Consider the following 288,358-nt stretch of genomic DNA (forward strand, 5'->3'; position numbering starts at 1 on the left):
GTAGGCTTTGTAGTTCTTAAAATAGATAATTTATTAGATCTCTGCTTTTGGGCCTACAGTTAGCGCATAGCTACCCATTATGTGAAAAACACCATATCTACACAGGAGAATCAGCAGAAAGAAAGAGGCACTTAGTCCTTTGCCCACCAAAGGATTCACTTTAGGTTTGCCAACTCTATCTTGGAAAATTCCTTGAGATTTCTGGGTGATGCCTGGGGAATCATAGAATCATAGAGTTGGAAGGGACCACCAGAGACATCTAGTCCAACCCCCTGCACAATGCAGGAAATTCACAACTACCTCCCCCACACACCCCCAGTGACCCCTACTTCATGCCCAGAAGATGGCCAAGATGCCATCTGTCAGCATTGCTGACAGATGGCCATCTAGCCTCTGCTTAAAAACCTCCAGGGAAGGAGAGTCTACCACCTCCCGAAGAAGCCTGTTCCACTGAGGAACCCATCTGTTAGAAAATTCTTCCTGATGTCTCAAAGCAGGGTTGCCAACCTCCAGGCTGCACCTGGAGATCTCCCATTATTACAGTTGATCTCCATATGGCCAAGATCAATTTCCCTGAAGAAAATGGCTGCTTCGCAGGGTGGACTCTATGGCATTATAATGCTGAAGGTTATGGAGGTTATGGCTAGAGTTTTCGGAGGTTATGGTCAGAGCAGAAGTGACTATGTTGGGAGCACGCGTGTGAGAGGGGATCTATGAGTTTGAAATGGCTTCTGACAATATTGTGTGTGTGTGTGCAAAGTGCTTTCAAGTCACAGCCAACTTATGGCGACCCAGTAGGGTTTTCAAGGCAAGCGACTAACAGGTGGTTTGCCATTGCCTCCCTTTGCATAGCAACCCTGGTATTTCTTGGTGGTCTCCCATAGAAGTACTAATAAGGTTGCCAGGTCCCCCTCACCACCAGCGGAAGCTTCATTGTGGTGGGGCGGGGGGTGCGTGATTGGCGCAATAACATCACTTCCGGGGTAAACCCGGAAGCGATCTGGACACTCTAGCACATTCTCCCAAAAACTTTATGGTTTACGTACAGTTTTTGGAGGAATGTGCTAGAGTGCCCCGTCCCTTTCGGGTTTATTCTGGAAATGATGTTAATCATGCCCTCTTTAGCTGACTTGCTTCTGCCCGCTGGCCAGCTGAGGGGTTGCGGGCAGCCCTTTTAATTGGTGGGCAATTGCCCACCATTACTTGTTATCTGGCAACCCTAAGTACTAACCAGGGCTGACCCTGCTTAGCTTCTGAGATCTGATGAGATCAGGCTAGCCTAGGCCATCTAGGCCAGGGAAAATATATATTACATGTAATAAAAATTGATAATAATTAAACACAGCTTCCACAAGTTTAAGTGATAGAACAGCAACATGGTATCCCAGAATCTCTTCTACTTCTAAGGTTGCCAGCCTCCAGGTACTAGCTTGAGATCTCCTGCTATTAGGACTGATCTCCAGCCAATAGAGCTCAGTTCCCCTGGAGAAAAGGGCCGCTTTGGCAATTGGACTCTATGGCATTGAAGTCCCTCCCCTCCCCTCTCCGAACCCCACCCTCCTCAGGCTCCGCCCCCAAAATCTCCAGGTATTTCCCAACCCGGACCTGGCAACCCTATTACAGGGACCCCGCTGCAAGCACATATTAAGCCAGTGCTCTGTCATCTGCTGGAATATCGGATCAGATTTAAGGTGCTGGTTATGACCTTTAAAGTCTTACACCATCTGGGACCTTCATATCTATGAGACTGCCTCTCCTGGTATACTCCCCAGAGAATGTTAAGATCTTCAATTTACTGGTGGTCCCCAGCCGAAAGAGCATCCGGCTGTCCTGGACCAGGGTCAGGGCTTTTTCCACACTGGCCCCTGCCTGGTGGAATAGTCCAATGAGACCAGGGCCCTGCGGGACCTTATGGAGTTCTGCAGGCCTGCAAGACAGAACTATTCTGCCAGGCTTACGGTTGAGGCCAGCTACGGTTTCTTTGTTAATGCCAGCCTCCCTACCCCACTCCACCCTGCCTGGAAAGCTTCCACTCCATTTGTGGGCTCTGTGTTTTATTTGATCTACCTGGCGGCCCTACTGTGGCCTTGTATCACAAGCCAAGTGCCATTGGGAATATCTGATGTTCTCATTTTATTATCTTAGAGGGTCATTTTAACTAATTGGTTTTATATGCTACGATGTTTTATTGTATATTTACTATTCTGTGAGCTGCCCTGAGCCCGGCATTTGCTGGAGAGGGCGGGCTATAAGTCCAATAAATAAATAAATAAATAAATGTGGCTCTTTTGGTTGATGGTAATTGCGAGTGGAGGTGCAGTGAGTACAGCTCTCCATGAGGTGCAGTGAGTACAGCTAGGGTTGCCAACCTCCAGGCACTAGCTGGAGATCCCCTGCTATTACAACTGATCTCCAGACAATTTGGCAATTGGACTCTATGCCATTGAAGTCCCTCCCTTCCCCAAACCCCGCCCTCTTCAGGCTCCACCCCAAAAACCTCCCGCCGGAGGGGAAGATCGACCTGGCAGCCCTAAGTACAGCTGTTTTAAAGAAAGGAAGGGGACCAAATGATCTTAACTGTATGAGTGGGGACATTAAAGTTTGAAGGACCTATCTGCAGGGGGTGGTAGTAGCTGTCAAAATGACTCAACTGCTACAGTCACTCAGGGCACGTAAGCTTGTCAGCTCCGGGTTGAGACATTCCTGGAGATTTGGGGGGCAAAGTCTGGGGAGGGTGTGGTTTGGGGAGGGAAGAGACCTCAGCAGTGTATAAGGCCATAGTCACCTTCCAAAGCAGCCATTTTCTTGGGGAAAATTGATCTCTGTCACCTGGAGATCAGTTGAAATCCCACAAGACCACCTAAGGTTGCCAGGTCCCTCTTCGCCACTGGCGGGAGGTTTTTGGGGTGGAGCCTGAGGAGGGCAGGGTTTGGGGAGGGGAAGAACTTCAATGCCACAGAGTCCAATTGCCAAAGCAGCCATTTTCTCCAGATGAACTATCAGCTGGAGATCAGTTGTAATAGGAAGAGATCTCCAGCTAGTACCTGGAGGTTGGCAGCCCTACTTTGGGTAGGGTTGCCAGGTCTCTCTTCACCACCAGTGGGAGATTTTGGGGGCGGAGCCTGAGGAGGGTGGGGTTTGGGGAGGGAAGGGACTTCAATGCCATAGAGTTCAATTGCCACAGTGGCCATTTTTCTCCAGGTGAACTGATCTCTATCAGCTGGAAACCAGTTGAATTAGCAGGAGATCTCCTGCTACTACCTGGCAGTTGGCAACCCTAACTTAGGGGCTTCTCACTACTTGGGAGCCTTGCTCACAGGTTTATGTGTGAATCAGATTGCCAGTGTGATTTTGCTTTGGCGGGAATCTCTGTCTCTGTTCCACAATTGAGGGCAAACCATAATGCAGTAATGGACCGATAATGCACTTAACTCAGGTTTGTTTTAGACAATACAGTATTGATTTTACTGAAAATCTGTAGTCTGTGGATTTACTCTCTGGCAATGTAAGCTAATAAAAACAAAGAAAAATAAGCTGAGGATTTTAACCCTTGGAAAAAGAAAGAGAAATTGCAAATCTCTTTCGGCAGGTAAATTAGGAGAAGAAATCAGATTATGACAAAAGTCAAATAACAGCATCTCCATGAAAAAAAAAATTCCAACACGGCTCACTACATTTGAGCATGTATCCTGTTCCCTTGAATATTTGCCCTGTTGTCTTCCCCCCATCAGGTATGATTACTGAAAAACAATATGGTAAGGATAGGCAACTGGCAGTCATTGGGCCAAATCTGACCCCCAAAAGGGGTCTATGAACAGCAGGGGGAGAAGGAATGTCAGAAAACCTGGTGCTATAAAAAGACAAGAAGACGACCTTTGCCAGACATTGGAAACAAAAATCGATTCCAAAGATAGAGGAATGGCTGGTTAAAGTTAAATAAATATATGTTTTAATTAAGCTAACAGCATATAAGAAAAATAAAGATACAATAAGTTTAGATGAGTTACGGTCACAAACTATAAAATAAAATAGAAAATTTTATAAATAAGGCCGAGAAAGGGGAATGCACTGTGCTCAGTCAGGACGGGACAATGAATATGAAGGCAAAGAAATAAGCTGCAACATAGGAATCCTGTTGTTATCTTATTATGTATATAGATATATTGTATTTTAAATCATGAAGGTTGTCATTTTTTCCTACTTTTTAAGTTGCTGTTATTGTTTATTGTTTTTTGTTAATGTTGTTCTCTAATAAATTATTTATATATATATATATATATATATATATATATATATATATAAAAAGACAAGAAGGGTGTAGGCTATTAGCACTTCCGGTCCAGTCAAGACTACTCTTGACTGACAGCTACTCTCCAAGAGGAAAGGAATTTCAGTGCTGGGCAGCAACCCCCCCAGAAAGCTTCTCGTCCATCTTCATTATTATTTTTTAAGTTTATTTATTTATTATTGTATTAAGCTTATATCCCACCCCTCTCCCCAGCAAAGCCAGGCTCAGGGCGGCTCACACAAATATAGATTCTACAATAAAAAGCACAGTAAAAACATAGTAAAACAATGAATTAAAAAGTTGCCCTATAAAATCAATAAGTAGAAAACAACATGTGTCAGATGGCGCACTTTCTTGTGACATATAGGCCACGGTAGGGTAGGGTTGCCAGGTCCCTCTTCACCATCGGCGGGAGGTTTTTGGGGCAGAGCCTGAGGAGGGTGGGGTTTGGGGAGGGGAGGGACTTCAATGCCATGGAGTCCAATTGCCAAAGTGGCCGTTTTCTCCAGGGGAACTAATCTCTATTGACTGGAGATCAGTTGTAGAAGCAGGAGATGTCCAACTAGTACCTGGAGGTTGGCAACCCTACAGTAGGGCCTGCCATATTCCAGCCCCCATAAGAGACAAATTCAAGGGGGGGTAGGGCAGGGTAGGCCAGCATTAATGTAAAAAAGAAACTAGCTGGCTTCAGCCATAGGCCTAGTGGAATAGCTCTGTCTTACTAACGTAGAGGCTGTGTGCAGCTGAATACAGAAATTATATGAGGAGCTCCAGCCTCCAAGTTCTGCAAGCACATACAGTATAGGCTCTGTAGCAGAGAATGCTCTACTCGGTGGTAGAGGATCTGACTGGCATTGCTGAAGGTCCCAGGTCCAACCCCCAGCATCTCCAGTTAAAGGGATCGGGTAAGAGGTGAGGTGAAAGACCTCAGACTGAGACCCTGAAGAACCTCTGCCAGTCAGAGTAGACCATACAGATCTTGACAGACTAATGGTCTGAGTCAGTAGAAGGCAGCTTCATGTGTGAAGTATTTCTTCACACAATGCATAGTTAAATTGTAGAACTCCCTGCCCCAGGATGTGGTGATGGCTGCCAACTAGGAAGGCTTTAAGAGGGGAGTGGAGTGGACATGTTCATGGAGGAGAGGGCTATTCATGGCTACTAGTAAAAATGGATACTAGTCATGATGCATACCTATTCTCTCCAGGATCAGAGGAGCATGCCTATTATATTAGGTGCTGTGGAACAAAGGCAGGATGCTGCTGCACTCGTCTTGTTTGGGGGCTTCCTAGAGGCACCTGGTTGGCCACTGTGTGAACAGACTGCTGGACTTGATGTGCCTTGGTCTGATCCAGCATGGCCTTTCTTATGTTCTTATGTGCTCGATAGAGACCTGTAGGCTGCCAGTAACTGAGTTTTGGTATATATAACTGCATTTTTTTTTTTGCAGACAAGTTGCAGCTGACTTATGGTTACCCTATAGGGTTTTCAAGGCATGAGACATTCAGAGGTGGTCTGCCATTGCCTGCCTCGTGTAGCGACCCTAGTATTCCTTGGCCATGTCTCATCCAAATACTGACCAGGGTCAACCCTGCTTAGCTTCTCTGAGATCTGACAAGATCAGGCTAGCCTGGGCCATCCACGTCAGGGCATATAACTACATAGACTGACATAAATCTGTTGTTTTCCCTCCCTTCTGTGTAGTGACACCACCTAAGTTTTAAATTGGAAATTCCTTGGCAGCAGGAATTTCAATTGTTTCCTATGAAACTCTGTTCCAGTGGTTAAGAGTTTGAATGGGGAGACCCAGGTTCAAATCCCTGCTCTGACTTGTCATTTTCTCTTAGTCTACATTTCTTCACATCGTTGTTGTGAGGGTATGGGAGGGAACCATATGCTCTAGTGATCCCCAGTATAGTGCCTATGAGAACTGTGCTACCTGCCGCTGTGTTTCCTGGTGACCATTTTCTTCTATATATTGGGTATGAAAGCAGCCTGAATAGCCCAGAATGGTCAGAGCTTGGAAGCTAAGCAGGGCTGGCCCTGGTTAGTACTTGGATGGGAGACCACTGAGAAAGACCAGGGTTGATCTGCAGAGGCAGGAAATGGCAAACCACCTCTGTTCATCTCTTGCCTTGAAAACCCCATGAGGGATTGCCATAAATTAGCTGCCATTTGACGGCACTTAATTATTATATTCAGTAGCGGATCTACTATGAAACTAATGAAGCTTAAGCTTCAGGGCCCCTAGCCCCGGAGGGGCCCTGAAGCAACTTTTTTTCAATGAGTGAATTTTTTAACAAAATCTCTCACGGTATCTGCAGGTTCGGCATGACTGGGGGCCATTGATGTGTACTAATCTGAGCTCCTTGGAGAAAGAATGGGATAAAATAACATTTTTTTAAATGGCATTGTATGTTGGTGTTTTTGTTTTGTCAAGGGTTAAGCTTGAACAAATATCTAGGCTTTAAAAAGAACAGTCTTCTAACGTCCACCATTACCTCAGTATACTTATTGATATTCCGTTCATAATTACTGGACAGCATATTGGCTGCACAGTCAAATTTCCTAGCATCAGAATCCACCCGATTCTCTCCATGGTTGCAGCTTAGAGAATAACTTGCAATGGGCTGGAGCCTGTAGAAGACTGGAGCAATGTGAGACATAGAAAGAATACATAATTTGTGCCTAGTTAGTTCTGCTTCTTTTCATGATATTGATACAGGATTTTGGGGACTGTACCACTTCTGATTTCAAGTGCTAGGGTCAGATGATTGGGCTTCCTCGTGTCAAAAATTTTGCCTCTAGAAAGCTAGCTTGTTAGGGGGTAAGGGTTCCAGTTAAACTTGCCATTTGCCCACCTGTGGCAGACAAGCCCCACCCTCTGCCCCAATCCCCCATCCTCAAGAAATTGAGGAGTGGGGAAAGTGGCTGGAAAATGGCCTCCGTATGCTCTAGGAATTTCCTCATGTCTCTGGAGCATTTGTTTGTGCAAGAGCTCCTGAAGTGGCCAAAACTACCTGCAGCCTGACCCCACATGTGCTGAATCTCATTTTACATTTTGAGCCAGGGACAAATGGCTCTCAGCTGATAATATATCTAAACATTATGAGCTGGGCAAATTCTTATTCCAAGCCTGGTAAAATTAAGAACATTGACAACATCACTACAGATTAGTTTTTCAGGAACCTAGATAGAGCTGTTGTTCCCCACAAGTGCTTGCATTCATTCCTCTCCCCCCTCCCCATCTCAATACAATTTTCAGTCTAGTCTCTGCGCATTTTTGAAGCAACAACCTTGGGGAAGAGCCATAGCTCAGAGGCAGAGCACATGCTTTGCAAGCAGAATGTCCCAGATTCAATTCCTGGCATTTCCAGTTAACAGGATCTCAAACAGCCTGGCCGGGCTAAAAGAAATTTTGCCCAAGACTGCTGCTAATCAGCATACACAATACTTGGCTAGGCGGATCAATAGTATAGAGCAGATTTGCATGTTTAAAACCTGTCTGAGCAGAGGCTGCAAGGGGACAGAAACACTTGTGAGAAATACCACCACTACTAGGGGCATGCCCTTCAAAAATGTTCATGCTAATTTCAGATCTGGATTTCAGGGGGGGCTATTTTTTGTTATCTTGAATTTTCTGGACCCTTGTTACTGTTTCGAGATTCTCTCTCCCCCCCCCCCCCACATACACACACACACAGGTACTTTATTCAGGTCCTGAAAATTCAGGGCCATTTTTCCAATTCTTCCCCATTCTCCAGCAGAAGCAGAGAGGGGAGGAAGGGACAGAAATGACGGGTCTGGAGACCAAGTCCTATGAGGAAAGGTTGAAGGAGCTGGGTATGTTTAGCCTGGAGAGAAGAAGACTGAGAGGGGATATGATAACCATCTTCAAGTACTTGAGGGGCTGTCAGATGGAGGATGGTGCCAAGTAGTTTTCTGTTGCCCCAGAAGGTCAGACCAGTCAGAACCAACAGGTTGACATTAAATCAAAAGAGTTTCTGTCCAGACAGTAGGAAGAATTTTATAACAGAGCAGTTCCTCAGTGGAACAGACTTCCTCAAGAGGTGATAAGTGCTCCTTCCCTGGAGGTTTTTAAGCAGAGGCTAGATGGCCATCTGTCACCAATGCTGATTCTATGACCTTGGGCAGTTCATGGGAGAGAGGGTATCTTGGCCATCTTCTGGGCATGGAGTAGGGGTCACTGGGGATGTGTGGGGGAGGTAGTTGTGAGTTTCCTGCATTGTGCAGGGGGTTGGACTAGATGTCCCTGGTGGTCCCTTCCAACTCTATGATCCTATGATTCTAAATCAAGTTGACAGCTCCAAACAGTTGTTTGTGTTTCCCATCCCTTTAAATTTTAAAGGAACTAGAAGTTCCCCCAACAGTGGATGCCCACTGACAGATGTTAGTTGGTGGACAGAGGTCAGGTCTACTGGTTATTGGAAATCATGGGGCCATTCTTTTCTATGGGTTGTAGAGAGGCCCTGTCTACCAATAGGAAATTATGGCCTCATTATTTCCTATGGGTAGATCTGGCCTCTTCAGTACACATACAAAATAATGGCGACATTAGTTACAAATGGCCTCCCATCTACTATCAGCTTTTAATCGGTATCAGCTGTTAGGTAGGGCTTCTCACCCTTTTAAAAATTAAAGGGACAGAGACACCAATTAACTCTTGTACATACTCAAAAATCAAAACATTCTCAAAATTCTGGGACAGTTTTAAAATTTTGGGATCATTTTGGATCATTTTAGATATCCCCAAGCCAAGCTGAAACAGCTAATTTTAGGTTTAGATGTGACTCAGATATATCTAAATATACACCCTTTACCATCCTCCTTCTAGTATCTGAAATAGTTAGATGCACCCATCTTTACTGTGCTTACTGTGGGGAATCAAATGCGGCTGTGTGGTCCACCCTTCTCTTCTTTCTTTTCATTTCAAGGCAGATGTGTTGTATCCTCTGGGATTCATGGGATGGAACCTAGCATCTTTTTCTACTGCCAGGAGGGGCCTTTGTTGAGCAATGAAAAGGATATGCTATTGTGAGATTCACATGGACAAAAAACATGCAGGACAGAGACTGCAATGAAAAGGGGTATCAGGTGAGATTGAGAAGAAATGCTAAGTGCCAGTTTACATATGGTGGAAGCAGTGGCATGGACCAAAATCTCGCTCCAGAGTAGGGTTGCCAACTTTTTTTAGTGGCCCCAGCACCTATGTCTTGAACACCAACCTTACATGCAGATTTCAGCAGGTAATCATGCTCTGTAGTGAGAAAGCTTCACCTGCTGATTCCTGAAGATTAAGGTTTGATAAAGATATCTGGAAGGATCAGGCCTTTCTCCCACTTAGCTGGTATCCCTTTGCGTGTGCTGCATACATCTTTCAGACAGGGCCAATTTCTGATGTGGTTTTCCCAAAACTTCTAAGACTTAACAGTTATTAATATTAAGCTAACAATAACCTGCTTTCCTCTTCCTGAGAACTGGTCATCTGGTTGGCATGCCCTAATCCTGTGCCAGTCTTTGCCACAGTATGTACCACCTCAAAAGCTAGCAAGCTGAGCAATCTCTGCATAAGAGCAGCTGTCCTCCTTATATTTATTCTTCTAAAATGTTTGTACCCCACTTTCCAGCTTAAAAGTTTTCAAGGCGGTTTATATCAATTAAAATACACAAAAATACACATGTAACATTTATTTAGTTTTTTTATTTAGCACATTTTTATCCCACTCTTCCTCCAACGAGTTAGGGCAGCATACTCTGGTCCCTCCATTCATTTTATCCTCATCACAACCTTGTGAGGTAAGTCACACGGACAGACAGAGTTCAACGTCTTCACCACAACCTTGTGAGGTAAGTCACACAGACAGACAGAGTTCAACGTCTTTGTGTTTGTTGGTGGAGAAAACGAGGACTTTGGTCGTTTATGCATCGGTACTTTCATTCACGTTCACCCCCTGTCTTGTTTGTTCCTTGGAGTTATGCATGGGTTTTCCGTCCATTAGAGATGACCTTGCTACCAGCCCTTGCTATGTCCGATCTTCCCACTCCTCTGTTAACCCAAGTCTTCCCTCTCCCCTGAGCAAAGCCTGGTGAAATCCCCATGCATAAGGCAAAGTGTGGGGCACACAAGCTTGGTTTCACTCACAGCCAATTACAAAGCAGCATGTCCAGAGGCGGGGACTGAAATACCTCCTGCTTCCTGGGAGCTCTTTCTGAGCAGAAGAAAAACTTTTTAAAATCGAGGCTTGGATTTCTCTCCCCCCTTTCAGATTGCTCCAGTTTTTTTTGTTGTTGTTCTTAAAAAAAAATTATGTGACAATTAGGTTTGGGGGCAGGATTTTCTCTCACAGTAAACACTACAAGTAAGCCAATTACAAAGTAGCATTTAAAGGGATGGTACTTGATTTGAGCTTGAAGACTAGGTTTGCCAAGTGCCCGGTGGTGGAGGGTTAAATCCTGCCAATCCACCGGGCTGTCCGCCGACCACCTGAGGGCCGGTGGGCAACGTGTGCACGCACGCCTGCGCGATGCGCCCACATCACTTCCAGTTTTATCCGGAAGTGACACAGACATTCTAGCAACCTCCGCCAAAACTCTATGGAGACCATAGAGTTTCTGCAGAGATTGATAGAGCGTCCGCATCGCTTCAGCGCAGGAGCATTGCACGTTGAAGAAAAGCTCCCGCTGATGGAGCTGCGGGCCCTGGGAAGCCTATGGGAGACTGCTGGTGCATAGATTCCCAACAGGAAGGTGTGGGTCCAGCGAGCAACAAGCCTCAGGTAAAACTCCCATGCATAAATGACCTTTGTCTCAGATGTGTGGTTTTGTGGCTCCCGGATGCAGGCCTGGCCTTTTTCCTGCTCACAACTGTGGCATGCTAAGAGAAGCAGCTTCATCTTTTCCTCCACGGGCTATTTTTGATCTTCGAACTGCCTTAAGGATAGGGTTGCCAACTGCCAGGTACCAGCTGGAGATCTCCCGCTATTATAACTGATCTCCAGCCAATAGAGATCAGTTCACCTGGAGAAAATGGCCACTTTGGCAATTGGACACTGTGGCATTGAAGTCCCTCCCCAAACCCCGCCCTCCTCAGGCCCCACCCCAAAAATCTCCTGCCGGTGGCCAAGAAGGACCTAGCAACCCTACTTATGGAGGCTCTATTGGTACTGTGATAGAATTACATGTATCCATACAAGTAATGTGATTTTGGGAACTGAACCAATAGAGGCTGTACAGGCCAGTTTGAGGATGGAAAAATGGTACCAGGTGGGGAGAGGAAGGCTGGCGCTGATCCTCCTGGTGCACCGGGGTTACAAGCAGAAAATGACCAACATGCATCTCAGGGGACACCAAACTCCTGTCCCACATCTGATACAAAGTCCTTGTGTTGTCCACCAGCAAACACAAGAACTTTATAAAGCATAGCAAGGTTTCAGATCCTTGTCTGGCAGCGTTTAACTAACCGTACTTGGTGGAATGTCCTGCGTTTGGACAATTAACTATGGCTAATTTAATGAAAGCGTGGTTTTACACGGAGCCCATCTGTATAGGTGAATTTGCATTGCACAGGCAGAAAATGATTCACTTGACCAATGTCCTTTTCAGCCCCCTCTGTAGAGCTGTCAGCCGCAAAGGTCTTGGCAAGGGGAATGGTGGCTAGCCGGGGCTTGGAGACCGCTCATATAATTTTCAAGCACATTTTTATGACTACACGGTATTTTAAAGAGGAGGACACTTGGCTGAATATAATTTTTAACAAGAAGAGCCTTTTTTAACAACTGGCTTTTGTTTCTTTTACTAGTCAGGGAATCAAGGCACTTAAACAGTTCCTCAATTTAAAGGCCTCTGTGCCGGCGTGAACAAAAACTGCTGTGTGTTGCCTTTGAGGGCACATGAAGAGCAAAGGTTTATACCTTCCCATTATCATCATGAGTTTGGAAAACTAATTAATTATTACAAACCACTGTAAATTTATATAGAGCTCTTTAAAGACAGAGCTGTAACCAACGATGAGGGTAAGGAAGTTTTAATTTTATTTTTCTGTTTTTTAAAAAAGAATACTTTCGTACGATTCCTTCTTTCTGAAGGGACTAAGAAAGAAAGGCTGCAATTACAAAATGAAATGGCTTTTCAGAAGCAGAGACAGATTTAAGAAGCTTCTCACATTCCGCTTGGAACAGGATTTCTGCCCTTTTAATAAGAGCTATGAACATGAGGGGGTAGGGTTGCCAACCTCCAGGTGGTGGCTGGAGATCTCCCGCTATTACAAGGGATGCCCAGGTGACAGAAATCAGTTCCCCTGGAGAAAATGGCCGCTTTGGCAATTGGACTCTGTGGCATTGAAGTCCCTCCCCTCTCCAAACTCTGCCCTCCTCAGACTCCACCCCTAAAATCTCCAGTTATTTCCCAACCCGGAGCTGGCAACCCTATCTCCCACTATTACAAGTGATCTCCAGCCGACTGAGATCAGTTCACCTGGAGAAAATGGCCACTTTGGCCATTGGACTCTATGGAGTTGAAGTCCCTCCCCTCCCCAAACCCCGCCCTCCTCAAGCTCCGTCCCAAAGGTGGCGAAAAGGGACCTGGCAACCTTAAGCATTCATAATTCAGCCGGCCAAGAGACTTTAATAGAAAGAAGATAAAAAAGAGTGTGTGTTTAGCAAAGTAATAGTTTAAGAACTCCATCCTCTTGAGCCATGGAGGTCACTCCAGGTAGGGTTGCCAGGTCCTTCTACTCCTCCGGCGGGAGGCTTTTGTGTTTAAGTGTGTGTGTGCGTGCACACTCGCGCACTGATGCACACACAGCACTTTCGGTTTAGAACCGGAAGTGCCGCCTCGCAAAGGGCCTTTACCTCTTTGTTTGAGTGGTAAACCGACTCTATACCACTCAAACTAAGAGGTAAAGGCCCCTTGCACTTTTGCCCACTGACCCTCGGATGGTGGGCGGGCAGAGGGGGCAATTGCCGGGGGTTTGCCCGCCACCAGCGGGCACCTGGCAACCCTAGCGGGAGATCTCCAGCTAGTACCTGGAGGCTGGCAACTCTATGAATGCTTCTGTCATAGGCAAACTTGTGCTGGAAAATATATAAATGTCAAGTATTCCCCTTTACAAATAGTGGGGTTTTTTTTTGTTTTTTTTTGAAGGCTGCAACAAAATTCAGCACCCTTTTTATAAAAGGAATATGAGAAGAAACTCTCCTTGGACTGCTCTGAGGCACTGGTAATCAAAAGGACACTTCAGTGCTGTCTGCATGCGTGTGGAACAGCGGACCCCTCCTGTCCTACATGATTCCTGTTTTTCAAACTACCTCATGTATCCCTTCCTCCTCCTTCCTGCTGCGTTGGAGCCTTGACAACAGGCGTAACCTAGATGTAACCCATGAGAAGATTCAAGAATACAGGCCTCTTCTCTTAGCCAAGGAATGTCTGTCTTGTTTCTCGACTCCCTCACACTTTGAGCTTTAAGCTGAAGGAGAGAGAAGGGTCCCTTTGATGTGCTTTGCTGAAACTCCCGGCAAAGCACATAAAACCATTTCTGTAATTAAGAATTATGGATTCAAAGGCAAAGCTCTTTGCACCTCCAAGTGCAGCCAAAGCCTTTGAAAAGCCCTCTGCCCGAAATGTACTTTGGAAAAAAAGAAAATTATGTTATAAATTATCTTTATGGAATGTTCAGATGTTAAGTGAATATTTAGGTTGCAGCTCACAGAAACCTCCCTCCTCTGGAAAATAAATGTTTTCCTTTCCAGGATTTCTCTTTGTCAGCATTTCTAACCGTTGTTTTTTTTAAATGACAAACTTTTGTGGGTAAATGCCAGTGGAGACAGCTGTATTTTATTATTGAATACTTCTGGCGCTATGTTTGGCACCCTTCCTATTTATATTGCTAGCAAGATTTCATGTCAGCCTTGCGAGGCCCCATGTTTAAACTTACAATGGCTGGTGTGATGGATAATTGATTCCATCCCTCCCTTTTGAGGGCTGCCAGCTCCGATTTGGGGAAATTCCTGGAGATTTGGGGGTGGAGCATGAAAAGGGCAGGGTTTAGGCAAGGAAGGCACCTCAGTAGGGTATCATGCCATAGAGGCCGCTCTCCAAAGTAGCCATTTTCTCCAGGGGGAATTGATCGCTGCCTTATGCAGATCAGTCGTAATCCTGGGAGATCTCCAGCCCCACCTTGAGGTTGGCAACCCTAATTTTCCATGCACACAAATAAGAATTTACCCCTGTGAGAACAATCCAGACCTTCCACACTGCCGATTCAATACAAAGAATAACATAGCAAGATTTTAAAGCTCTTTAACAAATCTCACTCCCTCTCAATACTAACAGAATGTGTCTATTTTACAGTGTAATCCTATGCAGAGCTACTCCAGTCTACACCTGTTGACTTCAGTGGGTTTAGACTGGAGTAACTCTGCATAGGATTACACTGTCAGTGTTGTCAAAGTGTGCCTGGAAACCAGCGGGAACTTGAAGGACAGGGACATGGGGTCATTTTGTACCATGATGTTGCTTCTGAGAAAAAACTGGAAGCAATGTTATATCAGCGTGGTTTAGTGTAGTGGTTAAGAGCGGCAGACTCTAATCTGGAGAACCGGGTTTGATTCCCCACTCCTCCACATGAGCCGCGGACTCTAAAATGGTGAACCAGGTTGATTTCCCTACTCCTGCACATGAAGCCTGCTGGGTGACCTTGGGCTAGTCACAATTCTCTCAGTTCTCTCCGAACTCTCTCAGCCCCACCTGCCTCACAAGGTGTCTCTTGTGGGGAGAGGAAGGGAAGGCAGTTGTAAACCGGGTTGAGTTTCCTTAAAAGATAGAGAAAATAGTGGTATAAAAACAACTCTTCTTCTTCTGCTTCTACTTCTTCTGCTTCTTCCTCACTATAGGAATCACTGGAAACATATGGTAGAACCATAGAGTTTCTATTGATTACTAGAGCTACATGACATCACCAAGTTTTCCCTGGAAGAGGCTTTACAGTATGCAGGACACCAGTGGGTTTTTTTCCCCTTTCGCCACTGCGAAGCAGAAGAAGAAGAAGAAGAAGAAGAAGAAGAAGAAGAAGAAGAAGAAGAAGAAGAAGAAGAAGAAGAAGAAGAAGAAGAGTTGGTTTACAATCCCCTTCTATGGAGAGTGCAAAAATAGCTGAAACAAATAGAGACACCTAACTCTACCCCATATTATCCTGACTTCATTCACATGTTACAGTACAACTGGGGGATAGTATCTGGTTATATATGGGGTTTCAACCACATGTTCAGCTTTATATGTGTTGAATATAACATGAAAAATAACGCAGTGCATATATAAAGAAAAGTCAAGTGTACACTGTACAGTTTGTACATGTGTTCACTGTAACTTGTGAACCAGGGCTTCAATAAATCTCTGGACTCAATACATCTCTGAGGTCCTGTGCAGCAAAAGATGAATGTACATTTCTCAGTTATGCCCAGCATTGCTTTCCACTCGACAGATTTTCCAGTCCATGGTTTGGGGTGGTTTGGGGTGATGCAGGTTTCTTGGCTTTTAATACTAACCTCCTAAATAGCTATAAGACCGACCAAGTCAATTTTGGGAAAGTATTTTCATTCTGGAGAGACTGCTCCCTTAGTTAAATATGTATTAAACATGTATCCTGTGACCCCAGTATCTAATAGAGAAAAGACGACAGCACACCTCTCTCACTGAATTGTTCAGGATTGTCTGGTGTTAAGTCATACTCGTTTTTTTCCTGAGACATTATGCTGACTGAGTCCTAAGAGGGAACCACTTTCTTCTGGGTGGTCTTTCTAGGTCAGACATGGGAAGCCAAAGAAGGGCATCCATTGAGGTTGAGTCTGTCAGAAAACAAGTGTCAAAACTGGGAAAGAAAACCCCATGAATCAATGGAATGTTAAGTTTCCTACATACTGCGGTCATTGAATTTTGAAACACATATTAAGGCCTGGGAAGCATTCATGAAAGGAAGAAACTGACACTCCCCTCCCACCCCATGAGAATACTGTTAAAAATAAGCAGTCTTTATGAGAGTTGCCTGTAAGCACCTGCAAGATGGCTGGCCGACAGAGTCCGTCTATAGGACGATGCGGTTGGGTTGAAAAGAGGAAATTATCTTCCGGATTCAGACCCAACCAAGGCTTCACTGTTTATTTCTTTAAGGCACTTTTGTGCCACTCCTCCAGAAAGCAAACTTTGCTTGAAGCAGTTTACAGACTTTATAAATCACAAAATACAATAGCGCCTTAAGAAGTAAAGCAAACACGCACAATGTTAATGCATAATCACAGCAAGCCTGAAGTCCTGCTCAGTCATTACGATTCTGTCACTCCATTTCGGGAGTGTGCGCTATCCGGGATTCTCCTGCTTTGTACAGTTGCCATTTTGTGTGAATAGGGTAAAGTGTGCGTTTTCCACACATGAACACACATGAACCTGAGTTTTTGAGTGTGCATACCAAAGTTGGGGGGAAAGTGCATTGCTCTGTTCACACATAATGGTGACTGTGTGAATTGAAAGGTTTGTGTGTGCTTCAATCTCCCCTTATGTGCAATTGGATCACCAAAATTGTAGTGACTTAACGTGGCTTAAGAATCATCATGTGGAAGATCATGTTTGATAGGAAATTGGAGAGCTGGATTTCTCCCCCACCCCCCATCACAACCATTATCAGTTAAAGGTCATCAAGTATCTGCAGCAGTGGTTCAGATCCCAGTTGGGATCTGGAGACCACCTACAATTACAACTGATCTTAGGGTTGCCAGCTCTGGGTTGGGAAATAGCTGGAAATATTTGGGGCGGAGCCTGAGGAGGGCGGTGTCTGGGGAGGGAGGGACTTCAATGCCATAGAGTCCAGTTGCAAAAGTTGCCACTTTCTCCAGGTGAACTGATCTCTATCAGTTGTAATAGCGGTTGGAAATCAGTTGTAATAGCAGAAGATCTCCAGCTGGTACCTGGAGGTTGGCAACCCTAACTGATCTCCAGAATGCAGAGATCAGTTCTCTTTAGGGTTTCCAGGTCCCTCTTCGCCATCGGTGGGAGGTTTTTGGGGTGGAGCCTGAGGACGGCGGTGTTTGGGAAGGGGAGGGACTTCAATGCCATAGAGTCCAATTGCCAAAGCAGCCATTTTCTCCAGGTGAACTGATCTCTATCGGCTGGAGATCAGTTGTAATAGCACGAGATCTTCAGCTAGTACCTGGAGGTCGGCAACCCTAGTTCTCTTGTAGAAAATGGCAGCATTGGAGGGAGGACTCTATGGCATTATACCCCGCTGAGGTCTCTTCCAAACCCTGTCCTCCACTGGTCTTACTCCTGGATATGAGAATGCCCCTTATCAGGGCAATGATGCCTGCAAATCTCAGCAAAGGGATCGTTGACAAAATGATGAAGCTCCTAGTACAACTTTGGAAGAAGCACTGAGACATTAAATACTATGAAAACTGAAATAGTTTACAGAGAGGAATAAAGAGCACACTCAAGCAGTCACAGTGATATAAAGCATACAGTAAGAATACTTCATCTCTAGAATACCCACAGTGAGATACAAATATCCCAAACACCCACACACTACCCCTGTAAATGGGATATAGTGTGCGCATGCGCAATCTAAGTATATGGTGTCCACTTGACATCTGTTTGTACAGCCATTTTGCTCCCTTCAAAATCTACCAACTCATTCTGAGGCATGTGCAGGCCTGGCCTATACATCTGTGTATAGTTTGCTGTGGGTTGGCTCCTGTTGTGTGATTTTGCATCATTTATTGTGTCATGTTAACTCTTATGCTTTGCTTCAGTTCTGTTTTTTAGACTTCTGGTTGGATCAACAACCCTTTCCATTATTTATTGAGTGTACCATCTTGTTGATTGTATTGCCTCGCTTTGTGTAATCCACCTTCAGTCCCAGTGAGAAAGGCGGACTATAAATAACTTAAATACAATAAAAAATAAAATAATTGATGAATGAATCAACAAATTGGTTAGAAGGCAACACAGACAATGAGTGAAGAGGCATCCTTGATCAGTTGCCAGTCCAATTCCTAGTTATGCACTTATATTTGGGATGAAAATAGCGTGCATGAAGCTCCCAAGGTGGTAATGAAGAAGGTTGGAGCTGGTTGAGGAGACCTGCCATGCAATTCTGTGTAGAGCGACTCCACTCAAAGCCCCGTTATCTTAGTGGGCTCGGACTGGAGTCGCTCCGCTTTGGACTGCACAGTCGAAAAGCTGAAAAGTGCACTAGACATTTCCGACGGTTTGGCTTCAAAGCCGGGAGTTTAGCTAACACCTCCTGCCAAGAGCGAGGCACCAGCGTGGTCTCAGGCAAGATGCCGAATAAATTATTGCTCTGCCCCCTGGGCACCAAGCTGGGATTTCAATTCAAACCTCCCAGGTCCAAACATAATCCTCTGTCCACTTTGCAATATGTCTTTGAGACAGCCAATTTTCCTTTACCTCTGCTAATCCATTTAAAAATATGCAACTGTGAACGTTTAATTGTTCCAGTGTTTATACCCTACGTCCTCCCACCTCGGAGATGGCTGCCAACCAGCAGCAGTACACATACACACACAAACCCATTATTATAACAATGAAACTGCACAGTGAAAGCTCCACAACTATCAGACTATATCTTTCAAGCGAGACAGTCCTGGGGTTGCCAACCTCCAGGTGGTGGCAGAAGATCTCCTGCTATTACAACTGACCTCCAACTGATAGAGATCAGTTTGCCTGGAGAAAATGGCTGCTTTAGCAATAGGACTCTATGGCATTGAAGTTCCTCCTCTCTCAAACCCCGCCCTCCTTAGGCTCCTCCCCAAAAACCTCCTGCCAATGGTGAAGAGGGACCTGGCAACTAGGGTTGCCAACTGCCAGGTAGTAGCAGGAGATCTCCTACTAATTCAATTGATCTCCAGCCGATAGAGATCAGATAACCAGGAGAAAAATGGCTGCTTTGGCAATTGAACTCTATGGCATTGAAGTCCCTCCCCTTCCCAAACCCCGCCCTCTTCAGGCTCCACCCCCAAAATATCCCGCCGGTTGAGAAGAGGGACCTGGCAACTCTACTGGCAACCCTAGTTTAAATCTATCCAGAGGATTTATCACAATTTTGTAACAATAATTCTTCAGAACTTTCCATTAGACCAAGGATGGACTGATTTGCTTCCCTTAGCAGGTTCACCAGTGACTCCACCTTATTTTAGTCAAACTGCAGTTTTAAAAGGATACTATATATTTTATATATAATATATTTATACTATGACATAAATGTCACTTGGTCGGGCCGGGCCATGCACACATAAATAAATAAATAAGGGAGGGAGAGAGAGAAAGAGAAGGAAGGATGGATGGAAGGAAGGAAGGAAGGAAGGAAGGAAGGAAGGAAAGAAAGAAAGAAAGAAAGAAAGAAAGAAAGAAAGAAAGAAAGAAAGAAAGAAAGAAAGAAAGAAAGAAAGAAAGAAAAAGAAAGAAAGAAAGAAAGAAAGAAAAGGGGAGAGAGGGACAGAAAAAGAGGAAGAAAAGAGAAAAGCCTTCCCCCCACACATATGGACGCGCTAGTGGCCCAGCGCAACTGCGGGAAGTTCTCCGCCCCACCCCCCGGTTTGCCAGCGGCCCAGCGCAACCGCGGGAGGGCCTCCGCCCCACCCCCAGTCTTGTCAGTGGCCCCGCAGCCCAGCACGACCGCAGGAGGTCCTCCGCCCCACCCCCAGGCGCGCCAGCAGGTCCGCAGCCCAGCGCAACCACGGGAAGGCCTCCGCGTGACCAGGCAGAAGCCTTCCCCACTCCCTCCCTGGCCAGGTATGGGCCCCAGGAAGCCCAGAAAAGGCTGGGGGAGGGGGAAAAGGGGGACTAGGTTCCTCGGCTCCGCGGGCTGGATAAAAGCCCTCCAGGGGCCGGATCAGGCCTGCGGGCCGCACGTTTGACACCCCTGCCCTAAACTATAGCTTACCAAATTTACTCTTAAATCCAGCTTGGGGAGGGGCAGTTTGAACAGCAGCATGGGTGGGGAAGAATTATATGCTCTGCAGGCAGAAATCCTTCTACTCATGGAAATGCTTTGCTGGATTCAAGTCACAGACTGGTACAACAGTGAGGTGCAAGAAGACAGCTTTATGCAGAGTGGGCTTGTTTTGTAGAGAACGTGTTTAATATTGCAAGCAGAAGATGTCACAGTTAAGAGAAACCTTCACCTTCTCAGCAAAATTGTAGTATTTGATTGTAATATTCCAACACATTAAAAAGTTGGCATTGCCTACAATGATGGGCTTTACAAGTACAGAGAACATGCCATCAAATGGTATGAAGTCAGTGATTGAGGCTTTGGGGCCTTGAGGGAAAATGCATTTTATTTCCTGAAAACTCATGTGAAGAGTAGCATTCTCAACGCTGCCTCAGCAAACACTGGGGTATTTGGGGGACAGTGCCTGGTGAAAGCAGAGTTTGGGTAGACTGTGATTTCAGTTACGGGTGATGTTCTAGACTGACTTCCCTACTCTCTATAGATTTTACCATAAAGACTAACGGAAATTCCTAGAGTGTCACTGTATGGATGCCATTTTTTCTTCTGCTCCTCAGGTCCTCAAATGGCAAATGGGAGGCCTAGTACTTAGGGTTGCCAGCTCTGTGTTGGGAAATACCTGGATATTTTGAGGGTGGAGCCTGGGGGAGGGTGGGGTCAGGGAGGAGAGAGACCTCAGAGGGGGATAATGCCATACCGTCCACTTTCCAAGGCAGCCATTTTGTACAGGGGAACTGATCCTCTGTCGCCTGGATACTAGTCAAGATCTCCATCCACCATCTGGAGGCTGGCAACCCTAGTGGTACTTTACGTATTTGCCACTTTTTAACATTTCAAAAACCCACAGATTAAATGTGTATGAGATAAAAATGCAATAATATATATAAAATATATAGTATCCCTTTAAAACTTCAGTTTGACTAAAATATGGTGGAGTCACTGTAGATTCTGGTGAACCTGCTAGGGGAAGCAAATCTGTCCATCCTTGGTCTAATGCAAAGTTCTGAAGAATTATTGTTACAAAATTGTGATAAATCCTCTGGACAGATTTAAACTAGGGTTGCCAGTAGGACTGGCAGATCTGTCTTCTCTACAAGCGGGAGATTTTGGGGGCGGGGCCTGAGGAGGGCAGGGTTTGGGGAGGGGCAGGACCAATGCCATAGAGTCCAATTGCAAAAGCGGCCATTTTCTCCAGGTGAACTGATCTCTGTCAGCTGGAGATCAGTTGAAATAGCAGGATATCTCCTGCTACTACCTGGAGGTTGGCAACCCTAATTTAAACTAATCAGCCTCAATGCCAGTCTGGTCCTTTATTTTATTTCAGTGAAATCACAATGCAAATGTTTACAGACCAGGAGTTAAAATGTGCCCATTACTGACAGGATGTAAAACTAATTGCCACCTTTGTGACTTATGACTGACAGGGCCATTGTGTGGCGTGCAGAATTACATTATTGTATAATACAACGTATCACAGCAGACACAGATTGTGAATGCCAATAGTTTGCCTTGCTTTCATTAATACATTTGGCAAAAGTTTTGATTGATATGTATGGGATATTATGACTGATTACAGTATTGCAACATGTTGCAAAGCCGGCGTAACATAAACACGCTGCACAGTGAAAATGAACATAGGAACATAAGAAGAGCCCTGCAGGATCAGAGTGACGGTCCACATAGCCTGTTTCGCACAAGCCCTGTTCACAATTTACAGTGAATAAATACATCCTGCATGTACATGTATACAGAATACATCCTGCATGTACATGTGTACGCCTGTTAATAAGAAAGAGCCAACATGTGTTCACTTCACAAATGAAACCAGGGCCCTGTATCTGGATAAATGGGGGATTTCCATCACCCATTCATAGGAATGCCAACTCTGGGTTGGGAAATATCTGGAGATTTTGGGGGTGGAGCCTGAGGAGGGTGGGGTTTGGAGAGGGGAGGGACTTCAATGCCATAGAGTCCAATTGCCAAAGCAATAAGTCAGGTGACTTTTAGGGTTGCTAATATCTGACTACATACTCCTAGGCTCAAGCGCACTGGTTAGGGTTGCCAGCTAAATGCTGACAACTAGTCAGATATTAACAACTAGTAGGAGCTTGTGGTGGATGAGGAGAAACATTGCATGATGTTGTGATGCCACTTCCAGTTTGTACCCAGAACCGACATCATGATGCTCAAGGAAATCATTTATCTCTATGGTTTTTTATGTTGCGTGTCATCATGCAGTTTTATGGGGCTGTCATGTACCAGGTTACAGAGCGATCCTATTGCACCACACTGGTTATGTTTAACATCATACTGATAAAAATGTTTTTTCCCCTGACCATAAGTAAATTATCTTTTTGGAAGCTGAAGACTCACTAAGGTCTGAGTCTTTTAAGCTGCATAGTCAGTGTTCAGTAGGGTTGCCAGGTCCCATTTCGCCAATGGCAGGAGGTTTTTGGGGCGGAGCCTGAGGAGGGCGGGGTTTGGTGAGGGGAGGGCCTTCAATGCCATAGAGTCCAATGGCCAAAGCAGCCATTTTCTCCAGGCGAACTCATCTCTATCAGCTGGAGTTCAGTTGTAATAGCAGGAGATCTCCAGCTACTACCTGGAGGTTGGCAACCCTAGATGGGCTATAAACTCTTAAACAGGAATGTAAAAAGAAAACACTTTTCCATTGTACTTGGGAAATCCAACATGTCTATGATGGTGATATAAAACCATTGATTGATTGACAGACTGATTTACAAATGTGTCATTTGCTTTTCTATGTAAAAATCAACACAAAGTAATGCCCAACACTAAAATCGAATTTTATTGCCTAACCTATGCATAATTGTCTTGTACCTATGGTTTACTAACAGCATGGGGCTTATAACTATGTAAGAATTGTACTGTTTTATAGTCTTCAATGTCTCAACTAGGGTCATGCATTAAGCATGCTGTTCTGTGTTTATTTATTTATTTTAAATTTTATGTTCTCTTTGATTTTTCCTGAATAAGCATTTCCTTTGTTGAAGAATAAACTTGAGTATTTTGCCTTGAGGATTCAGATAGTTTGGTCAAGGCCCATATAAACCCACATTACCTCGTTCCAAATGCTATTTACCGTGTTCAAATGAACTGGTCAGATGTGAGCCAGGCAGTCTGTGATTGGCAGCAAATGACTCAAATGTTTGATGAAAACGGTTTGCATTTTATTTCCGAAATGGTGCATATGCAAGCCATTAATTGGCAACCATTAACTAAAGACTGCTTTGATGAACATTGAAGGGTCGGATTTTTTTAAACACAGCATTTAATTGTGATTGATTTAACCATCTATGGTTGCATCCACACCATTTCCCCAGTATTTTCTGCCTGCCATGGCCCCAGAATGCTCTGTTGCTGTGTGAGTTTTTTAATCAGTCACTGTTATTGTACCATTGCTATCTAATATTCTAAAGATGTATTCCCACCATTCCATGTACAGGCAGCATTCCAAATGGTGTTGAATGTGCTGCCTGCACCTTTTCCCTCATAACTCAGCAATGAAAAGGGCTAGAGACTTACTTTAAGAAATAAATGAAAGATAGGACTTAGGGAGCCCTGACCTAGATAGCCCAGGCTAGCCTGGTCTCAATAGATCTCAGAAGCAAAGCAGGGCTGAGCCTGATAAGCATTTGGATGGGAGATCTCCAAGGAATAACTTGTTGTCACGTGGAGGAATGACATGGGCAATGTCAAACCACTTCTGAAGGTCGCTTGCCTTGTAAACCCTTGAATGCAAAAAAAGGGGGGACTCAGGGCCAGTTCCAGATTTTGTGGGTCCTTACTCCTTGGACAGACATTGCCCAGGGGCCTCTGTCTGACCAACACCAAGCCTGCATACCTTCCTTTCCATCCATCCATCTGAATGCCCACACCTAACTGTGCATCCTTCTCTCACTTGCAGGCCCTCCCATTGCCCCTGCTCAGTTGCCTTCACCCGTATACCCTTTTATAGAATCATAAAGTTGGAAGGGACCTCCAGGATCATCAAGTCCATAGACAGGTGTGTGTCTGTGAATTGCCGTCAAATCACAACCAACATATGGTTACCCCAGCAAGGAGCTTACAAGGCAAGTGAGAAGCAGAGGCTGTTTGCCCTTACCTTCCTCTGCAGAGTCTTCCTTGGAGGCCTCCCTTCCAAATACAGACCCTGCTTAGCTTCTGAGATCTGACAAGATGGGGCTATACCATGCTACCTTCCCTCCCTGGGACAGACCTAAGACTATCAAATGTGCCACCAGCACACTTCCCAACTACTTAAAACAAGCAGCAAGATAAGATTAATTACTACGCAATATATTTCGGTGTGCAGAGTGCAAATCCAGTGGAAGGCTCATCAGCTCTCGAATTTATAAGGGCCCGTTGCTGCCTTTAAAAAAAAAGTATTCTCTCCATGATCATATAATATTTATAGTGCTCTCGCCAGTTTATAGAGGCTCCGCGCTCCTTCCAGGCAATGTAGTTTATACCAAGGAAATGAAAAAGCTCAGATCAAGGTAGGCTGGGGCTATATTTTCTGGATTTTAATATTCCTTTTTTATTATTATTCTTTACCTTTACCTTCTTCTCTTGCTCCTTTACCCCTTTGTGATTCTCAGCTAACTCTAGCTTTATTGTCATATTTCTGGGGATGACATCCACAGTTTCAGAAAAATATGGCATACCCATGAATTCCAAATGATATAGAACAGCTGGGACTCATGACATTTCAGTGGCAGGGTTTTTAAAAAAATTCACACACACATAGAACATTCCGGAGTATAGCTAAGTGAGTGTGTTGCGGCAAATACTAACTGGAGTCTTCTGTCACCTGAAACACTGCGACATTTTTGTTCTAGCATACATGCACACAGGGGAAGGAAGGCAGCATGGTATAGCCTAGGGTTGCCAACTGCCAGGTAGTAGCAGGAGATCTCCTGCTAATTCAACTGATCTCCAGCTGGTAGAGATCAGATCACCTGGAGAAAAATGGCCGCTTTGGCAATTGGACTCTATGGCATTGAAGTCCCTCCCCTCCCAAACCCTGCCCTCCTCAGGCTCCACCCCCAAAATTTCCCGTCGGTGGCAAAGAGGGACCTGGCAACCCTAGTATAGCCTGATCTCATCGGATTTCCAAAGCTAGGCATGGTCAGTACTTGGATGGAAGACCACCAAGGAAGGGTCTGCAGAGGAAGGCAATGGTAAACCACCCCTGTTTCTCTCTTACCTTGAAAGCCCCTAGCCGGGGTTGCCGTAGGTTGGTTGTGATTTGACAGCAATTATGAATGTATGTTCATGAACCTGAGGACTACAGTCCACTTTTTCAGATGCACGAGCTGGATCAGCAGACCTAGACATCCAGTGTAGGTCACCGCCAAGGTCAAAAGGACATGCAATACCAGTCCAGGTTGTGATATTATATTCTATAAAGAGGCTCAAAGCACTGTGAATGCGACGAGTGAAACAGCCATACATAAAATACCCCCCCTCTCTCTCTCAGCTAGTGATATAGCTAGGACCCTGTTTCTGTCTTTACTATCAAGTATGTTAGTTCCTGAATAAAGCTTTATCTGCACTTTAATCAGGCTTTTCAACTTTATTGTGTTAATTACTGTGTCAACACAACGAGAAGAAGAGTTGATTTTTATACCCTGATTTTCTCTACCTTTTTAAGGAGACTCAAAGATAGGATATTTTGGAGGACTTTGATTCATAGGGTTGCCATGAGTTGGAGGTGACATGACGGCACTCAACACACACAGAGACCGGCTTACAATTACCTTCCCTTCCTTTCCCCACAACAGACACCTTGTGAAGCAGATGGGGCTGAGAGTGTTCAGAGAGAACTGTGACTAGCACAAGGTCACCTTGCAGGCTTCATGTAGAGGAGTGGGGAAACAAACTCAGTTCTCCAGATTATCTGCCGCTCTTAACCACTACACCATGCTGGCTCCTGCAGCAAAGCACCTCCAGTAAAGGAAGATCAGCAGCAGTGTGCACGTCACCCTTATGGATCTCCTCAATGAAGAACTCAAATGAGCTTCGGAGGAACCCCTGACTTCCTGAAGTAAGTCTGAAAATCTCTCCCATCCTCTTTAAGAGTGATGTTGCAATATCTGGATGTTAATTACTTGTCAGCTAAATCCACACATCGTGCTAATGTTGTGCTACAACGTCCATTTACAACTGGATAGTCTGGTCTCCACAGGAAAATCCAGTTGTCAAAGAAGAAGAGTTGGTTTTTGTATGCTGACTTCCTCTACCACTTAAGGGAGACTCAAACCGGCTTACAATCACCTTCCCCTACCCCACAACAGACACCCTGTGAGGTAGGTGGGGCTGAGAGAGCTCTAAGAGAGCTGTGACTAGGCCAAGGTCACCCAGCTGGCTTCATGTGTAGGAGTGGGGAAACAAATTCAGTTCACCAGATTAGCCTCCACCGCTCATGTGGAGGAGTGGGGAATCAAACCCGGTTCTCCAGATCAGACTCCACCGCTCCAAACCACCACTCTTAACTACTACACCATGCTGGCTCTGGATGGCTATAGTGCAGCGTTAGTGCAATATCCACTTATATGTGATGAATCCGCCTTATACTAGCCCTCTTATGGCCCAGTGAACGCAAGTGCATACTGCATTAATAGGTTTGCCAGGTCCCTCTTCGCCACCAGCGGGAGGTTTTTGGGCGGAGCCTCAGGTGGGTGGGGTTTGGAGAGGGTAGGGACTCCAATGCCATAGAGTCCCATTGCCAAAGTGGCCATTTTCTCCAGGGGAACTGATCTCTGTCGGCTGGAGATCAGTTGTAATAGCAGGAGATCTCCAGCTAGTACCTGGAGGATGACAACCCTATGCATTAAGAAGGATTGGGGAGGGGGTGTGCATCATTGCTCGAACTTTTTTTTAAAAAATTACTCAACTCACATATTTTTAAAAAGTTAAGTGTATACTGTACACCATTTTTATGTGTGTTCACTGTAATTTGTTCTTGTAATTTCTTTCCTCTTTCAACATAAGATAATGTGGTTGGTTTTCTTTATTTATTACAGGTGATCTTTCTACAGGTATCTACTTTTTTAGTATCACTTTAAATTTTTCTCCTTACCTTCGAGAGAAAGCCCATTTCCCTTCCCAAACTAGCCGACTTTAATTTATAATCTTCACCTTCAGTTTTGAAATAAATGTCGGGATGATGGATAGTTGACTTTCTAGGCCAGAATTTGGGCCCAAGTTGGCGGCAGAAGGAGAAAGGTGTGCAGGAACTGAGAAGAAAACAGACCAGTTAATTAATTAAAATACTATTTAAACGAGTAAAATGTCTTAATCTTTTTGGCACAATCAACAGGCATCACTTTCATGCCTCACAAAGATAAAATAATTTAGCCTAATGCCTGAGAATTAGCAAATTGCTGAGGTAACTGGACCCTAATAATCCAGGCAATGGGTTATACTTTGGGGGGGGGGTATCTCCTCAGTTTGCCATAGCTTATTAGTGTTTTTTTGTAACTACAGGCTTATCTTCAAAGAACAGATGTATAAACTATCATTTTTGATTAAAGCTGTCCATTCTGAAATATAATAAAAATGCATTGGTTCGCCGCAGATAGAATAATCTATTCTAAATACATTTGCATATTCTTTTCACTATCCAAAACGTTTCCCCCACTCAGGGCTTTTTCAAAAAAATAATAATTTTTTTTGGATCTAAGCCATATTTACAGTTTGTGCTACCAACTCCAATCTGAAGAGAAAAGAGAGTTCCAGCAAGAAAGAGGTTCATGTTTGGGACAGTGTGAGGCTGAGTGGGTAGTACAAATTCTCCCCTCATGGGAAAAAAAATCCATTATTTTGTGTATTATTTTGGGACAGGAGAAGTTGAAGGGCTGTTGATTGCAGGCCAGTCTAGGCTTGTCAGCCTCCAGGTGGGGCCTGCATAGGATTGCCAACTCCGGGTTGGGAAATTCCTGGAGATTTGGGGGTGGAGTTTTAGGAGGTCGGGGTTTATGGAGGGGAGAAATCTCAACGGAGCATAATGTCGTACTGTCCACCCTCAAAAGCAGCCATTTTCTCCAGGGGAACAGATCTCTGTCATCTGAAAATCTGTTGTAATTCTAGGGATCTTCAGGCCCCACCTGGAGGCTGGCAAACCTAGGCCTAGAGATCTCCAGGAATTATAACTGATCTCTAGACCACATGGGAACTGATCTTGGTCATCTGGAGATCAATTGTAATAGCAGGAGATCAGGTGCCACCTGGATCTTGGCAACCCTAACGTAATAGCTGTTTTGTAAGAATTATCAGAGGAACAAAGCAGGAAAGGAAATGGGAAGAATCAGGAGAGAGATTTTGCTGCCCTTAAAGCCACTATACCTAACCAAATAATATCAAAGTGCAATTGAAATATGAAGTTAAAGAAATGTTCATTAACAAGTTTGATTTTCTCTTTCATAGTTTAAATAAGGGTTATAGGTGATAATTTAAAGAAATGTATTGTTACCCACTGTAGGTAAGACCAACTGAATATTTTATTCTTATACATTAAATGTTCCGAGCTGATCTCTATTTCTGTTATTATTAAACCTAAAGCACTGTAAACCTAAAGCAAGTCATGCAACACCATTTTTTGCTGAACCAGTGAATGACTTTTTCATTGTGCCTCAGTGTGGGAAGCGTTCCCTAAAGATGGAAAGTTTAAGAACACCAGATGAACCAGTTGTGGAAGAGGCACGAGAGAAAGAAAAATGTATAAAGGTGTTTTTTTTAATTGGGATTCCTATTTCCAATTGAGTTTAGCAGCCTTACAGTGCTTAAGCAGTTATCCTTTTCTATGTCATTGAAATCAAAGGGATTAGAAAGGTATACCGCTGCTTAGCTTTGCACTGTAGGTCCTAACTCTGGAAAGGCCTGAAAGCCAAAGTAGGCAGCTTTGCTAATTAAAACTCTTTCCTGGGAGTAAGCCCCAGTGAACTAACCAGAGTAGGGTTCTGAGTAAACCTGGTTGGAGTGGCTGCCAGTACAAATGGCAACTGCATGCTCTTCCTCCCCGCCCCCACCTTGAATCAGCAATTAAATTTCTATCACTTCCTCCCTCCAAGGTACTCAGGACACTCTTCTCTCCCTGGTTCATCCTCACAATAACCCTGCGAGAGAGTTTTGGCTGAAACGGAGAGTCACCCAAGGAGCACCACAGCAGAGTGGCGATTTGAACCCAGGTCTCACCAGTTTGACACTTAAGGCCTACACATCACACCAGCTCTCTTATGTATAGAAGAATTTACTGTGCATCATGAGCTCACAGAAGTCTGCATTTCCCTCCCACCATATCATTGGCTGCTGTGGGCTGTGTGTGTGTTAAGTGCAGTCAAGTCGGTTCCGACTCATGGCAACCCTATGAATCAATGTCCTCCAAAACATCCTAACTTTAACAGCCTTGCTCAGGTCTTGCAAATTGAGGGCTGTGGCTTCCTTTATTGAGTCAATCCATCTCTTGTTGGGTCTTCCTCTTTTCCGGCTGCCCTCAACTTTTCCTAGCATGACTGTCTTTTCCAGTGACTCTTGTCTTCTTATAATGTGACCCAAGTACAACATCCTCAGTTTAGTCATTTTAGTTTCTAGGGTCAGTTCAGGCTTGATTTGATCTATAACCCACTGATTTGTTGTTGTTGTTGTTTTGGCAGTCCACAGTATCCGTAACACACTCATCCAACACCACATTTCAAAGGAATCTGCTTTCTTCCTATCAGCTTTCTTCAATGTCCAGCTTTCACACCCATACATAGTAATAGGGAATATGATGGCATGAATTAACTTGATCTTGGTTGCGAGTGACACATCCTTACACTTAGCCATGGGCTAGGAGTGGGAAAATTGAATTGTTATGATGTCATGACTCAGGAATAGTCTACAACAACCAGCTTTTCCATTTGCTTGATGCCGCTACCATTGCATGTAAAAATTCATGCCACAATACATATAAGCTATCTTCAAATCCTGGGTAAAACTTTTGTGATCTGTTGAATTCCCCCCTTCCCAATATCCATCAAGAAATAGGTCACTCAATCGGAGGGGAGAGTGACTCAATTAAATACATTGGCACTGGATTCGTTACTGGCAAGAGGAAGTGCTTCTTTCCACAATGCATAATTAACTTATGGAATTTACCACCACAAGATGTGGTGAGAACCGCTAGCATAAATGGCTTTTTAAAAGGTTTTTAGTCACATTTGCAGAGGGTGTCTTGGAGTACCAGATGCTGTACCAAATGCTGGTACAAAGAGGATGTCCAGCACCTTTATGGTACGCTTGGAGGCATTTGACTCATGTTGAAAATGGAATGCTGACCTAGGTGGACCTTGATCTAAGTCAGCAAGACAGTTCTTCGCTTATTAGCACGCGCTGATGATTAACTGATGATTAACTTCAGCTGACTGGTAACTAGCTATGTTCATAATACATAGAATTCAGACTACAAATTATGGTTGCATGGTTCTCTCTCCTGGTGATCCTTTTTAAATTGTAAAGCAGCTTTAGAGGCTGCCATTGAAAGAAAGAAACTTAAGCTTTTCTACCATCCTATCTTGCTTACCAACCTTATAGGGGGAAATACAAGACAATTTATCCTTGGCCTTTTATGCTGGGGTTGTTTCCGCTCCGTCAAGCCTTGAGTACTTTGGGGCTTTGTTTTCATTATATAAGTTGCCTCACTCCCCCCTCGCATTTTCTCCATTTCTCCAATCGAAAGCTGGTCTTGTGCATCCTTGGCCGTGTCCGCACTTACCATTTGCGGCGCTGGCTTCCGCGGGCTTTCCTTGCATGTCCGCACTTACTCTGTTCGAAAAATCTCTGAAGCGTCATCAGAGCGCACTTTCTCCGCAGTAAGAGGATCCGCTTATTAGGCGAAGTAAAAAAATTAAGCGACTTCCTCACGGGGAGCCTTACAGTGGGATCATGCAATCAGTGCTGAATCCACTTCCTGCTGCCAGCCCACTTCCTGCTGCCAGCCAACCACCCCACTCCTCCCGCCTCCCTAAGGGAAGCTGGACCAATCGCCGTCCTCTTGCTTCCAGAGCCGACTGGGCATGTGTGGGAGCCCGTTGCTCCCAGCTTATCACATGCAGCGAAGAAAGGCAGAGCAGTGCGAGCAGAAATTTAAAAGCGAGTTGGATTCTTGTGTACTGGACACGTTGCAATTACGAAGTAAGTTGCTAGTGCGTAAACGGGCCTGGTCAATTCGAGGTTTTCTCTAGGGTTTTCAAGTCCCTCTTCACCACTGGTGGGAGGTTTTTGGGGCAGAGCCTGAGGAAGGCGGGGTTTGGGGAGAGGAGGGACTTCAGTGCCATAGGGTCCAATTGCCAAAGCAGCCATTTTCTCCAGGGGAACTGATCTCTCTCAGCTGCAGATCAGTTGTAATAGCAGGAGATCTCCAGCCACCACCTGGAGGTTGGCAACCCTAGTTTTCTCACTTCCTCCAACTGGTATTTCTTCCTCATCCAACCCCTCCTCTGGAAGCTGGAATATTATGAGGCTGCTTATTTGATCAGTTTCACAGCGAGTGTTGGTCAGTTTCAGACCCCTTTGCAGAGTGATTTGAGAATTCGACTGCAAATACTGTGCATAAAGAGAGCAACATAACCAACGGAAACAACCCATCCATAAAAGGCCTTTTTCAACAGGGCACTGAGTGTATAAAATGTTGGAAGGGAACGGTTTAAACAGCTCTTCTTTCCCCTCCCATGCATCCACTCCCCTCGCTACTTTTCTGACATCCTCCTAAGCTGTTTTGCATTAAACCAGAAAATCATAAGGGGGAAAGAACCGTGCAGCTCAGTATGACATACTGTTTGAGCCTCACTCATTTGTCAACCAAGGCAACAGAATGAAAAATTAAGACAGGGAATGGAAAAGGACAATCTGTAGGCATTTTGAGGATAAATTAGCTCCTATATGATTATCTGTCAATCACAGCACAATCCTAAACTGAGTTATGCCCTTCCAAACCCAACAAAGTCAATGGGTTTATACGGGTAAAACTCGGCTTAGGATGGTTCTATCAGATTCTCTCTCTCTCTCTCTCTCTCTCTCTCTCACACACACACACACACACACACACACACACAGAGAGAGAGAAAATGTGCCTCTGAAAGTTTGTTCAAAGTTGATACAGAAACCGGAGACAAAAAAAAGTCACCTTGTGATTCAAGGTCAGATTGATCAGAGCAACCATTTGTCTTTCCTTCAAAGCCTTGAGACTCTTGGCTGTCTCACATTTCCCTCCTCTTTTTGTCAGGTGGTTACTTCAACAATTATAACTTCAAGGATTATTGCATGTCCTACCTGAATAAGTAACCTTCACAGAAAGAACTGGAGTAATTTTAGGAGCTCAGTGAGACTAACATCAGGTGGCGGTTTTCCTAATTGTTTGGGAACAGCCAGCCAATTTTTTCTAGAGAAAAAGAATAATCAGTGAACAACCTTAGGGAGTGTTGGGGCATTTCCCTAATTTTCTGTGCAATAATGAAGACAATGATTTTCTTTATTTCCACTGTACCAGAGGAAGTGAGCAAATGTTGTTGGTCTTTAAGGTGCCACTGGACTTCTGTTTCATTCTGCTATAATAGACCAACATGGACACCCCTCTGGAACAGATGAACAGATCATTCACATTAATTCCCCATTGAACTGGTGAGCCAAATCAGCGGATGTTCAAACATCCATATTCACAACCAGAGACTCAAACTCTCGAAGGACCGCCTTCCCCAGCATATACTCAGATGCCAATTTAGGTCAGCCCACTGTTTGCTGTTAGATACACCCTCTTTTTATGAAGTAAATACAGCCTTTCTAAGAGCTATGACCATATTGGAAATGGCCCCTGTCCTCTTGAGTGGAGTAGATGGTGCTTTCCCTGTCTAGACTCAGAATGCTGTGCTGATGTGCTTACTTCCAGCATGCTTTGGGGATCTAATCTGTTGGCTATGGATTTAAATAGCACTGAATTCAAAGCTGTGACAGTGAATGGATAGTGTTTTGAGGGTTCACTGCACTGAACTGGGGACTGGACTGCACTGAATTTATTTTAGCACTTGTTTGGGGGGCTGTGTTGATTGGACATATTGTGGTATTTTATGAGCATTGTGCTTTGTTTATAATGATGTTATTTGAGTTATGTGCTATCTTCTTTTTTAAAAAAACTGTTTCGTGCACTGAAGAAGTGTAAAAGAAAACTTAAATAAATATATTTTAAAAGTCCAAACCATTCAAAGCTGTTTTGTTTCTTTACCTGGGTTTCTTTCACATTCTTTTCTCAGTACTTTGCTACTGCAGAGTCTCCGAAAATGTTGGTTGGTATTGGTTTCAGTCAGGGAGGAGGGAGTTTATAATGACAACTTTGCTCAGAGGGACCTTCCTCCACCCAAAAAAAGCCCTTCCTCTGACTTGGGACACTGCCTGTTGAGGAAGAGCCATGTAAGCTGGAGGAAGGATACTTAGGATGGAGGAAGGTTTCAAACTTTGCTCAGTGGAGTGGCTAGGATAAGGGTAGGATTCACCCCAATATCTATCAACATTATACCTTTTTCTTGGAATTCTAGATGACATCCTACCACTATGTTCAGCTAGCTGCATTGCCTACCTCTAGCCCAGTGCAAGAAGTCTTCCTCTGATCATATTCCAGACAAAACGAAGGAAGGAAGGAAGGATAGAAGAAGAGTTGGTTTTTATATGCCAACTTTCTCTACCACTTAAGGAAGAATCAAAGCAGCTTACAATCACCTTCCCTTCCCCTCCCTACAACAGACATCCTGTGAGGTAGGTAAGGCTGAGAGAGCTCTAAGAGAACTGTGACTAGCTCAAGGTCACCCAGCAGGCTTCATGTGGAAGAGTTTGGAATCAAACCCGGTTCTCCAGATTAGAGTCCACCGCTGTAAATCACCTCTTTTAACTATACCACGCTGGCTCTTGATAGATGGATGGATGGATGGATGGATGGATGGATGGATGGATGGATGGATGGATAGATAGATAGATAGATAGATAGATAGATAGATAGATAGATAGATAGATAGATAGATAGATAGATAGATAGATAGATAGATAATTTTGTATGTGATAAAAGACAGAAGCGGCCAAGTGCCCAAAGGCCTATGGCTCTCGTGTACTTAATCACAAGATATACAACTTTAGAGATTTCCTAGATGCTGAAACACAGTGTTTAAAAAAAAGTAACGAAGAAGAAGAAGAGTTGGTTTTTATACCATGCTTTTCTCTACCATAAGGAGTCTCAAAGCCGCTTACAGTTGCCTTCCCTTCCTCTCCCCACAACAGGCACTTTGTGAGGTAGGTGGGGCTGAGAGAGTTCTAAAGAGCTGTGACTAGCCCAAGGTCACCCAACTGGCTTCATGGGTAAGAGTGGGGAAACCAACCCGGTTCTCCAGATTAGAGTCCACCACTCATGTGGACGAGTGGGGAATCAAACCCATTTCTCCAGATTAGAGTCCACCGCTGTAAACCACTGCTTTTAACTATACCATGCTGGCAGATAGATAGATAGATAGATAGATAGATAGATAGATAGATAGATAGATAGATAGATAGATAGATAGATAGATAGATAGATAGATAGATAGATAGATAGACAGGCAGAGAGAGAGAGAGAGAGAGAGAGAGAGAGAGAGAGAGAGAGAGAGAGAGAGAGAGAGATTCATGGACAGACAGACAGACAGACAGATTCAGGGATGGATGGATGGATGGATGGATGGATGGATGGATGGATGGATGGATGGATGGTGTTTATGTAAGTTTTAAGAATCCTGGGTTCAAATCCCAACTCATTCATGAAGCTTGGAGGGCTAAGGTCTCTGCTGGGCCAGTGTGAAAAGCTGTCTCTTTAAGAGAATTTCCTCAGAATTCAGAATCGATATCAAGCAATTTGGCCAAGTATGTTGCTTTCCAACTTACAGGCCCAAGCCAGTGTTTCAAAGACTTGATAATCAACCATTTGCACATTCATCCCCCCCCCAGTCCTTTGTATAATATTGAGCACTACATGGCACAAGGAGTTCAGTACAAGTGAAGTGGAACAAGTAAAAGGCTCCACCAGAACAAAACCTCTCTGGAAACGTGGAATAAAACTGCAGAAGATTCAAATGGAATTTTTCTCTCTGTTTCTTGCAGTGGGCGCCAGATATAAAGAAGGCACACAAGAGGCAGCTTTATTTCTTACAAACTCTGGGCCCGAAGGTCTTGGTGTATTCAACAGCCTTCAATTACTGTAATAGATGAAGAGCAGGCTGATTTTAAATATGTTTGAAGGATACTGGAGCCCTTATAAAAACGAGGTATTTGAGAGGCACCTTTCAATCAAAGAGATGAAAAAGAGTGTGAAACCGTTGAAGAGTTTTGTGACTGATTTGAAGCTTTTGAGCTAGTCTTGCAACTTGGGGGTGTTAACGAGGTCTTCCATAAAAGCCAGGATTGTCATCAGCATTTGGGGTTGCCAGCTTACAGGTTGGAGTCCTCCTGGAATTACAACAGATCGGCAGACTACACAGATCCATCTGGAAGACATATCAGCTTTGGAGAGTGGGATGTACAGCATCACAACTCCATTAAGTTCCCTCTTCCCGTGTTGAACCATAGAATCATAGAGTTGGAAGGGATCACCAGGGTCATCTAGTCCAACCCCCTGCACAATGCAGGAAATTCACAACTACCTCCCCCCCCCACACACACACCCAGTGACCCCTACTCCATGCCCAGAAGATGGCCAAGATGCCCTCCCTCTCATGATCTGCCTAAGGTCATAGAATCAGCATTGCTGACAGATGGCCATCTAGCCTCACAGACTCAACAGGCTGCCGCCGCACCGCACCCTCACACTGCATGTGAGCCACCTGGCATGTGAGCCACCCTGCCGCATGTGACAGGGGAGGGAGGAAGCGCTCCCATTGGGCTGCTGGGCAGAGGGGCAGGTGATGTGAGAAATGCCCTCAGGCACGCATGGAGATGGGGAGGGGAACAGCCTGGCCCCGCGTCCCTCTGGCTTTCTAGTAACGAACTCAGGCGAACTCTGCGCTGGGGTGCCGGAGCACGTGTCACAGAGAGGGCTCTGAGTGCCCTCTCTGGCACGCGTGCCATAGGTTCGCCACCACTGTACTAGGAAGTCACAAAAGCAGCATCCATCCGAAGGACACACTAGGCCACATTAGGGATGCCTGCCTCCAGGTGGGACATGGGGATCCTGCAGAACTACATTTTATCTCCAGACTACAGAGATCAATTCCTCTTGAGAAAATGGATGCTTTGAAGGGTGGACTCTATGGCACTGTACCCCACTGAGGTCCCTGGCTTCCCCAGACTCCCTCCCCAAATCTCCAGGAGTTTCCCAACCTGGATCTGGCAACTCTACACACACCCATCCCTCGCTGGTGGCCGGGGCGACCTGGCAACCCTATCAGCCCGCAACGATGTCAGCTGAACAGTGACACCAACCATGTCTATTCTTTGGGGAAAGATGCAAAAACATCAGGGAAAAAGCAAACCACTTTGCCATTGTATGCAGACAGGGACAATCCGTGCCCATCATGAATAGGGAGAATGACTGCATTCTCTCAGAACAGTCTGAATCACACTGAATATTTCAGCTTACCCTTAGCCTAATGTAATTGACATGGTTGTTGTGAGAACATACTGGGGAAGAAGAGAATCATGCATGCTGCTGTAAACTCCTTGGAGAATACAGAGAATACTTCCCTTCTTCTTTTCCTGTAGGTAAGTCTTCGGTTTGGGAGGGTGGAATCCAGACATCACTCAGTCATTGCAGGATTTGGAGGAGGGTGTACTATATTGGAGACTGCAGTTCTCCCCTGTCCCACTTTCCACAGCTTCCCGGTGTTTCTACTGAATCAAACCATTGGTCTACCAAACGCAGCATTGTCTAGGTTGACTGACAGCAGCCCTCTAGGTAGGGCTGTTGATTCGGTTCGGCCCGAACTGAAAATCAGCCGAATTTCCCCTGATTCGGTGGTTTTTAGTTCTGGAGGAACCGAACTCAAAACTGGGGGGCAACCGGGGGGGCGAATTCAGCGAGTTCGGGAGTTCGCGAATAAATTAGGCAAATTCGGGGCCGTCAGTAAGCAGCATAACCGTCAGCAAGCAGCATTCTCCTCCCCCGGCCAATCGGTGGCCAAGCTGGGTCTTCTTCTGGCCAATCAGTCAGGATTGAGTACTGGAGGAATCAGCTGATGTGCGGCCCGGCCAGGGAGAGAGAGAGAGAGAGCGAAATCCTCGTGTGTGTGTGGGGGGTGCTTGTGCACATTCGCTCCTTTCTGTGGCTGCAGGGGGCGTATTTTTTGGGGTACAGACACAAAACTTTCACTGGAGCTTCAGATGAAGCTTCTTAAGATACCCCCCAAGTTTTGTAAACGTTGGGTCAGGGGGTCTCGAGATATGGGCTCTCCCCCTTTTCCCTCCCCCTTTTTCCATTTATGTGGCTGCAGGGGGCGCTTTTTGGGGATATAGCCCCCAAACTTTTAGCATAGCTTCAGACAATTATTCTTAAGATACTACCCAAGTTTTGTAAAGATGGGTTCAGTGGGGGCAGAAATATCGCCTCCCCCCTTTTTCTCTTTCCATGGCTGCAGGGGGCGCATTTTTGGGGGTGTAGATCCCAAACTTTGAGCGGAGTTTCAGACCAGTGTTCTTAAGATACCCCCCAAGTTTTGTGAACATTGTGTCAGGGGGTCCCGAGATATGGGCTTTCCCCTTTCCCCTTTTCCCTATTGGGATGAATGGATCAGCCGATCCTGTGCATCTTCTCCAGAGAAAACCTCCCGTGCCTAATTGGAATCATCTTGGATTACAAGTCCTCTTCAGCCCCTCTTGATGGAACAGAAGACAGCCACAGTAAGACTCCTTTGGGGGCTTTAATCTATAATTTTTCTCCTGTGTATGTGTGTGTGGGGGGGGGAAAGCAGAGTCTGTGTGTGTGTGGGGAGGGAGCAGTTTCTGTGGGTGGGGGGGAAGCCAAAGGGGGCTTTCGTCGGTTCTGCCTGGGGTGTGTGTTCCCCCTCGAGTCTCTCGCTCCCTGGTTTGAGGGGGGAGGTTTCAGTTGTGTGTCTTCTGGTTTTCCCTGTTGCAAAGGTGTTGTTTTACAAGGTTGTGTTGCTTTGCAAACTGTTGTCGGGGCTGGGAGCTTTGTGCGTGGGCGGCAAGCTCTGCTGAGAGATGCACATTAAGGGTGGGGGGGACCCCTTTCAGGGCCCATATCTCAGCCCCCCCTGACCCAATCTTTACAAAACTTGGGGAGTCTTTCAATAAACGTCCTTTGAAGCTCTGCCGAAAGTTTGGGACCTCTAACCCCCAAAATGCCCCCCCAGAGCCGCGGAAAGGCACGATTGTGTTTTTAATGGCTTTATTTGGCCGAATTTTTTTCCGAACTTTGAATTCCCGCCGAATTGAACGGATCCGAAGTGGGGGAGTTCGGACTTCGGCATATCCCGAATCTAAACGGGCTGAATTCGGCCGAATCCGAACTATACCGAAATTTTTTTAATTCAACAGCCCTACCTCTAGGGCCACAGGTCAAAATGTTTCACATCAACAAATATCTGATCATTTTAACTGGAGATGCTGGGGGATCAACCTGGGATGTTCTGCATGCAAAGCAGATGCTCTGCCACTGAGTCACAGAAGTGGGGTTTCCACTTACCCAGTAATGGCATGGGGCCTCCCAGTAATGCTTCCTGTCGTCCCCCCTCCCCCCGGATCAATGGAAGGTGATAAAGCCATCGATTTTTTGAAATTCCTAGAGTTCAGTGTCATGATGTCACTTTCTGTTTCACAACAGGAAGTTACTTTCTTCTCCCCCCCCCTCAATGCATCTGGAGTTTGTCAGCCATTGGCTGGTCTGGTATTCATACCCAGAAGACACTGCAGTCATGGCTCCATACATGCCCAAAATCATGGAGTGCTGTAGTGGTTAAGAGCAATGGGCTTTAATCTAACGAACCGGGTTTGATTCCCTGCTCCTCCACATGAGCGGTGGACTTTAATCTGGTGAACTGGGTTGGTTTCCCCACGCTTACACATGAAGCCAGCTGGGTGACATTGGGCTAGTTACAGCTCCTTAGAACTCTCTCAGCCCCACCTACCTCACAAGGTGCCTGTTGTGGGGAGAGGAAGGGAAGGCAATTGTAAGCTGCTTTGAGACTCCTTAAAGGTAGAGAAAAGCATGGTATAAAAACCAACTCTTCTTCTCTGTTACTTTTTTTTTTAACACTGTGTTTCAGCATCTAGGAAATCTCTAAAGTTGTATATCTTGTGATAAGTAGGCCTTTGGGCACTTGGGCACTTCTGTCTTCTATCACACACAAAATATCTTTCTCACATTCTCTGTAATAGGCCTTTTGTAATTCAGTTCACCTCTCTGCATACAAGTCCACCACCAAATCTGAAATAAGAATATGAAACTGCCTGCATGCTCAGTGGTTGGCCAATGAATAAACAGAAAGCAACAAGGCTTCTTACAATGCCAGATCTTTGATCACTGTTGAGAATACAAGAAGAAGAAAAGAAACAAAAAACTGAGAAACAACAAAGAGGGGAAAAAAGAAGGAACTCGCTTCCCCTTAGTTTGTTCTGAAAGCTAGTGTATGTGTTTTTCATTCACCTTTTGCCATTAATCAACAAGAAGGAATAGGGTTGCCAACTCCAGGCTGGGAAATTCCTGGAGATTTGGGAGTGGAGCCTGGAAAGGGCAGGGTTTGGGGAGTGGAGGAACCTCAGCGGGTTATAATGCCATAGAGTTCACCCTCCAAAGTTGTCATTAGTCATTTATGCTTGGGAACTTTCACTCACGTTCTCCCCCGGTGTGCCTCGGTTTTTCCTTGGAGTTATGCATGAGTTTTCTCTCCATTAGAGATGACCTCGTTGCCGGCCCTCACAAATTCCAGGATTTCCCGTTCCTCTATTAACCCGACTCTTCAATCTCTTCTGAGATCAGCCTGGGTTAAATCCCCATGCATAAGGCAAAGCATGGGACATGGAGTGACGTTTTTCTTACAGACAGAACTAAAGCCAATTACAAAACAGGGTGTCAAGGGGTTGTAGAAAACTTTGTTGAAGTTCTAAAGAGGAATAAGAGAAGAGTTGTTTTTTTATATGCCGACTTTCTCTACCACTTAAGGAAGAATCAAATCAGCTTACAATCACCTTTCCCTCCCCAAAACGGACACCCTGTGAGGTAGATGGAGCTGAGAGAGCTGTGATTAGCCCAAGGTCACCCAGCTGGCTTCATGTGTAGGAGTGGGGAAACTAATCCAATTCACCAGATTAGTGTCCGTTGCTCATGTGGAGGAGTGGGGAAGCATGCTGTGCAGTCAATCTAGTGTGTGTGTGTTTTTTGTGTGGGGAGTCTAAAACTAGAGAAAATATGAAGGAGGAAAGAATGCTATAAAACTGGTTTGAAGAGATACATTATATTGGAGCGACAGCTCATTTTCCTGAGGAAGTGCTGCTGGTTGAAGAGGAAAGTCTGAAGCGAACTGAGGAAGGAAGCGCTGAGGTGAACAATGAACCAAAATTGCTTTTTTCTTTGTTTATTTACCTTCGTTTCAAGAAAAGGGGAAAAGTCAAAGGCAGGACAAATATAAATTATGAATGATCCAGACATGGTGGTGAGTGAAGGTGAATGACAGAATGTCTTTGTGCCATCCTCTTCCTGTACAGACACCAGCTAAGGGACATAAATTTAAATGACAGGGATATTGAAAAGCCTGTATTTGGCCAGATGTGGGCTCACTGGGGGGAGTTAGGAAGTCAGTGTCTCCCAGGCTCAGCTGTCTATTATGCTGTGAAACTGAAGTAACATAAGAAGAAGAAGAAGAAGAAGAAGAAGAAGAAGAAGAAGAAGAAGAAGAGTTGGTTTGTATATGCCAACTTTCTCTACCACTGCTTTGGAAGGCATTATACCCCGCTGAAGACCCTCCCCTACCCAAACTCTGCCCTTCCCAGACTCCATCCCCCAAATCTCCCCAAATTTCCCAACCTGGAGCTGCAACCCTATTTAAGTGTCATAGATAGACCATATCCTAGTAGGGTTGCCAACCTCCAGGTACTAGCTGAAGATCTCCTGCTGTTACAACTGATCTCTAGCCGAAAGAGATCAGTTCACCTGGAGAAAATGGCTGCTTTGGCAGTTGGACTCAATGGCACTGAAGTCCCTCCCCTCCCCAAACCCCACCCTCCTCAGGCTCCACCCCCAAAATCACCCACCAGTGGCAAAGAGGGACCTGGCAACCCTATATCCTAGTAATAGGCTGGATCCTGAGCTCTGGAGAAGGGAATACCTGGGGAGGGCTGGCAGCAAAAGTAACTGGAAATGAACCACGGATACCAGCCCCATTCAAACAATATCTAAGCCCCAATCCACTATCTTTTGCATGCAAACCTTAAGATGCTATATGAAATAGGCTTGCCAGCCTCCAGGTGGGTCCTGGAGATCTCACAGTATTACAGCCGCACTCCAGGTTACAGAGATCAGTTCCCCATTGCTTAGTGGACTTTATGGGATGATACCCGGAGAGGTTCCTCCCCAAATCCCACCCTCCCCAGACTCCACCCCCCAATCACCAAGAGTTTCCCAACCAACCCTATTAAAGTGTTCAAGCCTGGTAGCTAGTGCCACCGTTCTTGTATCTGTGAGGGAAGGGCTGTGGCTCAGTGGTAGACCATCTGCTTGCTTTGCAGAAGGTCCCAGGTTCAATCCCTGGCATCTCCAGTTAAAGGAAGCAGGCAAGTAGGTGATGTGAAAGAAACATGAAAACATGAACCTGCCTTCGACTGAATCAGACCCTTGGTCCATCAAAGTCAGTATTGTCTGCTCAGACTGGCAGCGGCTCTCCAGGGTCTCAGGCAGAAGTCTTGCACATCACCTACTTGCCTGGTCCCTTTAACTGGAGGTGCTGGTGGGGGATTGAACCTGGGACCTCCTGCATGCCAAGCAGACGCTCTACCACTGAGCCACAGCCCCTCCCCTACCTCTACCTGAGACCCTGGAGAGCCGCTGCAGGTCTGAGTGGACAATACTGACTCTGATGGATCAAGGGACTGATTCAGTAGAAGGCAGCTTCGTGTTCATGTGAGGCTTACTGTGAAGGCAATAACAGTTGGTAAAAGAGATGCCAATTCCTCTTGCTACTTCTCCTAGCTCTTTTTCTTCTTGTTTGTTCTGGGATGCACAGACTGCACTCACACTACAAGCTGGTTTCTTAGAATTCAGGGTAAATTTATATTATTCTACAGATCAGATCTTGGGCTGGGCACACACTCTCAGCCTCAGCCCTGGCAAGTATTTGGACAAGAGGCCTCCAGGGAACACCAGGGCCTTGATGCGGAGGCAGGCCATAGCAAACCACCGCAAAACGTCTCTTGCCTTGAAAACCCCAAGGGGTCGTAGAATCATAGAGTTGGGAGGGACCACCCCCCTGCACAATACAGGAAATTCACAACTACCTCCCACCCACACACACACACCTGTGACCCCTACCCCATGCCCAGAAGATGGCCAAGGTGCCCTCCCTCTCATGAACTGCCTAAGGTCATAGAATCAGCATTGCTGACAGATGGCCATCTAACCTCTTCTTAAAAACCTCCAGGGAAGGAGAGCTTATCACCTCCTGAGGAAGTCTGTTCCACTGAGGAACGGCTCTAACTGTTAGAAAATTCTTCCTAATGTCTAGACGTAAACTCTTTCAATTTAATTTCAACCTGTTGGTTCTGGTCCGACCTTCTGAGGCAACAGAAAACAACTCAGCACCATCCTCCATATGACAGCCCTTCAAGTACTTGAAGATGGTTATCATATCCCCTCTCAGTCTTCTTCTCTCCAGGCTAAACATACCCAGCTCCTTCAACCTTTCCTCATAGGACTTGGTCTCCAGACCCCTCACCATCTCTGTGGCCCTCCTCTGGACACGTTCCAGCTTGTCTACATCCTTCTTAAATTGCGGTGCCCAAAACTGAACACAATACTCTAGGTGAGGTCTGACCAGAGCAGAGTAAAGCGGGACCATCACTTCGTGTGATCTGGACGCCATAAGTCAACTGTGACTTGATGGCACTTTACACACGTAGGGCACTTTCACACATGCTGAATAATGCACATCCAATCCACTTCCAATGCACTTTAATGATTGTTTGCAAGGTGATTTTGCTGTTTCACACAGTAAAATCCTGCTGCAAAGTGCATTGAATGTGGATTGAAAGTGCATTATTCGGCATGTGTGAAAGTGCCCACACAGTAAAGAAGGGTGCACCCTACTTCAGAATGAGGTTTTGGCTAGCTGGATCATTGTCCTATCTTGTGTTCATTTTGACTTTCTTTTAATTTCTTCTAAGTTATGTTTTTAATTTGGGTGGGGGAGGGGAACAGATTTCATGCAAGAAATCTCCCTACCACATTTACACCTGTCAAAGTAAGTGCAATGTGGGAGTAAGATCTGAGCAAAAATTTTAAAAAGAAGAAAACCCAACTTTATTTTCACAAGGGGAAAAGTGTTTTGAAGCAATGGAAGCTCAGAGGCACATTCCTGAGCCAAAAAAGGGGGAAGGGGGGAAGTTAACAAATCCTGAGCAGCAAAAACATGCCTTAATTAAAATGGTGAATAACATTGTGGCTGAAATGGCACTACCTGAAACAAAGAACTTGCTCAGGCTTACAGGCAACTGTAGTTCTGATCCGCTGTCCTGCTTGCTATATAAATGCTGTAAACGACAGCATTCAGGAATGCTTACCGACTACAGACTGAGGTCCTTCAGAGTCTAACACACACACACACACACATACACACAGCCTATTATATTTTGATTGCAAAAATAATAGGGGGGCTACGTGGCATTTCATATTCCACACCACCTTTATAGCTCTCTCCTGAAACGGAGGAGGGTCATAAAGGTTTCTCTAATTAAAGACATGAATATTCCAACGAAGCTGGAAGGCTTTTTTTATCTTCATAGGGGAACGCTGTGATTTGTTCTCAGCAGCGAACGGCCCCGGCCTCCCCATTTGGAAAACATTTTGTAGGAGGTTAAACACAATTACACTCTCATTACCGTGGGCATTAAGGTGAACTTCAATTGACTCCTTGCATGGAAACTTCAACTTGGCAGCGGGCGAGGCAAACAGGGCTAAGCCTTTTCACGCATATAGATGTCAGCAGAGGCAGTCTGGCTATTCTTCCAAGCTGTGCGGAGGTGGGCACCATTGTTTCGCAGCAGTGTGATTAACCACCCCTGGATATCACCAACGCTTCGCTGGCACTAGGGTTGCTTGAATACCCACCAGTTTGGCTCACGCCCCATTAGGGATGACAGCCTCCAGGTGGGGCCTGGGGATCCCCTGGAATTACAGCTCATCTCCTGAATACAGAGATCAGTTCTCCTGGAGTTGCTTTGGAGGGTGGACGCTATAGCATTATACCTGGCTCAGAAGTGGGGATCACATGCGTGTGCGGCTGCGCTGATGCGATCCTGTCACTTCCAGGTTACACCCGGAAGCACCACATCAGAATGGGACTTTTACCACCCCCAGAGCTCAGCAACGGGGGGTAAAACGCCCGTTGTGATGCACAACTCTGGGTGTAAACTGGAAGTGACTTGATCGTGTCAGCATGGCTGTGCGCATGCAATCCGTGCCTTAGTTTCTCCCAAAAAACCTCCCACTGGAGCCAAGGGGGGACCTGGCAGCCCTAATTATACCCCACTGAGGTCACTGTCCTCCCCAGGCTCCATCCTCAAATCTCCAGGAGTTTCTCAACCTGGATCTGGCAACCCTAACCCACATCCCCTGCCAGTGGCCAGAGGGAACCTGGCAACCTTACATCCTATTTGCTGATTGAGACCAGGGAGCCGGTTTTTCGATGATCAGTTCGACAGTTCGTTGATGCGTTCGTGGCTTTTCAGAAGGTTGCTTCGCTGCATTCCTTCCTAACCATGCAGTACGGTATAGTGCAACTGACTTTTTGCACATGCATATTCTTACACAGACTGATTGAGTTTTGTGTCGTCCCCCCCATCCTTGCTGCATGATTGCTCAGCTCAGCAGGCGATTGTTTAAATGCAAAATTAAATCAGTCACAAATCATATAAATCAATCATAAATAAATGCTGTGCTGTAATCTAATCCTACGCTTTGTTGTTTGCCTAAGTGGTCCCTAGTGATTCCATTGGCTGCCAATAAGTTTAGATCAGCAGCATTTTTGCTCATGTGCAGTTTTGCAAAAATCCAACGCAATCCTTCAGCAGTAGGGTTGCCAGCTCCAGCTTAGGAAATACCTGGAGATTTTGGGGGTGGAGTCTGAGGAAGGCGGGGTTTGGAGAGGGGAGGAACTTCAATGCCATAGAGTCCAATGGCCAAAGGGGCCATTTTCTCCAGGGGAACCGATTCCTATCGCCTGGAGATCAGTTGTAATAGCAGGAGATCTTCTCCAGCCACCACCTGGAGGTTGGCAACCCTATTCAGCAGGCATGTACAGCTGTTCAGCATGAACTGAAGAGACCAGCTCACATCTGATCAACAACTCTGAATGTGGTAAATTTGACTGTCAAACTTACTTGTGGATTTGCAGAATCTTGTGGTGATAATTGCAATTTACGGAACTGGCCTCACTTGGAGTATGACAACCCTACTTAGACCTCTACATTTTGCTTCAGAAGAGGAATCTACAATGACCTCAGCAAGGGGCTTTCAAGGCAAGTGAGGGAGAAGCAGAGGTGGTTGGACATTGCCTTTCTCTGCAGAGCCTTCCTTGGTGGTCTCCCATCCAGGTCTCCCTGCATAGCTTCTGAGAGCTGATGATGAGATCGAGCTATACCTTGCCACGTTCCCTCTCTCTAAATAAACCCTTGTCCAAAATATGAACCTAGTAGGCTACAGTTCAAGTTAATATTAGTTAGAACCCCAGAAAACTAGCATTTCAGACATTTAAATAGCATTTTCATAGCCAATATAGCACATCAACTTATTTGGGAGTAGAGTGTAAAATAATTTAGTCCCACACATTTCAGCTCACATGGGCTGTGCATTTAGATTGCAAATATATTTGCTGTGTGGAAAAATTCCCACTAAGAACATCCTGAGTTGTCGTCTTCTTTTTTTTTTACAATAAATTCTTCTTTACCTTTTAGAACACTAATAATACAATACCACTCACCTTCTGCAGATAGCTTCAGGGCCCTTTTTAATGGATAGGAACAGCCCAAGCAAAGCAACCAAACTAGGGCTACAAAGTTAACTTTTATCAGTGGCAAACATACCCCCAGAAAACATTCTAAATCAACATGGCTACCAACTGTATTCTAAACCAACACAGCAAAAGCATTTGAAGACAGAGTCCAACTCATAGAAGACCATTAATATCAACAATGTTTTCATGTTTGCAGAGGGTATTTCTTCACTGCTATTTTAAAAATGCACAGAGCATAACACCTCATGTTTCAGAAGATGGTAACATATCACATCCCTTCTGTTGCAATCTTCAACCGCATTTGTGTGTGTCTCTTTCTGAGGTTGTGTGGTTTGCCAGGTCATGGTAGATCAATGTAGAGCATCCCAAACCTATGATAACAGGTGAGGTTTTTTTCCAGAATTAATGGTGGAAACACATCATTCTTTAAGAAAGTCCAATGGGTAATTCACATACTACAAATTCATTATGTCCTCCACCCTGAGTCCCCACTGCCCTGGCCTGGATGGCCCAGGATAGGCTGATCTCATCAGACCTTGGAAGCTAAGCAGGGTTGGCCCTGGTTAGCATTTGGATGGAAGACCACCAAGGAATACCAGGGTTGCTATGCAGAGGTAGCCATTGGCAAACCATCTCTGTTAGCCTCTTGCCGTAAAAACTCTGCGGGGTTGCCATAGGTTGGCTGCAACTTGACGGCACTTTCCACCAAGATATCCCCAGGTCCTGTCAATCAAACATGCTTTGGATATACTGTGCTCAGAACTGTGCATGGGCTAAGATTGCCAACTCTATATTTGGAAATTTCTGGAGATTTGGAGGTGGAGTTGAGGAGGGAAAGATGCTCAAGCAGGGATGTGATGCCGTATTGTCCACCTTCCAAAGCTGCCATTTCCTCCAGGGGAACGGATCACCATCATCTGGAGTTTAGCTGTAATCGTGAGAGAACTCCAGAGCTCAGCAACCCTAACATAGGTCCAACTTGGATCAGGATCATTTTCTCCAGGGGAACTGGTCTCTGTCGCCTGGAGACCCTACATCTCACTGACAGAATCCATGGGAGACATAAGGGCTTTGTCACATGTGAAGTGGCCTTCAGAGGAAGACCCACCTATCCATGGAGAAACCCAGGGCTTGAGCCACAGTTCTGGGTGTGTCACCCCTTAAGACAGGTCATTCTTCTGGAAATGACCTCATCAAAGGAGGAGGAGGAGAGTTGGTTTTTATATGCTGGCTTTCTCTATCACTGAAGGAAGAATCAAACCGGCTTACAATCACCTTCCCTTCCCCTCCCCACAACAGACACCCTGTGAGCTAGGTGTGGCTGAGAGAGCTCTAAGAGAGCTGTGGCTAGCCCAAGGTCACCCAGCTGGCTTCATGTGGAGGAGTGGGGAAACCACTTCACATGGAGGAGTGGGGGATCGAACCTGGTTCTCCAGATCAGAGTCCACCGCTCCAAACCACCACTGTTAACTACTACACCATGCTGGTGCTCATACTTGATTCAGGGACATGGCAGACTTAACTGTCCCTTCCTGGGAAAGGCTAACTGGAAGAAGCCAGGGACACACCCAGTTCCATGCACAGATACAGCAAAGTCTTCTCTGTTGGCAAGTATTTTGAGATACCAGGAGACTGATTGTTGATGTATGTTTCATGACACAGCTCTCTCATGCCAAATTGGCGTGCCTGGGCATTGTTTGGGAATTACTGCTGTAAAGCGTAGGAAAGTATGCCGAGTTCCCAGCCAGTTTTTGGTTTTGGTTTTTTTTTTCCCACCATGCATTTTTCAGACCTCACAATATCAGCCCAACACCTGCTACCTGAGCGAATGCCAATTAGAATTGGTTGCATCACTTTCAACGCAAGAACAGACAACAGCGTGATTCGTGAGAAGCAACCAAAAGGCCTCATACGTAGGTGGGTATGGCTGAGCAGGCTCAAGAAGGCGCGAGAATTCAGAGCATCAAACAACTCTTGCGGCATCAGCGACTCCTTCCTTCCTGGCTCGATATTACAAATGCACTTCAATTCATTTTGATCACCGGGGGAGAATGACAGAGTACCGTCCCCCGTCCCCCCCCTCCCCGCCGCCCAAATCTGTCTAAGTTTCTCCCTCAGGATGGTACCTCTGTGCTTCAAACTTCTAAAGGAAAGCAGAACCTGGTTAAATGTTATGCTGCCACCTACAGGTACCTTTGGAAACCACTTTACAGAAAAAGGAGAGACAGACAGGGAACAGGGAACAAGGGATGGATAAGGTGAATCTTAAAGGTCAGGCAAACCAGGTTGATCTTAAAGGTCAGGCAAACCAGGATTAGGTTCGATTGTACTTTTGCCATGGGATCTTCCTTCTTCATGTGTATTTTTCTGTTGCAGAGCAATTTTTGGCATTCGAGGCGTGATGGCTGGCAAACAGAGGCAAACCCAGAAGGGACAGCAGAAGTACTTGGGTTCAGCCATAATAGAAGGGACATCCTGCAATGGGGCTCCCAAGTTTCACACACAGAGCCAGCTCTTAGAAGAAGAAGAGTTGGTTTTTATACCCCGCTTTTCTCTACCTTTAAGGAGTCTCAAAGCAGATTGCAATCGCCTTCCCTTCCTCTCCCACAACAGACACCTTGTGAGATAGGTGGGGCTGAGAGAGTTCGGAGAGAACTGTGACTAGCCCAAGGTCACCCAGCAGGCTTCATGTGGAGGAGTGGGGAAACCAACCCGGTTCACCAGATTAGAGTCTTCTACTCATGTGGAGAAGTGGGGAAACAAACCCAGTCCACCAGATTAGAATCCGCCGCTCATGTGGAGTGAGGTATCAAACCCGGTTCTCCAGATTAGAGATTAGAGAATTTAGGCCAAATGTCCCACTTGTCCAATGGTTGAGCAAGCTCCAGAGGGACGGGCTGTGGCTCAGTGGTAGAGCGTCTGCTTGGCATGCAGAAGGTTCTAGGTTCAATCCCCGGCATCTCTAGTTAAAAGGATCCTGTAGTAGGTGATGTGAAAGACCTCTACCTGTGATGCTGTACAGCAGCTTCTGGTCTGAGGAGACAATACTGACCTTGATGGACCAAGGGTTTGATTCACTATAAGGCAGCTTCATGTGTCCAAAAGCCCAAAGTAGGTGAGCCAGATCACGGCTCCTTTCAACAAGAAAGTGAGATGTGAACTAAGATATGAATGTGTTTGTTGAATTTTGCTTTTTTTAAAAAATACAGTAAGCAATTGGCCTTCTGGCACCATTTTCTAGCAATTGACTTGTCACCATCTCCAGATGAAAAGATCTAGGGAGGTGTGAAACTCTCCTGGAAGATAGGGTGTTGCACAGGCAGCCTGGGAAAGTGGAGTCCCTGGCTCCTTTCACAAGACTCTGTTTTCTAGGGCTACCAAAGGAGAGTGCTTACGTAACTCCAGTGGCAGGTCTGTTTCATGTCCAAATAGACCACACCTGGATGGATGAGATGGGTATGCCAATGGTGGATGATGCATCTTGGGTATTGCAAAACTACAATCATGCAGCTGTTGGTTCTGTAGGATTACAAAACCCAGCATGAACTGGATGTCTGGTGGAGATTCCATCCTTTCCTTCTTTCTTTCTTTCAAGCTCCCTTGACCCAAAGGTCTTGAGCAGTAAATGGGGGGCCTTTATTTCTTTAAGGAAAATATGGGGGAGAGATACTTGGCCACTGCCAATGTTTTTCTTGGATCTCTATCCACCAGCAAAGTGCTTTTGTTACGGTGGCAGGTAATTTGATTAAGATAGGAGTAATCCATTGATCGTGATAAGAATTGTATTGAGGGCATTCCAACATCATATGTGATAATAAATCCACTCTCTTCAGATCACATGGACAAAGCCTATCTGAATAAGGTAAATTGCCATATCTTCCATTTAACATGGATTCCATCCAGGATGTAGCTTGCTTGGATTTGGCTTATCATATATAGTCATAAATGCTTGGAGATGCCAGCTCAGGCTGATTACATCACAGGCCACACCAGCACCTGGGTATCTATGGAGGGGTTTGTGAACCCAAGGGAACTTCCAGCTTTGCAGAGAAAACTTTTCCCAGGGCTGTATCTGGGAGACCCAGGTTTGAATCCCCACTATGCCATGTAAGTTCACTTTGTGATCCTGGGTCCGTCACCCTCTTTCTCAGTTTAACCTACTTCACAGGGTTGTTATTGTGAGGACAAAATGGAGGAGGGAAGAATAACGTTGTAAGCTGCTATGCGCCCCCATTGAAGAGAAAAGCACAGTACAATGATATAAATTAATAAGCTTGAAATCCCTAGTTTTAGGGTAACCTCCCCAATTTGATAGGAACATCTGCACATATGCAATCCTGCTGGAGTTTGGGTGGCATTTTGTGTTGTCATAGCAACCCAGAACTGCAAATATGCAGAGGCTAGCGGAAGGTGATGGAGTCAAGGAAGGGGGAGCAAGAATAGGAGAATGAATGGGAGGAAATAAACCAGCAGTGGAGAAGCTGCAAGAGATGAGCTTGCGGTGAGGGGGGAAAGTAGGATTGCTAAACTGCAGATGGTGGCTGGAGATCTCCTGGGATTACAACCGATCTCAAGCCGATAGAGATGAGTTCACCTGGAAAAAATGGCCGCTTTGGAAGGTGGACTCTATGACACTGTACCCCATTGAAGTCCCCCCTTCCCCAAACCCCGCCCTCCTCAGACTCCACCCCCAAAATCTCCAGGTATTTCCCAGCTCAGAGCTGGCAACCCTAGTCACAAGTGAGGGAGAATATGGGCTTTCCCATCTTCCATGAATCTTTCCCCAGTTCCCACCCGTGCCTGAAGCAAAGCAGGTGTTCGAAACAGAACTTGTTTTCATTGTCATGCCCAGTGCTTCATAGGATTGGCCTACCCATTTCCTCACCTTTTAAAACAAGAAGAAGAGGAGGAGGAGGAGGAGGAGGCAAAACGGGCAAGGCGAAATAGAACAATAAGACATGCGGCTCCCCCCACCCAATCCCAACAGGATCCAAATACTTTTTAAAAAAATCATTACTCTTTCAGCGTACCACAAAGATGACTGATAGAGGAAAGCAATGCCAGAATGTGCATGGACAGAGCACATTTCTAGGGGGAAAGTGAACATTTTTTGAGAGTTTGAGGATGCTGCCCACAATTTGTGGATGAACAGCAAGTTGAACAGAGGAGTGATGGAACATTCCTGGCCTCGCATTTGCCAAGTTTAGGCCAGGGTCCAGGTTCAGGACATGAACCAGAAGCCTCATGATGTTCAAGGCAGTCTGAAAAATATCTGCTTCTATTTTTACCAGGCCAGATTAAGAAATGCTGAATCCCTCAATTATGCCAAGTTTAAGAGGTCCCGTCCCGTGGCATTACCAAAAATGTGTGCTATTTTTGTAATTGAAATTAAGTAATTTACAAGTGGGGGATTCGCAAGGATTTACAGAAAGCATCTCATGGTCAATGAGTCCTCCCTCAAAGGTCAAACATTCCTCCCCCTGACTTTGACAGAAACCAAGCCTTGAAAGCTGCCAGAACTGTTCTGGCTGCCTAGCAATGGCCATTCAGGGCATTTGTTTCTTAAAGCTACAGGTGCGACTTCTATTATTTTGGGGGTTGTAACCTCCTCTGTGTTTTTTTTTTTTTTTTTTAAGATTTCAGATTTTTCTGCAAACCTGGGGTTGTGCAGGTTTGTAAAATATCTGTCTTATCCGTTCATGGCTTCAGTCTCTGGATTTAAGTATCCACAGATTTGGCGGTGTTGCAAATTAGATATATTGATATAATACACAGGCATTCTTCATAATCTGAGGCCCAACCTGTAGGTTTCTTAGCATACACCTCTGGTCTCTGTACATTGAAATGGATGTAAATCAGACATGCCCCGCTAGGGGAGATAAAGGCAATAATGGGACTGGTCTTCAAGGTAATTTATTCTAGGATTACATGCAAAGCAACCTCAGGGATAAGGTTCCCATGCAAAATGAACTGCTATTCTGCCAGCTCAGCCTGGAGATACTGAATGCTGAGTAGATGTGTAGAGTTGGAGGTGTTGCAAAGGCATCCGTAAGTGTTGAAATGGTTCCTTTTTTCTTTAGCCAGAGACATCGTGATGACATTGAATCACTTCTGCTTATAGAAACCAAAGGGCATGATGCAGTGTGAAATTCCATTTGGCAAGAGACTCAAGCAAGAGTGTTTTGATATACACAAAAGAAACGGAACTAATTGTGGATGTTGGCCTTTGGGAACCTAAGAGTCTGCTTTAGTGATGGGGATCCAGGGACACAACTGCACTGCACACCAAAAAAGGGGTGTGCATGCAAGATCTTTAATGGTTTTGTTGAAGGTAGCAGTTCAGTAACTGTGCCAGAGCATGAAGACAGGTGGCTGCCAGTACCTACCACCTGGAAGAATTATTATGTATAGAAGCCCTGCCCTATGCTGTCAAGCAGAACAGCAAAAGGCAAGAGAAAAACTACTTTCATGGTGGTGGAAAATGCTGTCAAGTTGCTGCTGACTTATGGCAACCCATAAGGACACAGCCTGACCTTGTCAGATCTCGGAAGCTAAGCAAGGCCAGCCCTGGTCACTGTTTGGATGAGAGACTTCCAAGGAAGTCCAGGGTAGCTACACAGTTGCAGGCAATGGCCAACCACCTCTATTCATTTCTTGTATGGAAAACTCTATGGGGTCTCCTTAGAGACCCCAACTTGATGGCATTTCCACCACTTTTGGCATGGCATGCTAAACAATGCAGAAATTGCATAGTAGGATAATACCTACAGAAACAGATAGTGCTGGGTTTGCTTAAAAGGAAGATGGCCCTGATTGTAAGATGACTCCCCCCCCCCTAAAAGGTTATACACCAAAACATTTTTATTGGACATAACTGTAAGATGACCCCCTTCTTTTTAAAAAAACACACACAACAACCCTAGTCTACCATTGGAGTAAATGTGTGTGTGTGTTAAGTGCTGTCAAGTCGCTTCCAACTCATGGTGACCCTATGAATGAAAGTCCTCCAAAATGTCCTATCCTTAACAGTTTTGCTCAGATCTTGCAAATTGAGGGCTGTGGTTTCCTTTATAGAGTCAATCCATCTCTTGTTGGGTCTTCCTCTTTTCCTGCTGCCCTCAACTTTTCCTAGCATGACTGTCTTTTCCAGTGACTCTTGTCTTCGCATAATGTGACCAAAGTACAATAGCCTCAGTTTAGTCATTTTAGCTTCAAGGGTCAGTTCAGACTTGATTTGATCTATACCCCACGGATTTGTTTTTTTGGCAGTTCACGGTATCCGTTACACTCTTCTCCAACGCCACATTTCAAAGGAATCTACTTTCTTCCTATCAGCTTTCTTCATTATCCAGCTTTCACACCCATACATAGTAATAGGGAGTACGATGGCATGAATTAACTTGATCTTGGTGGCCAGTGACACCTCCATACAATTTTTTCTAGCTCCTTCATGGCTGCCCTTCCCAGTCTCAATCTCCTTCTGATTTCTTGGCTGCAGTCTCCCTTTTGCTTGATGATGGAGCCAAGGAATAGATTAGAAAGTCTTGAACGATTTCAATTTCCTCATTGTCAGCCTTAAACTCGCAGCAAAAATGCTCAATAGTACAACATACCTTGTTCGACAGCTGGAGTCCCATGTAAGCCAAATGTCCAATCTGCCCATCTCTGTGTTGGCCACCTGAAACGGCTATCTGACACCTTTGCAGCTGTGCAGCAGCTGGAGTTTCATTTCCTTGCTGTGTGTGAAGGGGGGGTTACACCTCCCATTATTTTATGCAATAATTTACAGGCATAAAATAAATGTTGATAACACAGCATGGTGTAGTGGCTAAGAGCAGTGGTTTGGAGTGGTGGACTCTGATCTGGAGAACCGGGTTCGATTCCCCACTCCTCCACATGAGCGGTGGAGGCTAATCTGGTGAACTGGGTTTGTTTCCCCACCCCTACACATGAAGCCAGCTGGGTGACCTTGGCCAAGTCACAGCTCTCTCAGCCCCACCTACCTCACAGGGTGTCTGTTGTGGGGAGGGGAAGGGAAGGTGATTGTAAGCCGGTTTGAGTCTCCCTTAAGTGGTAGAGAAAGTCGGCATATAAAAGCCAACTCTTTTTCTTCTTCTTCTTCTTCTTCTTCTTCTTCTTCTTCTTCTTCTTCTTCTTCTTCTTCTTCTTCTTCTTCTTCTTCTTCTTCTCCTCATTTTTTAAAAACTCTACTTATAACTACTGGCTGACTGTTCTGTTGACTACTTATGCCACTGGTTTCTGAGTGGAGCGCAGCAACAACAGGTCTGTGAGGGATGGGGAGGGGAAAGTAGGATTGCCTTGGGGCTCTGTGAGAATGGGCATGTGTGAAACACTACAGATTGTGCTGTGCTCTACTGTTTGGACACTTGAAGAGCAACCTGATGCCCAGGCCCAAACTGCTCACGAACAGTGAACTGACTGACGTGCAATCAGTTCTGTATTCACAGCTGGTGAACAGATGGCGAGATGAACCAGTGGGTGTTCGAGCATCCCTACATTCCACCACAGTTTTAACAACCATCTGTGTAAGAAATGCAGTGAATGCATGCTGAATAATGACTTTTGCCATACTTTAGAACAGGGGTGTCAAACATAAGGCCTGCAGGCTGGATCTGGTCCCTTGAGAGCTCTTATCCAGCTGGTGATTTTTCTGGTGCATAGCATTTTTAGGATTCACAACAGAAAAGTGTGGGTCGAGCAAGCATCGCACCCCAGGTAAAACTCCCATGCATAAAAGACCATAGCCTTGCCCAACAAAAGTCCCACACAAACTGGTGCCACTCTTCTGCTCTCAACTCATTGCAGTTAGTATTCCCCCCCCCCCACTATGCCACTAGAGAGTTTTTTGAGGGGTTTAAATCAAGGGTGTCAAACATAATCCGCCCCCCAGACAGCCAAGGCAGCCACCCCCTCCTTTCTCAATCTGGGATGGGGATACATGGTCCATCCTGACCAAAAGACATTTATGTTATATCCGGCCATCGTAACAATTGAGTTCGATACCCTTGCTTTAAATCATTAACTGCTATAGTATTATAATGCTATCATGCTATAGCAATTCCCATTTTTAAGCCCCCCAAAAGCCCTCTAGTGGAACAGTGAGGGGGGAAATGCGGGGAAAGGGCAGCTGCAGGAGAAGACCCCTACGTGGAAGCTCGGTTGCTAAGGCACATGCCTCTCTGCATTCACAGGGGCAGTGAAAGCAAAACAGAGAATCTGGGTGGAAGCAGCCTCTGTGTCATGTGTCCCTCTCTTGACGTCGTCTCCAGCTAGTCATCCAATCAAATGAACCTTGGGGTGGCCAAGAACTTGACAGCTGCATGTCTATGACTGCTTACATGGGAGTAATTCCGCTGGTTTTACTTCACGGTAAGTGCATAGTTTTATTGCCAAGGCTTAGAAATAACGACGCTGATAATCATGATATATTGGGGTGTTTGTTTTTCATGTGCCTTCATATTGCTTGGGGACCGTATACGCTCCATGGTCTGTACACTGGCTGTCCCTGCAGAAGATACTGAACTTACAGGAAACATGTGCTTGGAATAGGAAATTATTTTCCTCCCTACCATAGACATTACAGCTGCTTGCTTGCAGATGATCCTTCCAAAAGACTGCTCATGGGGGATGCATAAACTGCTCCCGGATATAGGCAGGTAGAATTCGTAATAAGTCGGAGCAGACCTTCATGAATGACTTTTACAGGTTTTTACTACTCAGATGACACTTCTGTATTCAGAAGTTAGGTTATAATGGGCTCTGCAGATGCATGGAAGTTTCCCTTTCCTCCGGCTGATTGATTCAGAAGAAGAACAGACTTTCTGTCCTGAATGGCAAATGGCTGTTCAATCTAGGGAAAAGATATTGGAAATGGCAAATGTGATTTTTTTTTTGGCCTCCCTAAAACATGCTTACATTATTGTTTGCAAGAGAAGGTTTTGGTAATATTGATGCATATGGAAGGAAAGGTTTGCCTGACTCCCTGCAATTTGGTTCATTTTTCTTCTCTTGGATAGGGGTTTTGCTCGTTGCAAAAACAAAACAAAAAATACAAAAGTTATGCCAAACAGAACTGGATTTGTTTCCCCACTCCTACACATGAAGCCAGCTGGGTGACCTTGGGCAAGTCACAGCTCTGTTAGAGCTCTCTCAGCTCCACCTACTTCACAGGGTGTCTGTTGTGGAGAGGGGAAGGGAAGGTGATTGTAGGCCGGTTTGAGTCTCCCTTAAGTGGTAGAGAAAGTTGGCATATAAAAAACCAACTCTTCTTCTTCTTCAGAAGAGAACAGATGGAAATTTTGAGACTTTTTTAGGAAGAAGATTCTTATCAAGTTTTAAAAAATCACCTTGAATCTGATCTCTATGGCCTTGCTCCTACCTAGGAGGAGACTTCCAGAAGGATCAAATTTTGAGGAGCTCTGGTAATCCATAGAGTTGTAGAAATCATGTGGTTTTATATAATTTGGTGTTTGGGATGGTGTGGGTGGTATGCAGAAGGAAGCAGAGGAATCTTCATCTGTGGTTATGCATGATGGGGCATAGGGAATATTCCAGTTCCCACCACTGAGTGCTGGTGAAGGAAGCATGTTGTGCCCTTATCAGAGGGCACCAAGAAGCAGCAGTAGAAATTGCAGTAGAAATTGCCAGCTCCTCATCTGCAGCAACATGCAGGCATGCAGCTACCAAGTGGCTATCATGGGTCTGTGCCAGGTTCTACTTGCCACTCAGCGGATGCATGCCTGCATGGAGCTACACCCACAGTCTTGGCACCTCTGTTACCACCTCCTGGTAAAGGCACTTTTAATGGCACTTAGTGGGCAGGAGCTGTGATCTTCTCGGTGCTTCACCATGATAGCCATGCTGTTCTAGGAGCCTGTCGTGGCTCACAGTAGCCCCTTTCCGACCCCCTTTTTCTGCTCCAGGATGTGGTGATGGCTGCCAACTTGGAAGGCTTTAAGAGGGGAGTGGGCATGTTTATGGAGGATAGGGCTATCCTTGGCTACCAGTCAAAAGGAATACTAGTCATGATGCATACCTATTCTCTACAGAATCAGAAGAGCATGCCTATTATATTGGGTGCTTTGGGACACAGGCAGGATAATGCTGCTGCAGTCGTCTTGTTAGTGGCTTCCTAGAGGCACCTGGTTGGCTACTATGTGAACAGACTGCTGGACTTGATGGGCCTTGGTCTGATCCAGCATGGCTTTTCTTATGTTCTTATGTCCTTCTTCCTCTATCCAGCTCTTTACACATCCCGCTCTATCATTCATCAGCTGCCCCACAATTCCCTGTGCCCTTAATTGACCCAACCCATTTTTCTTCCAGCCCCACTATGTCCATATGGCCTAACACTCCTACATCTTTAATATCTCTCTCCAAAGGTCTTTGACTTAACCCCTCAGTTCTCATCCTTACCTATACAACTCCATTTGTTCACTCTCATCCTTTGTTACTCTTTTTTCTATTTTACCTATGTTGTCCCCCCACCGCGCACACACTGTCAAAATTGAGTATGTAAGCTCCTCAGGGCATGATCTTTTTGCTTACTTTCTGAAGTTCCTTGTGTCAATTGTGAGAGTTAAGAATTAGAACTATATTTCATTTGTACATCCATTTTCTCAATGTGGAGAACAAACCTAAAAACAAACCTGAACTTAATTTCTGTATTTCTCTCAGTACTATCTTAAGGAAGTCTATGCAGCATCCTACATGAGGCTAGTCAATGGGGCTTACTTCCAGGAAAGTGTTCTCAGGACTTCATAGCATGACTTGCAGTGCAATCCTAAACAGAGTTATGCCCTTTTAAGCCCATTGGCTTCAATGCATTTAGAAGGGTATAACTCTGCTTAGGAAGGAAGGAGGCATGGTATAGCCCACTCTCACCAGGTCTTGGGAGCTAAGCAGGGTCAGTACTTGGATGGGAGGCCATCAAGGAAATCTCTGCAGAGAAAGGTGATAGCATACCATCTCTGCTTCTCCCTTGCCTTGAGAACCTCTTGCTGTGGCTCAGTGGTACAGCATCTGCTTGGCAAGCAGAAGGTCCCAGGTTCAATCCCCAGCATCTCCAGTTAAAGGGGCTAGGCAAGTAGGTGATGTGAAAGACCTCTGCCCGAGACCCTGGAGAGCTGTTGCCAGTCTGAGTAGACAATACTGACTTGGATGGACTGAGGGTCTGATTCAGTATAAGGCAGCTTCATGTGTTCATGCATCACAATAAGTCGGTTGCAACTTGACGGCACATATGCATGTAATTCTGCATAGGACTGCAGTGTTCCATCAACGGTAGGGTTGCCAGGTCCCTCTTCGCCACCGGCGGGAGGTTTTTGGGGCGGAGCCTGTGGAGGGCGGGGTTTGTGGAGGGGAGGGACTTCAATGCCATAGTGTCCAATTGCCATTTTCTCCAGATGAACTGATCTCTATCAGCTGGAGATCAGTTGTAACAGAGGGGACTGAAAAAGTAGTTCTCGTCAATTGCTTTCAAAGAATAAATGCTTGCTCCTGAGAAACATCAAATCAAGATTTTGCTGGGAAACCAGGAGTTTGTGCAGGTAGACCCTACTAAGGTTGGACAGGCCAGTTCCTGAACTCCAATGCTCAGCGTAGCAAAAGAAGCTGTTGGAAAGCTATTTAAGGCACTAAGGACTACCAATGGAAGATTTACAAGCTGAAGAAATATTCATGAAACGTGTCTAAAAATCCGGAAAGCACTTCCTTGTGATCTTTTGTCCGGTTTAACAATCTCCAATTGTATTTGGGAGCTAGTCAACACCATCATCAGTGTTCATCACGTTTGTAAAGTATACTTTATTGGAACTTTTGGAATGATTTACAGTATGGACTTTTGATTTATACATACCTGCCTTTGCTGGTGGTTGTAATCTACGTGAAGTATACGGACCTTCGTATTTTTGTATTACAGTTGAATTGTGGGAACTGATTGCTAATATAGTATATATTTGGCTATAGTAATATTTGTGAGCTTTTGTGCTCTACCTGGAGGTTGGCAACACTAATCAAGTGCCTTCTTTAAAAACACGATCTGAGTTCTAGAAATGTGAAATTAACATTTTCCCCATGAAAATCTATGGTCCGGTTTCTTGGCCTTTCTTGCTTAAGTAAAATACAGCTACATCCCGGCATTTGGTGTGTTTCCAAAACTTCGCCGGGAGTAGAATGCAACTCACTGAGGACAACAACAAAATCCAAAGGTAACATTATTTATTTGCAAAGGCTGTTTGGCAGCAGAGACAGGCGCCTGCTGTGTCTGATTGGAGCAAGATACTTGCCTAATGGTTCCAAGTGGAAAGCCATGCGCACGCTCTGATCTCGGCCCTTCAGCAGAACGAAAATGAAAATGAAAAGAGCTATTCATAATAAGTCTGAAGGCAGGGAATTGCAAGAGACATTACACCTCAAATGGGTTTTGCTCGGCAATGCTGAAAGTGGACAGAAAGGTTACACAAGAAATTATATATAATCTGAAGCCGCCAGCTCGGAATATGGCAGCAGTAAATTCGTGAGACAGGCAAGAAAAGAAGCCAGGAATGGGAAAGAGACAGATGTACAAACAAAGGGTTTTATTGCCAAGGGGGAAACTTTGATCAGATCTCCTAAGGAACAGGAGATCGCAAGGAGGGGAGCTCCAGTGATAGGAACGTGTATTTTCTCTAAACTTATTAATATGGGTAATGCAAAACGCAATAAAAATCTGAAAGATATTTCTTAGAAAACTGGCTGCCAAGCAAGCTTTTTATGATCCTGGGATCAGACCTGATTTTTAAAGGTCTGCTCTGAAACGGTCATAGGCTGAACGCCGTTCTTTGCCATTCTTTGCACTCTACAAAATGGGGGAGATGTGTTGTCAATGACCATTCATGCAGGGCTTTTCCCCCATGGTCACCCCCGCTGACTGCTTCGGGGCTTCCTTTTGATTATGCATGCCTTGCCCGACCGTTGTAGGTCACCTCGCGCTCCCCGTGTGTTTCCGCGCATTTTGTCTGCATTTTCTGGATTCTGGCTAAAACAGCATCTGGAAAACAAGGGCAAAATGCACAGAAACACGTGGGGAGAGCGAGGCAGCCTCTAACTGTCGGGAAAGGCATGCATAATCAAAAGGAAGCCCCAAAGCAATCGGTGGGATTACCCGAAAGAAAAGCATTAGAAATATTCTACCGCTCAGTCCTACTGTGATGACTGATTGGCGGCCCTTAAACAGGGTTGCCAACCTCCAGGTGGTGGCTGGAGCTTTCCTGCTATTGCAACTGATCTCCAGTCAATAGAGATCAGTTCACCTGGAGAAAATGGCTGCTTTGACAATTGGACTCTATGGCATTCAGTTCAGTTCATCTTCATTACAGCCAAAGGCCAGCATAATAAATATATATATGGCATTGAAGTCGCTCCCCTCCCCAAACCCCGCCCTCCTCAGGCTCCGCTCCCAAAACCTCCCATTGATGGCGAAGAGGGACCTGGCAACCCTATTGCCTTGCATCTGAATGAACCACACATGGCCACAAGGATGCTGCCTCCTAAATTTTCTATGGACTCTTCTGCGATCATCACCCACTGTTCTTAATCCAGCTTCTCAATGAGTTGTCCATTCCATTTAATGAAATAAACCACATCCAATTTTTATTGTAGGTTGAGCATGGATTTATTTTCATCGGCGGAAGCCGCCAGCTGAACATCAGAGTATGTCCTGGCCTGTTAACCATTTTCAAATGCTACCTGTCGTGTTTTGAAGCAGAGAAGAATGCTGTCCCTGGGCTCTCCAGAGATTCGGTAATTACCCCACTGGTTGCTGAAGCAGGAGGGGGGGGAAAGAGTCATTTGGCAAAATGGCCTAGCTAGCTTTCCTTGGTTCTATATCATTTTTACGATTTTCCAAGGCCTGTTTGCTGAGCTTTCTAGACAAACACATTGTTTACTTTTTTGCCAGGGCAGATGTTTGTTTAACTGGGCACCTTCTGCTTCCTTCCCTCGGTTCAGGGAAGACAAGCTGTTTGCTGCACTTTCCTCTGGTGTTTACATTGCTCCGTTACCATGAGCAAAGGATGACAGATAGACGAGGGTGCTATTTAGTGAGGGATGGTGGTGGCAGCCCCCTCTTCCCTGTGTTTCACACCACAGGACCATCTCTGCTTCTGACCAGTTCTCTGGTTCTGCGCACCGAAGGAGGATTCTTATACACAATGAAATGGTGGACTACTAGGGTTGCCAACCTCCAGGTGGTGGCAGGAGATCTCCTGCTATTACAACTGATCTCCAGCCGATAGAGATCAGTTTTTAATAATAATAATAATATTTAATAATAATAATATTTAATAATAATAATATTTAATAATAATAATAATAATAATAATAATAATAATAATAATAATAATAATAATAATAATGTTTAATAATGCTTAGCCATAGTGGCTGCACTAACTTTGCAGTTCAAGAATCTATTTTTGTAACCTCTAAGTACTAGCTGGAGATCTCCCGCTATTACAACTGATCTCTACCAACTGGAAGAATGGGCATTAAAATGGCAAATGAAATTCAATGTGAGCAAGTGTAAAGTTATGCATATTGGGGCAAAAAATCCCAACTTCACATATACACTGATGGCATCTGTGCTGGCAGCGACAGACCAAGAAAGGGATCTCGGGGTGGTAGTGGGTAGCTCAATGAAGATGTCAACCCAGTGTGCAGCTGCTGTAAAAAAGGCAAATTCCATGCTGGCCATAATTAGACGAGGAATAAAGAATAAAACTGCTGATATCATACTGCCCTTGTACAAATCTATGGTGAGACCACACTTGGAATACTGTGTACGGTTCTGGTCACCACACCTAAAAAAGGATATTACAGAGCTTGAGAAGGTGCAGAAAAGAGCAACCAAAATGATTAGGGGACTAGAGCAATTGCCCTATGAGGAGCGGTTAAAACGCATAGGGCTGTTTAGCTTGGAAAGAAGGCGGCTGAGAGGAGACATGATAGAGGTCTATAAAAGTATGCATGGTATGGAGAGAGTGGACGGGGAGACGTTTTTCTCCCTCTCCCATAATACTAGAACACGGGGTCATCTGCTGAAGCTGGAGGGTGAGAGATTCAAAACAGATAAAAGGAAGTAATTTTTCACACAACGTATAGTTAAATTGTGGAACTCCCTGCCCCAAAATGTGGTGATGGCTGCCAACTTGGAAGGCTTTAAGAGGGGAGGGGACATGTTCATGGAGGAAAGGGGTATTTATGGCTACTAGTTAAAATGGATACCAGTCATGATGTATGCCTATTCTCTCCAGGATCAGAGGAGCATGCCTATTATCTTAGGTGCTGTGGAACACAGGCAGGATGGTGCTGCTGGAGTCGACTTGTTTGGGGGGGTCCTAGAGGCCCCTGGTTGGCCACTGTGTGAACAGACTGCTGGACTTGATGGGTCTTGGTCTGATCCAGCAGGGTTTTTCTTATGTTTTCTCATGTTCTTATGAGTGTCCTTAAGTGGTAGAGAAAGTCAGCATATAAAAACCAACTCTTCTTCTTCTTCTTCTTCTTCTTCTTCTTTCTTCTTCTTCTTCTTCTTCTTCTTCTGTTTCAAAACCAAATTAAACAAAATCAAACAGACCATCTGTTGCATATTCGATTGTCCCCCATGCACATTGTCATTTCATTAAAAATTTATCACATTGCCATTTCATTAAAATTTATCTACAAATGCTATCTGTTGCCAAAGCCAGTGCGCTAGTGTTTGTGCAAACAGAGCTGCACTAAGTATATTTGCATTTCCACTCCCACATCACTAGATCTAACCAATTGCTCCAAACCTGCAAAAACCAGTCTTTTCTGAGTCACAATGAAACCAATTAGTTATGAGTACTGTTAAGGCCTATGAAGCCGCTTTGTACTGAAACAGACCATTGGTCCATCAAGCAGATCTCCAAGGTTTTCCAACCCCTTTGGGAAGGGCCATGATTCAGTGGTAGAGCATCTGCTTGGCATGCAGAAGGTGCCAGGTTCAATCTCTAGTCAAAGGCATCTCCAGTCAAAAGGATTAGATGGTAAGTGATGTGAAAGACCTTTGCCCAAGACCCTGGAATGTTGTTGCCAGTCTGGGTGGACAATACTGACCTTGATGGACCAATGGTCTGATTTAGCATGAGGCTGGTTTATATGGTTCTTGTGTTCACCCCTGCTATCTAAAATCCTTTCATGGTGATACCAGGGACTGAACCTGGGATCTTCAGCTTAAAACACAGCATGACCACTCAACTGTGCGGCCCATTTCAAAAGCATCTGCAATAGTAGACTTAGTCACAACTAATGTTCAATGAACTGGGCTGCTGCATTTCCCCCCCTTTTTCCAGTTCAATTTTTCCCCCTTCTATTGAAATCTTTACCAGCTGCTCCCCTCTGAAGTCTGAAATGGAGCTTCTAAAGTCAGGAAAATCCAGTGACTGGCTTCTGATAATTATTTGTTCAGTAGGTAGAAAGTAACTTGGATGGCAGAAGTTTGTCATATTTGGGCCACTTTCCCCTTGAAATTTATAAACAGCACATAACAAAACCAGCATGAATCCTAACAACACTGAACAGACAGCATTCCAATTCACCGCGGTTTACATTCCAGGTCTAAAACTGGACAGACTGGAGGGTCCAAGGGATTTGGCGCAAAGGGTGAAGAGCCAAACTGATGTTTCTTACACTCTGTTGTATCATGGGATGGTATTTCGGTTTCTTTCTTCTTTCCAGGCCACTGGAATTTCTTCCCTTATTCTCACCACATGGGAAGTGGCATAAAAGGCTTCCAGACTAGAAGTTCAGTTGCTGTGTCCCCCTTTGTGGCTAGGGTTGCCAACCTCCAGGGGGTGGCTGGAGATCTCCTGCTATTACAACTGATCTCCAGGCGATAGAGATCCATTCCCCTGGAGAAAATGGCTGCTTTGGCAATTGGACTCTATGGCACTGAAGTCCCTCCCCTCTCCAAACCCTGCCCTCTTCAGGCTCCACCCCAAAAACCTCCCACTGGTGGCAAAGAGGGACCTGGCAACCCTATTTGCAGCCTAGCTATGTGCAGAGAGAAGAACTGGGTATACAGCCAGGCCATTTATGCGTGGCTGTTTCCTCACAGCCACACCGCCGACTACTTGGTTGCTTTGATTTGATTATAGTCTTTTATGCATGGCTGTTTCACTCGCCATTACCCCTCCGACAACTTTGTATTTTCAGAGATCTGTTTTATCTCAAATTTGAAAACGCAGCCAAAACGCAGCCAAAATGCAGGGAACCTCCAGGTACTAGCTGGAGATCTCCTGCTATTACAACTGATCTCTAGTTGATAGAGATCAGTTCACCTGGAGAAAATGGCCGCTTTGGCAATTGGACCCCTACCCAAACCCTGCCTTCCTCAGACTCCTCCCCAAAAACCTCCCACAGGTGGCAAAGAGGGAACTGGCAACCCTAGGTCCCATACTCCTGCCATTCTACAGACTATGCAAAACAGAATTGTTCAGGAGAGCTTTTCTATAAAAGTAATAGGGCTATACTTTAACAGAGTAGTTCAGGAAGGGATTTTATAAAAGGAAAGGGATGGTTGATTATACCACTGTGGATAGCTCGTATTGCCCCGATTGGGGTGGCCCAGGTTAGGCCAATCTTGTCAGATCTTGGAAGTGAAGGCCCTGGTTAGTGCTTGGATGGGAGACCACCAAGGAAGTCCAGGGTTGCTATGCAGAGACAGGCAATGGCACAACAACCTCTGTTCTTCTCTTGTGTTGAATACCCTATGGGGCTGCCACTAGTCAAGCTGTGCCTTGATGGCCCGTTCCACCATAAGGCATATTATCAGTGTGCTGCACATATTACCTTGTTGTCATTTCATTGTTTTCTACTGATGTGATATAATATTTCAGTACATCCACACTCAGTATCATGCCTAATATGCTATGCTCATTCAACATCTCCTATTAGGGTAGCCAACCACCAGGTACTAAATAAATTGCTACGTATGCTGAAAAAACACTAGTTAAAGAGAAATGCAGCACCAGCTCAAATTGTCTCTTAATATATCACTCTTAGTTTATAATCAAAACAAAATCAGTATTGGTGTACTCTCTACGAAAATGTGCCAAGTACATTTACAATTCTATGGTATATACACTAAACGTATCGAATTACAGGAAAACAAAATAAATTCCAAACTCTGGTTGCCCCACCAGTAAACATAAGAAAAGTCTCTTGAAATAAAAAACGAGGACCAATAGTCCAAGATAATGAGTTCCAAGTCCAAGCAGTAATCAAAGTCCAATGCCAAGTCTAAATTCGACTTTCAGCAGTTCAAAATTGATAAGTTCCAGGGCGATCACAAACCATAAGAAGTTTCCAAATTCAAATCCAAAAATCCAAAACGACACCTCCGGATTTGTGTACGTTTCGCCAAGAAACAGCTTCTTCAGTTGATTAATTCCGTTTATGGAAAATGACTTCAAGAGGGTACAACGACCTCTGTAACAAAATAAACATTTCCAACAGAACCCAAAAGGAACAACTTATAATAGTAATACATTCTGTAACCCATGATTCTATACATACCATTGACCAGCGGCCATCAGGCTCTTCCTAACTGTTAGGGCTGGTAACACTAATTCAGGAGACAAAACTGGTTATAGGAAAACCCAGCTGAAACTCATTACGGAGGTAAGCGAGAAATGTGTTAATTTGAAACCCGGGATTCTTGGGCAAAAAGGTAGATTTTGGGCGAAACTGATTGTAAGAAGCAGTGGGTCTCTCCTGTCCCTGAAAGAATTCTTTTAACTTAATGTTCGGGAATAATTAGCTGGAGATCTCCTGCTATTACAACTGATCTCCAGCCAATAGAGATTAGTTCACCAGGAGAAAATGGCCACTTTGGCAACTGGACTCTATGGCATTCAAGTCCCTCCCCTCCCCAAACCCCACCCTCCTCAGGCTCCCCCAAAAAAACCTCCCGCTGGTGGTGAAGAGGGACCTGGCAACCCTACCTCCTTGATTGTATTGGCCTACATTGTGCTTATTTGATGACTTTTCATAAGGATTGTTATTGATTTACAGTCTCAGTGAGAAAGACAAGCTATAAATACAGTAAATAAATTAATAAAAGCTTCAGCTGCCCATTTACACACAGTAAGCCTCTGTTAAAGAGCCAGCGTGGTGTAGTGGTTAAGAGCAGCAGACTCTAATCTGGAGAACCGGGTTTGATTCCCCGCTCCTCCATATGAGCAGCGGACTCTAATCTGGAGAAACCCGTTTGATTCCCCACTCCTCCACACAAAGCCTGCTGGCTGACCTTGGGCCAGTCACAATTCTCTCAGAACTCTGTCAGCCCCACCGACTTTACAAGGTGCCTGTTGTGGGGAGGGAAAGGGAAGATGGTTATAAGCTGTTCTGAGTCTCCTTAAAGGTCAAGAAAAAGCAGGGTATACAAACCAACTCTTCTTCTTCTTCTTCAAGGTGCCTGACTGTTTTTCTCCAGGTTGTTGGCAACACTACCATCTCCTTCTCCATTTGATCCTCACAACAACAGTCCTTTGAGGTAGGTTAGGCTGGGAGTGAGTGACTTACCCAAGATCCCTCAGCAGATACTTGTCTGACGCTGTAACCAATATGCTACAGCCTCAGAACAAAATACAAGATATATACCATTAAAACCCAGTCATGAGCTTCATTTCCACAAGCACCAAATTCTATTATAAACCTGTCAATGCTAAAATGCAGCTGATATTATACAAACATGCATCACAAAAACAAAATGCACAAATTAAAATAAAAAAACCACCTGACGTATTTCGACCAAATAATTCTCTTTAGCAGCTCCCTGACTGCATTTATCTGTAAAATTGCTTTATAACTGCAAAGCCCTTTGAAAGAAGACCAGGCTAATGGTATAATAGATTCCCTTCACATTGGCAATGGCTATGTAAAAAGACATATCTCTGTAAGAGTGACTTTAACAACCTCTAGTTAAACCTCATGAGAGGCAAGCTCTCAATATCTATTCTGGTATCATGTACAACTTTAGGCAAAATCCTTCTAGCCAGGTAACAAAGAATAATTTTACTCAGTGGACCCCCCCCCCCAAAAAAAAGTATACACTATGGCTGCTTCTACACAAAACCCTCCATTTATCAATGATTTTTCTACATCTTGTGCCAATACGAACTCAGCCGCCTTCGGTTCCATTCTACTTATTCTAGTTAATAATAGAACAGCGTGGCTATAACCGCAACCACCAATCCTGAGAGCATTTACTTACCCACTACAATGACAAATTCACTATATTAGAATATGTGCATCCCCGTGTTGGTTTGTGCAAGATTATACATCGCAATACAGGGGAAAGAGAACATATGGGAAGTAAATAGAACATGCGGAAAGCTGAGATCTCTGTTGATAACATTGTTTGATTGACATTACTGTCCAGGGGTGAGAATCTCCTCCACAGCTGGGTACACCATGGGGGATAAAGGAAAGTCACTGTGGGGATCTGCCTCTTAGGGTTGCCAACAGGCCGGGAGAAAATGCCCTGTCCCTTTAACAGAGGCTTAATGTGTGGAAATGAGCAGGTACTTAACATTATCTTATTGAGACTGTACTGGTTCTTTACCAGGAGACAGGATATTATTTTTCCAGGCAGTTGGCAACCCGACCCTTTAATGAGCAGCAGGCGCTGCACTGTCGAACTCATTTGTTATGAGGGCCGGATAGGACATAAATGTCACTCGGTTGGGCTGGGCCATACCTCACCAGCCCGGATCGAGGAGGGGGGGCTGCCTCGACTGGTGAGCCCACAGTGGGCTCTCCAGCCCAGATCGAGAGGGGTGGTGGTGGCTGCCTCAGTTGGCAACCCAGATCGGGACTGGGGGGGATGGCGGCCTCGCCTGGCCCGTGGACCATATGTTTAACACCCCTGCGCTACAATAGCTGATTGGCAGTGGCCCAGGGTGGTTTGGGGGGGGAGGGAGGTCTGGGCCTTGGCTGCACACTGGATAGCTCCTTGTCCGTCATGAGAAGAGGCACCCTCTCAGGAGAACGTGGCCTGCCAGAATGCCTTTCAACAATACCGGGAGGAGGCCAGGGAGGAAGAAAACTGGCTTTCTGGAGGCCCCTGTCCCCTCTTGATTCTGAGGAGAGTAACTGAAGTTGTTCAGAAGTGGAATGACAGAGGGACTGCTCCTTAATCCCACCCACAATTACATCAAACCTTCTCACTTTCACTAGGGTTGTTAATTCCAGGGTGGGAAATTCCTGGATATTTGGGGGTGGAGTCTGAGGAGAGCAGGGTTTTGGGAGGGGAGGGACCTTCGTGGGGTATAATGACGGAGTCCATACTTCAAAGCAGCCATTTTCTCCTGGGGAACTAGGGTTGCCAGGTGCCCCCGGCTACCTGCAGGGGATGAGGGGAGAGTTACCAGATCCAGGTTGGGAAGCTCCTGGAGATATGGGGATGGAGCTTGGGGAGGGCAGGGACCTCAGTGGGATACACTGCCATTGAGTCAACCCTCCAAAGCATCCATTTTCTCCAGGTGAACTGATTTCTGTAGTCTGGAGATGAGCTGTAATTCCGGGGGATCTCCAGGTCCCACATGGAGGCTTGCATCCCTGTGGGGATCTGGTCTCTGTAGTCTGGAGATCACTTGTAATTCTGAGCAATGTCCAGCATCCCCCTCCCCAGGTTGGCAACCCTATCCACTTGGGATCATTACATCCCATAGTAATCTTTTGTATAAAGGTATCTAATGAAACTTTCCATCCAAAGAGCTCTCCATTTTGTCAAGATTGCAACACAAGGAGTCGGTTGCCTTCATGAACATTAAAAAGAATCTCCTTTTCAATTTTCAAATGTTGACATTGGGGGCGGGGAAACAGTGTGTGTGAAAGAACTCTTCCCCTCCCCTCTTTCGTGCATTTTTGGTAGTTGTTCCCAACACAGTTTCACTGGTCTGCAGGGCCCCAGTACATATTCTGCTTTTTGGCAAGTTGGGTTGGGCTTCCTTGGACCCAGCTCGCTTCCCCAGTCACACAACAGCTGTGGGGAAAGGCATTTTTAAAGTCCCCAGAGCCTGATTCTGCCCAGAACTGCGGTGATGGGCTGGAGAGGATCTTGACTTCTCCAAGCCATTTTCCTGAGCCAACCCAGCCCCAGAGGAGAGTTATTTGCATAACTCTGGAACTGCACATGTTTGGCCCCAAGTCAGATGCGATGAGGAACACAAATCCCCACCATCCTGTTCAAGGTAAATGGTGCGTGTCTGCAGTCACAGTTTGAAGTGGGGCCATGTGGGAAGGGAAGAAGGGATTTAACCCTTCACACCACTTGGTTTTGCTAATCAAAGTCCAGCTTGCCATGTTATCAGAAGAAGAAGAAGAAGAAGAAGAAGAAGAAGAAGAAGAAGAAGTTTTCAATCTCTCACCCTCCAGCTTCAGCAGATGACCCCGTGTTCTAGTGTTATGAGAGAGGGAGAAAAGCTTCTCCCTGCCCTCTCTCTTCATACTATGTATCCCAAAAATCTTGTTGGTCTAGCTCAGGGGTCGGCAAACTCATTAGTCAAAAGAGCCAAATATCAACAGTACAACGATTGAGATTTCTTTTGAGAGCCAAATTTCTTAAACTTAAACTATATAGGTAGGTACACTGTTTATTAACTTAATAAACTTTAATTAAAGTTTTAAGTCTTAATTAAACTATAGGTACACTGAATAAAACTTGATATCATACTTAGTAGTGATCTTATTTATTGATAAAAATTAAATTGTAAGTCCCTGCCATTTCCCCCTCCCCGTCCATTCCTCGTCTGGAGGCCTGGTCTACCGCCATAAAAGCCTATTGGTAGACCTGGCCTCCGGCTGAGTCCCACTGGGAGGCCAGGTCTACCTATTGGCTTTCTTGGCAGTAGACCTGGCCTCTGGAAGCCCATAGAAGCCAATTGGTAGACCTGGCCTCTGAAGCGGACTTTTTCTTCTCCTCGGAGTCCAGGTCTACCAACAAGAAAGCAAGTGGGTAGACATGGCTCTGAGGAGGGAAAAAAGTAAGTAAGGTATCCATAAAATTAAATCATGACAATGACTGACAAACAATGTACATTTTCCCCATCTGCATTCTCAAAACTCTGCAGGGGGGCTTATTGTTGAGTTGTGCATCTGAGTGGCAAATCCAAGGCAAAACCTCCCATTCATAAATGGCCGATAACCCCCATGCAGAGTTTTGAGAATCTGGATGGGGAAAATGTGCATCTGAGTGGCAAATCCAAGGCAAAACCTCCCATTCACTGGCAGGGCGAAGGTCTTGCCTGTCCGCACCGACCCCCGAGCCATGGCCCCTCCCAAGAAGCTGGCTCCGTTATCTCCCCCCCCCCAAGGTCAGCCATACGTCCACCCACGCTTAGCCAGGGATGAGGATTTTGTCCCGAGTTGGCAGACTTACCGGCCGACGTGGGACAACAAACCGACAACTCTTCCACCCTCGCAGACAACGAGGGGAGCTGAGGGAGGGGACGGGCTCCCAGCGGAACAGCCGGCCGGGAAAGAGGCACAGGCAGCCGGGGAAGCAGGAGGTGGGGCAGAGAAACAGCCGCCTCTGATCCCTCCCCGCTGGGGGGGGAGAGAGAGAGAGAGAGAGAGAGAGAGAGAGGAGGGGAGCCCTGGGGAGGGGGGCGCCGCCTCTCGCTCGCCTGCTGGCTCCTCCAGCCTGGGGCGCGCTGGAGCCCGGCGGGAGCGTGGCACCTCTGCCTGGCTGGGCGCGGGGATGCGGAGGAGCCGCATCAGCACGGACGGGGGGTGGGGAGGCGGGGAGCCGCACTCAATGGGCCAAAGAGCCGCATGCGGCTCGGGCGCCACGGTTTGCCAACCACTGGTCTAGCTGTTCAGGGGGCAGGGTTGACTAGCTGCTTTAGTTTAGTATTGTGTCTAAAGTCTGTAGGCATGATCGCATGTACGAGTATTAATTTCAAATTTTTGTACTGTGCATATGTGTGTGTGTAAAGTATCTTATAAAAGGAAGTATTATAAAACTTATAAAAGGAAGTATTTCTTCACACAATGCACAGTTAAATTGTGGAACTCCCTGCCCCAGGATGTGGTGATGGCTGCCAACTTGGAAGGCTTTAAGAGGGGAGTGGACATGTTCACGGAGGAGAGGGGTGCTGTGGAACACAGGCAGAATCGTGCTGCTGCAGTTGTCTCGTTTGTGGGCTTCATAGAGGCACCTGGTTGGCCACTGTGTGAACAGACTTCAGGAACTGATGAGCCTTGGTCTGATCCAGCATGGCTTTTCTTACGTTCTTATGTTTTTAAGCTTTCGAGAATCAAAAGCTTATACTCCAAAAATCTTGTTGGTCTCTAAGGTTCTACTGGACTCAAATCTCACTGTTCTACTGCAGGCCACCATGGCTACCCTCAGAAACATGTCCCTGAAGTGAGGCATTCTTGGAAGGCAAATGCAGCTTGGTTTCAGACTCTCATATAAATATAGCAGGATCTTTGGTTTTCCCCCCTGACAATTCTCATGTGTTTCGTTGTCACTTATGTCTGCACCAAGTGCTAAGACAACCTCACCCACCAGTAATCTTGTTCATGTCCTTCCATAGTCAACAGGCTCATGTGTGTTTTGTGGAGATGAAGAAATTTGTTAACTGTCAAAATGTGCATAACTCTTTCCTCCAAATACTGCAGATGCTAATCAGTTCTGTAACCCTTGGCAGTAATTGACAATAATTCAACTAGCACTTCCTTTGACTTTAATGACTACAATAGCTTCTGTAATTATTTTGCTGTTATGCACCAGCGTGTAAAATTTATTGTATGCAGGGAGCTGTGTCTCTGTCTACTTGGGTGTTGTTTTGGAAAGGTTTTCCCTCCAGATGGGTGGGGAAATATCTTTTGTTGTAAATCACCTTGCTGCAATCGGACCAAGAGATAGCCCAGGACTTGTTGAGCATTCAGCCAAGAGATGGGAATTGGGTGTTGCCTAAGTTCATCTTGGAATTCCTTCATTTTGAATATTTATATACCACTTCTACAACGTTTAGGAGAGGGGTTGTGGCTCAGTGGGAGAATATGCTATGGACCCAGGATCAGTCCCTAGCTTCTCTAGTTAAAAGGATCAGGTAGTAGATGATGTGAAAGACCACTACCCAGGACCCTGGAGATCTGCTGCCAGTAGGCACTCCTGACCTTGATAGCTCCAGGGTCTAACTCAGGATAAGGCAGTTCCATGTGTCCACATGTCTTCAATGTGCACAAGGTGGTTCACAATGTGTGTGTGAAGTGCCGTCAAGTCACTTCCGACTCATGGCGACCCTATGAATCAGTGTCCTCCACAATGTCCATTCTTTGACAGCCTTGCTCAGATCTTGCAAATTGCGGGTTGTGGCTTCCTTTATTGAGTCAATCCATCTCTTGTTGGGTCTTCCTCTTTTCACAGTACAGTACAGCAATAAGACGAAAGAACCAACACTAATCAGCACAAACATAAAGTCAGCTTAAACAACTCAAAATGACAAAATAGCAGCAGCAATATACAGTGAACAAGACAGAGGAAATGAAGCCATCATGGGGTTGACCTGCCACCAAAAGATTCTCCGTGAATCTGCCCAGCATAGCAGGGCAGCCACTGAAAAGGCTCTGTCCTCATGATCTTAAGGCAGGGGGACATGTAGAAGGAGCCAAGATGTTGACTGCAGTGTCCAAACAGGACTATTTTTTATAACTCTCAGGCCATTTATTCAGGGCTGTTTCCCCGCGGTCACCCTGCTTCGGGGCTTTCTTTTGATTATGCATGCCTTTCCCAACTGTCAGAGGTTGCCTCATGCTCCCCATGCATTTCTGCGCTTTTTGCCCTCATTTTCCAGATTCTGGCTAAAACACCATTCAGCAAACATGGGCAAAACGCGCAGAAATGCACGAGGATAGCGAGGCAACCTCTGACAGTCGGGAAAGGCATTCATAATCAAAAGGAAGCCCCAAAGCAGTCGGCAGGGTGACCACGAGGGAAACAGCCCTGCATAAACGGCCTCCGTATTTGCACTGTGGCGCAGAGGGGTAAGTTGCAGTACTGCATTCAAAGCTCTGCTCACAAACTGAGTTCAATCCTGACGGAAGTTGGTTTCAGGCAGTTGGCACAAGGTTGACTCAGACTTCCATACTTCCAAGGGCGGTAAAATGAGTACCCAAGTTGCTGGGGGTAAAGTGTAGATGACTGGGGAAGGCAATGGCAAACCACCCCATAAACATAGTCTGCCCAGTAAACGCCGTGATGTCACCCCATGGATCAGTAATGGCCCCGTGCTTGCGCAGGGGACTACCTTTACCTTTACCCTCAGTGTTCACCAGCACTTTGCATATATTATCACAATAATTTTTACAAGAAGAAGAAGAAGAAGAAAAAGAAGAAGAAAAAGAGTTGGTTTTTATATGCCAACTTTTTCTACCACTTAAGGGAGGCTCAAACTGGCTTACCAGTCACCTTCCCTTCCCTTCCCTACAACAGACACCCTGTGTGGTAGGTGTGGCTGAGAGAGCTCTAACAGAGCTGTAACTTGCCCAAGGTCCCCCAGCTGGCTTCATGTGGAGGAGCAGGGAAACAAATCCAGTTCACCAGATTAGCCTCCACCACTCATGTGGAGGAGTGAGGAATCGTCCACCGCTCCAAACCACTGCTCTTAACCATTACACCACACTGGCTCTCTATTTGACAGCAGTCATATAGGGTAGTTCAGTATTATTATCAAGATGGGACAATGTGAATTCCTAATTTTAATATGCACATCCGTGTACCCCTTGTCCTTACCAGTTTTCCCATTAGTAGCACATAGTACATCCTCCCTTTGTGACATATTTATATCCTTCTACTAAGACTGCCATCTTCTCTGCTCATTGTCTGTCACAGCCTGAAACCCCAGACTTCTTGCAGAATATAATTACTACTATCTCTACGGCTTATGCAAGGATTCCCTCTTTTCCAAGAAGGCCTTTCAATTCACTCACATCAGCAGCATTGCTTTTTTTTATGTTGGTCCTTCCTCCTGAGAAGTGAGAATGTTTATGCATATTCCATAACACCACTGAAAATTTCCATCAGTGGTTGAGAGAAGTAACAGCTAGCAGGCAAACAACAGGTGGCAACTAATTTTTAGACTATGTATATATAAGATGACGTCTGGGCAAGCATGGGAACAAAGTGAGAATTTCATTTTGGCCTTGAAGTGGTGCTATTAAACTTGGGAATCTTGCAAAAAGACCCTTTGACAGAACATGACCAAATACCTGAACGTGTGGTGCAAAAAACATTTGCAAGGCTAAATGACATTTTGATGCAGAAAGTCAAATTTGCATACTAATTACATTTTTTCCCTTTAAAGCATCCAGATTTTTGGCCTTTTTTGCCAACCCAAAGTGATGATTAAAGGTTTTTTAAAAAAAACACTATTATGGTCAGTCAAATAAAGGACATTTTGGTACAGGAGTCTCTATTTTAAACACATTTTTTAAAAAGTCTCTTATTGAAAAGCAAAATACTGTTACACGTATAGGAAAACATTGAACAACTTGTGCTCCCACAGGGTTTTTGACCTCAAGAGAAATAAAATTTTGGAAAAGACAATTGAGCAGGCTGCTTATGGTCCCTCTCTTGATAAGCAAAATTTCAGTGTTAAGAGGCAATATGTGCTGGGCTGAACAACTGTCATAATCTCCTTTCTTTGAGCCTCCCAGAGGCCACTGCTTGTTGTCTTGTTTGTGGGCTTCCTAGAGAAGGCACCTGGTTGGCCGCTGTGTGAACAGACTGCTGGACTTGATGGGCCTTGGTCTGATCCAGCAGGGCTTTTCTTCTGTTCTTATGATCTGCTAGAAAGTGGATGAACCTTTGATCTGTTCCAACAAGGTTCCTCTTATGTTCTCTGTTGTTTACGAGACATTAGCAAACCACAGAAACTGAAATACTGCAATCTGTCTAGAGTTCCGTGATTCTCAGGCCATGAGAACTAAAAATAGGGTTGCCAACTCTGGCTTGGAACTTCCTGGAGATTTGTGGGGGGGTGCATGCAGCAGATGGAGTCAGGGGATGGGAGAGAGTTCGGTAGGCATGTATTATCTTTCTAGGACTTCTGTTTTCCCTAAACTCTATGCTAAATAGAGGAGCCCCATGGCGAAGAGTGGTAAGGTGCAATACTGCAGTCCAAGCTCTGCTCACGACCTGAGTTCGATGACAATGGAAGTTGGTTTCAGGTAGCCGGCTCAAGGTTGATTCAGCCTTCCATCCTTCCGAGGTCGGTAAAATGAGTTCCCAGCTTGCTGGGGGTAAAGGGGAGATGACTGGGGAAGGCACTGACAAACCACCTCATAAACAAAGTCTGCCTTGGAAACGTCAGGATGTGAAGTCACCCCATGGGTCAGGAATGACCCAGTGCTTGCACAGGGGACCTTTACCTTTACCTTACCTTATGCTAAATAGAGTCTGCCTTCCAAAGTGCCATTTACTCCAGGGGAACTGATCTCTGTAGTCTCAAGATCAGTTGTAATTCTGGGAGAACTCCAGCTGATAGGAAATGCTGGTTTGATTGATGAGATATTTCCCAACTTTCTTAATTGCATGAGTCAATTGTTTTCAAAGCATACTATCAGTTAAAGGTTTGGAAAGTGGGATAAGAGTGAGGGTCTACATCTACGGTCTTTCTGTTCCAAAAGCGTTATACACACTACTGCTTCTCTGTCCTCCCTGACTCCTTTGCTCCTCCATTAGATCTTGGGCCTTGGGACAAATATCCTAGTTTTTCAATGAATGGGCCAATGAAGAAGCAACTTTCCATAATAGGCAGAGGTTGTTGCTGGGGGGGAGGCATTCTTCTCCTTGGCTTCATCTCTGTCTTTTGTGAGCATGAATGTGCACTGATAGGGCCAAGAGTCATATATTGAGCACACAGTAATGAAGGGCAAAGCACTATTCATTTTTGCTTGTGTGGGGGGCTATCCCTTGAGAACTCTATCTTGAAGCATACTTTCCCTCTTATTGCTCTGATAGGCTTCCCAACTGCTAGGCCCAGAGGAGAATTTCTAGCCTCCAGCCCCTATCTCCCACCTTTGAGAAACTGAGGAGAGAAAGGGAAGAAATTGTGTCCAAAGCGACGCTCCAGGAATTTCCCCTAGTCTCTATGGTAAAGACTATTGAGACTAGGAGAAATTCCTAGAATGTCATTGGGAAGTGACATCACATGCTCCAGAAACTCCACATTTCTCAGCCGTACCCCCCAAGTCTCCCAGATTTGACCAGGCACTGTTAGGAGCCTTATTCTCTGATCACAAGTAGGGCTGTTGATTTGGTTCGGGCCAATCCGAAAAACAGCCGAATTTCTCCCGATTCGGCTGTTTTTCGGTTCGGACGAACCAAACTCAAAAAAGATGGGAAACGGGGGAGCCAAATTTGCCGAATTTGGGGGTTCGGTGAATAAATTCGGCAGATTCAGGGGCCCCGCGCCTTCACGGGGCTTCCATGAAGGTGCGGGGAGGGGGCCCTTTAAACAGGTCTGAGCCTCCCAGGTGGGAGGCGCAGATCTGTTTAAAGGGCCCCTTGCGCAGAGAGCGCACAGGGGCTTGACAACCTCCCACCAGCCCTGCCGGGACTCTCGGCAGGGCAGGGGGGGTCTGGAAACCCTCTGCGCTCTCTGCGCAGACAGCGCAGAGGGGCTTGTTTAAAGGGACCCCCGGGCGCCTTCAGGGGGCTTCCCTGAAGGTGCGCGGGGAGCCGAATTTTCCCCCAAACTCCGGATCCCTCCCGAATTTCGAGGATCCAAAGCAGGCGAGTTCGGACTTCGGCACGGCCCGAATAAAAACAGGCCGAATTTTGCCGAAGCCGAACTATACCGATTTTTTTTTTCAACAGCCCTAATCACAAGCAAGGGAGAAAATCTAGTGGTAATACCCACCAAGGTTGCTTTCGTTTTTGTTTCTTAAAGCACAGGTAGAGTCATTCGACAGACAGTATTTTTTCTGTACTTGAACTTTACTCACAGCAGCAATTTATCATGGAGTTTGTAGTAAGGATGTTGATATTTAAGTTTCATGTAACCTTATCTAAAAAACATACACTTGTAGACAGGAGTATTATGCATACCATCCGGAGCGCCTGGGAGGAAGTGTAAACTAAAACTGTGATGAGATCACCAAAAATATGAATGACTGTAAGAACAAAATAGGGAACATTTACTCATCCTCTGCCTATAGTCTTCCAGCCCCAGCCCTCTGCCTGTTAACTTGGAAGTTAAGTTTCCTTATATTCAGAGAGGTTTTTGTTCCCAAAGACTTGCAACCTCCATTCTGTATAACCCACCAAAGGTCATACACGTATGTGTACATCTCAGAAAACAATATTTTCAAAGCAGTTTAGTCTCTGATAACCCTCCTTACAATTTCAGGGCATTCTTCCCCCTTAACAAAACCCCCATATTTCATAATAGATTCCATTTTAAGTGGAATTTACAGCAACATAGTAGAAAATACTATTCTTTTATTTTTCCACTGCCATTTTCATCTCTTTTGGAGCGGTGGACACTAATCTGGAGATCCAGATTTGATTCCCCACTCCTCCACATGAGCAGCAGATTCTAACCTGGTGAACTGGGTTGGTTTCCCCACTCCTCCACATGAAACCAGCTGGGTGTCCTTGGGCTAGTCACAGCTCTCTTAGAGCTCTCTCAGCCTCACCTACCTCACAGGGTGTCTGTTGTGGGGAGGGGAAGGGAAGGAAATTGTAAGCCTGTTTGATTCTTCCTTAATGGTACAGAAAGTCGGCATATAAAAACCAACTCCAACTCCTCCTCCTCCTCCTCCTTCTTCACACCTGACAGCCTTAAACATTTTCATTTAACTATTTTCGGCACAGATCTCTTGGGGCCAGCCTTGTGTTGCAGGGAAAGTCAACAGCTCTATTTAAATACTGTATTTAAATACTGAGGGGGAAAATATATATAGTGATTTTTTTCTCACAGGTAGTATTGACACATACATGGCTGCTGAGTGACTCTGAGTGTCCCGAGCAACATAGCGGAGGGCTGTTTTTCCCTATTTTGAAACAAATAATGCTTTTTTGCTTTTCTAATGAAGAAGACAAAAAAATCCCAGTTGCCAATTCTTTTAACACATTGGCACATTGTTTCTACTTAGTGGGTACATTTGCTATCTCCTGAGGGGTCTCAAACATTAAGAACTTTGTGTCAAAGAATGTCAGCGGTGGCTAGATGTACCCAACCCTTGAGCCTCCAATCTTCATTACATCTGCAACTGTTTACAGCTTATAATTATTGATGTTAATTTACTGCGTGATGTTACACTTCCTGCCCAAAGTCATCCATTTAGCATATTAATCCATCGATGCCCAGACCAACGGTTTTGATTAGATGGGTTATAACATTAAAGGAGATTTTCCAGTTTCACTTCATTCCATCACTGTGTTGTACATGATTTTGAACAGCAGCTACAAAAATATGGTGTTCTTTGAATATTTATTCTAATATGATGAATACAACCTGAGTTATGCACAAGGCCTTAACACAGTTGGCAGAGAAAAATATTTACGCAGTGATGACAAAATGATGTTTGTCATCTAGTCTGCTGTGAGTAATGATACATGAATTATAGTGAACATATCTCTGTGTTCTACTTGCTATAGCGGGAGACCTCCCACCCTAGAGTTGCCAGGTCCCTATTTGCCACTGACAAGAGGTTTTTGGGGCAGAGCCTGAGGTGGATAGAGTTTGGGGAGGGGGAACTTCAATGCCATAGAGTCCAATTGCCAAAGTGGCCATTTTCTCCAGGTGAACTGATTTCTATAGGCTGGAGATCAGTTGTAATAGCAGGAGATCTCCAGCCACCATGTGGAGGCTGGCAACCCTATCCCACCCTGACCGGCCCCTCACTGCTGCCCAGTGCAGCAGCAGAAGAAAATAAGGTGAAAAGTACTGTCACGGCATCACCACAACATCACTTCCAGGCATGTAACCAGAAGTGATGCTGCAAATCTCCATGACACTCTAGCAATGCCCACAAACTCTATGATAAAAACACAGAGTTCGAAGGGATTGCTAATGCACTGTGCAATGTGCAACAACGCTTCCGGGTGCGCAACCAGAACTGGCTTCATGGCATAGTGAGGCCTGTCCCCATCCCCAAATGTTTCCAGGTGAATTAGACAAAGATTATGAAAGCCACCCCTGGTCTGTAATTTGTCCATAATTTTAGAAGCAAAAATGCATCCATGGGGTACCCCAAGTTTTGATCCTCCAGGGAGAATGCAAGCCAATACAAAATAGGCTTTGCCCCACCAAACCAGAGTTCTTTACTGTCATGATTGTTGACGAAGGCCAGAACTCTATCCACCGTACAAGACTGGCTCAAAATGTATATTCCCAAGATTCTCATGGTTTTTTAAAAAAAACAACTGAGATGAACACCTGAAGCTACCTTACAGTGACTCAGAATGCTGGTCCTTCTAAGCCACAGATGTCTTCTCTAATGGACAAAAAGCTCTGCAGTGTCTCAGGCACCAGCTTTACCTCCATCCCATGAGAAGCTTCAGCTGCCTATTTGCATACATTAGCCTATATTAAAGGGACAGGGTATTTTTTCTTCCAGGTGTGTTGGCAAACCAAGAAAATATACAACTAACGTTGTATATACAACAACTTATAGGTACTAGCTGGAGATCTCCTGCTATTACAACTGATCTCCAGCCGATAGAGATCAGTTCCCCTGGAGAAAATGGCCATGTTGGCAATTGGACCTTAAGGCACTGAAGTCCCTTCCCTCCCCAAACCCCGCCCTCTTCAGGCTCCACCCCAAAAACCTCCCGCAGGTGGAGAAAAGGGACCTGGCAACTCTAGGTTTGGGGAGGGGCAGGACCTCAGTGAAGTATAATGCCACAGAGTCCACCCTCCAAAGCAGCCTTTTTTTCCAGGAGAACTGATCTCTATAGTCTGGAGATCAGCTTTAAATGAAGGACTTCTCCAGGCCCCACCTTGAACTTGGCAACCCTACATAATATCTATGTACAGGAGCACCCTGCCCAATTCTTTCAGTGCAGTGACATAAATCTGTGGTTGGTTCACATTTTCATTACTGGCACCTGTTCACCTCTAACATTTCCCTTTCTGTGTAATGCATCTCTGAGGAGACCTTTGTCTGCCTTTCCCTTTGCATACTAAGTATTGTAGCATCCCACTATCTCTCCAATAGAGCTTAATTTAAAGAATTCAATTTCTTTTCAAAAGACCCATGTCTTGTTCTGCACGGTGTGACATTTAGATTTAGATCCATAGGTTGTCGACCACCTGTCTTAGCCTGTCCCGCCTCAGTAAATTGCAAGCTGGAGTAGGGTTGCCAATTAGCTGGAGATCTCCTGCTATTACAACTGATCTCCTGCCGATAGAGATCAGTTCACCTGGAGAAAATGGCTGCTTTACCAATTGGATTCTATGGCTTTGAAGTCCCTCCCCTCCCCAAACCCCGCCCTCCTCAGGCTCCACCCCAAAAAACTCCCACCGGTGGTGAAGAGGGACCTGGCAACCCTACGCTGGAGTGGTCTGCTCTAGGGCTGTTGAATTTAAAAAAATTCGGTATAGTTCGGATTCGGCTGAATTCAGCCCGTTTAGATTCGGGATATGCCGAAGTCCGAACTCCCGCACTTCGGGTCCGTGCAATTTGGCGGGAATTCAAAGTTCGGGGGGAAAAATTCGGCCGAATAAAGCCATTAAAAACACAACCGCGCCTTTCCGCGGCTCTGGGGGGAGCATTTTTTGGGGTAGAGGTCCCAAACTTTCAGCGGAGCTTCAAAGGACCCTTCTTGCCAGACCCCCTAAGTTTTGTAAAGATTGGGTCGGGGGGGCTGATATATGGGCCCCGAAAGGGGTTTTCCCACCCTTAATGTGCATCTCTGAGCAGAGCTTGCCGCCCATGCACAAAGCTCCCAGCCCCGACAAACAGCAGATGAGAGCAAGGGCGGGGCAGGTGCTAAGAAGTTTGCAAAGCAACACAACTGCAAAGCAACACCTTTGCAAACATGCAAAGGGCGGGGCAGGTGCTAAGAAGTTTGCAAAGCAACACAACTGCAAAGCAGCACAATTGCAAAGCAACAGTGCAAAGCATGGAAAGGGATAGAGGCAGCTAGCTATGCATAAGGAGCAGGAGGGGTGGAATTTCCCCTTTTGCATCGGACTGGGACCAGGCAAATGCATTATTTAAGTCACCATTTGAAAACCAGTTTTGAGAAAGTATCAAAATAGACCTAACCGATCTTATAAATGAGGGAAAACCTGAGGACACACTGAAGCCCCCCCTCAAACCAGGGAGAGAGAGACTCGAGGGGGCACACACCCCCAGGCAGAACGGGCGAAAGCCCCCTTTGGCTTCACCCCCCACCCACAGAAACTGCTCCCTCCCCCACACACACACAGACTCTGTTTTCCCCACACACACACACACAGGAGAAAAAGTATAGATTAAAGCCCCCAAAGGGGTCTTACTGTGGCTGTCTTCTGTTCCATGAGGAGGGGCTGGGAGGAGAACTGGGTAATCCAAGACGATTCCATTTAAGCACGGGACGTTTTGCTCTGGAGATGCATACAGGATCCCATTCATCCCAATAGGGAAAAGGGAAAAGGGGAAAGCCCATATCTCGGGGGGCCCTGACCCAATGTTTACAAAACTTGGGGGGTCTCTTAAGAAGGCTTGTCTGAAGCTCCGCTGAAGGTTTCGGGTCTGTACCCCCCAAAATGCGCCCCCTGCAGCCACGGAAAGAGAAAAGGGGGGAGCAGATATTTCTGCCCCCACTGAACCCATCTTTACAAAACTTGGGGGGTCTCTTAAGAAGGCTCATCTGAAGATATCCTAAAGGTTTGGGGGCTGCACCCCCAAAAAAGCACCCCCTGCAGCCATGGAAATGGAAAAGGGGGAGGGAAAAGGGGTGGAGCCCATATCTCAGGACCCCCTGACCCAAAGTCTACAAAACTTGGGGGGTCTCTTAAGAAGGCTTGTCTAAAGCTCTGCTGAAAGTTTGGGGTCTGTACCCCTAAAAATGCGCCCCCTGCAGCCACGGAAAGAGAAAAGGGGGGAGCCCATATCTCGGGACCCCCTGACCCAATGTTTACAAAACTTGGGGGGTCTCTTAAGAAGGCTTGTCTGAAGCTCCACTGAAAGTTTGGGGTCTGTACCCCCAAAAATGCGCCCCCTGCAGCCATGGAAAGGAGCGAATGTGCACAAGCACCCCCCCACACATACACGAGGATTTCTCTCACTCTCTCTCTCTCCCCGGCCCGGCTGCCCATCAGCTGATTCCTCCAGTACTCAGTCCTGACTGATTGGCCCGAAGGAGACCCAGCTTGGCCACCAATTGGCCGGGGGAGGAGAATGCTGCTTACTGAGGGCCCCGAATTGGCCGGATTTATTCGTGAACTCCCGAACTCGCTGAATTCGGCTCCCCGGTTTCCCGCCATTTTTGAGTTCGGTTCGTCCCGAACTAAAAACCACCGAATCAGGGGAAATTCAGCTGTTTTTCAGTTCGGGCCGAACCGAATCGACAGCCCTAGTCTGCTCAATAGGACTATGACAAAGAGAAAGTACAGGAGTGCAAGCTGGTCTGATTTTGGTGGCAATGTTAGCATACGGGCCACCTAACTCCCGGACTGGTCATGGCAACCCTGATATGCAGGCACACATCTACTGTTCCAGCCGCGCGTGTGCCCCACATGCTACAGGGACGGCCGCAGCGTGCCCCGTTGAAACTGACACAACCGCTCCTGTGTGTTCTGAGCAGCCTGCAGCCAAGATACAGAGGCCAGGGCAACCGCCAGTGAACCTGAGAGACTCCATGTTCCTGTCCAAACTCTGTTCCAGCCGCAGCCATTTCCTGAAAAGTGGACAGTCACGTAGTCAGTGCCAACACACACACCCTCCCATTGCAACATCAGCAGATTAATGGGCCATCAGCAGCAATCCTGATATCAGCGATGAGTCGTTCTTCCAGCTATGCAAAGCAGCACTCCTGGATGTTAGGAGAGACCATGTCCTTTGTTTAAGATCATTAAGCACATCAGTGAGATCCTCCCGGGTTGTACAAGCCACTGGAATTAGAATAGATTGCTAAATTCTCACTACCCCACCCCGGCAGCCGAATATTAAATCTTTTGTCACCTTTTGTCAACTGGGAACCTAGGAGGGGCAATCCAATCAACCCCACCCCCAGAAAAACAGTATATCTGGGGTACCCACAGCCCATAATGTTACCTTAGGTCTTTCCTGGCATACTCGCCATTACTCTGTTGGTTTGGTTTGCACAGCCTGACCACACTCCCTCCCGCCTCGCTGGCCGAGTCTACGGGAACCCCTTGCCCTCGCCTTTATTCTATTTTCTGCTATCTTAGCCTACTGGAATTTGGGACAACTCCTCTACAAGATCGGTAAAGTATTCCCCCACCAACGATACCTGCCACATTGGCATCTGTTGCTACTCTACTGCCTTTTATTTCTTAGATTCTCTGTGTATGTTTGTGTTGCACCACTGAATGCTTGAATACATAAACACTATTAATTTGGAATCCTTTTGCCTCTGTCTTGATTTCACAGATTATTGACTCTGGTATACATAGGTTGATCTCGCTATATAAATATTGCAGTTTCTGATTGCTCAAGCTAATTTCCCCATTTATTAGTGCAATTCAGGTAACAGCAATGCTGCTTCCCATTTGTAGGAAGCATTGCTGAGAATAGGACTGGCAACCTCCAAGTACTAGTTGGAGATCTCCTTCTATTACAACTGAGCTCTAGACGACAGAGATCAGTTCACCTGGAGAAAATGGCCGCTTTGCTAATTGGACTCTATGGCATTGAAGTCCCTCCCTTCCCCTAACCCCATCCTCCTCAGGCTCCGCCCCAAAAACCTCCTGCCGGTGGCAAAGAGGGATCTGGCAATTCTAGTTGAGAAGTTTACCCTCTTTGTGATTAAGGGCTCCAAGAGAGAAATGGGAGTCATTTTTACCTTCTTTCTAATTAAAATCTGGTAATGAGATATAATCTCGTCCAGGGCAACAAGTTCCCCCACCACCACCCTCCAGTCAATTAATACTCTGACGTTATTGTTAATTTGCTGTGTGTGGTTAAACTTAATTTCCCATTAAGCTGTCGCCCAGACTCTTTCTGGGATCTCATTTCCTGAGAAGGTGAAAGAAGAAAGCAGTGCAATAAAGTTTATAGAAGACAGACAAGCTTCACTTATAATTTACTTAATTATATTGTTTATATAAGCTCATTTAAAAGCTCATGGATGCAATTTTTAAAGGAAGTCAATATAGTGTAAAAATAGTATACAAAGCTTGCTAGAGTTGCCAACAGGCCTGGAGAAAAAATGCCCAACCCCCTTAATAGAAACTTAATGTGTGGAAATGGGAAAGTGACGTTTTTCATGGTCTGGCCTGGAGATAAATAATGCCTCCTGGTAAACACCATCCTCTTAAGCCTCTGTTAAAGGGATAGGACATTTCCCCCCACTCCAAGCACTTGGCAATGAGGATTCCCACACCCCGGTGGGGGTGGGGGATGCCCGCTTTGGGGTCCCTCCCCCCTGTTCTGCCCAGCCAACCAGTGTGTGTGTGGGGGTAGGGTTGCCAGGTCCCTCTTCACTACTGGTGGAAGGCTTTTGGGGCAGAGCCTGAGAAGGGTGAGGTTTGGGGAGGGGAAGGACTTCAATGCCATAGAGTCCAATTGCCCAAGAAGCCATTTTCTCCTGGTGAACTGATCTCTAATGGCTGGAGGTCAGTTGTAATAGCAGGAGATCTCCAGCTACTACCTGGCGGTTGGCAACCCTACTAGCAACCTTATTGGCATCCCTAGTTAACCCTTTGTAAACAACAAATGGAAGAACATTGGGATACAAATGTCATGAATACTCAAAAAAAAAAAAAACCCCTCCAATTCCCAGAAATTGCTAGCCTTATATCATTTCTTCAGTAGGGATGTACAAACTTGTCGTAGTCCTCTTTTTTCAAGGAATTCTTCCCCAGGTCTGCTGTTCTGCTGGGTTTTTTTAAGCATTTAGCACTTTTCCGGCATATTGTAATATTTCTTGTGTGTCAATTGTATCAACTCCCTCAAGTCTTAGGAGGCGGGGTGCGTTTATTTTACTTTACTTTCTTCATTTATGGTCCACCTTTCTCACTCAGACTCAAAGCAGATGACAACATTTTATGATATATACAGTATATAATGCAATAAAACTGGATTAAAAATTAGAAAAAAATTGGAATAAGACAGTATAATACCTGCCACAAATAATACAATAAAACCAAGTTACAAAAATTAGAAAACAATGTAAACAAAACAGGATCATACATACAATAACACAATATACTGCCTAATCTATTTTTCATAGACACTAAAACCACAACCAGTGTATCATAGAAATTAGAGTGTTGGACTAGGACAGGGGTCTCAAAACTGCGGCTCTAGAGCCGCATGCGGCTCTTTGGCCCATTGAGTGCGGCTCTCCGAACTTAGTTCAGAGCCCCTGCTCTTGCGCCTGCTCGCGCCAGCAGCCGGGCTGCGGAGCCAGCGACCCTGAGAGAGAGAGAGAGAGAGAGAGAGAGAGAGCGGGCTCGCTGTCTCCCCCCCCCCGCCATGGAGAATGGCCGGGTCCCCCTTTTCCTTGCCCTCAATGGTTGGGAGGCTAAAGCCTCCCCTCCCCTCTAGCAGTGCGATTGCTGGGTGGGCTGCTCGGCGGTTCCTGGGCCCCCCCCACTTATCAGCTGTGGGGCAGGGCGGGCTTCCTTTGGTAGACCTGGCCTCCGGCTGAGTCCCATTGGGAGGCCATGTCTACCCACTGGCTTTCTTGGCGGTAGACCTGGACTCCGAGGAGGGGGGAAAAGTCCCCCTTCAGAGGCCAGGTCTACCAATTGGCTTCTATGGGCCTCCGGAGACAAGGTCTACTGTCAAGAAAGCCAATGGGTAGACCTGGCCTCCCAATGGGACTCAGCCGGAGGCCGGGTCCACCAATAGGCTTTTATGGCGGTAGATCACGCCTCCAGACGAGGACTCCGGACGGGGAGGGGGAAATGGCAGGGACTTACAATTAATTTTTATCAATAAATAAGATCACTATTAAGTATGATGCCCTGACCTGGATGGCCCAGGCTAGCCTGATCTCGTCAGATCTCAGAAGCTAATCAGGGTCAGCCCTGGTTAGTATTTGGATGGGAGACCACCAAGGAATACCAGGGTTGCTGTGCAGAGGAAGGCACTGGCAAACCACCTCTGTTAGTCTGTGGCCATGAAAACCCCAAAAAGGGGTCGCCATAAGTCGGCTGCAACTTGACGGCACTTTACACACACACACACACACACACATTAAGTATGATATCAAGTTTTATTCAGTGTACCTATAGTTTAATTAAGACCTAAAACTTTAATTAAAGTTTATTAAGTTAATAAACAGTGTACCTACCTATATAGTTTAAGTAATTTGGCTCTCAAGAGAAATCTCAATCGTTGTACTGCTGATATTTGGCTCTTTTGACTAATGAGTTTGCCGACCCCTGGACTAGGACCTGGAAGACTCAGGTTTGAATCCGTAATCTGCCATTGAAACTTACCATGTGACCTTGGGTCAGTCACACACTCTCAGCCCAACCTACCTTACAAGGTTGTTGTGAGGATAAAATGAATGAAAAGAGAACATTTAAGCTGCTTGGGCTCCCCATTGTGGATATAGGTGAATGAATAAACGAAGTCAATAAATAAACCCTATTCACTTTATAAATATGGTTCCTGTTCAGTTTTGTATTACTATGAAAGCGCAGGGGGAGAGTGAGGCGACCTCTGCTGGTCAGAAACAGTATGCATAATAAAAAAAGACCCGAAGTCGGCGGAGGGGTGACCACAAAGGAAACACCATGCATAAAAGGCTTTTCTCATTAGAGGGAAGTAAATAGAAGGGTGAGCGGTATTTGTACAAGGAGCGATGCTAGTTAATTATTTTATTTTATTTTTTGTAAATAGCCTGGAGTGAGGTAAGGCAGCAATATTTATAGGCGGCAGCAAATTGTTTAACAGGAGAGAAAATCCCAGTCTTGATTGTGCAAATTGGAAATGTTAATAGCTTTAGAAATGCTCATGTTATTTTACAATTATTTGATCATTGCTCTGAAGTTGGTCTTTGAGATATGCCGATGATACTACATTACTTGCAGAAAATAGCGAAGACTTGAAATGACTACTGCTGACAGTTAAAAGAGAAAGTGCCAAAGCAGGACTACAGCTGAACATCAAGAAGACAAAAGTAATGACTACAGGAGAATTACTCAACTTTAAGGGTGACAATGAGGAAATTGAAACTGTTCAAGACTTTCTATTCCTTGGCTCTATCATCAACCAAAAGGGAGACTGCAGTCAAGAAAACAGAAGGAGATTGAAACTGGGAAAGGCAGCCATGAAGGAGCTAGAAAAGATTCTGAAGTGTAAGGATGTGTCACCGAGTTCGTGTTAATTCATGCCATATTATTCCCTATTTCTATGTATGGGTGTGAAAGTTGGGCAATGAAGAAAGCTGACATGAAGAAAGTAGATTCCTTTGAAATGTGGTGTTGGAGGAGAGTGTTATGGATACCGTGGACTGCCCCCAAAAAACACAAATCAGTGGGCTATAGATCAAATCAAGCCTGAACTGGCCCTAGAAGCTAAAATGACTAAACTGAGGCTATTGTACTTTGGTCACATTATGTGAAGACAAGCGTCACTGGAAAAGACAATCATGCCAGAAAAAGTTGAAGGCAGCAGGAAAAGAAGACCCAGCAAGAGATGGATTGACTCAATAATGAAGCCACGGCCCTCAGTTTGCAAGATCTGAGCAAGGCTGTTAAGAATAGGACATTTTGGAGGACATTGATTCATAGGGTCACCATGAGTCATAAGCAACTTGATGGCGCTTAACACAACACACACTGAAGTTGGTATAAAGCAGTATAGAAGTGTTTGTTGATGTAATAAGTAAACACAATCTGGGGCCTCACTTGTGGTTCTTAGTTAAGATCACTGCCATTCCTCCAGACACTTACACCGCATTCCTGACCTGCACTGGTGGCCACGCCCAAAGGCCTTTGGAGGCCGGCAACAGCCCACACCGGCGCAAGGGTCCACAACGCCAGTGTCTGGGAGGCACACACCAGTGTTTGTGGCCCCAGCCCTGGAGTGCAGGGCCAGACGCCGGTCTCCGGCCTCTGCTGGAGCCTGCCGCCGGCATCCAGATGTCGGCAAAGGCTGCAGCAGCGACCCAGGAGGCGTTCCTGGGGCGTTACAGTGCCAGCCAGGGGGCGGGGCCACCATTAGGCAGCCTCCTGAGCCGTTTCGGCTTGGGAACTCCCCCTTTTATTTTGGCCAAGATACGCCACCTTTGGCGTATCTCCTGTGCAACCCTCAGGGTTGCATGGATTTTTGGTGCCGGGTGGAGGTTTTGGACGGGCTGAAACCTCCTTAGGAGGCAGCACCGCTGCGTTGCCTCCTAAGCCTGGTGCAGGCATTCCCGTCAGGAATGTGCTGTGAGTATCTCATGTGTGGTTCACTTTGTCAATTTTCCTACAATAACAGCAGAAGTCTCTTCAGAAGTAAATCCTATTACTTCTTCCCAGCTCATAAAACTTGCACTCATAAGACAGTGGAAACAGTGGGTCCAGGATAATTCTGCTCTTTTTGCCTCTTTCCATTGAAAAAAGATGGTACTATTGCTTTGTATTAAGATTATATAATAAATATGCTATGAACAGATGCTGTTTGCTAGAATATGTAAACTTTGATTAGCACAGTATACTAGTATGTATGATGATCTAATTCTCTTGTTTGAACAGAGTATTTTATTTTATTAGTGATTTCCATTTGAGCTAACAGGCTATTAAGGAATCAATAAAATCTTGAGCCAAACAGAAAAACGTGGTTTTCAATATTCATAATCTTCACATATGTATGCTTGTGATTACTGAAGCCTTTATATGTTGTTTACAAGAATTACCCATATAGTAAGAACCAGTGTGATATAGCAGTTAAAGTATCAGATGAAAAGACCCAGGTTCTGATACCAAGGCTGGTAACCACTACACCATGCTAGTTCTCCTGTGGACTGCACATTAAAGAAAGAAAGAACATGCAAGTTTGAGAACTTCTGAGACATTATTTGGTCATTGAAATACAGCCCTTCGGCTTCTATTGATATTTAGAGAAAATAGTGAAGAATTCAGGTTCTCAGCAAAAACTCAGAGGCAGTTTTCTCTCCTGGTGGTTCCTTGAGTTCCAGTGGAGGAGAACTGGGAAAGCAAATGGCTTTCCCTCTCCTTATTCGGCATTCAAAGAAGAAAAATGTGTATATTTAGATTTGGTTGCAAACACTTGTGAGCTCCAGTAATACAAAGTTGACATTTTATCTAGGCTTTAAACACAAACTTCCATTCTCAGAACCCAACTGCTATATGTGGTATAGAGGCTGGGAATTTTTTTTTAAAGTCCTGCTTTCCCAGTTCAAGGTATCACTGAGGATGTGAGAGTTGGAAACATGCCTTCTGCTTCTTAAACATGGCACTTGCTGTATCTAGGCCTCTTATGCATGGGTTGTTTCCATCACAATCACACACACACCCCAAATCAGCTGCAACACACTGGACACAAACACCTTCCAACACACTACTGTGATTGGAGTGGATTGGCCATTTAATTTAGAGGGAATGTTACCAGTGGACTACTTCCCTGGAGGACGTCTGGTTCGCTCCTGGACCATGATATATTTAGTTAGTTAGTTATAATAGATTCAGATTCAGACACCTTTATTGGCATAGTAGTTGTAATATTTCTGTGCTGCCTTTCCATCCGAAAAGGTTCCTCGAGGTGGCGAACATCAAAACATTAAAACAACATTTAAACACAATAATTCAATGAAAGCATATAAGCACCCCAAACATATAAATACCAAAAACAGGGAGGAGGGTCAACTACACTTACGGAGGGTATGCCTAACAAAACAAAAAAGTCTTCACCTGCTGGTGCAAAACAACAATAGAAGGAGGCAGACAAATCTCCCTGGGGAGGGAGTTCTAAAGTTTTGGTGCCATGACCAAGAAGGCCCTTTCTTGGGTCACCACTTGTCTAGCCCTCAGCACCCGAAGCAGGGCCTCTGGAGAGGACCAGAGTGGACTAGTAGGTTCATATTGGAAAAGGCCAATTTATTATATGTAGACCTGACTTTTTTTCATACTGAATATCTACTGAGAATAAGGAATGACTCGCTATCAGAGATTTTTAATGACTCTGAACCTTTTCTGGATTCCGCCTTGTTGTTTTCCATTCATTTTATGGCCTGTTTCATATTTTTATTATTAGTCACTGGCACTGTCAAAGGATTCTTTTTGTTTTGCTCAAGACGACTCGCTCGCGTGGAGCCTCCCTCTATATATTTGATTATTATCTCCCCATGTGGCATCTAAGTGCTGACATTGAGTTAGATCATCCAGCCATTCCTTTGGCCTGAGGTTTCCAGAAGGACAGATATATAACAGCAGCGGTCGCCGCTTCTGACTTTCCAAATCTATCAATTCATTTCAAGAACTCTTCAAAGACGCTGTTCCTTCTCATCCCACAAACATGCATGGTGCTCTAGCCCATCAGACTGCAGCATAGTTTATATTTGTACTGATCATTTACATTTCAGCATTTTGAAGATTGTGCATGTGCACACACAGAGAGAGAGAGTAGGGTTGCCAGGTCCCTCTTCACCACTGGTGGGAGGTTTTTGGGGTACAGCCTGAGGAGGGCAGGGTTTGGGGAGGGGAGGGACTTCAATGCCATTGAGTTCAATTGCCAAAGTGGCCATTTTCTCCAGGTAAACTGATCTCTGTCGTCAGCCCGCTCCAATATTATTAGGGTTGCCAACCTCCAGGTACTAGCTGGAAGTGAAGAAATCTGGAAGTGTTCCCCTTTACTACTTATAGAAGGCATTAACAGCCTTGCTCTGGTCTTACAAACTTAGGGCCGGGGCTTCCTTTACAGAGTCAATGTATCTCATATTGGGTCTTCCTCTTTCCCTGCTGCCTTCAACTTTGCCTAGCATCGTCGTCTTTTCCAGTGACTTTAGTCTTCTCATAATGTGACCAAAGTACGATAACTTCAGTTTGGACATTTTCGCTTCTAGGGGGAGTTCAGGCTTGATTTGATATACCACCCACTGATTTGTCTTTTTAGCAGTCTATGGTGCCCTTAAAACTCTCCTCCAACACCACATTTCAAATGAATCAACTTTCTTCCTGACAGCTTTCTTCACTTCCATAAGCAGTATGGTTATCTTGATCTTGGTCGCCAGCAACACACCCTTACATTGAAGAACATTTTCTAGCTCCTTCAGAGCCAGCATGGTGTCGCGGTTAAGAAGCGGTGAACTCTAATCCGGAGAACCAGATTTGATTCCCCACTCCTCCATATGAGTGGCGGACTGTAATCTGGTGAACTGGGTTTGTTTCCACACTCCTACACAAGAAGCCTTCTGGGTGATCTTGGGCTACTCACAGTTCTCTCTGAGCCCCACCTATCTCACAAGGTGCCTGTTGTGGGAAGAGCAAGGGAAGGTGATTGTAAGCCGGTTTGAGACTCCTTAAAGATAGAGAAAATCAGGGTATAAAAACAAACTCGTCTTCTTTTTCATCTCCATCATCACCATCATCATCATCATCATCATCATCATGGCTGCCCTTCCCAGTCTCAATTTCCTCCTGATTTCCTGGTTGTAGTTTCTCTTTGGTTGATGATTGAGACAAAGAATACAAAATCTTTAACAGTTTCAGTTTCTTCGTTGTCAACCTTAATGTGTGAAGTTGTGTCTGTTAAAATCAGTAGTCATTATTTTTGTCTTCTCAATGTTCAGCTGTAATCCTGCTTTGGCACTTCTTTATCGGTAGTCATTTCAAGTCTTCACTATTTTCTGCCAGTAATGTGGTGTCACCTGCATATCTCAAATTGTCCACACCTGGAGTACTGTGTGCAGTTCTGGGGGCTTCACTTCAAAAAGGATGTGGACAGAATGGAGCGGGTACTGAGGAGAACTAAGAGGATAATCAGGGGCCTGGAGGCCAAGCCCTACGAGGAAAGGCTGAGGGACTTGGGAATGTTTAGTCTGGAGAAGAGGAGGTTGAGGGGGGACATGATTGTATTTGAAGGGCTGTCACTCAGAAGAGGGCAGGGAGCTGTTCCTGTTGGCAGCAGAGGACAGGACTTGCAATAATTGGTATTAAGTACAGACAGAAAGGTACCAGCTAGACATTAGAAAAACATTTTAAAGTAAGAGTAGTTCAGCAGTGGAATCGACTGCCTAGGGAGGTGTTCAGCTCCCCCTCACTGGCAGTCTTCAAGCAGCGGCTGGACAAACACTTGTCAGGGATGGTCTAGGCTGATTCTGCATTAAGCAGGGGTTTGGACTAGATGGCCTGTATGGCCCCTTCCAATTCTATGATTCTACGTGCCTTTTTGGAAACTATGAAGGAAAAAATCGGTTATTAAAGTGTTTGCTAGCAGAACTGTACAGATTCAACACACTTTCACAATTATTATCCTTCTGCATGTCTCTTGATTTTTTTAAAAAATATTGGATTTATGGTTTACAGTCATTGACTTTAAAGTATAGTTAAGTTCAGACTCAATTTTCTCCCCCAGGTTGACCCAACCACCCCCCTGTCCAATTAATTTGACAGACATGCTGGCTTACCCAAATTAAACTCCAAGTCAGTAGCCTAACTTCCCCTTTGCTGCTAGAAGGCCCCTTGTCTGCCTTTTTAATTTTTAGAGTGACACATGTGCTTTTGTTCTATTTCTCCCCTTTCCTTGAAAGCTCAGGCACAGTTTTTGAAAGGTTGAAAAACGTTAGCGGGGAGAGAGGTTCGTAATGGTACTGGTTCCAGCCAATCAGTGCTGTGCACAGCCAGTTTCTGCTGTAAACATGCAGAACTGGATTGCCCTGAGCTTGTTCAAAGGCTAAAAAAAAGGGGGGTCTGTCTACAGAAAACACAGAGAGTGCCTTTCCACAGTACACTCCTTTCTCCAATTATGTACAGAGCCCCCTAAAAGGTGGATCAGAGTGATTTTTCAGAGTACGTACCTTTGAAACACTGTATATTAAATCCATGTGCAAGGCTATAGAGTGTACACATAGGGCTTTAAATATATACCCAGTTAACTTGCCATATGGATGTGTTGTTTTGGAAAAAAATATTTATAAAATGGTTTTTCCAAATGTTTAATCTACAGCAGATGCGCCTTGCATTCATCTGTTTGGGTTGGCATTCACTGCAGGAGATTTGATTAATCATACAGACCTCCTGTAGCAGAGGAAACAAAGGCTATTATAGGATTCATCTGTTTATGACTAAACAGTAAAAAAAAATCCCAACTTCGTGAAATAAGCGGTCTCTCTCCGAATGCTCTGTGAAAATGGAGAAGCCACATGTCATATTTCATCTCCCGGTTCTGGATGCTTGCCTTTCATTCTTCTGTTGAAACCCAGGAGCAAACGGCTACATTTATCATGCAAAAAAACAAAAACAAAAATTAAAAAGTGATATTGCCCGCTTTTCAGTCTATCAAGTTTAATTGCATGGGTGACACATAACTGTTGTTCAGGGCTGGCTCTGTAATAAGGTGAGGTGGGATGGAGAGACAGTGTGGTGTAGTGGTTGGGGTATCACACTAAAATCTGGGAGACCCAGGTTTGAATCCCCATGCATTTGAAAAAGGAAACATACACCTTTGGACATCACCAACACATTCCTATCAACTAAAAATATACAAAAGTGATCAATATTGTGCTGAATTACTTGAAAAGCTGCCTTCTCAGGTATGAGCCTACCTTGATTCTGTGGTCGGGGTGATGCTTTAACACGTGAGTCGTTGCCTGCAGATAGCCACACTTGAAGGGCCTTTTCGGTAGTAGCACCAAGACGGAGGAGTGCCCTTCCTCATGAGGCACACCCAGTTTCTTCTAATGATTGGGAGGCTAGTAAAAACATGGGTTAATACATTAATAATGCATTAGTAAATCCAGAAACATTTTTTCCTCAAGTCAGTATCTAGTAACCTTTTTAGGAATTCTTAAACAATCTATTTCCACTGTTTATCAGATATTTCCACCTCCATATTCATTTCCCATGTAATGTTTATTTCAAACTTTAGCACTTAACAGTGCTAAAGGGAAGCTGATTTTTGCTACATAGAAGCAATCCTGCAGAAGTTGGCTAATGGAAAGTTCCTACCACTAAAGACTATAGGGATTTTTTTGCAAAGCTCCTGTGGGGGCATTTTTGGGGGTAGAGATTCCAAATTTTCAGGATAGCTTTCAGGGACTCTCCTTGCACGAACAAAATTTGGTGAAGATTAGGTCAGGGGGTCCGGTATTATGGGCTCTGGAGAGGTCGCCCCCTCCCTCCATCATAGACAAGCATTAGCCTATTAGCAAACAGAGAATCTCTTACCTTCCAATGCTTGTGTATGGAGGCGGAAGGGGGCAACCTCTTCCAAACCCCATACTTTGGACCCCTGACACAATCTTCACCAAACTTGGGGGTTCTTGCAAGGAGAGTTCCTGCAAGCTACCCTGCAAGTTTGAGGGTTCTACCTCAAAAATCCCCCACAGGAGCTTTGCAAAGCCTGGGGAGAACCTGAAAAAGCTGGATAATTACCTGTTGTTGTTGTTTTTTTCGGGAATGGCCAATTTGGCTTTGGCTTTCCCCCCAGGTTTTGGAATTCTGAAAACCCAAACCCAAAATTTGCCGAAATTGCTATTTTTCAGCTTATTTTTTGGTTTTGGTTTATCGATATGCAGCCCTATTCCACTGAGGCCAAACTGACTTAAAACATGCTTTTGAAATGCCAACCAGTGCCAACCAATTCATCTATGGGGGGAGAGGGCACACTGGAAAGTTCAGCCTCCTCTGAACAGCCCCTTTCATGCTAAAAAAATTAAAACGTTTGCAAATGTTTACAAATGAACTCTCTGTGCTTTCTTATCCAGAGATTTTTTGGGTTGCCAGAAAACACACTTCCAAAAATTGATCAGAGTATGAAAATACTGTGGAATTTGCTGCCCATGGATGTAGTGATGGTCATTAGCACAGGAGGCTCTGAAAGGAGATTTGTGGAGGAAAGGTACATAAGTGGCTTCTAGCTCTAGTGACTAAAGGGATCAGCCATATTCTGTTGCAGGAAAACTCTGAAAACTTATTTATTTCATTTGTACCCTACCTTTTCCCCCAACAAGTTCCCAAAGCTCCTCTCCTCCATTTTATTCTCATGACAACCCTGTGAGGTAGGTTAGGCAGAGAGTGTGTGACTGACCTATGATCATCCAGCAAGCTTAGATGGGAGAGTGGGGATTTGAAACCGTATCTCCCAGCTCCATCACTCTAACCACTATACCACACTGCCTCTCAATACCAATGCTAAGAGGCAGCATCAGGGAAAGGCCTTGGCCACTCTTCCCTGTTTGTTGACCCTCCAGGGCAACTCATTGGCTACTGTGTGAAATGGGATGCTGGACTAGATGGACCACTGGCCTGATCCAGCAGGGCACCTCTTAAATTCTTCTCAAATAAATCAAAAAGATGTTGGAAGTGAAGGACTTTATGCTGTCTCTTAACCTCAGACTCCAGAGGGGGACAAGACTAGTGAGTCAGAGAGATAGAGGGGACAAGACACTGGACCATCCTTTCTCTTCTGCTCTGAACTATCCCTTTGATGTGTAGATTGCTACTCTTAGGGAAACTTCCTTCCTTCCTGCTTCTTCCCCCCCTCCTCACACACACTGGCATTCCTCTCCATCTTGCCACCATGAGGGAAGGATGCATGTCCTGGATCTCCCTCCATCCTAGTTAGTTAGATTAGATAGGGAACTATATTAACTCTATCCTATCCAGAAATGGATTTCCTGCAATAAATACATTATATTAGTTGAATAGACAAAAGGCTCCGAGCGATTTTGTTCCTGGCACACACAGAGGTTTGGATGAGCTTCTCTGCGCACAATAGTCTTTGTGCACTCTGCTAATTTAACAAGGATTTGGGCATAACGAAGCCCTCATAATCCAACAAAAGAGTAGCCGCGTTCATCTATCATAGCAAAGTAAAGCAGAAATCAAGCAGCACCTTTAAGACTAACCAAGATTATTCCAGCATAACCTTTTGTGAGTCCTTCGGTCTATTCTTAGAGGTGCCACTTGATTTCTCTTTTATTTTGCCCTTAACTAAAGTTGCCCTCCTTGAATACAGAAGCTGGCCATTTCAACTCCATTTTATTAAGTCAAACAAACTGGAAAAAATAATAATATATTTGCAAGCTCGATTCAGACTAATGGAGGCTGCCTCTGAGGGCTTATCCCACCCTCTCCCGCTCCCGTAAAGGAGTCCTCCACAACTGTTAAGAAGAATTAGGATGTCAAACATGCTTGCCTGATGCTGGTAATTTGCTGTATATGGATATTGACAAGGAGATGTCAGTTGTGGTAATTCATGTGTTTCAAAGTACATATATCTCGGATTCATGTCAGAGCGAATCTTCTCCGTCAACCATGCATGAGAGCGGAACTTCTAATGAGGATCTCAGAAGAGGAATCAACTGACTGAAATTGCCATCAGCTGTCACTCCGTGTGAGGATGACCAATACCTCGGCTTAATCAATCCACAAAGCTGTCGAGACAGTCGATTTTTATCTGTGTGCTTCAAAAGTTTTTTCACGGCAAAGAACTACCCTGCTCATCTCTTTCCTGAAACACCCCTGTGGATTGGATTGCCATGAGTTGGTTGAGACGTGACGGCATGTTCGTCTTCTTCAAAAGCCTTGCCTCACTTTGGTCTGGCAAGAAACTTTTGGTAGTTCACTATCGCACCCATACTATGCATGAAATGAGGCTCAGAAAGAAAGGATAGCCACTTTAGAAAAAAATATGGATGCTTGTTTTATATATCATTTCAACAGCAAGAATATTATATGCACAAAAATGAAAAAATCCATTTATACCTACAATAGAAGAATGGCTTGTCAAGATGTTGTAATTAGTAGAGATGGCCAAATTGAATGCTGTGATTTGAGAAAATAACTTATCTAAGTTTGTAGAAAATTGGAAACCCTTTACTGGCTTTTTGCGTAATATGGAAAAAAATGAATTAATGATTTTTGGGTTTGAAGATTAGAAGAATAAGAAATTAGGCACGACAAAGAAAAGTTTGATTTTCAGTTGTAAGAATAATTTTTAAAAAATAATTCTACATTTGTAGCTAGAGAACAGGTAGCAACCCTTTAATTAGATTTATATTCGATACAAATGAAAATGGGAGTATCCCTTTGTTTGTCTGTTTGTAGTTTTATATTCTTTTTTTCCTCTTCCCTTTTTTATCTTGTTTATCGCTTTTCTGCAATTTAATGATAAATTTAATACAATTGTAAATATCAGAAAGAATGATTGGCTGCGGAGCTATTTCATAAGCATTACAACATTCAAAACGTGCTGACATTCTCACATTAATGTTGACAACCGCAGGTGATTTTTTTAAAAATATACACAATACATAATTAACATGTGGAATTCACCACTACAAGATGTAGTGGTGGTCACTAACTGGGTGGCGGAAAGTGCCGTCAAGCGTCAGCCAAATTATGGCTACCCTGTAGGGTTTTTAATGCAAGAGATGAGCAGAGTACCTGGAGGTTGGCAACCTTAGAGCCATAGCACTGAAAGCCAACAAACCTCTAAATGGGAGCGTCAACATTCATTTGCATTATGTCTAAAAAGTGGGGGGAATATTACCACATTTGCAATCCTGAATAGAGTAACACCCTTCTGAGACTGTTGAAGTCAATGGGCTTATAAGGGCGTATGTCTGCTTAGGATGGCTCCCTTAGGCCTTCGCAAAATTCCACCGGGATTGTCAGCATTCATACAGGATAATCAACATTTAATAAATGTTGGACGTGTGTGTGTGTGTTTATAGTGCTTTTAAACTGTGCAAAGCAGCCCATCATTTCTCAGCTCTGTTTTTCCTGGTGCAGACATGTCTGAAATATAATGAAGGCTGGGATTTGTCTGCCCTGATTTAATTACTACAGCACAGATAACTCTGTCAATCATTTTTTCCCCCTCCTTGTGACTCCTGACAGGGTGAAAAATGCTTTCATTACCAGGACGGACTGTTAGTAGATGTGAAGTTGGGAAGGAGATGATGAAGATGAGTTGTCGGCACGGGCAGAGAATTGACCTGTCAGTGTCATAGAAGTGAACTCCAGCCCACCCCATAATTCCCAGCGGGGTGCAAATCATTGGCTCGTTCTGCAGCGAAAGGCCCGGTTCTGTCTACAGGGCCCCGCTCTGAAATTTACACCCATGCAGTCAAGAGTAGCGTGATGGATAACTAAACAATTATACTCAAGGGCGCTGATTCATTTGGCATTTTCTCAAAAAAGAAGCAACTTTTGAGGTACCCTATTTGACTCTCCCTTTAGACGTGTGACAAGTTGAGTAGCGTCCCGTTTTTGTCTAGTGCCCTTTCTGACTCTGAATCAAAAGAGATGCTTTCAGCAGCTACCCACAACTCAACAAGCTTCGTTGGTAATGGGGCTAACGACCCTTCCTCATCATCCCCGAATGACAAAGGACAAATGTGAGTCATCCCGCATTAACTTTTGATTGTTTCTTTTAATCAGTTGTTGTTTCCCCTTACCATCCAGCCCAAGCAATAAAAGGGGGGGGGATGGATCTCGGTTTAAAGCTCTAAGCGGCTTAATGATGAATTTCTGTTATCGCGTCCATCAATTGGAGCAAGTTATGCCCTTAATTGCAAAAGGTAATTTTGTTGCAGTGACTAATTAATCTTTTTTTTGGGGGGGAGGAATAATATTAATAAACAAGCTTTATGTATCCGGAGAAAATCCACAAGAGCTACTTGCGCAGAGTGAACTGAGCTAAAGGAAGTACTTGTGTGTGTGTGTGTAAAGTGCCATCAAGTCGCAGCCGACTTATGGCGACCCCTTTTTTGGGGGGTTTTCATGGCAAGAGACTAACAGAGGTGGTTTGCCAGTGCCTTCCTCTGCACAGCAACCCTGGTATTCCTTGGTGGTCTCCCATCCAAATCCTAACCAGGGTTGACCCTGCTTAGCTTCTGAGATCTGACGAGATCAGGCTAGCCTGGGCCATCCAGGTCAGGGCAAAGGAAGTACTTAGGGGGTCTTTAAAAATTTGCATGGCCACAATACAGAAGAGTGTAATAGTTTGGTCCAAAGGTGCTAGAAGAAAAATATGACATTAAGTGTACGTGGTGATTGCAATACGGCAATAAACACAGCAAATGAAATTTTACTGGACGAGCCCTGACTCACAAAAGCAGAGTTATACCCTCCTGTGAACCCACTGAATTTAATGGACTTCAGAGTGTAACTCTGTTTAGGATTACACTGTTAGTCTCCATCTAGCCTACCTCGCTGGGCTGTTGAGAGCTAAAATATAGAAGAACAACAACAAGAAGAGGAGTAGGAGTAGTTGTTGATTTTTATACCCCTATTTTCTCTAAAGAGTCTCAAACCAGCTTACAATCTCCTTTGCTTCCTCTCCCTACAAAAGACACCCTGTGAGGTAGGTGGGGCAGAGAGAAAGAGAGCTCTAAGAGAACTGTGACTAGCTCAAGGTCACCCAGCTGGCTTCATGTGTAGGACTGGGGAAACCAACCTGGTTCTCCAGATTAGCGTCCGCCACTCATGTGGAGGAGTGGGGAATCAAACCCGGTTCTTCAGATTAGAGTCCACCACTTATAACTACCACTCTTAACCACTACACCACGCTGGCTCTCCAGGTACCCCCAAGATACCAAATCTAGCCCTCATGTTGCCACCTAATGGCTCATCCCCTGTTTAAGCTGGCCTTGCCTGACATCAAACAGAGACCCTGCTTTTTCCATTGTAGCTCTTACCCTATAGAATAAGTCCCTTGCACAAGGTGAGATGAGAGGGGCCTCATCTCTGGAAGTTCTGAGAAGGCACTGCAAGTAGGGCTGTTGATTCGGTTCGGCCCGAACTGAAAATCAGCCGAATTCGGTGGTTTTTAGTTCGGGAGGAACCGAACTCAAAACTGGCGGGCAACTGGAGGGGGGGTGAATTCAGCGAGTTCGGGAGTTCGCAAATAAATCCGGCAAATTCGGGGCCGTCAGTAAGCAGCATAACCGTCAGTAAGCAGCATTCTCCTCCCCCGGCCAATCGGTGGCCAAGCTGGGTCTTCTTCTCGCCAATCAGTCAGGATTGAGTACTGGAGGAATCAACTGATGTGTGGCCCGGCCAGGGAGAGAGAGAGAGAGAGAGCGAAATCCTTGTGTGTGGGGGGGGAGTGCTTGTGCACATTTGCTCCTTTCTGTGGCTGCAGGGGGCGTATTTTTTGGGGTACAGACACAAAACTTTCAGTGGAGCTTCAGATGAAGCTTCTTAAGATACCCCCCAAGTTTTGTAAACATTGGGTCAGGGGGTCCCGAGATATGGGCTCCCCCCTTTTTTCTTTCCATGGCTGCAGGGGGCGCATTTTTGGGGGTACAAACCCCAAACTTTCAGTGGAGCTTCAGATGAAGCTTCTTAAGATACCCCCAAGTTTTGTAAACATTGGGTCAGGGGGTCTCGAGATATGGGCTCTCCCCCTTTTCCCTCCCCCCTTTTTCCATTTATGTGGCTGCAGGGGGTGCTTTTTTGGGGATATAGCCCCCAAACTTTCAGCATAGCTTTAGACAATTATTCTTAAGATACCACCCAAGTTTTGTAAAGATGGGTTCAGTGGGGGCAGAAATATCGCCTCCCCCCTTTTCTCTTTCCGTGGCTGCAGGGGGCGCATTTTTGGGGGTGCAGATCCCAAACTTTGAGCGGAGTTTCAGACCAGTGTTCTTAAAAGACCACCCAAGTTTTGTGAACATTGGGTCAGGGGTCCCGAGATATGGGCTTTCCCCTTTCCCCTTTCCCCTTTTCCCTATTGGGATGAATGGATCAGCCGATCCTGTGTGCATCTTCTCCAGAGCAAAACGTCCCGTGCCTAATTGGAATCATCTTGGATTACAAGTCCTCCCCAGCCCCTCCTGATGAAACAGAAGACAGCCACAGTAAGACCCCTTTGGTGGCTTTAATCTATAATTTTTCTCCTGTGTATGTGTGTGTGTGTGTGGGGAAAGCAGAGTCTGTGTGTGTGGGGAGGGAGCAGTTTCTGTGGGTGGGGGGGAAGCCAAAGGGGGCTTTCGTCGGTTCTGCCTGGGGTGTGTGTTCCCCCTCGAGTCTCTCGCTCCCTGGTTTGAGGGGGGAGGTTTCAGTTGTGTGTCTTCTGGTTTTCCCTGTTGCAAAGGTGTTGGTTTACAAGGTTGTGTTGCTTTGCAGTTGTTTTGCAAACTGTTGTCGGGGCTGGGAGCTTTGTGCGTGGGCGGCAAGCTCTGCTGAGAGATGCACATTAAGGGTGGGGGGACCCCTTTCAGGGCCCATATCTCAGCCCCCCTGACCCAATCTTTACAAAACTTGGGGAGTCTTTCAATAAACGTCCTTTGAAGCTCTGCTGAAAGTTTGGGACCTCTAACCCCAAAAATGCCCCCCCCCAGAGCCGCGGAAAGGAGCGATTGTGTTTTTAATGGCTTTATTCGGCCGAATTTTTTTTCCGAACTTTGAATTCCCGCCGAATTGAACGGATCCGAAGTGGGGGAGTTCGGACTTCGGCATATCCCGAATCTAAACGGGCCGAATTCGGCCGAATCCGAACTATACCGAATTTTTTTAAATTCAACAGCCCTAACTGCAAGGCCATTTTATTAGCTAGGGTTTTAGTGGGGTGTAGGTGTGTACCCTGACCTGGATGGCCCAGTGTATCCTGATCTTATCATGAGAAAGGAAGATACCCTGGGTTCAGCGGTAGAGGATCTGCTTTCCCTGCGGAAAGTCCCAGGTTCAATGCCTGGCATTAAAGGAATCAAGTGGTAGATATGAAAGATTCCTACCTAAGACTCAGGAGACACGCTGCCAATCATAGCAGGCAATACTGACTTGGAAAGTCTATTGGCCTGACTCAAGATAAGGCAACTTCATATGTTCTACATCAGGCTCAGACTGCTGCATTTTCCTTTAAACTCTGACTGTTCCCATGCTTTCCCATGTGCTCAGGATTTGTAGTTATCTGCCTGCCTGCTGGTTCTCTGTGTAGTAGAGTTGCCAGCTCTGGATTGGGAAATTCCAGGAAATTTTGGAGGTGGAGTCTGGGGAGGGCAGAGTTTGGAGATGGAAGGATCATAATGCAATAGAGTTAGGCTTACCAACCTCCATGTGGTGGCTAGAGATCTCCTGCTATTACAACTGATCTCCAGCCAATAGAGATCAGTTCACCAGGAGAAAATGCCCCCTTTGGCAATTAGGCTCCATGGCACTGAAGTCCTTCCCCTCTCCAAACCCCATCTTCCTCAGGCTCCACCCCCAAAATCTCCAGGTATTTCCCAACCAGGAGCTGGCAACCCTGCATAGATTCCACCTTCCAAAGCGACCATTTTCTGCAGGGGAACAGATCTCTGTGGTATTCCCAGGAGATCTCCAGCCACCACCTGGAGGTTGGCAGCCCTACTGCCTAGTACATTGTTAACCTGCCCTTCATCCATGGCGCTCAGAATAACATACTTCATTCTCTCTACTCCTTCCTTTTATCCGGACAACAACCCTGCGAGGTAGATAGACTGGGAGAGAGAACAACTCGCCCAAGGTCACCCAGCAAATGTCACGGTAGAGTCATCATTTCAACTCGGATCTCCCAGCTCTTTGTCCCACCCTGTAACCACTACACCACACTGACAGAAAACTGAATGATTGCCATTTGGCAACCCTAAAATAATGTAAGGCTCAGTCCAACGCTTAGTGCCCCACATTTGGGCTGGTGCTTTACTAAATAATAGGGTTGCCAGCTCTGGGTGGGGAAATACCTGGAAATTTGAGGAATGGAGCCTGGGGAGGGCGAGGTTTGGGGAGGGGAGGGATCTCAACAGGTTATAATGCCATAGAGTCCACTCTCCAAAGCAACCATTTTCTCCAGGGGAACCAGGCTTGCCAACCTTCAGGTACTAGCTGGAGATCTCCTGCTATTACAACTGATCTCCAGCAGATAGAGATCAGTTCACTTGGGCCATTTATGCATGGGAGGTTTTGCCTTGGATTTGCCGCTCTCTAGATGCACATTTTTCCCATCCAAATTCTCAAAACTCAAAAATAAATCCCCCATGCAGAGTTCTGAGAATCTGGATGGGAAAAATGTGCATCTAGAGAGCAGCAAATCCAAAGCGAAACCTCCCATGCATAAATGGCCTTGGAGAAAATGGCTGCTTTGGCAATTGGACTCTATGGCATTGAAGTTCCTCCCCCCCACAAACCGCGCCCTCCTCAGGCTCTGCCCCAAAAACCTCCCGCCAGTGGCGAAGAGGGACCTGCCAACCCTAAGGGAAACTGTTGTCTAGAGATTACTTGTAACAGCAGGAGATCTCCAGGCCCCACCTGGAGGTTGGCAACCCTACTTATGCTATTTTGTTTGGCTGCAGATTTGTTTTACTTTTACAGCTACTGAGAGGAGAAGCTGTCGTTCGGATCCCGTGGGTGGCCGTGGCTGGGATGGGGCTGATTCATCGCTGCTGTGGAGTCGGCTGCGATGGATTGTTCGTTATGATTCATCCGAGCTGAGGATGCGGGCCCGTCGTCTCAGCGAGTCGGTGACATTGTTGAGTTTCGTGCTGCCGCTTACAAATCTCAGAAGCATTTTTTGGGTCCTGGATGACGTGTCTGTTTTTAACCTCAGAGAAAGCCACACAGGCCCTGATCATAGCACAGGCCTGCTACCTTGCTCAGTTGCCCTCTCAAAGAATTCAGCTACTAGCAGATATGTGTTTTCCTGAATAATGGGGGGGGGGGGAATTAAAAAAAAATTTTTTTTGCTTTGCATTACACAATGGAGAATAATGTCGGTCTTAGGTAGACATGACAGCCACCTATCTGTCAACTAGGTCTCCCAACAGTCAGGTAGGGCTAGGGTTGCCAACCTCCAGGTACTAAGAGGTCTCCTGCTATTACAACTGATCTCCAGCTAATTGAGATCAGTTCACTTGGAGAAAATGGCCGCTTAGGCAATTGGAGTCTAGGGCATTGAAGTCCCTCCCCTCTCCAAACCTCACCCTCTTCAGGTTCTGCCCCAAAAAATCTCCAGATATTTCCCAACCCAGAGCTGGCAACCCTAACCTTACCCCATTCTTCCTATGTCTGTCTGGTCCCCACCTAGGGTTGCCAACCTCCAGGTAATGGCTGGAGACCTCCCACTATTACAACTGATCTCCAGCCGATAGAGATCAGTTCACCTGGAGAAAATGGCCGCTTTGGCAATTGGACTCTATGGCATTGAAATCCCTCCCCTCCCCAAACCCCACCCTCCTCAGGCTCTGCTCCCAAAACCTCCCACTGATGGTGAAGAGGGACCTGGCAACCCTAGGTGGGGCCTGGTGATCTCCTGGTATTACAGTTGATCTCTAGAATACAGAGATTAGTTCCCCTGGAGAAAATGGATGTGGTGATGTGGTGATGGCTGCCAACTTGGAAGGCTTTCAGTGGGGAGTGGACATGTTCATGGAGGAGAGAGCTATCCATGGTTACTAGTCAAAATGGATAATAGTCATGATGCATACCTATTCTTTCCGAGATCAGAGGAGCATACCCATTATATTAGGTGCTGTGGAATACAGGCAGGACAATGCTGCTGCAGTTGTCTTGTTTGTGGGCTTCCTGGAGGAACCTGGTTGGCCACTGTGTGAACAGACTGCTGGACTTCATGGGTCTTGGTCTGATCCAGCATGGCTTTTCTTATGTTCTTATGTTCTTTTGGGTGGCTGAACAGTGAGATCCCAGACCTTGCAGTTGGGAACCGACAGGGAGACTCTTACACTTCAAAGGAATGGATGGATGGATGGATGGATGGATGGATGGATGGATGGGTGAAAATAAGAAATGTCTCATATGGTGAGGTCATAGGTCTTTAGCCCCACTAAAAGCTTATCACTAAGTTAGGATTCTTGACCCCTCTGCCCTTCTCTTCTTCCCAAGTGCAGAAGCATGACCAAACTCTAATTAGCATGCATTGCTTTACCTGCCAATTCAAGATCATTTAGTATGATCAAACTTGTACATGTCCAAATTTTGGGGGGGGGGGGAATAAACAAACGGCTTCAGTCTGATTGCTGAAGGGATTGGTTTAGAAAACTTGCAAATTGAATGGAGAGAATTACTCTGGCTAGACACACACATCATTAAGAATTATGGGCACAGGGGCTTCGGCAACATTGAATGCTCCAAGGAGAGATTTTTCAAGCTTAAAGGAGACAAATTGAAAAGCCTTCGAAAGCAACTCAATGGATTTGCCGTTGGCTTTATTTGGCAATCTTGTGTGCAAGGGAAGCTTAATATGGACACAATAAAAGGTATATAATTGAAACTGACTTTATAGAAGCATTTCGGTTTTGTGGCTTGGTCAGTTATCCGAGGAAACACTTTAATAATATCAAGAAATGCTTGCAGAGCACGCAACTGATATTTCATTTCAACCAAGCGCTCGCCTTCTTGGAGAGGGTGAACCGCAAAGGTGGCATATCGGTGACTGTCCTAATTTTTTCAGGGCAATCCAGAAAAATCACCACCGTGTTTTGAAAGGAGATCTGCACAAGCTGAATGGTGACCAATCAGGTGTCTCTTTTGCTAAAAGCAGGGACTAGCCACATACAGGAAAGTGTGAAATCAATGGAGTAATAAAAGAAGAACTTATAGAAGAATATAAATCACAACTGAATAAAAAATGAGTGTTTCTGTCTTTGCCTTTCCACACGGGCAGACTCTCTGTTCGATCGGCCTATCTAAGGATCTGCCTGGCAAATACTTGGATGGGAGACCTCCAAGGAATACCAGCATCATGACATGGAGGCAGGCAATGGCAAACCACCTCTGAATGTCTCCTGCCTTGAAAACCCTATGGGGTCGTTATAAGTCAGCTGTGACTTGACGGCAAAAAACGAAGAAAAAGCAGACATGAAAAAGTCATTAGAAGAATTTGCCCTCTGCTTTCAACTCAGTCCTCTATTCCTCCTTCCTGTCAAACATTTTCCATTGTCATCAGTCAAGAAACACGCCTGACAGCTTTACTAAACTCCTTTTAGGGATAAAATATACTCTGTCAAAAACGCTCAGGACAAAATGCCTTTTTTGTCAAACGCCGTGATCTGTTCAATACAGAATATTAATCCTTCCAAGTATCTTAAACTATTCTGCTGACAAAACCCTGTCTCATACACCATAAACCATTTGCGTTGCAGGGTTGGTGCTGAAAAATCGGATGTAGAATTAAATTATAGTTTAGGACGCTCAAACATCCATTTTTGAACACCTGCCTCACATTTTTGAACACTTCGGCTCACTTCCTGTTCACCCATCACAAGCGGAGAGCAAATAGTTTGATGGGCAGTTCAGATTTATTCATATTTATTTATTCATGTATTTGATTTATATCCCGCCCCACCCCAGCAATGCCGGGCTCGTGATTGCTTGTGAGCTGCTCCAACCAGTTCCCCAGATTGCTTCCTTTCCGCATCTGCACAGTCGTTTACGACCTGGATATCCCCAGGCTAGCCTGATTATGTCAGATCTCAGAAGCTCAGCAGGGTTGGACCTGGTTAGATTTTGGATGGGAGACCTCCAAGAACTACCAGAGTTATGACACGGAGGCAGGCAATGGCAAACCACCTCCGAACGTCTCTTTCCTTGAACACCTTACGGAGTTGCCATATGTCAGCTGAGACACACATGCACAGTCATTTTCAGCACACGTTAACCACCACCTCCACCGGCACCACCTCACCATGCTCTGGCACCAATTCCTGTACAAAAACAGAAGGAGCGAAAACAATCGTACAAACACAAATGCTGTGTAATTTTCCTTAAAACTCTTACTTTTAGGGTCAGGAGTGGACATGTTCATGGAGGAGAGGGATATTCATGGCTACTAGTAAAAATGGATACAAGTCATGATGCATACCCATGGTCTCCAGGATCAGAGGAGCATGCCTAATAGGTACTGTGGAACACAGGCAGGATAATGCTGCTGCAGTCGTCTTGCTTGTGGGCTTCCTAGAAGCACCTGGTTGGCCACTGTGTGAACAGACTGCTGAACTTGATGGACCTTGGTCTGATCCAGCATGGCCTTTCTTATGTTCTTACCATTTGGTGTTTGCATGTATCTGTCTGACCCATGTTTATAGCTGCCCATCAGTCTGGATCTGCAACAGCTCACACATATATGTCCTTTCCCAGCCCCACAGGAGTTCTAGCTTCCCACCCTCCCTGGCACCATTTAATTACCTGACCCAGGCATCCAGAACCTGGGAGGAGAGTTGATTTCACCTACTGCACAGGTACAAAAGCAGCTGTAAGACAGAAGGATAGCTACTGCAGATCCACAAGAGAGCCAGCGAGGTGTAGTGGTTAAGAGCGGTGGTTCAGAATGGTGAACTCTGATCTGGAGAACCGGGTTTGATTCCCCACTCCTCCACATGAGTTGCAGACTCTAATCTGGAGAGTCAGGTTTGATTCCCCACTTCTCCACATGAGCGGCGGAGGTTAATCTGGTGAACTGGATTTGTTTTCCCGCTCCTACACATAAAGCCAGCTGGGTGACCTTGGGCTAGTAACACTCTCTTGGCCCCACCTACCTCCCAGGGTGTCTGTTGTGGGGACCTAAATTTTTTTGCCAACCCCTTCCTGCATTTCATGCTTATGATGGTATTCATACAGACTAGAAAACTTGCTGGAAACTGATCTGTTGTTAGGATATTGTCTTTTGTGATCAATACCAAATGTTACCAATTTCCTGTGCTTGCACAGAATCCCCAAATACACATGAAGCTGCCTTATACTGAATCAGACCCTTGGTCCATCAAAGTCAGTATTGTGTGTGTGTATGTGTGGGGGGAGAGATTCTGTGTGTGTGTGAGTGTGTGTGTGTGTGAGGGGGGAAGCCAAAGGGGGGTGGGTTTACCTGTTCTGCTGGGAGGTGGGCTTGATTGCCTCTGTGGAGTGTGATTTTGGGGGGGTTACCTGTCCTGGAGGGGGCTTGAATTCTTTGCGAGTGTGATTGCTGCTGTGGAAGATTTGAATCCAGCAGCATTGAAATCTATCAATACTGAAATTACGCAATTGGTGCAGGTCGCGCTTATGCTAGTAGCCTTATGAGATGTACTTTGGCTGTGTTGTAATGAGAAGATATGTTACCCATGCTAGTTACGCTGTTTACTTATGCTTTGAGAGTTGTTGGATGCACTTTCGGTGTAGTTACATCGGATGGGGGGCATAAGTCAGGACCCCCTGACCCAATCTTCACAAATATTTGGGGTTCTTGCAAGGAGGGTATCCTCAAGCTACACTGAAAGTTTGGGACCTCTACCTCCAAAAATGCCCCCCGGAGCCGCGGAAAGCCGCGAATGAGTTTGTAATGGCTTTATTGCAATGGGCAGATTGGGGGGACCCCTTCCGGGCCCCATATCTCAGGGGGCCCTGACCCAATCTTTACAAAAATTGGGGGTTCTTTCAAGAAGGGTTCCCTCAAGCTACACTGAAATTTTGGGACCTCTACCTCCAAAAATGTTTCCCCCGTAGCCGCGGAAAGCCGCGAATGTGTTTGTAATGGCTTTATTGCAATGGGCAGATGTGGGGACCCCTTCCGGGCCCCATAACTCGGGGGGCCTGACCCAAACTTCAAAAAACTTGGGGGTTCTTGCAAGAAGGGCCCTTTAAAGCTACACTGAAATTTTGGGACCTCTACCTCCAAACATGCCCCCCCTGGAGCCGCAGAAAGGCGCGAATGTGTTTTTAATGGCTTTTAACGGCCGAATTTTTCCCCGAACTCCGAACTTAGTGTCGAATTCCACGGATCCGAATCAGGCGAGTTCGGACTTCGGCATTTCCCAAATAAAAACGGGCTGAATTTTGCCGAGTCCGAATTTTTTTTTCAACAGCCCTAATGCCGGGGATTGAACCTGGGACCCCTCTGCATGCCAAGCAGATGCTCTACCACTGAGCTATGGCCCTTCCCCATTCAGTCCTGTCTACAAACGTCTTAGAAAAAGGGCATACTTGAGACCTTTCCAGATGTTAGAGTAATATGTACTGAAGCATACCAACCATGTGTGACAAGAAGGTATGGTACCCACAATCCTCCTGTAATGTGTGGTCTCCATGTTGGGTGAACAGTGGCAATGCACATATTTCCAATGTACATACAATTTCATTATGTGCACACAGTCTGTAGGGATGTTTGAGAGTTCACAATCACGCATAGTGAGGCTTATATGCACAGAATATATATCCACATTGCCCCTATTCACACAATATGGTGGCTGTGTGTATTAGGAAGACCATAGGTAGAGCGCACACTTGATATGTGCAGTTGGTGGGATCCTGGTACACAGGACTGTAATGTCTGAAAGGCTCAATGGTTCATCATCGGGACAATGTCTGAATAGCCCTGACTAACCTGAGCTTGTCAGAGCTTGGAAACTAAGCAGAGTTGGACACTTGGATGGGAGACCAGGGTTGCTATGCAGAGGCAAGCAACAGCAGACCATCTCTGCTCATCTCTTTCCTGGAAAACCCTGTATGGCCATCCTAAGTCGGCTGCAACTTGACGGCAGACAATTACTATAAACCGTCCACCAAATAACCAACCAACAAGAATTTAGCCCACTTTGAATTTGTTCAGGCAAGACAACACGTTTCAGCAACATTTAAATGAACAAAGAAGATGGCAGCAACTGAGAACTCTCAGAGGTTATATTTCTGGTGCTCGACATTGTGTCTGTTTAACAATGCTCTTCCAAACCTAAACATCTGTAGCAAGGAATAAAAACAACCCTGTCATAGTAAAAATATTTTGCATGCTTAACGTGATTGCAAAGTGTGATCTCAAGACTTTCTTTTCCAGAGCATTTTTTATTAGTTCTTTCCCCGCCCCCCAATCCCAGCCAGCTGAAATAACAAGGCCAGGCCCTCCCCACTAGTCCTTTCCTGTTCCTCTCTCCTTACTAAAACAAACCAGGCAAGGTACAGCATGGAAAAGATGTGGCGGTGGTGATTCTAAGACACGATGGTATTAATTGCCTGCTGGCTAGCAATTGGCAATCCTCTCTGCTTTGCAGAACACGGATGGCTCGTCTTGGCTACAGTTCACCCAGTTTGTTCTGTGGACAGGCGAAACAGTGACCTGAAATATGGGGGAGGGAGAGAGAGAGATTTCTATAACCCATAGACAGATTCAAAATACCCTGGAATATCCAACAACAACAACAACAAAATTTCTATGCATATTCTATGTGTGTAAAGCAGAGCAGGATCGTGCCCATTGGCACTGCCCCTGGATGTTGACTGATGCAGCCAACCACCTCCAACAAACCCTATGTCCATAAAGTGTATATATGTGGGCTCTGCCTGCATCCACACATCATTGTATATTGGTCTATAGCAATCATCTGCAATGGGATTCTCTTATCCACACAAGAAAATCCATCTGTGAAGAGTGGCAATAGCACAATGATAATGCAATCCAAAAGTGTGCATGCACAGCTGCGTGTTTAAAGCCTATACACATGTGTACCTGTTTCCTGATTGCTCATGTGAAGTCTCTGTATGTGTATATGTGTGTGTGTGTGTGTGTGTGTTTGCAAGGTTCACTGCTAGGATTGCCAATCTCCAGGTACTAGCTGGAGATCTCCTGCTATTACAACTGATCTCCAGCCAATAGAGATCAGTTCCTCTGGAAAACATGGCCGCTTTGGCAATTGGACTCTATGGCATTGAAGTCCCTCCCTTCCCCAAATCCCACCCTCCTCAGGCTCCGCCCCAAAAACCTCCCACCAGTTGTGAAGAGGGCCCTGGCAACTCACTGCAGACATCTGGCTGTACACACAGAAGTCTGAGGGCAGGGCAAATGAATGAAACCTTGCCTCTCTGTATGTGCATAGACTGTACCTATCTTTGAATGCTTGAAAAAGGGGTGACAAAGAGACAGAAGAACAGATGGCAGAGGGAAGGATGGATAGTTACTTCAGGACCCCCTGTGGCAGGATTCACATATAATACCAAGTTGGCAACCCTATTATTGGTGTTACTTCTTACTTCTTGTTTGTCCGGTTAGGAAGACCATAGTCTGTTGCTGGGCAGACTAGACCCGTGAAGACTGAAAGGGGAAAAACAGAGTAAGAAGTAAAGGTGGAGGGGAAAGTGGAGCAGGGGCTGTAAGAAAGACTGAAGAATAAAACCTTGTGTTATGAATCCTGACTTGTCTTGTCTCCTTGCCTGCATAAAACTACAAACTCCAGAAAGTAATGTCAGCAACCTGTTCTGATGTCAGGTTCCACTAGCCATTCAGCAGCTGTATGCATGCTTTGGTCTACGACCATAGATGGCTCCTTCATTGCCTCCCATTTCCTCCCAGTAAGGCCATCACCTTCCTTTCCCTCCTCACCAGTGCACAGTTGTGGAGACTGGGATACTCCCTGGACCTAGGGTTGCCAGCCTCCAAGTGGTGGCTGGAGATCTCCTGCTATTCCAGGTGACAGAGATCAGTTCATGTGGAGAAAATGGCCACTTTGGAAGGTGGACTTGATGGCATTATATCTAGGGTTGCCAGGTCCCTCTTCGCTACCGGTGGGAGGTTTTTGGGGCGGAGCCTGAGGAGGGCAGGGTTTGGGGAGGGGAGGGATTTCAATACCATAGAGTCCAATTGCCAAAGCTGCCCTTTTCTCCAAGTGAACTGATCTCTATCGGCTGGGGATCAGTTGTAATAGCAGGAGCTCTCCAGCTAGTACCTGAAGGTTGGCAACCCTAATTATATCCCATTGAAGTCCCTCCCCTCACCAAACCCCACCCTCCTCAGGCTCCACCCTTAAAATCTTCAGGTATTTCCCAACCCAGAGCTGGCAACCCTACCTGGTTCCCACCCCACAAGACATCGCTGTATTTGGCTTTTTTTAAAGGAGATATCCTGCTTCCTATACATTATCAAAGAAATCTTACAGCCTCCCATTTTAATAAGACCTCTTCTGCTACTATATTTATCACATTGTGCACAGGGTCTTATTCCCACTGTCATTTTTTTCCTCAGTGAAAGCATACTCATGTTTAAAAGAAATTTTGATTTCCATTCGATTCTTAGATGTTTTCTGCAAACGTTGTCCCGTGAAAGGAGAGCAGGAACGTGTTCACCAGGCAATTGGAAAAAGAATTCTGAATGACCAGTTTAAACATGGGATCCTTCCTGCCTAGGGTTGCCAACTGCCAGGTAGTAGCAGGAGATCTCCTGCTAATTCAACTGATCTCCAGCCGATAGAGATCAGATCACCTGGAGAAAAATAGCCGCTTTGGCAATTGAACTCTATGGCACTGAAGCCCCTCCCCTCCCCAAACCCCGCCCCCCTCAGGCTCCACCCCAAAAATCTCCCGCCGGTGGCGAAGAGGGACCTGGCAACCCTATTCCTGCCATTCTTTTCACCAGTTCAGTTACACCAGTGCAAAATCCACCAGAGTAACAGCTACCTTAGGCAAGACTAAAGAAATGTCCCTCCTGCTACCTATTACATTATCTCATTTCTTAGGCAACAGAACACAAAGCACAAAGTACAAAACATTCCAATAGTCTGTGATGTCTTGCTAAGCAAACATTTAAATCATTATTATACAACTCGTTTAATGGCACATTGGAAATGGAACAAGTATTTCTGTCTCAGAGCTTAATTTTTTTTTTAATTAATAGAACCAGAAGAACAGCCCCTGTCAACAAATTGTGTGTATCAGGTGTTACAATATCATTTTGAAGCCAGACGTTGTAATGTTTTGGGCTTGGGTTGGTTCCTTCCTGAGGAAGGTTTGATGGTCCAGGGGGGCCTTCAAGTACCCGTGCCCCGAGCCATTTAGGCAGGGCTGGTTCCAGGTTTGAGTGGACCCTGGGCAAAAGAGCATCACTGGTCTAAAACGCATGGTCCCTTAGCCCGCTTTCTTCCCTGTTCCAGCCAGGATAAAATGAACCCGGGTTGGGAGGGGTACTGTACGCATTACCTTAAATGATCCGGGGCGAAGCTGTGTGCTGATCCGTCCATGAAAACAGAAAATGCAGGAGAAGCGTACTTCTCTGGCAAGTCAGCAACGCCCCCGCCCCTGGTGATTGGTCATTTAAAAAAAAAAAGCGGAGAGGTCGCGAGGGGAGGGGTTTGGAGTCAGGCGGGCCATTGTGACGCGGGAAGACTCAGCCCGTGTTTATCTGAAAGGAGCCAGGGATAACAGTTTGACTCATGAATTACAAAAACCGTGTTCATTTGGTGTCGAGACAGGGCTGAGCCAACAGCAAATAAGGTCCCGTCCGTTCGCAAAGATTTGATCCTGGGTGAAACAGGGAAGAAACAGGGAAGAAAGTGGGCTAAGGAACCATGCATTTTAGACCACTGAGTCCCCTTCCGCTTTGATACGGCCCCTTTCTCCTCTAATAAACCCCCCCCCATTTGGCTCTGCCTTTTCTTCAACCTCTCCCTTTTCCATTTCAATATGCTTACTCAGGTAAAGAGAAATACCAAATTGTGCTTTCTTACTTCCTTATATTACTTCATATAAAACCAGCGAGAAGAAAATATGCTTTCCATGATATTATTTGGTGTGCTATTCAATAAAATTGGCACCATTTGTGTCAAAGCAATATTGGTCTGGAGGAACCTGAGTTTCGAGGTCTGTGCAAAGGTTTCTCCAACTCTCATCACTGAAGGTGAGGAGGCCAATCCAACATCCATCCAAAATGCTTAAGCAACTGAACGATCCAAACCTACTGAAGATGTTCATTTGGAAACATCAGGTAAAAAGAAGAGAAGTGATTTTATCGCTTAACACTGGGTTAAAGGAGCTGTAACTTAGCTAATACAAGAAAATAAAACTTATTTTTAATACTGAGAAATGCATCACTCAGGTTTGCTTGTTTTTTAAACCAAGAGTTATATCTTTGACACAACTAAGTTAATCCTCCAACAAATATCCCAATCCAAATCTTTAATTTTTGGTTTCATGCATTTGTACTGTTTTCAAAATCGATTTGTCTTATCTTTTTTTTTAACTGTTCACTGCCTTGAGGGCTCTAAATGGGTACAAAGATGGCCAAGTATATCTTTTGCCTGTGTGATCAGTACCACGAGAAAGCACCCTCTAATGCATTGACTAGTTGCGACAACTGCAACAAAACTGATGTGACAGCATCTACTCCAACACATAGCACACCGAGATGTCTGAGACAAAGCTTTCAGGGTCAGTTTTGGCAAATGCTGTAAAGCCAGAGTCCCCAGCTTTTTATTGCTCCAGAAAAAAATGAATAAATGTGATGTAATATTACAAAAAAGTCCTTTGCCTGGCCAGAACTGTCAGCAGCATGCACCAACACAAGATTCCAGTTGTGCAGTAGAGAAAAGCAGAGGATAAAAACCAGCTCTTCTTCTTCTCTTCTTAAAGGTAAGTGTAATGTATGTGAGTATCTAGGATCGTAGCAAGGGAAAACCTAGGAGCTTAAGTCCCAAGCGAAGGCTCCTAAACCCTGCTTGCACTATTGGCCAAGCCAACGCATCCCATTGGCCCTAAGCCGGGTCATGCCATTGGTGATCCGGGGGTTGTTTTCCCTCTATCATGGATCAGGGGGGAGCGGCCACCAGGGGCCAGGGGAGCATTTAAGCAGGGCCTGGTTGTACAGTTCTCAGTTCTGTACTTCACTACAATAAAGCGTTGTTGTTGGAACTCTGTCTCGTCCTCGTGTGTCCTCCCCACGCGGACTTAACAGTAAGAACCAGCACTTTTGTCAGCATATTCGGCCATGAGTGGTTACAGGCCCAACACACTTGCTCTCCCTCCACCTCTACACACATTGCCCTGTGCACAGGTATTTCAAATACACAGGGCTACTCTAACCACTACATAGGGCTGCCAACCTCCAGGTAATAGCTGGAGATCTCCTGCTATTAGAACTGATCTCCAGACGATAGAGAACAGCTCACCTGGAGAAAATGGCCGCTTTGGCAATTGGACTCTATAGCATTGAAGTCCCTCCCCTCCTCACACCCCACCCTCCTTAGGCTCCACCCCAAAAACCTCCTGCCACTGGCAAAGAGGGACCTGGCAACCCTACCACTACATCACAACTTCTCTCCAAGCCTCTAGTTCAGTGGTTCCCAACCTGTGGGTGTTTTCTGGGGGGGTCGTCGCCACGTTATTTTTACTTGTAATTATTTTTATTTTTCCGGTGGAGGAGGGAGCGGCAGGCAGGCAGGCAGCAAAGAGGAGCGGCCAGGCGTGCCGGTCGGTCGGTGGATCGCAGGGCTGCCGGTCCCGCCGCGCGCCGGAGCCCTCGGGGTGCGCCCAGCCGACAGAGCGGACGCCACCCCACGCCCCCTTCTGCCGCCGGGGCAGCTTCCTCCCCCCGCCCAGGGCCACCTGCGCCCCCCGTCCCATCCCGCCCCGAGGATGCTCCCCTCGCCAGGCCTGGGCGGGCTGCTGCTGCAGCTGCTGGGGGTATCGGGAGAGGGTGGGGAGGGGGCGTCCTGCCCCTCGGGCCAGATAGAATTGTCAAGCATATAGAAGGGCAAGGTCTGCTGGGCAAAACCCAACATGGCTTCTGTAAGGCTAGGTCCTGTCTCATTAACCTATTAGAGTGTTTTGAAAGTGTCAATAAGCATGTGGACAGAAATGAGCCTGTGGATATTGTGTATTTGAATTTCCAAAAAGCTTTTGACAAAATCCCCCACCAAAGACTGCTAAGCAAACTTCATAGTCACGGGATAAGAGGACAAGTCCTCTTATGGATTGAGAGCTGGCTGAAAAATAGGAAGCAGAGAGTAGGAATCAATGGTCAGTTCTCACAATGGCGGGATGTGAGCAGTGGGGTGCCTCAGGAATCTGTGTTGGGACCGGTGCTTTTCAACCTGTTCATCAATGTCCTGGAGTTGGGGTTAAACAGTGAAGTAGCCAAGTTTGCAGATGACACCAAATTATTTAGGGTGGTTAAAACAAAATCGGACTGGGAAGAGCTCCAGAAGGATCTCTGCAAACTGGAAGAATGGGCATTAAATGGCAAATGAGATTCAATGTGAGTAAGTGTAAAGTGATGCATATTGGGACAAAAAATCCCAACACATATACACTGATGGGATCTGTGCTGGCAGTGACAGACAAGGAAGGGATCTTGGGGTGGTAGTGGATAGTTCAATGAAGATGTCAACCCAGTGTGCGGCTGCTGTAAAAAAGGCAAATTCCATGCTGGCCATAATTAGATGAGGAATAGAGAATAAAACTGCTGATATCATACTGCCCTTGTACAAATCTATGGTAAGACCACACTTGGAATACTGTGTATAGTTCTGGTCACCACACCTAAAAAGGGATATTACAGAGCTTGAGAAGGTGCAGAAAAGAGCAACCAAAATGATTAGGGGACTAGAGCAACTGTCCTATGGGGAGCGATTAAGACACTTAGGGCTGTTTAGCTTGGAAAAAGGTGGCTGAGGGGAGACATGATAGAGGTCTATAAAATTATGCATGGTTTGGAGAGAGTAGACAGGGAGAAGTTTTTCTCCCTCTCCCATAATACTAGAACACGGGGTCATCTGCTAAAGCTGGAGGGTGAGAGATTCAAAACAGATAAAAGGAAGTATTTTTTCACACAACGAATAGTTAAATTGTGGAACTCCCTGCCCCAGGATGTGGTGATGGCTGCCAGCTTGGAGGGCTTTAAGAGGGGAGTGTACATATTCATGGAGGAGAGGGGTATTCATGGCTGTTAGTTAGAATGGATATTAGTCATGCTGCATACCTATTCTCTCTAGTATCAGAGGAGCATGCCTATTATATTGGGTGCAGTGGAACACAGGCAGGATGGTGCTGCTGCGGTCATCTTGTTTGTGGCTTCCTAGAGGCACCTGGTTGGCCACTGTGTGAGCAGACTGCTGGACTTGATGGGCCTTGGTCTGATCCAGCAGGGCCTTTCTTATGTTCTTATATTCTTATGTTCAGCATCCTCCAACCTGTGACTACATAACTTTCCACGGGGATCTATGTACCTGTCTAGGACATCAACACCAGCTGCACTGAGGATCATGGGATTTTGGTATTTCAGTAAAGCAGCCATGGTAACTGTTTCTCTGGGTGATTGAAGGTACGCTTGCAAGTAACAAGCCTAGTTGACTAAATATTGCTGAAGGTTGCCCCATGATGTATTAGTTTACTTTCCAATAGCCAGCCCTCCACTGACATTTTTGTAAAATGACCAAAAGAATTTCCTTATTAAAAACTGAAGAATGTATAATCTCACAAGAGATTTGATTGGATTTATTATAGAAGAGCTCAGACTCAAGCACATTCAGGAATGTTTATTATCTGGAGAGGCGATTATGGAGAGGCTGAAAGGAAGGAAATCGAGGGCATGCATCTGCCTAGTAACAATGTGCACACAGTTTTCTTTCTTTCCTGTCTTTAAAGGGCAACCCCAACATATCCCCCAAAGAAAAGAAAAAGGTTAAAAAGAGGAACAGGTATTTATCAAGGACATCAACTGCCATAAAATAGAGATTGTCCTTGGTAAACAAAAGCAGCTGAAGTGCATAAGATGGAAGCGACCAGGGCGGGAGGTATCCAGCACAACTGACTGTGAACATTGGTGCCCAAATTCAAACCTCACAAATCTATTGTGAAAAAATCAGTGGCAAGAGGAGAAATAACAAGAAAGCATAAAGCTGTTCAGACAGAATCAGACCATTGGTCAATCAGGGTCAGTGCTGTCTACTCAGACTGGCAGCAGCCCTCCAGGAAATGGCTTCTTATTCCTTACTGTATAGGCAGAAACTTCCACAGTGTGCTTCAGGTGGGTAGCTATGTTGGTCTGCAGTTAGGGTTGCCAACCTCCAGGTACTAGCTGGAGAACTCCTGCTATTACAACTGAACTCCATCCGATAGAGATCAGATCACCTGGAGAAAATGGCCAATTTGGCAATTGGACTCTATGGCATTGAAGTCCCTCCCCTCCCCAAACCCCGCCCTCCTCAGGCTCCGCCCCATAACCTCCCGCCGGTGGTGGAGAGAGACCTGGCAACCCTATCTCCAGTAGAACAGCAAGACTCGAGGCAAGTAGCACCTTAAAGACCAACAAGATTTCCAAGTTTGAAGCTTCAAGAGTCAAAGCAACCTTGTATCTGATGAAGGGTGCTCTGACTCTTGAAAGATTACCCTGGAAATTTTGTTGGTCTTTAAGGTGCTACTAGACTCAAATCTTGCTCTTCTACCACAGTGTGTGTATCTCACACCCACACATGCATACAACTAGAACTCATAAAGGCCAGGAGCTGCCTCTGGTATACCCTGGTTTGGCATAAGATAGCATTGCCAATGTTCATGCACCATGGCTAGGATTGTCAACTCCAGGTTAGGACATTCCTAGAGATTTGGGGGGTGGAGACTGGGGAGGGGAGGGTTTGGAGAGGGAAGCAACCTCAGCATTGATGCCACCCTCCAAAGTAGCCATTTCCTCCAGGGGAACTAGGATCGCCAACTTCCAGGTGGGGGCAGGAGATCACCCAGAATTAATGCTGCTCTCCAGATGACAGAGATCAGTTTTCAGGGGGAAATGGCTGCTTTAGAGGGTGGACTCTATGGTGTTATACCCTGCTGAGGTCACTTCCTTCCCCAACCCTCACCCTCTCAAGGCTCCACCTCCAAATCTCCAGGAATTTCCCAACTTGGAGCTTGCAATCCTAACCATGGCACCAAGGTTTTATTTATTTATTTGCTTGTTTGTTTATTTATTTATTTATTTATATTATCAAATTTCTACCTCGCCCTCCATGGCAAAAGCTGGGCTCAGCTGCTACCCTCTAGATGATGAAGAGTTGGTTTTTATACCTTGCTTTTCTCAACCTTTTAAGGAGTATCAAAGTGGTTTATAATCACATTCCCTTCCCATCTCCACAACAGACACCTTGTAGGTAGGTGGAACTGAGAGAGTTCGTAGAGAATTGCGACTAGCCCAAGGTCACTCAGCTGGCTTCACGTGTAGGAGTGGGGAAACCAACCCAGTTCACTAGATTAGAGTCCGCAGCTCATGTGGAGGAGTGGGGAATCAAACCTGGTTGTCCAGATTACAGTCCGCCACTCCTAACCACCACGCCACGCTGGCTCTCTAGCATGCAGGGATCCTCTGCAAACTTCAGGACTCTATGTTTCTTTTAAGGCTGTGTCTCCAAATTGCAACAGTCACTACTGGGATCATGCATGATATTCTTTGGCAAGAAAAATGATTTCTCACAATGGGTCATGTCTTTCAATAAGAAGTATAATCCACGCATCAGGGCTGTAGCAGTAAACAAACACGCTTATTTGGGGCACGCTAATACTTGGGATTTAGCCTGTGTATACCAAGATCCAGATTCAGATCTACACTCAGAAAAAAGTCCCTTAAACAGAAGGGGGTTTTATTTTATAAACAGAAAAGCGATCAAATTAATCTATGCAATATGGTAGAGAAAAATGAAAGTTAAAGAATGGGAAAATGTAAAACAGTAGAAACAGTACATGCTCAAAAGCACCAATCTTTTGGTGAAGAGATTTCACTGTGAGGCGAAGAAGAAGAAGAAGAAGAAGAAGAAGAAGAAGAAGAAGAAGAAGAAGAAGAAGAAGAAGAGTTGGTTTTTATATGCCGACTTTCTCTACCACTTAAGGGAGACACAAACCGGCTTACAATCACCTTCCCTTCCCCTCCCCACAAAAGACACCCTGTGAGGTGGGTGGGGCTGAGAGAGCTGTGACTGGCCCAAGGCCACCCAGCAGGCTTAATGTGTAGGAGTGGGGAAACCAACCCATTTCTCCAGATTAGCCTCCGCCACTCATGTGGAGGAGTGGGGAATCAAACTCAGTTCTCCAGATCAGAGTCCACCGCTCCAAACCACCGCTCTTAACCACTACACCACGCTGGCTTTAGTGCTATGTCCACAAAAATATCTCTTTCTGCAGTGCCCTAACATTCCATAATACACGTTACTCCTTGGACTTCTGGATTTGTTTTCTTTTTTACTCCTGAGAATTTAACATTCACAATGTGTTTTTTCAACAATGTGAAACCAATATGGGAGGTGGCAGAGAAAACAGATAATCAACTTGAGCTAGATTTATTCAATACTCATTTTTTTAAAAAAAATATATCACGTGTTCATTTTTCATTATATATACCGGTATGTATGAAAAATAGGCTCTTTAAAATAAAGAAAGACGGTGGTATTGTGGCTGAAAGAGACATGGCTTTTCTTTGTCTCCAAAGTGCGCTGCAAATGTTTACAATAGCAGTTAAGCGACATGAATCACGAAGAATGAACTTACAGTAAATGAGCCATACTTAGTAACTGCAACAATAGTCTGAATCACAAACATTTAGCAAAATACCTCCAGCATTGTTTGTCACAACAGGTATCTTAACAATCAATTTCTAGATACAATTAGAAGCTGATGTGATCAGGTGCTCGGGATCAAGTGCTGTGGCAGTCTAATGCATGTTATCTGGTTACTCTGGTTCCCTCCTAGAGGGATTCATACTCAGATCCCTAGAGGAACAAGCCTTTTAGGTGAATAGGGTTGCCAGCCTCCAGGTACTAGCTGGAGATCGCCTGCTACTACAACTGAACTCCAGCCGATGGAAATCAGTTCACCTGGAGAAAATGGCTGCTTTGGCAATTGGATTCTATGGCATTGAAGTCCCTTCCCTCCCAAACCCCACCCTCCTCAGGCTACACCCCAAAAACCTCCCGCCAGTGTCGAACAGGGACCTGGCAACCCTACCTATGAATAAAGGTCTCATCTATGTAGAGTGACTGGAACTTACATAAAACATTCTGAAGACTCAGCATCCCACCATTTATAATTGTTAGACAATCAGGCAAATTCACTCATGAGCCTTCCTGTAGTCAGAAGGCTCCAGGCGACTGTAGTAGCTGCTGTTCTTCTCTGTTGCTGCCAATACAAACCAGTCACTGTCAGAAGGGCAAGGAATGGGTGGGCTAAGAAGGGATTGGAAAGGAACTCTCCAGCATGGTGCAGTGGTTAAGAGCAGTGGTTTGGCGCGGTGGACTCTGATCTGGAAAACCGGGTTTGATTCCCCACTCCTCCACATGAGTGGCGGAGGCTAATCTGGTGAACCGGGTTGGTTTCCCCACTACTACACATTAAGCCAGCTGGGTGACCTTGAGCTAGTCTCATAGGGTGTCTTGAGCTAGTCTCATAGCTAGTCCCACTTACCTCATAGGGTGTCTGTTGTGGGGAGGGAAAGGGAAGCCAGTTTGATTCTCCCTTAAGTGATAGAGAAAGTCAGCATATTAAAACCAACTCTTCTTCTTCTCCGCAGCTGGCTGTTGAAACTCTCAGTGGATAGAGTGAACAGTGAGAACTTTTTCTCCCTGTCCTGAGGTATGTAGGGTTGACAGCCCCCCACTGGTAGCGGTGGATCTCCCCACTTTAGCGACCTGCCCTAGCACCATTCGGCTAGCCAACAAAGGAACAGCCCTCCAGCGTCTGCAATGCAGTAATGTCATTTCTGGCATGCACCGGAGGTGACATCATTGTGTTGCCAACCACTGCAGGGAAACTCTGGTATTTTGGGGGAAGCTCTATGGTAACAATGGGTTCTGCCATAGGGCTTTGCCCAAATACCATTGTCGGTGACTCAATCACGTCACTTCCGGTGCACGCTGGAAATGATGTCACCACATCGCGCCTGCCAGAGGCCTCAGACTACGTTTACTGCCTGTAAGTTCCCCGTCACACCCGCCATCCTCACCAGTTTCCAGGAGATACCTGGCAACCCTAATCCAATGAAGTCAATGGGCGGTAGATTCAGGTCAGACAAAAGGAAATACTTCTTTATGCAACAAGTGATTAAAATGGAATTCACTGCCAGAGGATGTGGGGATGGCCACAGGCATAGACAGCTTTAAAAGGGGATTAGACAGATTCATAGAGGACTGGCCTACCAGTGGCTACTAGCCATAGTGACTAAAGGGAACCTCCACGTTCAGAGGTAGTCAACCTCTGAATCCTAGTGTCAGGAGACAACATCGAGAGAAGGTGTTGGCCCTGTTGATGGTCCTACAGAGTAACTGGTTGGCCATGGTGTGAGACAGGATGCTGGGCTAAATGAACTGATCTGATCTAACCGGGATCTTCTAACATTTTTATGTTCTTATAGACACTGTGTGGTTTCTATTGCATTTCTTAAAAACATCCAGGTGCCAGCATCTGGAAATTCATATTGAGTTAATGCTATATGCTTTTAGACTTTCTTTTCCTTTGCTAAAATGGTATCCTTAGTCATCCAAAAATTGTGGAGGCGTTTTTAAACCTGGCCTGTTTTCATACGCATATAATGAGATGCAAAAAAATGGCGAACGGAATGCATTTGCTAAAGCATCCTATCAAGAATATGCTTTTATGCAACACATTCCTCAATTTCTGACTTGACGGGAGTCTGTTAGTCATTACTCCCTGGACAGAGTACTTGAGCTGGTGTCTGAAGGGCTTTGCATCTGTATGTGCAAATAAGAAAAACATTTCAGAAAAAATCAAGTCCCCCAAAGGAAAGCTGACATAAATAACAGACTCAACATATTTTATCTATTAGAAACATCCTGTGCTTTAAAGACATGCCAAGAAGAAAAACCCAATTAAATCACTCATAGGAACAGATGATTTGAGAAAAGTTGTACTTCATAAGAACCCAGCGAAGGGCTTTCTTGGAATCCCTTAAGCTTCAGAACTTCTCAAAGCATCTGGAGCGTAATGGAGAGAAGATTGTTCAAGTAGGCCAAGGTTTGGCATTCACTGATCAGTTTGAAATTCAAGTACAGGAAAATGTTCCAATTATAAGAACAGAACTGTTTCAGGGCTGAAATCATTAGTCAATTAGGAAGTGAGATGTCATCAATCACAGATTTAAAATCAGATTTTTATCTACTCCCACTGAAAGAGTCCTTAATATTGCCAGAAGTTTTCACTGTAGTTTCAGATGGATGGGCCAGAGGTCTGTGATTTATGTATCTAACTCTGAACATTGCCCCTGGGTTTATAGGAAAATTCCAAAACAGTTTAAAAAAAATTGGGATATTTAAAATCTCCTTATAACAGAAAATACCAAACAAGATGTTTCTTGGGATGTTTCGAGAGCAAGGTGTGTGCTGTGGGGTTGCATAGCATGAATTGGATTATTGGTGCCCCAGCATGTTTTCTATCACATGCTGTGGGACCAGATAAAAACATGGCAACGTAGGGTTGCCAACCTCCAGGTGGTAGCTGAAGTTCTCCCACTATTACAACTGATCTCCAGGCGACAGATATCAGTTCACTTGGAGAAAATTGCCACTTTGGTAGGTGGAGTCTATGACATTATACCCTATTGAAGGCCCCCTCTTCCTCAAACCCCACCCTCCTCAGGCTCCACCCCCCAAAATTTCCAGGTTTTTCCTAACCTGGAGCTGGCATCCCTACACTGAGGGATGAGGGGCTTCAGCCTCCTCTCCTGCACAATTTTCCTGAGCCAAAATGAGCAGGAGGAAGCCTGTTTGTACCACTGTGGGGCTCCACATTCTGCAGTCAGTACTTGGGAAGCTCAACAATTGGGCAAACAGGGGCCCCAACACAGGCCATGCTGCTGTTTCAACTAGGGAAAATGTAGCGGGTGCAAGGTTGTCAGGTCTCCCACTATGGCAGGAGCCCTCCCAGCAAACCCAGTTGTTCTCTGCTGGTGTCTGAAATGTCAGCAGGAGGAAAGTGGGGGTGGTGGATTGGGGGCACATGCCGGTTCTGATATCATTGCCACTGAATGCCAGAAGTGACATCATGATGTCAAAGGGATGCTCTAGGATTTGCCTTTTCTCACTCCCCAAATGCTCCCAAGGGTTGCAGGCTATGGCCTGGCAACCCTACGTTTGAGGAGAAACTGAAGCCCCTCCCTGCACCACACTCGTGAGCCAAATTCAACCCTGCATAGGATTGTCAGGTCCCCCCTGGTCACTGGGGTGGGGAGTGGGGGGTAGGGTTGCCAGATCCAGATTGGGAAACTCCTAGAGATTTGGGGATAGAGCCTGGGGAGGACAAGAACCTCAGTGGGGTGCAATCGAGTCCACCCTCCAAAGCATCCATTTTCTCCAGGTGAACTGATCTCTGTTGTCTGGAGATGAGCTATAATTCCAGAGGACCCCAGGTCCCACCTGGAGGCTGGCATCCCTAGCCCTACAGCACTTAGGAACATTAGTTCCCTGATGTTAGATGTGACACAAGTCGGTTCAGGAACCCCTAAACTGACTCATGTTACGTCATGTTAGGGTTGCCAGGTCCCTCTTCGCCACCGGCGGGAGGTTTTTGAGGCGGAGCCTGAGGACAATGGGGTTTGGGGAGGGGAAGGACTTCAATGCATAGAGTCCAATTGCCAAAGCTGCCATTTTCTCCAGATGAACTGATCTCTATCAGCCAGAGATCAGTTGTGATAGCAGGAGATCTCTAGCTAGAACCTGGGGATTAGAAAAGTATAAGGCAGCATGAAGGCTCCACACTAAACAAAAATGTATTTTCCAGCACAAAACAGCATGTAAACAATACAAGTGACAGTGGAGTAAAGGTGAGAGAACAAACATACAAAACACCCTCTTATCCTATATATGCATAAATATCGAAATATCCAGGAAACAGCGTAAAAACACTAAGAGTCCTTGTGCAGTTCACAATAGATAGAATAGGCGAGTCCATCGTACATACCAGTATTTTATGTGTGTTGGTCTCTCACCTTTACTCCACTGTCACTTGTATCGTTTATATGCTGTTTTGTGCCGGTAAATACATTTTTGTTTAGTGTTGAGCCTTCGTGCTGCCTTATATTGTTCTAGCTTTGCTGTTGCAGCATAGATTTTTGTCATTGGTTAGAACCTGGAGGTTGGCATGTGTTATATCTAGTTGATCCCTGGATGGGGAGAAGAGAGTGAAAATAGTGAGAGAATGGGGCAGGGAGAAGGGATTGAAAGCAGCAAGCGTGGGGGAGAGGAAAAACAGTGCCGGGGGAAACCCAGGGGCCAGTTTGGGATAATGGGAATTTCCCCTGTTTGTACAGCTCCGTTGCTGAAGCTGAAAAGAACCAGTCTTCACAGGTCTTGGAGGTTGCCCAGAAGCCTTTTATAAACTGTTGTAAATATATCAGCATTGACTGGCAGCCTGTCATTTTACAACACGATGTTGACCTTCTTGTGGACTTCAAACCGACATAAACCTGCAATGGACTTCAGTTTGGCATGGGGGAGGGAGAGCAAACATAAAACAGCATCTCAAGATTTTAAAAATCCAGAAGGTAGGCATTTGAGTGCAAGATTGTCCCAGGCATACAGGCATTACACACTGAACGTGAGTTTTAAAACATAACCATGAGAAGTGCTACAGGATGGGCGCACAATTCAAGGGTAAGTTAAATGTGTCCTTAAGGTCATGTTGCTTAAAAAAACTAATTACTACTTCTAAATATGTACAGGGGGGTGCCCACTGGTATCAGACTTGCTGTGCCTGTCCCTCATTATGATCCTTATCTCAGTCAACAGGTTCTTGGTAATTAAGCGAGGTTGATATTGGTCCTTTAAGGTGCTGTTGCTGAATGTCACGTCTGAGTGAGGGAAGTCAACTCTCATTTAGGATCACATACAAAAGAATAAAAACGTCAACAGTTGGCTAAAATCCCATTGATATTAAAAGCAGAAATTCCAGATACAAAACTATAAGATTCATAAATACAAGTATAAAAAGTATAAAATACATAAAAGCCTAAGAGGGCGCTACTATGTACACAAGTTATAGGGGATGTTATCCCAGCAATTTGTGCTTAACCATTCAGGATCTGATCTTGAATGAAGGTGGAGACGCAGTGTGTACTGCCGAGACTTGGTTGTCCTCTGGGTTTCTCCCTGAAGCACCAGGATGGTTCGTTGGTCGCAGTGGTCTGTTGGATTATCATCATCCTCTTCCGTCTGTCTGTTAGAATTCCAGTTTTTAATGTATGTACCTGGAGTTGGGCACAGGTTTGGGGATTCTGTTGGTGTACGGCTACCCTGCTGCCTAACAATTGCCCCTCCTGAGCATTTAGACGTGGTCTCTGTGACATTCTCCTGAAGCAAATGCATTCTAAATAATAACTTCCCCTGCCACCACCCCAGGATTTATCTCTTTCCCATCTTCCCCATTGAACCAGGCATTCCAATGGAAATTAAGGTTCTGAAATCTGGATATAGTACCAACCTGGGCCAATAACTGAGGGGTGACCTAAACTATCAGAGTCGAGATGTTTTTTTTCTTTAGAAAAAGAGAGAAGAAGATTGACGTTTATTTACTATATCACAAATTGGGGTAAATATTAACTGTTAACATGGAGACGTGGAATTTCAGTGTTAAAATGATACATGCCGGGGTGGGGGTTGATTCCCCACTCCTCCACAGGAGCAGCGGAGGCAAATCTGGTGAACTGGATTTGTTTCCCCACTCCTACACATGAAGCCAGCTGGGCGACCTTGGGCTAGTCACACTCTCTCAGCCCCACATACCTCACAGGGTGTCTGTTGTGGGGAGGGGAAGAGAAGGTGATTGTAAGCCGGTTTGATTCCTCCTCAAGTGGTAGAGAAAGTCGGCATATAAAAACCAACTCTTCTTCTTCTGCTATTACAAGTGATCTCCAGGCAACAGAGATCAGTTCAGCTGGAGCAAATGGTCGCTTTGGAAGGTGGACTCTATGGCATTATACACCATCCCTCCCCTCCCCAAATCCCACCCTTCTCAGGTTCCACCCCCTGGGGAGGGGACTTTTCAGGCATTCATTACATCTACTGTGTTACACTCTTGATCAAATGATTATAAACATATACAGCACTTTGCAGTAACTCCATAACTCAGTTCCAGGACAGCATAAGGGGACCAAATAAATAATCTGATTCCTACACTACTCTTAACCCTCTCTCCTCTTATTCTAGCCTTTCACAAAACTTTCGTCTTCACATTCCAATGTCCAGTTTCCGATGTCCACCTTTCGTTTCAATGTAGCTTCCAACTTCAGTTTCGGGGACTGTGGTAATCATTCTGACTGGCAACCTTAATCAGGCAAGAGAGATCAAGAGAGCAACCCTGAAGATTCGTCTGGACCTCTCAGCAACTTTCAGTACCATTAATGATAGTATCCTGGAGACTGGTTCGCTGCAGATGGGGCCTGGAGATGTCCCAGAATTACAACTGGTCTCCAAACAATAGAAATAATTCCCTTGGAGGAAAAGACTTGCTGATTCTATGACTTTAAGCAGATCATGAGAGGGAGGGCATTTTGGCCATCTTCTGGACATGGAGTAGGGGTCACTGGGGGTGTGGGGGGGAGGTAGTTGTGCATTTCCAGCATTGTGCAGGGGGTTGGACTAGATGGCCCTGGTGGTCCCTTCCAACTCTATGATTCTATGATTCTATTCTGTGAAGGGTGACCTCTAGGGCATTACACCCTGCTGAGGGGCCTCCCCTCCCTAAGGCCTTGTCTGTTATGGCACCAAAATTCTGGAGCTCCCTCCTTGCTGAGGCTCACCTCGCACCAAGCGGACAGTCTTATAGATGCTAAGTCAAGACAGTTTTATTCTTCCAAGCCTTTGCTTAGTTTTCCATAAGATTTTTCTGGGTAATTCTGACTTTATTCCTTCCATGTTTCATGCCTGCTTTTTATTGAACTTTATTTTTGCTCCTTGAGTTTTTTAAAGTCCCGTTTTATCTTCACTATTGTTGATTTTATTGTGTTTTTAGGAGTCTTTTTGAAATGTTTTATGATTATTACTCCTTTATATAGGTTTTTGTGGTTCTGTTCTTTTTAAAAGAAACATACTGCTTTTTAGTTATGTTTTATGGGCATTGTTTTAAATTTTATATTGTAAGGCACCTCAGGCACTGTTTTGTGGAAGGAGTAGAATAGAAATGTTCTTAATGAATAAATGAATGAATAAAGTTGATTACTATGGACTGGCTCATAACAAACCAATCCAGCAAATATCTCCATGTGAATATCTATGTGGGTAGTTGTCAGATAGGCTCTCTGTCGACCCCGGATATGAAACAAGATGGTTCCCCCCACAGACAAAATGGAGTTTTTTGTGCACTCCGTTCCTCCCGTTTGCACCCGGTCTCCTGCCCTAAATCTGCACCTCAATGGAGACCCGCCCGTGTAATCGCTGATCTGATACCGGGTCCCGCAAAACAATGCCGGAAGCCCGGGAAGATCAGCCAGTTAATGCACACGTTTATTTCCTATATGTGTTGTCTTAAGTCTTTACCAGTAGTTAACTTCTGTATTGTTTCTTTGTTTTCGAAACCTAATCAACCCCATTGTATTTACCCTATATATGTATCGATGCTTCCCCATGCCTGTATTCTAGCCTTAAGTTTCTATGATCTGCTGAACTTGCTGACTTTCTGAAATAAAACTTTTAACTCGCTGCACCATCTGGAGAGAAGTCTTTATTACCAGGAACGCAACGTGTTGCTGAGACTTGACAGTAGTAATGCTGTCACACATATCCCAACTCTCTCAGCAAACAAAGCAACATATAAAAGCTATCTTCACTCTATTTGTGTGTGGGCAAGTTCCCATCAAGTCGTAGTCGACTCATGGCGACTCCAGCAAGAGGCTTTCAAGGCAAGTGAGAAGCAGAGGAGGTTTGCCATTGCCTTCCTCCACAGAGTCTTCCTTGGAGGTCTCCTTTCCAAGTACCGACCCTGCTTAGCTTCCGAGATCTGATGAGATCGAGCTATACCATGCCACCTTCCCTCCCTCTTCACTCTGTACTGGAGGAACATATATACAGGTAAGAGTACACAGGGAGGAGCAGTGTGGTGCAGCAGCAGCCTCATTTGGAATACTGTGTGCAGTTCTGGCAGTCATATATCAAAAGGGATATTGCAGAGCTAGAAAAACTACAGAAGAGGGCAACCGAGGGACTGGAGCATTTTTCCCATGAGAAAAGGCGAAGATTCCAAGACTCTTAAATTTAGCTAAAAGAGAAAGGGGGGATGATAGAGGTTCATTAAATTATGCATGGGGTGTTTCTTTGTCACCCAAAATACTAGAATTTGGGGGGCACCCAATGAAGTTGATTGGCAATAGATTTGGGATGCACAAAAGGAAATGCTTCCGCATCATCCTGTTTTTTCTCCCTGAGACTCAAGGTAGATTACAGAGTAAAGAAAGAGGAAAAAATGCTAACATACAGCATAAGACATGGAATGAACAATGCAACAGGACTAGGAATATAAGATTCAATGACATTGAGAATAGGGTTGTATATATCGAGTTTACCAAACTGAAAATAAACTCGAAAAAGGCTTTTCCGGCTTCTTTCAGGTTTAATTTCGGCCGAATATTAAAACTGGGAATCAAGCCTAAACCAGATAGCCAATCACCAAAAAAGCCCAAATAGGTATTGGTATTCAGCTTTTTTCGGCTTCTGCTTTCCCCAGGTTTTTCCCTATGGGAATTTTTTGAGGAGCTCTGAGAGGGGCATTTTTCGAGGAAGAGTTACCAAATTTCCAGGGTAGCTATAAGGGACTACCCTTGCATGAACAAGTTTGGTAAAGTTTGGGACGGGGGTCCAATTTTATGGGGCCCCAAAGAGGTCCCACCCTTTCTCCCTAGGAAAGCATAGTAAAATGTGCAATGCTTTTCTATGGAGGAGGGGGTGACCACTTTGGGGGCCCATAAAATGCCCCCTATTCCAAACTTTACAAAACTTCGGGATTCATGCAAGGAGAGGCTCTTGTAGCTACATTGTGAATTTGGTGACACACACCCCCCACCCAAGAATTTTCAAAATACTTAATTTCCATAGTCTGTAATGGCTGTCTTAGCTCCCAAGAATTGTGGGGGAAATCAGTTTACCATGAATGTTTGCAATGGGCCCACACAATGCTACTGAAGGCCAAATGCATGGAGGATAGGCTCATTCATGGTGTCTAGCCTTAGTGAGGAAAGGGGTCTTCCATATACAGATTCAGCAGACCTCTAAATACCAGGGTTGGCACCAACATCAGTAGAAGACCTTTGCTTCTAATCTTTGTATGTTGGCACTACAGGGCAACTGATGGCCAATGTGTTCAACAGGATGCTGGACTAGATGGACCACTGGTCTGACTCAGGAGGGCCCTTCTTAGGAAGAGGAGGTGCCAAGGTCTCTGAACCTGCTTGTGCTGAACAGGAATTCTTTCCACTACTGATGACCTCACCTGGCTGGTCTGCCACTCCTTTCACCCTGCATGCAAAGACAGACAGGTGATGCAGTACCCTTGCTCTCTATGCATACATGAACACTTGAAGCTGCCTTATACTGAATCAGACCCTTGGTCCATCAAAGTCAGTATTGTCCACTCAGACCGGCAGCAGCTCCCCAGGATCTCAGGCAGGGCGTTTTCACATCACCTACTTGCCTTGTCCCTTTAACTGGAGATGCTGGAGATTGAACTTGGCACCTTCTACATGCCAAGCAGAGGCTCTACCACTGAGCCACGGCCCCTCCCCTGGTACACTTTATTTCCTAGGACAGAGACAGAAGGCTGAGGTGGGCAGAGGGGGTAATCAGCAGTTGCAGTCATGTGCACCTCTACTGCTATGTGGCGGCAGTAGTTCCTTCTGAACAACTGCAAAAAAAAATGCAGTTCTATAAGGGTGTGTGAGCCACTGCAACCTACGGTACGTTCCCAACCCAGGGATTGAAGAGCAAAGGCTACTGCTGCAAAGCAGCCTGTACAAGTTTGAGAACGACACTGGTGATTACAACACAAGAATTTTGTAAGTCTATTCTGGCAGAACCATTCATGATAGGGTTGCCAGTTCTGGGTTGAAGAATACCTGGAGATTTGGGGGGCGGAACCTGGGGAGAGTGGGGTTTGGGGATGGAGGGTCCTCAGCAGGGTATAATGCCATGGTGTCCACCCTCCAAAGCAGCCATTTTCTCCAGGGGAAATGATTGACTGGAAATCAATTGTAATAGTGGGAGATCTCCAAGTACCACCTGGAGGCTGGCAACCCTAATTCATGAGCCAGAGCTGACTGCACCAAATTCACAAGGTGCAGTGGTTAAAGTGTCAGTCCTGGATCTGGCATAGACCCACGTTCTAATATCCGCTCTACCCAAGGTTGCCAACCTCCAGGTACTAGCTGGAGATCTCCTGCTATTACAACTGATCTCCAGCCGATAGAGATCAGTTCACCTGGAGAAAATGGCCACTTTGGCTATTGGACTCTATGGCATTGAAGTCCCTCCCTCCCTGTGCCCTGTCCTCCTCAGGCTCCACCCCAAAAATCTCCCGCTGGTGGCAAACAGGAACTTGGCAACCCTAGCTCTGCCAGGGAAGCTTGCTGGGTGACCTTGGGCCCGTCACACACCCTCACCCTAACCTACCTCACAGGATTGAAGCTGTATAGAATGACACAAGCCAATTTGGGTACCCGCTGTAGAGAAAGGCAAGGTATAAAATGGAGTAAATAACTAACAAAATAAATGATGGAAATAAATAATGGTAGAAGCCTTTGTGAACCGGAGCCCACTTTGTCAGATACATGAAGTGTTCCACTTCTTTGGCAGAGACATTTATATCCATGGCTACAAAGAGCCAGAGGGCAGGGAGGGAGCAAGACCAATTGTATCATTATCAATGATGATATTGATAAATGCTGACAATTTCATCTCCTGGCCTCCAAATAAAACTCTATAATGGACCTTAACAGAGTGTTCACCTGAGAACAACAGACTCAGGGATATTCTGGGACAAAAGGAACAGCCCCCAACGTCTTTCACAGATTGTCACAGTGGCTGAAAGCTTTTGATTCTACAAATAAGCCATCCCCAGGGCCCAAATCATTGTCTTATCTTACGTAAATGCTTCACGACATCCTCTCTGACCGCTAGAGAGTCATATTTAGTCCGGCATCTTTTCCAAGACTCTTTCTGTTTTCCCTTTCGACCTGCTTTTCATCACTATTGGCTTGGGGAATGATTGCACAGAAGACATCTGGCAGAAATAAAGGCCAAGTTTAGAAGTGCAAAAAAAAAAAAAACCTGCTCACGGCTGCTGTCCAGACATTATCACGACACGATCGGTCCACCATGTGCAGTTGTGAATTGGTAGTTTACATTCTACTAATTAATTAGACTCAGGGCATAATCAAAAGCCAAGTGACATCCGAACAAAAGGAGCGGACAGCTGCATTCCAGATTTCTGAGGCAAATTAGGGAGGCCCAAAGCTCACTGAGTTCTCCTCTTCCCCCATCACCGGATATTTTAAACCCCTGCCTCTTTCGGCAGTCAGCTGATGCTTCAAAAAGTAGAAGAAGAAGAAGAGGAAGAGTTGGTTTTCATACCCTGAATTTCTCTTCCTTTTAAGGAGTCTCAAAGTGACTTACAATTGCCTTCCCTCCCCCCCACCCAACAGGCACCTTGTGAGGTAGGTGGGGCTGAGAGAGTTCAGAGAGAACTGTGATGAGCCCAAGGTCACCCAGCTGGTTTCTTGTGGAGGAGTGGGGAAACAAACATCTCACAGAACTATGACTGATCGCCAGAGATCTGCTGGAGAAAATGGCATCTTTGGAGGGTGGACACTGAGGTCCCTCCTCTCCTCAAACCCAGCCCTCCCTAGGCTCCACACCCAAATCTCAAGGATTTATCATACCTAGAGTTGACAACCCTACTAAGGTTCTACTAAGCTACTCCCTCTGTGGTGACTGACAGCTCCTCTTCCACAAAGCTGTTCTTTACTTATTCTGGCTCATCATCCGTCATGCAAGGCCCTCCAATCAACTAAACAGGACCTCCACATTCAGAGGCAGAGGCTGGAGACAGCCAACAGGGTTGGATCCCATAATCGACAGGCCCAAGGACTGTGGGACCTTCCCCTCTTTCCCCTCTCACTCCTTCCCCTCAAATCTCTCCTCTCTGCCTCTTCTCAGAAAAGGGGCTGAGGCTCAGTGGAAGAACCTCTGCTTTGCATGCAGGTTTCAGGTTCAACCATCAGCATCTACAGTTGAAAGTACCAGATCGTAGGTGATTTAATGACCTCAGGCCTTGGAGAGCCACTGCCAGTCTGAGTAGACAATGCTGTCTTTGATGGACTGATAGTCTGATTCAGTATAAGGCAGCTTCATGTGTGTTCATGTGTGTGTGTGTGTTCTGTTAGTGTATCTCCATTTGCCCAAGAGGTAGAAATTGTATTCTCATTATCTCTCCCCCCACACGCACACATGCTGCAGCTGCCCAACCCACCTGGCTATTAGTCCACACAGGCCCCTTGACCCTGGGAATAAACTTTCCCAGCATTAGAAAGGGATTCTGGGAGAAGAAGAAGAAAGACAAGACATGAACACATGAAGCTGCATTATACTGAATCAGACCATCAGTCCACCAAGGTCAGTATTGTCTATTCAAACTGGCAGTGGCTCTCCAGGGTCTTGCATAGGGGTCTTTCACATCACCTCTTCCTTGATCCTTTTAACTGGAGATGCCAGGGATTGAACCTGGGACCTTCTGCATGCAAAGCAGAGGCTCTTTGACTGAGCAACCGCCCCTCCCCTTTGTCAGAGATATTTGATGGCTCTTGTTGGAAGCAATGGTTTGTCCGACACCTCAAATCAAACACAGGTGCTTTGGTCCAAAATGATTCTTGTTCTCCACATTTTCTGGTGCAATATCCATTATGCTAGCAAACTAGTAAAAGACTGTGAGTCAAATGATTCCAATGCCAGATGTTTTCATTCTCAAGCCATTATTTGTTTCCTCACAGCAATGTTTTTCCTCATAAAAAGTATGCATCTTTCAAAGTCACTTGTGGGATGATAGATCAGCGCTGTAGATACATTATACATGAAAAAAGAATGCACATCGTACACATAAAGACCTATGAATTGTGTATAAAAAACATACACATGTACAACATACACATGAATCGACAAACCTAGGAGGGAGAAGCAGGGACTCAAAACTGATGACAGGAATGTAATTGATTGTGAAAGAAAACAAAACAGAGAATGCTTACTCATCCCTCCACACTCATTTGTACTTACAGTTTCAATCCCCCCCCCTTAGTCTGCCAAATTGTGTAAATTCAGGACAGAACTCTCCACCTCCTTCATTCATAAAACCAGCATGTGAAGGAGAAGGGATCAAACTGAATGCTTGCTGACATGCTTGCTTTCTAGATGTGGTGACCTATTCTGTTATGTGATCTCCCACCAGTTATCTGAGGCAATGCTGTCCAGGAACTCCCTGCCCCAGGATGTGGTGATGGCTGCCAACTTGGGAGGCTTTAAGAGGGGAGTGGACATGTTCCTGGAAGAGAGGAGTAATAATCATGGCTACACGTAAAAATGGATACTAGTCATGATGCATACCTATTCTCTCCAGGATCAGAGGAGCATGCATATCATATTAGGTGCTTTGGAACGCAGGCAGGATGGTGCTGCTGCAGTCGTCTTGTTTGTGGGCTTCCTAGAGGCACCTGGCTGGCCACTGTGTGAACAGACTGCTGGACTTGATGGGCCTTGGCCTGATCCAGCATGGCTTTTCTTATGTTCTTATGTAAGGATAGCACGAATGAACTTTTTCCATCATGTCTCAATTGTCCTTTAATAATAGAAGGACCCCAAGGGTGTCTGTGTGTAAGATCCATAAATTGGGGCAATGTGAATCCACTTTTTAAAAATGCCTGCTTTTAATCACTGTGCCCAGACAATGACATGGACTTTACAGTATCAATTAACTTAACTTAACTGGCAGCGACTGGATCTCTCTATCTCAGTCTCTAAACATTGTGCCAAAGTTTCTTTTTAAACGGCCTTTAGGGTAAAAAATAATTAGATAGCTTAATGAGTCTTTGGGGCCCTTGATCTAATACAGTATTGTTTATTTAGTATTGAGTATCGTCTATGTGTGCGGTTAAAGAAAAGAAGAGTTGATTTTTATACCCAGAGTTTCTCTACCTTTGAGAAGTCTCAAAGCGGCTTACAATCGCCTTCCCTTCCCCTCCCCACAACAGGCACCTTGTGAGGTAGGTGGGGCTGAGAGAGTTCTGAGAGAACTGTGACTGGCCCAAGGTCACCCAGCAAGCTTCATGTGGAGGAGTGGGGAATCAAACCCGGTCCTCCAAATTAGAGTGCACCGCTCTTAACCACTACACCACGTTGGCTCTTTCTAAAGTTGCTTTAGAAAGATATTATTGAGAGGAGAGAGAGATTATTGTCTATAAGATTATTGTCTATGGGGTATGAGAGAGAGGAGAGAGAGATAGGTGGGGCTGAGAGAGCTCTATGTACAAAAATCTGTATCTCACCTTTCTGCCTTTACAAGGCAGAAAGTTAAGCCATCATTCACTGCAGACTCTGCATACGGTAGATCAGATCATGCTCAACATGGCCTCCCTACATGTAGAATTTATTTATTTGTTTAGATATTTATACACCATTTTGATCCCCAATGGAACCCTAAGCAGCTTACAACATTGTTCACCCTTCCCCATTTTATCCCCACAACAACACTGGAAGGTTAGTTAGTGACCGGCCCAAGGTCACCCAGTGAGCTTCCAAGGAAGCATAAACATTCACACCTGACTCTTCCAGAGCCAACGTGGTGTAGTGGTTAGGAGCAGTGAACTCTAATCTGGAGAACTGGGTTTGATTCTCTGCTCTTCCACATGAGCGGTGGACTCTAATCTGGAGAACCAGATTGGACTCCCCACTCCTCCTAGGGTTGCCAACCTCCAGGTACTAGCTGGAGATCTCTTGCTATTACAACTGATCTCCAGCTGATAGAGATCAGTTCACCTGGAGAAAATGGCCACTTTGGCAATTGGACTCTATGGCATTGAAGCCCCTCCCCAAATCCCACCCTCTTCAGGCTCCACCCCAAAAATCTCCAGGTATTTCCCAACCTGGATCTCACAACCCTAACTCCTCCACTTGCAGCCTGCTGGATGACCTTGGGCTAGTCACAGTTCTCTCAGAACTCTTTCAGCCTCACCTACCTACCTACCTTGTTGTGGGGGAGGTGATTGTAAGCTGCTTTGGGACTCCTTTTGATAGAGAAAAGTGGGGTATAAAACCAACTCTTCTACTTCAGCACTCTAACCACTACACCACACTGGCTCCTTCTCTCTATTTGGAGCACATATATGCAGGGCTGAAACCACCTCCCAATTCTATTGCATCTTCTCCATCCACCATTTCCGTTTCCCCCCAACAAAACCAAGGGCGTACTGCCAATTCATAGACCCTGGTGTCTTCCACCTGTACCTTCTACAGTCTTTCTGTGTTTCTAAATCACGAATCTGAGCTTAGAACCAATGACAGTGAAGATAAGCCTGGTTCCCATTAATATTTTCCATGTGTTCCTCCCTCTTCCTGTCCATCTTGTGCGACATCCCCTTTCATAGCTCTATTAGATTAGCCACATTGTGGGGCAATTTATGATTGTCATATGTTATGTATCAGCCTTAATTGTTCATCCTGCCTTTCATTGTGTCATCGTATTTCACAGCCCACGATTAACGATAATTCTTCAGAGGCACACAGCTTGCCTTCAGTTGATGCTTCGCCTCAAACACCCATATGTCTTGGCGTAGTTTTTAACGGTCTCTGTCATTTTTCTACTTGAGTTGATGCGACAGAACCCACAATTATGGTGAACAGGAAGGGTGTGTCCTCTCTAAATAGAGGCTTATGGGGGATTTTTGTATCAAAGAACAACATCAAAAGAATTTTTTTCACATTACAAACATCCATTATAAATTACAAAGGGCCCTTTCATACAGAAAATATTAGGTAAGAACATCAGAACTTAAATTCTGAATCAGACCAAGACCCAACAGGTCCAGCAGTCTGTGCACTCAGTGGCCAACCACAAGACGACTGAAGCAGCATTATCCTGCCTGTGTTCCACAGCACCTACTATAATAGGCACGCTCCTCTGATACTGGAGATAATAGGTATGCATCATGACTAGTATCCATTTTGACTAGTAACCATGGATAGCCCTCTCTTCCATGAACATGTCCATTTCCTTCTTAAAGCCTTCCAGGTTGTCAGCCATCACCACATCCTGGGGCAGGGAGTTCCACAATTTAACTATGTGTTGTGTGAAGAAATACTTCCTTTTGTCTGTTTTGAATCTTTCACCCTTCAGCTTCAGCAGATGACCCCGCGTTCTAGTATTATGAGAGAGGGAGAAAAGCTTCTCCCTGTCAACTCTCTCCACACCATGCATAATTTTATAGATCACGTCTCTCCTTAACCACCTTCTTTCCAAGCTAAACAGCCCTAAGTATTTTAACCGCTCCTTATAGGGAAGTTGTTCTAGCCCCCTGATCATTTTGGTTAGGTAATCTATATGTAGACAAGTATGTCTCTGTGTAAATTGCCATCAAGTCACAGCAGACTTATTGCAACCCTTGGTGGGGTTTTCAAGGAAACTGATTAAGCATAGGTTGTTTGCCTTTGCTTTTCTCTGCAGGCTCTTCCGTGGATGTTTCCCTTCCAAGTACTGACCCAACTTAGCTTCCGAGATCTGACAAGACTGCGCTATACTATACCATTCCACATCCCATGTAGACAATTACATATACCTAAACATTGTATGTAAGGAGCCCCGTGGCGCAGAGTGGTAAGCTGCAGTACTGCAGTCCAAGCTCTGCTCACTACCTGAGTTCAATCCCAACAGAAGTTGGTTTCAGGTAGCCAGCTCAAGGTTGACTCAGCCTTCCATCCTTCCGAGGTCAGTCAAATGAGTACCCAGCTTGCTGGGGGTAAAGGGAAGATGACTGGGGAAGGCACTGGCAAAGCACCCCGTAAACAAAGTCTGCCTAGGAAATGTCAGGATATGATGTCACCCCATGGGTCAGGAATGACCCGGTGCTTGCACAGGGGACCTTTACCTTTACCTTTTTAAACATTGTATGTGCATCTGGTGTACATCTGCTGAACAGCTGGAGGCAAGCAGGCTCCATATTTACATTGTGGTAACATAAAGATAAATGCACATAGAGCTGTGCCATGTACTGCTTGTCTGTCCCCAACATTCCTACTCAACCTGATCTACCATGGGTGCAGCATCATTTTTAAAGATCTCAGAAGAGGATTGATGGTTGCTATGTCCACACCTACCAAAGAGAACATGGAAATTGGGCACTAGTGGGACTGCTTGATTTGTAGGGATTTTCTGATACATGCCACAATTTGTGCATGCGTGAGCACAACCCACCCCCCCAATAAAACACCATCTTTCCTGTTTATGTGTTTTAATTTTTTATATACTTTGTTTAATTGTTGTTAACTGGATTTATAACATTATTTTTTAAAAGCTGTTTTAATGTTTCTGATTGTTTGCCACCTTGGAAACCGTAAATTGGGGTGGAAAGGTAGCATAAAAATATTCTAAAAAAGAAATGTTTTGTTTACATGATTTAGAACAGGGCACCCCCCCCACACACACACACACACACAAACACATTTTTATTAAATATGCAGTTTCTCTTAAGAACGTTTGCAAAGCATCTGCAATTGCTTCTTCTTTTCAGAAAACTTGTATAATATGCCTCAGAATGCCATACTTTCTGCCCTACACACATTAACCTGTGTGAACTGCTGTTCTAGAATTCGAGTGCATTAGTGGGCATCTAATGTTTAGTCATTTGAGGAGCTAGATTAACTGGTGTAAAAGTCAGTCACAATTAATTGGGCAGCAGCTTTTTGAAAAACTTGTACTCATTATTTTTAATCTGAGCATCTTCTAAATTTGGCAATAGCAAGTACCATCTGAAAGAAGAGATTTGCAGACTGAAGGTGCAATTAGTTTCATCTTTATTACCACAGGTTCAGATCTCTGTGGCATGTTGCACCTTTGGCCAATTTCAGTTGGTTTGCAACTGAAGCTCTTCCGTGAGAAAGGTGATTTGACCATAGGTATTCACAATGTAGGAACATACAAGCTAGTCTACTGCAATGCACTCCTTGTAGGGCTGTCTTTGAAGATAGTTCAGAAGGTTCAACTAATTTTAAATGCAGGAATAAGATTACCATCCATTATAAATTATACAGTACATATTTTACCCATGCTAAAAGATTTCTGTGTGCTACCAATCTTACTTCTGGGTTCAGTTCAAAGAGGTGGTCATGGTCTTTAAAATGTTGGGTCTAGAGTAGGGCTCTGCATATCAGTAAACCCGAACCAAAAATAAACCTGAAATTAGCCGTTTATTTTCAGCCTAATACCAAAACTTGAGAATTTGCCCAAAGCCAAATAGGTGATTCCTGAAAAGCCGAACAGATATTCGGCTTTTTCAAGTTTCGGCTCTTCGCTTTTGCTCAGATGCATGGCTATGTGCCTTCTTTTTTTTTTCTATCTGTGACTGGTTTTGTTAGGACCCTATAGTTGGGGCCCTATTGAGGTAGGGGTTGTGTAATCAGAGCCAACTTGGTCTGACCAACTTTCCGGGCACATCACCCAACGGAAGACTAATCTGCATAGCAGAAGAGTCATTTAAAAGACGGGGCTTACCCAGTCCTGTCTGGAAGGATATACCCTCCAACTAAAAACACCAGCTTTAACAGTTGTTGATCGGGCTTCTGAAGAAGACTCCCTTGCCAGTGCAGATGAGCCATCTCCTTCATAAGAGCCGCCTTCGTTGTGAGTTCGGCTGGCTCCAATGTCACCCTCCCTCATGAAAACCTGCTATCAAACTGAAGGTCACCCTGAGTAGTGGCTTCGTTTATGGGTAAACGACCATCTCCTGAGAGCAGATTTTTGATGAATATATTAAAGAACTGTTCACATGATGTCATTTGCCATCAAAAGAAATGTTTTCTGTGCCTTATTTTTCTTGCATTTAAGCCATTTCCCTCAGTTTGGAAACTAATTTGCATGGAGCCCCAAAACTCTGAGGCACCAGCCTGCCAATTGGCTCTTTCCGCTAGTCCTCGGCAACGCTCACCTTCTGAACCTGAAAACCGATTGACAGCTCAGCTCTCACAAATGTCTGGAGAATGGGGGTGACCACTTTGTGGGCCCATAAAATTGGACCCCCTATTCCAAACTTCACCAAACTTCTGTGTCCATCTAAGGAGAGGCCCTTGCAGCTATGCTGCAAATTTGGTGACTCGAAAAACGCCTCCCCCCCCAAGAGCTTTGAAAATAAATTCCATAGACTATAATAGACCTGAATTTTTTTGGGAAACATGGAAATAAAGCCAAAATACCCATTTACTGGTATGGGTATGCGGTTTATTTTGGTTTACCCCCCAAAAAGGCCAATTAACTTGAACCCAAGATTTACCATAAAAAAAAATTTTTGCACACCCCTGGTCCAGAGTATTTTGATTATCGATTACTCCCATATGACTGTGTCTGATTACTGCAGTTATCCTTCGTAGCCCTTCTTCACGTGACACCTTGTTTGAAATAAGGTGCATGAACATGAGAGGCAGGTCTTTTTCTGTGGTGGCCCCTCAACTATGGAACATTCTCGCTATAGATATTCCGCTGGTGCTGTGTGTGCTTAGTTTTTATTGCCAGCAAAATAGTTATTTCTGCAAGTTGTTGACATTTTTAATGGAAATTTAAATTAGGATTATTATTTATACTGTTTTTAATTATCTGTAATCTGCCTCTGGCACCTTTTGGGGACAGTGCAGGACAGAAGTTGTTAAAATAACAAATAGGCTAAGCAAACAAGGATTCTTCTTCCTGTCTTGCAGAACAGGGAATACCTCTACTAAGAGGGTTTCTAGCTCAGCACGTACACGCATGAAATAATGTTTCTCTTCAGAACTGTTACTTTACTCAAATGTATACAGATGCAATCCATTAATTAATCAATTAAAGCTCATGCAATTAATCAGCTGAGATTTCGTTAATCAGGTGACAGCTCTGCTTATTGGATTATCCACTTCACTTGGGAAGCACATGCTAAAAGAGGGAAGAACAATCCCCCCTTTCCAGCACCCTCACTGAACGGCTAAACCAGAAAAGATACAGGAAACCATGGATCCGATCTCTCAACTTTTCATTTGTGTGTTTTTATCTTCAAGCAGCCACAAAGGGAAGAGCAGGATAGCAGCTTTTGCTTAGGAAACCAGTGCTCAGGAGTGGCCTTTCTATACCGTGCTATTTTCCCAATCTAACAATGCAATCCTACACAGAGTTACTCCAGTCTAAACCCACTTAAATCAATTGATTCAAACTGGTTTAACTCTGCATAGAAGTGTTCTGTATGTCACCCGCACCCCTCTGCTATTAGATCTGTGTGTGTTTGTAAAATGCCATCATGTCGCGACAGACTTACGGTGACCCCTGGAGGGGTTTTCAAGGCAAGTGATTAAGCTGAAGTGGTTTGCCATTGCCTTCCTCTGTAGAGTCTTCCTTGGTGGTCTCCCTTCCAAGTACCAAGCCTACTTAGCTTCCCTTCCAAGTACCGAATCTGCTTGGGAGGGGCTGTGGCTCAGTGGTAGAGCATCTACTTGGCATGCAGAAGGTCCCAGGTTCAGTCCCCAGCCTCTCCAGTTAAAGGGACTAGGCAAGTAGGTTATGTGAAAGACCTGAGACCCTGGAGAGCCCCTGCTGGTCTGAGTAGACAATACTGACTTTGATGGACTAAGGGTCTGATTCAGTATAAGGCAGCTTCATATGTTCATATGTTTTTAGGAGGGGTTGTGGCTCAGTCTGTACAGCATCTGCTTGACATGCAGAAGGTTCCAGGTTCAACCACTGGCACCTCCAGTTAAAGGGACTTGGCAAGTAAGTGATATAAAAGACCTCTATCTGAGACCCTGGAGAGCTGCTGCTGGTCTGAGTAGACAATACTGACTTTGATGGATCAAGGGTCTGAGAGGCAGCTTTATGTGTTCATGTGAGATCTGATGTGATTGGGTCATACCATGCTGCCTTCCTTCCCGTTATTAGATCTACAATGGGGCAAAAATTCAGGCACAGTTCTCATACTTGTATTGGTTCCACTGGAGTACTGCAGATGGCAACTTTGGGGTGATTTTGATTTGGGGGGAAAGCGTGAAAGGAAAGGAGTGAACACTGAAGATTTGTACAGAAAACTGATTAGGTCATATTATTCAGATACCTTGTTCTTTAATATTTTCATTGGTATTTTTCATTAGGCTTATTACATCTGTTCTAAATCTTTATTCAGCTCCTTAAGCTTGATTCGTTTTCCAGTGGGAGACGCATTTCCACCTGTCGCTTTTGGCTTCCCTGCCCAATCAGGGTGAAATTTGGCAGGAAGTGTACTGCTCCTGTCTCCCGAAGTGTCTCTGCGGGTCTAGTCAAAATCGGAGCCCTTGACAGCTGCTTCAAAAGTGGAGGGAGAAGGAAGATCTGATCATAGGCTACTTGATCCTTAAATCATACAGACTGATTAGCAGATACAAAGGAGTCAATAATCTGAGTGCTGCAAGTTTGGCTGCGCCCTTAAAGATTAAGAAGTTGCATTAAAGGAAGGTCTTGTTTGACAGCTGGCTGAAGCAGACTTCTTAAAGCACCTTCTTCTTGGCAGCTAAGAATTTCAAGCCCAGAATTAGCATTTCCATTAGCATCGTCACATATATATGAATATGGAACATCATGCCACCAGCGTTTAAACCAAGCGTGCTTTTTAAGAGCCAAGGACTGCCCATGTTCTAAATGTATTCGTTGCTCCCCCGGGCATGGATCCCTGTGCTGTTGCATGTCCCGTTCCCCCCTTTTGAAAACAGGTTTTCTAAAATCTTTATGCAATATTCACCATTCTGTGTATACTCAGGTTCATGTCTTTGCTGGATCTAATACAACCCCCCATAATTTTCCCACTGGAGATAAAGATGGGAGAAAATACACGTGCCAGTCGAGTGGCCTACATTTCTACAGAAAGGGGAGAATAGTCAAAAGCGGGGGGAGTACCCTCCTTCCCAAAACCCTCCAGTTTAATGAGCAGACAATACTCAGTTCTGTGATGAAGCGGGGGGGGGGGCTCACAGGAAGGGGGCCCACGCGGAGACCTCGTATCCTCTCCTTGTCTAGACAGCCTCGTTGAATGTTTTCCAACAGACTGCTTCCCAACAGATGCAATTCGCTGTGTCTAGTCAAATGAAGAATTTGCTGCGGCCTCCTCAGCATTATCCCCCCCAGACATAGCCAGCGTACGAAGACAGACGTTCGTATCAGACAAGCCATGAGAAACGCGCCCGAGAAGCCTGTGCTTGGAGCTATTGCCGCTGCTTTCCTACATTAAAGTCAACAGCTGGGCCTAAAATAAAAAAAAAATGAGTTGGGAAACATAAGAGAGATGCTAAAGTCTAAAACAAAGTACTAGGCGGTTTTCCTTTTCTTTCTTTCTTTTGTGCCATTACCATTATGGCCTGCCACAGTTTATTACCCCTTAAGAGAGTCGGGAAATGTCAAATGTTTTTCATACGCTTGTCTGAAAGAGTCAAGCGCATCGCTTCCCCTCTGCCTAAGCAAAATAGACAGCCATATGACACACAGACACCTAACGCAGAGTGTCTCGGAAGGACAGGCCACCACTGAACACTGGGCTAAGGATGAGTTGTTCTGCTTCTTTCTAGGGCTGAGGGGCCGGGGCTCAGAAATAGTGCATTTGCTTTGCACGCGGAAGGTTCCCAGTTCAAACCCCGGTATCTCTGAGTAAAATGAGGAGGCAAGGAATGCAAAGAAATCTCTTCCTGAGACTCTGGAGGGCCGCTGGTGGTCAGGTTGCACAGTACCAACCTTAATAGACCCTTACTCTGACTTAGGGTTGCCAACCTCCAGGTAGTAGCTGGAGATCTCCTGCTACTGCAACTGATCTCCATCCGATCGAGATCAGTTCACCTGGAGAATATGGCCATCAGACTCTATGGCATTGAAGTCCCTCCCTTCCCCAAACCTGCCCTCCACAGGCTCCGCCCCTAAAAACCTCCCACCAGTGGTGAAGAGGGACCTGGCAACCCTATTAACCAGTGAGTTTCCATGGCAGAGCAGGGATCTGAATCTGGCTCTCCGAGAACCTAATCCAGCATTTTAATCACTACGCCACCCTTGCTCTGCTGTAGTTTGCTGTAGGTTGTGGCAAGAACCTCGGGCTGAGGGAGTGGAATTCAATTTTGTTAACTGGTGCTTGTTTACTCTACTTGCCGACTTCTTGTCCCTTAAATAAAATCACTTTCTTCGCCGAAAGGTCAGAAACACATTGCTGTCTAGAGTAATTCTTTCATATGTAGTTTGACCGGGGGGAGGGGGAGTGAGATTTAGAAAGGGAACAGGGAAACATATTAAAAAAGTATTATTGTCAGTATAAAAGGTGGCAAAGAGGAAGACCAACGACTGCCATGGAAATTCACTGGGTGATCTTGGGCCAGTCACACATAGGGTTGCCAGCCTCCAGGTGCTAGCTGGAGATCTCTTGCTATTACAACTGATCTCCAGCCGATAGAGATCAGTGCACCTGGTGAAAATGGCCACTTTGGCAATTGGACTCTATGGCACTGAAGTCCCTCTCCTCCCCTCCCCAAATCCCACCCTCCTCAGGCTCCACCCCAAAAACCTCCCGCTGGTGACAAAGAGGGACCTGGCAACCCTAGTCACACACCCTCAGACGAATTTACCTCACGGGGTTGTTGAGAAGATAAAATGTAGGAATGGAGAACAACGTCAGCCGCTTTGGGTCCCCACTGGGGATAAAGGCAGGGTATAAATGAAGTAAGTAAATAAATAAAATTATTAAGAAACAAGGGGTGCTATTTTTCTACCCCACTGGCCCCACCCCATTGGATGAGGAAAGGCTGCCTTTTCCTTTCAGTAGGAACTCCCCTCATTTGGCTTGATGTTGGAAGGTGATAATATACCTGTACACGCATGAATGGGGTTGTCAGGTCCCTCTTTACCATAAAGTCCAAATGCCAAAGCAGCCATTTTCTCCAGGTGAATTGATCTCTATCAGCTGGAGATCAGTGGTAATAGTAAGAGATCTCCAGGTAGTACCTGGAGGTTGGCAACCCTACGCATGAAGCTGCTGCTTACATAGTCAGACTAGGGTTGCCAGCCCCGGGTTGGGAAATACCTAGAGATTTTTGGGGTGGAGCCTGAGGAGGGTGGGTTTTGGGGAGGGGAGGGACTTCAATGCCTTAGAGCCCAATTGCCATCAGTTGTAATAGAAGGAGATCTCCAGCTAGTACCTGGAGGTTGGCAACCCTAACAGTAGAGCAAGGGTGGCGTTGTGATTAAAATGCTGGTTTAGGATCTGGGAGAGCCAGATTCAAATCCCTGCTCTGCCATGGAAACTCACTGGGTGAACTTGGGCCTGTCACACACTCTGCCAGCCTAACCTACCTCACAAGGCTTTTTATGTGAGGATAAAGTAAAGAAGAGGAGAAGGATGTTCTAAACCATTTTGGAATATCATTAGGAAGAAAATTGAGCTATAAATATCTGAACTAATACATGAAGTCCAAGTATGGTTGCCAGCCTCCAGGTGGTGACTGGAGAGCTCTCGGGTTTAAAACTGATCTCCATGTGACAGAGATCAGTTCACCTGGAGAAAATGGCCAATTTGGAAGGTAGACTGTATGGTATTAAATACCCCATTGAAGGTCCTCCCCAAACTCTGCCTTCCTCAGACTCCACCCTCAAAATCTCCAGGAATTTTCCAACCCAGACCTGGCAACCCTAAGTCCAAGTACACAGTATGTTAGAATCCCATCCAAGCCCATTTTAAAACAGCCCCACAAACCATATAAAAGCATACAAAGAAAGCAACTCTGTGTGTGTGTGTTAAGTGCTGTGAAGTCGCTTCTGACTCATGGCAACCCTATGAATCAATATCCTCCAAAATGTCCTATCTTTAACAGCCTTTCTCAGGTCTTCCAAATTGAGGGCCAACCCTTATTCAGTTCTGCAAGGCAAGAAGAAGAAGAAGAAGAGTTTGTTTTTATATGCCAACTTTCTCTACCACTTAAGGGAGACTCAAACTGGCTTACAATCTCTTTCCCTTCCCCTCTTCACAACAGACACTCTGTGAGGTAGGTGGGGCTGAGAGGATATGACTTGCCCAAGGTCACCCAGCTGTGGGGAAACAAATCCAGTTCACCAGATTAGCCTCTGTCGCTCAGGTGGAGGAGTGGGGAATCAAACCCGGTTCTTCAGATCAGACTTCACCGCTACAAAGCTTTCAGTAAAAACCTAAGCTTTGTCAATAGCTGCAATAATCCATCTGGAGATTTTCTTACTGTACGTGCTTTGCACAAAAGACTTGAGCAGTTTGCACCAAAAGTTCTATTTATGAAATTCATTTTTTTAGATATAGCCATTGATTCTTCTTATTCTCTGTTTTCTATGTTGTAACTTCAGCCCTTTCTGCCAGAGTGGTGTAGTGGTTTAGAGCAATGGACTCTGATCTGGAGAACCAGGTTTGATTCCCTACTCCTCCACATGAGTGACAGACTCTAATCTGGTGAATTGGTGATTGGTTTCCCCACTCCTACACATGAAGTCTACTGGTTGACCTTGGGCTAGTCACAGCTCTCTTTGAGCTCTCTCAGCCTCACCTATCTCACAAGGGGAGGGGAAGGGAAGGCGATTGTAAGCTGCTTTGAGACTCCTTAAAGGTTGAGAAAAAGAGGGGTATAAAAACCAACTCTTCTTCTTCTTTATGTTACACACCACAGGGTGGTACTCTAGCAGGTAGGTAGGAAGGTATGGGGACACACAGCAATACCTCTGAGCACCTGCAGAAAGAAATTCTGAAATTCTGCAGGATCTTCTTTCCTGCCCCTCTTCTCTTCAAACGTTTCTGTTCATCAAAATGGGATTGATTAGAAACAGACTCCAAATTCCTAAAAAGAGAAGACACAGACTATTGGATTTCAAGATCTTATTTTTAAAAATGCAATAATGTTGACGACCTTGTGATGACTTGTAATTTGTACTGAAACTTGGAGAAACATCCCAGAATGACTAGATATGATACTTTGACTACATTTTCTTCATTTTCATCTTATTATTAAAAAAAATAGTGATTCCATAGAAGTAAGTTAAAGCGATTGAAGGCCATTTTTAAAAGGGGGGAAAAGCTGTCTGAAAGTATTGATTTTACATGTAAGTACTGTAAAATAAAAAGTGGAAAAATGAGCTGGGGGAAAGATGTGGAATTTAAATGAACCCTATAAATAACAGTTATAGCACACACATCTGTACAGAGGTAGAGAAGGGAATAAAGACAAATCTATCATTTTAATTCATTCTGCTTATCATGAAGTTAGTTGCTATGGCCATCATTCACAGGAAATGTATAGTCTTGTATGACTCTATCTCCCTTTCCAATAGATCATATGTTTTTGAAACCATTACAAGGACATCGCCCTTCGGTTCAGGCAAATCTCTGAAAATATCAAAGCAGCCAGAAAGTAAAAGTTGACACATACAAAAACCCTGACCTGTCCACCATTGTATTCTTCACTATTCATTTTGAGAGATAATATTTAATGTGTTAGTCAATATATACAAAAAAATTCTCCATTATGGAGATTTGGAACTAGATGAGTTGGTCAGAACGAGGGATGTTACTAAATTTCGTGACACCTCTGCTTTAGTTTGAACATTCAAGTCTTTTGGGTGGTTTCTGCACACTGAGGGCAAAATTGCAGCCATCCTTTCCCCCCAACTGTATTATTGAGGCTTGATAGAAATATTGCTGCTGAAACTGATATAATGTATCATTTGTATAATTTGTATATTATTTGTATATTATACAAATTATAATTTGTATAATATAATTTGTATAATTTGTATAATATAATTTGTATTATAATTATAATTTGTATATTATTTGTATAATTTGTATAAATGTAAACATAAAAATACCATAAAAGAAATTAATGAAATGGGAAATTTGCAAACAAAATAAGTACTTATGTAATGGTCATCAAGTCACAGCTGACTTATGATGACCCCAGCAATGGGCTTTCAAGGCAAACCCTCTATTAGTCTCTTGTCTTGTTTGGACTATTTGATAGAGGCTGTGATTGAAAAGCAAGATGCCAGCATTACTTTTAGAAGCTGAAAAGTGAGCAAATGCTTTTTACATAAGTACTAGGGATGCTTGGCCTTGACCTTGATGGCCCAGGCTACCATGATCTCATCAGATTTCTGAAGCTAAGCAGGGTTGGCTCCGATTAGTACTTGGGTGGGAGACCACCAAGAAATACCAGGGTCGCTATGCAGAGGAAGGCAATGGCAAACCACTTCTGTTAGTCTCTTGCCTTGATGTACACCTGACTTCAAGTCCAATCGCGCACCCATGACATAAGAAAGGTCACGCTGGATCAGACCAAGGTCCATCAAGTCCAGCAGTCTATTCACACAGTGACCAACCCTGCATGTGTCAGTCATATAGTCTATTTTGGCCCTTAGATTACCTCATGCCCAGATCCAAAACCTTGGTTTGAAGTTGGTTTAATAACCACAGTTAATCTTCACCTTGCATGGGAATTTTACCTTGGGTTCAATGTTCCCTTGACCCACATTTTTCTGATCTGAATTCTCAAAATCCTATGCATGGTGGTTGTTTGCCCCAATGAAAGTCCTTTGAACCAAGTTGATCTCAGAGCAGACTTTAAATCCGTGACAAAACAGCATTCAAAAAACCCGAGAAAAGTGCGGGATGGGCGCAAGGTCAACTCTGAGGGTCAGAAAACTCATGCATAACTCTAAGGAACAACAGAGTCAGCCCAGGGGTGAACGTGAGTCAAAGTACCCATGCTTAAAGCACCCTTGATATCATGTGATGTACAAATATGCAGGCTTACTAGTTTAATCCTGGCTTGTTCCATGGTACCACAATGAAGGCCAAGATACTAGCCAGGCCTCTGTTGGAGGATGATGAAACCAGCCTCTGTCAGGGAAGGTGATTGTAAGCCGGTTTGAGTCTCCCTTAAGTGGTAGAGAAAGTCGGCATATAAAAACCAAGTCTCCTCCTCCTCCTCCTCTACTGTAGGCACCTGCCAGTTCACTATGGACAAACATTTTGTTCCACTCATCCAGAGTGGAGATTTTGGGGTATGCTGGATGCTTGTAAGGATAAATTGGGTCTTTGGTCCCACACTGGGTGCTGGGATGCCAAGGATAAAGATGGGTATATGAATGTTTTAAATAAATTAATTAATGTCAACTCATTCATCTTAATGTAATGTAACACCCCAAAAAAGCCTTGGGTTGTGTGCATTTGAGTTCTGGAATAAACACCCAGTCTTGGTGACTACTGTGATTCCTTGTTATATATGAGGTGTCCTCTCACATGTCCTCTAAGGCAGCAATTCTTCCAGATCCCCATATTTCCAGGAGGGAACTCATCCCAGATATGACAAAAAAACAGGCCATATCTGCTTCCATTATTATTGACAGAAAGGTTATACTTCATCAAGTCACAGGTTACCCATCACAGTCTGGCAAGAGATGAGAATTTTGTTCCAAACAGCATTTTCATTTTTCTCACCAATATATTTATAGGCTTCTCTCCAGCGTATAATTTAGCTGCTCCACTTTCAGCTGCAAATGATTCTCAGTAATAGCAACGTTTAAATCTCAGCCCTGGGTTTCAACAGACTCACCATCCCAATGAATTAAAGTAGACAGGGACACATGCAAGAAAATGACCACCACCACCCCACACACGCATGGAAGTCCCATATTTGCATGGGTTAAGCTACAAAAATGAATGGACTGACCGCTGCACAGGCAGATTCAGATGTGATTTGAAATTATAGGATGCTAAGGGCACTTTCACGCATGCTGAATAATTAGAGTTGCCAGGTCCCTCTTCGCCACCGGTGAGAGGTTTTTGGGGTGGAGCTTGAGGAGGGCAAAGTTTGGAGAGGGGAGGGACTTCAATGCCATACAGTCCAATTGACAAAGTGACCCTATGAATTAATATCCTCCCAAACGTCCTGTTGTTAACAGCCTCTCTCAGGTCTTGCAAATTGAGGGCCGTGGCTTCCTTGATTGAGTCAATCCATCTCACATTGGGTCTTCCTCTTCTCCTGCTGCCTTCAACCTTTCCTAGCATTATGGTCTTTTCCAGTGACTCTTGTCTTTTCTAGGATTGCCAGGTCCCTCTTCGCCACTGGCGGGAGGTTTTTGGGGCGGAGCCTGAGGAGGTTTGGGTTTGGGGAAGGGAGGGACTTCAATGCCATAGAGTCCAATTGCCAAAGTGGCCATTTTCTCCAGGGGAACTGATCTCTGTAGGCTGGATCTCCCTTTCCAATAGATCATATGTTTTTGAAACCATTACAAGGACATCGCCCTTCAGTTCAGGCAAATATCTGAAAATATCAAAGCAGCCAGAAAGTAAAAGTTGACGCATGCAAAAACAGCTTTGCATAAATGGCCACACTCTCAGCCTCGACCCTGGCAAGTATTTGGATGAGAGACCTCCAAGGAATACCAGGGTCATGATGCGGAGGCAGGCAATGGCAAACCACCTCTGACCATCTCTTGCCTTGAAAGCCCTCTGGGGTCGCCATAAGCCAGCTGTGACTTGACAGCACACAAAAAATGGTGGCTTGAACACCCATAGGTCCGGCTTACAGTCTGTTCACCAGTGACAAACACAGAGAAAATTTTTTGTTGATCAGTTTGGCTGTTTGTGAACAGTTCAAGCTTGCTTGTTGGGCTGCATTCAAACAGTGCAATACTGGGCAATCAGCAGGATTTAATGCATGCACCTAATCATATATCCCAATGGGAGACAAACACTCCCCGGACCGGTTGCCAATAGCAGTGAGCAAATGAGTTGGCCAATGATTATAAATACATTGTATCTTTTTTTCAATTAGTGTTAGCACTTGGTGCTCGTTTAAGTTTGCATTATGTTATTTCATGCTTGCACATTTTCACCCAGTCTTACAGGAGCAGTAGTTCTTCTGTCATGTCAAGGAGGAGGAGGAGGAGGAGGAGGAGGAGTTGGTTTTTAAATGCCGACTTTCTCTACCTTTTTAAGGAGAATCAAACTGGCTTACAATCTCCCTTCCTCTCCCCACAACAGACACCATGTGAGGTAGGTGGTGTTGAGAGAGCTCTCTGAGAATTGTGACTGGCCCGAGGTCATTCAACTGGCTTCATGCATAGGAGTGGGGAAACCAGCCCGGTTCACCAGATTAGAGTCTGCCGTTCATGTGGAGGAGTGGGGGATCAAACCCGGTTCTCCAGATTAGTGGGGAATCAAACCCGGTTCTCCATATTGGAGTCCATCACTGTTAACCATTACACCATACTGGACCCTGGGTTGAATCAAACACCTGCAAAAGCCCCCAGAAGGACATGAAACTCCACCCCCATGACAACTGTGCAGCTGCTGATGGGGGACTGTTCAGAAGATCAGATGTTAAGCTCATGGGTGATAGTGGATGCTGAATATACTATGTTCACCTACTGAATATGTTCACCCCAACATCCATGGCTTCCCTACGAAGGGCTTCTCCAACCATGATCTCCATCAAACAGGTTTCATCTTGTGTGTGATGCTTTCCTAACCTGAAATCATAGAATCATAGAGCTGGAAGGGACCACCAGGGCCATCAAGTCCAACCCCCTGCACGATGCAGGAAATTCATAACTACCTCCCCCCACTCCACACCCCTAGTGACCAGAAGATGGCCAAGATGCCCTCCCTCTCTTCATCTGCCTAAGGTCACAGAATCAGCATTGCTGACAGATGGCCATCTTTTTTAAAACCTCCAGGAAGATTACATCATGGATCAACGTGCCATTACCTGTCATTCTCAAATTGCAAAGCAGACTGCAGATTGTTCTTTTTTAATTGAGTTCTACTACAGATCAAAATGGTTTTTTTAAAGGCTGATATATTAATTAGTTCCCTGCACCGTTACTGTTTTCACATCTCCATTTATTACAGTGATCCATATTTCCATTAATTGTGTCTCTTTAAAAGGATGCATTTGATGCTGCCATTTGGGAAGGGTTGTTGTGCAAAACGCAGCTGCAAATCTCATACATCCCCCCTACCTTTACACATCAGTGAAGTCAGTGAATGTTCTTCCTTCTTTGAAGTCTGATTCCCCGCTCTGCAAGTTTGTTGCTGTGTCGCTGGAAGAGCGGCACGCTCATCCGAAAAGCAAATGCATATTGCATTAGGGTGGCTCGAGGCAATGTTTTGCTCGAAATCAAGCTTTACAAATCCTTCAACAATTTGCAGCTATAATAAGGCCCTTTGGAAGGGGGGCTCGTCGTCAATTTTTGCGAATCTCAGCTGTCACAAGTGACCCAGGAAAAGCCCAAAGCTCTCCTCTTGAACTCAAATGAACTCTTGTTACTTCATGCAGAAGCCATGGAGAAGGGAAATCTACGAGACAAATGGCTTCAGATTATCTGACCGTCCCGTTGCAGGTGGCCCAACATACCTTTTTGGGCAACCTTGTCTCTAAAATTGCTCCCAGTCTTATAAATAAATCAGTAAAATGCCCATCAAATGGCTTAAGTATGTATGAAAATGTGGATATGACGCCAGACTGTGGCAATGCCAGTCCCACAATTCTTTTTCTTGGTGCCCAATTCCTTCCTTTCTCCATTATTTAGGAAGTTCAGTTCCATTTGCTGCCTCCCCTTTCTCCCCATCTCAGGCTACTGCCTTCCTCCCCTCTTAGAATCATAGAATCAAAGAATCATAGAGTTGGAAGGGATCACCAGGGTCATCTAGTCCAACCCCCTGCACAATGCAGGAAATTCTCAACTATCTCCCCCCCCACACCCCCAGTGACCCCTACTCCATGCCCAGAAGATGGCCAAGATGCCCTCCCTCTCATCATCTGCCTGAGGTCACAGAATCAGCATTGCTGGCAGATGGCTCATTGCTGAAAAGTGCTCAAAACCTTCCTGTCATAACTGGAAAGCCCTTCGTGTTCTGGGACCCACACATCTCAAGGACTGCATCTCCTTGCATGAAGCTGCGCATCAACTGAAATACTCCCTCCAATGTATTTATTTTTCAAGTTATACCCCACCCTCCATCCCCAGCCAAGGCCAGACTCAGGGCGGCAATTGCCTTCCGAAATGTCTCTGCCCTGTTTGGTAATACAAACATCAGCATAAACAGCTTAATAAATACAAACACACAGGGAAACATTCAGGCAATGGCTACTAATAATAATGATTTTGCTAGAAACTCATAACAAATGCTCAGATATACATGAAAATACCTTGTGAAATAACAAATGCAGGTCAATGGGTATTCGAAGAAGAAGAAGAAGAAGAAGAAGAAGAAGAAGAAGAAGAAGAAGAAGAAGAAGAAGAAGAAGAAGAAGAAGAGTTGGTTTTATATGCCGTCTTTCTCTACCACTTAAGGAAGAATCAAACCAGCTTACAATCCTCTCCCTTCCCTTCCCCACAACAGACACCCTGTGAGGCAGGTGGGGCTGAGAGAGCTCTTAAGAGAACTGTAACTTGCCCAAGGTCACCCAGCTGGCTTCGTGTGTAGAAGTGGGGAATCAAACCCGGTTCACCAGATTAGCGTCCACCGCTCATGTGGAGGAGTGGGGAATCAAACCCGGTTCTCCAGATCAGACTCCACCGCTCCTAACCACCGCTCTTAACCACTACACCACACTGGCTAAGATATAATGGAAAAATATGTTTTATTTTAACTATGCTTAGTTTGTGAAACTAAGATTCAGTTTGTTAGATGATCATTCATATTCTGGGTTGCCTTGACAGGTAGGTAGGGCTGATAGAGAGTGACTTGCCCAAGATCACTCAGCTGGCTTCATGTGTAGGAGTGGGGAAACAAATCCAGTTCACCAGATTAGCTTCCGCCGCTCATGTGGAGGAATGGGGACTCAAACCCGGTTCTTCAGATCAGACTCCACTGCTCCAAACCACCGCTCTTAACCACTACACCACGCTGCACTAATATAATATGTTATACATCGTTAGATACATTCCAATGGCAATAAGAACTAGTAGAGCAATCAAACATTGGTAATGTAGAAGTCAGAGTCCATACAGTAGAGAAACAAGTTCAAAAGAAGACAGCAATGTCACTGAAGTCACATGAAGAGACAGGCGCAATTCCAGTGTTAATGTATGTCTGAGCATATGAGTTTCTAGCAAAATCATTATTAGTAGGCATTGCCTGGATGTTTTCTAGCAAAATCATTATTATTAGTAGCCATTGCCTGGATGTTTTCCAGTGTGTTTGTATTTATTTAGCCATTTATGCTGATGTTTGTATTACCTTGATTACATTCAGCATAGATCCTTCTTTTTGTTTGTCTACTCTGTTTGGGCCAGGGGCTTTATCAGGCATTCAGCCAACTTTGTGGAACAGTTTATCAAAGGAAGCCCAGAGATTATCAGCACTACCACTTTGGGGTAATGAAGGAGATTTCCACCAGGCCAGATTGGCCAGGGAAACTGGAAGTTTTTTGCCTTCCTCTGGGAATAGAGCTGGGGTCACTGGGAGAGCAGGGGGAAAGGTGTGAATTTACTTAATTTTGCAGGGAGTTGGAGAAGGAGGAGGAGGAGGAAGAGAAGAAGAATTGGTTTTCTCTACCTTTTAAGGAGAATCAAAACGCCTTACACTCTCCTTCCCTTCCTCTCCCCACAACAGACACCTTGTAAGGTAGGTGAGGCTGAGAGAGTTCTGAGAGAACTGTGACTAGCCCAAGGTCACCCAGCTGGCTTCATGTGTAGGAGTGGGGAATCAAACCTGGTTCTCCAGATTAGAGTCAGCCGCCCTTAACCATTACACAGCACTGGCTCCCTTGAGGTCCCTTCCAGCTCTGTGTTTCTATATTTCTTTATTTAGGGGGGCAGGTGAAGCCTTATTTCAGAGGGCCTTTAATTGACCATATCACTAGCTAGAGTATATGGGATTGGAGAGAAAATATCACATGGTTACTGCATAGTTGTGGACACGCTACATCTCTCGCTGCTGCCTGGGGAAATAAACCAACCTGCAAATTATAAAGTGTTATGAATTTGCTGTACTGCTGCCACCTGCTGGAGGAGCGGAGGATGTCAGGAGCTACCATCAATTACTGTGCTTAATCAATTGTGTGTGTGGTAAGCGCCATCAAGTTGCTTCTGACTCATGGCAACCCTATGAATCAATTTTCTCCCAAAAATCCTATCGTTAACAGCCTTGCTCAGGTCTTGCAAATGCAGGGTGGTGGCTTCATTGATTGAGTCACTCCATCTCATGTTGGGTCTTCCCCTTTTCCTGCTGCCTTCAAATTTTCCTAGCATTATTGTCTTTTCCAATGACTCTTTTGTCTTCTCATAATGGGAGGTGACTTTTTGCTGTCCTACCCGTCTAAAGCATGGGACTGAACATTAGATACTGGTAGAAGCTGGAGACCTCTAATGGATACTTCAGCGCACTTCATTATAATTTGATTCGTTGTGCATAGGTTTTGACACTCCTGTTGCTCTCTTTTCTTATCCTACCCCAACACAACTGTCTGGTTCTTCTCATCCAGTATGGCTCCCAGTACATTGGAGGAAAGGCCTTTTGAGGCATCCCACGGCATCCCGGCTCAAGCAGAGGGAGATGTTCAGGACAGAGTCTCTTCCACAGATTTTTTTTTTTAATGGAAGTTCATGAAGGATACCAGGAAGTTCATCCCTGATCTCATTAAGCTGAAATGTCCAGACTTTTTCAGCTCATGATTTAACTACATGTATGAAAAGGGTTGCCAACCTCCAGGTGGTGGCTGGAGATCTCCTGCTATTACTGATCTCCAGGTGACAGAGATCAGTTCCTCTGGAGAAAATGGCCACTTTGGCAATTGGACACTATGACATTGAAGTCCCTCCCCTATCCAAACCCACCCTCCTCTGGCTCCACCTCCCAAAATCTCCTATGTATGCAGAAAACATGATAAATCTGCACTTTCTTAAGTATATAACCTTCTGGAGAATTTACCCTTGATTTGTTTGGGGTTTGTTTGCTTGTTTTTTTCCACTCACTTGCTTTGGTCCTAGTCTGGAGGGCTGTATTATATTATATTGGTGCTATTTACACAGCTCAAATAATGCACTTTCAATCCACTTTCACTGCACCTTAACAATTGTTTGCAAGTGGATTTTGCCAGTTCACACAGTAAAATCCACCTTCAAAGTGCGTTGAAAGTGGATTGAAAGTGCATTATTTGGGCTGTGTAAATAGCAACATATTCTCCTTGTAATATGTCATGCCCGGACCATGGAGGCCTTTGAAATTTGTCATCTGCCAATACCAGGAGGAAGGTGGTCACATTTTTGTATCAGCTGTGGATTCTAAATGGTCTTCATAAGTATCTCCATCCATTCTCAATTCAGGCCTTGTGGCTACCAAATGAGTACCACAGCTGTTATATTCTTGTTCTCAAGAAAAGAAGCATAATTGATATAAGTGATAAAACACACTCCTGGCCTCCACTGTCGTGAGCTTTCAGGAGAACACCTGGATCCAAGGACATTCCCTGACTGGGAACTGGTTCTTCTAGGAAGAGAGTGTTCCATCTACCGCAGACACTGCCCTGGTGAACCCAGTCAATTAGAAAAGTTGGTTGTGTAATTAATATAAAAGCGAGAAAACGGTTGTATGAAAACAGGCACCAGAAATCAAGAATAGTCAATATTCCAGAGGTAGAGTTCCATGAAAAAATTCAGGATCCATCAGACTCCAATAGTTAGTCAAATTCCACTGTGCCAAGTATTCATTCTTCATCTCATGAACTTTGACACCTCCCGATTCGGGTTGCCACAGCTGCTTTAGCATTCAAACGTGATTGCCGCTCTGGACCAGCCAGGTGGATCGGCGGGCAATTGCCCACCGATACCACTCATCTGGCAATCCTACTCCCAATGAATTCTAGTAAATATTCTGATCTGGAGAAATCTCGAGCCTATTGTCAGGAACTCTAAAATAAATTTGGCAGGAACTCTACAATAAATGAAGTCCAGCAAAGATTCCCTGGGTCTCTTGGCATGGAAAGTGTTAAGAGTTCCCAGGGGCTGTTATTTTCCTCCAAGCAAGACTTTCATATGTAACTACAACTGGACGATCTGCACTAGTCTCACCAAGATGGAACAGAGGGGCTCACCTTGCCAACTATCCTGGGATGTGGCTGGCCTGTGTCCTTACTTAAATGAAGATGCTAAGGGGTTACAAAGGAACTATCTAACATTTGTTTCCCTGGAATTCTTCTTATGTAGGCCTTAAAGCTAGAAGGATATGCTCTGGTGTGACAAGGAACAGGGATTTGGTCTCTTGTCTGTGCTTAAATATCCACACTTTTCCAGCTCAAAGCCCAAACAGACACTGCTCCAGGGGCCAATTTAACTTCCCAGTCTCCCCTTAGCAATGCCTCATAATCTTCTTTTCTGCCAGTCCAGAAGTAAGACCTATAGACATATCAAGGACTCCAGTTGGAGGGGGGGGGGGTGAGACACTGCTGGCATTTTATTTCTCCAGGCTCTCAGCATGAGTCTCAGCAGAGCTTTATACCTAGAGAGGATCATGACATGATCTCCATTTCCCCTGCAAATCTACAGCACTACTTTAGTTTAATATCCCTGCATAAGGTACGATTCGACTGGCTCAGGAGGGAGGGGAGAGTAAAACTATGCAAATGAGGAAACTTCAAAAGGCGTTTATTGTAATTTATCAAAATGCTCGAGAAACTGTGCTAACAGCTTTATCCATGACAGTGAAGGAGGTTTGGCTGGGGGTTCTTCTTTTACATTTCAGGTTAACTTGGCCAACTTGACAAGTGCCATGCGATTCTCTTGCCTGATGTTTTGTCCGGTTTCAAACAAGCACAATAAAATTGGACACTAGGTGTCCCTAGCTTGAGGCCAGGTGATGGAGTAGGGATTCCAGCCTCTAGGTGGGACCTGGGGATTCCTCTGAATTACAGTTCATCACCAGACTACAGAGATCAGTTCCTCTGGAGAAAATGGATGCTTTGGAGGGTGGACTCTATGGCATTGTACCCCACTGAGGTCCCTGTCCTGCCCAGGCTCCATCTGCAAATTTCCAAGAGTTTCCCAATCTGGATCTGGCAACCCTACCCCCCCGCCAATCCCCTGCCAGTGGTCAGGGGGACCTGGCAACCCTACAATGGATAAGATTGCCAACTTCCAGGTACTCGCTGGATATCTCCTGCTATTACAACTGATCTCCAGCCGATAGAGATCAGTTCCCCTGGAGAAAATGGCCACGTTGGCAATTGGACTCTATGGCATTGAAGTCCCTCCCCTCCCCAAACCCCACCCTCCGCAGGCTCCACCCCAAAAACCTCCCGCCAATGGCGAAGAGGGACCTGAAAAATCTGGCCTATGAGGCTCAATCCACTGGCTAATTCTTTTTGCAAACCAACAGGAGTTGCATAAGAGTCCAGCCATATTTCCGCAAAGCTCCTGGGTGCTCTGAATTATCTGGTGGATTGGGCCCAATGCTATTAACAGGAAGGGAAGTGACTTACTAGTTTTCTACCTCAAGCTCCAAACCATTTTGTGCCATCCCAGCTGAAACCATGTAAAGTTTCTTGATTTTCATGCCTGAAAAAGTTTTATAAATTCTATGGAGAGTGGGGGAGTTGGCCCAGCTCCAAGTGGGAATCTGGGACCAGTTACAGATGATATTAGATTCCACTGCAAGAAAACCTTTGCTGAGATGTGGTTTGGCACGCAGCTCCGTGAGTGTTAGAATGTGGAATTTGGGGGTTGCTTCAACTTCAAGACAATCTCAAGATGAAAACATGAAAATCTTGGCGCACATTTGTGCGTGGAGGGGGGAGCGGTTCCAAGGGTTTGGTCCAAGCCCAAGACACAGTCAAATTTTTAAAAGCTCAATGAAAATGAAACCCAGCAGGAGGGAAGTTATGTGTGTATGTATGTGTTTATAAAAATTCTTGCCAAGTATAGTTGCTATATCATACACAATTCATCTGCTCTAGTACGTGGCTCAATAGGACACCTACAAGACTCCATTTTAATGGTCTATCTTGTTAAGAAAAATAGTAACTTGTTTAATTACTGGGTATTTCCATTCACTACAGATTTTGTTTTAAAATAGAATGATGGGGCTTGAAGTAAAGACTGATGACAGGGACATTAAGGATGAATAGGGTTGCCAATGGCAGGAGGTTTTTGGGGTGGAGCCTGAGGAAGGTGGGGTTTGGGGAGAGGAGGGACTTCAATGCCATAGAGTCCAATTGCCAAAGTGGCCATTTTCTCCAGGGGAACTGATCTCTATCAGCTGGAGATCAGTTGCAAAAGCAGGAACTCTCCAGCTCGTACCTGGAGGTTGGCAATCTTAAGGATTAAACTTTTATAGCCCAGGTTGCCCTGTAGGGCTGCCAGCTAAGCAAGTAGCAGGACATACTTGGCATCACACTGAAGCTGTTACCTCCCTTCCAGCACAAACCTGAACATGACATAATAATGTCAACATGACACTCTAGGATTTCACTAAAACTTTGTGGTTTTACCATTTTTTCCCCTTTATTTTCCTTCTTTCTCTCCCCTGCCAACACACTACCAAGTGGCAGGGTAGGGTTGGGGGCTACAAATTGGAGATGAGAAACCTGTCAGCTCTATTGCCCTGTCACAGTTTGCCACCCCAAAACAATGCAATAAACACCCTCGAGAGACATCACCCAGGATGTGATGATGGCTGCCAACTTGGAAGGCTTTAAGTGGGGAATGGACATGTTCATGGAGGAGAGGGCTATCCATCGCTACTAGTAAGAATGGCTACTAGTTATGATGCATACCTAATCTCTCCAGGATCAGAGGAGCATGCCTCTTATATTAGGTGCTGTGGAACACAGGCAGGACAATGCTGCTGCAGTTGTCTTGTTTGTGGGCTTCCTAGAGGCACCTGGTTGGCCACTGTGTGAACAGACTGCTGGACTTGTTGGGCCTTGATCTGATCCAGCATTGATTTTATTATGTTCTTATGACATCACACCAAGCAGAGCACTCATTCCTTCCACCATAGTTTGAAAAATCCTGGATTAAAAGGAAGAAAGGGAATTATAATCCCTCGCACACTATAGAAACAGCTCTCCGAGTTACTACTGCGGCAGATGGAATCTTGAAAATGGAAAAGAAAGTCAGGGAACTCATTCAGTTCAGGAAATTCCTATCCACACACATATTTTAAGAGCAATCTCCTGGAGTAAGAGAGTATTAAGCTTTATTGGGAATGCAATAAATTGTGGCTGATAAAATTAAATGTTCTTCCCCAAAAAACACTTCCTTACAATCCCCTCGTATTTCCAGTATGTCTGGTACATTTTTAGGACAACAGGGGGGCAGCGTAGTTGGTTCTTCATTATCTCCTTGCAATAACCCTGGGAGGTAGGCTAGTCCAAGAGAGAGTGATTTATGCCCTGGAAAATTTGTTGGCCTTTAAGGTGTTACTGGACTCTAACATCTGATAAGCATCCAGTGCAAGGGAGTTCCACAACTGTGGTGAGGCCATTATCAACAAGGACTTGGTGTCTAACTTGAGGCATGGATGGAAGAATCAAAGGGTAGATCTAAGATACATGTGAGAGATATAAAGGAGGAGGTCGTCAAGTATGGGTGGCATTGACAATTTGTATAAGTGAAGTTCTATGAATCTGGACTTTCAGCCAAGCTACACAATCAGAAGAACTATGAGATGGGATAGAATTTTAAGAAACTTCCCGCAGACAGATAACTAACACAACAGGCAGAAGGATTCTAGACCTGTATTCTTCATGACATCCTAGTTTTCCCCCTAATACAAGGGAAGGTAGCCCATATGGTACAGTGGCTAAGGTGTCAAACTACGATCTGGGAAACCCAGGTTCGACTCCCCACTCTGCCATGGAAACTTGCTGGGTGACCTTGGGCCAGTCATGCACTCTCAGCTTTGAAACACGGCAAGTATTTGGATGGGAGACCTCCAAGGAATACCAGGGGCATGATGCAGAGGCAGACAATAGCAAACTAACTCTGAATGGTCATTTATGCATGGGAGTTTTACCTGAGGTTTGTTGCTCACTGGACCCACACTTTCCTGTTGTGGATCTATGCACCAGCAGTCTCCATGCTCGAATCAAGAAGCATTTCAGTCCCCGTCCCTTGAAATGCTGCTTTGTAATTGGCTGTAGTGAGAGAAGAGTCCACACACACACACACACACACACACACACACACACACACACACACACACACACGGAAACTCAATTGCCACATAAAAAAGCATTTTAAGAACAAAAACGAAAAATGGAGCTATTTGAAAGGAATGGGGGGAAGGGGGACCAAAACCTCATTTTTAAAAGCCTTTCTTCTGCTCAGAAAGAACTCTGAGGAAGATGGAAGCATTTGAATCCCCACCCCTTGACATACTGCTTTGTAATTGGCTGTCTGCTTTCTGTGAGAGAAACCAAGCTTCCCCATTATGCATGGGGATTTCAAGTGGACTGAGCTTAGGGGAGAGGGAGGAATCGGGTTAATAGAGGGACGGGAAGCCCCGGGATTTGTGAGGGCTGGCTGCGAGGTCATCTCTAGTGGACAGAAAACTCATGCATAACTCCAAGGAACAACCGAGACAGACGCAGGGAATGTGAGCAAAAGTACCCATGCATAAACAACCAATGTCTCTTGCCTTGAAAACCCTATGTGGTCACCATAAGTTAGCTGTGACTTGACGGCAAAAACAAAAATACGAGGGAGCACACAAAAGGTGATCCGCTATCTGAAGTGGTACAATCATAGGAAAAACTGCAATATGTGTTCTGAAGGTACCTGTTGCTGGGCTCCTCTTGTCTCACTCTGCCTTTGTCGTTACATAATGGAGGAGTTTGTTGAGTCTAAAGCTCTGAGCAAGCATCGCGTGGAAGGTTCATGAAAGAAAAATTGCAATTAAAACCCACATGCAGAAGAACTGGAGCATAGTGTTCTTTCTTCGCTTCTTTTCCGTAATACTTCATCACAACCCTGAGGATATTATCTCACTCAGGGGCCTGAAGAGCAGGACAAAAGAACATCCACATCAGAAACTTCTTTCAAGTTCACATTTGGCAGGGAGCAATCGCCAACGTTAATTTGTACTCGGGGTGTGGGCTTTCAAAGATAAGCCAAGCTCGAAGCCAAAGCAAATGCTTTCGTGTTGCAAGAATTCAACCCTGCAAAAAAAAAGTAAAAAAAATAAATAAAGGACTTTACAGAGAAGCAGAGAGTTGGGAGTTGGGAACACTTTTCCCTAACACCCAGAGACAAGGCCTTGAATCTCTCTGCTTTATTTATAGCTGTTTGGAGGGGCTGTGGGGTTTTTGGCTGAGTAACGTAATGGCCATCTGTGAAATGCTTACTTTCCATACACCTGACAGAAGTCTAAACAATTATAGTTCTCAGATTTGTTTGTGAGAGCGAGAGAGGAAAAGGCTTCTTGGTTTCCGTGTGGTGATATTTGAAACGGCTCAGAATTATGCACAAACCTTTCCACTGGATATTTAGAAAGAAAACAGTAACTGAAGTTTCTGGCCTTACCAAAAAATAAAATAAAAAAACCCTCATTCCTGGGCCATGCCTGTAAAGACTGTGATGTTGCTGAAAGGAAATCTCCCAAAAGTGACAAACAGCTTTAGAATGTACATGCTTTTTTTTTTCTTCCAAAAAATTATTTTAAAAAGATTCATACTGGGAAAAAAGATTCATACCGTATGAAGTCATATGTTTGACAGGAGAACGTGACAGGAAATATTGGGCTTCAAATGTTACTACTTCAAAACAGGCAACTTTCCTAGAGACTATGATTTTGTAAAATTCTGATATTACTATTGATGGCCACAAGGGCAAACAGCCATTTCCCTTCTCAAAGTTGAATTTCGCCCTTGAAATAAAACTTCAGAGCCAGTCATGCTAGTGCTGCCCTTCCCTTCATGGTGTCCGGGTAGGGTTGCCAGGTGCCTCTTTGCCACCGGCGGGAGGTTTTCAGGGCGGAGCCTGAGGAGGGCAGGGTTTGGGAGGGAAGGGACGTCAGTGCCATAGAGTCCAATAGCCAAAGCGGCCATTTTCTCCAGCATAAACAGCCACACAAAATGCCCACATGCAGTTCTTATTGGGAAACTGAAATTTACAACAACAAAAAATACCCCACGAAAAAGGAATACAACACGCTAATAAACAACAATGTACACATACAAGGGAGAACAAAGCTCTACCGCAGTTGCACAAGATTACAGCGATACAAAAATCCACAGTTGCAAACGATGCATAGAAGTGCAATGAAGAAAGTCATGTGTTAGGTTTTCATGTGTTTCTGTTTTCTTCCCTTCTCACTTCCCTCTGTGGCCCCCTAGTCTCGTGCTGTGGCCCCCCATTTACACAGTTTTCACCTGTGGCCCCCTTGGAATATCCTGGGGGCCCCTGGGGGGCCATACGGCCCCAGGTTGAGAACCACTGCTGTAGAGTCCAACTGCCAAAGCGGCCATTTTCTCCAGGTGAACTGATCTCTGTTGGCTGGAGATCAGGTGTAATAGCAGCTGGTTACTGGTGGTTTTTTGTATTCTTGTTTTTGTATCTGTACATAGTTACTACTCTTGTTTCTATGTTTATGTTACATTATGCTTAAATATCGCAGAAATTAACATCAGTAAATTGATTTTTCATGAGCCCTCGTGCTGATCTTGTTAGATTCGCTATTGCCAGCACAGGTTATCTATACTATGGCTCAAAAATTAACTTTGTTTAGCTATACGAGCTTTGATAAGGACCGTATATTTAAAAGGCTTTAAAAAGCAAACAAATAGTAAAACTCAAAGTAAGGATTTGTCCAAAGTGTGGAACACACTTAAAAGGAGCATACGAGCGGAATCACATGCGGTCACACTGTCTGACTATATTAACAATTATATTATTCCAAGGGGTTTACGCATCCAAAAATCCCCCGCCTTATACAGGTCTGACAAAGAGTTCAACGACAAATGGATGTCCATTTTAAACAAATGCTCCGTTGATCTCGTGATGTTGGTAATAGAGCGTTCCCTTAAGGAATCTGAGACTTCTAAAGAAGAAGCGGAGAGTCTAAAATCTGATATTAAACCTACTCTTTCAGAAGAAATCTTTGAATCACAACTTAGCTAAGTATGCGGCTGATATTGAGGCTTATAAAAATCGGAAATTTTTAAGGGATCAAGAGGATTATGCCCTCTGCCCTGCCTGCGCAGAAAGATACTGCAGACTTGGCCAACCTGAGAAATCAGCAGTGGCTGAACATGGACTGACACAAACAGGACTCAGGGTCTTATTCCAAGACACTGAAAGACTGGACAATTCCACCAACTATTTTGTCAGATTGCACAGAGAAGCCATTGAAATTCATAAACATCAGCACAACTTTAACAGAAAAGGAGAGTTTAAGAATGAATAAGGCTTGGCTTCCTGTCCTGAAAACCTCCAGACTAACAAAGACTACAGTCCACAATAGCCATGCAGATTAGCTTTGGATTTCACACATTAACAGATCACTTCAGGATACAATGGTTCCATATTAACATACCACATCCTCATTAGCACATTATCTTGATACTTACAGGACAATGATTAGCACATTACCTTTGATACTTTTTGCAGGACAATGATTCAGCTCAAACCCAACCCCTTTCTGACTATATATTACTCTTCCTACACACTTGACACTGAGAGACACTGTCCTTCAGTGTTACTCCTCTGAAGATGCTTGCCACAGCTGCCACAGCTGCTGGCGAAACGTCAGGAAAGAAAATACCAAGACCACGGTCACACAGCCCGGACAACCTACAAGAACCAACGGTATTAAGTGTTGAACACATAATTGGTTGATCGAAAGAGAGATAGGGAGATGGTCACTGCCCATGTAATCGTAGACTTCCATATTACTGATTAGAGGTAAGAGATCTAATGAAACCAGAAAATAATCGATAACACTGACACCATTTTGGCTAAAAAAAGTAAAATCTCCATTAGGGTCGATCCGCGATCGCCCATTTACTATTATTAGGTTCCTCTGAATAGCGAATTGGGCCAGACTTAAGCCGGAACAATTAATTACTGAGTCCCTGGAAGTTCTAGTATACCATAGGGAACTTTGGAAAGATTCATCAATATTCCCTATAAGATTTTGGAAGACAGTATTATCACTTGGCCCTATTCGTGCGTTAAAATCACCAGCCATAAGAACTGGAGTAATTGGATGGTTGTTTTTGATGTCATCAAATAGTTCTCCCAGACGGGCCCAGTTTCGTGCAGTATTACTTGATCTAGCAGGAGGAACATAAACAGAAAATAAAATAAGTGAAGAAAAAGTCAGGTGTACTCTAACTGCTAGCACCAACTCTTCAGCCAAAAGAAGGTCAATTGAGCTTATGCTTAAAGAAGTGGAGATAAAGCATGCTAGTGTTTTTGTACATAGTTACTACACTTGTTTCTATGTTTATGTTACATTATGCTTAAATATCACAGAAATTAACATCAGTAAATTGATTTTTCATTGTGAGCCCTCATGCTGATATTGTTGTTAGGTATCTGGAGGTTGGCATCCCTACGGTTGCCCCTAAACTAGGTCCAAAGAAACAGCTCGGCATTAAGAGCGTGGCGCACTAACTTTGGCATCCCATAAGGCATTGACAACAGAGACAGCCTCTTCATATTCTATTATCCTGTGGATCTGAGACAGCCAGACAATCACAGAACAGACCCTTCTTTTGTAGCAAGTCTGGGTCAGACAGGAACGGCCCCGTTAGTCATATGTTGAGCTTTCCACTCAGCAGGCCTGTTTGCAGCAACCCACAAAGACTGAACCAAGCGAAGGCTGTTGAGAGGGGATTAAAAAAAAAAAATCCAGAGTGATAATGCATCATAGAACACTGTATAAAACAATGAACGGGAGTATGTGAGTGATTTAACAGGCACAGAACTATGCTTTGTGCTCCAAATCTGGGCAATTTTGTTTCCATCTTTTTACATTGTCTTCCATTGTATTCCGAAGCAAAAAAAAACCCACAACAACCCCAAACTAACCTTGAAGGTCTGTGCCCTTAACAGCTGAGTAGGGGGCAGAAATCAACAGGTGAAGCGCCCAGTGACCCAGCCCCTATACTGCCTGCCCACTCCTTTTCTGCTTTGGTCTTCTTAACAAAAGGGGACCTTCCTATTCTGTAAGGATGCTACTGAATTTCTCCTCCCTGCTGGTTCAATGTGGGGGGGAAGCCAGTTTGATTTTGCTTCTCCTTTGCACAGATCAGACCTCTCACTCTTTATTTATGGCAAGTTTTCCATTCTGTCACATCAGTTTTTCTCCACCGGAAAAACCACTAAGGTTCGCCATTTAGGTACTTATGCACCAGTATATTTTTATTTAAGAAATTGTTATATATAGTGGTTAAACATTAACATTATACAAATGATTTTAATGTATTTATTGAATTTAATGTGTTGATGTATTTAATTTGTTGTTTGCTGCTCTGAGCCCAGCTCTGTCGTGGAGTAGGGTTGCCAACCTCCAGGTAATGAAGGAGAAAACAGACACCTCTGTACATGTATCAAAAAGATGAGAAAATCAGTACAGGAAAAAAGCTGGTGACATTGCCAAATATATTGTAGCTATGCAATTCACAGTATGTGGTAAAAGAGCCACCAATCACTCTATATACTGCAAAGAAAAGATGTACAATTTTTAATAATCCTAACAGGTAAGTCTAATTACATCCCTCTAACAGGTAAGTGGTAGTTCAAAGTTCATAGTAAAAATTCATAGGGTGCAATTTCTCATTATATCTGCTGTAAGATGTTCAAGGAGAATACAATCGTTTCGGAGCATGAAGCCCGATCCTTCTTCAGTTCTTCCTATGCAACACAACAAACAAGACCTTTTCATGTTCTACAAACCCTTTTAAAATACATATTACTCAATAAATAATTTAAATAATTACCTCCAGGTAATAGCTGGAGATCTCCTGCTATTACAACTGATCTCCAGCTGATAGAGATCAGTTCCCTTGGAGAAAATGGCCGCTTTGCTAATTGGACTCTATGGTATTGAAGTCCCTCCCCTCCCCAAACCCCACCCTTTTCAGGCTCTGCCCCCAAAGCCTCCCACCAGTTGCGAAGAGGGACCTGGCAACCCTATTTATTGAGGGTACCCTATTGTTTTCCTTCCCTTATTCTTCCCTTTTGAATTGATTCCTGCTATTGTTATATTGTGATATGCTTTAAGGTAGGGTAGGGTTGCCAGCTCCAGGTTGGGAAATACCTGGAGATTTGGGGGGTGGAGCCTGGGGAGGGTGGGGTTTGGGGAGGGGAGGGACTTCAATGCCATAGAGTACAATTGCCAAAGCGGTCAATTTCTCCAGGGGAACTGCTCTCTGTCACCTGGAGATCAGTTGTAATAGCGGGAGATCTCCAGCCAACATGTGCAGGTTGGCACAACTCTCATTTAAGGGCACCCTTGGAAATTTTAAGAGATATGGTGGATTTTAAATTGTAAATTGATGTGATTTTAAATTGTGTTGGAATTGCTGTGAGCCGCCCTGAGCCTGACTTGGTTGGGAAAGGGCAGCATAGAAGTCGAATGAATAAATTAAAATAATAATAGGTGTGGAATTGGGCTGCCCTATTTCAAAAGACACTTCCCCAAGGGAGTGCGGTGAATAAGTTACCAAAGTGGCACAAAGCTCAGCTTGGACTGGCCGTCTCTTGCTGTTCTGCTTTCCTTAATCACTTTGGTCCTGCTGTGACATTCCCCAGGAAGGTTTGTGGTTTCATAAATAATGTCATGTGTGTTTGTGTCTTTAAAAAACAAACTCGAATAAATGCAGGTCAAAAAAATAATCTAAACCATAAAACCACAAGCAAGGAAGCCACTTGACGGCATTTAGCACACACACACACAAGGATTAAGCCTGCTTGCGATTAAATGCCATTTTCATAGAATCATGGAAGGGGTCATACAGGTCATCTAGACCAACCCCCTGCTCAAGGCAGATCAGCCTAGAGCAGGGGTCTGCAAACTGCGGCTCCCAAGCCACATGTGGCTCTTTGGCCCATTGAGTGCGGCTCTCCGAACTTGGTTCGGAGCCCCTGCTCTCGTGCCCGCTCGCTCCAGCAGCTGGGCTGTGGAGCCGGCACGCCTGAGAGAGAGAGAGAGAGAGAGAGAGAGAGAGAGAGAGCAGGCGAGCTCTCCCCCCCCCCCCGCCATGGAGAATGGCCAGGTCCCCCTTTCCCTTGCCCTCAATGGTTGGGAGGCTAAAGCCTCCCCTCCCCTCTAGCCGCGCCATTGCTGGGCGGGCGGCTCGGCGGTTCCTGCCCCTCCGCCCGCCTATCAGCTGTTGGGCGGGGGGGGCTTCCTTTGGTAGACCTGGCCTCCGGCTGAGTCCCATTGGGAGGCCATGTCTACCCATTGGCTTCCTTGGCGGTAGACCTGGACTCCGAGGAGGGGGAAGTCCCCCTTCAGAGGCCATGTCTACCCATTGGCTTCTATGGGCCTCCGGAGGCCAGGTCTACTGCCAAGAAAGCCAATGGGTAGACCTGGCCTCCCAGTGAGACTCAGCCGGAGGCCAGGTCTACCAATAGGCTTTTATGGCGGTAGACCAGGCCTCCAGATCAGACTGGGAGGGGGAAATGGCAGGGACTTACAATTTAATTTTTATCAATAAATAAGATCACTATTAAGTATGATATCAAGTTTTATTCAGTGTACTTATAGTTTAATTAAGACTTAAAACTTTAATTAAAGTTTATTAAGTTAATAAACAGTGTACCTACCTGTATAGTTTAAGTTTAAGAAATTTGGCTCTCAAAAGAAATCTCAATCGTTGTACTGTTGATATTTGGCTCTTTTGACTAATGAGTTTGCCAACCCCTGGCCTAGAGCATCCCTGACAAGTGTTTGTCCAGCTGCTGCATGAAGACTGCCAGAGAAGGGGACCTCACCACCACCCTAGAAAGCTGATTCCATGTTGAACTACTCTTACTGTAAAAAATTCCTACTGTAAAAAATTCTTCCTAATGTCCAGCTGGTACTTTTCCGTTCATAATATAAACCCATTATTGCAAATCCTATGTGGTGTTGGAGGAGAATGTAACAGATACCCTGGACTGCCAAAAAAAAAAAAAAAATCAGTGGGTTATAGATCAAATCAAGCCTGAACTGACCCTAGAAGCTAAAATGACTAAACTGAGGATGTCGTACTTTGGACACATTATGAGAAGACAAGAGTCACTGGAAAAGACAATCATGCTTGGAAAAGTTGAAGGCAGCAGGAAAAGAGGAAGACCTAACAAGAGATGGATGGGACTCTATTAAAAAAGCCACGGCCCTCAATTTGCAAGATCTGAGCAAGGCTGTTAAGGATAAGACTCTTTGGAGGACATCGATTCATAGGATCGCCATGAGCCGGAAGCGACTTGACGGCACTTAACACACATCCTCTGCTGCCAATAGGAACAGCTCCCTGCCCTCCTCTAAGTGACAGCCCTTCAATACTTAAAGAGAGCAATCATGTCCCCCCTCAATCTCCTGACTAAACATTCCCAAGTCCCTCAGCCTTTCCTCATAGGACTTGGTCTTGGAAGGGAGGTGATTTAGATGTTATACATTTTATATTTTCTTTTTAAGGTTCACAGCACATCTCACTCCCTAAATGCTAAAATATTCAAAATTCAACACCCAATGGCAAGGTTGTATGAGATATAATCCCCAAGTAACTATATGACAGGCAGCACTGTGCCAGCCAAAACAGGAAAAATTGGCAAGGGAATCCTATACATACCAGCCACCTGCTCACGTAATGGGGGAAATGGATACCGTTTTCTGCTAAATAGGTACATTCGGCGGCTATGTAAAAGCAGACACTGGAGCTCATCATATAACCGTCAGAGGGACTTGTTAGTGTCCTTGATTTGTTCTTTCAAAATTAAGTCATGCACAGATAAATGGGATAGATTCTCATGAGAGTTACTGTCCTTGCAGTATAACTAATGTGCAAATAGACAAAAATAATCCTAAACAAACAGTTGCCTTTTATACCTTTGGTAAGTGATGTGGGGGAGAATTGCCTGTAGAATCAGGACAGTATTCAAACAGCGCACTCAAGATAACATGTAAATATGTGTGTATACAAAGGAGTAGAAATTCTGGCAAACAGTCATTTTTCCCCCAAGAGCTGAATAACAACAAAATAACAAAGATCCTATTGAGTCCACCCACGTCTATGAAGTTAAGGATGCACTTGTGAGATAAAAGTTGACTCTCAGGCAGAGGAGACTGAACTTTTTTGGGGGAAATGAATTTAGGGGCTCTCAGCACAACCTCCTTCATAGGGTTGTTGTAAGGATGAACTGAGGAAAGGAGAACCTCCCGAGCTGCTCTGAGCTCCCTGCAGGAAAGGTAGGATGAACTTAGATTCGTGTATGACTCTTTCTGGAACGTGAATAAGTAGGTCACCATTTTAAAAAGAAAACAATAAAAGCAGCATAAAAAGCATAGAGTTAAAACTGAACTTAAACAAGCTGAAAACCAGCAGAGCAGAAGTTTTAACAATTTGAAGAAGCTGTGGAGCTAACTGCGAGAGATTGACTCACCCATAGCTAGGGTTGCCAGGTCCCTCTTCGCCACCGGCAGGAGATTTTGGGGCAGAGCCTGAGGAGGGTGGGATTTGGGAAGGGACTTCAATGCCATAGAGTTTAATCGTCAAAGCTGATAGCATACGGGCCGCCTAAAACTCCTGGACTGGACCTGGCAACCCGCTATGCAGGCACTCGACTACTGTTCTGGCCGCGCACCTGCCCCAAATGCTACGGTACGGTCGCTGCGCGCTCCGTTGTCATGGACTCGGCCGCTCCTGCGAGCGCCGTGCAACTAGCAGCTAGGAAGCAGATGCAGTGGAAGCCTCTGGTGAACCTGAGAGAAGCCATGTTCCTGTACAACCTATGTTCCAGCCGCAGCCATGTCACGGAAAGCAGACTGTCACGAAGTCAGTGCCAAACACCCCCCCTCTTGCAACATCCACAGCTTAATGGGCCTTCAACAGCGATCCTGATATCAAGATGAGTCGTTCCTCCAGCTCTGCAGCAGCGATCCCAGGATGTTTTGCACAGATCGCACCCATTGTTCCAGAATGTTAATCTTGTCAGCAGAGAGTATCCAGTTCCTCCTGGGTTGCAAAAGCCATCAGAATAGATTTCCAAATTCTCACTACCCCACCCCGGTAGCCACAGCTTAATCCTTTTGTCACCTGGGAACCTAGGAGGGGTGAAACCCCTCTCCCCAGAAAAACAGTATATCTGGGGTGCCCCCAGCCATTAAAAAAGAACCTTAGGTCTTTCCTGGCACCTTTGCCGTTACTCTGTCGGTTTGGGTTTTGTGCAGCCCGACCACGCTCCCGCCTTGCTGGTCAAGTCTACGGGAATCCCTGCCCCCATCTCGGTTTTAACTTTCAATCTGTCTTAGTCTACGTGAACTTGGACAACACCGCATCGGAAGGTAGATATTACCCCTCCTCAACAACTCCTACTTGTGCTTGAACTGCTCTCTTTGAACTTCCTAGAATTCTCTGTATGTGTGTTTGCATCATTGAATTGAATGAAAAAGACATAAACACTTCTGATTGGAAATCTATTGCTTCTGTCTTTATTTAAAGGTCACAGTCACGGGCTCTGGTAGACAAAGGTTGTGATACCGCTATAAAATAAATATTGTAATTTGCCATCTTGCCTGCTAATTCCCCAAGTTAAAGGGCAATTTGGCTAACAAAGCGGCCGTTTTCTCCTGGTGAACCGATCTGTATCGGCTGGAGATCAGGTGTAATAGCAGGAGGTCTCCAGCTAGTATCTGGAGGTTGGCAACCCTACCCGCAGCCACAATGAGCTTCACAGCTGAGTGGTAATTTCAAGTCTGATGCTGTGGCCACTATACAACATTAGTTCTCTCCTACCCTGTCACCCCTCATATAGGTTCCTGGATCCATACAAAGGTCCTTATTTTACTAAAGCTACCAAATGATATGGCTAAATAGACCTCCATCCCTCGGTAGAATCAAGATCAGATATGTTTAGGGTGGCCAACTCCAAGTTAGGAAATTCCTGGAGATGTAGGGGTGGAGCCTGGGTAGGGCAGGGTTTGGTTGAGGAGAGGGACCTCAGGTAGGGTTGCCAACCTCCAGGTACTAGCTGGAGATCTCCTGCTATTACAACTGATCTCCAGCCAATAGAGATCAATTCCCCTGGAGAAAATGGCCAATTTGGCAATTGGACTCTATGGCATTGAAGTCCCTCCCCTCCCCAAACCCCGCCCTTCTTAAGCTGTGCCCCAAAAACCTCCCCCGGTGGCGAGAAGAGACCTGGCAACCCTAACCTCAGGGGGTATAATGCCACAGAGTCCACCTTCCAGAGCAGCCATTTTTTCCCAGGGGATCTGACCTCTGTCACCTGGAAATCAGTTGTAATTCTGGGAGATAAGAACATAAGAAAAGCCAAGGCCAACCAGGTACCTCTAGGCTACTTCAGTCGTCTTGCCAGTATGGTGTAGTGGTTAAGAGTGGTGGTTTGGAGTGGTGGGGTCTGATCTGGAGAACCGGGTTTGATTCCCCACTCCTCCACATGAGCGGCGGAGGCTACTCTGGTGAACTGGATTTGTTTCCCGCTCCTACACATGAAGCCAGCTGGGTGACCTTGGGCTAGTCACACTCCCTCAGCCCCACCCACCTCACAGGGTGTCTGTTGTGGGGAGGAGAAGGGAAGGTGATTGTAAGCCGCTTTGAGTCTCCCTTAAGTGGTAAAGAAACTCTTCTTCTTCTTCCTCCTCCTCGTGGGCTTCCTAGAGGCACCTGTTGGCCACTGTGTGAACAGTCTGCTTTACTTGATGGGCCTTGGTTTTATCCAGCATGGCTTTTCTTATGTTTTATGAGATCTCCTGGCCCCACCTGGAGGTTGGCTACTCCATTGGGGCTGTGTGGAGTAGGAGGAGATCCTTTAACCCCTGCTTGCTCCTTTCTGCTGTTACTAGCACGTTAAAGGGAATATAACAGGTTTTTAAAAGGCACGCCCCCCCTTTAAAATGCTAATGGTGTGGGGGGTTGGTTTTGATTAGTGAAACCAAGCAACTGTTACGCCCCCTTCTTGATTTTCATGCAGCCCTGAATCCTGCCGTAGCACCCAATTTGCCTTTTGGGGTGATCCCCATCGCATCTCTTGGCACCCTAATATATCTGTCCTTGCTCATAAAGACAGTGGCACCACAGCCCACATTGTTCCAGGGTCCCCCTGTTCCTCATTCCCCCCCCAGGGCAAAGATGGATGGCTGTTTTTGAACTTTCCGCTAATGACAACAGGGTATAACTCAGCTATTTATTGCAGCTTTGCCATGAGGTAAGTGTGCCATTTCGAAACCAGCCTTCAATCCTAATCTTCAAAAAAAACCACATACATAATTGACAGTTTTGCACATAAGAGCAGCCCCACAGAGCTCAGCGGGGCTACTCGTATGTGTAAAGTTTAGAAGTACAGAAGTGTAGGAAGGGATCCTGAGTCGGAAACAATAGAAACAACTGGATATAACAAGCAGTCCTTTCTTCTAGGTCTGGAGTACCAGAGGCAATGATAGGCGGGAATATTAAACACTTTTCAATTGGGTTTCGAGATAATTAAGAGATTATGAAGTTAGAGCTGCTACTGAGCTTTCCTTAAAGCTGTTTTAGTTTAATCCCCTACCAAAAAAAATTGAATTGCAAACCCAGCTCAGCGTGAGATACAGACAGGGCCCGCAACCCACAGCGTTTGGTATTGATTTCAAAGTCAATTTATTCAAAACAACTTTTAAAAAGTTGAATGACGCCATTAGAGCATTTCCCCCCCTTTCAGATTCCCACTTCCCTCTCCTTAAACCAAAACCACAAACAGCTGCCATCCAAAGGTCTTCATACATAACCCTCTCCTCCAATCTCTTCCTGTAGCCAACCGCCAGCAGAGTAGAGAATGAAGAAAGATCCAGTAGCAGATGACACATGTGTGGAATCCACTGACTGGGTTTTGTTTCTTTGCATTTAAAATCTGAGGTAAACAGAAAAGACGACGTTCTCCCCAAAGGAAAAGAAACACTAGACCAAGGACTCAGCTACGCATTGGGGTTTCTCTCTTGTTTATTTCAAATAATTTTTATTTCTCTTGCAAAAGCAGGCTCCAGGGCTGCATTTTCGAGGAGGAGAAAGCTTGGGGGTGGGGGGAGAGAAGGACAAAAACTCAAACAAATTCCACACACCCCACTCGCCTGCTCCTTCGTTCCTTAGTTTGCATAGCCATTAGCAATGGTTGTTTGCATAGCTAAGCCGAGGCTGTGGTTTTTCATGGTTCCTCCAGTAAATGCTTTGATGTGGTGGGGGGAGCAAATACAAAAGGTTACTTTAAAGGGGCTCTTAAGAAATGCGAAGCAGGTATGCGCCAGCTTCGCAGTGATGGCTGGAATGACGGTTCAGCGTGAAGAAATAAAAAATATGCGGGGCACTTCAGCCTGGAACATGCTAATTACCAAGTATAAATGGCCTTTGATGAAATATCACATGCATCCTATCTATTTGAAGAGTAAAAATGAGATAAAATAAATGCTAAATCTCTAAAACTCTGGCAGGAGAAAATAACACGGCAGCGTGCTGGTCGCCATCTTTGGAGCCCCTCCCACTATAGCATGAAGCCTCTTGCTTGGGTGTTCTGCTGTCTGTGAGGAGGCATGGGTTTTGAACTAGAGATGCTAGGCTTCCCACCTCATTGCCTGCCAACAGGAGGATGTGGGGCAGGAAAGACAGGTACTAGCATTCTCCAAAAACTTGTGTAAATACTCACCACTTCCAAGAACTGAAGAATGATTGAGATGAATGTCTGAAGTAGCTGATGCCGCTGTTTCCAGGAGGTCGGCATGGCTCTTGGCTAGGGTTGTGCAATAATAATGATGATGATGATGATGATGATATAAATATTGGGTTTGGATTTATTGGGCCTGGTTTTTTTTGGTAAACCTGGAATAAGCCAAATACCCATACAGGTAAAGGGGTATTTCGGCTTTATTTCTGGGTTTACCAAAAAAAATCGGGTTCATTATAGTCTATGAGGATTTTTTTTGATGCTCCTATGGGGGCATTTTTGGAGATAGAGTTCCCAACATTTCAGGGTAGCTTCAAGGGACTCTCCTTGCATGAACCCCAAAGTTTGGTGAAGACTGGGTCAGGGGGTCCAATTCTATTTGGTCCTGAAGGGGTCACCCCCCTCCTCCATAGAAAAGCAAATGTCAATTCGGGGGAGGGGCTGATTCTGCGACCGGCTATCCAGCTTCAGGTTTATTCCCAGGTTTGGGTATTTGGTAAAACCAAAACCCAAATATTGCCGAAACAGCTAATTTCAGGTTTATTTTTGGTTCGGGTTTATCGATATGCACAACCCTACTCTCTGACCATTCCTCGCTCCACACCATTGCCAGAACCCTGACTTTATATATTTGACTTCTATCTTTGACCAAAATGTCAACCCCATAAATCCATTTTGGCCAGAAACCTTGCTTTAATTTTTTATATATATAATTTTGTGTCTGTCGATATTTAAAGTGCTCATGACTAACAGTTTGTTGTTCCCCCAGAAATTTCTGTTTATATCATTGATAAAAAGCATCCAGATGTCATCCGAAATATCAGCCTTGTTCTGCAGTCTGAACGGTACGTTTCTCTTTCATATGCAGCTAAGCCAGACATTGATTCAACCACTCGGCAACAGATGGCTCACATCAACCCTCTTCCATTTTAATGTGATTCCTCTCGCAGATAGCAGTGCCCGTCTTTCTCTGCATTTTATTCAAGCTGCAGGCACTTTTAATTCAAAAGTATCGTTTAAAATAAAAAGGATGGAGAGATCAGTGATCTGATCAGTTTAAAAGAGAGCTAGGTTTTCCATGAGGGTTGTTGTTGTTTTTTAACCCCTACCCATACATTTGGAAATATGGCACAGTTCCAGAAGGGATGGAATATTCTGTGAATGAAAAAAATAATAACCCTGAGAACAGAGCTTGTGTTAGTTCAGAACACCAAATGGTCTAAGGTTTTGCTAGTCAATACATTGACTCGCAAATGATTCTGAGTAGAGTCACCAGGTAAGTGACTCTCAACAGTGTGGATGAAACCCATCTCAGACTTGCCTGAAATGTGGCCATTCCTGTGCCATATTGTCATGTTTTTCATGCTGTTTGGTCACTGCCCAGCAAACAAGCTGAGCACATGAGCGCATGGAAGCATCAGTACTGTCTGGATACAGAATGGAAGTGTGTGGAATATTTGTGCATTTCCAAGTTCTGTTTGGGGAGGGAAGTTGGCATGGTATAGCCCAATCTCGCCAGATATCAGAAGCTAAGCAGGGTCAATAGTTGGATGGGAAACCACTAGGGTTGCCAGCTCTGGGTTGAGAAATATCTGGAGATTTTTGGGGGTGGAGTCCACTTTCTCTGTCCACTTTCTCCACCCCATTAGTGTTACCAACCTCAAAGTGGGGCCTGAAATTATCTGGGAATTACAGCTAATCCCCAGACTTCAAGGATCAGTTCCCCTGGAAGAAAAGGCAGCTTTGGAGGGTGGGGCTTTATGAGCCTCTCTTCCCCAAACTCCACCTTCTCCTGGCATTTAGAAGGGAACAACTCTCCTTAAGATTTAAGGTTGTCAGTTCCCCCCTCTCCATCAGCGGGAGGTTTTAGGGGGCGGGGCTGGGGCAATCACGTGTGCAGCTGCACACAATGTGATTACATAATTTCTGGGTTTACCCCCGGAAGTGCAACATCTTCGCAGCTGCTTTAGCACTCAATTAGTAATCGCTGCTCCAGAGCAGCTGGGTGGATTAGCGGGCAATTGCCCACCAAAACCACCCACCTGGCAACCCTATTAAGATTGCACTATTAATGTGCTCCATGCCTCTATACAAGGAACCTTTCTGCATTCTGCCATTATTATTGTTGTTGTTAGTCTGTAACTGAACAGCCTGATAATTTTCTACTGAAAGGGGCCTCCTGAACCTGGTTGATCAATCGCATTCTGCATTCTGATTCCCAGTTGGAATCGACTGCCAAAAACCTACTCTAAGTGGCCCTTTTTGTTCCAATTTGAAGGAAGAGACAAATCTGTTGCTGTTTTTTTTTTAATTGAAAACCAGCTCTTCATCCCACAGAATCTTCCTCATCCTGTTTGCACAGTTTAGCTTTTAATCAATTTGCTAATTAAAGAACATACCCAAATGTGTGAGCCACAGTCTGTGCGGTTATAGCTCGACGAGAGATGTAGCTTTGGAAGCGGCGCTAGGCCAACCAACCATTTGGAGTACGAATACAACCACGTATATGCCCCTGAATCAAGATCCGTCCTAATGAGGACCCCTTGAAATATCTTGAACAGAAGAGTGCTGATTGGCAATCAATAAGAGTGTGGTTTGTGTTGCCATTTTGCTCTACTGGCATAACTCCAAACACGAAGAAACCTTCAGCTTTAAAGGAAGGACCATGGTTCAGTGGTGGAGCATCTGCTTTGCATACAAAAGGTCCCAGGTTCTGTCTCCAGAATCTCCAGTGAAAATGGGGTTAAAGTAGTAGATGACAGCCTAAATAGCCCAGATGATCCTGATGTCATCAAAGCTCAGGAGTAGGGTTGGCCACAGTTAGTATTTGGATGGGAGACCACCAAGGAAGACTGGGATGGCTATGCAGGGGCAGGTAATGGCAAACCATCTCCATTCATCTCTTGCCTTAATAGGGGATAAGAAAGACTGCCCCGAGACCCTGGAGATAGGATTTCCAGGTCCCTCTTTGCCACCGGCAGGAGGGGGTGGAGCCTGGGGAGGACGGGTTTGGGGAGGGGAGGGACTTCAATGTCTTAGAGTTCAATTGCCAAAGCAGCCATTTTCTCCAGGTGCACTGAACTTTATCGGCTGGAGATAAGTTGTAATAGCAGGAGATCTCCAGCTAGTACCTGGAGGTTGGCAACCCTACTTGGAGACCTTCTGCTAGTCAGAAGAGACAATACCAGTCTTGTCAGACAAATGGTCTGACTCAGTAGAAGGCAGCTTCATGTGTCTGTGCAACATAACGAGGGCTATATTTATGCCAAAATTTCACAGGGGTATAGAAAAACCACACATCCTGGTACTGGGTGCAGAATTCAGCTTCTTAAGTATCAGTGCAATCCTAAACCCAGTTAAATCCTTCTATGTGGACTGAGTTTTTCTCCCCAAAAAGAAAAGCACACGTTTCTAGTCTGGCGAATGCTTAAAAGCATGTAGCTGATGCCTGCTAAAATCACGGAGCCAGAAAGCTGGCTGTCGCCTGCCTAGTTTTGCCACTCCCTGATATTGCCCAAACTGAATAAGTTATGCAAAATTGTAAATAATGGTAGAATAAATAATGCAAAATAAGATAAATAAACAAATTAAGGAAATGGCAAGTTACAGCTTTTCATGGGGAGAATTTCGGTTTCTCTTAGTGCAGAATTTCAGTCTTGAGCTCAGAAGGGCACACAAGAACCCAATTCAGGTTGTATGTCAAAATCTGCAAGTAGGTTAAGAACCCAAATCTAGAAGTATTTTTATGTGAAACATTCTGGATCAGGGTTCTTAACCTGCCTGTGAATTTTGTTATTTATTTACTTATTTATTCATTTGATTTCTATGCCACCTTTTCCCGAATACCAACCAAGTCGGGCTCAGGGCGGCTCACAACAATTCCAACACAGTTAAAATCACACCAATTCACAACTTAAAACCTACAATAACTCTTTAAAATTCCAAGGGTGTCCTTAGCCATATAACACTACAATAGTGGGAACCAATTCAGAGGGGAAGACTAAAGGAAAGAAAAACAATAGGGTACCCCCATTAAGTAGGGTTGCCAACCTCCAGCTGATGGCTGGAGACATCCCACTATTACAACTGATCTCCAGGCAGCAGAGATCAGCTACCCTGGAGAAAATGGCCACTTTGGCAATTGAGCTTTATGGCATTGAAGTCCCTCCCCTCTCCAAACACTGCCTTCCTCCACCCCAAAATCTCCAGGTATTTCCCAAACTGGAGCTGGCAACCCTATCAGTAAGGGAAGGGATGGGAATAAAATGGATAGAATGTAGGTAAATAATAAAGGGGAGCGGGGAGGAAGGGAGGCCAGCAAGATGGAACCTAAATTTCATTCATGCATGGAGCCTGGATCAAGTCCTTCCCCCTCCCTCATTTCCATGAGTACCCAAGAGCAGATTTTTAAAGGACAAAGGGCAATCTCCATTATGTGTCATTTTCATTGGGAGATAGATGGTTTCCCAGAGAGGCTTCAAACAGCGAACACTGACCATATAAAAATCAATGAAATATACGAATTAAAGAAATGAACAAGAAGGAAGAACATTCATGTTCAGGAGGGATATATATATCCCTTCTGTGTCCAGTAAAGGAGGAAGGGAGAAAAGTCAATCGGGTGAAACAGTGCAAAATTTCATCTCTATAGCAGTGAAAAACTCTTGGTGCCAAAAATGGAACCCTGGAGAGATATGAAACCTAGGACACAAGCCAAGCCTCTTATAAAAACTGCTTTGTGGCCTTACTTGCCAAGAACACATTTGCTAGACCGAGTCCAGTGTAAATAAAGGAAAGGACGGGAGGGAACTTCAACACATCAGATTAGCCTGGAAACTGTTAAACCCTCTCACCCACTAGGCTTGCTAACCTCCAGGTACTAGCTGGAGATGTCCTGCTATTACAACTGATCTCCAGCCAATAGAGAGCAGTTCACTTGGAGAAAACGGCTGCTTTGGCAATTGGACTCCATGGCATTGAAGTCTCTCCCCTCCCCAAACCCCGCCCTCCTCAGGCTCCGCCCCTTGGCAAGTGGCCAAGAGGGACCTGGCAACCCTCTCACCCACCCCAATTTTGCATGTCTTATCAAACATTCTTTTTGCATCCAAAGGTACTGCTTGAATTTCTTCTAAAGACAATGCCACCCCGTTTGGCTTGAACTTCATTTTGGGCATAAGTAGGATAAAAAGGGGATGTGGAATGGAATAGTATAGCTCGATCTTGGATCTTGCAAGCTAAGAAGGGTCGTTACTTGTAAGATCAGGCATGCAATATGATCAGCCCCAAGGAGTTCTTGTTCCCTCCCCCCACACCTTTTCAGTGTAGGCATTGACCCATGGCCGCTGTCATTTGTAGTTTGGCCCTGGGAAACAACCAGTTCTGCTGAACTATGGCTTCCCCACATATTAACAGCTCTCTTTGATGTGCTAACTGAACTCACAGAGAGCCATACAAGGTTTTTACTGGCCTATATACCTCTTTTAACTGCCATAATGATGACCTTCTAAGCAAATCCACTGCCATTAAAACCTCCCCACAGATACTCAGTAGGTTTAATTGTTATCTACATACAACAAGCACATCAAATTAACAACAATCTTCATAGCCTAAGACTTCAATCACGTTCAAAACTCAGAAGATGTGTTGCTGTTATAAGTTGGGTGACAGTGAGGTAGTCTTATTAGTGCGAAGAGCTGTGAAACCAAGGTTCCCAAATCAGATGGAAGTAAGAAACCAGGATCTGAAGGCAAGGATGTCCATATATCCACATCTCTGCTTTTGTGCAAAGTAGGGATGTATCCCCACAATTTATACTGTGTGCCGTTGCCTTCTTGAATTTCCACTGTGCTGCAGATGCAAGCCAGTCCTGGTGGTGGTAGAAAGTGCCATCAAGTCACAACTGACCTTTTGGCAACCCTGTAGGGTTTTCAAGGCAAGAAACGTTCAGAGATGGTTTGCCATTGCCTGCCTCCTCATGGGCTGAGAGAGTTCGGAGAGAACTGTGACTGGACCAAGGTCACCCAGAAGACTTCATGTGAAGGAGCGAGGAATCAAACCCTGTTCTCCAGATTAGTGTCTGCCGTTCTTAACCACTATACCACACTGGCTCCCTAAAACAGTCCTAAAACAGATTATATGAGCCAAGGGGGGAAATCCCTTTGTAAAAACAAACAAAAAATACTGAGAAGAAAGAATTGAATAACAGGGGGAATCCCTCATGGTCTCTCGAAAAAGTGTCTTCCTGGGATTTAAAGTCTTGTCTGGACTGTGTTGATGAAGTGTTGCTACAAACAAACCATCCTGCTAGTTTTTCTTGCATAGCTTCTGTGGCTCTCTCTTACAAGCCATTGCTCTCCATCCAGCTTCACACTGGCTATTCGTTTTATTGAGGTGATCAAGCCCTACGGGTAGAATACCATTCTCAATACTTCCCCCCAGTCTTGAGCAGTGAATTGCTATGGAAAACACACCATTTGCTGGAATCTCACCCATTCCCGTACACACTGCCATTCTTTTAAAGTGATCAGCTGCTCATTTCAAATGATGCTTCAGGGTCTCTTTGCGTATGAACACCGCACCTCACAGCTTCACTACTTCATGGGTACTGTTGTCTTAAGAATGCCTAAGTAGTAAATTACCCTTTCTTATGTTCCCTAGGATTCATCAGTATTGCAAGAGATGGTTTGTAGAAGTAGATTAAAAGATTGTGAGGACGAAACTGCTACAGGAACATAGAACATTCATTTTCATGGTACCAGTGAACACTAATATAAAGCTTGGACAAACAGATATGTTGCGAATTTGAACAAACACATTTTTTATAGGTCTACCAGCTGTTCTGCTTCAATACCTCAGCATGTTACAAGCCATTCTTAATGGATTTGGGCATTTTTCTTTGTAGTCCCAGGACTACAAGTGAAGTATCAGTCCTGTATGCAGCAGATTCACATTCACTGCTCATACTAAGCTAACCAGAGGGTAGCGATCTGATTCCATCCTTTCTCAATATTGCTCAGTTTTAAGCATCACTTAAGCACATTGGGTTAGGTCTCTTGGAAGATTTCTATGTATGCAACATTCCATGTGCAAATGGAAGTACTAAAATTACTCCTCGCTTGAACTAAGTGAAAGTGATTGTAACCACATTATATCCCCCATGCACAGAAAACAGCACAAGGTATTTCTTTGGATAAAATTTCAAAATTAATGTAAATGAAGTCATGCAAACCATCTGCAGTACATGCCATAGCAGCATATGGAATTTGTTATTTCATTAATAATTATTGCTGAGCCTGGCAACAGGCAGGAATGTGAGGGGGGCATGCAACATTGCTACAACACTTCTAGGGAAAGAAGTGGGATAGCTCTAGGAATCACCAGAAACTCTATGGTTTTACGATAGCATTTCCAGCAATTCCTAGACCTACCCTACATCACTTCTGGGTAGAGTTCCCAGGTGCCTGCTAATGGTGGGCAATCGCCTGCTGATTCCTGCCACTGCCCATCATAACTCACCTGATTGGCAGGTGGAAGGAGGCCAGCCGAAAGGAGGTGGCACAATCAAGGTGCGCGATGACGTCACTTTATATGCCAATAAAGGTAGATTGATTGATGACATCACTTCTGGTGCAATGCAGAAGCACCAGCATCGCACCGGGGGATGCTCTATCACTCTCCCCAAAACTCTATGGTTTCCACAGAGTTTTTGGGGCAAGTGCTAGAGTGTCACCCAGGTGCGATGCTGGTGCTTCCACATTATACCGGAAGTGACATCATCGTGCACGGACACTAATCACCAGCCCCTGTACCTGCACCCCAAATCTCCCACCGGTTCTCAGGAGGGACCTGGCAACCCTACTTCTGGGGTTTCCCCAAAAAATTAATGTAGAAGATTTGGTTTTTATACCCCAATTTTCTCTACCTTTAAGGAGACTCAAACCGGCTTACAATCACCTTCCCTTCCTCTCCCCACATCAGCCACCTTGTGAGGTAGGCAGGACTGAGAGAGCTCTAAGAGAACTGTGACTAGCCCAAAGGCACCCAGCAGTCTTCATGTAGAGGAGTGGGGAAACAAACCCGGTTCACCAGATTAGAGTCCGCTGTGGAAAAGTGGGGACTCAAACCCGGTTCTCCAGATTAGAGTCCCCTGCTCTTAACCACTACACCATGCTGGCGTAGAGACATCGGCAGTGGCAGATCTACTATGAAACTAAAGCTTCAGGGCCCCTAATCCTGGAGGGGCCCTGAAGCAACTTTTTTTTAGTGGGTGAATTTTTCAACAAAATCGATGGAGTTTTTGACGTGTTTGTTATTAAAATAAGGCTATTTTAGTGACAGAATCAGAAGCAAAAGGGTTGAAGTACTTAATATTGACCTTAGAATATGCTCTAATACCCATTTTATATGGCCTCAAAATGTCCCTGTAATTGGTCAAATTTCAAAAAAATATCGGGGGCTTCCAGCTGTATGGGCTCGCTGAGCTCACCAGAATCTATTCATAGTCTACGTTTTGGCAGCTGGATCCTCAAATCCTTCGTTGGTGCACGGCTTAATAGTTCTATAGCTCAGCCCTTAGGCTAGAGCCAGTTGGAACCATAAAAAGACATCTGGATTCTCAATTCAGGCTGCACTCTGACCACCCTGTTCTCTGCCATTTGGGCCTCGGGGTCCTTGCAAGGGCAGCAAGGCCCTTTGGACCTTGTTGGATGTTGCCCTATTGTTGCTAGTTGCGAAGGGGCCCCTATAACAGTTCAAGCTTCAGGGTCCCCAAAATGTAGGTGTGCCACTGGACGCTGGCTACATTTCCATTTGTTTGTTTGTTTTTTCACTACGAGTTGAGGTAGGAAGAACTGGGTGCTGGAGCAGGGACAAAGAAGAGCCAGCATGATGAAGCATACTGATGGGATTTCTCCTCCCCTTAAGGGTCTCCATTTCTATAATGCATAACGCTGCTTTATTGACACACAAATAACACTGGAAAATGGGGGGAAATTGAAACTACACACTTCTTACAGAAAGAATTCGATGCAAAGAAACAGAAAGTGGGAAACAAAATGGGAATGGGCCTTCAAGGTTGAAACAATAGAGATGAAAATTCAAAATAGTTTAGAATCTTTGCACGTAAACTTATGCACAACTAGATCTGTAGGGTTGCCAGGTCCCTCTTCCCCACCGGAGGGAGGTTTGGGGGCAGAGCCTAAGGAGGGCGGGGTTTGGGGAGGGGAGGGACTTCAATGCCATCAAGTCCAGTTGCCAAAGCGGCCATTTTCTCCAGGGGAACTGATCTCTATCGGCTGGAGATCAGTTGTAATAGCAGGAGATCTCCAGCTAGCACCTGGAGGCTGGCAACCCTATGAATCTGTTGTCTCCAGAGAAGCTTTCAGTTCAGCAAGTGACGCTCAGTAATTTTAAGCCTTTAAGGTAAATGTAATCATTACAGTAGCTCTTTTTGGCCATCCACTCCAGGTTGAAAAGCCTCTTCTTGAAAGCACAACCTCCTCGCTTCTCTTTTCCAGTTGGTGCTTCTTGCTCTGGGTCATACCGTCTTACTGAAAAGCAGAGCTGAGATATGAAAGAATTCTTTTTTTTAAGTACCCATATGGAAAAAAATTGGTTGGTAATTAAGCAGCAATTTGTCGAGGAGGTAAAATATGTTTTGAATAGGGACATAATGGGATTACTCTTGAAAGCTCTCAAAAAGTACTGCGGGTGAATTCATGAAAGATGTTTGACCTCAAGTCTGCCAATTTCACAAATAAAGTCTTAATAATAGCCTACAATCACACTTGGCTAAGCATTACTTCCCAGACACGCAAAGTCTGGCTCTCAGAGCCAGAAGCAATGACTCACTCCATCAGCTGCTGGGATGGCCATGGGTGGGGGAAGCTTAATGCTCCATCAGGGATGGCTTGGTGACTCCTGCCAAAGCTATTCCTATTCTGGAATCTTCCAGAACACTGGGCGTCAGGGAGAAAGTGTATATGTAAGTTTTCGGTATACATTAAAAGTCGTCCTTCAATAAATGTGCAGTTTTTGTGGAAAAGCAACATATTGGCATTTTTTAAAAATGATACATACATTTTATTGTGTATTAGACACACAATAACATACATAGACTTTTTTGGTCACTATAAGAGCTATTAATAGAGAGTCAGCATGGTGTAGTGGTTAAGAGCGGCAGACTCTACTCTGGGGAACCAGGTTTTAATCCCCACTCCTCCACATGAACAGCGGACTCTAATCTGGTGAACCAGGTTGGTTTCCCCACTCCTACACATGAAGCCGCCTTCTTCTTCTTCTTCTTCTTGATTAATAGTACAGTTCTAAGCAGAGTTACAGCATTCTATGTCCATTGAAATCAAGGGACTGAGAAAAGGGAGAATCTATTTAGGATTGCACAGTTAAAAAAAACTGTATAAAATAAATTGTACATTATGTCACTACATAACACGTGGAATGTAAAAGAAGGATTAACGTTAAACATTTCAGAATCCCAGGATTAACATTTTGACAAAAGTGAGAAGGCCAATCATTTTAAAGTCCCTGCAGAGATATTCAGTGGCAACATTGGCTGTAGCCAAATATTTATGATCATGTAATTAAATTCATAAGAGCCCCATGGCACAGAGCGGTAAGCTGCAGTACTGCAGTCCAAGCTCTGCTCACGACCTGAGTTCAATCCCAACGGAAGTTGGTTTCAGGTAGCCGGCTCAAGGTTGACTCAGCCTTCCATCCTTCTGAGGTCGGTAAAATGAGTACCCAGCTTGCTGGGGGTAAAGGGAAGATGACTGGGGAAGGCACAGGCAAACCACCCCGTAAACCAAGTCTGCCTAGTAAACGTCGGCATTATACGTCACCCCATGGGTCAATAAACCAAGGTGCAAATACACTCAAATAAACATCTACAAATTACTCATACAAAATACAAAAAGTCAATTTACTAAACTCAGTCAATATGACTGTAAAAGCCCATTTATAATGAGAATAAGTGTCATGGCCCCCCCTGTGATGGACTCGGAGGAATCAGCAGAACTGGAACAGCCGACCACGCCTCCAGGAAACATGGAAGAGAAGCTGTCGGCTGATGTACAAGGGCCAGTAGAGGCTTCAACAGCTAAACAGTGTGATGGATTCCAGCCTTCCCCGGAAGCCAGAGGGAGGGAGACAGCTGATGAGTTACAGCAAGAAACTGGCCCCATAGAGCTCCGAAGAAGAAAGCAGCGACAGCTGCTTAGTGAAAGACGGCACTCGGCGAGATTACTCAGACGTAAAGAAATTACAAAGGCTGAAGATGACAGTGAGTAATGGCAGGATCAAACTCACTCCGATAACCAGCCAGATTTAAGGTGTGGAAAAACCCAGCTGAAATGTGGATGCAATGTGCTGAACTCCGGCATCAGCCACACGCCACTCTAGCTTGCGACCTTGGACTGACTTTATACACCGACCTGCTGACTTACTAGTGACCCTGACCTTGGACTGCCTATTTGACGCCTCTGCTGTTTAGCCTTTGATAAGTACTAGCCCCGGCCTGACTTTTGGATTGTTTATGGGACTTTGCTTTCCCCTCTATCTCCACTGTTTTGTGCAGCCGTCCGGCTGTAGAAGTTTTGGCTTCTGTGCTTCCCTCGCATCCTGCCACTCCCTCCCTCAGCTCCCTCTGCACCGTGCTGCAGTAGCAGCCTGCCCCGCCTGCCCGGCCAGTACAATAAATTCCTCTTAGCTCAATTGTATTCTTGAGCAGTGCTCTCCTCCAATGCGGGTATCCTTCAAATGCTGGCTGCACTCAAAGCGGAAAAACACTGCAATCACAGGAAACGTGCCCTCCGGACTGGATCAGCATTTTCACCACTATGTGGCTTCATCAGCCTTTTTATATTTTATACACTTGGCGTCAAAACCCAAACATGAAAAGTATACCTCACTTATTCAAATGGATGGCATAGTAAGTCATCTGTAAGGTACTAGCTGGAGATCTGCTATTACAACTGCTCTCCAGCCAACAGAGGTCAGTTCACCTGGAGAAAATGGCAGCTTTGGCAACTGGACTCTACAGCATTGAAGCCCCTCCCCAAACCCCGCCCTCCTCAGGCTCCATCCCAAAAACCTCCCTCCGGTTGGGAAGAGGGACCTGGCAACCCTAGGCTTGGGGGAATTTTTCCAATCAGCTTGCTTGCCACGGTGCAGCAAACCAATCAGGAGGCACCATGGTTGCACTGTACCCAGACACGCCAGAACTACTCCCCCCCCCTTAGGATTGCACTGCCCAGATGGAATCCCCACCATTTCTCCATTTCATTTTTACAGAATGTGCAGATGACGTCATGCTCAACTCTGTTGAATTCCAGATTTTTTGGTGCTTTTTTTTCTTCTTTTAAAAGACCTTTCAGGTTATTATTTCTACTTAAAATGCAATTGCGGTGCCCAACCATCTGGTACAGGCTGTTAAAGTGTTCTTAGGCTTCCGAAGGCTACTGTCCCTTTGGACAATTTCGTCTCTCTCTTTTCCTTCCAGGCTGATTAAATACTTCCATTTTCTTGGAGTTTGCAGGTTCTCAGTCAGTATATTGTTTATCGTCTTCTGTGAGGTGGAAGGGCCTTAAGACCTATTTCCTCTTAACTTTGCAAGAAGCAAAATTGTTGGCTTTTTCATTTTTTAAATAATAATTATTCAGTAATAGTGTTATAATATGTATTTATGTATTTACATTAATTTTAGTCTGCCTTTCTCACTAAGACTCAAGGCGAATTACACAGTGTAAGTCAATACAATCAACAGGAGGCAACATCCAATAAGCAGTGTAATAGGATTAGGACAGCAGAAAGCTGAAAGCAAGCAGAAAGCTGAAACAAAGCATAAGAATTAACATGACATGCTAAGCAATGCCGAAATTACAAAGCAAGATAATACATACGGCAAGAGGTAGTACATACTATACACAGTAGCATAGTTAGGGTTGCCAACCTCCTGGTACTAGTTGGAGATCTCCTGCTATTACAATTGATCTCCAGCCGATAGAGATCAGTTCCTCTGGAGAAAATGGCCACTTTGGCAATTGGAGCCCGCCCTCCTCAGGCTCCGCCCCAAAACCCTCCCGCCAGATGCGAAGAGGGGCCTGGCAACCCTAAGCATATTCCACAGTCCCTTTCCCTTCTGAACCATTCCATTATAGTATAGCCAGGGTTGCCAACTCGATGTGGGGAAATTTGTGAAGATTTGGGGGTGGAGCCTGGGGAGGGCAAGGTTTGGGGAGGGGAGGGACCTCGGAGGGGTATAACACCATAGACTCCACCTTCCAAAACAGCCATTTTCTCCAGGGCAACAGATCTTTAATGTCTGGAGATCAGCTGTAATCCCAGGAAATCTCCAGGACCCAGCTGGAGGCTGGCACCCCTATAAACCCATTGACTTCCTTGGGTTTAGAAAGGTATAACTCTACTTAGGATAGCCCTGTTAGTGTGTGAACTGTAAACCAGTACAGCTCTTGTTTTCTTTAAGAACCCACAAGCTGCCTTTTTTTCTCAGGGAAAGGAAATAAGCATGGCCTGGCTCACAGTCATTGTGCGGATAACTGAGATAAATGCTTTAAAGTAGAGATGCTGCAGAGTTCACCACTGACAATCAAACTTACCATGATCAAACTGATAGTTTGCAGAAGAGTTAACTCCCTCATTAGATCATTTGTCTGCTTTGCTGCATCTAGCTCAATATGACTGGAAGCCCTTCTCCCTCAGCCAAAAGCACTTGATCCCCTGAGATGCTACAGGGACTGAACCTAGGATTTTCTGCATGCCAGGTTTGTTCTCTTACACTGAACCACAGCTAGGGTTTCCAGGTTTGGCTTGGCAAACAACGGGACATGGTGGGAGGTGGGTACTTGCTGCAGTGATGGGGCATTGATTTTCATCGTTGTCTGAAAGGCTTTATATTTTGTTAAGCTGACCGGCTGCATTGAACTTGCCCTTATTGACGTTGCCTTAAGCCCTGCGAGGCTATATTTCAGTTTGGTGTTTTTTCTTGTGTGTGATGTAACATGTTTTATTTCAGTTTTGAATTTTGTTGTGAATATGTTGATTTTGAAATATTCTTGTGTGTGATGTAACATGCTCTTACTTCAATTGTGAATACATTGAACCTCCAGGTACTAGCTGGAGATCTCCTGCTATTACAACTGATCTCCAGCCAATAGAGATCAATTCACCTGGAGAAAATGGCCGCTTTGGCAATTGGACTCTATGGTGTTGAAGTCCCTCCCCTCCCCAAACCCTGCCGTCCTCCGGCTCCACCCCCAAAATCGGCATGAGTCGGAAGCGACTTGACGGCACTTAACATACACACACATCTTGACAGATCTTATTATAATTAACACTTATATCCCCCCCTTTTTAGGGCCTGCTTCCACCCGTCAACCAGATGAGTGTCGGCGGGCATCAGCAACAATTACCAGGTGTTTGCCCACCATTAGCGGACACCTGGTAAGCCTAACCATAGGTTCTCCTCATCATGCACAATAGGGTCGCTAGGTCTCCTCTTATCTCCGGTGGGAGGTTTTTTCCGGCGTGGCTAGGGGGAGTGATTCACACGCATGCATTAGCGCGTGCACGTTCCCGGCATGATACTACAATTTCTGGGTTTACCCCGGAAGTTCCAGCATCACCCAGGACGCTCGAGCAATAACCTCCAAAAACTATGGAAACCTGGAAGTAGCCATATCAGGCCAGGAGCACGTGCGCGGGGAGAGATCGTTCTCCCCTTCCTGCTTCCGCCCACTGTCCATCAGATGGTCAGCAGGCAGGCTGGTTGATTGGTGGGCAATTGCCCATCACAACCGGGCAGGTGGGATCCCTAATGCACAACCTGTGTCCAATACCTCAGCTCCACTAAAGGTGGACCAGGAAGACACAGTTTCCTCTTCTCCTGGCTCCCTAACCCAAAATACAGTGATGCAAACCAAAGAGTGAGTACCTTGATGCGAGAGTGATGCACAGGGTTGCCAACCTCCAGGTTCTAGCTGGAGATCTCCTGCTATTACAACTGTTCTCCAGCCAATAGAGATTGGTTCACCTGGAGAAAATCGCTGCTTTGGCAATTGGACTCTATGGCATTGAAGTCCCTCCTCTCCTCAAACCCTGCCCTCCTTAGGCTCCACCCCCAAAATCTCCAGGTGTTTCCCAACCCGGAACCGGCAACCCTAGTGATGCAAAAGAACTGGGCAATCAGCCTTTTGCCTGTCTCCTTTGCTGGGCACATTCAGGACCCTTCCCTCCCTGGGGGCCCCGTGCCATTTTTGCATGGTGCCAACAACCTTCCTGACATGAACTGAGCGGTGGCACACAAAATGATCAGTCGCTTGAGCTGAAGGTCAAGTGAAATATGAAACACACACATTGCTGAAGAATAGCTTTCCTCTTGGGTCAGGCCATTTGTGGGGGCTCTTCGTTAATTCACAGCCAGGAGAAGAAAACAATAGTTCCCCTGTGTTCTTGACACTCTTGGCACTTCCCTGCACAAAACCTGCCTTTGTGGTGGGAATAAGTGGGTGTCTCTCTAAAGGCCAGAAGTCTGAATGTGAATGAGCAGTTGCAAGATAGACCCTGGCCTGAACTTTCTACGAACTCTTAAGGAGGCATTGCTGGTCTCATTTTTGAGCTGCCAGAAGACTCCCTTATAACTCCAGCTTTTATTGTGGTCCCTGGACCTTTCGGCTCCTGGCTAGAACCCTAGAGAAGTACAAGGGAACATTATAGCAACAGCAACCAAAAAGATAATCCTGGGCAAGAAAGGATTATGCCCAATGTTTCAAAGTTTTCAAAAAGCACATTCAATATGCCTCCCTATAGCTGGGATGTGACTAGGGTTGCCAACCTCCAGGTCGTATCTGGAGATCTCTTGCTATTACAATTAGAATCACAGAATCATAGAGTTGGAAAGGGCCACCAGGGTCATCTAGTCCAACTCCCTGCACAATGCAGGAAAATAACAACTACCTCCCCTTCACACCTCCAGTGACCCCCTACTTCATGCCCAAAAAACAGCAAAAAGCTCTCCAGGATCCTTGGCCAATCTAGTCTGGAGGAAGGTTGCTTCCTGACCCCCAAGTAGTGATCGGCATTACCCTGGGCATGTAAGAAAGGGCCACGAGAGCCAAACGCTGGTGCAACAAACATCTCTTCCCAAAAATGGGTCAACAATTCCTTTATTGTCGAAGGCTTTCACGGTCAGAGTTCATTGGTTCTTGTAGGTTATCCGGGCTGTGTAACCGTGGTCTTGGAATTTTCTTTCCTGATGTTTCGCCAGCAACTGTGGCAGGCATCTTCAGAAGAGTACTCTTCCTACACCCTTGACACTGAGAGACACTGTCCTTCAGTGTTACTACTCTGAAGATGCCTGCCACAGTTGCTGGCGAAACGTCAGGAAAGAAAATTCCAAGACCACGGTTACACAGCCCGGATAACCTACAAGAACCAATTCCTTTATTCCTGCCCTGCCTCTCATGATCTGCCTAAGTTTGCAGAATCAGCATTGCTGACATCTTATGCAACAGAACATGCAATGACAAACATCTCTTCCCAAACATGGGTCAACAATTCCTTTATCCCTGCATTTGATTACTCTTCATGAGTTTAGATCGTTCACTTGTTACCAGGCAACCTGGGACCATATTGCCATGCAAGGTTTGTTTTGTTTTCTCGGTTTTAGGATTCATTCACATGCCCTGCTTGTCAAGAGATAACAGGGAGAACCTATTGCAACAGGTAGCAAGAGGGCTAGATTATGGATAGTGTAAACATGCCGACCAAATGAACTACTGGATACCAGCCAAATATATTGGTAGAGTCCATGCAGCTCTCCTTTGGACAACGTAGGTTTGCAATTCTCAGGAGCTGCATCTCAAACAATCCTGAAGGACTTGCTCCATGGACACCTACTAAGACTCAGAGTAGAACCGTGGTTAGAGTGCTGGAACTGGAATGCAGAGGTGCAACTTCATATCCCTGTTTGCCATGAACCTTACTGAGTGATCTTGGGCCCATCATAAGAAAGGCCCTGCTGAATCAGACCAAGGTCCATCAAGGCCAGCAGTCTGTTTACACAGTGGTCAACCAGGTGCCTCTAGGAAGCCCACAAACAAGACGACTGCAGCAGTATAGTCCTACCTGTGTTCCACAGCAACTAATATAATAGGCATGCTCATCTGATCCTGGAGAGAATAGTTATGCATCATGACTAGTATCCATTTTTACTAGTAGCCATGAATACCCCTCTCCTCCATGAGCATGTCCACTCCCCTCTTAAAGCCTTCCAAGTTGGCAGCCATCACCACATCCCAGGGCAGGAAGTTCCACAATTTAACTATGTGTTGTGTGGAGAAATACTTCCTTTTATCTGTTTTGAATCTCTCATCCTCCAGCTTCAGCAGATGAAGCTCTCACCCTGCGTTATAGTATTAAGAGAGAGGGAGAAAAAGTTCTCCCTGTCCACTCTCTCTATACCATGCATAACTTTATAGACCGCTATCATGTCTCCCCTTAACCACCTTCTTTCCAAGCTAAACAGCCCTAAGCATTTTAACCTCTCTTCATAGGGCAGTTGCTCTAGTCCCCGATCATTTTGGTTGCTCTTTTCTGCACCTTCTCAAGCTCTGTCAGTCTACTCTACATCACATGTGTTCATGTGTGTGCATTCTGCACAATTATGGTGCACAATTATGACTTGCCCTTCTCTCTTTCTCTTCTACATATCCAAGGAAGTTTTAAGGTCATTCTTCTTATTGGAAAGTGAATGTTTTGGTTACTTACAGCCCAGGCTAACCACCAGTCCAAACCACAAGGCCGATATCCAGAATACCTGGAGTATAAGAACATCTGGTAACATTTTAAGTTCTGGGAATCAACTACATGGCAATAAACTATATGAGTGCACTTTCAACACATAGCTCTCAGCTCATAATTTCATGCTTAATACACATTAACAGAACTGGAGTTTTATGCAGCCTACTAAAATATCAGTGCAGGAGAGAGAAGGCAAGAGTAATCTATGGATGGCACAGACATTTATGCCTACGTAAAGATCAATACATAATGTTCTTTCATGAGGTTGGGAGTGTTTTAGTTCTCAGTCCTTACGCATCACCTTGGAGATTTATCACTATTCTTGTAAAAGTTTTCTAGTTACTGGTTTCACCGTTTTCAAGGACTTTGAGATGGAGAACAGCTGAGATCATTACCTATTAACCGTCCTCTTCGTTTAGCTGTAACTCACCGTGAAACAACTCCACTTTTACATATTTAAAAGAGCAGAATGTATAAACAGACGTGAGTGATCACATCTTTGGGAAAAAAACTGCTAATCCATGATGAAAGTGGACTCATAAATTACTCCATCATTGTGAAAAAGAAAAAAGGAAATAACATCTCTAACCATGAAAAGTATGCTTGCCAAACCCAGCCGCTAGAAAGACAACTTGATGGAAAACCATGCGTAGGAGTCAGGAATTCTTTAAGGTTGGCCAGAATGAAATTTCAGTTGTCTTTTGACAAATAAAGTCAAGAAAGGAGACGGGGTTCCAGCATGCAAGGTAGCCATTGGAGTGAAGACATGGATTTTCATTGCATGGCAATTTCATACTTCTGTTGTCTGCAGAAAGGCAACTTGCAATGGAATATTTCATGCGTACCATTTGGGCCATTACCAGGTCCTTGGTGTCATAGACTGGGGTCCTGTTCCCCAGCAATGCACATAATTCCAGTACATGCATACACTCCACTAGCAAAGGCATGGTGGAGCGATGTCCCATTGTCCTTCGCAGCTGTGTAGATGCTCAGGCTACTGCCAAATCTGTGGACTTTTTGAGATCTGTTATGTATTACAACAAAAGACTAGCAACTCCATTGGACCATATTCCTTCTCCAATACACATTACTTCGGGAGATTCTCTATACTGCAATATTGAATACAGCGCACTGTGTTGCGTCGCAGGAGGACACCCATGTAATATGAAGAGAATCTTCTAGGGATGCTTCCGAAGTTGCATTACAATGCAAGCATACTCACAATCCGTATTGTCTTCACACGTGGAATCCATTGGTACAAGCTGCTTCCATGTGTGCATCCTATGAGTTCTTTAGTACAGCCGTGGTTCTTCTCTGAATCACCCATCTTGGGGTCAGAGGTAACAGTGTTGTTTTTTTAAAAAAAAAAACCTGATATTCTTCCATAGAACTAAACAACTTCCCTTCAAAATATGATTTTATCCATCTCCTAACTCACAAAGGTGAATCGACGTGGACTCAAGAGAAGCCTCAGGTCTCTGTGATTCAATCATTTTCAACTCATTCCTGAGCCTTGCAGTAGCTGAGGACAGTGTGGCCGAGGCGCCACCACGGTGCCTCAAAAGAGGTTTCCCAGCCGCCGCAAGGCTTAAAACCCCTTTTTTTTAAGTATAAATTCAAAAATGGGGGGGGGGGAAGCCCTATAGAAAACAGTGATGCTGCACCAGGAAAACCCCGGTGCAGCACTGCTGATTCGGAGGAGGGCGTTCCCTCCCGGGCTGGAAGGGATTAAGAGGCAACCTACTGGCAGTCCCGCCCCCCAGAAAACCCCAGAAATACCTCCCAGGACGCCGGCAGGAGCACTTGCACCAGAAGGATGCCGGTGGGAGGCCAAGCCAGTGTCCACGGGCCACGCCTCCGTGCAAGTCCTAGGGGGCTGCTGCACGTGGCCATGCCAGTTTGCATGGCACAAGTGGCATGGACGCCAGTGTAGGGGGCTGGTCACTTCCTAAGCCCATTTGGCCCCCAGGCTCAGGAATGAGCTCTTGGACAGATTTTTATTCCTGTGCCACAGAGGCTCACTTTCATGCTCCTACAATCCAGCAGCAGTGTGGGTCAGTAAGTGAGCCTTATGGTAGAGCTCCTGTATAAGACGATCAATGTTTATATAAACACACAAGACAGCTATTTGCTTTGGGACACCACAGCAAAGCAAGACAATATTTCACTAATTCTTCTGGTTTTCTTACATATTTTTTTTTAGTTTTAATGTATTCACAAATGGCACCCCACTGGAATGGAAGATGGGGAATACGGCACAGCTCAATTACCCAGCACATTTACTGCCTCTTTGCTCAGCCAAAATTCTCTTGGAAACCTCCAGATTCCACATCAAGTTCCCAATGGATCCATAATGTACAAGAATACAGCGAACGGGCAAAAAAACTGAGAAACTCCAAGCATTTTACAACATTTTGGACACATAAGCCCCTTTGCTAGGACACACAGGCCAAATTGAGCCTTCAGTGGGTAGACCGGAGGCACATAAATACATTTGTACATTGTAAAAAAGAAGAAAGAAAGAAAGAAAGAAAAGAAAGAGAGAACCAGGAAGATAAATTACATTTATAGTTAAATTAAGGTACTGTTACATTTTCTCTGCAGCTAAAGGCTTGGAGGACGAGAGGGAAATTTGAGTACATGCATCCTTGTACTGCAGGAACTGAGGTTATGTATATTGTTGGTTCTCGTAGGTTATCCGGGCTGTGTAACCGTGGTCTCGGTATACCAAGACCACGGTTACACAGCCCGGATAACCTACGAGAACCAATGAACTCTGACCGTGAAAGCCTTCGACAATATTATGTATATTGTGTTTGTTATTTGATGGAACAACCTATGTTTTATTTTCTAATTTTTAAGTCAGTTAATGTATTGGGTGTAGGGTTGCCAGGGCCCTCTTTGCCACCCGTGGGAGGTTTTTGGGGTGGAGCCTGAGGAAGGTGGGGTTTGGGAAGGGGAGTCCAAATAGAGTCCAATTGCCAAAGCGGCCATTTTCTCCAGGTGAATTGATCGCTATTGGCTGGAGATCCGTTGGAATTGCAGGAGATCTCCAGCTACAACCTGGAGGTCGACAACCCTAATCAGGGCCCTGCGGGACCTGAAAGAGTTCCGTAGGACCTGTAAGACAGAGTTATTCCACCAGGCCTGCAACTGAGGGAAGCCGCAGTTTGTCATCTGTGAAGGCCTCCCCACCCTTAGTCTTATCAATTATGTGGGAGCACTGACTGCTGTGCCGGGCCCTCAGCTGTTTGTACGTTTGGTTAAGAGCCAACTTGTCCTATTTATCAATATTGTTGTGTGGTTTTAATAGTTCTAATGGAAGATGTTCTGTGGTTTTATTGTACTTATTGTTGTTGATTTGTTGTTACCTGCCCAGTGCCCGGCCTTGGCTGGGGATTGAGGGTGGGATGCAAGTCTCAATAATATAAATAAATAAATCTGTCATTATCTGAGGCTCAGCTCAGCTTGATTCTTTTTTAAAAAAATAAATACATGTTTTATTAGGTTTTGAAGGATACCGAAATTAGAAGGGAAGCGGGTAAAACAAGAATTTGAACATGGTTTTGAGTCGGTGTCCAGGCTGAGGCCTCATGCATATAACCTTAACTTTACATCTCTCGACTAAGTAGGGTTGTCAGGTCCCTCTTCGCCACTAGCGGGAGGTTTTTGGGGCGGAGCCTGAAGAGGGCGGGGTTTGGGGAGGAGAGGGACTTCAATGCCATAGAGTCCAGTTGCCAAAGCGTCCATTTTCTCCAGGTGAACTGATCACTATCGGCTGGAGATCAGTTGTAATAGCAGGAGATCTCCAGCTAGTGCCTGGAGGTTAGACCAGAAAAAAGAAGGCTCTGTGCTGTATAGAGTAGAAAGCAGCAAGAAATAGCACAAAATTTCAATGCAAAAAATATATATTATAAGTGCACAAGGTGTGAAGTGAGTACATAAAAGACACACAATAGACAATTATAATTGTCTATTTTGATATAAAATATTTTTTATACATATACAAATTGACCAGCTGATGAAGCCTTGGCGAAACGTGGACACCAATCTAGACAACACGTCCATCATATTCCGGCTGTTTGGTTCACTGTTGTATTCTTCTTAAACATTTGGGAAAGAACTGTACTTACCTGGAACTCTATGTAAAAAAGGAAAAGAATACCATTAGTAACAATTATTGTGTACTTACCTATAATAGTCGATCTTTCTTGTCAGTTTGTTAATTGTAATTGTCTATTGTGTGTCTTTTATGTACTCACTTCACACCTTGTGCACTTACAATATATATCTTTTGCATTGAAATTTTGTGCTGTTTCTTGCTGCTTGCAGTGCCTGGAGGTTGGCAACCCTACAACTCAGTCAATTTGAAAAAAGGATAAATGACAGTTCCTGGCTTGTTAAAGCTGTCTAAGTTAATAATTGTTCTATCATCTTTAGAACCATTTTCACTTTAACTCAAATAGTTATATTCTCAGGCTTTCAATTATTGATTTTTTAAATTAATTTTTTTACAGTCTGCTTTTCTCAGGAAGATTCCAGGTGGGTTATGAAAAGGCAAAGTTTGCCTCCCGAACATGTTCGGCACAAAATTTTCAGTGTCCCTAATAATAACAGCAGCTCCTCAACAGTAATCCTGGTTACCAAAACGAGACCGCTACTCAGATTTCTGTTTTCAAACCAAAGTCAGCAGCATCCTATGTGGTGTCACTGGCTGCGAGCCCTTCCCTTTATATAAGAGACAGCAATTGCTTACTCACGCTCTCTTATTTTTTAAAGAAAAGTCAGCTATTTCAATTGCCCTTGCCAAGTTCAATTTGAAAAATATACAAAAAGAAGGAGAGAGACAAAGCATAAAGGAATGCATCAAGACGATATGGAAAATGTTAAGTACAAAATGTGATTAAAACAGGAGATTGTGCTAAGAACTGGCTCTCAAGGTCTGTCGCATAATGTGGGACAAAAGCGCTGAGGAAGTCATTCTCTCTGTCACTGGTCCAAACAAAACCTTGCCAATCTGTGTATTCAATATTTGGTAAAGTGTTAAAAAACCCTGTCAACGAGGGAAATATTCAAACAATCACACCTTTAGCTTTCCCATCTTTGGGTGAACCACCACGTCCTTCAGTGTTAGAAGGCACAGAGGTGGGTGGGAATGAAAGGCTTTCTACATCATTGTGTAAAAAAACAAAACGGGCCTCGTTTCTTCCTGATCCGTAAATACGTTGAAGTAGCTGCCACTTTCATTCGAACACAGAGCATCATCGGAAAGGATGAGTTATTGGCCTTTCGCAAGAAACATATCCCGGGAAACGATTTACGTAATGGAGTAATTATTTGGAAACGGTGAAAAGTGAAAGGAGGGTCATCACAGAAGTTTTCACTTGTCCTTGTCTTCTAGTCACTTCTTCCTATTGACGTTACAGAGCAAAAAAGAAATGCATAATAAAAAGTAAAACTTTTGATGAATCATGTGGCTTTGGGTACAGAATATGTCCAACGAGAACCGTCAGGTGTTTTTGTTATGCAAGAGCCACTTCAATGGAGGAAGGAATGGTACTTAGCCCTTTTCCTACTTACTTATTTTCTTGGACATGACATGGGGTGCTGCAGCAAGAACAACGGTACGAGGAGGTTACCAAGGATAAAGAAGAGATCTTTATGGAGGAGGAAGCTTCATAGAAAAGCAGGAGAGCAGGAGAATCAGAATACGTTCTGAACCATTTGAACTAAGAAACTGCTGTAGGGCATTTTCCAATGAAAACATCTCCAAGTATCCTAATAGAGGACTGTTGCAATAAGCTACCTTGTATGGAAAGGAAGACTGTCAGACCCTTGAAAGTCTGGGATGATTCCACCTCCACTTGCAGGAAGAGGAGGAGAAGGGTCAATGTGGTTGGTAGCTCCCTATTAAGATGTAGGGAGAAGGTTATGTGCCGTCTGGACCTGTTAACTTGTGAAGCGTGTGCTGTCCCTGATGTTCAGATTTGAGATGTGACAGACACGTTTGTTGACCCTCATCAAGCCCAATGATCAAGATCTATTCCTGCTCAACCAACTGATGATGCCACTGGACACAGCTATGAGTTTATCACAATGGATTATCAGACTCTTATGTGAAAGAGCGCTGGGCCCAGTTGATGGTCTCCTAAATTCTTCCTGTAAGAGACACAAAGGCACTTATGCATGGCTGTTTCCTCTTGGTCACCCCACTGACTACTTTGTGGCTTTGCTTCGATGATGCTTGCAGAGGTCACCTCACTCTCCCCGCAGGTCTCTGGGCGTTTTGTCCGCATTTTCCAGATGCTGGCTAAACACAAATCCAGAAACCATGAGCAAAACACGCGGAAATCCTGTTTCTTGGGATTTGTTTCTAGCTAAAGGCCAATAACTCATCCTTTCAGATGATGCTCTGTGTTCAAATGCAAGCAGTCAGAGGGGTGACCGCAAGGAAACAGCCATGCATAAATGGCCAAAGTGAGAAAATAATACCTCTAGTGGCTATGGAGGTGGTGTCATCGGGAGGTTCACTTGTGGGGATTGTGGCCTAAGGACTACTGGCAATGAAATACTTTTCCTAAATGAATTGCTAATGAAATACTATTACTAATGAAGGACCATTGACTAGAGATGAGCTGCATGTCACAAACCCTGGGAAAATACATTTGGCAGAAACTTGGTGAACCTGATAAAGAGATCTTTAAACAGAGTCTGAAGGGGATGGAATCATAAGCCCAAAGGTGAGTACCAAGGTATGTATTAACAATTTGGACTTGGGTGCAACAAGAAGAACTGAGGGAGTTAAAGGAGCATGTAAAACATCAATAAAATAATAAAAAGGGCATTGGAGCATAATATGCATCGTTTTTGTTATCTATATACTAATGGTCAAATGATGGGAAATAAAGCTAGTTGAGCATGAGGTCCTATTAAAGGCAAGGACTGGGTCATTACTGACCCATGGGGTGACGTCACATCCCGACGTTTACTAGGCAGACTGTGTTTATGGGGTGGTTTGCCAGTGCCTTCCCCAGTCATCTTCCCTTTACCCCCAGCAAGCTGGGTACTCATTTTATGGACCTCAGAAGGATGGAAGGCTGAGTCAACCTTGAGCCAGCTACCTGAAACCAACTTCCGTAGGAACAAACTCAGGTCGTGAGCAGAGCTTGGACTGCAGTACTGCACCTTACCGCTCTGCATCATGGGGCTCCATTATTGAGGTCCTATTACTAGATGGTAAATTAGACTTAACAGGTATAACTAATTTTGGTGGGATGATCTCCCATGATTGGAATACAGCCACTGAAGGATGTAACTTACTTAAAAAGAAAGGCTGCAACAGAAGGCAGGGTGCATGGTAGTCCTGGTGACATCATTTCAGTTAAAAAAATGGAGACAGTAATAAAAATGATTTGCTGTTGGAGTTTGCTATAGACTATAGTTACCAGACGTCCCCGTTTCCTGGGGACAGTCCCGGGATTTACAAATCTGTCCCCGGAAAAAATCCATCCCCGGAATTTCCCCTGATTTCATTTAATGTCCCCGAATTTATATTTTAAGTTGTGGGGGTCCACCCCCTTGATGTTACCGCCAGCCGTGCCTTCCCATGTTGGAGTTTTGTCGGGTGGGGCCTCCTCGGCCTCAGACCATTCAGAAGGGGAGCTAGAGCTGTCTTCCCCTTCTGTCGTCGCCAGGGTTGCTCTCTACAAGCGAGAGCCACACCTCTGGCTGAGCAATCCTCCTCGGCCTCAGCCCCACCGACCTTCCCTTCCCCCCCAATTGTGCTCCACCCCTTTTCCTCCCCCTCTGAGGCTTTATCGGGGCCTTGATGCCTCTCAAGGCATCCCTTCCATCCCTCCTCCCTGTCAGTGCCGGGCGTGAGATCCTCCCGGCTGTTTGCCTAGCCCGCCCGCCTCTCAGCTGTTGGGTGGGACTGGGCTGGTTACAGGGAGAGGTCTCTCTCCCTGCCTCCTGACTGTTCCGAGGGCTGGGGGCAGTCGGGGGCCGTGCCGTGGTGACGCAGCTGGCCCCGGACCTCTCCGTTTCCCCCGGCTCCATCCTGTTGTGGCAAGGGCAGGGCTGGCCTCCCAATTTGGTGGCTCATGCCTAGCCGCCCCGCCGACGCCGCACCTCCCTCTCCGGCTGCCCCGGTCCCAGGCAGCTGTTCCGAAGACGGGGTGAGACCGCCTGGGCTGCTTCGTCCAGGGACGGCGGAGGGTAAGTGTGCTGTCCAGGGACATAAGTGTTGTAGATTTATTAGACATCTGTAAATTACTCCTACAATGTGATTGCTGTGAGAAACACCAGAGTAACATGAGAGTCCCTAGAATAAACACACACAACTGCCTGATAAAGTGTGAAATGGCTCTTTCAGAATGAGATGGCAGAATTTTTCAGAGCCCAAGCTCCACATGTTCATATTTGATAACAAAACTCTCCCTGATCCCTTCCCATTCCCAAAACATGTCTGTGCCCTGTGTTCATACTCCCCACACACACACACATACACAGTGACACAATTCCTACAGTGAGAGACTTTCTCGTCTGTGCCTTTCATCCTGTGGGTGAGGACCCAGAATGGATCGTGGTGCTTTTCCGAATGGATTGTGAGGGAAAACTCAAAGTCAGGTTTGTCTACAATATGACAAGAGGCTTTTTGACTTAAACAGACAAAACAGGAAAGTTTATTAAGCAGAACTCACAGAGATTGATTCAGATAAGAAAAGGCAGAAATTTGGAGGGAAAACTCAAAGTCAGGTTTGTCTACATAAGATTACTTCAGAGATATAGCTTCGAATGCTTTTCTCTCCCTCAGAGCTCAGAGTGTCAGTTCTCTGGCTCCACTCACTCTTGGTCTCTCAACTCCTGGTGCAGATTAACCCCTTATCCGTCACAGTAGGGAATGAATGTTGTGTGATTGGTTCAACTGTACAAGACACATCGATATGTATATCGAAGTATGATTGGCTAGCTGCTATCGCATGGTTTTTTCTCTCAAAATGTGATTGGCTCCCTGCCAACGTGCCCTTGTTTTCATTTGTTCATTATGTGAAGTAACTTTTACCGTTGGAAGTGGCGGGCGAACCTCAGTCGTTGAACATGTTGCAACTAAAAGACATAAAAGCTCCGTGATTCAGGAAAGTAGCAACACAAAGGTATCAGCCTACTTTAAGAAAATTGTGCCAGATCAAAGTGAAATAAACATTGCCCTTCAAGAAGGAACTTTCGCATTTCATACCGTGAAGCATTACCACAGTTTCAAGTCTATGGTCTGTACTTCCGGCTTGATTAAGAAATTCAATGAACCGAAATTCACGTGTTCCAGAACAAAGGTTGAAGCCATTGTCAAACACGTGATTGCTCCCTGGGCGATTGCTGAAGCTGTAGAAGAAATTAATAGTGCTTGTTTTATAACTATACTTCTAGATGCTTCAAATCATTGTAATACAAAATTACTACCAATTATTGTTTGTTACGTACATGTGAATGCTGAGAAAGCCATATCCATCCTTAATAAACTTGTGGACTTTGTTCAAATTACAGGGGAAACAGCTGAAATAATATACACGGCTTCATTTCAAACAATCAGGGATCTAGGTTTGGAGCATAAAGTGGTAGCGGTTTCAGCAGACAATACGAACACTAACTTTGGTGGTCTGAAGAGAAAAGGTTCAAACAATGTCCTCACCAAAATGAAGGAAGGTTTGGGAAAGAATATTCTCGGATTGGTATGTAATGCTCATATGATACATAATAATGCACATTCTGCAATAAATTCAATCCCTGTTGGTGTTGAAGGACTTGTAGTAAAGATTTTTGGCTATTTTCACATATTTCAGTGAGAGTAGAATGTCTAAAAGAGTTCTGCAAGTTTGTAGGACAGGAACACAAGAATATTCTTAGCTACAGTAATGTCAGATGGATTTCACTGCTACCAGCCATCAGAAGGATCTGTGAAATATATGCTGCCTTGAAATTCTTCTTTCTGTCTGAGGAGAAATGTCCAGCCATGCTGAAAAAGTGGTTCAATGATCCTTGCACCTATTTATGGATGAATTTTGTTGCCTCAACTCTGCCACTTTTCCATGATTCCATATTCCAAGCCGAAGGAGTGCATTAACAGCAGTGGAATCTTGCATTATTCTCAACAGTTTGATTGAGAAACTTCAGGCTAGGAATGATGACAAGTTTATTCCCATCTCAGTGAAGAAACTTTTGCCATCTCTTGAAGAAGAAGGTTCCTGAACGAAGGAAGAATTTCTCACCATATCAAGCAATTTCTACACTACTGCTAATTAATATCTAACTGCTTGGAGCTCCCACTCTAAAGATATAAGGTGTATGGAGTGCATTTTGCTTAGGACTTCTCCACAGAGAGAAAACTTTGAAGAGTGTCTGTCAAAGTAAACAAGGCTGTCATATTAATGGTCTGACTGACAGCATCTAAGATTGGGAGAATCTAGATGATGCAAGGGCATGGAAAGTCCCTGGGTTAACTAGCCTAAACCAGATGAGGCCAGAATCTGATGCAATGCTCTGCAACAGGTGAATGACTCAGCAAGTGGTCTCATTGGTCCCTGGTGGTGGCAATGTGTATATATGTTCATAGAACTGTAACATCAGTGTGGGATGCTACAGTGGGATCTGATCTCTGAAGGCTGGAGATCAGTAGTAACAGCAGGAGATCTCCAGCCACCACCTGGAGGTTGGCAACCCTATGGCAATTGAGAGCTGCTAAAAGATCGGAGTGACCAGCAGTTGACATTTAAGAGTTTCAGTCTTTGCCTGTGAGTTTTCCGAGCCTTGTTTGCTGAATATTTTAGAAAGAATATTATTACATATTTTGGGATGAAGAATCTGTTTAGAAGCCACTTGAGAGCCTCTTGCTCTAAATAATAGATGGGGTACGATTATGATAATCCTCTCTCACTCTTCAGGGCCTCTTGTTTCCAGAGTCCCTGCTGTGATGGGGTTTGTTAGTTTTTGTATGTTTCCTTTATTGCTCTCTTGCCTTCCGGTGTCCAGCTCCCAAGCGCCAGCATTTAGCCCCATCCTGTTTGTGCAAATTGCTTGGCTTTGACTCCCTGACTAAGGTTGCCAACCTCCGGGTGGTGGCTGGAGATCTCCCACTATTACAACTGATCTCCAGGCAGCAGAGATAAGTTCTCCTGGAGAAAAAGGCCAATTTGGCAATCGGACTCTATGGCATTGAGGTTCCTCCCCTCTCCAAACCCTGCCCTCTTCAGGCTCCACCCCCAAAATCTCCACCTGGCAAGAGTCAGGGATAGGGTTGCCAGCTCTGGGTTGGGAAATACCTGGAGTTGGTTTTTATATGCCGATTTTCTCTACTTTTTAAGGAGAATCAAAGCAGCTTACAATCTCCTCCCCTTCCTCTCCCCACAACAGACACCTTGTGAGGGAGGTGTGTTGCCAAATGCGCTGCCTGACCTCCTGCCCTGGTCTTGGCAACCACTTCAAAGACTCAATGTACTGTCTAAGCGTTAATAGCCCACTGCTCTGGGCTGGCGCTCTGCTGCATAACCAGGCTGTCCAGGACAAGAGACCGGGTCACCCCTGCAGAACCAGCCAAAGGGAAGCCATGATCCTGACTGTCTCCTGATCCAAAGGGAAGCCATTCCACCGAAGCAAGAGCATCACGTCGCTCTCTCCTACAGTCCCCCCCCCAGTATCCTGAGAGAAAAACATCCGCCGCAATCTGCATCAATACTCCTCTGCTGCATCCCTGGATTGTAAAGATTCACACCTTCCTGAGGTACTGTCGAACATGAGAAGATCGAGTCAAGACATCCCGGAGATATGTAAATCATTGGTGCCAGCTTAGTTTACAAATTGTCACTTTTTCGATGTCTTTGATCTCTTTTGTTGTAGATAGGAGCCATCTGGGGAATCTCAACCCACCCACCCACCCACAGAGAAGGATATATTTTGCCTCCCTGACAGAGAAGTAAGGTTCTTCTTCTTGGTTCTGCCCTACCTCTCCATGCTTATATATCGTGTGTGTTGAGTTTTGCAGATTTCCACACACCCCCTCCTCTCCGGTGACTTGGCTGGCTCAAGTCTCCGATACATCTCCCATTCCCCGCTATATTTCATTTTGTACCTATATGCCACGGATTTTGGACATCTCCACTTCTAGATCGGTAACGTATCACCCAATCAACAATATCCTCTCCTTGAAAAACGTCTCTAATCCTACCTCCTTTTGTCGAAGGCTTTCACGGTCAGAGTTCATTGGTTCTTGTAGGTTATCCGGGTTGTGTAACCGTGGTCTTGGAATTTTCTTTCCTGACGTTTCGCCAGCAACTGTGGCAGGCATCTTCAGAGTAGTAACACTGAAGGACAGTGTCTCTCCAAGACCATGGTTACACAACCCGGATAACCTACAAGAACCAACTACCTCCTTTTATTCTTAGTTTCTTGTATGTATGTACTTGCAACACTGAATGAATGAATCTATATAAACACTTTTAATCTGCAAATCCTTGGTCTGTCGTTATTCTGAGATTCACTGAAAACAATCCTGGTATACATTGGATGATTCCGCTATATAAAAAAATTAGTGCCGCTGCTCATGCTAATTTCCCCAATCAAAGAGCAGTTTTGGTAACAGGTGAGGCTGAGAGAGCTCTAAGAGAACTGTGACTAGCCCAAGGTCACCCAGCTGGCTTCATGTGTAGGAGCGGGGGAAACCAACCCAGCTCACCAGATTAGCATCCACTGATCATGTGGAGGAGTGGCTTTCATAAAGAGCATTTATGTTAGCCAGATTAAATGTGATATCTTTTCAGGGAATGGATGGTCACTATAAGAAGCTTCCTTACACAAAGGGGCTGTGGCTCAGTGGTAAGAGTATCTGCTTGGCATGCAGGAGGTCCCAGATTCAATCCCTGGCATCTCCAGTTAAAGGGACTAGGCAAGTAGGTGATGGGAAAGACTGCAGCCTGAGACCCTGGAGAGCTGCTGCTGGTCTGAGTAGACAATACTAACTTTGATGGACTGCTCAAGGCCATTGGGTTGAATGAGTAGTTTTATTCAAGTATATAAACGTACAATGCAAAATGCATTCAGCTGGATCACAGCAAGGATTGGTTCTTGTAGGTTATCCGGGCTGTGTAACCAGGGTCTTGGTATTTTCTTTCCTGACGTTTCGCCCGCAGCTGTAGCAGGCATCTTTAGAGAAGTAACACTGAAGGACAGTGTCTCTTCTTCAGTGTTACTCCTCTGAAGATGCCTGCCACAGCTGCGGGCGAAATGTCAGGAAAGAAAATACCAAGACCACGGTTACACCCGGATAACCTACAAGAACCAATGAACTCTGACCGTGAAAGCCTTCGACAATATTCAGAGCAAGGATGTTTGCAAAAGCTGTGAAATGCAGAAAAGTAGCTTTTGTCATGAGATAAGAATCTTGTGTCCCTGGTCAGCCTTGGGAGACCCATTGTCCCAACAAACAGTCATCTGTGACATCAACAAGAAAGAGGTTTAACTTGGAGAGCACTAGAAAATGTTGGTTGCGCTGGCCTAACTGGCATTATACACCTCTCGACTCTCATTTGAGAGCTACATTTCCCGGATTGCTGCCTCCGCTGCCCTGACCCTACAACAGCTATTCAAACTCTGGCCAGTTTTCATGGGCCTTTTATGCAGGAGGGTTTCCTTGTGGTCACCCCCACTGACTGCTTCGAGGCTTCCTTTTGATTATGTATAGGGCCTCTTTTCCTCCGGGAAAATGGTTGAGTAATTACTTTTGGGGATTATGGCCAACTTCCAGGTACTAGCTGGAGATCTCCTGCTATTACAACTGATCTCCAGCCGATAGAGATCAGCTCACCTGGAGAAAATGGCCACTTTGGCAATTGGAGCCTATGGCATTGAAGTCCCTCCCCTCCCCAAACCCCGCCCTCCTCAGGCTCCGCCCCCAAAACCTCCTGCCAGTGGTGAAGAGGGACCTAGCAACCCTAATCATGTATGCCTTTTTTGCCCGTCAGAGGTCGCTTCGCTTTCCGCATACGTTTTGCCCATATTTTCCAGGTTCTGGCAAAAACAGCATCTGGAAAACACAGGCAAAACACATGGGGAGAGCGAGGTGACGTCTGACAGGCAGAAAAGGCATACATCATCAAAAGGAAGCCCCGAAGCAGTCTGACGGGGTGACCAGGGAAAATGTCCCTGCATAAAAGGCTTAAATGTCACTGAGAGCTGACAAACCTTTGTAGGCTTTGAGCACCAAGTTGGATAATGCCTTAGTATCTGGCCAACCCACCCACAGAGCCTTGCTAACAGAAGAGGGGCTTCAGTCCACCAGTTGGGAATCCCAGATCATCCAGCTAGTTTTGAGCCCTTTTCAGGTGTGACCTTTCTAGTCCTCCTATCTCATGTACTGGGAGAGCACACTATGCGCAGTCCTCTTGGTATGCACAATTGCCATGTTTTGTGGAACAAATCAACACACATTTTGCACCTTTGTTATGCATGAACATGTATCCTCAAAAATCCAGGTTTGGGGTAGGGCTAGGGTTGCCAGGTTCCTCTTCGCCACCAGCGGGAGGCTTGTGGGGCGGAGCCTGAGGAGGGCAGGGTTTAAGGAGGGGAGGGTCTTCATTTCCATAGAGTCCAATTGCCAAAACAACCATTTTTCTCCAGGTGAACTGATCCCTATCAGCTGGAGATCAGATGTAATAGCAGGAGATCTCCAGCTAGTACCTGGAGGTTGGCAACCCTAGCTGGAAGACAAAGGGCTTGCCCATTTTACATAACGCCTCCGTGGCCATACTAAGAGGATCATGCATAGCATTCCCTCCAGATATGTGAAACATGTTTCTGATTCGCTCCTGGCATGCCCAGAAACTTAGCATCACATTGCATTTTCCCAGATGACCTCAAACCTTTGCTAACATTACAAGGACCTTTGTGTCAATTTCAAAACAAAAACAAAAACCAATCAATATTAATAGTTACTTAAAAGGAGTTAAGCAAAGTCAATTAAGCCAGGAGGACAGCTTGTTTCTTTCCACAGGCCATCTTTATCAATTTAGTTCAGATTTAAATGTCGGATGCAGTGGTCACCTCTCAATAAAGATATTGATTTTTGTGTCACTCAGAAAACATATTGTATGGCTGTTTCTTTTGGGGGGGAAATTAAGCAAGATGGGAAGCCTATCAAACTTACGATGTTAATTTCCACCTTACCTCTGGGTGTTAAATTTTTTAATTAGATCGCCATTGTTCACAGCGTAAAATGTTTTATTTATAATTCATAGTCTCTTTTTCTGTTTGTTTCCTTTGCAAAATTGGGGGTGGGGAAGGAAATGAGAAAGGGAAGAAAATGGGGAAAGGCTTCGGCTCAGTAGATAGGGTTACTAACCTCCAGGTGGTGGCTGGAGATCTCCCAATATTACAACTGATCTCCAGGTGACAGAGATCAGTTCGCCTGGAGAAAATGGCCGCTTCGGAAGGTGGACTCTATGAAGTCCCTCCTCTTCCAAAACCCTGCCTTCCTCAGTCTCCACCCCCAAAATCTCCAGGTATTTCCCAACCCGGAGCTGGAAACCCTATTAGTAGAAGATCTGCTTTGCATGCAGAAGTTGCAGAGTCCAAGACAGAGACTTTGGCATCTCCAGGTAAAGGTTTTCAGGTAAAGGTTTTCAGATGTGCGGAGAGTCCTTGTCTGCCTGCAGTGCAGCTGCCAACCAGAGCAGACAATTCTAAGACAGTTGGAACAATAGTTTGACTGGGTATAAGGCAGCTCCATGTGTCCAAAATGCTTATTGCCTGTCCAATTGTCTCCCCTGCAGGTTTGTTGCTCTGTATTTTCCTAAAGTAAACCTTTCCACGGGCAATTGCTATGAGATCAGATACTTTAGAAGGGGAAAGACTGCACGTAGAATGTTTGTGATATCTGTTCACATCTGTTCACACAAAAGCAAGGGGCATCGTCCCCTTGGACCACTCCCTGTTAAAAAATATTAATCGTATGCATCCTTTGCATACCTAAGTGCCATCAATAGGGTTGCGAGGTCCCCCCTCTCCATCGGTGGGAAGTTTTTTGGGGTGGGGTGGGGCTGGCATGATCACACTAGGGTTGCCAACCTCCAGGTAGTAGCTGGAGATCTCCTGCTATTACAACTGATCTCCAGCCAATAGAGAAAATGGCCTGGAGAAAATGGCCGCTTTGGCAATTGGACTCTATGGCATTGAAGCCCCTCCCCTCCTCAGGCTCTGCCCCAAAAACTTCCCGCTGGTGACATAGAGGGACCTGGCACCTCCAGATCACACGTGTGTGCGATGCAGTTATGTCACTTCCGGGTTTATCCCCAGAAGCGCCACATCACCGTGGCCAATTTAGCACCCAAACTCCCAGCACTAAACCCGGAAGTGATGCAATCGCATCATGTGCAGCCCTGCTTCAGAGCAGCCTGGTGGATTGGTGGGCAACTGCCCTCTGAAACCACCCACCTGCCAACCCTAGCTATCAAGTTGCAAACAACTTACGGTAACTCCAGCAAGGGGCTTTCGAGGCAAGTGAGAAGCAGAGGTGGTTTGCCATTGCCTTCCTCTGCAGAGTCTTCCTCGGTGATCTCCCTTCCAAGTACAGATCCTTCTTAGCTTCCAAGATCTGACAGGATGAGGCTTCTTGATGCCGCCTTCCCTCCCTCCTCATCCTTTGCTAGTAGGGTTGCCAACCTCCAGGTCCAAGCTGGAGATCTCCTGCTATTACAACTGATCTCCAGCCGATAGACATCAGTTCCCCTGGAGAAAATGGTCACTTGGGCAATTGGACTCTATGGCATTGAAGTCTCTCCCCTCCCCAAATCCCACCCTCCTCAGGCTCCTCAGGCCCCAAGAACCTCCTGCCGGTGTCAAAGAGAGACCTGGCAAATCTAATAATCAACACAAAGACCCGAAGTCATCAGAGGTGTGACCATGAGGGAAACAGCCAAGCATAAAAGGCCACTGAAATGCAGTAATGGGGGGGGCAATTTGGAGCAGCAGCAAGAGGAGAGAACGTGTGACCCTCACCCTGTGCCTTTCCCACTATTTGTCCAGTGGGAGAGAGAGAGAGAACAGGTTCTTTAAATGTTGAGAATCAACTGAAATATTAACTTTTGACAAACACTGTACCAGTGGGACCACTGAAATTTAAAAATGTCCTACCCTAGTAAATGCTCTATCAGGTTTTCCAAAGCTGGCTTTGACCTTGTAAATAGGTATATGTTTTTGTTGTCTCCTTGCAGTATTCATCCTAACTGCCCCGCCGCACCCACCCACTCCCAACTCTTCCATTGTTTCTTGCAACACAAGAGTCTTTAAAATATGCAGACTTATAGATGGAAACAGCTTTGAATAGCACAGAAAGTCAAAGAGGTGAAGGCTGGAAGACCGTTAATGCATCTGTAAGATGTCCCTCCCCACTTCCTTGGGAAATGATTCCGGTGAACCAAAATAACAAAATTATCTTTGCCACGCATTAAGAGCAAATGACTCCATCTCTGTAACCGCTTTGCTTTTCACCCTGCAAATACCTTGAAAATGGGAAAGAACATTCTTTGTTTCTCATGAACCACATAACTACCCTGTTGGGGTCAAGAATGCAAAAAAAAAAAAAAATTCATCAGATGCTGTTTTGCTTCTTGATTGATGGCTTCCCAGAAGGGTGGACCACTCCATTGATAACAACAATCACGTGGTCTTCTAAGACTCCATAAGAACATAAGAAAGGCCATGCTGGATCAGACCAAGGTCCATCAAGTCCAGCAGTCTGTTCACACAGTGGCCAACCACACTTCCATTCTCAGGTGCATGTGTGCATGGAGAAAGTATGGTGTGGAAGTCACATATATGGACAAACTGGTATTTATTATCGTAGAAAAATGTTATGCCACCTCTCCAGAGAACCTGCTCAAGGTGGCTTACAAAATAAAACAGACTCAAAATGTATAACCATAGAACATATGCATGAGGCATCTAGGCCAGGTAGATGAACAGACAGGAGATCTTGACCATAGGGTTAACAGTTATCTTATAACCAAGTATATATTACTTCCAAACTCTTTTTCCCCCAGGCAAGGAAAGACCAGAATACATGTAGAAGTCCTGCATGAATACAAAGGTAAGCATTTCAGGTCCAATAGGGAAGCCAAACATGTGCTTAAATCTCTTCCGTTGTCTTCCCTGGAATTTGTACCTGTTTTATTTTGGATGGGTCGTGCCCCAGGTAATTGGTAGACCCAAACTGGGACATTGATGCCAGATGGGCAGCCATCTTAAACTGTAGTAGCAAAATGAGAGAGGGCTTCAATGGCATCATAAAGAGAAACAACATTTATTCCAGCATAATCTTCCATGAGTCTGAGTTCGCTTCATCCAATGCATGGCCCTGGGTCAGCCTGGGAAGGCTGATTGTGTGTGTTTAAAGTGCCATCAAGTCGTAACCACTTTATGGCAATCCCAGCACGAGCCTTTCAAGGCAAGTGAGAAGCAGAAGTGGTTCGCCATTGCCTTCCTCTGCAGCCTTCCTTGGTGGTCTCCCATTCAAGTACTGACCCTGCTTAGCTTCCAAGATGTTGTCTCCACGGGGAGGGGCCGTGGCTCAGTGGTAGAGCATCTGCTTGGCATGCAGAAGGTCTCAGGTTCAATCCCCAGCATCTCCAGTTAAAAGGACTAGGCAAGTAGGAGGACTTCCTGCTGGGGCAGCTGGGCTGAACGCCATGTTTCCTGGACTCTCCAGGAAAAATCCAAGAAATGTTCAAATTGGGGTGCTAAATAGCACCTCAACCCGGTCCTAAACAGTGGACTTGGGAAGCAGGAATTCCCTGCAGCCACTTATGCGGTTTGACCTCCAGAATTCTCCGAGGGAGGCTTTTAAGCCCCTCGGAAGTTTTGATGCCGGTCCCGCGGGCAAGTGAAGGGAAAGTCATCGCCAGAACATTTCATGGGTAACCAAGGTTCAGTCCTCCCCCTTCAATCACCATCTAAGAAAATTATCATCACCGCAACCTTATCATCCAACATCTGAGTAAGTTGCAAGAATTCTTTTGTCTTTACCTTGAAATTGAAGCTCTGGAAGATCGTAACAATCATCAATGCAATCCGCATCTCTCTGTCCAGAATATAAGTGACTTTGTTTGTTTAAAAAGAGTATCGTTAAACGGCAGGAGCCTTATCTATTCGATCTCTACTTTGGCATAACAAACGGGACGGTTGACAGACACTCTAGCTACCAATTAGAAGCCGAGGTGTTAAAAGGGGTGGGAGCGAATGGGCTAAATTCCTCTGGAGCTGACGTCTTTCCGATTCATCAAAGAAAACCATCGAGACTGAAGGGGAAAGATTATACAGGAAATCGCAGGACTTTAAGTACGTCTTTATTGTGCAACAGGCAACAAATTCCTACTACCTGGAAAACAAGACGACCGAAAGTCCGCAATCTAACAATGCCCAGCTCATCCCCTTTTTTACAATCGAGTGTCAATAAAACTTGATGGCTCTTTACAACAACACTAATTGTTTTACAGCGGAGAGAAGAATTTGTAGCCATTTAATCTCGGGACCTGTATAATTGATGAATAGAACTATTACAAGGTTTTGGACCCTGCCAACATATCTAAAACAGCATTTCTTGGTATTGGTGAATTGTCAGAACTATTTTCAGAAATAAACATGGGAAAGGCCGACGAGAAAATACAGGAAATGTTAACAAAACACATGGATGGCTTTACTAAACAATATGAGCAACAATCTCAACATCTGGCTCAGTTAACCAGCATATTGACTAGTCTAACTCAAACTACCAACCAGACTAGTCAGAAATTGGACATTTTGGCAAGCGAAATTACAAATATGAAATTTCAAGTATCTACAATGAAAACTGATATGGGAAAAATAGACATTTCAATTAAAATGGAAATTGAAGAACAGAAAGACATAAAAAATAAACAGATACTTCAAGGTAATCCAATTCAAGCTATACATTTCCAACAAGAAAACGTTATGGACCAACTGGCTATTATGGAGTTAAAATTAAGACAATCGAATGTACGTCTTCGAAATTTTCCAGAAGCAATGGGATGTACCAGAATAACTATCATAAAATCATTGGCTGACCTGATTCATATAAGTGAACAAGATCTGGACTATGCAATAAACAAAGTATATAGAATTCCTTTACCCACCAGTTTGGAGAAGACAAAGGCAAGAGATATTATGATTTCCTTTTATGATATAAGGATGAAAGATTATATTATGCAAACCCTCTATGATAATCCTTTGTCAGTGAATGGAAATCCTCTTATCATTCTTAAGGATATCCCACGACATTTGATGATGAAGAGAAATATGTACAAAGAATTTACTGGGACATTGAAGAAGAATGGAATAAGATTCTGCTGGATCTTCCCACAGGGACTCATTTTTACCTACAAAGAGGTCAGATTTACTATCTCTTCACAGGAGGAGGTAAAATTTTTTTTGAAAAACTATGAAAAAGATCTAGTTGGCCTTAACCAGGAGCAACAACATCAACAAGAAGAGGAGAAAAAGGAGTTGGCCTTGACATCTGGACAAAAAAGACAGGACATCAAAAATAACAGAAGTGTTGGAAAAACAAAAATTCACAGCAAGAACAAAACTAAAAGGAAACATGCAGTTTATGGGTGATAGAGAGAAACGGAGGGCTAAACAGGGATTTAAATGATGACTAGGGAATTTTGTATTTACTGATCTAATCCTTTTACCTTAAGAACGGTTTTGAAATAAAATCTGTTACTATATATGAAATCAATAATAAACACGTACTAATTGTAAATGAATTGAATAATTTAGAATTAATTTAGTAATCAAGCTTGACGTATTTTTCTGGATTAGAATTTCTTTGCAAAAGAATAGATAAATTTATAGCAAGATGGAGGAAGGTGAGGGGGAAGTCTCTTATTTGAATATCTTTTCATTAATAGATGAATATGCTTTTCGATGACGCTGTTAAAGTTTTTTTATTGTATGATTGATGAAATGAATGTGTTGTTGAAAAGTACCTGACAGTAAAATATTCTAAAAATAATAAAAATGTTATGAGAAAAAAAAAAGGACTAGGCAAGTAGGTGATGGGAAAGACCTCTGCCTGAGACCCTGGAGAGCCACTGCCGGTCTGAGTAGACAATACTGACTTTGATGGACCAAGGGTCTGATTCAGTATAAGGCAGCTTCACGTGTTCATGTGTTCAAGATCTGGCGAGATTTAGCTATACCATGCTGCCTTCCCTCTTAAAACCATAAAATGGTCCTACCAATGGAAAACTCTGCCAGAGCATAAAACCAGCATCAGAAACTAAGCAGCTTAAAAGGAGCTTCATCAAGCAGTTCTGGCTAGAAGGAAACCATAAAAATGTTGAAACGTCAACCCCTGAATTAAAAGCTTGGCGAAAAAGAAACATTTTAACCTGGTGCTTAAAGGAATGGTACAGTAGATGCCTGAGGAGTCTTAAAGGAGAGGGCATTCCACAGGTGCCCCAATGGAAAGGCCAGGTCTCCTGTTGCCCCCTGCCACACTTCTGCAGGTGGGGAATGAGGAAAGCAGGGCTTCTAAGAAAGATCATGGCTGGTGGGCTGGTCTGTGATGGTTCTTCAAATACAAAGGGCAACTCACTATACCTTGGAAGTAAAACACAAGAGCCAAATTTCTCTTATAAGGGCTTCTTAAGACATTAAATTTGTCCTGCTACTGGAGGAATGAATTAAAAGTACTACCGTACTGTATGGAGATCATTCAAATATTTGGGAGGGTCTGTGGCCCAGTGGTAGAGCACCTGCTTGGAATGCAGAAAGTCCCAGGTTCAATCCCCGGCATTTCCAGTTAAAGGGACTAGGCAAGTGAGTGATGTGAAAGACCTCTGCCTGAGACCCTGGAGAGCCGCTGCTGGTCTGAGTAGACAATACTGACTTTGATGGACCAAGGGCAAGGGTCTGATTCAGTATAAGGCAGCTTCATGTGTTCATTTATTTTGTTGGATGTCCATTTGTTGGGTGATCACAAGCCTTTCATTCAGCCCTTCCTACATCACTAGGATTTTATGGGACAGGGTAACCATGTATGGCACCCGAGCTCCTTGGGGAAAGGGTGCAAGCCCCTGCCCCTTTAAATGCTGCTTTGTAATTGGCTTACTTTGTATTGCTTACTGTGAGAGAAAATCCTCCCTCAAAACCCAACCGCCACATAAAAAAGCATTTTAAGAAGAAAACACAAAAAATGGAGCAATCTGAAAGGGGAGAGAAATCCAACCCTCCTTTTTAAAAAGCCTTTCTTCTGCTCAGAAAGGGCTCCCAGGAAGCAGGAAGCATTTGAATCCCCACCTCTTTACACGCTGCTTTGTAATTGGCTGTTTGCTTGCTGTGAGAGAAACCAAGCTTGGGTGTCCTGCACTTTGCATTATGCATGGGGATTTCACTAGGGTTGCCAGGTGCCCAGTGGTGGCGGGCAAACCCTGCCAATTCACCCCCCTGCCCGCCAACCAGCCGAGGGTCGGCGGACACATGTGCCCGCACGCCTACAAACTGTGAGTTTGAGTGGTAAAGGGCCCCTTGTGATGCGGCACTTCCGGGTGTAAACGCATCGCAAGGGGCTTTTTACCTCGGAAAAGGAAGAATCAGGTTAACAGAGGGACGGGAAGTCCTGGGATTTGTGAGGGCTGGCAGCGAGGTCATCTCTAATGGAGGGAAAACTCATGCATAACTCCAAGGAACAACCGAGACAGACCAGGGGCAAACGTGAGTGAAAGTACCCAAGCGTAAACAACCTATGACTAGACAGCACGATACACACACAGAGAGAGAGACTTCATTTGATTTCAGAAAGGCAATTTTCAAATGTTTTTGCAACACTCAAAAAATCAGGAGAAGCCTCATAACCCAATGATGTGGAGGCACAGGGCCTGGAAACGAATGCCCCATTATCAACAAGCACTGTGCTTCTGCGTGCATTTGCCAAGCAAGGCTCACAGCCACACGCTGCTCTCTGGAAAGCTGCACAGACCCCATCCCGCCTTGGTGGGTATTCAAGTCTTGCTGTTCCTGACAGTTCCGAGCATCATTTTGAAGAGGTAACTAAAATAGACAGCTTCCCAAGTACGCCGCACACCATCTGCCTATCTTTGCTTTCGCTTGCCTCTATGCCAAATCTCTAGGAGTCGTTGCAGTGGGAGATTTCAAGGGTGGGGAGGAAGACACAGAGCATCCTTTTTGGACACCGTTTTCGGATGACTCTGGCCCGTTTCCAGCACCGTCTGACTCCGTACGCGCTGCAGCCCGTCCGGCCGTTTGTCAACTAATAATCCATCTAATGAGAGTGGAGGCCAAGACATAGAACAAAAATAAGCCCTCGCTGGTTTCTTGAGGCGAGGGGTAATATAGTCTCTCTCTACTTCCCCCACCCTCCTGGGTGATTTTAGAACAGGGCAACTCCCCTGCATTGTTCGACACTTGCTGACATTTCAAACCTTGGCTAGAAATTCCTCTTGACAGATTTCCAGTATGAATTAGCAGCAAGAACTGGAGAGGAGACTTGTTTGAAAAGAGACAGGCTATAACAAGGTGCTGTCCCTGAATTCTTTCTTTCGACTGCATTTTTGGGGGGCCTGCAATTCAGCAATAGGGGATTAGAATACTCCCTCCCCCCCCCCCCAAAAAAAAAACTTCAGCACTGGAAATTATACAGTAGTCCACTGCATACAGGAAAGTATGCCAAAACCCCAGCAGCTTTCTGGGAAAACACTGTCAATTGAAAGGGACGTGGGTGGGACAAACAGAGCAATGAGCTGTTATTTCACGAGCTATCCTCCTGCACGTACCTTTCTTCTCCACCTGCCTAGAGCAGGCACAAGCACACGGAGGGGAAGCATCTAACAAGCCAGACTGTTCACTTCTCATTATGTCTTTCGGAAACATAGGAACATTTGATTGCTCTAATGAGCAGGCACTGAACAGAAGCACTGGCGAGGGGAAGACGAAAGGGAAGGATCACAGAAAAGCATCCTTCACAACAGATTACCTGGAGGACACTAGATTGCCCGAGTCTCCATCACAAAATATATCTTAAGAGCATAATAAAATGCAGGCTCAGGAGTATGTGAGTCCCAGAGCTGAACACATGGAGTGGCCTTATACTGAATCAGACCGTTGGTCTATCAAGGTCAGTATTATCTGTTTTGACTGGCAGAGGCTCTCCAGGGTATCAGATGGAGGTTTTTCACATCACCCACACCTAGACTTTTCAACTGGAAATGCTGGGGATTGAACCTGGAACCTTTTGTATGCCAAGCAGATGTTCTACCACTGAGCCATGGCCCCTCCTAATGTCCATTTTCCAAAGTCCATTTGAATCCATTTCAGGAAGGGGGTGTGGCTCGGTGGCTTAGCATCTGCTTGGCATGCAGAAGGTCCCAGGTTCAATCCCCGGCATCTCCAGCTAAAAGGATCAGACAATAGGTGATGTGAAATACCTCTACCTCTACCAGTCTGAGTAGACAATACTGACCTCAAGGGACTGATGGTCTGACTCAGCGTAAGGCAGCTTCATGTGTTCATTTGAGCTTAGACTGTTTCAGCCTAGACCACGTCACTTTGCAATCATTCTACTGCCAAGGAAAGTATCAGTTTGGCATCTTCCATTCACCCAGCACAGGGCATCCTTTCGAAGAGGTAGGGGCTGGGAAACGCTCTCTCTCCCACAGGAGAGAAGCAGGAACTTGGTGGGGGTTGCTCCATTTTTCCTGTTACCACGAGACTTGACATAGCAAGAGAATAGGGACATCCCAATGAACACCTTTGCAGTTCAGCTGTGGTGCAGAGCTGGCCAGCGTGACATGAAGCCCAATGCTCAACAGATAGCGCATTGTGCTCTTCCAACCGACCTGTTTTTGCGCCTCCCAGGCAGGGCCATGGAACTCACCATTTTCCTCTTCTGCCTCCACTTCCAGAACACAATTGGCTGCCTGAGGCTTGTCGCCCATAGCTGTCTTTATCTGTCATCACCGTCTGCATTTCACTAATGGCTCTCTAGGCCAGGTAGATGAGCAGACAGGAGATCTTGTCAACAGGGTTAACCATTATCTTATAACCAAATATATCTTTATTCCAAACTCAATTTCCCCCAGCCAAGGAAAGACCAGAAGAAGATTGGTTTGTATATGCCGACTTTCTCTACCACTTAAGGAAAACTTAAGGAAGACTCAAACCGGCTTCCCCTCCCCACAACAGACACCCTGTGAGGTAGGTGGGGCTGAGAGAGTGTGACTAGCCCAAGGTCACTCAGCTGGCTTTCATGTGTAGGAGTGGGGAAACAAATTCAGTTCACCAGATTAGCCTCCACCGCTTATGTGTAGGAGTGGGGAATCAAACCAGGTTTTCAAGATTAGAGTCCATTGCTCCAAACCACTGCTCTTAATCACTACACCACGCTGGTTCTCAGTAGGATTCACATCAAACCTAATGCAGGATGAAGAAGATATGACAAGTTGCTGCCACGGAATAGCTGTCCTAATTGACATGTACTGTACATACATATGTGCTGTCAAGTTTCAACTGGCTTATGGCGACCCCAGCGTAGAGCTTTCAAGGCAAGTGAGAAGCAGAGGTGGTTTTTGCCATTGCCTGGCTTCCTCTGCAGATTCTTCCTTGGTGGTCTTCCACCCAAATAACAACCCATCTTAGTTTCTGAGATCTGACAAGATTGGACTATACCATGCCGCCCTCCCCGTCCCCCAAACTGACATCTGTAAAGAATGAGATGTGTAGGATATTAGCACCCATAAGGGGTGAGGAATCCCAGGTTCCTGTTAAGACCGGTTTTGAATTTGTTAATGAATTCTAATCCAGTAATTTGCAGTTGAATTCTCCAGTTCCTTTGCAGAACATATGAATATAAGAAAAGCCATGCTGGATCAGACCAAGGTCCATCAAGACCAGCAGTCTGTTCACACAGTGGTCAACCGGGTGCCTCTAGGAAGCCCACAAACAAGACAACTTCAGCAGCACCATCCTGCCTGCGTTCCAAAGCACCTAATATGATATGCATGCTCCTCTGATCCTGGAGAGAACAGGTATGCATCATGACTAGTATCCATTTTAACTAGAAGCCATGGATAGCCCTCTCCTCCATGAACGTGTCCACTCCCCTCTTAAAGCCTTCCAAGCTGTCAGCCAGCACCACATCCTGGGGCAGGGAGTTCCACAATTTAAGAGTGACTTTTAGACCAACAACCGAATGCCTTGGAACAGTCCAGGACACTGCGTTCACGCTTTACGTCTGAAATAACCAAATGCGCTCTATGCTTCTTCAGTTTCACTTGCTTGCTGTTGCCCAAAGAAGTGGAGAAACACTCTCATGTATTTTGTTTTTATGATCCACCATCAATTTTGACAGGAAATGAGACATTTCATATGGAACTCTTGCTGGTTTCCTGAAGCTCTGCTCCGGTAGTATAAACACACCTGTAAACACAAAGAGGTAATGTTGCTCGGCGGCACAAAGAAACAGTCGTGGCAACTAGCAAACAAATGACGGCATGAAAGTTTAGTTCTGCCATAAGTCATGGAATTCAGGGAGCAACAGACAAACAGAGGTTAAAAGAAAAACATATGGCCAGATCCCGATTCTGTGGAAAGACAGCTGCGTCCCACGGTTGCCAAGGACTGCATGGCCCTCATCCACAAACCAGAAGAAAAAAGGGGGAGGAAACATGGACAACACGCAGTCACATTATAGCCTCGAGGCGAGCATTTGTGTGCTGCTGCGGGTTCGCAGAGCTAGAGAAATAAGCCACCCCCACATAGGGAGAGCTGCATTCAGTAACGTTTACTGGGACATCAGGATTGCAAGAAGCTCTGTCTCTAACTGTGAGCCTTCCAGTAGCTGGGAGGCTTTCAGGATGCTGATAATTTACAGGCACAGAGAAAGCACAAGAGAAGCAGTCTGAGCAGGAGAGAGAGCATAAATTACAGCTCCTCCTACAGTTCATATGGACTAAACACACCTTGGGAGCTTTCACACATGCTGAATAATGGACTTTCTTTCCACTTTAACTGTAATTTGCAAGTGGATCTTGCCTAGGGTTGCCAGGTCCCTCTTCACCACCGGCGGGAGGTTTTGGGGGCAGAGCCTGAGGAGGGCAGGGATTGGGGAGGGGAGGGACTTCAATGCCATAGAGTCCAATTGCCTGAGCAGCCATTTTCTCAAGGGGAACTGATCTCTATTGGCTGGAGGTCAGTGGTAACAGCAGGAGATTTCCACCTACTACCTGGAAGTTGGCAACCCTAATCTTGCCGATTCACACAGTAAAATCCAGCTGCGCTGGATTTTTAAAAGTGTACTTGTCAGGCCTGTGTTAGATTCGTTTTCTCACCGACTCTCTTTCAAGGATTGTTTTGCATTCTTTGGTCTCTTTGAAGCCGACAGATGTCTGTGGGAACAGCGGCGCCTCTGTACCGTTTGTAATGTGTAATCTCATGAGACTGTACTGTTGAGTGCTTTTTTCAATGCTTTTATATTATCAAGTGCAAGCCAGTTTCCTCCATTGCTGTCTTGGGTTCTTTATGCTCTGCTTACCTATGCGACCATTAAACCAGCTTCTTTGGACAACCTCGTCTCCTGCTGTGGTTAGTGGTTCTCGATAGGGCAAGTGCTTACAGTACTGAAAGTGGATTGAAAGTGCATTATTCCTAGGGTTGCCAGATTCCTCTTTGCCACCGGTGGTAGGTTTTTGGGGCAGAGCCTGAGGAGGGGAGGGGAGGGACTTCAATTCCATAGAGGCCAATTGCCAAAGCAGCAATTTTCTCCAGGGGAACTGACCTCTATTGGCTGGAGATCAGTTGTAATAGCAGGAGATCTCCAGCTAGTAAATGAAGGCTGTGGGGGAAAGGCACCTCTATGCTAGTACCTGAGTTTGGAATTCAGCACAGATGCGAAAAGATTAAACAAAGTGCAAAAACCTTTATGGTGCTACACACTTATACAAACCACAAAGGTGACACAATGGATGAAAACATGGTGAACATGAACAACAACAATGTAACTTAACAAAGAAGAACATACAAAAGCAGTTCATACACAATCCAAAGGCAAATAATGCCTTTTGAAAAATGGAACTTTTTCTTCTCAAAAGGCTTCTGCCTTTGGATAGTACATGTTATGAATACTTACCTTACTAAGGACTGTTGACTTCCATTTTTCAAAAGACATTTACCTTTGGATTGTGTATGAACTGCTTTTGTATGTTCTTTGTTAAGTTACATTGTTGTTGTTCATGTTCATCATGTTTTCATCCATTGTATCTCCTTTGTGGTTTGTATAAGTGTGTAGCACCATAAAGTTTTTTGCACTTTGTTTAATCTTTTCACATCAGTAACTGGAGGCTGGCAACTAGGCTTACCAGGTCCCTCTTCTGGTCCGGCGGGAGGTTTTTCAGGTGGAGGCGAGTCATCGCACGCCCAGAAGTGCTGCATCGCAACGAGGCCTTTACCAATCAAACTGGGAGTCTGAGTGGTAAACGGCCCCTTGAGATGCGGCACTTTCAGGTGTCAACCGGAAGTGCCGTGTCGCCTCGGGCAGGTGTGTGTGCACGCGTTGCCCACCGACCCTCAGTTGGTCAGCGGGCAGCCAGGTGGATTGGCAGGGGTTTGTCCGCCACCACCTGGCACTTGGCAACCCTACTGGCAACCCTAATTATTCAGCATGCATGTCAATACATGCATTAATCCAATTGCGCCTATACCGAGCGGTGATGTGTAGAATGAAGGGTATAAATCAGGGTTGCCAACCTCCAGGTAGCACCTGGAGATCTCCTGCTATTACAATTGATCTCCAGGTGGCCAAGATCAGTTCCCCTGGAGGAAATGGCTGCTTTGGAGGGTGGACTATGGCATTATATCCTGCTGAGGTCCCTCTCCTCCCCAAATCCCACCCTCCCCAGGCTCTCCCCTCACAAAAAAACCCTCCAGGTATTTCCTAACCCAGAGCTGGCATCCCTAGTATAAATACTTGCTACTGACATGGCACCATCATTATCCACCAATTGCTGCCACCCCTTAAAAAACATTTCTGACATTCAGAAACTGTTGGTAGGCATGGACTCTGGAACCACTCTACAAACAATGGAGGTAGGTGTCAGTAGACACACAGTGTCACGACCTCTAGGTCTTGAAGTAGAAACCTCTGGGCCTAGGGTTGCCAGTTCTGGGCTGGGAAATTACTAGAGATTAGCGGTCAGAGCCTGGGGAGGGTGGAGCTTGGGGTGTGGAGGAAACTCAGAAGGGATGTGGTGCCATAAAGTCCATTCTCCAAAGCTGTTGTTTTTTTCCCAGGGGAACTGATGTCTGTAGTCTAGAGATCAGTTGTAAAGCAGCCCCCACCTGGAGGATGGCCACCCTAGCTGGGCCTGGGCTTAGCTACCTGAGGTCTGGGGTTAAGTCCCGAGGTGCAAAGCAGGGAATAGATACGTTTAACATCACCTTCTGCAATTGGTAGACATTATGAAGTCTCTAGATTGGCCAAGCCTGCTCATAAGGTTGCCAACCTCCAGGTGGGGGCTGGCGATCCCCTGGAATTACAACTTATCTCCAGACAACATCAATCACTAATTTATTTGAAATGTTTATTCCACTTCTGTAAAAAGTGGCTGCTTTGGAAGGTGGACTGCATAGCATTATACCCTACTGAGGTCCTTCCCCTCCTTAAATCCCATTGTCCCAAGGCTCCACCCTCATAAGAACATAAGAAAAGCCCTGATGGATCAGACAGAGGCCCATCAAGTCCAGCAGTCGGTTCACACAATGGCCGACCAGGTGCCTCTAGGAAGCCCCCAAACAAGACGACTGCAGCAGCACCATCCTCCCTGTGTTCCACAGCACCTAATATAAGAGGCATGCTCCTCTGATCCTGGAGAGAATAGGTATGCATCATGACCAGTATTCATTTTGACTAGTAGCCATGGATAGCCCTCTCCTCCATGAAATCTCTAGGTATTTCCGAACCCAGGGTTGGCAACCCTACCTGTTACAAACATTAGAAATCAGGCCTTTGACTTTTGCCTGGTAAACAGGCTGGTCTATTGTGCTTGCTGCACTTAAGGTCTAGTCCATCCTGGAAATGCTGAGCTGGAGAAAGCATCCTCCAGATCTGAAATGGGATGTGGTTGCTCAGAGCCCCCAAATGGCATAAAAATGTGTAATGCTCAACTGCCCTCACATTGACTGATCAAATGTAGATTTCAGAAGAGGCAAATTAGCTCGCTCCCAAGAGAAGAGAAAATGCTGCCAACAAAAAGGCACGTCTGTGCTAAGCAAAGCAAACAATCTAGCCCCATGGGCCATGCTTCCTGCGCTATTATGCGCTCTACCCTGCTCTCCCATGGGTCCCAATCCTCTGGCAACCCAACAGCATTAAAGAACAGGGGACAGCACTGGAAGCTGGGCAAGCGGTCAAGGCGTCTGCACCTTTGATCCATCTAAAATTTCCATGGCAAAAAAACCCCACAATTGACCAGGAGGGTCAGTTCTGTCCTCATCACAAGTTATTTTAAAACTTGTTTCAAATAGCGAGCGTCACATGGAAGACCGGAGAAAAGCGGCTTCAGCTAATGGCTTTCATGCCCCATGGTGTCAGGGGGAACAGTTGCTGCACTGAAAATAAATGCCCCCCCCATAGGTTAAAGTGGCACGTCTGGTCAACGTGGGGGTTCTCTTTCATCTCTGCAAAAACGAATATTAAAATCCACAGCGAGTTCATTTTTTCTTTCTGTATATACATGAAAAGATAATATACTATAGACCTCTGGAGGGTAGGGCTACACATTCCCCTTAATGCCTACCCAGCAGGATAGTTAAAGATCTCTGAATGAGGTCAGGGGCTCATCTAGCTCTGCACCCCCTGTCTTGCTCTGCATTGCCTGTCTTACTCCCCGAGAAGCAGAGGTCTCCACCAGGCCTGCTGAGATTAAAGTTGCCAATCGGACCGGGGGCGGGAGGGGAGTCCTGTCCCTTTAATAGAGGTTTAATGATTGGAAATGGGCAGCTGAAGCTTTTCATGGCATGAATGTAAATAACATTGTCTGATGATTGCTTGTAGAGCCCACTTATCTTAAAAGGGCAGCTAGAGGAACCCTTTTAAAAGCAAGCATTCTCTTTCTGAGACCCTTTAAGTTAAGGTGCCAAAGACTGACTCTGAGACTCATATATGAATAAAGGTGAAGTTGCATACACAGCATGGTATGTTAGCAGGATTGTCTGTATGCACCCAGTGTCTAGATCACAGGTCCCAAACCCAGGTCATGCCAATTTATGTGGTGAAAAATGGCAAAAGGTGCCGTCAAGTCACAGCCAACTTATGGAGATCCCATAGGGTTTTCAAGGAAAGAGACAGTCAGGGGTGGTTGGTTTGCCGTTGCCTGCCTCTTAGGATTGCCAGGTCCTACTTTGCCAACAGCAGGAGGTTTGGGGGGCAGAGCCTGAGGAGGGCAAAGTTGGGAAGGGGAGGGATTTCAATGCCATAGAGTCCAATTGCCAAAGCAGCCATTTTCTCCAGGTAAACTGATCTCTATCGGCTGGAGATCAGTTGTAATAGCAGGAGATCTCCAGCTAATACTTGGAAGTTGGCAACCCTACTGCCTCTACATAGAGACCCTGGTATTCTTTGGTGGTCTCCCATCCAAATACTAACCATGGCCAAACCTTAGGGTTTCCAGCTCCAGGTTGGGAAATACCTGGAGATTTCTGGGGCAGAGCCTGAGGAGGGCAGGGTTTGGGGAGATGAAGGACTTCAATGCCATAGAGTCCAATTGCCGAAGCGGCCGTTTTCTCCAGGTGAACTGATCTCTATCGGCTGGAGATCAGTTGTAATAGCAGGAGATCTCCAGCTAGTACCTGGAGGCTGGCAACTCTATCATCCCCGCTTAGCTTCCGAGATCTGATGAGATCAGGCCAGCCTGGGCCATCCAGGTCAGGGTTGGCCCTTTAAATAGACCATACTTTCAACATTATTCCATCTTGTTCCATTGAACTTCTTAACCAGTGTTGTGGTTGCCCTTAGCTTCTGGAGCATCACCAAAATAGTGGTGCAAACAGTCAGGTTAGCAGCCAAGTTCATTACATTACAGATGGCAGCCTTCCCCACAGGCTAATCCATCTTCCTCTGCCAAAAAGTCATTTGCCACGTGCAAATCACTTGCTGTTGTCTCAGAGCTGTGTTGTAAAATTCTCACGCTGAGCAAAACTGAATCCTCTCCAGCTCATCGACATTAAAGGCAGAGCCTGGAGCCGAACGCGGGATTCCAAATGCTAGTCGAACCGTTGACATCAGCACGACTGTTGGGAAGAGTCGGGAAATTAGGAGATCAATCTTGCAAGGGAAAGCTTGTAGAGCATCACACAGCAGTTTTACACAACACAGAGTCAACTCCAAATAGGGCTCCCAGGTCCCCTCTCTCCTCCGGCGGGAGGCTATATGGCTGTGTTCAGGATTGCAGCCCTTTACCACTCAAACTAAGAGGAAAAGGCCCCTCACGAGGCGGTGACACACACGCGTGTTGGCGTGCACATGCACGTTTGCCCACCGACCCGCAGGTGGTCGGTGGGCAGAGGGGCGAACTGCTGGGGGTTTGCCCGCCAACACCGGGCAACCCTAACTCCAAATCATCCCAAAGGTCACCATGAAGCCAGCTAGGGAAGAATTGCTATTCCTTCCAAGTAATCAAAATACGTCATGGAATTCTGATAAACGGGCAAGTAGATAAGTTAACCAGTTATATAGGTAGGGTTGCCAACCTCCAGGTACTAACTGGAGATCTCTCACTATTAAAACTGATCTCCAGCCGACAGAGATCAGTTCACCTGGAGAAAATGGCCATTTTGGCAACTGGACTCTATAGCACTGAAGTCCCTCTCCATCCCAAACCCCGCCCTCCTCAGGCTCCGCCCCCAAAAACCTCCCTCCGGTAGCGAAGAGGGACCTGGCAACAGTATATATAGAGTTGCCAGACTCCAGGTGGTTCAACCAAAAAACACAGTGTGGGACAACGAGGGACCCCCCCTTTCTTGGTTTAGAGACTCCAGGTAGTGGCTGGGAATCTCTCGAATTTACAGTTGGTAACCCTAATCAATAATATGGAGGCCAGTTTGGATGATAGGCCAGCCCTTTAAATGGTGAGGAGTAGGGTTGCCAGGCACCCCCTGGCCACCAGTGTGGGATGGGGGAGGGGTTAGGGTTGCCAGGTTGTGAAACTCCTGGGGATCTGGGAATGAAGCCTGGGGAGGACAGGGAACTCAGCGGGGTATAATGCCATAGAGTTCACCCTCCAAAGCATCCATTTTCTCCAGAGGAACTGGTCTCTGTAGTCTGGAGATGAGCTGTAATTTCAGGAGATCCTCAGGTCCCGCCTGGAGGCTGGCATCTCTAGTTGGAGTGGGATGGAATCAGAGAGGAGGAGCTGTGGTTCACTGGTACAGCATCTTCTTTGCATGCAGAAGGTCTCAAGTTCAATCCCCGACATCTCCAGTTAAAAGGGCCAGGCAGCACATGATATGAAAGACCTCTGTCTGAGACCCTGGAGAGCTGCTGCCAGTTGAGTACACAATACTGAGCTTGATAACCCAAATGTCTGATTCAGAGCAAGGCAGTGGTTGGATACATTGGTGGAGTTTAAGAAATACACCAGTCCTTTCTGTAAAGTTTACTGCAACAACAACAGGATTGTAAGAAGCCATAATTAACCATAGACCTTCCAGCAGTACAAAGATCACTTAAAGGGGCTTCCACCTCTTCTGCTCTATTTATTTAAATAAGTTTCAATATTTATATGTCACTTTTCTCCCCAGTGGGGATCCAAAGCAGTTTAAAATATCATCCTTCCCACATCCATTTTATCAGCACAACAATAATACTGTGGTGGAGAAAGAGTGACTGGCCCAAGAGCACCCAGTAAGCTTCCATGGCAGATTGGAATTCGAACCTGGGTCTCCCAGATCCTAGTTTGACACTCTAACCACTCCACCACGCTGGCTCTGTAGTAGTTTTTGTATAGCACAGCCAATACGTTAACAGCAGATGGGCTCTAAAGGAAGATATTTTAGGCTGTTCCTGTAGGGTTGCCAGGCAGCGTCTGGCAAGTGGTGGGAGGGTTATGGGGATGGGGCAGTGACCAGGGACAAAAATTAAAGAGAAAAATATGGCCTCATCTACAACAGGGAGTTCTTACCATAGAGTTCCTGGTGATTCCTAGAACTACCCAGAAGTGTCAAAGGGTAGCTCTATGAATCACCAGAAACTCTATGGTAATACCATAAGTTACTAGATAAGGTCTTATTTTTATTTATTTTTCTCCTGCTGCCGGAAGGTACACCCCTCCTCCCCGTTTTTGTTTGGCACAACCCTCCTCCCTGTTTTTGGTGGTGTGTGTTTATGTGCATATACGTTTTTATTGAATTATTTAATATATTATTTTAACTGTCTTTGATGTCAAAATGTTTTATGTTTTCATGCTTGCTGCCTTGGGGACTCTAAAAGGTAAAGGTCCCCTGTGCAAGCACCGGGTCATTCCTGGCCCATGGGGTGATGTCACATCCCGACGTTTCCAAGGCAGACTTTGTTTGCGGGGTGGTTTGCCAGTGCCTTCCCCAGTCATCTTCCCTTTACCCCCAGCAAGCTGGGTACTCATTTCACCAACCTCGGAAGGATGGAAGGCGGAGTCCACCTTGAGCCGGCTACCTGAAACCAACTTCCGTTGGGATCGAACTCAGGTTGTGAGCAGAGCTTTGACTGCAGTACTGCAGCTTAACACTCTGAGCCATGGGGCTCCTTTGGGGACTCTACTTGAGCAGAAAGTCAGCATAAAATGTAATAATAATATCAACAACAACACTCCCAAGTTTTGGTTAAAAGGGAGAAGAACATGGCACACTTTAACAGCTTGTTTTACAGCAATTCTCTTAAGTTAACAATAGCTATAAAATGCATTAATTAGTAACAGCTGGGAGCTATAATCAATAATATCTTTCTGGAAGTAATCAAATATGTCCTTTTTCATTATTTCTGGGACAAATGATATAAACATTGTTCATTTTCAAAACACTGTCTCATGTGACACCCTGAGAATGTATAACATAAGAGAGCTGAAGGCCACTGAATGTTATGATTGAACAGAAATCTGCATCGGAGACCCTCTCATTTAAATCTACTATATTATATAGGAGGAGCCCCGTGGCACAGAGTGGTAAAGCTGCAGTACTACAGTCCAAGCTCTGCTCACAACCTGAGTTCGATCCCAACGGAAGTTGGTTTCAGGTAGCCGGCTCGAGGTCGGCTCAGCCTTCCATCCTTCCAAGGTCGGTAAAATGAGTACGCAGCTTGCTGGGGGTAAAGGGGAGATGACTGGGGAAGGCACTGGCAAACCACCCCATTATGGGGGAATGGGAGGCTTGGATGAAATATTGTGAATATGAACTAGGACTGGGGAAAATGGAAGAGTACCTTTTAATCTGATCTAGATGACATTGCTAACATAAAGAAGTGTAATTAATTATATTAATAGAATATTGTGATTGAAACTTAACTGAGATATAAGAATAATTAAGATCAGATCATATCACGATGGGATAGAATACTTTATTAAGAGGCGGACGGAGGTGATGGGGAAGTCAACAAATTTTCCTTTATTTTTTATTTTATTAAGTATTTAAATAACTATAACAACATTACTTATGATTTAATTTTTTATATTACTTTTATTGTTGTTTGTCAACATTGAAAATTTATTTTATAAAAACCAATAAAATTAAAAAAAAAAAGAAAAAGGAATGACCTGGTGCTTGCACAGGGGACCTTTACCTTTACCTTATATTATACAGGAGAGACAGGATTGTGTAGTGGTTAAGAATGGCACACTCTAATCTGGAGAGCCGGGTTCGATTCCCCACTTCTCCACATGAACACATGAAACTGCCTCACACTGAATCAGACCCTTGGTCCATCAAAGTCAGTATTGTCTACTCAGACCGGCAGCGGTTCTCCAGGGTCTCAGGCAGAGGTCTTTCACATCACCTACTTGCCTAGTCCCTTTAACTGGAGATGCCACGGATTGAACCTGGGACTTTCTGCATGCCAAGCAAATGCTCTACCACTCAGCCACTGCCCCTTTCGTTGAAGAGAAATCAATGCACCTTGCAGTTGTTTTATGTTTTACACCACGAGGTAGTGAATTCTCAAAACTCTGCATGGGGGCTTATTTTTGTGTTTTGAGAATTCGGATGGGAAAAATGTGTATCTAGAGAGCAGCAAATCCAAGGCAAAACCTTCTATGCATAAATGGCCTTTGGAACAACATTCCTGTAACATGTAGACTCTCTCCAAGGAAAGACTCTTTCAATTTGGAACCGGCTGGACAACCTTGATTAAAAGTTCTACAAATTCCCTGAAATTACCAGATGGCTTTGTTACTGAGAAGAGAAGCCACCATGGCATAGCCTGATTTTATCACATCTACCACTTAAGGAAGAATCAAGCTGGCTTACAATCACCTTCCCCTCCCCACAACAGACACCCTGTGAGGTAGGTGGGGTTGAGAGAGCTCTAAGAGAGCTGTGACTAGCCCAAGGTACCCAGCTGGTTTCATGTGTAGGAGTGGGGAAACAAATCCAGTTCACCAGATTAGTGTCCGTTGCTCATGTGGAGGAGGGGGGAATCAAACCCGGTCCTCCAGATCAGAGTCCACTGCTCCAAACCACCTCTCGTAACCACGACACCACGCTAGCTCTCATTGGTATGTTTGTTCCTGACACTCAGTCACTACAGAGCGTGCACATTTGATAAACTTTGCTTCCTTGCAGCCCAGAAGAAATTGGGGGGGGGGATGTTAACTGTGGGTTCACAATCTTCAGCTGTCTGCAGTGGAACAGGATGGGACAGAAATCCTCCCAAAAAAGAAACCCAAGGAAATGCTTGTACGAAGCCCCTAGGAAGAAGGATCACCAAGTGCCGGGCAATGCTAGCCAGAATGTGCCAAGAAACATAGAATATTAACGCCACCCTCAGAAGGCTTTTCTATATTTCATCCTAGGAATCAGCCTCCCACTGTTTACGTTTGTTTTTGATTTGTGAAAAGAGCAGGCGACACAGATGTTGAGGTGTTTTTTTTTTTTCTGCTGCTCTGATTTGGCTAAGAAAGCCACGATGCAAACTGATAGATGAACACTTCTGAGAGCGATTGTCCCACGGAGACACATTTTCATCTTTCAGGACTGAGCACTTCGTTGCCTTCCATCGTATAACATAAACAACGCTGTGCCTCAGAAAAACAAACGGACGGCTCCCCACCAAACGTGGAACGGGGGGACATAAACGGAGGCATCTTTCTCATTTTTTTCTGGTGGGAAAGAAAGAAAGAAAGAAAGAAAGAAAGAAAGAAAGAAAGAAAGAAAGAAAGAAAGAAAGAAAGAAAGAAAGAAAGAAAGAAAGAAAGAAAGAAAGAAAGAAAGATCCAGACTAAACTTTCTGCAGCTGTTCGGCACTTGAAAAAGTGGGGGGAGGAAGTTCCACACCACGGGTAGGGTTGCCAGCTCCAGGTTGGGAAATACCTGGAGATTTTGGGGGTGGAGCCTGAGGAGGGCAGGGTTTGGAGAGGGGAGGGACTTCAAGGCCATAGAGTCCAATTGCCAGAGCGGCCATTTTCTCCAGGGGAACTGATCTCTGTTGCCTGGAGATCAGTTGTAATAGCGGGAGATCTCCAGCCTCCACCTGAAGGATGGCAACCCTATCCATGGGCCCCATCAGGATCGGGCCCTCCTGCACTTTAAAATCACTTTAAAATGGTGACAGCAAACTCGTGGTGACCACGAGTTTGCCTTCACATTTAGCTTGGCACGATGTTTGATCTGCAAGCAATTACCAGGTGAAATTATTTAACTTCATGCCATGAAAAGATTCGGCTTCACATTTCCACTGCTTAATCCTCTATGAAAGGAACAGGGCATTTCCCCCCTGTCCAGTTGGTAATCTTACCCATTAAGCAATCACAGGAACAACAGTGTTCAACCAAGGACAGATATGCAGAAATAGATATTGTCCCTGGTAAACAAGACCAACTGGAATGTAGGGACAGTTTTGAAAAAGGGTCTCTAGTTAGGGTTGCAAGCTCCAGGTTGAGTAATACCTGGAGATTTTGGAGGTGGAGCCTGAGAAAGGCAGCGTTTGGGGAGGGGAGGGACTTCAATGCCAGAGAGTCCAATTGCCAAAGCAGCCATTTTCTCCAGGGGAACTGATCTCTGTTGTCTGGAAACCAGTTGTAATAGCTGGAGATCTCCAGACACCTCCTGGAGGTTGGCAACCCTATCTCTAGTCCCAATGCGAGATCTGTAATGAAATGATCTCATGTTTTCAGCAGCTGGACAAGCACTCGTAAGGGATGCTCTAGGCTGATCCTGCACTGAGCAGGAGGTTGGACTAGATGGCCTGTGTGGCCCCTTCCAACTCTAGGATTCCGGGTACACAAAAGGCCATTCTGCAGGCTTCAGGAGCTGACCTTTGAATAAAAGCCAGGCCCTACAACTTTGTAACACTTCAGAATTCACTGCCTTTTCAACTGCATTTCTTTTGAAGGACAGGAACAACCTTTAAAAGCGTTAGTCAATCTGACAGCAGCTTCTTTTTAATGTACTACGTGTGACTTTAAGGTCATGATTCATCAGGGCTACATCATGTAAGCTTAAAATTATGTCCTTTTCTCACGGTGTACATTAAAAGGAAATATCTCTCTTGCTCATTTTACATCTACAGGTCCATTCAGATCCTGCCGATGCTGTGGTCGCAAGGTAAACCCAGACTATAAAAAGCAGGAAGAAGCCAGTGGGCATAAAGAACATTTTAGGAACTTTGCTTCTCGCAAAAGCATGTAGCAGTTGGGGATGTACCACCCACCTATGCTGTCACCAGTGATATTATTCTAGTCTTATGACCTTCATTAAAATTCCCCAAAGTGTTCAGAATGATCAAAGGTCAGTGAACACTTTCCAGGGCCTTATAGGCATTGCCACTTGCCCCTGCAAAGAATATTTGTCTTCCCTTAACCTCAGTACGGGAGGAGCAGCCAACACTGCCACATTGGCCAAATTATTCATCTAACTTCTCCAAATTGTCTTCTGTGTAAAGAGAATGTGGTAGCTTTGGCCTACCTGCAATTCCCGATTGTGTCAGATCTCATAAGCAAAGCAGGGCCAGCCCTGGTTAGTACTTGGATGGGAAATCCAGGGTGGACACCAAAGAAGTCCAGGGTGGCTACCCGGAGGAAGGCAACGGCAGACATCTCTTGCCTTGAACGTCTCTTGCTTTGAAAACGACCTCTGTTAGTCTCTTGCCTTGAAAACCCTACGAGGTCGCTGTAAGTTGGTTGCAACTTGATGACATTTTCCACCACCACCACCATATCCACCACCACAATAAAAGTAGGCACTGGAGTGTAGAGGTTTGAGATTTGTCACCTGTAGTGAGCTACAGAGAGCCAGCATGGTGTAGTGGTTACAAGCGGCGAACTCTAATCGGGGGGTTGTTTCCTCCACATGAAGCCTGCTGGGTGACCTTGGGCCAGTCACAGTTCTCTCAGATCAGTTCTCTCTGCACTCTCTCAGCCCACGTGGAGGCAGGCCATGGCAAAACAACTCCGAACGTCTCTTGCCTTGACTAACCCAGCTGTGACTTGACGGCACTTTCCACCACCACCCCAGTTTGAAAGAAGAAGCTCCACAAAGAATGGGGGCTTGGACACCACCATTACATATCAACAGTCATTTATTTATATCCCTGTTCTAATTTGCAGATTCTTTCAGAATCTTCATCTTGCTTTACTGATGACGAATCCCAGCTAAGAAAAAGGAAAGTTACTCAATGGGATTCGTGACTGAGGGAGTGGCTACTCACTGAAGAATCAGACCGGCTCTCTGCCTTATTTGATCTATTTGTCCTAGCTACCAGACTGCATTCTGTAGCCCTTCAGATACCCTACCTCTCAAACACGTATCGTCAACATAATCCTAAAGGTAAAGGTCCCCTTTACCTTTATTCCTTTACCTTTATTCCTGACCCATGGGGTGACGTCACATCCTGACGTTTCCTAGGCAGACTTTGTTTGCGGGGTGGTTTGCCAGTGCCTTCCCCAGTCATCTTCCCTTTACCCCCAGCAAGCTGGGTACATAATCCTAGAACACAGATAATCAGTTGGTATTCTCCAAGCCAGATCTGGTTCCAGGCCAATTTTATCTGTTCCCTGATACCCTATTAAATTTTAGTGAAGGTAAGGTAAAGGTTTTCCTACCTTTACCTGGATGGCCCAGGCTATCCCGATGCAAGTCAGTTGCCATTACTATTGTCTTTGACTGATCAGTTTCATTAGCTTGCAAAATCTCTATAAATTCTCATAAGCCAAACTTGTACTCTTTAAGAATGCTCTAGATCAGGGCCACCATGGCGCCCACCACCTTTTCTGGCACCCACCACCTTTTTTTGCACCCACCAAGTGTTTTTAGGAAGAGGTTGGGGCCAGTTAGGGCTTTTACCCAACAAGGCTTCTGATTGGCCATTGGAGATTTGATTGGTTGATCAGATTTTTTTAAATGTTGCTTTGGCAGCAGCTGATGCCGCAGCACAAGGATCTGCACTGTGTTACTGAAGTGAAGCTGTGGCAATCATTTTGTGGTTGGCTCCGCCTCCTGCAGCAGCCATTTTGTAGCAGCCATTTTGTTGCTGCCCCCACCATGCTCTGTCAGAATTCCAAATGTGCCTGAAGGCTCAAAAAGGTTGTGGATCCTTGCTCTAGATAACTATTATTCCAACTATAAGTCTGCCAGAGAACTGGAAATGTGTTTGATTAGAATATTATTTAATGTTTCTATTGATATGCCTATAACTGTATTGCTTTTCCTAAATGAAATTTCCTTTTATTTTACAGTCCCTTTGTTTACCCTGCGAAGTTCAAAATTCAGACCATTGTTCAAATAAAGGTTTGTACTGCAATGAGTTTTGACATAACACAGAGAATATGCAAGAACCATAGAGACTTGTATCAGCTGAATATTTGTGGATCCCCCGGAACATACGTGGGTTTAATGAAAAGGGTAGAATTTTAGCAGCTACCAGAGACAGGCCCTAGGCTGAAATCTTTTGAATGTTTATGAAGTTAATCGAAAGGTTTCTTAGAGTGGTAAATATGTAGGGTCACTCAGAGTTGTCTCCAGTAGAATGGTGACAATTGTATGAGAAATTAAACACAGCTGTATAGAAAAGAACTATATCATTTAATCCTAGTGTGTTTCCAGATGTTCTCTTGTTCAATGGATGCTGACTTTATAATGAAAATAAATACAATGTTGAGCCCAAAGCAGAATTGGAGATGACTTTAAAGAAATAAATGCTCATATGAAAATTTTTGGATAGGATAAGACAGATGTGATTTATTAGTGCAGATGTAGACACATCTCAAGAGGGATTTCTGCACAAGTGAAAAAAAGCTTTCTGGACCATAAGTTGTGCACACAATTTCCCTTGCAATATGGGCAAGGGAAGAGAAGCTTTTTGCAACATCTAAACCCGCATCATCTGCTTGCCTATGCATACTCTAAACTCAATTATAAGACTTCAAATTAAGGCATAAAATATGGATGTTCAAATTATTGGTATTTAATAATTAAATACAGAGAAGTCCTTGTGGTTTACACCTGGGATGAGATGCCAAGTAGAATGTTAATATGGCAACTATTAAGAACCTCCCACAATCACAGAGTTTATCTGTTTCTCCATATGCAAAGGCTAGATACCTAGGGTTGCCAGATACCAGGTAATGGTGGGCAATTGCCAGCCAATTAAGTTGGCTGCCCGCCACTCCTCAGCTGACCAGCGGGCAGAAGCAGGCCAGCTGAAGGGGGGGATTAACATCACTTCCAGATTTACCCCAGCAGTGACAGGGACCTCTAGCACTAATTCTATGGAAACCATCGAGTTTTTGGAAGAATGTGCTAGAGTGTCCCCGTTGCTTCCAGGGTAAACATGGAAGTGACCAGGTTTTTTGCACTAATTGTACCCATCCCCCCCAGTCCCGCCACAATGAAGCTCGCACCAGTGGGTGAGGGGGAAACTGGCAACTCTACAGATACCAATAGTGATTCGTTTTAACAATGTGCTTGCATAGATTTTCAGTGATTATTATCCTTTTCTAATATCCCTGTGTTGATGACAGAAGAGACCAGGAAATGCCACAAAAAAGAGGGGACCTAATGGGTATTCAGATAGTTTCAGAGGGTAGCCATGCTGATCTGCAGTAGAACAGCTAGATTCGAGTTCAGTAGCACTTTAGAGATCAACAAGATTTTTGGGATGTAAACTTGCAAGAGTCAAAGCCCCCTTCATCAGATAATGTACATTCAGTGACCAGCAAAAAAATTAGAATCATAGAGGCTATCTAGTCCAACCCCCTGCTCAATGCAGGATCAGCCTAAAGCATTCCTGACAAGTATTCGTCCAACCACTGCTTGAAGGCTGCCAGTGAGGGGGAGCTCACCACCTCCCTAGGCAGCGAATTCTTCTGCTAAATTGTGTGTGTGTGTGAAATGCTGTCAAGTCGCAGCTGACTTATGGCGACCCCTTTTTGGGGTTTTCATGGCAAGAAACTATCAGAGGTGGTTTGCCAGTGCCTTCCTCTGCACAGCAACCTTGGTATTCCTTGGTGGTCTCCCATCCACATACTAACCAGGGCTGACCCTGCTTAGCTTCTGAGATCTGATGAGATCAGGCTAGCCTGGGCCATCCAGGTCAGGGTCTGTTAAATTACTCTTACTGATAAAAACGTTTTTCCTGATATCCAGCTGGTACCTTTCTGCCCACAATTTAAGCCCATTATTGTGAGTCCTGTCCTCTGCTGCCAACAGGAACATCTCCCTGCCCTCCTCTAAGTGACATCCCTTCAAATACTTAAAGAGAGAAATCATGTCCCCCCTCAAGTGTTCAGCCCCCCTCAAGTCCAGCCACTGCTTAAAAACTGCCAGTGAGGGGGAGCTCACCACCTCCCTAGGCAACCGATTCCACTGCTAAACAACTCTTACTGTAAACATTTTCTTCCTAATGTCCAGTTGGTACCTTTCCGCCTGTAATTTAAACCCATTATAGAGAGTCTCATCCTCTGCTGCCAACTGGAACATCTCCCTGCCCTACTCTAAGTGACATCCGTTCAAACACTTAAAGAAAGCAATCATGTCCCCCCACTTCCTCTTCTCCAGACTGAATATCTCCAAGTCCCTCAGCCTTTCTTCTGAGTTGCTAACTGAGCTCTGCATGATAGGTTTCTGTTGACACAAAAGAAGTTGGACAAGGCTAGATAAACTGATAAGAAAGGTATAAAGCATAAATTAAAATACATGACGCTGCCTTATACTGAAAAAGACCATTGGTTTATGGAATTCAGTACTACCTACTATGACTGACAAGAGGTTAAGAGGGTCTTGGGTAAAGTCTTTCATATTACCTACTACGTGATACTTTTAACTGGAAGTGCCAGGAATGGAACCTGGGACCTTCTGCATCTCAAATACATGCTCTACAACTGAGACACAGCTTCTCCCCTCTGATTCCATCCTACTTCTCACCATTTGTAAGGTTGGGCCTGTTGTCCAAACTGGCCCCCATGTTATAGCTGAATTAGTTAAATTATCTACCGTACTTGTCCATCTATCAGAATTGCATTATGTGTTTTGTTGATTTGGAAGCAGTTCTTTCCTAGCAGGCTTTAAGTGTACGGAGGGAGTTGCTGGGAGGGACAGAAACTGTTTCATGAGCCAATTCAGAGGTTCTTCTCAGAGGAGATGCTGGGAGTTCCATGTACAGAGCACCAGTATTTATTCAAAATTAAAGGACCAGGTACATGGGAGCCTGATTTGGATCAGGGCCATGGAATGAGGGAAGCGGTAGGTTAAGCTTTCTTCCTCACCCCACCATCACAGTGAGGCTTTTCTGCCCATCATTGAATCATGTATCTCCATAAGAACATCCGAAGAGCCCTGTTGGATCCATCTAGTTCAGCATCCTGTCTCACACAGCAGCCAACCAGTTCCTCTGGAGGGCTAACAACAGGGCATAGAGGCCAAGGCCTTCCTAGGGTTGCCAGGTATCTCTTTGCTACTGGCAGGAGGTTTGGGGGGCAGAGCCTGAGGAGGGCAACGTTTGGGGAGGAGAGGGACTTCAATGCCACAGAATCCAATTGTGAAAGCGGCCATTTTCTCCAGGTGAACTGATCTCTATCGACTGGAGATCAGTTGTAATAGCAGGAGATCTCCAGCTAGTACTTGGAGGTTAGCTAAGAAAGAACCAGCACACAGCTCTATATGCAAAAATATCAAACAGTGTATTACAATATAGTGAAGACTATATTGGATACCGGGATTTATTCCCCTTTTTTTAAAATAAGCGCTAGGACGCACTTTAGTCTTATTGGACATTATTTAGGACTTTTGCATGTTGCAACTCCTAGGAGAAGTCTTCTTTGACTCATTTTTGGAGAGTTACTTATATTGTGTATATATTTAGTGTATAGTTTGTGTTAAAGTTTTCTGTTTACACTTCACTATTGTCTTCACTATATTGTAATACACTGTTTGATATTTTTGCATATAGAGTGTGTGCTGGTTCTTTCTTAGCTATATACTGTACAGCGCAGGTGATTCTTCGTGTTTGACAGTACCTGGAGGTTGACAACCCTAGGCCTTCCCCATGTTGCCTCCTGGCACTGGGATTATAAGAACATAAGAAAGGCCCTGCTGGATCAGACCAAGGCCCATCAAGTCCAGCAGTCTGTTCACACAGTGGCCAACCAGGTGCCTTTAGGAAGCCACAAACAAGACGACTACAGCAGCACCATCCTGCCTGTGTTCCACCGCACCCAAAATAATAGGCATGCTCCTCTGATACTAGAGAGAATAGGTATGCATCATGACTAGTATCCATTCTAACTAATAGCCATGAATACCCCTCTCCTCCATGAATATGTCCACTCCCCTCTTAAAGCCCTCCAAGCTGGCAGCCATCACCACATCCTGGGGCAGGGAGTTCCACAATTTAACTACGCGTTGTGTGAAAAAATACTTTCTTTTATCTGTTTTGAATCTCTCACCCTCCAGCTTTAGCAGATGACCCCACTTTCTAGTATTATGGGAGAGGGAGAAAAACTTCTCCCTGTCCACTCTCTCCAAACCATGCATAATTTTATAGACCTCTTTCATGTCTCCCCTCAGCCGCTTTTTTCCCAGCTAAACAGCACTAAGCGTCTTAACCGCTCCTCATAGGACAGTTGCTCTAGTCCCCTAATCATTTTGGTTGCTCTTTTCTGCACTTTCTCAAGCTCTGTAATATCCTTTTTTAGGTGTGGTGACCTGAACTGTACACAGTATTCCAAGTGTGGTCTTACCATAGATTTGTACAAGGGCAGTATGATATCAGCAGTTTTATTCTCTATTCCTCATCTAATTATGGCCAGCATGGAATTTGCCTTTTTTACAGCAGCCGCACACTGGGTTGACATCTTCATTGAGCTATCCACTACCACCCCAAGATCCCTTTCTTGGTCTGTTGCTGCCAGCACAGATCCCATCAGTGTATATGTGAAGTTGGGATTTTTTGTCCCAATATGCATCACTTTACACTCACGTTGAATCTCATTTGCCATTTTAATGCCCATTCTTCCAATATGCAGAGATCCTTCTGAAGCTCTTCCCAGTCCGATTTTGTTTTAACCACCCTAAATAATTTGGTGTCATCTGCAAACTTGGCTACTTCATTGTTTAACCCCAACTCCAGGTCATTGAGTTGAAAAGTATCAGTCCCAACACAGATCCCTGAGGCACCCCACTGCTCACATCCCGCCATTGGGATAACTGACCATTGATTCCTACTCTCTGCTTCCTATTTTTCAGCCAGCTCTCAATCCATAAGCGGACTTGTCCTCTTATCCCGTGACTTTGAATTTTGCTTAGCAGTCTTTGGGTCACATATTAGTTATTGTGCTGTTGTTTTTCTACAACCTCCAATAGTGGGTCACATATTAGTTATAGTGCTGTTGTTTTTCTACAACCTCCAAGAAGTAGCTGGAGATCTCCCACTATTACAACTGATCTCCAGCCAATAGAGATCAGTTCCCCTGGAGAAAAGGGCCGCTTTGCCAATTGGTCTCTATGGCATGGAAGTCCCTCCCCTCCCCTCCCCAAACCCCACCCTCCTCAGGTTCCACCCAAAAAAAACCTCCCACAGGTGGCAAAGAGGGACCTGGCAACCCTACCTGTAAGACAGAGATGTTCCTCCAGGCCAACAGCTGAGGACAGCAACAGTGTACATCATAGCTGCCCTCCCTGCCCCCCCTTTCTTGTTCCATCTTACTGATTCTTGGTGGGGTCCGGATTGCTTTTCCCTTTGGTAGGGTTGCCAGGTTCTTCTTTGACACAGGCAGGAGGTTTTTGTGGCAGAGCCTGAGGAGGGCGGGGTTTGGGGAGCGAAGGGACTTCAATGCCATAGAGGCCAAAGCGGCCATTTTCTCCAGGTGAACTGATCTCTATCGGCTGGAGATCAGTTGTAATAGCAGGAGATCTCCAGCTAGTACCTGGAGGTTGGCAATCTTACTCCCGGCTCACTGTGACCCAGTGTGCTGTTAATGCACGCCAATTGATTCAATGGGTTTCATTGGTTTTACTGTTAAATTTCACTGAATTTCACTATTAATTATGTGGTGTTGTATTGAATTTTTATGTAATAGATGTTGGATTATACTGAATGGTTATTAGCCACTCTGAGCCCGGCCTTGGTCGGGAAAGACAGCAGGGTATAAATCTGAGTGAGTGAGTGAGTGAGTGAGTGAATGAATGAATGAATGAATGAATGAATGAATGTTACTGAAAATTTCTGGGGGCTCATGCTGGCCATGTGATTTTTTTATGTATTTTTATTCTGCCTCCGAACAAAATTTCTGAGGATGTCAACAAATTAAAACATCTAAAAAACAGTACAATACAAGGAAACCTAATCCATATTATTGATCATGTAAAACATAGGGCAGAACATGAAACCGCAAGAAGAAAAACCATTGCAAAAGAGTAAAAGATGCAAAGGCTCAATCCACTCGGGCAGTGGCAATAGTCCCCTAATCATTTTGGTTGCTCTTTTCTGCACCTTCTCAAGCTCTGTGATATGCTTTTTTAGGTGTGGTGATGACCAGAACTGTACACAGTATTCCAAGTGTGGTCTCACCATAGATTTGTACAAGGGCAGTATGATATTAGCAGTTTTATTCTCTATTCCTCGTCTAATTATGGCCAGCATGGAATTTTCCTTTTTTACAGCAGCCGCACACTGGGTTGACATCTTCATTGAGCTATCCACTACCACCCCAAGATCCCTTTCTTGGTGTGTTGCTGCCAGCACAGATCCCATCAGTGTATATGTGAAGTTGGGATTTTTTGTCCCAATATGCATCACTTTACACTCACTCACGTTGAATCTCATTTGCCATTTCAATGCCCATTCTTCCAGTATGCAGAGATCCTTCTGGAGCTTTTCACAGTACGATTTTGTTTTAACCACCCTAAATAATTTGGTGTCATCTGCAAACTTGGCTACTTCACTGTTTAACCCCAACTCCAGGTCATTGATGAACAGGTTGGGAGAACTGACCATTGATTCCTAGTCTCTGCTTCCTATTTTTCAGCCAGCTCTCAATCCATAAGAGGACTTGTCCTCTTATCCCGTGACTATGAAGTTTGCTTAGCAGTCTTTGGTGGGGGACTTTGTCAAAAGCTTTTTGGAAATCCAAATACACAAAATCCACAGGCTCATTCCTGTCCACATGCTTATTGACGCTTTAAAAAAACTCTAATAGGTTAGTGAGAAAGGACCTACCCTTACAGAAGCCATGTTGGGTTTTGCCCAGCAGACCTTGCCCTTCTATATGCTTGACAATTTTATCTTTAATACTGCTTTCCACTAATTTACTCGGAACAGACGTTAAGCTAACTGGCCTGTAATTTCCTGGGTCCCCCTGGAACCTTTTTTATAAATGGGTGTTATATTGGCCATTCTCCAGTCCTCTGGTACAGAGGCTGATCGAAGGGACATATTACATATCTTTGTTAGAAGTTCAGCAATTTCCCATTTGAGTTCTTGAAGAACTCTAGGATGAATACCGTCTGGCCCCTGTGACTTGTTGGTTTGCAGTTTGTCTAGACGGTCTAAGACTTCCTGCCTTGTTACCACTATTTGCCTCAGTTCCTCATTTTCCCCTCTCCAAAATCTCTGTTCAGGAGAAGGAATCTGCCCTGTATCTTCAACAGTGAAGACAGATGAGAAGAATTCATTTAGTTTTTCAGCAATCGCTTTATCCTCCCTTAGAGTTCCTTTACTCCCATTGTCATCCAATGGTCCAACGGCTTCCCTAGCTCATTTCCTACTCCTAATATACTTAAAGAATTTCTTATTGTTTGTTTTGATGTGTTTAGCAATATGCCCTTCAAAATCTTTTTTTGCATCTCTAATTATCTGCTTGCATTTCCTTTGTGCAAGTTTGTGTTTGCTTCTGTTCGCCTCGTTTGGGCAAACCTTCCAGTCTCTGAAGGAAGACTTTTTTTCTCTAATTGCTTCCTTCACCTTACCCGTTAGCCATGGTGGTGACCTCTTGGACTTATTACTACCTTTCCTGACTTGCAGTATACAAGCTAGCTGAGCCTCTAGTAATGTGGACTTGAGTAACCCCCAAGCCTTTTCAAGAGATTTAACCCTCCTAACTGTTCCTTTCAACTTCCTCTTTACCAGTTTTCTCATTTTAAAGAAGTTCCCTCTTTTAAAGGCAAAGGTAATTGTGTGAGATTTCCCAGTCACTTTCCCACTTACATATAAATTAAATTTGATGCCATTGTGATCACTATTGCCGACTGGCTCAACTACATTCACATCCCGCACGAAATCACTAGCAGCACCAGAGTATTAAATCCAGGATCGTCTCCCCTCTGGTTGGGTCTATGACCAACTGTTCAAGGGCACAGTCATTTAGAATGTCTAAAAATTTTATCTCTTTGGCTTGACTGGAGCATACATTTATCCAATCAATATGAGGGAAGTTAAAGTCTCCCAGTATTACTACTTCATTACCTTTACATGCTTCCCTAATTTCATTCTCCATCTCAAGATCACCCTGAGCCATTTGGTCAGGGGGGCGATAGAACATCCCCAGTACTAAATCTCCTTTCGGGCCCAGAATCGTCACCCATAAGGATTCTGTGGACGAGTCTGCTCTTTTTATGGTCTCTAGCTTATTAGACACTATGCCTTCCTTGATATACATAGCAACACCCCCTCCAATACGCCTTTCCCTGTCATTTCTATACAGTTTGTAACCAGGGATGACTATATCCCACTGGTTCTCTCCCCTCCACCAGGTTTCTGTAATGCTCACTATATCTATGTTTTCCTCTTAAAACCATGCACTCTAATTCCCCCATTTTTGCTTGGAGGCTTCTAGAATTAGCATAGAAACACCTCCACACTGTTTCTCTCTTTCGACTTGCCTGGCATGTGCCTTTGGGCATCTTTAAGTGGCTATCCATCATTTTTTTCCATTCCATTTCATATCCAAGTAATTCCCATGTGGGCAATCTGAAGCAATTTTTCCTTTGTCAGTATGCACTGAGTTTGCCCAAACCGGATGCTTCTCAGCTCCTGTCGGCTTTCCCCCCAGAGGCTGATGGTTTCCTTCAGTTACCATGACTAGTAGCCACTGATAGACCTGTCCTCCATGAATCTGACTAATCCCCTGTAGCTAGGGTTGTCAGGTCTTTCTTCACCACCGGCGGGAGGTTTTTGAGGTGGAGCCTGAGGAGGGCGAGGTTTGGGGAGGGGAGTGACTTCGATGCCATAGAGTCCAATTGCCAAAGTGGCCGTTTTCTCCAGGTGAACTGATCTCTATCAGCCGAAGATGAGTTCTAATAGCAGAAGAGCTCCAGCTTGTACCTGGAGGTTGGCAATCCTACCTGTAGCCATTCTGGGGCATTCCTTTTAGCATCTCCCAGAATAAAACAGTGATGTCACGGTGGTGTTTTATTAACTACAAATACGGCAAAAAATAATTCAATTGTCACAGAGGTAGCTTTACTGCAGTTGGGTTTTCAGATCACAAACAGCAAATCTTTCTCCTCGTATCTGAAAGTTACCTTGAAACGGAAAACAGCACGTGCCTGCTTCCTTTTGTTAATGCTGTTTCCAGTCTGGGGACTTATCATTATGTAAGAAACTCCACTTTTAGGCTCACACAGTGTTGGGGCTGCCACAATGCCAACTGTTTTCTTTCAGCGCAAGATCAATCCTCTCCCGGTGCTTTTTCAGCGTGCAAAGCAGAGGTGGAAATTACTCTCCCACCTCTCCTTAACATTGGGACTTGGCAACTTACCTTTGTTATTATGATTTCCCATTAAAACCCTATCAGCTGGTGCTGACATTTTAATTTGCAGGCTCCTTCAATAATAATGAACCGTTCCCCCCCACCCTCGCCTGCTACCTTTATTTCTCTCCATTGTCTGCAATATTGTCCTTTAAATGGTTTCAAATCCAGGTAGAAAGTGCTCATTATGACAAGGGTTCCTTTGTAGGTTGCCTGGAAAAACCTAAGTCAGGTTAAAATACAAATAATCTTGTTTAATATATACATTACGCTCCTGAGCTTAAAAGTAGCACACTGATTCCGTGGGTTGGATCCAGCCAAATTTTTCACTCAACCTCACCCATTTTCTTTCCTTACTACAGCTTCTTTCTACCCTGTATGGTTTTTATACATAATCTCATGATTTTGGATGGTCCCTTTCTCTCCGGAGAAAGCCTGGCTGTATTTAACCCTATCTCATTAACACATGAACACATGAAGCTGCCTTATACTGAATCAGACCCTTAGTCCATCAAAGTCAGTATCGTCTACTCAGACCGGCAGCGGCTCTCCAGGGTCTCGGGCACGGGTCTTTCACAGCACCAAGTTGCCTAGTCCCTTTAACTGGAGATGCCGAGGATTGAACCTGGGACCTTCTGCATGCCAAGCAGATGCTCTACCACTGAGCCACAGCCACAGAAAGGTAAAAGTATTATCAATTCCTTTCATAAGATAAATCAGAGGACAGAGCTAAGTAGGTCACCCAGGAAGCTGACTGCAGCACAGCACAGACATTTGAATCAGACAGGGACCACCTGGTTCACAACAAAGATCACAATCTGATGCACATTTACGTGCAAGCAAGTCCCATTGAATACAGTCAAAGTTACATCTGAAATAAACACAAATAGCCGTTCTGGTATGTAAACACTCTGAAAGTGACCTCCCACAATCATTCCCAGATAGAGCAAGAGTATTTTGCACGAACAAATCTTTGGAACTGGGCATTAAAAAGTGCACTGCCTGGGAAAATGAGTAGTTTCACCTTCTACTTTGGGGTTTCATTCTTTGGTGACATTTTGCAACCATGCTATGACCTTTCAATGAAGGTATATAATAGGGAGTGTTGTTCTACTCCCCAATGTAGTCGGTAGTAAAGTATCAGTGGCTTATGATTAGGGCCGTGCCAAGCACCTGATTGCAAAAGTGACTTTCAAGGGGCTAAATAAACCCCAAACCACCTCCACCCGCCCACCCGCAATTATCCTTTTCAGGCTTTATTCGTTACAGCCCCAATTGCCTGCTGCATGGGTACCATTTTTCTGTTCAAATTGTTCTCTTTGGTACCCTGCAAACAGTGAAACTGTCACATAGTCCGTGTGCTTTGGCTACATATCAGCAAGGAAAGGAGATGCTGCTTTGAATGCAAGAAATGGGGCCCATGCAGATGGCAGCCCACCGGAGCGTAAGAGGGGTTTTCTTCAAGAATCATGCCTCCCAGTTAGGGTTGCCAGCTTCCCGCCATGGGCGGGATGTTTTTGGGGTGGAGCCTGAGGAGGGCAGGGTGGAGCCTGGGGAGGGGAGGGACTTCAATGCCATAGAGTCCAGTTGACAACATGGCCATTTTCACTGGAAATCAATTGTAATAGCAGGAGATCTCCAGCTAGTACCTGGAGGTTGGCAACCCTACTCCCAGTGTGCTTCAGCTCTAGTTCTGATGGCTCAAAATGGTACACCAGTTGACTGTCTGCCAACTTACTAAGGATGTGCATATATTCAACTTGTGGAAAGCTAACGATGTCCCATTTAAAATAAGAAAGCAACATTTAATTAATTATTCCAGTGCCTGGTTGTCTGGTTTAGAGAGTTCAAGCAGAGCTCAGAGTCCAAGGGTGAAGTTGAGCAAGGATAAAACTGACAGGAAACCTTTCCAATCATTGCAGTCAAACAGATCTCTGAAGAAAAGGTATTTTCTCTGATGAGTCTTTCTCTCCACCAATCACTGTATGTTTGGGAAGAACATTCTTGACTCCATGCAAGCAGCATCACTTAACATTACTTTGCCTATTCTAGCCCTGTTCTCATAAACACTCAGTGTTTACAGGTCATGATTAGGGTTGCTAGGGCCCTCGTCACCACCAGCAGGAGGTTTTTGGGGCAGAGCCTGAGGAGGGTGTGGTTTGGGGAGGGGAAAGATTTCAATGCCATAGAGTCCAATTGCCAAAGCAGCCATTTTCTCCAGGTAAACTGATCTCTATCAGCTGGAGATCAGTTGTATTAGCAGGAGATCTCCAGCTAGTACCTGGAGGTTGGCAACCCTAGTCGTGATGCTTTGCAAATTACATAGCTACTACATAGGGTTGCCAGGTCCCTCTTTGCCATCAGTGGGAGGTTTGGGGGGCGGAGACTGAGGAGGGCGGGGTTTGGGGAGGGGAGGGACTTCAATGCCATAGAGTCCAATTGCCAAAGCGGCCATTTTCTCCTGGTGAACTGATCTCTGTCGGCTGGAGATCCGTTGTATTAGCAGGAGATCTCCAGCTAGTGCCTGGCGGTTGGCAACCCTAGTCGTGATGCTTTGCAAATTACATAGCTACTACATAGGGTTGCCAGATCCCTCTTTGCCATCAGTGGGAGGTTTGGGGGGCGGAGACTGAGGAGGGCGGGGTTTGGGGAGGGGAGGGACTTCAATGCCATAGAGTCTAATTGCCAAAGCTGGAGATCTCCAGCTAGTACCTGGAGGTTGAGGAAAATATATGCACATGTACTAACTGTATAGTTGTGACAATTATAGTACTTGGCTCAAAGAACAAAACACACAAGAAATTCGCTAAATCACTATGAGAGTGAGTCCTAATGAAAAACAGGAATTCTTCATAGAGTCCTGGACAAGGAAGACTAATGATGAAGATGGAAAAGTAAACAGTAACGCCGCCCGGATGTTCTGGAGCGTTTTCACTGCTGACAGGCAGCTTCATCAGCTGACATCTTCATATATATCAAAATATTTTTCTTCAAAAATGCAATAATAGCAATCTAATGTAAGTCTGAAAATTATTTTTTCTGCGCCCACTGGCTGCTCCAAATGGCTGTAGTGTTTTGTAGTGTCAATGTTACCACATATGTGTCTACAATGTTGTAACTCTGATGTTATTTAAGTTCTCACAATATAGTTGTTTGCATACTTTGATTGTTTATTCTTTGAGCCAAGTACTATAATTGTCACAAGTACCTGGAGGTTGGCAACCCTACTACTACATGATGACTCTGAATGAGTGTGTGATCAATGTACTAGTTTTTACTGGTGTGGGTTTTGCTATTAGCCAATAAGAGGCTTTCTTCGATATCCTTTCTAGCATAAGTCTGTTATTAGTGTACTTTGTGTTAATGTCACTGTTTCCTGAGTCGCTGTGATTATTTGCAGTGCACAGAAATACTGAATGCTCTTGGGTACTCATAAGTGAGCATGCAGGCATTAACAGTTTGTCCCTGTGAGACTCATAACAGTTTATGCATATGCAAAGTGATTTCCACCAAACCCAATTACTCCATTTTGTTTTCCACCAAGAACTCACACCCATTTTCTGATCAAAGAGCAAAAGACAGGGAACTGTAGACCAAGGCAGGGACTGGAACCCCTCTCGGTGCAGTGAAGAGATAATATATGGTATGGAGGGAGAGGAGAATATTTTCTGGCACCAAAAGAACACACGCAACAGACTTCCTCTGGAGGTGGTAAGCGCTCCTTCCCTGGAGGTTTTGAAGCAGAGGCTAGATGGCCATCTGTCAGCAATGCTGATTCTATGACCTTAGGCAGATCATGAGAGGGAGGGCACCTTGGGTGGAGTAGGGGTCACTGGGGTGTGGGGGGAGGTAGGTGTAAATTTTCTGCATTGTGCAGGGGGTTGGACTAGATGACCCTTATGTTCCCTTCCAACTCTATGATTCTATGAAGTCCTGTGACCGACCAAACGCAAAGGAAAAACATTATCACCTTTTATGCAGGGATGCTTCCCAGTGGTCACCCCCGCCCACTGCTTCGGGGCTTCCTTTTGATTACGCATGCCTTTTTCCGCCTGTCAGAGGTCACCTCACTCTCCCCATGCATTTTTTCCACATTTTCCAGATTCTGGTTAAAACAGCATCTCTGGAAAACATCATGTGAGTTACCTTCAGATGCAGCAAATCCATTCCCCTTGTCACGGGATCTGGGTGAACTATAATATTATATTATAATTATTTCCTAAAACTATTTCATTATATATGAAATATGTCATATATTAGTAACGCTATGTATTATATTACTATGTAAGAATATAATATTAGTAATACTGGAGAATAATTTTAATTGGTAGATGACCAACACAATCCTGAGGGCTGCTGCTGTGCCGCAGCCAACCACCGGTGTAATTATGGCAGCGCTCGTTTGTTCCCTGAAGGGTTTCGTTCAGGCGAAAGAGAGTAGCCAGATTTTCGAGGCAGCGGCCGCATCCACACCCCCAGCAACCGCACCATAGCATCCTAACCGGGTGTTGTGATACAACGGCTGGGTCATGACGGACAAGGCAGGCAGAACCAATCAGGGTTCTTAAAGAAGCTTTATTACTAAAGAGGGTTCTGGAGACCAAGTCCCGTGAGGAAAGCTTGAAGGAGCTGGGTGTGTTTAGCCTGAAGAGGAGAAGGCTGAGAAGGGGGTATGATAACCACCTTCAAGTACTTGAAGGGCTGTCATATAGAGGAGGGTGCCGAGTTGTTTTCTGTTGCTCAAGGTCGGACCAGAACCAAAGGGTTGAAATTGAATCAAAAGAGTTTCCGTCTAGACGTTAGGAAGGACGTTCTAACAGTTAGAGCGGTTTCTCAGTGGAACAGGCGAGCTCTCTTTCCCTGTAGGTTTTTAAGCAGAGGCTAGATGGCCATCAGTCAGCAATGCTGATTCTATGACCTTAGGCAGATCATGAGATGGAGGGCATCCTGGCCATCTTCTGGGCATGGAGTATGGGTCACTGGGGGTATGTGGGTGGGAGGTAGTTGTGAATTTCCTGCATTGTGCAGGGGGTTGGACTAGATGACCCTGGTGGTCCCTTACAACTCTATGATACTATGATTCTAGGGGCAGGCAGGCCCGGAGGACTGGCCTTGCTCTCGTCACAGGCAAGGGGTGGGAAGGGATGTGGCTAGAGATGCTCGTTCTGTGTCTCCAGCACACACTCCCACCCCCTTAAAGGGATCGAGCCCTGCCATCAGTCCCAGAGCAGCTGACAGAGTTGGCAAGGGCCCCAGCAATCCCCTGCCCATGGAGACCCCAAGCAGGCCCTTGGCCAAAGCAATGCAAAGGCTGCTATCACTTTGAAAGGGGCATGGGGACACAACAAGGATAGTCTGTCCAGTGATCCTCTGCTAGAGTTCATAGAATCATAGTGTTGGAAGGGGTTACCAGGGTCATCTAGTCCAACCCCCTGCACAATGCAGGAAATTCACAAATACCTCCCACCCACAACCCCAGTGATCCCTACTCCATGCCCAGAAGATGGCCAAGATGCCTTCCCTCTAAGCATCTGCTTAAGATTACAGAATCAGGATTGGTAACAGTTGGCTATCTAACCTCTTCTTAAAAACCTCCAGGGAAGGAGAGCCTACCACCTCCCGAGGAAGCCTGTTCCACTGAGAAACTGCTCTAACTGTTAGAAAATTCTTCCTAAGTTGCCAGGCCCCTCTTTGCCACCAGCGGGAGGTTTTTTGGGTGGAGCCTGAGAAGGGTGGAGTTTGGGGAGGGACTTCAGTGCCATAGAGTCCAGTTGCCAAAGCGGCCATTTTCTCCAGGTGAACTGATCTGTATTGGCTGGAGATCAGTTGTAGTAGCAGGAGATCTCCAGCTAGTACCTGGAGGTTGGCAACCCTACCCTCTGCTCACCAGTAGGCATGCCTCCCAGCAGCCCAACCACTCTGCTGAGGGCACCCCATACCACTGCACAAGATGTACCTATCTGTAGGGGGGACCAGTTCCTGGGTATCAGATTCGGTGACTAAACCAACATGGATCCAGTCCTTCCTACACATTTCATCTCAGAGACAGAGGAAGAGAAACCCAACAAAGACACACAGATCTGTAGATATTTCAACCCGTTTAACCAAAACAAACCTGCAGCAAATCACCCTTACCAGATCCACAGGTAACACTGAATACATAAATTGATGCCTTATTCTGATTCCCATTAATGTTAAGTAGTACTTTTAAGTCCATCACACTTAGATAACATGCACTTGGATTGAAATTTGGTCTGGTTTACTGCCAGGTTTCACTTCTTCTCAGAGGCGCCTTCAATGTTCAACTTCACACTGTCAGGGTTCCCCTTCGAAATTGTTTAGGGAAGAGAAGGGCAAGAGCGTCTAAGCATGGGGTGGGAAATTGACTCTTCCTCTTTAGAATGAAAACAAATGTGTTTTTCTCCTGATTCTGCCAAGCCTGTGTTTTAATGATTTAACAGATGGAGTTGGCACATGTGAACCTGGAAGATGCATCTGTCTGATTTTTTTCCAGTCTGAGGGTTTTTTGCTGCATTAATAGCAGGGAGGATGGTAAAATATCACTCCCCCAGGCGGCTCTGCTCTCCTAACACATAATGTCTTTTAAGAGGAGGGGGAAAATGAGAGGAGACTGGGGTGAGGAAAAGGCCAAAGAAATGAGGACTTGAAAGCTTTAATCAATTCCATCTTCACTGTGTTAGGCTCTTGCTATGGTGAAATCTTTGTGTTTCTGCTTGTGCACCTCTGAGATGCTCACGCTTGTCTCTTCTAACCTCTCAGTTCTGCTAATTGCTTAGTTATGTATAAATAAATATTAGACAGACAGACAGACAGACAGACAGACAGACAGACAGATAGATAGATAGATGTTGCCAACCTCCAGATGGGTCCTGGAGATCTCTCAGAATTACAACTGATCTCCAGACTACAGAGATCACTTCCCCTGAAAGAAATGGGTAGACTGGAGGAAATGCCAGGTTCAAAGGGTGAACTGTGTGGAATCACATCCCTGCTGAGTGCCTTTCCCTCTCTAAACTCTGCCCTCTCCAGGCTCTGCCTCCAAATCTCCAGGAATTTCCCAGCCGAGAGTTGACAATCCTACATACTGCTTTCAGTCAATCAAGACAGCCCAGAGCCTATCTCTTCCTTATCCCTAAGGAACACTTTGTCTCTCTGTGCCTTTATTAGGAAGCTGTGGTCTGCCTTGTAATAGGGAAACCAATAGAGGCAGAGCCTGCAATAACCAAATAAACTTGAACAAAATGCACCTGTACAAAATGAAAAATTATTATTATTTCTACTATTACTATTACAGCTAGGGTTGGCAGCTCTGAGTAGGGAAATACCTGGAGATTTTGGGGGTGGAGCTTGAGGAGGACAGGGTTTGGGGAGGGACCTCAGTGGAGTATAATGCCATAGAGCCCACCTTCCAAAGCGGCCATTTTCTCCAAAGGAACTCTGTCACTTGGAGATCAGTTGTAATAGCAGGAGATCTCCAGCCACCACCTGGAGGTTGGCAACCCTGATTACAGCCTGTGTAGATGGTGAATTTGTTTCGTTTTTGTATTAATTATAATAAGTAATTACAATATTACAGTAATTATTAAACACTCTTTTTTGTAATTATTGTAATCAATAATGAAAGAAATGCACATGTCTAACGCCTGCCCACCCAATTCCCCTCCCCATTTTTACATTCTTTGGTGCTTGGTCTTCTCATTTGGAGGAAAAGAGTTGAATCTGATTAAGTCCTTGGTTTGAACAGGGCTTCCTTCAAGTACATTGAAAAATATGATGCTCAGACAAAACATACAAACACAAAATAGTTTTGGAGCAATTCATTCAGGGTTGATAGTTTGAATGACAAGCCATTTCGGCTCACGTTCTTCAAATAGCTGCACATCACCCTGCAATCATTAAAACTCTGATCTCAGTCTAATGGGCCCTAATGAAAGGCTTCCCGTTTATTTCCACAATACACGATCTGAGACCAGATAGTCTCCTAAATTATCTATGTTAACACATTGGCTTCTGCACAAGCGAGAGGAAATGAGAACTACAATGGTGCCTTGCACAAAACAAAATGAGGCTTATAAATGAGTTGCTAAAAAAAAATCCTGTCTTTGTTTACTTGCAAAGATAGTTCTGTAAGATAATGAAGATGAATCACTCCCTTTTGGCTGCTTAATAGCATGCTAATATATGACATCTTTAACATCCTGGTCCCCCCCCCCCCAACAGAGAATCTTCTCTGTCGCTGCAGTTAAATTTCATGAGCAGCATATGAAGATAAACTTCAGATCCTTGTCATGGGTGCACCAAACTCCAGATTTCCTGCAAATATGCCCTTTGCAGGAAAGCAGGTGTTCCTCACCGAAATAATACAGAAAAGTTAACACATATTATATTAACTTTGCTGCAGCAAAAATTAATCAGTGGTGCATGCCAATGTACTTGGAAATGTCCAATGGGGCTTATGTCTCAGCAAGTGCTTTTAGTAGCAAGATGCCGGCTTTTCAGATCACTGTTTTTAAAAAGATGGCTGAGCAAACATTTAAAATCGTCTACTAAAATGTTTTCAATGGCTATGGTTGCCAACTCCGGGTTGGGAAATACCTGAAGATTTGGGGGTTGGAACCTGAGGAGGGCAGGGTTTGAGGAGGGGAATCCACCTTCCAAAGCAGCTATTTTCTCCAGGTGAACTGATCTCTGTCATCTGGATATCTGCTGTAATAGTGGGAGATCTCTAGCCATCACCTGGAGGTTGGCAACCCTATCAATGGTAGACTCAGTCAAGGCCAGCCTGACCACTAGGCAAAGCTAGGCAACTGCGTGTGTTCCCCGTGTTTTGCCCACATTTTGAAATTTGAGATAAAACAGGTCCCTGAAAATACGGGCAAAACACTGGGAAAGGAAGGGGGAGAGCGAGGCGACCTCTGATGGTTGGAAACGGCATGCAGAGTACTTTTGTGATATAAAACAATTCAGACTAATATGCCCTTTTGATGTGACAGCCATGGAATGAGACCCACTTTTCCATAAATTGATGGCGTAGTATTGCTGTAACATTTATACACCTGGAGCCAAATAGGTGGTGGGTTAAGGCCAGTAACATCAGCCGTTAACGCATGGTCGTTTTATCTTGCCATTCTCCCTCTCATGTCTCACACGTTTCTATCCCGCAATCCAAAAATTAAATGCATGGTGAACTCCGTCCTGCATCAATCCCACAAAAGATCAGGAAAGTGGGATAGTAGGGGAATACTCATCATTCTCGTCAATGCTTTGCGACTAGCTGATGCCAGTAAAGGGCTGACCTAATTACAAGGTTTTTTTTAATACTTCTTGTTTTTTTGCTGGGAAGCCAGTATACCATTGTTTCAACATTAAGCCCTCTTTTTTAAAGCAAGCAGGGTTTAAGACTCCCTAGGAACGAAGGAGCACTCCGAAAAATGTATGGCCATTCTGTGCGATGGCGGATATTTTCCAGAGTTCCACCGAGAGGGAAGTGGGAGGGGGAAAGTGGAATGGGGCAGTGTCAGAAAGAAGGGGAGTCGACCCGAGCAATGTAACGCACAAGCAAGCACTTGCAATTGCAGCTATTATTTGTTTAAAATCAGGACAAAACTGGGATTGGAAAACCAGGGGAAGTTTCGCAACAGAGGTGGGTTGGTCCCACAGGCAGGAGACGACCATGCGTTTAGAAAATGGAGATTCGCTACATTCAAGGGAGAATAAGGGAGAATCGCAAGACAAAATGGCCATGCGTTAACGCCCAAAGTTTCATAACTTCTCAATTATTGTCCCTGAACCATAACTGAGGAGGTGGGCTTGAAACTTGACAACTGACCCATGGGATTAACCCACAAGAAGAAAAAGAGCGCACACTGCTGCAGTAATATCTGAAGGATATCTTCCATCAAAGCAGGAGCTCAAAACTCTGCAATGCATCCAAATAACTTTTCAGGAGGATGTCACATGGAGGTTATTTGCGCTCAAGAAGGATCTTGTCTCTAGCGCTTCTGTGAGCTGCTGAGTGAGCTCTTCGTTGCAGAGGGAGAGAGCATCCTTCTCTCTGGTTATTTCAATTGCGGCAGCCGTGGCTGCTTGCTTCTCAAGCTTAAGGCTGTTATTTTCTGCTATTAGTTGTTGGACTTTTGCCGTGAGTTGTTCTGCTTCATCAAAGGCACCGCGGGCTTCTCCCAGAATTTCCCTACAATCATGGAGCACTGTATAGAGGCCCCATGCTAAGTATTTTGCTTTCTTTGAGGAGGACGGTTTATCCTTCTCACAGAAGGTTTACACAGCTTCCTTTAAGGTCTCTATGGGATCTTCACTACGGAAGCTTCCTTCTTCCCATGAACATTCACCTTTCTTTACTAGCCATTTTTCTAAGCGTGGGAGGCTCTCCAGTTTCCTGAACATTTTGGAAGAACGGGGACTCCCTTCCGGGGTTCCCTATTGGAAAATTCCGGTGCTTCCCGCTCCCGGCTTCCAAATCTCAGTTGCTCTCGGATTAGGACACCCCGGGCCAATCCTCTCAGTTACTCTGTTGTTGACAACCAGTGCTCTCCGCTCCTGGCTTCAAGCGTTCAGGTGGTTCTAGTTTTAGGATACCAGTGCTTTGCACTCCTGGTTCTTCTTTGGGGGCCTTGAGCTCGCCCGGGCTATGATCCGCATCCGGATCGCAAGTTTCAGTTAGTTGCTCAGTAGCTCAGTAGCTCTGATGGTGGCGGGAAAATAAGCGCACCACAGAGAATCTCAAGAAGAGAGTTGACCAGCTAAACACACAGAATCTCAAAAAGGTTCTCCTACAGAGAGTTTTCAGGACAGGGGTGGGGAACGGGGTGTAGAACGTGTGTAGAACGTGCAAGTGTCTAGGTGTGATCCTACACTGACAGTCCCAACCCAGACAGCCGTTCAAACAAGGAGTCCCGATCTGCTGTCAGATCGAGAGGTGGTTCCCAGGATTAGGCAAACGCAACCCACATATGCATTGACTCGGGCTCATAGACTGGCCTCCGCCGGGCGTCTTGATCGCGCTGCCAAAGAATGAAAGGGGGTAAAGCCAACCCACAGATAGCGCTCTCTAGAGCCACACACACAGTTTACACACACACACTGTTCTTTTAATGTGACAATTTTGATCGTGTTCAGTCAAAATTCAGAGAGTCACTGAAATTTTCCCTTATATCTGCCCGCGGAATATACGCGTGTCGACGTTGCATTCACATGTGCAGGGGTGCCCACATTCTCCACCAGTAATTTGTTACCAAAACTGCTCTTTGATTGAGGAAATTAGCATGAGCAGCAGCACTAATTTATTTATATAGCGGAATCCCCCAATGTATACTAGGGTTGTTTTCAATGAATCTCAGAATAACGACAGACCAAGGATTTCCAGATTAAAAGTGTTTATATATTCATTCATTCAGTGTTGCAAATACATACATACAAGAAACTAAGAATAAAAAGGAGGTAGGATTAGGGATGTTTCTCAAGGGAGAGGATGTTGTTGATTGGGTAATACGTTACCGATCTAGAAGTGGAGATGTCCAAAATTCGTGGCATATAGGTACAAAATGAAATATAGTGTGGGATGGGAGAGGGATGTATCGGAGCCTTGAGCCAGCCAAGTCACCAGAAGGAAGGGGGTGTGGAGCTCCGCAAAACTCAACACATACAGTAAAAGGAGAGATAGGTAGGGCAGAACCTTCTGCTTTGTCGGGGAGGGCAAAATATACCCTTCTCTGGGGTTGGGGGGGGTTGAGATTCCCCATATGGCTCCTATCTAAAACAATAGGGATCAAAGACTTCGGCTACAGAGAGCGGGCAAAGTGGCAATTTGTAAACTAAGCTGGCACCAATGATTTGCATATCTCCGGGATGGCTTGACTCGATCTTCTCATGTTCGACAATACCTCAGGAAGGTGTGAATCTCTACACTCCAGGGATACTGCAAAGGAGTATTAATGCAGATTGTGGCAGATGTTTTTCTCACAGGATATTGGGGGGGAACTGCAGGAGAGAGCGACGTGATGCTCTCGCTTCGGTGTTATGGTTTCCCTTTGGATCAGGAGACAATCAGGATCATGGCTTCCCTTTTGCTGGTTCGGCAGGAGTGACCCGGTCTCTTGTCCTGGACAGCCTGGTAATGCAGCGGAGTGCTAGCCCAGAGCAGCAGGCTATTAACGCTTAGACAGTACAGTGAGTCTCTGAAGTAGTTGCCAAGACCAGGGCGGGAGGTCAGGCAGCGCATGTGGCAACATATCCACCCATGGGCCATGTTGAATAGCCGTGAGAGCTCTTTCTCTTGCTTTCCATCTCATTGTGCTTCTTCTCTAGATTGTAATGTTCCCGAATTCTTTAAATAGAGTGGATTTTATTAACTTTGTTTTTGTAAAGCAGCCCCTGGCAAATAAGACTGTATAACTGGAGTGCAGTTCCTGCGTAGCTCGGCTCCTCAACCCCAACAGCTATACAATGCTCTTAATGAAACTCATGCGATGCACAGTGCAGAATACATTCAGGTGCCAGAACACAGACCTGACAGAATGAAAGTATAGTCCTGACATTTTCTCGCTGTGGATAAGCAAACAGAGAAGGCAATGTTCTATTATGTAAGCACAGTATTTTATTTTTCCATGGAACATAGCCTTCACCAGAAAATCTGGGCAGCGCTGTGTACAAAAAGATCCAAGGGAAATAAATGGGATGGGAGGAACGAGCAAAAGAAGCTGGGGCCGGCCTCGCCTGCCTCAGTACAGCCCTTTTCTACAAGCAAATGTCACTGTTACAGGGGCTTTGCCCTGTGTAGATCACTTAACCCTGGATAATTCACTGTAATCCAGTTTAAGCTGCATGAACACATGAAGCTGCCTTATACTGAATCACAATCTTGGTCCATCAAAGTCAGTATTGTCTACTCAAACCGACAGCGGCTTTCCGGGGTCTCAGGCAGAGGTCTTTCACATCACCCTACTTGCCTAGTCCCTTTAACTGGGGATCAAACCTGAGACCTTCTGCATGCCAAGCAGATGCTCTGCCACTGAGCCACAGCCCTACAATCCCTTTCCCTTCCCACCACTGACACCCTGTGAGGCAGGTGAGGCTGAGAGAGCTCGAAGAGAGCTGTGATTAGCCCAAGGTCACCCAGCTGGCCTCATGTGAAGGAGAAGCTTGTCCTAGGCAATTTCATTCATCCTTTTATTATCTGCATCATGAGCAAATTGCACTGTTCATTGATTAACTGGTGCATAGAGGGGAGGATAAGTTGAATGCACTCTCAGACCTGGCCTCTTGGATGAGTTGCACCCACTTAAGAACATAAGAAAAGCCCTGCTGGATCAGACCAAGCCCCATCAAGCCCAGCAGTCTGTTCCCACAGTGGCCAACCAGGTGCCTCTAGGAAGCTCACAAACAAGTCTAATTGCCACATTTCCTCCTCTGTGCAGTCCTGCTATATGCATGCCATTGATAGATACAGAGAGGCACGTCACCATCAAAAGTTACTCCAACAGAAACTCGGCTTTCTGTGACATGAAATGGAAATGACCAAGGGATCCCAGCCTCCAGATGGGGCCTGGGGATCTCCTGGAATTACAGCTCATCTCCAATGGTCACTTCCCCTAGAGAAAATTGATTTTTAGGAGCAGGAGTCTCCACCATGATGCAGATGACAATGATGATGAAGAAGAACAAGAAGAGTTGGTTTTTATATGCCGACTTTCTCTACCACTTAAGAGAGAATTGGTTTAAAATAACCTTCCCTTCCCCTCCCCAAAAGCAGACAACATGTGAGGCAGGTGGGGCTGAGAGAGCTCTAAGAGCTGTGACTTGCCCAAGGTCACACAGCTGGCTTTTGTGTGTAGGAGTGGGGAAACAAATCCAGTTCACCAGATTAGCCTCAGCCGCTCATGTGGAGGAGTGGGGAATCAAACCCGGTTAAGAACATAAGAAAGGCCCTGCTGGATCAGACCAAGGCCCATCAAGTCCAGCAGTCTGTTCACACAGTGGCCAACCAGGTGCCTCTAGGAAGCCACTAACAAGATGAGTGCAGCAGCACCATCCTGCCTGTGTTCCACCGCACCCAAAATAATAGGCATGCTCCTCTGATACTAGAGAGAATAGGTCTGCAGCATGACTAATATCCATTCTAACTAACAGCCATGAATACCCCTCTCCTCCATGAATATGTCCACTCCCCTCTTAAAGCCCTCCAAGCTGGCAGCCATCACCACATCCTGGGGCAGGGAGTTCCACACTTTAACTATGCGTTGTGTGAAAAAATACTTCCTTTTATCTGTTTTGAATCTCTCACCCTCCAGTTTTAGCAGATGACCCCGTGTTCTAGTATTATGGGAGAGGGAGAAAAACATCTCCCTGTCCACTCTCTCCAAACCATGCATAATTTTATAGACCTCTATCATGTCTCCCCTCAGCCCCCTTCTTTCCAAGCTAAACAGCCCTAAGCGTCTTAACCGCTCCCCATAGGACAGTTGCTCTAGTCCCCTAATCATTTTGGTTGCTCTTTTCTGCAGGTTCTCCAGATCAGACTCCACCGCTCCAAACCATCACTCTTAACCTCTACACCACGCTGGCTCTCTATGGGGCCCATGACATCTTTTCTGGAGCCCACCAAGTGTTTTTAGGAATTTCATGGGGCTGGGTAGGGCTTTTGCCCAGCAGCAATTCTGATTGACTTAGGTTTTCCAGGTGCTTCCTGGCAATCAGTGGGGCGTGGGGGGTAAGGGTTGCCTATGCCTGGTTGGGAAACTCCTGGAGATTTGGTGGTGGAGCCTAGAGAGGATAGTAACCTCGGTGGGGTACAATGTCATAGAGTTCACCCTACAAAGCAGCCATTTTCTCCAGGGGAACTATCAATTTCAATTTATTACAGTCATTGACCAGCAAAGCCTTGCATACTTGCCGACTTTATGGGTTGTCTCCCTATTCCTGTCTGAAAGTATTATCTTTATTTGTGTGGATCTTTGGCTAGTTGGAAGGCCATCCAAAATGGGTAGTATCAGTTCTTGCTGAATTTGGTTGTAAATCCTGCAATCAAAAATCACATGTTCTGTTGTTTCTACACTACCATCCTGGCAAATGCACACACGTTCCTGAAAAGGGTTCTTTTTATATTTGCCTTCTATCAGTGCCGACGGGAGAGAAGAGGAACTGATCTCTGCAGTCTGGAGATGAGTTGTAATTCCGGGGATCCCCCAGTCCCACCTGGAGGCTGGCGTCCCTAGATTTACTACTGGAGATTTGATTGGCAGTGCTGATTTAAAAAAAAAATGTTGCTTTGTCATCAGCTGCCACGGCAGCACAAGGATCTACACTGTGTTACTGAAGTTAAGCAGTGACAATCATTTTGTGGCTGGCTCCGCCTCCTGCAGCAGCCATTTTGTGGCAGCCGTTTTGTTACTGTGACCACCAAGCTGTGTCAAAATCCCAAATGTGCCCTCAGGCTCAAAAAGTTTGGGGACACATGCTTTAGGGGGTGGACTCTATGGCACTGAGGTCCCTGTCCTCCACAGCACACACACACCGCCGCCCAAATCTCCAGGATTTCTCAACCTGGATCTGGCAACCCTACAACCCCCCCCCCATACCCCACCAGTGGCCAGGCGGGACCTGGCAACCCTATATGATTGGAACTAATCTGGACCATGTCTGCACTTCGCGTTTGCAGCTCCGATTTCTACAGGGTTTCCTTGCATGTTCGCACTTCATCTCTTCTGAAGGATTCTGGAGACGCCTCCAGAGCACAATTTCTCCGTGTTAAGAGCATTCGCTTATACGGCAAATTAATATAAATTAAATGTTTTCCTCAACATTTGGAGCCTGAAGTGCGAACATAAAATCTGTCTTCAATCCACTTCCTGCTGCCAGCCCACCATCCACTCCCCCCGCCTCACTGCCCACGCTGGACCAATTGCCGTCCTTGTTCCCCCCACTCCCCCCGCCTCACTGCCCACGCTGGACCAATCGCCGTCCTTGTTTCAAGCACCGAGTGGGCATGCGCGGCAGGCTACCACCTCAGCCAATCACAATGCTCCTTCGAGCTGGCGCATGAATGCTGCCGCAAGGGGAAAACATATGGATTTTATCTAATACAGCGAAGGAAGGCGTCACGGTGGGAACAGAAATTTTAAGTCGTGTTGGATGCTTGAGTACTGGACACGTTTAAATTACGAGGTAAGTTGCTAGTGCTTTCACGGGCCTGGAGACACAGCTGTAAAAATGGGCTGTAGCTCCAAGTTAGGGCCACCAACAAATATTTCTTCCCTGTTTCCAGGTAGTTTCACTCCCCCTTCTTTCCCTTAGCTCCATCTTCTGTGACTGATAGTCAGCATGCCTATAACATGGTGCCAAAATGAGATCAGACAAACTTTGGCTTAAGTCCAAACTTGGCCATAGTGTTAAGTTACTGGGGCAATCCTTTGCAGAGTTGTGTGTGTGTGTAAAGTGCCGTCAAGTCGCAGCCGACTTCTGGCAACCCCTTTTGGGGGTTTTCATGGCAAGAGACTAACAGAGGTGGTTTGCCAGTGCCTTCCTCTGCACCGCAACCCTGGTCTTCCTTGGTGATCTCCCATCCAAATACTAACCAGGGCTGACCCTGCTTAGCTTCTGAGATCTGACGAGATCGGGCTAGCCTGGACCATCCAGGTCAGGGCTTTGCAGAGTTACAACCTTCTAAACTCATTGAGTTCAATGGCCTTAGAAGCAATGAGCTCTGCTTCAGATTGCACTATGTATGAGCCTGGCCAGGTTCTCTCACTCAGCCTGAACTACCTCACAGGGTTGCTTTGAGTATAAAATACCCCATATGCATATTGCCCCATCCCTCTTCACCCCAGGTGGGAGGTTTTGGGACGGAGCCTGAGGAGGGCAGGGTTTGGGGAGGGGAGGGACTTCAGCGCCATAAAGTCCAATTGACAAAGTAGCCATTCTCTCCAGGCGAACTGATCTCTATCAGCTAGAGATCAGTTGTAATAGCAGGAGATCTCCAGCTAGTACCTGGAGGTTGGTAACCCTACCCATATGCCATCTTGAGTTCTTTGGAGGAAGGCAGGAAGAAATAATTTGTGTGTGTGTGTTGATTTTACTTCTTTTATACCCCACCTTTCTCCCCAGAGGGAACCCAAAGCACCTTCTCTATTTTATCCTCACAACAAATGTGTGAGGTAGATTAGGCTGACGGAGAGTAACTGGCCCAAGGTCACCCAGCAAGTTGCTGTGGCAGAGCGGGGATTCAAACCTTGGTCTCCCAGATCCTTGTCTCTTTCTTCTTCTTCCCCCCAGTGTTGCACCTTCTTCTCTAAGATTGCTGCCACACACACACACACACACACACACAAACCCCTCAAGTTTCTTTTACCATTCACTTCCTCCTACTTTTCTAGCACCGGAGTCTCCTCCTTTCCCTTGGTTTCTTCTTCCTCTCTCAGCCGCTGTAGATCCACCTGTATCGCCTGGCAAATTTACCATTTATCTTCAATAAATGGTATAATAGACTTCCATCTCAAGATACTTTTTTAAAGCTTTTAAAACTGACTTCTAGCATCCTTGTGGCTGGACCCCAAGGGTATCGGACGGTGAGACCGAAGTTCGGACCACTTGGTTGCTTGGCAACCTGTTGATTTGGTTGGCTTGTCAGTATGACCCTTGTAGATAAATCAGCATTAACTGGGAAAGTAGGATATGCGCCATTTTCATAGACAAGGAAGCTCTTTTGCAAATGTATGACTTTTATTAGCATCCCACCGACAAGCATCTGAAAGAATATACATCTCTTGGCATCACCTCCAAGGAAGTTTTAAAACAAAAACTGCATATAGGGGAATGGCCAGCTTTTCTGTTACGTTTTGTATGGGGGGGTGGGGACAGGACATGGTACATCTAGCAGCTTGTCTTCTCATTTTCCTTGCATGCACAGTTTGTTCTGTATTCTTATTAGATGTTGTATAATAATTTCTGTTGATGCTTTTTCATCTGGGTTTCTCAAAAGGGAAACATCGCTTCAGGAAATGAGAGTGTTGTTCTAATTGGTCTGCAGTTTTGCACTCATAGCTTTGTCCCTTAAAAAAAAATAACCCTGCTGAGTTGTTGTTTTCTTTAAAGTGCAACCAAATGAAGGAGCCTTCTTCCTCTCTTTGCTGGAAAAAAAGGAACAATTTGGGACATGGCGCTGAGACAGATTTCCCCGGCACAAAATCTGACAATCACAGGGACGATGGCTTACAATGGCTGTCAGAGCTGGGTTAGAGCACTGGGCGGTTCAGTGGCCCTCATGAAGTGAGGCTTGTGGAAGTAGTAGTAGTAGTAGTAGTAGTAGTAGTAGTAGTAGTAATAGTAGTAGCCTCCGTCGCTCATGTGGAGGAGTGGGGGAATCAAATCCGGTTCTCTAGATCAGAATCCATTGCTCCAAACCACCATTCTTAACCACTACACCATGCTGGCTCTCCCACCCACCCACCTTACTTTCAAATAACATATTCACCTAGGGTTGCCAACCCCTAGGTGGCCCCTAAAGATCTCTTGGAATTACAGTTGATCTCCAGACGACAGAGATCAGTTCCCCTCGAAAAAGTGGCTGATTTGGAGAGTAGCCTGTGTGGCATTATATACCTTCCTAGGGTTCCTCTCCTCCCCAAACCCCACCCTTCCCAAGCCCCCCCCCCAAATCTCCAGGAATTTCCCAAGGTGGAGTTGGCTACCCCGTGTTCACCTTTTGCCCTCAGCAGGTCCTTCAAGCGCTTCCCTTTCCTCGGAGGTTGGATGCATTAATAGCTGAGAAATGCCCAGTACGAAGATGGAGACAAACTGATTCCAATAGTGCTATTGAGAGAGTATCCCACCTTGTCTGAGGGAGTTAGGATAGAACTGTATAAAGCCAGAGAACCTTGTTTCCAGTTCCAGTGCAAAATGAGTGCCTCACCTGTACTCAAATGAGCACTTAGACGTAACTTGATTATAACTTTCAGCATATCTTCAAAGCGGCCATTAAATAATAAACTACAGATAATAAACTAACAGCCTTATCTTTACCAGACAGCAGATAGATTAAATGATAGCCGTGAGAACATACAAGAAAGTGTGAAATCAATGGAGTAACAAAAGAAGATCTTGTAGAAGAATATAAATCACAACTGAATAAGAAAAATGGGTAAGTGTTTCTGTCTTTTCCTTTCCACAAGGGCAAGCTCTCTGTTCGACTGGACTATCTAAGAATCTGCCAAATAATTTGTTGAGGAGTAAGGCATCATGGTCGTTTTCCCTTTCCTGTTGGGAATGTATGCACCAGCAGTCTCCAAGCTCAAATCAAGTCCCCGCCCCTTTAAATGCTGCTTTTTAATTGGCTAACTTTGTAAAGCTTACTGTGAGAGAAAATCCTTCCCCAAAAAAAACCAATTGCTGCATAAAATAGCATTTTAAGAACATAAAACAGAGCAATCTGAAAGCAGGGGGAAGACATCCAAGCCTCGGTTTTAAAAAGCCTTTCTTCTGCTCAAAAAGAGCTCTGAGCAATGTATTTGAATACATCTGAGGATGTATTTGAATCCCTGACTCTTTACACACTGCTTTGTAATTGGCTGTGACAGAAACTCAAGTTTGCGTGCCTCGAGCTTTGCCTTATGCACAGGGATTTCAGCTGGGCTGAGCTCAGGGGAGAGGGAAGAATCAGGTTAACAAAGGAACAGGAAGTCCCGGGGTTTGTGAGGGGTGGCAGCGAGGTCATCTCTAATGGACGGAAAACTCATGCATAAAGGAACAACCAAGACAGACCAGCGGGCAAATGAGAGTGAAAGTGCATAAACCCATGCATAAACGACCCATGTCTGGCCAAGAAGAAAAGTTTTCAAAAGGTTGGAATGTTAAGAATTCTAGATAATCTGGAAGCACTGGAAAAGATGGGGTGCTCTGTCTCCAGAAAGAGGGTGCACATTTTCTTTTGGCATCACCGCATAGTTCATGATGGTCCCTTCATTCTAAATCTGTATTTTATTCACTACTAAAGGGAGGCCTGAAGAAAAACTTGGACAGGAAATCTGTAAACCTGACAGTCTTTCGTCTACTATCTTTGTCCAAGAAGACACAAAAGGGTCAAGCTTGGTGGCCTTGGTCAATCTGTCTATGATGTTTGTATCCCACCTTCCCTTCAACCGTCTCAGGGCAGCATATGTGGTTCTCCCATTTCCATGTTATACTCACGTCAACAACCCTGTGAGGTAGGTTAGGCTGAGAGAGAGAGATACTGGCCCAAGGTCATCCAGTGAGCTTATATGACACAGTGGGGATTTGAACTCTAGTTTCCAGTCTCCTACTTTGACACTCCAACTGCTTCAGGATGCTCAGTGGCTCACTATAGACATGGCACTCTCAGCCCCTGGTGTTGGCAACCTCCAGGTAGGGCCTGGAGATCTCCTGGAATTGCAACTGATCTCCAGACTACAGAGATCAGTTTCCGTGGAGTAGGGTTGTGCATGTCGATAAACCCGAACCAAAAATAAATCCGAAATTAGCTGTTTCAACGATATCCGGGTTTCAGTTTTACCCTATACAAAACCTGGGAACAAAGCTGAACTGGATAGCCGATCGCCGAATCAGCCAAATAGGTATTCTATTTTTTTCGGTTTGGGCTTTCCCCAGACTTTTCCCTAGGGAAATTTTTTTAATAAGCTCTGGGGGAGGCATTTGTGGAGGTAGGGTTCCCAAATTTTCAGGGTAGCTTCAAGGGACTCTCCTTGTGCGAACCCAAGTGTGAAGATTGGGTCAGGGGTCCAATTTTATGGGGTCCCGAATGGGTCACCCCCCTCCTCCATAGAAAAGTATAGTAAAGTTTACAATGCTTCTCTATGGAGGAGGGATGACCCCTTCCAGACCCCATAAAATCAGACCCCCTGACCCAATCTTCACCAAACTTTACGGTTCGTGCAAGGAGAGTCCCTTAAAGCTACCCTGAAAATTTGGGGGCTCTACCTCCAAAAATGCCCCCACAGGAGCTTTACAAATATCCCCAAAGATTATAATGGACCCAAATTTGTCAGTAAACCCGGAAATAGAGCCAAAATACAAATTTACCAGTATGGGTATTTGACTTGTCTGGATTTACCAAAAAGAAATTGGGCCCAATAAACCCGAACTCGAAATTTACTGGGTTGTTGTTGTTGTTGTTTGCACAACCCTACCCTGGAGAAAATGGCAACTTTGTAGGATAGACTCTATGGCATTACATCCCTTCTGAGCTCCCTCCTCTCCCCAAACTCCACCCTCCTCAGGTACCACCCCCAAACCTCCCAGAATCCCCCAAGATGGCGATCCTGTGATCCCCCATCTGCAATATGGTAGTAATGATGCTATCCTATCTCATACAGCTATCTATCCTGCACTCTCAGAAAGAGCCAGCATGGTGTAGTGTTTAAGAGAGGTGGACTCTAATCTGGAGAACCGAGTTTGATTCCCCACTCCTCTACATGAGTGGTGACCGGATTGGTTTCCCCACTTCTCTTCATGAAGCCAGCTGGGTGCCCTTGGGCTGGTCACAGTTTCTTCGGGCTCTCTTAGCCTCACCTACCTCACAAGGTGTCTGTTGTGGGGAGAGGAAGGGAAGGAGATTGTAAGCTGCTTTGATTTTCCTCAAATGTAGAGAAAATTGGCATATAAAAACCAACTCTTCTTCTCTTGAGGCACAGAGCTCCTCTCCTTGATGTCCAGTGCAGAAATTTCATATTGATGGAAAAGCATTACATCTTTTTCTCCCACACCTTAGGTGGATGCCCTACAAGGACGGCAAATGAGGAGGAAGGACAAAATTTGAACAGAATTTACATATGCTAATTTACAATCATCAATGGAAATTTACACAGGATTTAAATAGAACTATAACTCACCATATCACGCCAGCTATGTGTGGGGGCACCGGCAGCACTCAGCTCCTTGAATGATAGCCTATCACTCAAACGTTTACAACAAATGTCTACAGCAAAAACAAAAGAATTCCAGTTTTACTGGATAGAAGCATAATGAGAAAATTTCAGAGGATAGCCCCCCCCCCTTCAAAAAGAGGATGTATAGAACTAAGTGGGGCCTGGAGAGCTCCCTGACCTGACCTCCATCCTACAGAGATCAGTTCTCCTGGAGAAAATGGCTGCTTTGAAGGGTGGGCTCTAGAGCATTATACCTCACTAAGGTCCCTGTCCTCCCCAAACTCTACCCTCACCGGGCCCCGCCCGCAAATAGGGTTGCCAACTTCCAGGTAACAGTGCTCTCGCGTCTAACTGCCTTCTCCACACCTGATACCAATTTGGTGGGATAAATGTAGTAGGATAACGATAGTATCTACCTTGTGCTATTATGTATCCTGCGGAGGAACTAAGCATTGAGGCAAGTCTGTAATGAAAAGTCGGTTTGTGAAGGAATCGGAAACGAAGCATTCTCGAGAAGATTCGTCTTCCAAGGCTACAAGTCTTTATGACTGCCAGCGTCTCTCCTGAAAATGAATAGACAGCAGAGTTGGAGTTGGCATTCTGTGCAACCTTGTTTGGACTGGTACTTGAATAGGGCATGGACAGCAGTGCACTACACACTATAGTTTGTATTTTGTACCTTTTGGACACTGATAAGATGTTATGAATGTATATATTGTATAAGGAATTGAATATAGTAATTATAAGTTAATAAGTTAGTTCTTGCCCGTCCGTGTTGAATTGTGGTTGAGTTTTCACTAGTACACAGAGGTGTCATTTATTTGTATACAACCTCCAGGTAATAGCAGAAGATCTCCTGCTATTACATTTGATCTCCAGCCAATAGAGATCAGTTCACCTGGAGAAAATGGCCGCTTTGGCAACTGGACTCTATAGCACTGAAGTCCCTCTCCATCCCAAACCCCGCCCTCCTCAGGCTCCAACCCCAAAATCTCCCACTAATGGCGAAAAGGGGCCTGGCAACCATACCCGCAAATCTCCAGGGATTTCTCAACCCAGAGTGGGCAGCTCTATACATGACAAGCCTCAAAAATGGGGACTGTCCTCTGAAAAAGGGAACATCTGGCCACCCAACCATGCCTACAGTCAAATAATATCATCCAGTGTTCCACCTCATTGTCTTTTATTTGGGAGAAGAAGTCCTCGGCTGTGGACAACTGGCTCATTTGAAACAGCCAATGATCCCATGTGTCAAAGCGCTTTCAAAGACACAGGAGAAAGCCAGCGTCACTCCATCAAGTTGCCCCTGAAGCTTCAGCTTATCGAATAAGGGAAAGGAAGCCATCACGAAAAAAAAATTCTTGAAGACGTGACAGCTTTCTCCAGGTGTTGCTACTAATTGCTTGAAATAATAAGATGCTGTCTGGGATTTCAGACTGGCTCCAATTAACTGATGCAGTCGTGATAGCAAAAGTTCCAGAAAGCTATTCCAATGCTAAAAACAGATTAAGCCTTTCTCATAATTTATTTCTTATTTCATAAATATCCTATATACAGTATGTGTGTGTGTATGCATATGAATATGCATGCATATGTGTGAGTGTGTGTGTGTGTGTGTGTGTGTGTGTGTGTATTTGAAATGTGTTTGGTTAATTGCAGATGCTAGAAGAGGAGAAAATGTCTTAAGGAAGATGGAGATAAAAGATATAAAATTCTAGGGCCTAAAGATAAGGGCTGTGTTCAGATTGCACAATAAACAATATTTTATCAATTATCTTTGAGCAAACCCTGTCCTTTGTGCTTTCTAAATACAGACATTTCAAAAGATTTGTTGATTGGGACAAAACACGGATTTCAAACAAGGATTTGTAGCTAGTCGATTAACCTTAGTTTGTATTACATGTGGTGTTTGAATTCACAAATTTATTGTTTATTTGTTTAAAAGAATTATATGCTACCTATAAGCCCAACCAGGGCCACCAAGGCAGCTAACAACTTAAAAACGGAGCTTTATAAAAACATATCATAAAAGCATAGTTAAATTGTGGAACTCCCTGGCCTAGGATGTGGTGATGGCTGCCAACTTGGAAGGTTTTAAGAGGGGAGCAGACATGTTCATGGAAGAGAGGGCTATTCATGGCTACTGGTAAAAATGGATACTTGTCATGATGCCAACCTATTCTCTCCAGGATCAGAGGAGCATGCCTATGATATTAGGTGTTGTGAAACACAGGCAGGATAATGCTGCTGCAGTCATTTTGTTTGTGGGCTTCCTATAGGCACCTGGTTGGCCACTGTGTGAACAGACTGCTGGACTTAATGGACCTTGGTCTGACCCAGCATGGCTTTTCTTATGTTCTTAACAAGTTAAAATATAACAAACCACAGTTTGGTGAGCAGTAACTCCAACACAGGGAAGATGTTCTACCAGCTCAGAGGCAGGACGGAAGGGAAGAAACAGTCAAACTGGGATTTAAACACAAAGTACAATTTGTTTCTTACATTTGGTAGACTAACCAGAGTTTGTTGGCCAAACCATGGCTTAAATAAACTATCATAGCATCTGAACACAGCCACGCCAGTATAAATCTGTTTTCATCCCTTCTCTGAAGTTTCGACAAAAGCCATGAACACCTCCCAGAATCCCCTTCCCACAGCCAGTGAAGGGGACTTTTGGGAGTTTAAACAGCTTCATTGGCTTGAATCTTTGGTCGCTTATGCATAGGGTTGCCAAGAATATAAATTTACAATTACTAATGAAATTAGAGAGAATTTGTATAAAATGTTTTATAGATGGTATCTTACACTAGTGAGGATAAGTAAAATGAAAAAAGGAACCACGGATTTATGTTGGAAATGTGGTAGTGAAAAAGGAATGTTTGTGCATGCCTGGTGGGTTTGTAAAAAAATTAAAAAAATTTGGAGAAAGGTATTAAAAGAAACTAATAACTTGATTAATATAAAAATTAAAAAGGACCCTGCTTTTTGTTTATTGGGAATTCCTAAAGAAAAAATGAATAAAAGTGACAGAGTCATATGTCAGTATAGTTTTGCAGCTGCGAGGATCACAATAGCTAAATCCTGGAAGCAAGTAAATAAACCTCTAATCAAAGACTGGAGAGAGAAATTATGGATATATATGCAGATGGCCAAATTAACAGAGTCCCTACATGGGAAGGATATGGAAGAATTTAAAAATACATGGTCAAAGGTTCACAATTTAGTGAACGAGTTATAGATGCAATTAAGAAATATGAAATTATTGTTAAACTGTATAACATTAGACTGTTTAGATACTTCTCCGGAAGTCTGCAAGTATGGTGGAGGGTCACTGTTCTAGGTGGGTGGTGGGCTCTAAGGGTACTTTGAATACTATTATTTTATTGTATAAGGATGTGTTTAAACTGTGTATGTAGCCATTTGTATTTTTTTTGTTTTATGTTGTAAAAACTATATATATATATATATATATAAATATATATATATTTAAAAAAAGGTTGCCAGGTTCCTCTTCGCCACCGGCAGGAGGTTTTTGGGGTGGAGCATGAGGAGGGAGGGGTTGGGGAGGAACTTCAATGCCATACAGTCCAATTGCCAAAGCGGCCATTTTCTGCTGGTGAACATATCTCTATTGGCTGGATAGAATTGTAATAGCAGGAGATCTCCAGCTAGTACCTGGAGGTTAGCAACCCTACTTATGCAAGGAACTTTTACCTGAGGTTCATTGCTCGCTGGACCCACACTTTCCTGTTGGGAGTCTATACACCAGCAGTCTCCAAGCCCAAATCAGGAAGTATTTGAATCCTCGCTCCTTGAAATGCTGCTTCGTAATTGGCTGTAGTGAGAGAAAAATCCCTCCCGAAATCCAATTGCCGCATAAAAAGACATGTTAAGAGCATTTTAAGAACAAAAACAAAAACGGAGCTATTGGAAAGGGGGGGACCCAAGACTCGTTTTTAAAAGCCATCTGCTCATTTGAATCCCTGCCCTTGACATACTGCTTTGTAATTGGCTGTCTGCATGCTGTGAGCGAAACCAAGCTTCTGTGTCCCGCACTTTGCCTTATGGATGGGGATTTCAAGCGGGCTGAGCTCAGGGGAGAGGGAAGAATCAGGTTAATAGAGGGACGAGAAGTCCCAGGATTTGTGAGGGCTGGCAGTGAGGTCATCTTTAATGGACGGAAAACTCATGCATAACTCCAAGGAACAACCGAGACAGACGTGGCAGGGGTTGAAAGTACCCATGCATAAACAACCTTTGTGAACTTTCCTAAAAGAAATATTTGCTAGTAGGGTTGCTTAGGGGGAGGGGGGAGATGTGTTCCAGCCTTTCTTGATTGACTGCAAGCAGTAGTAAAGTTACCAACTCTAGCTTGGGAAATTCCTGGAGATTTGGGGGCAGAGCCTGGGGATGGTGGAGTTTGGGGAAGGGAGGGGTCACAGCGGTATAATGCCCTCCAAAGCAGCCATTTTCTCCAAAGAAACTGATCTCTGTGGACTGGAGATGAGCCATAATTCTGGAAGATTGCCAGGCCTCACCTGGAGGTTGACAACCATATTTGCTAGTCAAACAGGACATGATCAGTGTTACGTAGGTTAATAACCACTCTCTTTCACCCCATCCCATTTAATAACTCCAACATAACACAAAGATGGAGCCTCCTCAAAATAAAATCTAACTCTCTAGCCATAAGGTAAGACAAAGAACTGATTGGTGAGACAAAGAACTGATTAAAAAGGAAAAAAAGAAATTTGCCTTTGTGAAACTCCTTTTTTATGAAATAAGAGTCGGCAGAGGTTGTGAGGCATATTTCCTACGCCTCCTATCGTCAAAAGTTCACAATTCATGCCTGATTTTCTCTAAGCTCTACAAATCTTTCTAATGGCATGTTGGAAAATCCACATAAACAACAAGATCAGAGAATATGAGCAGTAACACCTAGCAACCTCCCTAATAAATCTGAGAGAATTAAGCTTCTGTTGTGTCTGTTTTTCCTCAGGGTCAAAGGCATGCTCTTTAAAGCAACCTCAGCCGACATTTGCAAATTATTCTACACTCCCCCCCATTCCAAAATGCAAGGGAATATTTTATATTTGAGTATCCAGAACAAATTTCTTTAAATATTTAACTACATGTCAAAATATTACATTTACAAGTTCAAATCATAAAAAATTTATCAGGGGTTTGAAAAATTCAGTGGCGACATTACACAAATTGGAATAGAACTCAGAAACACCTCAATATTAAAGGAAGTGGATTCTGGTCGGAGGTACTGCTTACATCTGGATTCAACTGTGTACTTAGCAGGTCGGATTTTAAAATAAAAGATATAGGCGCTGTACTAACAGAGAGCAGCTCTGTTTTTCTGCCTCTCTCGTGCACTCTAATAAAAATAGTTTCTCCTATATATATATATATATATATATATATATATATATATATTTTTTTTTTTTTTTTTTTTTTTTAAAGAATGACCCAGTGCGTCTCCTTCCCTAGCTCTATTCATTTTGGTAAATTAGGAGCAAGTTTTGAATAACAGCTTCTCAGCTGCAAGTACAGCAACTATGGTCTTTTATGCAGGGCCATTTCCTAGCGGTCACCCACCCACCCCGACTTCTTCGGGGCTTCCTTTTGATTATGCATGCACTTTCCACCCATCAGAGGTCAGCTCGCTCTCCCTGCTGGTTTTGCCCGCATTATCCAGATTCTGGATAAAACATAGGGTTGCCAACCTCCAGGTACTAGCTGGAAATCTCCTGCTATTACAACTGATGTCCAGCTGATAGAGATCAGTTCACCAGGAGAAAAGGGCTGCTTTGGCAATAGGACTCTATGGCATTGAAGTCCCTCCCCTCCCCAAACTCCTCCCTCCTCAAGCTCCGCCCCAAAAACCTCCCGCCGGTGGCATAGAGGGACCTGGCAACCCTGGGCTTAGAGGTCATAAGGATGGGCCAAAAGGAAAGCCAGCACGATCCAGGAGTTTGAATGCGATTTTTAATCTAAATAAAATGGTCAGGGGAACGAAGAGTTTCACTAGGCCTAGAGTGAGGAGCCCCGTGGCGCAGAGTGGTAAGCTGCAGTACTGCAGTCAAAGCTCTGCTCACGACTTGAGTTCGATCCCAACGGAAGTTGGTTTCAGGTAGTCGGCTCAAGGTTGACTCAGCCTTCCATCCTTCCGAGGTCGGTAAAATGAGCGCCCAGCTTGCTGGGGGTAAAGGGAAGACGACTGGGGAAGGCACTGGCAAACCACCCCGTAAACAAAGTCTGCCTAGGAAACATCGGGATTTGACGTCACCCCATGGGTCAGAAATGAACCGGTGCTTGCACAGGGGACCTTTACCTTTACCTTAGAGTGACTCATAGAGGCATAAGAAAGCAAATGATCACAGCTTTCCTCCTCTGCTCTTGCAGGCTACTAGATCCTAATAGATCCACAAAGACAGGCTCTACCTATAGGAATACATATACCAATCCTAAATGGGTATATACTAGGGTTGCCAACCTCCAAGTAGTAGCTGGAGATCTCCTGCTATTACAACTGATCTCCAGGTGATAGAAAACAGTTCCCCTGGAGAAATTGGCCACTTTGGCAACTGGACTCTATGGCATTGAAGTCCCTCCCCTCCCCAAACCCGCCCTCTTCAGGCTCCGCCCCAAAAACCTCCCACCGGTGGCAAAGAGGGACCCGACAACCCTATAGGTGGAGCTGAGAGAGCTCAAAGAGATCTGTGACTAGCCCAAAGTCACCCAGCTGGCTTCATGTGGAGGAGCGAGGAAACCAACCTGGTTCACCAGATTAGAATCCACCCCCCCTTAACCGCTACACCACACTGGTAAAATAACCTTGCATAAAACTTTTAAGCCATGGTTCCCGCCTTCCCGGGAGCCATCTTTGCTGCCCCGGGAGAGAGAGGGAACGATCGCGGCGAGGGGGGGAGGGCGATCGGGCCCGGCCGGCCGACATGTGCGTTTGCGCGCACACGCGGCTCGTGCCGGTCCCGATCTGCCCGGCTACAGCCCTCTCATTGGCTGGGACAAGGAAGGGTCCCAGCCAATGGGGGCGGAAGGCGGGAGCTGGGTGGGGGCGTGGAAAACTCCGCCCCAATACTATATAAAGGGGAGCGGAGCCCGCCCACAGCTCACTCCGTTTTTCTGCTTGAAGACGGAACGGTGGTTGAGGAGCGATTGTTGGTTTGAGCGGACAAGCCTAGGGAGATATTTAACGAGAGTGGAGGCGAGTTTAGTAGAGAGCGGACAAGCACAGAGAGACATCTTTATTGAGCGGACAAGCCCAGATAGATCGGATCGGTTGGGGGGGGGGGGGAAGGGGAAGAAGGGGCCGGCTGGAGCCTGCGGGCTGTTTTGCCCAGTGTGCCTAAGCTATTGAAGGGCACAATACATCCCACGCTTGCTTCAGTGGGTGGTGCTTACGCTGCTGCAAGCAGCCTACTCTGCAGCAACCCCCCCTTTTTTCTCCTGTTTGATAACGCTATTATAGCGACTGTTGCTTTGCTGTAAGCAACCCCCCCCCTTTTTCATCTTGTTAAGCAAACGTTTTGCTGGTGACTGTTTTCCCCGCTGGCCTGCCTCCTTCAGAGCAGTACACGTGCTACATGTGGTTTCATATAGCCACACGTTTTACACCAAGCATTTGCTCTCCAGTTGACTTATTGGGGCTAGAAATTTGCTATCTGCTCCTCCTGTTGTAGGCAGTCAGGCATTCAGGCATATAAAGCCAATCTAATCCTGTTAACATATCATAGATCTTCACTTGAATCTACTACAAATTGTGTTTATTGCTTCCTATCTCATAGATCTTTACTTGACCCTGCTACAACTTGTGGTTCATTGCTTCCTATCTCATAGATCCTTACTTGGATTTTCTACAAATTGTTGCTTATTGCTTCCTATCTCATAGACCTTTACTTAAATATATTGCAGTTTTAGTTTCTTGCCTACATATTTCCCCCTGCTATTTCTGAGTCAGGGTGGGTATAATTAATTGAGTATGGCCCCAAAACGCAAGGCTGCTTCTCAGCAGCAGGTCTCTACTCCACGGACTAGGGGGAGGGCTGGGGCTACTCGACGTTCTTGGGCCGCGCTGGCTTCTACTAGGCGTCGTGCTGGTCCTCCTCCAACAAACCAGACTCCGTCTCACAGCCAAGATAGGCTTACGCGCTCTAGGGCCGCTGGTTCAAGCGCTACCAGGGCTTTACAGACCGCTGTTAATGCAGTCCGGTCCCCGCACACTGGGAGCTCTACTCGGGGGGTCACAGCCGCGAAGCATTTGCCCATGTCTAAAGCAAAAGCTCGCGCAAGAGCTGCCGGCTTCAGAGACCTTTCTTATGCGGTGCAAAAGCTTTCTAATAAGATAAATGAGTGGAATGCACGCCAGGATGAGGATGATGCTATGCCTGGCCCCAGTGGTCTCAATACTTGTAGGGGCCGCTCAAATAAACGCACTAGGGGAGGCGGGGACTCTCCTTCCTCTGCACATTCCAGCTCATCCTCGAGCAGTCCTGACCAGAGACGACCCAAGAGGGGCGGCAAGGCTGTTAAAAAACGGAGCAGGAAGAGGTCTGACAAGCGGAGGCGAACGGTAGAATCGTCGTCTTCTTCTTCCGACGGTGAGTCTTCTAATTCTAGTGACTCACTTGATGGGACAAATGATTACTGGCTCTCTGCAGCGTATGTGCCCGGTTTATCTAATTGGGCACTTAAGCGTCTTAAAGAGCAACCACAACAGCCAGGTCATGGGGAAGCCAGGGAGATGTGGGAACCAAGGCCACTTAGCAGGGGTCTCATTCTTCCTCCTGCATTTAAAGATGATGAGGATCCCCCTGGCATTCATCTTCCCAGGAGGCTGAGGAAGGACATTCTCAACGGCTACTATGTCGATGTCTTTACCCTCATAAAGCCGGAGGAGGAGGAAGGCCGTAAGTCTAGGCCATCTTCACGGGATAAACGGAAGGACAAGGCGGGTGTAGGTGACAGGTCATTTGATAAGTGGATAGCAGGGTTTACCATTTTTGCTGGCGTAGTTGCTTCTTCCTACCCGGAAAGGGCCTGGCACCTCTTAAATCACCAGGGTAATGTGCTCAGGGCTAGGACCTTGGCCGGCGATTCCGCTGCCATAGAATATGACGAAGCCTTCCGTAAACGTGCATCTAAAAATGAGAGGACCCGCTGGGACCTCATTAATAGTAATTTATGGCTACTCAAGGTCGGTCCGCACATTACGAAGCCCAGAGTCGAGGTCAACAAAGCTTCATGGCCTAACAAGCCCCGTAGGGACCCCGAAAAACGTTTTTGTTGGGATTATGGGGTGGGAAAATGCCAAAGGAAAACGTGCAAATATGATCACTCTTGTGAGATGTGCTTTGGCCCCCATCCTCGTTCCACTTGCCCACGGGGGGGGCCTTCTGGTCGTCAGCCCTTTCGGGGGGGCAGGTCAGGCCCTTCAGGTAGCAAGAAAGATAGCAGTTCCGCCAATACCAACAGCTCCGCTACCAAGTAGACGCGGGCGTCTACAGGGTCTGGCCTGCACACCAATTAAACTAGACAATTTGAGGCCACTGTTGGCTCGTTATCCAAATAAGGCTGGAGCACTATACCTGTTAGAGGGCTTCTCAGTTGGTTTCCGCATTCCTTTTTTCAACGCCCGACCACCTATGTCAGCAGGCAATCTGAAATCAGCTACAGATCTGCCCGAAGTAGTAACTCAAAAAATCAGCAAGGAGTTAGAATTGGGCAGAATTGCTGGCCCCTTTTCTTCCCCACCTATTCCCAATCTGAGAGTATCTCCGCTGGGAGTAGTGCCTAAAAAAGCACCTGGGGAGTTCAGGTTGATACACCACCTTTCCTACCCAAAGGGGCTCTCTGTTAACGATGGGATTCCACCCGAGCTGTCAACGGTAAAATATTCATCATTCGATCATGCGCTGAGTTTGGTAAGATCTTGTGGTCACTCAGCCTTGTTAGCAAAATGTGACATTCAGTCAGCTTTCAGGTTGCTTCCAGTACACCCGGACGATTTCTGTTTACTGGGTTTCCAGTTTGGGGGGTCATTTTACGTAGATAAGGCCATGCCAATGGGCTGCTCTGTAGCATGTGCAGCATTTGAGGCCTTCAGTTCCTTTTTGGAATGGGCAATATGCTGGCGAACGGGGTTGTCCACCGTGACCCATTATTTGGATGATTTTTTATTTATCGGGCCTCACAATGACCCTTCATGCGGCAACCTTCTGACAGCCTTTTCCGCTTTGGCTGAGGAATTAGGTGTGCCGTTAGCAGCAGAAAAAACAGAGGGCCCTTCCCCTATTCTTACATTTCTGGGCATTCAGATCGATACCATCAATGGGACTTCCAGATTGCCTGAAGACAAACTCATGGCCCTAAGGGCATTGCTGTCTCTAGTTGCTAATAAAGAGAAATGCACCTTGAAAGAGTTGCAGTCTCTCATCGGCCATCTAAATTTTGCTTGCCGGGTCATTGCCCCGGGCAGGGCCTTTTGTGCTCGCTTCAATCAAGCCACAAGGGGCGTTAGAGCCCCACACCATCGTATCAGGGTTTCAAAAGGCATAAAAGAGGACATAAAAACGTGGCTTCAGTTTCTTGAGCAATACAATGGCATATCCCTTTGGCAACACAGCCTTGATTTAGGACGGGATTTGCAAGTCCAATCTGATGCTGCTGGCAGCATCGGTTTCGGGGTTTATTTTGACGGTCAGTGGTGTGCACAGCGTTGGCCTGAGGGTTGGCAGGGGTCGGGCATATGCCGGGATTTAACATTCTTGGAATTATTCCCCATAGTGGTTGCGGTTCACATCTGGGCTGACCGTTTCCAGAATGCCAGAGTTCGCTTCTGGTGCGACAACCAGGCTGTGGTCAGGGTGGTTAACAGGCAAACCTCCAGATCAGACAGGGTCATGCGCCTCGTGCGCTTCCTGGTGTTAACATCTTTAGCCAATAACATTTCTATGACAGCCCAACACGTGCCAGGCCTAGATAATTGCTTAGCGGATGCTCTGTCTCGTTTTCAGATGGACAGATTCCGTCTCCTGGCACCAGATGCGAATCGGCTCCCGCAACCCTTTCCAACAGAGCTTTGGGCTCTTGGGGACACATCATTATGACCGGCATCCGGAGCTCAATGGCCCCTGCCACCATTCGGGCATATGATAGAGCTGTGCATCAATTTGAGAATTTTATGTCCACTATGGGCCGAGCTGGTCTGTGGCCTGTCACAGAAACGCTGGCTCTACGTTACTTAGCCCATTTAAAAGACGCTGGGTATGCTGCTAGGACTATTGGGGTTCACATGGCGGCTATTTCTTTCTTTTCGAAAGCTCATGGTTTTGATGACCCTTGTGCTTCCTTTCGAGCCAGGAAGGCTGTCAAGGGCTGGCAACGCGAGATACCTTCTATCAGGGACGACAGGAGGCCAGTCACGTTGGATATGTTGACAATAATTGTCCAATCGCTGCCTTCCTTGTGCAATTCTTGCTATGAAGCCACTTTATTTGAGGCCGCGTTATCTTTAGCTTTCTTCGGGGCGTTTAGACTCAGCGAACTCGTGGCTCAATCCCGACACGATTTGACCGGCAGGGCGTTGCTGTTGGGTGATATACGCTTTCATAAGTCGGCATTGATAATTGTCATTAGGCGATCCAAGACTGACCAATCCGGAAAAGGGATGAGTGTCCGGCTGCACAAGGCTTCTACTGTACGGCCGTGCCCTGTCAGGGCGTTAAAGAGATTTCTAGCCATACGGCCGCACGTCGGAGGATACTTATTGATGCACGCTGACTGCACTCCACTGACTCGTTACCAGTTTATCAGCGTCTTTAAAGCCACGGTCAGCTCCATGGGTTTCTCCACATCTGAATTTAGTGGCCACTCCTTTCGTATAGGGGCAGCCACACAAGCGGCTTGGGAGGGCATGGTTCCCAGTCAGATACAAGCCATCGGCCGATGGCGTTCTGCTTCATATAAGTCCTATGTCAGGCCTGACCGTGTTTTCCTTTAATTGTTCTCTGAGTTTTAGGTCCATGGCGGACAGTATGGATCGTGGGCCATAGCATCGTTTTCTGGAATGAACGTTATGCCGTGGCATCTGGATGGGGTCAGCATTTGGGACTGGAGCAAGCGGTCCGGGTGCAATGGTTCGGCCAACGAGGCATGCGTTGGCGTTCACTGATGCCGGTCCTGCATCACCTGCTGGAAAGGTTTGGAGCTCCTCACGCACTGGTTCTCCAGCTAGGTGAAAATGACTTAGTATACACTCGGGGCAAGGACCTTGCTACGGAAATTTGCCGTGATTTATCAGTGCTGGCATCGTTATGCCCGGCAACGGTTATCTGCTGGTCGGATCTCCTGGAAAGGAGGTGCTGGAGAGGCGCCCGCAATGTGCGGAGGGTAGACGTGGCTAGGAGGAAAGTCACCAACGCTGTTGGGAGGGCAGTGATCAGACTAGGCGGAATGATAATACGCCAATGGGACATTTCTTTCCGCATAGCATCATTTTATCGTAGGGATGGCGTGCACCTCACCAGCTGGGGCATGGATCTCTGGCTACACAATGTTCGGGGGGGCTTAAGGAATTGGCTGCAGCTGTGAAGGGTGGCGGAAGCTGCAAGGGTCCGAGAGTTTAGTTCGGTCTCCCTGCAGTTGCGGGGGCCCGTGAGTTGAGTTCGGTCTCCTTGCAGCTTGTTGGCGGTTCGGCATGGGGATGTGTCACGTTGGGGGGAAGCGCCATAGGTATGGGGTCGCTTCCCTGATTTGGGAACCCTAGTTAAGGGGTTTTGGGAGAGGCTTCATGGGCAGGCCCTGGTGGCAGGGCAGGTTGTCCGCCTCTTCCCATGTGGTGGGGGATAACACCCAGTGGCGTTCGTCCTGGTGTCATCCTGGTACTGCCATCCCAGTTGCCCACAGCGGGACCGCTGTGGGCAGATGCTACTTATGGCCGTGGTGGGAACGGCCTTGGCATTTGACACATCGCACATGCTGCGCCACGGGGGTCGCAGCTGTTTGCCAATTCCAAGCAGTGGCCAATTTATTCCAAAATCACTCCAATTCTTTACAATTAAATGTTAATAATGTTGTTGTTTAATAAAGTTGTGTTTTAATAAATTGTTAACTTTGGAAAAATGTCTCTAATATTTATTGAATAGCGGCGTTCCTTCTTAAATAACCCTGGGTCAGCAAGCCATGGTTCCCGCCTTCCCGGGAGCCATCTTTGCTGCCCCGGGAGAGAGAGGGAACGATCGCGGCGAGGGGGGGAGGGCGATCGGGCCCGGCCGGCCGACATGTGCGTTTGCGCGCACACGCGGCTCGTGCCGGTCCCGATCTGCCCGGCTACAGCCCTCTCATTGGCTGGGACAAGGAAGGGTCCCAGCCAATGGGGGCGGAAGGCGGGAGCTGGGTGGGGGCGTGGAAAACTCCGCCCCAATACTATATAAAGGGGAGCGGAGCCCGCCCACAGCTCACTCCGTTTTTCTGCTTGAAACCCACCCACCCTCCCTATTGTTTTACTGATAGTCACAGCTTGGGGCGGTTCGGCATGGGGATGTGTCACGTTGGGGGGAAGCGCCATAGGTATGGGGTCGCTTCCCTGATTTGGGAACCCTAGTTAAGGGGTTTTGGGAGAGGCTTCATGGGCAGGCCCTGGTGGCAGGGCAGGTTGTCCGCCTCTTCCCATGTGGTGGGGGATAACACCCAGTGGCGTTCGTCCTGGTGTCATCCTGGTACTGCCATCCCAGTTGCCCACAGCGGGACCGCTGTGGGCAGATGCTACTTATGGCCGTGGTGGGAACGGCCTTGGCATTTGACACATCGCACATGCTGCGCCACGGGGGTCGCAGCTGTTTGCCAATTCCAAGCAGTGGCCAATTTATTCCAAAATCACTCCAATTCTTTACAATTAAATGTTAATAATGTTGTTGTTTAATAAAGTTGTGTTTTAATAAATTGTTAACTTTGGAAAAATGTCTCTAATATTTATTGAATAGCGGCGTTCCTTCTTAAATAACCCTGGGTCAGCAAAAGAAAAACCCGAGATATTATTTATTGTTACATTTACAAAGACTTGGATTAGTTTGAAAACAAGTTACTACATTCTTGCAAGAAATATTTAGATAGTATTGTGAGGTCAAAATGAAACTTCAACAATAAGATATTTTCTGACGTCTTCCAAGGGGTGGAGGGAATTACCGTTCCTCTCCCTCTAAAAGGATTTTGATGGAATAACATCTGTGTTGCGATTATTGTGAATACTTTAAACTGACAGCAAGCCTCTAAGGGCCATTGCTCATTAATGTTCCGTGCATAAAATTAAAACTAGAAATATTTTTTTTCCGATCCATTTTGAATCATTTAAGCAATTTTCATGCAAAGGAACTATTGTGCCGCAATAATATATTTGGAAAGTAAAGTATGAAAGCTATTAAAATGTCTAAGACCTCCTGCTTTTCATCAAAAAGAACGGGGAGAAAGCGCTGTCTCCTGATTTGAAATGCATGCTGCATGAGACACGGAAAACTACTTTAGAATAGCATTAAGGGGTCGACTCCAACCCATTGAATCTGAAGTTAAGTTTTCTAAAATCATCTTTAATTCATGCTGTTTTGCTGAGGTGTTGAAGCATATGGTGGTACGCGGAAGCTCCCCCAAGTGCTTACTAAAAGGCACCTAACCAAAAGAGGCTAGAATATCTGCATCTTCTTTTCTTTCCAAAGTTGGTGAGAGACTCTCTTCTTCAAGCCTTTGACATCCATGGCCTAGTTTACTGGGTAGTTGTTACAATAAATGTCACAGAGTTTTTGGAGGGCAGGGTAAAAATGTGAGGTCGGACAGACAGAGTGTCCAGCTGTCCTCGACTAGGGCCAGGGCTTTTTTGGACCTGACCCCGGTCTTGTGGAACTGCCTTTCTAATGAGACCAGGGCCCTGTGGGACCTCCAAGAGACCTGCAGGGCCTGTAAAACAGAGTTATTCCTACAGAGTAGAAAAGTGTGGAAAATAGGGTTGCCAGGTCCCTCTTTGCCACCGGTGGGAGATTTTTGGGGTGGAGCCTGAAGAGGGCGGGTTTGGGGAGGGGAGGGACTTCAATGCCATAGAGTCCAATTGCCAAAGCGGCCATTTTCTCCAGGTGAACTGATCTCTGTCGGCTGGAGATCAGTTGTAATAGCAGGAGATCTCCAGCTATTACCTGGTAGTTGGCCTCACCTGGAGGTTGGCAAGCCTAGTTTACAACACCAAACTGCTGGGGGGGGGGCTGAAAGGGAAGAGGAGGATGTAATTGAAGAGAGACAGTTGGCATTGTCTGGTGTTGAAATGTTTTATAAAGCCGCTGCTAGAAGGAAAAAAATGTACTGGAAAGTTGACAGAAGGCCAAAAATATTAATATACTAGAACACAGCGAACTTTTTGCAAGCTGTAAATATTTTCCCAGATTCTCAAATATAGTCAGGAAGTGTGTTCAGCTCTTTCTCTGCTAAATCATCCAGAACAAGTGAATAGCACAAGCCATTCTTGTAAACTAGCCATTCTTGTAAACTATTGTTATTTGTCTACCATCCTGTTTCTAAGAGCTTCAGAGGAACAATCTTGTAAGAAAGTGCGAGTTAAGAAACAGTTGTTTGTGCAGACAGCTGTCTGCTGAGCTTGGCAACTGACATGAGGTTTGAACCTGGATCGTCCCATAACCGAGCCCCGCATCTGGACCCCTGTACTATACACCTACCGTGCAATGCTAAACAGAGTTATTCCCTTCTGGGTTTAAAAGGGTATAATTCTATTTGGGATTGCACTGTTAAGCACATTCCATTTCAGTTCTCAAATGTGAAATAATCATCCTGAAGAAATTCAAATCCTCAAACGACAGGACATCAAAGCCCTGTTTGCATTTCCGTATTCTGTCATGTATAGGGTTGCCATCCTCCAGGTAGTAGATGGAGATCTGCTATTACAACTGATCTCCAGCCGATAGAGATCAGTTCACCTGGAGAAAATGGCCAGTTTGGCAAATGGACTCTATGGCATTGAAGTCCCTCCTTTCTCCAAACCCCGCCCTCCTCAGGCTCCACCCCAAAAACTTCCCACCGATGGTGAAGAGGAGCCTGGCATCCCTAGTCATGTACTTGGGAACTAGTGTGAAAGTACGATTGATTTTGCAAGTGGGTCTCTCATTTTCCAACTCTCCTTAACAACTTACACAAATATCAGAAAGGAATTAGGCATGCTGTCCTATAACACTGAAGGGAGAATATGACCAAAAGCTGCTGCCTTCCCCTTATGTGTATGAGCGCGCTGTCAAGTCACAGCTGACTTATGGCGACCCCGTAGGGTTTTCAAGGCAAGAGGCGTTCAGAGGTGGTTTGCCATGGCCTGCCTCTGTTGGGCTGAGTTCTGAGAGAACTGTGATTGGCCCAAGGTCACCCAACAGTCTTCAGGAGAGCCAGCGTGGTGTAGTGGTTTGGAGCAGTGGACTCTGATCTGGAGAACCGGGCTTGATTCCCCACTCCTCCACATGAGTGGCAGAGGCTAATCTGGTGAACTGGATTTGTTTCCCCACTCCTACACATGAAGCCAGCTAGGGGACCTTGTCCTAGTCACACTCTCTCAGCCCCACCTACCTCACAGGGTGTCTGGTGCGGAGAGGGGAAGGGAAGATGATTGTAAACCAATTTGATTCTTTCTTGGTAGAGAAAGTTATCATATTACAACCAACTCTTTCTTCTTCATGCGGAGGAGTGGGGAATCAAACTCGGTTCTCCAGATTAGAGTCAACTGCTCTTAATCACTACACCTTGCTGGCTCCTTTCCCTTATCCTTTTATTAATATGAAACTCCCTCATCCTCTATGCAGTAATAATCCCCGGTGATTCTAATATGAATTAAACAAATGTGAGTGTATGCTTGGAACCTTAGATACAGTTCCCCCTAACTGGACCCCTAACATAAAACAAGAACATCTTTGCATATAGGATTATAGGGAGACATGAAACTGGAAGCTGACAAGAGACTCGATGAGCTGTGATCTTATAAACCCCTGATTCAAATCTTGTCTCGGTCATGAATTCAGCACTCAGTGGCCTTAACTAAGCCACCCTCAGCCATAGCACCCTTACTCACCTGCAATATGAATGTAATAATAACACTAGCCTACCTCACACGGTTGTGAAGAGTGCAAGAAGATCACATGTCTAAAGCTCTCCAAACAGAAGAAGAAGAAGAAGAAGAAGAAGAAGAAGAAGAGGAGGAGGAGGAGGAGGAGGAGAGTTGGCTTTTATATGCCGACTTTCTCTACCACTTAAGGAATAATCAAACTGACTTACAATCACCTTCCCTTCCCCTCCCCACAACAGACACCCTGTGAGGTAGGTGGGGCTGAAAGAGTTTGGAGAGAACTGTGGCTAGCCCAAGGTCACCCAGCTGGCTTCGTGCATAGGAGTGGGGAAACCAGCCTGGTTCACCAGATTAGAGTCCACCGTTCATGTGGAGGAGTGGGGCATCAAACCCGGTTCTCCAGATCCGAGTCCACCGCTCCAAACCACTGCTCTTAACCACTACACCACCCCATACAAATGCTAAGCATTGGCCTGGTAACCAACCCCTTTGCTCAGCAGAGGGTTTAAGTATTCCATACAGCAAACTTCAAATCCCATGAAGTTTAAGGAAGGCTGTTGGGGTGGACAGGGTCCTCAGTGGGGCACAATGCCACAGAGTCCACTCTCCAAAGCATCCGTTTTCTACAGGAAAACTGATCTCTGTAGTCTGGAGTTGAGCTGTAATTGTGGGGAATCCCCAGGCCCCACCTGGAGTCTGGCATCCCTAGATTGCTGGGCCTGTTTTGCCTTTTGTGGAGACTCTGGGGTGCCATTTTAAAACGTTGGGTGGCAGGCATGGGTGCAAGGTCCCTCTTCACCACTGGCGGGAGGTTTTTGGGGCGGAGCCTGAGGAGGGTGGGGTTTGGGGAGGGACTTCAGTGCCATAGAGTCCAATTGCCAAAGCAGCCATTTTCTCCCGGTGAACTGATGTCTATTGGCTGGAGATCAGTTGTAACAGCAGGAGTTCTCCAGTTAGTACCTGGAGGTTGGCAACCCCAGTGGCGGGTAAGCCTTGGCGTTACAGAAGCAGACGCCCTGTTCTCCTCCCTGAAATATTGCAGGGAGTTTGCTTTGTTATGCCGTGTGTGCCCTGGAAACTGAGGTGTTGCTGTGCTACACACCAACACAGAGTTCACTCCGGTGGACAAGCACGCAACCGGCCCATCCATGCCAGGGCAGGCCTAGGCGAAAGCCTTGCCTCCTCCCACAGCATTCCCCAGCTGTCTCCTAGCAACGGCACAGCAGAAGCAGCTGTTACTCACCGGTTTACCTCTCGCTTACCTGGCGGCGGCCAGAGTCCAGCTCCAGCAGGTGCTCTTCCTCCACCTGACTCCCAGGGGGCGTTAGTCCAGAGCAGGGGCTAAGATGTCACAGAAAAACCAACTGAACTTCGTGGCCAGGGACCAGATTTGGTAAAACCATTATTTCCTCTCCTAACTAACCACTCTCCTTTAATTACCCCGCCTAGGGTTGCCAGGTCCCTCTTCACCCCCGACAGGAGGCTTTTGGGGCGGAGCCTGAGGAGGGCGCGGTTTGGGGAGGGGAGGAGCTTCAATGCCATGGAGTCCAATTGCCAAAGTGGCCGTTTTCTCCAGGTGAACTGATCTCTGTCGGCTGGAGATCAGTTGTAATGGCAGGAGATCTCCAGCTAGTACCTGGAGCTAGTACCTAACAAACAGAAAACCTATGCTGCTATAATAGAAACTGCAAACAACAACCAGCATGGGGCTCAACAAATTCTAATACATGTGCAACTATATCTAACTATTTACATTCTTTTATTATAATTTTCTTTAGACACCTCAACAGGTTGATAACTACTCAATGTTTTTTGCAGTACCTGGAGGTTGGCAACCCTAACCTCGCCCCAAACCCAGTTTCCCCTCTTTCTGTTTCCTAGTCAGCTGTTTCATTTTTCCGTTATTGGAGTATCTTGTCCAAGCAGGCAGAAGTTGCCTCAAACACTGCAATCTATAGCAGTGAGATCCATCTTAACTAGGATTGTTAACACCAAACTGGGAAATTCCTGGAGATTTGGAGACAGTGCCTAGGGTGGGGGGAAATTTGGGAAGGGACTTTTCCTAGAAACTGTGGTAAACCATAGAGTCCACCCTCCAAAGCTGCCATTTGCTCCAGGGGAATTGATCTCTGTAGTCTGGAGGTCAGTTGTAATTCCATAAGAACTCCAGGTTTCATCTGGAGGTTGGCAATCCTAAACTCATTTTCAATGGACTTGGACATTATAATAAATCCAGAGGGTTATGTGTGTGTGTGTGTGTGCAAGGCTATGCAGCATTACTTCAGAGTAAATCCAAGTTGCACTGCAAGACAATTGCAGCAAAAAATAAACCGGAGTTTTGTGGCTAGCAAATCTATACTCCAGCATAAAATGTGTTAGTCTTTGAGATGCCACAAGTCACCTTAAAAAGTACCCACATCTCCTTATCTTATAGACCCCTTCTCCCCTAATATGGTACTACTGCCTGAAGTTATGTGGTACAATCACACAAGCCTCTACCCATCTCAATTTGATAATGAAATCCATCCCCTCCAATTCTGTGAGCGCCTGTATGCAAATGAGCATTTAGGCATAACTTGATTATAACTTTCAGTGTATCTTCAAAGCAGCCATTAAATAATAAACCACAGATAGGGTAACAGCCTTATCTTTACCAGACGGCAGATAAATTAAATGATAGTCGTGAAAACATACAGGAAAGTGTGTGCAATCAATGGAATAATAAAAGAAGATCTTATAGAAGAATATAAATCCCAACTGAATAAAAAATGGGTAAGTGTTTCTATCTTTGCCTTTCCACACAGGCAGACTCTCTGTTCAATTGGACTAAGAATCTGCCAAATAATTAATTAAGGGGTAAGAAAAGTCCTCGAAAAATTGGAATGGTTAAGAATTCTAGATCATCTGGAAGCACTGGAAAAGATGGGGTGCTCGGTCCCCAGAAGGAGGGTGCACATTATCGTTTTTCCTTTCAACTGTTCCCCCATATTTTATTATATGGCTTGCATGTTGTGAGACACCCTGAGCTCAGCTTCAGCCGAGGAGTGAGGGCGGGGTATAAAACTAATAAATAAATTAAATAAATAAATAAATAAATAAGGGTTGCCAGCTCCAGATTGGGAAATACCTGGAGATTTGGAAGGTGGAGTCTGAGAAGAGCGGGGTTTGGGGAGGAGAGGGAACTCAGTGAGATATAATGCCACAGAGTCTACTTTCCAAAGCTGCCATTTTCTCTGGATCGACTGATCTCTGTCACCTGAAGATCAATTGTAATAGCGGGAGATCTCCACCCACCACCTGGAGCTTGGCAACCCTAGCTAGCTGAGATGTTCCTAGGATTCCCTTCTCCTGCTGCTTGCATGAGAGACAGAGGCACCAGATGAACACATGAAGCTGCCTTATACTGAATCAAACCCTTGGTCCAGCAAAGTCAGTATTGTCTACTCAGACGAGCAGCAGCTCTCCAGGGTCTCAGGCAGAGGTCTTTCCCATCACCAGCTTGCCTAGTCCCTTTAACTGGAGATGCCAGGGATTGAACCTGGGACCTTCTGCATGCCAAGCAGATGCTCTACCACTGAGCCCCAGCCAGTAATTGATGACTAGCATCTGTTCTGTTACTTGCTGTCCATAATGGCTCAGTGGTAGAGCATCTGCTTGGCAGGCAGAAGGTCCCAGGTTGAGTCGCTGGCATCTCCAGTTAAAGGGACCAGGCAAGTAGGTGATGTGAAAGACCTCAGCCTGAGACCTTGGAGAGCTGCTGCCGGTCTGAGTAGGGCTGTCGATTCGGTTCGTCCTGAACCGAAAAACAGCCGAATTTCCCCTGATTCAGCGGTTTTTAGTTCGGATGGAACTGAACTCAAAAAAGGCGGGAAATGGGGAGCCGAATTCAGTGAGTCCGGGGTGTTTGGTGAATAAATTCGGCAAATTGGGGTCCAGCGCAGCAGCATAACCTTCAGTTAGTAAGCAGCATTCTCCTGTGGCCAAGCTGGGTTTTCTTCCCCACCCTTAATGTGCATCTCTGACAATGGGGGGTTGCAATTAGCAGCGCTTGCCGCCCACACCCAAAGCTCCCAGCCCCGACAAACAGCTGAGCTGTGGGGAGCAAGGGCGGGGCCGGTGTGAAGAAGACGGAACAGAAGACATCCACAATAACACCCATTTTGGGGCTGTTCTCTATAATTTTTCTCCTGTGTGTGTGTGTGGGGGGGGAAGCAGAGTCTGTGTGTGTGTGGGGAGGGACCAGTTTCTGTGGGTCGGGGGGAGCCAAAGGGGGCTTTCGCCTGTTCTGCGGGGGGGGTGCCCCCTGATGGAACAGAAGACATCCACAGTAAGACCCATTTTCGGGCTTTTCTCTATAATTTTTCTCCTGTGTGTGTGTGTGGGGGGGGAGTAGAGTCTGTGTGTGTGGGGGGAGGGAGCAGTTTCTGTGGGTGGGGGGAAGCCAAAGGGGGCTTTCGCCTGTTCTGCGGGGGGGGTGCCCCCTGAGTCTCTCTGTCCCTGGTTTGAGGGGGGGGGCTTCAGTTGTGTGTTCTCAGGTTTTCCCTTATTCATAAGATCAGTTAGGTCTATTTTGATGCTTGCTCAAAACTGGTTTTCAAATTGTGACTTAAAGAATGCATTTTCCTGGTCCTGAGTCCGATGCAAAAGGGGAAATTCCACGCCCTCCTGCTCCTTATGCATAGTAGGTGATGTGAAAGACCTCAGCCTGAGACCTTGGAGAGCAGCTGCCGGTCTGAGTAGGGCTGTCGATTCGGTTCGTCCTGAACCGAAAAACAGCCGAATTTCCCCTGATTCAGCAGTTTTTAGTTCGGATGGAACTGAACTCAAAAAAGGTGGGAAAACGGGGAGCCGAATTCAGTGAGTCCGGGGTGTTTGGTGAATCAATTCGGCAAATTGGGGTTCAGCGCAGCAGCATAACCTTCAGTTAGTAAGCAGCATTCTCCTGTGGCCAAGCTGGGTCTTCTTCCCCACCCTTAATGTGCATCTCTGACAATGGGGGGTTGCAATTAGCAGAGCTTGCCGCCCACACCCAAAGCTCCCAGCCCCGACAAACAGCTGAGCTGTGGGGAGCAAGGGCGGGGCCGGTGTGAAGAAGACGGAACAGAAGACATCCACAGTAACACCCATTTTGGGGCTGTTCTCTATAATTTTTCTCCTTTGTGTGTGTGGGGGGAAGCAGAGTCTGTGTGTGTGTGTGGAGGGACCAGTTTCTGTGGGTTGGGGGGGGGGCAAAGGGGGCTTTCGCCTGT

The 288,358-nt window shown here is 45.3% G+C and overlaps 1 protein-coding gene across 1 annotated transcript in view; it reads left to right on the forward strand.

The window, feature by feature from the left end:
* The first annotated feature begins 284,455 nt into the window (after positions 1-284,455).
* The window catches only part of CIMIP1 (ciliary microtubule inner protein 1), a 20,401-nt gene continuing 16,498 nt past the window's right edge, over positions 284,456-288,358 (forward strand). Inside the window, exon 1 of the mRNA XM_056844556.1 lies at positions 284,456-284,502. Coding sequence (XP_056700534.1) covers positions 284,456-284,502 — 47 coding nt within the window. The remainder of the gene's footprint in view (positions 284,503-288,358) is intronic.

The sequence above is a fragment of the Euleptes europaea genome, chromosome 2 (genome assembly GCF_029931775.1).
Source record: "Euleptes europaea isolate rEulEur1 chromosome 2, rEulEur1.hap1, whole genome shotgun sequence".
NCBI lineage: Eukaryota > Metazoa > Chordata > Lepidosauria > Squamata > Sphaerodactylidae > Euleptes > Euleptes europaea.